The 259,435-nt window shown below is 37.2% G+C and overlaps 7 protein-coding genes across 15 annotated transcripts; 2 read left to right on the forward strand and 5 right to left on the reverse strand.

Annotated features, from left to right (window-relative positions):
* Positions 1-4,913: 4,913 nt before the first annotated feature.
* On the reverse strand, positions 4,914-189,220 carry LOC122402766 (protein couch potato-like). 2 transcript variants are annotated; one of them, XM_043405830.1, is made up of 9 exons: positions 187,942-189,220; positions 95,697-95,774; positions 68,077-68,130; positions 49,545-49,607; positions 46,979-47,120; positions 31,504-31,637; positions 24,190-24,398; positions 11,819-12,023; positions 5,947-5,979 (listed from the first exon to the last, which is right to left on the reverse strand). In XM_043405830.1, the coding sequence occupies exons 1-9, from the start codon at positions 188,002-188,004 to the stop codon at positions 5,947-5,949; spliced, it is 981 nt and encodes a 326-aa protein (XP_043261765.1). In that variant the 5' UTR covers positions 188,005-189,220. The 2 variants fall into 2 exon arrangements, with proteins under 2 accessions (XP_043261766.1, XP_043261765.1); XM_043405831.1 differs by lacking the exon at positions 11,819-12,023 and having other exon boundaries at positions 4,914-5,979.
* Positions 189,221-194,114: 4,894 nt separating this feature from the next.
* On the forward strand, positions 194,115-196,455 carry LOC122402752 (protein MCM10 homolog). The gene is made up of 2 exons (XM_043405800.1): positions 194,115-194,271; positions 194,344-196,455. Exon 2 carries the CDS (start codon positions 194,353-194,355, stop codon positions 196,453-196,455), a length of 2,103 nt encoding a protein of 700 aa, XP_043261735.1. The 5' UTR covers positions 194,115-194,271; positions 194,344-194,352.
* A 235-nt stretch (positions 196,456-196,690) lies between these two features.
* Positions 196,691-208,008, reverse strand: LOC122402718 (eukaryotic peptide chain release factor subunit 1). Of its 3 annotated transcripts, none has more exons than XM_043405735.1 (10): positions 207,823-208,008; positions 207,463-207,678; positions 206,954-207,129; positions 206,611-206,738; positions 206,368-206,518; positions 206,060-206,250; positions 205,851-205,980; positions 205,512-205,732; positions 205,288-205,435; positions 196,691-200,668 (listed from the first exon to the last, which is right to left on the reverse strand). In XM_043405735.1, the coding sequence occupies exons 2-10, from the start codon at positions 207,546-207,548 to the stop codon at positions 200,586-200,588; spliced, it is 1,314 nt and encodes a 437-aa protein (XP_043261670.1). In that variant the 5' UTR covers positions 207,549-207,678; positions 207,823-208,008; the 3' UTR covers positions 196,691-200,585. The 3 variants fall into 3 exon arrangements, with proteins under 3 accessions (XP_043261670.1, XP_043261671.1, XP_043261672.1); XM_043405736.1 differs by having other exon boundaries at positions 207,812-208,008; XM_043405737.1 differs by lacking the exon at positions 196,691-200,668 and adding an exon at positions 204,167-204,359.
* Positions 208,009-209,580: 1,572 nt separating this feature from the next.
* On the forward strand, positions 209,581-213,512 carry LOC122402717 (protein SERAC1-like). Of its 2 annotated transcripts, XM_043405733.1 has the most exons (15): positions 209,581-209,797; positions 209,868-209,995; positions 210,074-210,274; positions 210,339-210,466; positions 210,547-210,657; positions 210,748-210,883; positions 211,206-211,349; positions 211,420-211,677; positions 211,809-212,004; positions 212,074-212,238; positions 212,318-212,445; positions 212,542-212,694; positions 212,768-212,914; positions 213,003-213,069; positions 213,142-213,512. In XM_043405733.1, the coding sequence occupies exons 1-15, from the start codon at positions 209,727-209,729 to the stop codon at positions 213,257-213,259; spliced, it is 2,151 nt and encodes a 716-aa protein (XP_043261668.1). In that variant the 5' UTR covers positions 209,581-209,726; the 3' UTR covers positions 213,260-213,512. The 2 variants fall into 2 exon arrangements, 1 of the variants encoding a protein (XP_043261668.1); XR_006259549.1 differs by lacking the exon at positions 213,142-213,512 and having other exon boundaries at positions 212,818-212,914.
* A 62-nt stretch (positions 213,513-213,574) lies between these two features.
* LOC122402716 (mucin-5AC-like) lies at positions 213,575-229,607 on the reverse strand. 2 transcript variants are annotated; one of them, XM_043405731.1, is made up of 10 exons: positions 229,303-229,607; positions 220,308-220,745; positions 217,245-218,169; positions 216,057-216,710; positions 215,515-215,830; positions 215,350-215,420; positions 215,072-215,265; positions 214,863-214,990; positions 214,117-214,293; positions 213,575-214,032 (listed from the first exon to the last, which is right to left on the reverse strand). In XM_043405731.1, exons 1-10 carry the CDS (start codon positions 229,418-229,420, stop codon positions 213,856-213,858), a joined length of 3,198 nt encoding a protein of 1,065 aa, XP_043261666.1. In that variant the 5' UTR covers positions 229,421-229,607; the 3' UTR covers positions 213,575-213,855. The 2 variants fall into 2 exon arrangements, with proteins under 2 accessions (XP_043261666.1, XP_043261667.1); XM_043405732.1 differs by lacking the exon at positions 220,308-220,745 and having other exon boundaries at positions 213,578-214,032.
* Positions 229,608-234,138: 4,531 nt separating this feature from the next.
* On the reverse strand, positions 234,139-245,429 carry LOC122402760 (transcription elongation regulator 1). 2 transcript variants are annotated; one of them, XM_043405821.1, is made up of 18 exons: positions 245,180-245,429; positions 244,362-244,620; positions 244,190-244,279; positions 243,926-244,120; positions 243,003-243,246; positions 242,625-242,843; positions 242,334-242,537; positions 241,984-242,254; positions 241,616-241,848; positions 241,390-241,550; positions 241,107-241,315; positions 240,863-241,013; positions 236,330-236,776; positions 235,504-235,713; positions 235,151-235,417; positions 235,008-235,085; positions 234,687-234,910; positions 234,139-234,617 (listed from the first exon to the last, which is right to left on the reverse strand). In XM_043405821.1, exons 1-18 carry the CDS (start codon positions 245,332-245,334, stop codon positions 234,614-234,616), a joined length of 3,621 nt encoding a protein of 1,206 aa, XP_043261756.1. In that variant the 5' UTR covers positions 245,335-245,429; the 3' UTR covers positions 234,139-234,613. The 2 variants fall into 2 exon arrangements, with proteins under 2 accessions (XP_043261756.1, XP_043261755.1); XM_043405820.1 differs by having other exon boundaries at positions 241,390-241,565.
* A 1,214-nt stretch (positions 245,430-246,643) lies between these two features.
* On the reverse strand, positions 246,644-253,939 carry LOC122402762 (DNA damage-regulated autophagy modulator protein 1-like). Of its 3 annotated transcripts, none has more exons than XM_043405824.1 (8): positions 253,753-253,939; positions 251,483-251,577; positions 250,245-250,366; positions 249,934-250,160; positions 248,343-248,481; positions 248,119-248,276; positions 247,085-247,192; positions 246,644-246,888 (listed from the first exon to the last, which is right to left on the reverse strand). In XM_043405824.1, exons 2-7 carry the CDS (start codon positions 251,551-251,553, stop codon positions 247,124-247,126), a joined length of 786 nt encoding a protein of 261 aa, XP_043261759.1. In that variant the 5' UTR covers positions 251,554-251,577; positions 253,753-253,939; the 3' UTR covers positions 246,644-246,888; positions 247,085-247,123. The 3 variants fall into 3 exon arrangements, with proteins under 3 accessions (XP_043261759.1, XP_043261757.1, XP_043261758.1); XM_043405822.1 differs by having other exon boundaries at positions 253,646-253,774; XM_043405823.1 differs by lacking the exon at positions 253,753-253,939 and adding an exon at positions 252,517-252,717.
* Between the last annotated feature and the right edge of the window lie 5,496 nt (positions 253,940-259,435).

Consider the following 259,435-nt stretch of genomic DNA (forward strand, 5'->3'; position numbering starts at 1 on the left):
CCCACCCCCCATTTTTCTATCTTGTCGCCGGTTAGGGCGACGTACTTTCGAAATTAAAACCATCGCGGGCGTCGTTAGCGCGCGAAACATCGGCTCGGGCTAATTTCAAAACCGTTCGCTGAGCACTGATCGAGCCTGTGACGGTGATAGCCAGCATACTTCCATCGGGCGATCTCACTGACCGACGAGCCGCGTTTACCGTTTCAACGTTAAGAAAACGCCTCTCGTCTCGCTCTGAATTTCGTGACGGTCCAGTTCGTCGAAGCTCCCGCGTTCGGGTCGCTGGTGAATTTTTCTTCACGGCGGTACGACCAGCTCGCCTCGTTCGAGGGGTACAGGACGGTTCGACGAGTCTAAAAATTAGCAATACCTCGGGGGAACAACGAAGAAAAACAGTACATACTTGATCGACATAGGTTTTTTGTGGTTTGTTTTAGCACATTATGTGTCTACGAAATTTGGTACGTGTCTTCGGCGTAACGTTTGTTAGGCATTTGCGATGGAATTTTTTTTTTTTTGGAAAAATATAAACAAAAAACGTAGAAATTTTTGGCATGAATTCGATAAACCGTAATTGCCATTTTCATAATTTTTTCAACAAAAATGGAAATGTTTGATCGTCGATGGCTTAGAGAGCACTGTGCACTTTTAAGCCGTTTTTGATTTTTTGTTGCAACTAATTTTTTATTGTTTCTACAAAGTGTTACTAATTTTTAGACTCGTCGAATTGTCATTGTGCTCAAATTGTTATTGTACCAGAGAAATTAAAATGATAGATGTTCGAAGAAATGTATAATGCAATGGAAATAAATGTTTGTTCGTTCTCTTTTAGAAAGCTACGGTAAATTTTCAAAAATCCAATGACCGTTTCGATAGTACTTGTTATTTAGCAGTATTCCCAACGTCGATTACATTATTAAAAAATATATAAGTATTAAGGTTCATTTGTTCATACGTGACCACCATGGCAATCAACGTGTTAATGTAATGAAAGTTTCACAAGAATTTACTTTTAAATTTGATAAAATTTTGTCCAATTCTGTATAAAATATAGAGCGTTACAAGTTAAAATGAAGGTTGTGTATAATACCATCGCTCTTGTTTAAAATTAAACGCCAACGAGACAAAATAATTACTATATTTGTTAAAACAACGTAACACAAAAGTTTCAAGAAACAATATTACTTTCTTATTATATATTGCATACTCTTCCTCAAACTGATACACAACTGTGTTTATATTAATGCCAGATTAATTCGTTTATTGATGTAAAAAAACTTGAACGAATGAAACAAATTCTTTTGATCTATTAATGAAAATTCTGATATTTTGTGTCCCACTTAATGTTCAACAATACACTAAGTACGTATCGCACGAAGTTTCAGACACTTTTACAAGAGACAATGGAGCAACTATATTTGAAAGAAAAATAAATTTCGAGCGTAAAAAATTCTTTCTTTTTAAAAATTCCAAAAAGTTTGGAGATCGCTGTCCTACGTGTTAATCGTTGGTTAAAATGTAAACAATAGCGATGTATAAAATAAAAATTGTAGCGGGCATGTGGCCGCACGATGGCGCTTTAAGTGAGAGTATTGGTCGACCGTAGGGGAATCCCCAAGTGACGCTCGCCACGCGGTCGCGGCGAAATCATGCACGTGTGTATTAATATCGAAGCAGTTTTACCAATTTCCCTGAATAAATCACATTCTATTTTATCATCGGACCACAAAAACAAAAAAACGGACCCGTGTTTATTTAATCTCTTTTTAAATCCGTTTCGATGAACAGTAAAAGTTTCGAACCCTTTTGCACGATTGTTGAAAGAAAAGACTGTATTTTTCCCCCGTAAGAAAAGAGCGAGAGGCCACGTTCGTCGAACAGTGAGATGGACCCTCAGCGGACAACAAATCGTTTCGCGCGTTTCGCTTCGCGACGAGCGACTCTGGACGAAAGCAAGGACTTCGGGTCGCGCGTGCGACCCTAAGGAGTTCGCGTCTCGACGTGAATCGCTCCATCAAGAAGGAGCATCGCGTTGTCAGGACGGTTCTCTGCGTATGCACGCGTGCACGTGGCGATGGAACGATAATCGTACACCACCGGCACCGACCGATTCTCCCCTCCGTGGTTCCACGTACACCCGTGGGAATAGAAAAATAAAGAGCGTGCTCGCGCGCCTCGAGTGCAATTGCAAACACTGTGACGTCGACGACGAAACGTCTTCGAACCCCCGAAACGTGCGCGCGCATTTTTCTCACCTATAAGTAGGCGCGCGGCGGTCCGTAAAACACACTCTTCCTTCCCCCTCGATTATCGATACGTGACTTTTCCCTTATTTTCCCTCTGTAAATAGCGTATTTCATTTTTCCTAAATTTGATTACAAAATAGCCAATCTATATCAAACATTAGCACATAATATACTCCAACCTCGCGCGCCTACTCACGAGGGATCCCCCGTGACTCGGATTACATAAACTCGTTTCCTTCGACCGTGCAAATAGCGAATCAAATTTAAAGAATCGACGCTTCTCGTACTGGCGATTAAGATTTTTATTACACGTAGTACCCGTATAGAACAATAATCCGTATTTTTCGTTTTCAATTATTGGGCAAAGTTCAATCGTGATTATCGATTCTGTAATGCATGTTGCAAGTATTAAATCGTCTCATATGTTCGTTCTGAGTTTTGTACTGCAACTTAAAGCAATATTTTAAACATATAGTCCTCTTCTCGTTCAACATCCCCCTTGACATTTTCAAATTGTAAACCTGGAGATCGTTCTATTGTATTTCTTATAAGTAAACTGCGGATCTTTATGCAAATTTATATTTTTATTGATAGAATTAATAAAAAATCGGAGCTTTGTAGAGGGTTGTCTCAACCCCTGGATATAATAATTCGTATCTTGCTTTTTTTATATTTTTCTATGTTAAGTGCATTATGTAGTTTTTTGAAAATTTAAATTTCCCATAAATGCATAAACATCGGCAGTCTAATTATCAGATTCTACCATGATCGTGTATCATTTTCCAATTAGATTCAAGCAACAAGCGAAATTGAATAAACTGTTTCTTATCAAATTGTTCACGGTCATTAACACCAGAAGTACCGACAATTATAGTGAATTTGTTTGTACCAAAAAAATTAAAACGATAGATACATAAAAAAATATATGATGCAATGGAGATAAATGTATATTCATTCTCTTATAGAAAATTACAGTAAACTTTCAAAAATTCGGTCGAATAAACTTTTTACAAGTCTTATTAGAAATTACGGATGGGTCGTTTCGACTGCTTTGGTAGTTCTGGCGTTAAAGGAAAATAAGATCAATCCATTGTTTTCTATTAAATTGTACATTCTATTCCCGTCAATTTCAGGATATCGAACGTCACGAACTCGTGAGACGATCTAATACGTTGACGATAAGAAAAAGTTTCGGGGAATCCTATGGATCGATCCAGTTTACGATCCAAGACACGGGGGGTGGGAATTCGAAATTAGCTGTTCGCGCGCCGATGAATAACACGACAGTTAATTCGACTACACTGGTTCAGTTAACTTTCTACCACTACACCTTTACCCCCCCACATCTTGTTCTCGTTCGTTCGTTTCATTAAAACACCACTCGCCACTATTAACTCGCGGATGCTGTATAATAAATGCCCAGTGGTCGCGACGAGGGTAGCGCGGATTGCTCCGGGATTCGAGAAAAACTTTCGGCCGACAGAAGCCGCGCGCGGGACTGTAGAAATATCTGCGGGCACTACGAGAAAAATATCATTCTTTCTGAGAATTCTACTACAAAGTGTCCCGATCACCATCGAGAATAACGATTTCAAATCTAACGTCTGACGTTTATAATTCTTTTTGCTCTCTCGATTTTTCACTCCCTCCCCCACTCCCCATTCCTCTCCACCAACCCTTACCCCCCCTCCTCTCCACGCTTATCGTTCAGCGAAACTCTCGTCGTTCGGGACCGAGAGAAGAGTATATTTCAAAGGAACACGCATCGACGCGGCAGTTTTCTGTCATCGAAAGTGCTACGTTTCCAGTAGAAAAAACGACGAGGCGATAGAAAACTATCAGGCAGGCTCGAACAGCTTTTTGAAGATAGTGAGAGAAGCGTTTTTTTTCTTTTTTTCTTTTATCCCCGGTATTCAGGGCTGCGGGTATACCTGGGGGTGTTCGACGTTTGAAAATCGGGACGAGACTTAAACACACGGTACGATTACAGCATGACTCGACCAACGGGAAGGCACTTGGGCAAATTACGTGCCGAGTTGGCCGTCGTATCTAGCACGCAGGGCACACACCACCGTTCTCGTGTATCCCCTCTCTGTCTGTATCTGCGCCGCTACAAAGACAGATCGTTTAAAAGTTTCATTCTCTCCTCACCTTACAAGATCTTTAAATTCATCTCTACTGCTTAATCCTATGATATGTTCGCGTTCGTTTATGTATATGTATAAGATTATTACGTAGTAATCGATTTTTTTTTTTTGTTTCTTCCCTCTCTTTCTCGCGATCTGTCACGCACACGCACACACGCACTCACACACTCTGTCTCTCATGTTGCTATTTTTTTTACTTTTTTTTTTGTTCCTCTCTCTAACATTCACTGCCATTTCTCGTTTAGGATATTAGACTCTCCTTAACAAGATACGTAATTTAAATGTGTATGCTCGCCGTTTACGCGACGCGCCAATGATAAAACATAAATACACGCTTCTTAGGGCACCTTTGGTATTAAGCTTGATGTACTCGTCTTTCGTCTCTTTCGTCTCTATATTACGCAATTTTCGTCTACGAGCCACCGCGCCTGTCTCCGCGGCGGACACCATCGCCGCTATCAATCGTGGCTTCGCTCGCCTCCCCCTATCGAATTATGCTCTCCCGGAATTAATAGAGGCGTTTCAGGGTTCGGTCGCGCGTTTCCAGTCTCGATTGTTCGAAGCAGTACGAAACCTGAACCGCCTCGATCCCGACCACGATATGCATCCTCGTCTCCGTTTCTTATTAAAAACCCGGGCGACGGATTCGTTCGAGAACGGCGCGGGGCTCGACGTTCCTAGAAGAATGTTCCGCGACTGTGGAGTGTGGTTACGTGTGTGAACAAGTGTTACATATAGACGTGCGCGTGTGACTTGAAGAGTGCCTTACTGCTTTACATGTGTATAATAAACGCGGTACGAAACGAAATCGTGTCGCGGTTAGTGTCGAAATCGCGTCGCTCGCGAATCGGGGAACGTTCGCGATGCATCTCGACGCCGACGCCGACGCCGACTCTCGCCACACTCCCCCCTTCCTCCTGTTGCGTCGCTCGCCGCGCCCCCGTTTCTCGGTTGATCGTCGTCGTCGATCGCAAAATCCAGACTCGGTGGAAAATAAATAGACAATGGTAAATAGACGGCTACGAATCGATAAGTTAAGTTCGTTAAAAAATATATATACCTAGGAATTATCATTATACGCGATTATTGGGCCCCCCGCGAGTCGCGAATACTAAAAACAGCCGTCGCGCCGTTGAATTTACAGAATTTGCCCTAAACGGTGCTCGTCTTCCGGGGCAAGGCCGGACACGCGCCCCTCGCCACCCATGTAATTCGTGACGTTTCTCGTTTATTTTTTTTTTCTCTCTCTTTTTTTAATATCCCCTCTGTGTACGTGTATCGCGTGTGTCTGTACGTGCTTCTACCCCAGCCCCCCTCCCCTCGCCTCTGTACACTCTTGCCTTCCTCTTGGACCCTCCGAGCCATCCGCCCAACGATTTCCCCGGAGAAAGTGGCCAGACTGCTCCAGAAATTGTCGGTTGTCGTCGCTGGTATTCGAATTCTCGTTTTCGTCACCCTCCCCTCCCCCTCCCTCGGTTCCTCCCCCCTCTCTCAGCAGGGTACAAGCACGTTCGATCTTCCCTCGGTTCTCTTACATGCCGTTGATGTCGATCTTAAGGTTGCCGGTTTTCTTCTCTCTTTGATCCCTGGAAAAGCGAACGAGTCGATTAAAACGGGTCGACGGATCTCACGTGGCGTTGGTTACAATTTTCTTTTATCTTTTTTTTTTTTTTTTTCCGTCCGACTCGATTCGAGAACCCTTTGTTTTCTGTTGTTCAACGTTAACGAGAACGAGGATTGTTCGGTGAAACGTTCGCGTTCGTCTCTAGCCGCGCGATATTCATTGCCACTCTCCGGCTCGTAGCGCGTCATCGATTATCGTTGGTCGACGATTTTCGGAATAATGGGCAAATCCATGGAACTCGAGCGATCCCAACGACACGGTCGAGCGGAGAAAAAAATAAAACGCTGTTCGAGGAACAATGTTGCCCGAGAGTGAATTGAACGCGATGAATATAAACACAGGGGATGCGCCCGAATTTTTCCGTGAACGATTTGAAACTTTTTAATTTGAATTTTTTAATCACTTCTCAGTGTCTTATTCCGGCCTCTAGAATCTCTTATTAAAATTTTTCCCAGAGGTGACCGAACACCCTGTATAATAAAAAATACTTTAACAGTTTTTTTAAATTTTTGACAACACTCAATAATATGTACATATATGGTACGAAGCTATCTATACAGGGTGTTCGCGCCATTACTAGTCAGCGATTCTTTTTTAAAACAATTCCAATGAACAGAACATCAAAGGTAAAAAAGTTTCGCAGTTTCTTACGACCAATAGGACAATCTATATATCGATCTAGCACATTTACAATATTTTTCGAGAAACGATGGTGACCTTCAATTTTTCAACTGCCTTCAAATGAAAAGTAACATTTCATTCGGAGGGCTGATAATTCAATTTAAAAAAATTAAATTATAAATTAAATTTTAAATTATTGCTATTTAAAAGCGACGTGTGTGACCTGTTACATGCTCTACGTCATCCCGAGGAAGATGTAGCGTGATCCGAGCCCCGTAAACCTCGTAAAACCGGATCTAATTAATGCATCGTGTATCATTTAAACCTCGTCCACGCTGAAACGTAAATCGGCTGTATCTCGATAATGAATCATTTTCGGGTTCGTGATTATCATAGATCGTTCTCCTCGAGGCGTAGAACGCGCCGAAACACTGTCCAACCGCGGCAACGATAATAAGCGAACATCGAACGTCCACCTCTTTATTCATTTATTTTGTTGCAATTGACCGCGAGCTACCGGTGCCGTTCGCGGCGAGAAAAGCGCGTTAATAAATCCGCCATTGTCCAAGGATGGATGAAGAGACAACCTACATTTGTCCCTTTCTCGAACGAGGTTCTTCCCACGGCCGGAGGAGAAGAGACGCCTTGCCATTGAGTAATTTACGTACCTCATTAGGCCGTGGCTGCGTCCGGACTGAAAAGCTCTCTTTCACGGGCTTTCGGGGATCCTTGGTCGTGGAGAAGGAATGAAAGAAAATACAGAACGGTCGCGACGCGACGATTTATTCACGGCGGAGCAGAGAGAGAAAAAAAAAAAGAAAGCGTTCTAATACATATCGGGTATTCCTTCAGCAGCCACGTCCGTCTTGGCGTCGCGTCGCCAAGGCGTCTCCGTTATAAAGTGAAATGAATTAGTGACGATGCGTTTCGACCCGCTGCCCAGCCCCAAGCGGAATCTGTCGATCCTCGAATCTTTTGGGAGGGGAAGGTCGGGCAATCTAGCCTATTTCTCAGCAACACTGTATTACTTTCCGATCGAATCGTTCGCTGTGCATTCTACAGCTTACATCTTTAATTCGACGATTGTTTATATCTTTGATAATTGTTCTTCGTGGGTCATTTAAATTGGCCAAATGTTCGATGGTACGCTAGACTCCTGCTTAACCGACCTCTATGTCAATATTCAAAATATACATATACGCATATTAATATATTATCGTTAGTCAATTGTCAATGAACAAAACATGCGCGTAAGATTGATACAATATACAGATTGTACACTTACTGGTGGTGAACATTTTAGTGGTTGTACGGATCAGATCAAATTAACGAAAGACCGTTTAAGGAACAACCAATACGGTAGAAAGTACATTTAGATGGTGTGTCAATGATCTTTTTGCCGATCGAATGTTCTCATCCAATGAAAATTGTGACCGGTTAAAACAAGGCCGGATAACCGGGAGTCTACTATGCAGGGTGTTCGGCCACCCCTGGGAAAAATTTTAATGGGGCATTCTAGAGGCCAAAATACGACGAAAATCAAGAATACCAATTTGTTGATGGAGGCTTCGTTAAAAAGTTATTAACGTTTAAAGTTTCACCCGTACTGAATTTTTTTCTCGAAAATGCGCAGGATTTCGGGGCATGTCTAATGACCAAAAATTATTGTAATTGGCCCCCACAACCGAAAATAATTTTTCCAGATAGATTTGAAATTTTTTAATTTTGTCGAAAAATGTCATACCTTATGGAATTTTTTTCTCGAAACTGAGTAGGATTTCGGGGGTATGTCTTTTGACCAAAAATGCTTGTAACTGACCCCTGCAACTGAAAATATTTTTTCTAGAACGATTTGAAATTTTTTTTTTCACCGAAAAATTTCGGCACTTACTCGAATTTTTTTCTCGAAACTGAGTACGATTTCGGGGGTATGTCTATTCACGAAAAGTGATTGTAATTGACCCCCGCAGCTAAAAATAATTTTTCCAGAATGATTTCATTGTTTTTAATTTCGCTGAAAAATTTCATATCTACTCCAATTTTTTTCTCGAAACTGAGTAGGATTTCGGGAGTATGTCTTTTGACCAAAAATGCTTGTAACTGACCCCTGCAACTGAAAATATTTTTTTTAGAACGGTTTGATAAATTTTTTTTGTCGAGAAATACCAGCACATACACGATTTTTTTCCTCAAAAGTGGGTAGGATTTCGGAGGTATGTGTATTCACAAAAACTGATCGTAATTGATCCCCGCAACTGAAAATAATTTTTCCAGAATGATTTGAAATTTTTGAATTTTATTGTTAATAACTTTTTAACGAGGCCTCAGTCAAGAAATTTATATTCTTGATTTTCGCCTTATTTTGGCCTCTGGAATCCCCCGTTAAAATTTTTCCCAAGTGTGGCCGAACACCCTGTGTGTTACTTGTTGAAGCAAGATTGGGTGCGTCCGAAAGTTAGATATCTGACGATTAATAGGAGTTCTACTGGCGTTGGGAAGAGGGTTGAAGACTTAGAGAGCATATAAGTACTAAACTGAATAAGAAATGCTTTATCAACGAGGGTAAAACATTAGAAAAATTCACTGTATGATGTCGATGATCCTTCGATTATAAGTTACTTTAGTTGCTTGAAAAATCTTGTGCTACGTTTATCTTTGTTGCACCGTTTCATCTTAAAGGGTCTGCCTACTTTGGAGCCTTAATGATTCTTTTATGATTTTTATGATTTTTTTTTTAACGATAGGTAGACTCCTTTGTACTGAGATTTTGCAGATATATTTATTCATAAAAAAATATTAAAAATTGTGGGAGTCACAAACTCCTTGTTTACATGCGTTTTTTTTAAATCGGTTTCCATGATATCTGAAGATCTAGTAGACCGATTAACTTCAAATTTGGATTTAATATTCAGGAGTGCCGCCTTTATCGTTGAAACTAGAGATTTAAAAAACTATTGAGTTTTACTATTTTTTTAAATATGCTAAAGCCGAAAGAAAGGTTAAAAAATAGAAATACGAAACTCGAAGTGTCGCCATTCCTTTATTTATCGAGACTTTGACTTGTTCCTAGTTTTTGGTATAACTGTACCCTTCCTAATGAAGATACTTTAGCTCCCTCGTGGAAGCCAGTGGAGTACCATTTTCAGAATAACCATTAAACAAGAAGTTCTAACTCCCGCAATTTTTAATACTTTCTGATGAAAAAAATACTGTAGATGCTTATAAGATGAATAAATATATCTGCGAAATCTCAGTACGGAATAGCCTACCTGTTAAAAAGAAAATCACAGAGAAGGCCTAAAAAATGGCAGACTGGACAGCAATACTCTCTTAAAAATTAGATATTTCAGATTTTAATCGGTTTATCGATTCTCGAGATATTACGTCAAACAGCTCGAAAGATGTTTCGAAAGTAAATTCTTTGAAATTCGGGTATATTTACAGAATAATGCTATCACGACTAGAACCTTTAAAAAGTGGGCAGATTCTTCAAGTTCGATCGATAATTAGATTCCGATGCTCTCGCTGTCGTTTGCTCGAGGGTGAAACAAGTATCTGGTCGAAGAATTCTTCACGAAGCTATTTAATTAGAAAACAATGGAAAACGTACGTCACACTAGCAATTACCTAACAACTCGGTGCCAAATGGTCTCGAAAGTCTCTTTTTACCCGGTATCAACCTATTCGACGGCATTCGGCATTTCGCACAGAAGTTTCACTATCCTGCTAGTTTGTTTTGTGTTTGCCGCAGCTGCCCGACGTTCCCCCGAAAGCTCGTCGCTGACGATACGGTCTCTAAGGAAAAGCGCGGCAGGTTTGGTGCAAGGGTGCTCGAATCAAATACACATATCGAGAGTCACGTTCAGAGGTAATAAAAGAAAGGGGAAAAAATTAAGAATAGACGGTACGTCGGGGATGCAACGAAGGCGACAGGGTAGAACGAGCAGAACCGAACAACGGGAAACGAAAGAGGAATGTGTGGATGCCGGATGTACGATAATGCCTTGGATATCCCATGAAATTACGCGCGATCTTCTCGAAGACGCACCATGACGCGTCTATATCTCACGGATTTCGAAAACGTAAATATACAACTGGCCAATTTCCAAGGCGTCGTTGTACTTTTAGGCGGCGGGGAATAACGAAAACGGAAGGAACGAATCACCGTGGCGTTGATCGAATTACTTTCGTAACGCTGGACCGATCGCGAAGGGATAAGCGAAACAGAAAAGATAGAGAGACGAAACGAGGAGCAGAAAGTATGGATCGGTAGGTTGCACGATCCATTATTGGCGATTAGCGACAAATTGGCAACTGACACCGTCGACGCCAAGTGGTCCCAGCATCGACGCCTTGCAGTCGATCGATTGAAACCGGACAGCGAGATAATTGGCTGGGTGTCCCGCTGGGGCCACTTTGCCGTTTTGGGAGAACGTGGTAAATGCCCCTGAGACGCGCCGGAAGTGCGGTGAGGTGAACGCTCGAAAACGTCGGCCAGCGGTCCGACGGCGCGAAAAGGAACGAACCGTGACAGGTCGAGGCCTGACTCAATAGATAAGCGATAGGAAGGCGTCAAAAGTGTATCGATAAGATCCCAGGGGCATTCTATCCAGCTCCCTGCGGTACATCTGCGGCGTCTGACGACGAAAACCCAGGGCACCTGCGCTCAGGATTCATCTACCAGTCTCGTTGGGATCGCCGCGGTGTTTCGAAATTGATTTCATCGTGGATCGGGGAATCGACGTTCATCGCGAGTCCGCCCGTTCGAAGGGGTGAAACGCTTAGGAACGGAACGAGACTATCGAAGATCAGAGTTGGGCACTGTTCGAACAACTCGCAACGACTCTTTTTTTTTATCGGAACAATTGTCTGGATAGCGTTTGTGTATTTTTCGTCCTTTCGACCGCGTGATACGATGATCGGAGAATTCTTTGTTCACGATGCTCGAGGTTGCATGGACGTTGAATTATAAACAAAGGATGCAGCGTTTGAAAGAAGAATCGTAGAAAATTGGAAACGAGGACGTAAAGATGTGCCCAACTCTGTGGAACGACGGGGCATGGATGGCGAAATGAAAATGAGAGGGCAGGGAGGGAGGGAGGGTGGCACCGGGTGCTGTGTTTTCGTCGTCGGATGTTCGCGCGTAGGTAGCAGCTAGCGTAGCATAAAATGAAACCTACTTCGATCCAGAGATTTGTAAAGCCCACCTCGGCCATTTTTGACTTTGCATATTCGATTCGTATCGCTCCCCGGTCGGAGGAGAGGAGAAAGGATCCTTGGAGAGTGGCCATCGCCTGGGCCGCGTAGCGAACGTCTTGATATTCGACAAAGGCCACTGGCGACCCTCCCCCCGTGTGCATACGAAGCCGGGAGAAACCATGAAAACTGTGCATAAATAAGAGAAGCGTACAATACGTGCTCTAGTTAGTTATGACAGACGGTACTCTGGTAAGAGAAGGGGTGGCTGGGTTGGGTGTTATTGCTCGGCGATGGTGACGCTGCTCGATCAGCAAAGGGGCACCAGGTGTTGCACGAACAAGAAACTCTTTCGGATTTAAGGCTTTCGCGGCTTGAGTTTCTTCTCGGTGCTCGTCCGTTTTGCAAACTTTGCAGTTTGGCATCGTCAGGGCTTGGAGGCTCTGGTTTGAGATCTTCTGTTTTTTTTTTTTTAAGCCTGTGCAACTTGTGCACCTCTGTAACTTCCAAAGTATGCTAAAAAAAGATTCACGATTTGAAGGGGTACACTATGTAGTACATGTTTTGCTTATAGGTGCAGGCGTTTGGGAGATTCGAATGTCAAATTGGTTTTTTAAACGGAATAATTTCGCTTTATTTTTTGACAATTTTCACTGTCCCGTAGAAATCTGTGATAAAGCTGAGTCTCCAATTTGATATTACGCGAAGAAAATTGTCAAGAAATAAAGTGATACTATTCCATATTTTGGTATAAAAAGTATAGCGCTACATTTAGAGAAAGAAAATTACCCGAAACGCATACACCTACGAACAACACGAATACACTACACAGTGTGCCCTTCGAACCATGTATACTTCTTTACACAAAATTTCTTTGATCGACGCATACTTTGGAAGTTACAGGGGTGCACAAGTGGCACAGATCACCCTGTGGGCTATGTAAGAACTTCCAAAAACTATCAGACCTCGAACCGGAGCCTCCACGAACTCGAGAAGAAACTCTTTATCGCGATCGTTGAAGGGCAATATGCAAAGGTTGATCGGTACGAGAAAAAGAATTATCAGTGTCGAGTTGAAGGGAACCTGGATAACGTCGAGCAATTTTTCTTCGGCTTGACGAGGTCTGATTAAAAGGATCCGGCCCAATACGACTCGCAATTCCTTACAGGAGACCCGATATCTCTTTCTCTCTGTAACGTGAGCGCATCGATATCGACTGCGTCGAATCCAGCCCGATCGCCGAGAAAGATTTCGACTGGTTCGTGTCGTGCACGAATTACGATGCCATTAATCGGGAATATCGATATCGATTACGGTTGATTTACCGCGACTCCGTCAGGCGACCCGCGTAACCGCGTCGCGATACAGTCCACGGAAACTTTCGCCCCTCTTTATCGTTTCTTTGTTCCGATTCTCGTTTTATCCGACGTGAAGCAACTCGAGTCGATCGTCACCGCGGTTTTTACGGGCTTTTCGTGCGACACCTAGCGCCAGCCAGCGTGTCCGGGGCGTTAACGACGCCGCTGGTATCTCGATTAGTGGTACTGATTCAGGGTTTACTAGCATAAAGGTGCGTCTTACGGCTACGAGCTACGAACTGGTGGCAAAATGATTAGCGGATGTTAGTGATGTTGTATTTTGGAGGCGGTGCTGTTAGTACGAAGCGCTCGATGTTGATACGAGGGTCGTTCGATTAGTCGAAAATGGTTTCGTTTTGGCAAGCATCGTGACTCAATGGACACTGGACACGGGTGCACATCTGTGCAGTTTCGATGGCCAAGATCATGGAGTTTAATGTTCGAATTATTCGCCGGATTTCCTCCCCAGTGACTCTTTTTTATCTCCAAACTTTAAAAAATGGCTCGGCGAGCAACGTTTCGCGTCGAACGAGGGGGTCACCGCCCAAACAGATGCCTATTTTGAGGATCTTCCGAGATCGTACTTTTTAGATGTCTTAACAAAGTTGGAGAAACGTTTGGAAAAGTGTATAGAGATTATGTTGAAATGTAGAAAAAAATCTACCTAAAACAATTTGAACTTCTATCCTTTTCTAAGGGCTTATTGAACGACCCTCGTATTTCGAGACCTGGTAGGGGGCCCTGACTTAATTTATTTCAACAGCTTGCTACGATCAAATTACGAATTCGATTTGAAAATTCTTTTCTCACCGACATTCTAGAAAAATTTCTATAGAAAGGAACACTAGTACACTACTATTCTTTGTTTACATTTTGTTCACCTATTTCAGTATACCTTGTTTCAATGCAAATGTAAACATTAATTTCAATTATTCTCTAAATAATGTATGTATCATAGAGATACACAAAACTTAAGTGCATAATAGTACTTTGATAAAATTTCATTCATACCTATTTTCTCTACCTATCCACTGAACTTTGTACGCGGTTGCAAAGGTAACGATTTAACCATAATCGAAAAGCGTGTAAGGTTCTCATACAACGTGTCATCCCCTGTTAGATGGTAATATGATTATTAGAAGGGAAGTAGTTTAAAATTTAGGCTCGAAATTCTGTTGAGTTGTCTCAAATTCGTCGCTTTTCTCGACGAATCTCTACGAATGCTCTTGGAACGATTATTATCGTAACTACGACCGTCGTTTTGTAAATCGTTGCGTCTATGTCCTCTATTTGATACTTGACATTAAGAACGCGTGTACTCGATCGACCCTTAAAACGCGAATGTTAAGGACGCGTTAGAACGTTGCGCAGAGAGGAAATGTGGTTGATTCGCCGGTGACCTATATCGTTCTTTTAAATTTCTAGCCGCGTAATTGTTTCCAGAGCGGCGTACGGTAAATTCGTCGTTTCCAGTTCATTGCACCGTGGCCTGGATACGCTCGGGGAAAAAACAACTAAACGTAATCTAGGAGGATTATTCTGATAAACGAGTCATCTTCGCCGCGCGCAGTGCCTCTCGCGCGTTCGAGTACTTTGCTTTGTTTTCAGATCATCGAGACCTTTATTTTTCTACGAAACCGACGTTTCTGCGTTGTACGCACAGGGGCAGTTCTCGCGATGCGATTGTTTCCGAAGCTCGAGGATATATGGGCTAATTTTGTAGGAACGATGCCTGATCGGATTACGACTTACAAGGAACATCACCCAATTGACGATCTTCGATTTTTGTGAAACTTGAAACAACAGATAGGTAAAAAGCTGCCATTAAAGATGCAGACGAAATATTCGGTCAAGTGTCTTGAAAGTAACGTTAAACGTGAAAAATGTTTTGTGTTTGATGAACAATCGCAAGGCTCGAGCAGAAAATGTAGTCGCGTATGACACGATGATTTCTTATTTGAATTTGATTGCTCGTTAAGAATCAGAACTCGTCACATTCGATACTTTCTCTTCCACCTCGTATTTCGATGCAATATCTGTGCATCGAGTTTCATAAAAATGGGAAAGCGTCGATTGGCTGATGTTTCCTGTTAGTTGAAGAGATTTCATGGTCAATTTGGTTGTGGTTTTTATAGTACGGAATGTTATAATTTTTACCGTATAGGGTGGCAGTCGCTTTTAAGTCAAGTTCAGCGACCTACAGCCAGTCACACAAGTCCGCATACATCCATCTAATAGAGTCTGAAAAACCAAAAGTAAACTAAGAATGTATACAGTCATAGGAAGCGACTGTTTAAATTTATAAGGGAGGGCGAAGAAAACATAACGACAAGAACGATTCTTTTAATATTTAATCGAATTATGATGCTTGTGTGTCCGTTTTAAAATAAACAAGTAAATAAATATCGTCGTTTTTACGGAAACTCTCGTGCTATCTCTGCTATTGCAAATTCGTTAGAATGGACGTGAAACTTTTGTGACTGACTATACGACACAAACTCATTCAAGATATACAAACATGTGGTAAAATAACGTTGACGGTGTTGCAGGAGAAAAAGAGTTTAGTCCCGCGTTAAGAGTAATGCGGTATCAAATGTAGAATGTAGACAGCGCGAGACTTAAGAAAATATTTTACCCAATACGGATCGATACTCCTTCCAGGATCGATCCTTTTTTCTCCTTAATCTAGTTTACGTCGATGGTGAATATTATCCGCGAGAAACATAATGGAGATCGTTGTATTTTATTTCTCACGAGATTCGGTTTTATTACATGCTAACGAAAATGTTAATCCTTTACGATGATCGACGATTCAAGTATAGCGTTCGACTAAAATTATGGTTAATTGAAACAAAGAATACAATTTTCGTCTTATTTTTCGCCAAAGAATGTATAAAAGAGAATTTTTTCTGGAAACCTGTTTGACACCTGTACCTTTCAAGTTATAAGTACATAGACATACATCTATTGGATATAGGAACTATCAATAAATTGCATTATGTCATAACAATTATTTTTCTCCATTGAATCGTAATGGGTTTATAATAGCGACATAGAAATTTGTAACGTCTTTTAATGAAAGATGTTGAGACAAATTTGTTATTTCTAAAATTATTCATTATTTTTTTTTTAAACAAAATAACGTTTGTGTTTTAAAAATGTAATAATAAAACGTAAATTGTAATTTCCAATTCTAATCGAAAGATTTGTTTCATTTCCGAGTTTCATTTGTTTCTTTAAAAATTACAGATTTCATAGTAAAATCAATATTAATGTTTGATATTTTTCTTTCAAATCGCTTGAACAACTAACATTTACGTTATTATTCGTCGAAGATAATTGATTAAGTTTAATCGATAATGAGCACTGCCGACTAACGATTACTTTAATCGTCAATCGTCGCGAACGATTACCTTAATCGTTAACGATTAACTAGTATTCGTTTATCGATCATCAATCATCGTGTACGATCAACAATCAATGTGATCATAATCGTCGCGAGCGATTAACGATTGAAGCAAACGACAATAGTCATACGCGATTATTCATTATCGACTATTGATTTCAATCGTCAACTCGATTCAATTTTTTCCAAGACTGGCCAATACCACGGTTCCTATGTAGTATTTGTTTATCAATCATCAATCCTCGTGAACGATCAAAGTAGATTAGATCGATGACGATTGTAACACGGGGGCGGTTGTAACATTGTAAATTTCTCAAAATTTATAATAAATATTAACACAAGTTTCAAGTATACATATAATGTAAAATGATATTTGGAACACTTTTCGTTTTGATATTTATTCGTAAGATATCCTTCTATTTTGTGTTAAAAAATTTTTTAATTTTCATCGGATAGAAGATAAAACGCCCTCGAAAACGAATTTTGATCAAAGTCGATACCGTAGTTAGTTCTAGAGAAAACAACTATTTAAGACAAAGTGCTGGCTAGTAATTACGCAAACATCTTGTATTTAAATCATTTTCAATTAAATAAACAATTCATCCAGTTTTATCGTACACTAGTCGTACGATCAGTAGGAATTGCTGAATCTTCTTTGGGTATGTCACAGTAAATGTGAAAATAAACATAGAAGGCAGCAAAAATTATTGTAGCTGGTATAGTCATTGGATAGAGGATGAAATGCCCTTTAAAATGAGCGTTCGAACAAGTCGATAGATTTGTTAGTTCCGGAGATATAGCGATTTTAATTTCAAGTCGATGCGGTGGCTAGTTTCGGAGATAGGGTTTGTTTACGTTTCGTTGTTGTGCTCGCGAGTTCATTTATCCCGCGCACGCGACAATAGTAAACAGTGTGTAGTAGGTCAGCACCACGCACGCGCGACAACGAGGTCCACGCATGCGCGACAGAGATAGTCGAATTAAAAAGATTACCGTTTACATAAATTGCGATATCTCGAAAACGGAAAGTCGGATCGACGAAAACCAAAAACCACTTTAAAGGGGAGGCTTTGCTGCTTCTAACAATGTATCAATAATTAATAAAACACTAATAGTTTCGGAACTGCACGCATCTAAACTTTTAGTATATTTAATACGCGTTAATAGCGTTTTCCGAGACGGGAATCGAGAGACAGCGGAATTAAAAAATTACCTTTTACATAAATTGCGATATCTCAAAAATGGAAAGTCGGATCGACAAAAACCAAAAACCATTTTAAAGGGGAAGGTTTACCGCTTTCAACGATGGCTCAGTTACGCAGAAAACATGAGCAGTTTCGAAACTGCACAGGTCTAAAGTTTAACTATTTTTAATACGTGTTGTTAGACTGTTCTAAGACACTGGAAACTGTAGATTCACTCCTTTCGTCTTTGCTATACATATATTTCCTATTTACATCGGAGGCTAACCAAAAGTTGGTATCAAATTTTGTCCAGTATTTTAGAAAAAATATAAATCATTCATTATAAATACATATTTATCTCAGAAAATAGACAATAAGAATAGAAGTGAATATTGTGAAAATCATTGTACGTATACTATAAGAAAAGTCGTGAAGTTAACCTCTTCACGCCCTTAGGCACATATGTGGACGTTTAGTACAATTTTAGTCAGTGTTAATAATAAATGGACCATATAAAAATAAGAAATAAAAAATCGTCCCTGAAGAGGTTAAATGGCGTTAAAATAATATTCTGTGTCAGAAATTCTAAACGAAATTTAAAAAACGGTCGTTTGGCCGGCCACGGTAGGTTTAGTGTTAATAACTCAGATATTCGTTAACATAAGACAAAATAGCTGCAATTCAATAATTCCAAATAAGTACGTAACACATTCGTACAAGCCCTATCGCGTAAGTGCAATGTCTTTTATGTAATCTTGTTCTAAAATTCAAGTGTTACAACCATCATCGGTCTGTACTAGTCGCAATCGTCGCGAGCGATTAACGATCGAGGTAAGCGATAATCGTCCCACGTGACTATCGATTATCGACTTCAACCGCGATCGTCGATTCAATTTTCGATTCAATACTTAAAACGATCCTCGATCCATCTTAGAACATTATACAGGGTGTTCGTCATCTACATGGAGAAAATTTAATGGGGGATTCTCGAGGCCAAAATAATGCGATCTTATTCTAAAATTCAAGTGTTACAACCATCATCGTTCTACGCTAGTCGCGAGCGATTAACGATCGAAGTAAGCGATAATCGTCACACGTGACTATCGATCATCGACTTCGATCGTGATCGTTTATTAAATTTTCTCCAAAACTGGCCAATACCACGGTTATTTAGGACGGAATGGGTATCGTCAAGTTTCGGATGCAATCGCGCCCCACAGGATATCGAAAAAGTTCCCCGACGACCTCGGTTTGGGCCGAATCGAGCGACGCGCGATGTCGCGTCGTCGGTGCTCGCTAGAAATAAAACTGGAAACGGTTAGCGGGTGGAATCGTGTCGCGGGGTCGGCAACGGAGTCGACGCGCCATTGAGTTCGCGGAGCATACAGGTCAAAGTTTCTTATATCGCGATGAATGAACTGGATATGACGTCGGCTGTCCGTGTCTGACGCAACGGTCTCGTTATCGATTTCCTCTTTGCGCTCGCCGCTGAAACGATCCCGCGAACGGAACCGTCGAACTTTCCGCCAAGAACGACTCCTCGCCCTCGACCAACCACTTTCCGGTATTAAATGGGCTCGATTCGCGTCTCCTCTCGGTCAGGATTTTCTTCTCACTTCGGTTAGAAACTCACAGACGAGGTATACGAGTAGATCTTAGATCCAATGTATTTTTTTTTGGCCCATTTCTCTGAGACTCTAAAGCCCCATTATCATTTTCTTCGTGTCACTCGTAACGTTGCCAACAGGTTACAGAAATGAACATATTGGTATTGCAGGGCAATGGGTTGTATGATTGAATTAAACAACAATATTACACTGTAGAAGAAATCACATATTTCTTCGTAAACGTTTCTGGCCACGCAGCATATTTTCGGTAAAGAATTTTTTTCTCGAAACTGCGTAGGAACTCGGGGGTATGTATTTTGACAAAAAATGCTTGCAATTGACCCCTGCAACTGAAAATATTTTTTCCAGAATGATTTGACATGTTTTAATTTCACCGAAAAATTTCGGCACATACTCGAACTTTTTTCTCGAAACCGAGCAGGAATTCGGGTGGATGTCTATTGGCAAAAAATGATTGCAATTGACCGTTGCAACTGAAAATATTTTTTCCAGATCGATTCGAAATTCTTTAATTTTGTCGAAAAATTTCATATCAACTCCAATTTTTTTCTCGAAAGTGTGCAGGATTTCGGGGATATGTGTATCCACCAAAAATGATTATTATTGATCTCTGCAACGAAACATAATATTTTCAAAATGATTTGAATATTTTTTTTAATTTCGCCGAAAAATGCCCCTGTAAATATTTCTTGAAAATTTGTTTTACGTTCTACGCAAATGTTGTTCAATACTTTTTTGTAGGTATTCACGAGCTCTACTTCGTAAATAAATTTCAGCGAAATACATTCACTATTGCCGGAGACTATTAGAATCAACTACTTCTTCCTCGAATTTAAAGAAACGATGCAATTGTTAATTGCCCATGCACTGCTGCATCTAAACAAAATTTGAGGGCCTACAAAAGTAGTGCTCTTCGAACCATTTATCTTTCTCCTTTGGCATTTTTTCGTAAATGCAATAATAACGGAGTTATGACTTGAAACAATTGCGTGGCCACCCTGTACACATCTCGAACGACTTCCCAATATTCCAGTCGTCTAAGGCAGGGCCTGCTAGAAAGCCTTACTGACGAGTCCACCAGCATGCCTCCTCTTTTCCATTTCTGTCCTCCTACGATTCTCAGGAGATCCTAACCGCCCCAGCGAAGCAGCACCACAGAGTTAACTTTTGACCGCTATCCATGAGAAGAGAACGCTAAAATCACCCGGGAATTTTCTCTCAGGTCCTTATAGCAGTCAGATTGGACCGCGAGGGTGAGATACCACACAAGGCGGTAAGATCCACTCGTATACCTCGTCTATGGCGGGGCCCAGCGCGGCGAATCAAGGGAAAATCGAACCGTTGCGCGACCGTACCCGCTAATTCGTCGGACTGTACCCTAAGTCCTACTTCCCCGAGCCGTAATTAGTCCGCGGAATCTCGTTACGCCGCAAAACCTCCGGGCTCTACGTATGAATTCGCAAGCAGCTGCTCGAGTTAATTACACACGTACGCACGCGCGCGACTAACCTCTACAATTTTCGGGGTCCCGCGCGTTTACGTGCATCAAGATGCACGATACGTTATCGTCAAACCGTAGCCATCTCTCCTGTATCCGAAGGAAATTTCGTATTTCCGCCTATCACTCTCTCTCTCTCTATCTATCTCAGGTCTAGTTTGGGGCTGACCCGACCGTTCGTCTCTTCCTTCCCCGTTAAATTAGGTTCGCGTTTAACAGCCCTCGGAGGAGCGAAATATCACGTTCTCGTGACTTTAAGCGTCCCGCGAAATATTATATTTTCGTAATTCGATGTCCTCGCGGAGGGAAGAAAGGAAAAGAATGAACGGCCGAGGGACCGAGATTCTCGTTACTCCGGCGAAAGAGAGTCCGTGGATGGAATTGAGTTCCAACAATTTCAGAGAACTTTGTCGCTTTACGATTTCGTTGGAACTTGCTGCACGACGGACCCTGCTGCCTTTTTTACACGTTTATATATCGGGTCGTTCGCGTGTCTCGTTCCGCGCGAGTTCCCCGGCGAGCCGATTGATTTTTAGAAAAGAGGAAACTTGAAAGTAAATTGCGTCGTAAACGCAGAGAGATCGCGAGGACGAATGGGCACTATGAGGATTGGTCAATGGCTTTGTTTGTACAGGACCCCTCCCCAACAACGATACAACCGAAGTGCTTTTTTACGTAAAAAAAATAAATCGTAAACACCGAGCGGTATTTTTTGGATAGAAATTTTGCTCTTCGAATAACTATTTCTCTCAGAGCGTGAATCACAAGGCACATCTGTAAAGTTTCTCGATTTTTATTGCAATTTTGAGGATCGAAAAGTGATCGAAAATAAGGGACACGGTTTTTATTTTATCGTTGGCAACCCAATGCTCAGATTCTAATTTGATTATAATTTTCTTATAGTTTTGTTTCTACAGGACTCCCTCCAGCTACAATGATACAACTGTAAAAAAACCGTAGTTTTTACGTAAAAAAAAAAAAATAAATCGTAAACACTGAGTGACCGAATACCCTGTATATAAAGTGCAGTGTAAAAGGCTAGTTAATAGTATAATACGCGTAGTATAATAGTTCGGGAGAGAGAAAGATCAATCCTGGAAGGAGTTGCGAATCGTACGGGGTCAGACGTTTTACGGCTAACAAGGGTAGGACACGAGCTTTCACATAGCGAATCCACATTGAAAATAAGTCGACATTGTGCCCGCCATTCGATCGTTTTCGTCATCCAGCGAAACTGGTATTCATGACACGAGCGTTTTAGGCATAACTGGAGAGGTTGAGACGCTCAAGTCTGTAACAATTCTTTTCTATTGTAATTACTATAATATTTATACAGGGATGTTCGATCACCCATGGGAAAAATTTTAATGGGATATTCTAGAGGCCAAAATAAGACGAAAATCAAGAATACCAATTTGTCGATGGAGGTTTCGTTAAAAAGTTATTAACAATTAAATTCAAAAATTTAAAATCGTTCTGAAAAAATTATTTTCGGTTGCGGGGGTCAATTACAATCATTTCTGGTGAATAGACATACCCCCGAAATTCTGCGCATTTTCGAAAAAAAAATTCAGTACGAGCGGAACTTTAAACGTTAATAACCTTTTAACGAAGCCTCTATCAACAAATTGGTATTCTTGATTTTCGTCTTACTTTGGCATCGAAAATCCCCCATTAAAATTTTACCCAGAGGTGGCCAAACACCCTGCATTTAGCTATTTTAATACGTCGTACCGCCTACTCTCGATGGCCAACATTTTGTTTGTAACCTCGTTGAAATTCACGAGTTCCCAAATTTTCTTTAATTATTTGTGAAATCGAAATGTTATTATTCCGGGGGTACTAATTTCATATACCTTTTTTGGACAGTGAATAGCTTCAGATAGAGTGGAAGACTTTTTTTTTTTTACAAAATAAAACTCCGCTGTGCTCGTGACTTCTAAAACTGTTTCCGAAATTAAGGTCCGGGGGATAAAAACGCTTGGACGCGTATCAACATATTTTCGATGTACAAGTAATGATTCTTAAAATGAACGTCGCTCCGGGGTTGGCACGTTCATTTTTCGCGCAGCAGAGGCGAACAACGAATGAAAAACAAGCATTGTTCTTCATGTCGTCTTTCGCGCTTCACTGGCTACGATGTTCAATTTACGAATCACGTTTGGGGTTCATTTTAAGAATCATTGCCGCACTATGCCCAACTATGTCCTCCTCGTGTTAGTAAAAATTATTCGACGTTGTCCACATTCTACTTGCCCATGGTACCGCATTTTCTTTAAGGGGGTATTCCTTAAACCAAAGTATTTTCAATGGTTTCTTATAAATTTTCGTTAGAGGAGGGTAGTTTGTTTTCGTTCAGTTTGCATCCGTACTTTCAGCTCTGTGTTCCGAGAGTATCCACAATTATTTTGGTATAAAAATATGCAGAATTATAGGAGTTACAAAGTAAGTGTCTTCTTAACAAAAGAAGCGTTTACACGCCTGCCACGATATTTCAAATTCTAGCCGACCGATTGGCAGGAATTTTCGACACACGTGTCTTTAAGATTCGAACTAGGATCTTAAAAACTCGATGTTTTTCACTATTTTCTTATCCTACTAAAAAAAAAAAACATAAAGTGTCGATCAAATTTTCAATTTTCAATATTTTTGCACGATTCAAGTTTCGATTATTCCCACATCCATATTGTACAAAATCCCTGTTTTCGTTTCTATTTTAAAGGACTTCGCCGGTCTTTACATCATAACTCCTATAATTTTTAATATTTTTACAAAAAAAAAACTCACTCTCGAAACACAGGCCTGAAAGTATGGATTCGAAGTGAATGGTAAAAACGATACCCTCGTTTGATAAAAATTCCCAAGAAACTCCGATAGTCCCAATTTGGGTCCCCCGTAAAAAAATCGTCGAATCGAGGCGGAGCCCGATATAACTCGGGTCGAATTCCACCGAATCGTCCCGAGATGCATCGGACTCCGCTGAGAGTCCGTCGCTTTTCCGACGGTGGGTATCCGGGTTTCGGGCTACCTGCACGCACACACACCCCCTAGCGTTCAATCCCTCCACTCCCGAGTCCGTTTGCTATTTTTGGGATTATGTTTATGAGTCTGCTCGTTGACGAAAAAATCATTCGCTGGAAGCGCAGGGAACGCGTTCTCTCATCGATGCACGGCGCGTGAACGCGTCGATTCTCCGCGCAGTGATCGTCGCGTGCGTGTCGAACGGGACCCGCACGCGGTTCTATCGACGCAAACGTTTCGACCGTACGGTGTTCTCTAACCTGCTGAAGATGTCCTTGAGCTCGTGCTCAGAAACGAATTGGCCAAGGTTCGCCACAAAGAGGGTAGAACACGGTGCATTGCTGACGGCTATGTTCGGCTGGGACGAGGGTGAACCCACCGGCGATGCCAGTGCCGGCGAGGGTAAGAAATGGGGCAGCGAGGCGTGTATCGACGTCAGCGCCGTAGGATGCGGCAGAGACATGGGCGCCTGGAAAAGAAAATTTTTATTATCGTTAGAAAATTGTTTTATAAATCTAAACCGACGAAAGCGACTCAATTCCGGCTCGATTGAATTAAGCTTAACGAAAATTCTTTGTTTCTACAGGGTGTTCCCCATTTTTTTCGTGCACATTCCAGCAGCGTGTTATACAAGTAAAAATAAGACCAGAGTGCTACGGTAACAAAAAATTCATAAATGCTTCGTTAATAAGTTACGATGAAAATACGAAATGTGACGTATTTTCATTTACTAAACAAATTTACAGTTATGTTTGAAATTCAAAGAAATTTAAAATTATAACACTGAACCTACCGCGACCGGTCAAATGACCAGTCTTTCTTTTCTCTTTTACCAGGCAACGTACTCCTAATTTTTGCATTATACGTATAGAAAGTTGTGTTCCGATGTTTATTCGTAAGATATCCGTCTATTTTGTGTTAAAAAATTTTTCAATTTTCATCAGATAGAAGATAAAACGCCCTTGAAAACGAATTTTGATCAAAGTCGATACCGTAGTTAGTTCTAGAGAAAACAACTATTTAAGACAAAGTGCTGGCTAGTAATTACGCAAACATCTTGTATTTAAATCATTTTCAATTAAATAAACAATTCATCCAGTTTTATCGTACACTAGTCGTACGATCAGTAGGAATTGCTGAATCTTCTTTGGGTATGTCACAGTAAATGTGAAAATAAACATAGAAGGCAGCAAAAATTATTGTAGCTGGTATAGTCATTGGATAGAGGATGAAATGCCCTTTAAAATGAGCGTTCGAACAAGTCGATAGCTTTGTTAGTTCCGGAGATATAGCGATTTTAATTTCAAGTCGATGCGGTGCCTAGTTTCCGAGATAGGGTTTGTTTACGTTTCGTTGTTGTGCTCGCGAGTTCATTTATCCCACGCACGCGACAATAGTAAACAGTGTGTAGTAGGTCAGCACCACGCACGCGCGACAGAGGTCCACGCATGCGCGACAGAGATAGTCGAATTAAAAAGATTACCATTTACATAAATTGCGATATCTCGAAAACGGAAAGTCGGATCGACGAAAACCAAAAACCACTTTAAAGGGGAGGCTTTGCTGCTTCTAACAATGTATCAATAATTAATAAAACACTAATAGTTTCGGAACTGCACGCGTCTAAACTTTTAGTATTTTTAATACGCGTTAATAGCCTTTTCCGAGACGGGAAGCGAGAGACAGCGGAATTAAAAAATTACCTTTTACATAAATTACGATATCTCAAAAATGGAAAGTCGTATCGATAAAAACCAAAAACCATTTTAAAGGGGAAGGTTTACCGCTTTCAACGATGGCTCAGTTACGCAGAAAACATGAGTAGTTTCGAAACTGCACAGGTCTAAAGTTTAACTATTTTTAATACGCGTTGTTAGACCGTTCTAAGACACTGGAAACTGTAGATTCACTCCTTTCGTCTTTGCTATACATATATTTCCTATTTACATCGGAGGCTAACCAGAAGTTGGTATCAAATTTTGTCCAGTATTTTAGAAAAAAATATAAATCATTCATTATAAATACATATTTATCTCAGAAAATAGACAATAAGAATAGAAGTGAATATTGTGAAATTGATTGTACGTATACTATAAGAAAAGTCGTGAAGTTAACAATTAAAAAATTATTGAAACATTAACGACTGTTAAGATCGGCGTCCATGACCGAGTTGCAGTGCGTTAATTAACGCAAGAACTGTGTCAAATGAAAATGCAGCATAATTTGCAGTAACTTTATGGCCCGCGATTAATGATTCAATAACAAGAAATTCCTTTCTCGAGTACGTCGAAGCGTATAATTCTCTCCTCGCGTATGCGCAAACGGACGGGGAGTTAATATTCCTAGCTTAATTAATCTGCATTTGAAATGTGCCTCAAACACCATATCTCGATGTACTGATTATGCAACGGAACACACAATATTTTAATAATACACGATGTTGGAATTATTCTCAACGCTGAACACAGCGACGGTCGATCAATTCGTAATTTGACGTTATAACATGTCGCTGGTAATGCCCGTGTAATTATGTATTGCGCTACTTGTCTCGGAAATCCTGCGTTGCTGCACCGCTGCATTTTCTTTCGCCGTTCGTTGCGAAATCGATCCCGCCTTCGTGGAGACCAAAATGGACTCCGGGACGGTGAATCAATTTTTGATCAAAGAACGAAGAGAGACGGATAAGAACCCGGAAAGAAATCTTCGCACGACGTCGAAATACTTTTAATTTCCAGCCGGTAAATCGGGAGTCGGAAAGTTACCGACCGTGCAAAAATAAATCCGTACGAACGAAACGAGTCCACAAAGTGATCGATGTCTTTTGAATATTAAGTTTTTTTTTGGACAGGCGCTGCGATAGTAGGCGGAATTAGGGAAATCTCGACAGTGTACTGTTCACAATAGAAACGCTTATGAAAGCAAACCGCGAATTTCGCGAATGAAATACTCTCTATTTAGCCGAGTTTCCGTCTCATTATCTCGCCGAGTGGAGTCTGCGGGATATTTTTATTCCCGTTAAGAAAATGGCGGCCTCTTTAAGTCAGAAGTGAATGCTGCCTCGTTCCTATAAAATTCAACGAACGTTTGTCAATCTCGGGGGTCTTTCTATACAGGCTCGAATTAAAATAAACTGTTTTTTTTTTAATTTAAGTTCATCGCAACGCAAAAGTAAACCAACCCTAGTTTAGTTTTGGTTTTCGGCAATTGTTTGATTTTTTTAAAAAAAGTTCAATTTTTTGGAAAAAATTGATTCATTTGTTTAAATTCAAATGTACTCATTGCAGTCTCTAGTTTTTATAGCTGAATTAGTAATGATGTGTCATTTGACTATTTATAGGAAAATTGTATTCAATTTTGTTATCCTTTTTTCGATCGACTTCCGCCATTTATCGATCAATTTGTACCGCCATTACTGACCAACAGTATTATTGTACATATTCTAGAGGCGAAAATAAGACGAAAATCAAGAATATCAATTTGTTGATTGAGGCTTTGTTAAAAAGTTATTAAAAAATTAAATTAACAAATTTCAAATCATTCTAAAAAAATTATTTTTGATTGCGGGGATCATTACAATCATTTTTGGTGAATAAACACACTCCCGAAATCCTACGTATTTTCGAGAAAAAAATTCAAGTGGGTGGACCAATTTGTCGACAAAATTAAAAAAATTCAAATCATTCTGGAAAAATTATTTTTAGCTGCGGGGGTCAATTACAATCACTTTTCGTGAATAGACATACCCCCGAAATCGTACTCATTATCGAGAAAAAAATTGGAGTAGTTATGAAATATTTCGACAAAATTGAAAAATTTCAAATCGTTCTGGAAAAATTATTTTTAGTTGCGGGGGCCAGTTACAATCATTTTTGGTGATTAGACATGACCCCGAATTCCTACTCAGTTCCGAGAAAAAAATTCCTCACCGAAAATATAATTTCAGGCCAGAAATGTCTTCCCAATATTTCATGCGTATCTTTAAAACATCATAATTTCCGAACGGATTGGAGGATTTTAATGTTTCAAAATGCAAACGACGCGTATTTAAGTGAAAAATATGTAGTAATTCCAAAACTATTCGAAATGTTCTTCTCTGTAACCCGTAAAGTGCGAAAAACCCCATGAAAATGGTCCAGTTTTCAAACGACCATAACTCTTACAATAGTGAATATATTTCAATGAAATTTTGAAACTTTTTCAACATCCTCCTTTCGATACAAAATAGCCTACCTACCATTAGAAAAAAAAATCACAAAACGAAACGAAAAAATGAGAAGTTTATCTAGGAACCCTCAAGGAAAATTCATGCAATAAGCGACTAACGATTAATTAACACACACTCACGCACACACTGTATGTTATTAAAATTGCATAAACGAGCAATGAAAATAGACACGCTCGAAGTTGAATCGTTTTTGATATTCGTTGGTATTTTATATTGAACTTGATTTCATCAGGCGATATCCTTCGCGATAGTGCGTGATAGGTACCCGCGTGAACCTGGCACAGGGCTAGACGATATTAAAAATCAATAGCTCCTGTTTGGCGAATTCGTACCCGGCAGTACCACACCGTTCTGATCGTTCTAACATCGAACAGTGCACGGTGCTCGAGCGCGCCAGAAAATGCAACGAAACAACCAAAGACGGTATATCTTTATTTACGTACGAAATTATAGTCGCGATAATTAACTCGCGAGCGTAATTTGCTTTTGGAAACTTTAACGATCTTAAAACTGGAATCGTTACGTGCAATCAAATAACACAAAGTTCCCCGGGTTCCGACCGTGTGTTTCTTAAGTTACAGAAATTTCCTGCCTTCAACTCCGGTCTGCAATTTCTCCATCAGTGTATAAACTTATTACATTAGGACCGAGTTTCGCGAAATCTCAGGATTCCTCTGTTTGATCAATGTTTCGTCTTCGAGGGTAATTTGTTCGAATACCACGTTACAGTTAACGTGTTTCCCAGGCACCAAATAAACACGTCTGTTATACAGATTTAAATTCTGAAATTTCACGCTGTCCAAAATTCGTAGTTTGTATGCGTAGTATAAAATTATACAGGGTGTTCGACCAAACCGTGGGAAAAATTTTAATGAGAGATTCTAGGAGACAAAATAAGACGAAAATCAAGAATACCAATTTGTTGATTGAAGCTTCGTTAAAAAGTTATTAACGATCAAAGTTCCGCCGGTAGAACGGCAATTTGTCCACTTATTCGAATTTTTTTCTGGAAAGTGGGTAGGATTTCGAGGGTATGTCTGATCACCAAGAATGATTGTAACTGGCCCCCGCAACTAAAAATAATTTTTCCAGAACGATTTGAAATTTTTTAATTCTGTCGAAAAATTGGTCCACCTACTCGAATTTTTTTCTCGAAAATGCGTAAGATTTCGAGGGTATGTCTGATCACCAAGAATGATTGCAACTGACCCCCGCAACTAAAAATAATTTTTCCAGAACGATTTGAAATTTTTTAATTTTGTCGAAAATTGGTCCACCTACTCGAATTTTTTTCTCGAGAATGCGTAGGATTTCGAGGGTATGTCTGATCACCAAGAATGATTGCAACTGACCCCCGCAACTAAAAATAATTTTTCCAGAACGATTTGAAATTTTTTAATTTTGTCGAAAAATTGGTCCACCTACTCGAATTTTTTTCTCGAAAATGCGTAGGATTTCGGGGATGTGTCTATTCAGCAAAAATGATTGCAACTGACCCCAGCAACTAAAAATAATTTTTCCAGAACGATTTGAAATTTTTTAATTTTGTCGAAAAATTGGTCCACTTACTCGAATTTTTTTCTCGAGAATGCGTAGGATTTCGAGGGTATGTCTGATCACCAAGAATGATTGCAACTGACCCCCGCAACTAAAAATAATTTTTCTAGAACGATTTGAAATTTTTTAATTTTGTCGAAAAATTGGTCCACTTACTCGAATTTTTTTCTCGAAAATGCGTAGGATTTCGAGGGTATGTCTGATCACCAAGAATGATTGCAACTGACCCCCGCAACTAAAAATAATTTTTCCAGAACGATTTGAAATTTTTTAATTTTGTCGAAAAATTGGTCCACCTACTCGAATTTTTTTCTCGAGAATGCGTAGGATTTCGAGGGTATGTCTGATCACCAAGAATGATTGCAACTGACCCCCGCAACTAAAAATAATTTTTCCAGAACGATTTGAAATTTTTTAATTTTGTCGAAAATTGGTCCACCTACTCGAATTTTTTTCTCGAGAATGCGTAGGATTTCGAGGGTATGTCTGATCACCAAGAATGATTGCAACTGACCCCCGCAACTAAAAATAATTTTTCCAGAACGATTTGAAATTTTTTAATTTTGTCGAAAAATTGGTCCACCTACTCGAATTTTTTTCTCGAAAATGCGTAGGATTTCGGGGATGTGTCTATTCAGCAAAAATGATTGCAACTGACCCCCACAACTACAAATAATTTTTCCAGAACGATTTGAAATTTTTTAATTTTGTCGAAAAATTGGTCCACTTACTCGAATTTTTTTCTCGAGAATGCGTAGGATTTCGAGGGTATGCCTGATCACCAAGAATGATTGCAACTGACCCCCGCAACTAAAAATAATTTTTCTAGAACGATTTGAAATTTTTTAATTTTGTCGAAAAATTGGTCCACTTACTCGAATTTTTTTCTCGAAAATGCGTAGGATTTCGGGGATGTGTCTATTCAGCAAAAATGATTAGAATTGATCCCAGCGGCCAAAAATAATTTTTCCAGAATGATTTGAAATTTTCTTAATTTTTATTTTGTTAATAACTTTTTAACGAAGCCTCGCTCAAGAAATTGATATTCTTGATTTTCGTCGTATTTTGGCCTCTAGTATCTCCCAGTAAAATTTTTCCCAAGTGTGATCGTTCACCCTGTATATCATTTGTAGAAAAAAATAATGGTGAAAATAAAAGAAGATCGAAGAAAAGACAAACAAAAATGAATATTAAAAATAAAAAATTGAATTATGAAATATAAAACTTAAAAATATATAATAATGCTGTTGATCAGTAATGGCGGTACAAATCGATCGATAAAAGGATAACGAAATCGAATACGATTTTCACTCTACTTTTGATGTATGCAGGTTGCCTATCTACAGGCGGAAATTTTAACGTTTTTCATTTCATTTTGACCTCTAGAATCGCTCGTTAAAATTTTTCCCAGGGATAGTCGAACCATTCTGTATACGAACGCTCGAAAAAAGGATGAAAATTTTCGCATAGATCGAACACGTACCGCGGAAAGTATTTTAACGTACTAAATGGTGGTAGACGGTTAAAAATGACCGCGCGTGCCGAGGATTTTCACGGTTTTGATTTCCAAAGGTGGAACAGCCTGAACGTTCTGGTGTTTGAACAAGTAACCCCCGTTATCGAGCCAGGTCTAGCCGTCGACGGCTGGTCTCGTATTCTCTACGTGCATGTCTACCTTCTAGTTGTATCGTATAGTAATCGAGTATAACGATCATGTATCACTAACGTGCATCGGGGCGCTCGTCGGCGGCTCCAGAGCTTTGTCTGCAGATAGTCAAAGATAGGAACGTACGGGGACCTGAGGATGTAACGCCTGATGGACCAGCGTCGCATGTTGGAGCGTGCCGGGTAATTCGCCAGCGGTAGAGTACGCCAGTGGATGGTGCCACAATTCAGGACCACCAGGGAAGAACGGGTTCCCTAGGTCTGCAATAGAACATACAGTTAGTGTGAAAGGTTTACACGGCTACGGTAGTATCGATGGTAACGATCAACGATGTTTAATTGAATACGCGAGTCGCGTTTACGGATCACCCTGGGTGACTCGAGCGATGCAGGAACTTACCGTTATCGGTAAAATACGATACATTTGACCGTTCGGCGGATTCGGTTACTTTACTTTAAACATATTCAACGTGGATGTTAAAAAGTATGCGTACTGTAATAAATTTCAACAAAAATTTTGTAGATCTTATGGAACGTATTCTTAGAAATCTCAAGAAAAAAAATTAAAAACAGTTTATATTTTCAATGAAGATATCAACGAAAGTCCTGAACATGGTCGAAGATACACGGGTGATAGTAACAAGTATGCAGTTCCTGTTTTTATAATATTGTTTGTGTAATAATTGTAAGGTGATCCATGGAACGTCAACATAATTATCATCGGTATACCTGTGGACGTTGTCGATATTGCGTTCTCGATTCGAATATAAGTAACTTTAACGGTACTAAAATGAAACTTCCTTCGTTTATTCCTTCGTGAAAAATACCCGCAGAGCTTATCGAAAAGATTAAGCGAACGAATCTTTGGTTGAACCGGCAAGAGAAGTTAGAGCAAGCGCGTTAGACGCGATCGATACTTCCTATTTTAATTAAATCGACGTCGTCCTCGTCCAACGAATATATTAAAAATCGTCATCCACTTTGCCGGAACAATTGTATCATTGCGTCGTCGAACAATTTCCAGTCGATCGAAGAGCATTCTTATCGATCCGGCCGTATAATCGCGAACGTTACGCAATACGAGCAATCGTCCGCAGATACCATTTTGATTAAAGAATTATCAGCGAAAAATGGCAATCGTTGTTGCTAATGTTATTGCGCCGTGTTCATTTTGTTCGAGCCGACGCGTTATTAGACGGTGCCTGGTCGTAAGTTCCCACAACCACAGCGAGGATTATTTACAGCGAAACTACATAATGGCGTGATACCATCGAACGTAATCACAGTCGTTGCACGGCAGAAACATTACGTACTTCTTGGAAACGCGTGTCGGAAAACGCTTACGATTAGCCGCCACCGACAATGAGTGGTCGCTTCTCGAGGTCCGTCTGATCTCCTCAAAGAATGGCATTACACGTTTCTTATCGAACGTTCGAGGTCGCGAGGCGCATTGTTCGCGTTTGGTCGTCGATTTCGAAAGGCTTTTTGGCAACGTAATTTTCCTCGAGCAGAGAAATTTTATGTGGAATGCGATGCGATGATCGGAGAAACTGTCAAATCTTATGTATCCAGACTCGTGTATTTAAATCGACGTTTATAAACTTTTTATTTATTTATTAATTTATAAAATACGAATAATAAAATTAACAAATATTTCCTGATTAATTGATGTCGGAAATTAAGTTAATAATATTATTATATCCCTTTGAAAGTATCCCGAATTTTTAGCACACTATTCTTTCATCCATATTAAAATGATTTTATAAATTGCAGTTTTGTGCATCGATCCTTTTATCGGGCGTTTCTTTCCAACTTACCTCACGAGTGCTCTGTTGTATTTAAATCGAGATTTTAAGGTGGTCAAGACGGTACCAATATGTTATTATTTTCCAAAAATTTTTTAACTGTTTCATCATTGTCGCGTTGAAACGCTTTATTATTTCTGAATTCTTCTATATAGGAAAACAAATTCTCTTTTAACGACTCTATGAACTTCATTGCAATAAATTTTCAACATGGACGACATTTAAGCAGTATTAGAAGCCATCGCCGTGTTTTACAGTGGGTGTTATCAATTTTTCTTGGTATTCGGTCTTACGTTTATTTGTTGCAGTTTGTGTAAATTGTATTAACATAAACAATGCTCTGCACGTGCATTCTTATACCCTATATATGCCTATATACAGCTGTGCATTCGATAAAAAAATGTATTATTATACAGTTTCGAACAAATTCTAAGACCAATGGTTTGGTGCATAACCTAAAAAATTTCTATTCACGAAACTATTTGAATCCAGTAAATACTAAAGCATAAATACCTTTTTTTACAAGACTCGTTTTAAATTATGTTACAAAAATAAAAATTGAATTCTATTTTACCAGTCCGTCAAAAATTTGCGAGAAGTTCGAGAAACTCTGTGTTACGTTTTGTACACGGTGTCCAAATCGGGCGAACGATGCATCTACATGCAACGATAATCGGAAATGTAGAATAAAATTTGTTCGCATGTTGCTTCGTTAGCGACATAATTGCATTCGAAAATTTCTCGTGTACGCTTGCAATTGTGTACGATTCAACTGGTGTGTTTGTCCATTATTCACTGTTTCTACTTCTACCCATGACCACGCTTTACTCTACTGGATTTCCTCGAAAACGAACCATTGTGCAAACAAATACTATTTTACATTTCCGATTTACCTTTCCATGTAGAATTCGTTCTGGGACAAGCTGTATAATCTACAATTCTTTTACAAAGAACATGTAATATTTACACATACAGAAAAGTTTTGAGAAAAAAACAAACAATATTACTTATGTTTCGAAGTTGATAGTTTTCTTCTACATTATCATCAAAGTTGACCAAATATTGAGATTTATATTGTTTAGAAGATTTCAAATTCTTATTTTAGGTACAAACAGGCTATTCTATAGTAACTTGCAATGCTACAAAGAGCAATTGATAGTTTTCTTCTACATTACCGTCAATGATGACCAAATATTGGGATTTATATTGTTTAGAAGATTTCAAATTCTTAGTTTAGGTATAAACAGGCTATTCTATAGTAACTTGCAATGTTACAAAGACCAATTGATAGTTTTCTTCTACATTACCATCAAAGTTGACCAAATATTAAGAGTTACATAGTTTAGAAGATTTCAAATTCTTATTTTAGGTACAAACAGGCTATTCTATAGTAACTTGTAATGTTACAAAGACCAATTGATAGTTTTCTTCTACATTACTGTCAAAGATGATCAAATATTGGGATTTATATTGTTTAGAAGATTTGAATTTCTTATTTTAGGTACAAACAGGCTATTCTATAGTAACTTGCAATGCTACAAAGAGCAATTGATAGTTTTCTTCTACATTATCATGAAAGTTGTCCAAATATTAAGATTTACATAGTTTAGAAGATTTCAAATTCTTATTTTAGGTACAAACAGGCTATTCTATAGTAACTTGCAATGTTACAAAGACCAATTGATAGTTTTTTTCTACATTACCGTCAAAGTTGACCAAATATTAAGAGTTACATAGTTTAGAAGATTCCAAATTCTTATTTTAGGTACAAACAGGCTATTCTATAGTAACTTGCAATGTTACAAAGACCAATTGATAGTTTTCTTCTACATTACCGTCAAAGATGATCAAATATTGGGATTTATATTGTTTAGAAGATTTGAATTTCTTATTTTAGGTACAAACAGGCTATTCTATAGTAACTTGCAATGTTACAAAGACCAATTGATAGTTTTCTTCTACATTACCGTCAAAGTTGACCAAATATTGGGATTTATATTGTTTAGAAGATTTTAAATTCTTATTTTAGGTACAAACAGGCTATTCTATAGTAACTTGCAATGTTACAAAGACCAATTGATAGTTTTCTTCTACATTTCCGTCAAAGTTGACCAAATATTAAGATTTATATTGTTTAGAAGATTTCAAATTCTCATCTTAGATATCAATAGGTTATTCTATAGTAACTTGCAATGTTACAAAGAGCAATTGATAGTTTTCTTCTACATTATCATGAAAGTTGTCCAAATATTAAGATTTACATTGTTTAGAAGATTTCAAATTCTCATCTTAGATATCAATAGGTTATTCTATAGTAACTTGCAATGTTACAAAGAGCAATTGATAGTTTTCTTCTACATTATCATCAAAGTTGTCCAAATATTAAGATTTATATTGTTTAGAAGATTTCAAATTCTCATCTTACATATCAATAGGTTATTCTATAGTAACTTGCAATGTTACAAAGAACAATGATACAAATTAGCTTATTTTGGTCCTGGTAAACAATTACGTATTTCGGAATCCTTAAGATCCGTAGAAATATACACTACGAAAAACCTTGATTGTCTGATAGATAAAAAATGGCTAATTTCTACTATTGTCCTTTGAATTTTTACGCGTTTCCAATGTACACTTGTTCGAATGGAACATTCAAAAGAATTCTGTAGCGTTTCGATTCGTAGATCGAGTTCATTGTTTGTCGTAGAACCACTTGGGTTATTGGAGTCTTTCTTCTTTGCTACCATCGCCAGGTGAACAGGAAGTGCTCGACGCTCGCGCGTATTACATTCGCGACTCGAAACGAGGGTCGTCTGGCATCGCAGTAAAATCAATGGAAATCGACCCAAAGCGGCTTCTACGAAACCGTTTGTTTCTCATAGCCAGCGATACGTCACGAACATGCAATTAGTCGAGAACTATTGTTCAGAGTGGCCACGGTTGCGCAACAAGACGCTCTTTTGTATAACGCTGCAGCACGGTCGGTCGAGGGTGATCTATTTAGCTCAACCATATTGCATCGAGCATTATGATTAATATTTTCGACCAGGCTACACCTACACTGGCCTGTTTCCTGAACATTACAAGTTCACTTAATTTTTGTAATATTTACGTAAACGATGAATTGTAACCCTTTCTAAAAATAATGCTGCTTGCAGGATAAGAAGCATAAGTTCCGTTATAAATAACCATTTGTTTATAAACTAATTACAATGAAAATTGTTGAACTGTAGAATATTTTGTATCATTCCGATAAATTCGACTGACGAGTATTCCCCATACATTTTCCATAGGATTTATATCCGGAGCATAAGCTGGACGTATGAAATTTTGAATATTGTGGTCTCTAAACCATGATCGAGTACTGGCACTGCGATGGATAGAGGCATTGTCTTGTTAAAATTTAAATATTACTGTATTATGTTCTCCAACGTACTGGAACAAATATGTTTCTACAACTCTTTGATAATTTTCAAAGGAAATTACAAAATTTTTTTTTCATAGCTTTATCTTTAATACTGCAAAAAGAAAGAAACAATAGTTGTAACTATCATAATAAACGAGACAAAAATTAAGTGAACTTGTAATATAGGTCAGCAGTGTATGTTGGACAATTTTACAGTTGAAATTATGGCGCGCATGTGGCCGCAAGATGGCGCCGTACGTTGGAGTACTGGTCGACCGTAGGGGTATCAATTTGCATTGAAAATCGAAAAGAGGCACGTAAAAGAATTTTTAATACCGTGAAATGGGCACAACTTGAACGTTACAAATTTTTTGGGATACGAGTTTAAATCGTACCGTTTAAAAGTAGAAAACTTGAGCGAGTGTAGGCAACGAACGTTATAAGTAACATTATTTTTGTTTTCAAGTGTTACATTTTATTTAAAAAGAAAGAAACGCATTGTTTATACGTACACGTGAATAGTTATTTAAGTTAAATTATTTATTACTTTCCCTTCATGAACCTAATGTTTCACAATATACGGAACATCTCAACATCTTGAGCAACATTGATTCCAGCTCCAACAATTTCAAAAGCAGAGATTTGATCTTAGAAGTTCACCCAATTCCCGCTGAACTTTCTACGTACGAGGGTTCATTAAATCTCGCGACTTTCATGTTAATGATTTTGACGATTTTAATTACATGTTGTTAAAATATTCGAATCAGTTAACGAGCTCGTTTTATGAATTTTTAATAGCCCCATCGTCTTTGTTAATACTAGGAACGATAGTGCATCTGGGATGGCCAGAGTTGCGTAAAAACATGATTTATCGTGTAATGTTGTGTCACGATCGGATGATCTAAATAGTTCAACCTGGCTACATTGTAATTAGCGATTTCCCTGCCAGCTGGGAATATCTGTTTTACCGCTGAATTGTTTACAGTTCTTTCGCGGATAGAAATTTCCCTAATGAGCTGTGAAAATTTTGTACATCGCAGCCGCATAATCAGTTTGTTCAAAATTGTTACTTATCTCCGTGTTAACAGATTCACGATAGAGTTTATCGAACGACGCGTTTGCTTGGAATTTTTCAAGTGACCCACATAGTCGTTCAACGTCCATTGTTCTCTCGAGAATATTCGTTTCGTTCTGTTTCTCCCGCGACAAGTCCCCAGAATTATTAAATGTAACAGACTATTCAAACCAACTCCGGTCACGATTCTGCGTTTACGTTTGTTATTGCCCACAACCATAAAAATTCTTTCTAATTGTTCTCCTCCGCGTTCATTCGAAATTTTACTGTTTTCGCGGCGGCGTTTTAATTATTTCGTTTAAAAAGATCAACCTGTTCCTCTTCTCCATCGTGGTTATTCGTTTTTCTAAACGAGACCGTGTATTCGGTGTACTAATGAACCACGTTATATAAACTACAAAAAATAATTGGGAGATCGTCGTATCCGCATGACTTTGTTAATTCGCTAACAAATATTTTACGAGCTTCAAACGCTACGCAAATTAATTGTTTGTATTTAAATAAATAATGACAATTATTTAAATATTGCAAACTCTTGTAAGAAAATCACGTTCACTGATGGATGTCTGCTTCGTAAACTTATCAGATCAGTTTTTTGTCTTACTATCAATTTTGACAATTTACATATCGTTAGGTTGAGTGAAATGCGACTCAATTTTTCGGTTAATCTGGGCCCATAACCTGTGAGAGAGATTCACGGCAGGTTATTGAACGTGCACCAAATAAAGAGCCTCGGGTTTCGTTATAACTGATTTATTATAAGAAAGTTTAAATTACAACGAGGCAACGCGAGATCGAGCAAACAACACGAACAAGGGAACAGATCAGACAGACAATTGAAATGAAGATGTGCCCGACACCGGGTGGCACGTTTGAAGCCCGTGTATCGTTTATTCTAACAGAAAATATATTTAAAATGATAAAATACTGCATTTTTAATACGTCAGGTAATATTTTTAGCGAATGTCTAACACAAAAAACGGGTTGAAGCTTTTAAGATATTAAATATGGCGGGGGAGACCTGGCTTGAAAGTAACAAGGGGAAATATTGGAACGTAGTTTCCAAATTTTTTAACGGAACACGATAAAAAGTATCCGTAGTGATAACAATTTGCTTCGTTAGTAATGTGTGTTGTAAAAAAATTATTATAATCGGGCACGAAAGTTTTTCATTCCCGAAAGACGATTAAAAACTTTACTTTACTTTCACCGTCGGTCTTCTCTGTTTTGCGAAACGTTAAAATCGTTCGAAATTATTCTATTTCGTTGAGTGGAATTCGAACCTGCGTCGGAGAATAAAAAAATCATTCGGTTCTTCGTCGATCGTCGAAGAAAATATGTGGAAAATGGTAAATAATTCAGATACCCGGGTGGCACATACGTGCTATTCGGTTTTTACTGCACACGAAGGGTTTTCGTACGTGGCAGGACCTTGCACTTTATTGATTTTAGGCTGACCTGCGATTCCCACGGCGAACCGTAAGTTCGAAGCGAACACGAGCTGCCTCGGTACTATTTTCCACCGCGTGGCTTTCGCGGTTATTCTTCCAATTTACCGTGGTCGTCGAACTTTAGCCTCGAATTAAGTACACGGTCGATTAAAGTCTAAAAGCGATCGAAATCTATCGAAATTAGATCGAGGTTAGTTAATGTGTGTTCGGTCACACCTGTGTTACATTTTTTTTCAGGCTCGCGACCCCTTCCGGCCGGGAACACACCATTAAAAATTTCTATTCTACATTTTAAGAATAGAATACCAATTTGTTGATGGAGGCTTCATTGAAAAGTTATTAACAATTAAATTAACAAATTTCAAATTGTTCTGGAAAAATTATTTACGGTTGCGGGGATCAATTGTAATCATTTTTGGTGAATAGACATACCCCCGAAATCCTACCCACTTTCTAGAAAAAAATTCGAGAAGCGAAATTTTTCGACGGGAAAAAAAAATTTCAAATCATTTTGGAAAAATTATTTTCGGTTGCGGGGCTCAATTGCGATCATTTTTGGTCATTACACATATCCCCGAATTCCTACGCACTTTCGAGAAAAAAATTCCTTACCGAAAATCTAAGTAAGTGCCTAAATTCTTTCGACGAAAAAAAAAAATTTGAAATCGTTCTGAAAAAATTATTGTCGGTTTCGAGGGTCAATTACAATCATTTTTGGTGAATAGACATATCCCCGAAATCTTGCGCGTTTTCGAGAAAAAAATTCAGTACGGGCGGAACTTGAAACGTTAATAACTTTTTAACGAAGCCTTCATCAACAAATTGGTATTCTTGATTTCCGTCTTATTTTTGCCTCTAGAATCTCCCATTAAAATTTAAATCTGTAATTACGATGCTATAGTAATTAAATTTCATTGATATTCGTTTTCATCATCCGTCCACTTAATTTTCCCCTTAACTGTAAATGGAGTTTCATCGTACGTGGACTTTCTGCCGTTTTAAAATGATTTCCATATATTTTCCACTCGTCTGTAGACTTTTGTGACCGAGCGTAAAGTACCGAGGTGTAAAGTATTCATTCGCAGCGAGTTTCACTCGCGATAGTTGTTGTCTGACAGGCACGACGAGCAAGGTGGCGCATTACTTATGCGCAGAGGAATGTACCTACGTCTCTGTTTTCGCAAGAGAACTGCACGGGTGGGTGAGTTTTCACACGCCACAAGGTGAAGTGTTCTACCCCGAAGGTTGTCGCAAGCGGTGCGTACGTTCGATGGCCGAGCATCTGTGAATTTAATTTTACGTCACGCAATTTTACTAGTTTTTCAATTCCAAGAGGTTTGGTCGGAATACTAAATATTTCTAATTCTTCTCCCAGCGTAGATTCATTTTTTTCCCGCTCCCGCAATGAAAGTTACGATAAAAGTTACGAAAATATTTCTTATTTAAAATTTCTTGATATTAACCATTTATTATTTAAAAATTTCTTCCCAAATTATCGTCGTTCGTGTGGTTTACTAATTCCGATTTATAAATGAGAAACGCAATTTAAAGCAATTTGTTGTGTAAAATATCTCTGGTAAGACTGTTACGAGACTTGTCCATATTCATTATTTGTTAAAAAATTTACGTTTAGGAGAGAAACATGCGTTGTAAATTATCGGAATAATTGATACTATGTTTGTTAAAAAGTCCAGGATCTCTAAAATTCGAGAGACCTTCGCGTCCGGTGGACATTTTGAGTTACGTTACTGTCGTCGAAGAGATATCGCCATCGATTTGTCACACGAGCTTCATTTCGACGTTGTCGCGAGAATTCTTTTCCTTTTTTCGACTGAAATTATTGCCACGCGAGTTTTGGTCGATATACGGATTAGCGCGCGGAAAAGTAACGTGACCAGATATGATCTTGGATTCTCATATATCCGAATCGTACCGATGGTTTTTTTAAAACAGCGAAATGCGCCGGGAATGCTGGCGGACCTGTTAGACAGAGTTTAAAACTCGCGGTCTTGACGCCATGTTTCTTTTGGTCACGCGCGGACCAATTAGGCGTTTCTTCTTCCGTTATCCGTACGTACGCGACTCAAAAATCACGTCCAACGTTACACGCGTCGCGTCGTAGCATAACTACAAACTAAGTACATTTCTATCTGTAAATACAATACTCTTAAGTACTTGTGAACCCGTAAGGAGTGTCTATTTGAAATCCATCGCCCTAACAGGTCAGTAAATTCAACGCTAAACGAATATAAAGTAGAAACAAGGTTAGGGTCAAACGTCAAATAGTCGACAGTACAATAACATTCGACAATAATGATTATTCGAACGATCGTATTGCATTTAAATAATAATCAAATAATCGTTAATATTTGTCACGGTTGCAGTCACTTACAAATTTCAGAAATATTAATATTTTAAAAAAATTGATATTACAAACGTGAATTATAATGTCTAATTATTATTGACACATAGTAACATACAATTGATACATCATAAATTAATTGTTCTTTTCGATAATCGATGATCGTGTTTCTGGGAAAAATTTTAATGGAGGATTCTAGAGGACACAATTAGACCTGGCTTAATTAAAAAATTATTAACGTTAAAAGTTCCGCCCGTACGGAATTTTTTTCACGAAAATACGCAGGATTTCGGGGGTATGTCTATTCACAAAAAATTATCGTAATTGAACCCCGCAATCGAAAATAATTTTTCCAGAACGATTTGAAATTTTTTCTTTCCGTCGAAAAATTTCACAAATTCTCGAATTTTTTTCTCGAAACTGAGTAGGAATTCGGGGGTATGTCTCTTGACCAAAAATACTTGTAACTGACCCCTGTGACTGAAAATATTTTTTCCAAAACGATTTGAAATTTTTCAATTTCACCGAAAAATTTCGGCACTTACTCGAATTTTTTTCTCGAAACTGAGTAGGAATTCGGGGGTATGACTTGTGACTAAAAATGCTTGTAATTGACCCCTGTAAATGATAATAATTTTTTTAGAACGATTTGAAATTTTTGAATTTAATTGTTAATAACTTTTTAACGAAGCCCCCATCAACAAATTGGTATTCTTGATTTTCGTCTTATTTGGGCCTCTAGAGTCGGAGACAGAAAATTTTGTCCGATTGGTCGAAACACTGTGCTCTGCTGAAGTTCAGTGTATCGATGTAATATTTGAAAACAGGACGCACACCGTTTCACGCTGAAATGCTGTTAATTTTATCCGTCTTTCTTTCAATAATTCAACGCATTGTCCGTGCTCTGCCCGCAACCGCATTTACTTTATCTTGTTCGTTTTTTTTTGTTTTTTTTTCCAATGGTTTTCACGCTCAAAGTTTATAGATCGACCAGACATGTTTTATTCACGTTGCTTCTGCCCGTACGAGAAACTTCGTAAGCGGCCGGTTTAACGAGTTCTTAGTACCACAGGACTCGCTTATTAAACTCCGCCGAGGTGTTTCTGGTTTCCACTGTTCGTTGGGCCGAAGAATATTAATCAGTTTTTCTTTTCAACCGTCTAACGAAACGCTCGTTTCCCGAATACGGGATGTTAACGTGTTATTTTCAAAAATAAAAATATCTGCGGTTGTATTGTTCGCCGAGTCAAAAGGTACAACGGTGCGAACGTCTTTATCGTAAAACAATACGCGAGTTTTCCCACCGTAAATTGGCTGGTCTACCGTTTTTGGTTCGTCACCGTCCACCTTCAAGATGCCCTATCGATAAATCTGTTCGTATAATAGAAACAATGGATGTTGCTTATCGCTGCTTGTTAAAACGTTGCGGTAACTACTCGTGTACAGGAAGTAGAGATCTCGATTACCCAGGGGTGGCCAAACACCCTGTATATAGTAAATACTCGTCAGACGAATTTATCGAAAAGTGTGATAGAAAATCTTATAAACAGTATGAAATCAAAAATATTCCAACCAACTCACCGTCGTGGATCGGCTACTGATTATTAAGAACAATGTTCATAGTAATTAGTTTATAAATAAACGGATATTTATAATGGAACTTATGCTTTCTATTTTACAAGCTGCATTTTTCTCGAAGAGGGTTACGATTCATCGTTTACGTGAATATTGCTGAATTTTATCCCATTTATCTTTCGCGTATATTTACGTAATTCTGCAAACGAAAAAAGCAACAGCTCTAACCGTAACGATGAACGAACCAAAAATGAAGCGAGCTTGCAATATTGGCCAGCAGTGCACTTTGGAAACCCTCGATCGAATGTCACCGTGAAACGTAAGAATTTAAGCGCGGTCCTAATAAAGTAAAATGTTGTCGCCTCCCATGCTCGCCACCAGAGGGGTCGCGCTCTCACAAGCGCTCGACCCTCGGTTGCTATACAGGGTGTAATTTTAATGGAGGATTCTAGAGGCCAAATTAAAACGAAAATCAAGAATACTAATTTATTGATGGAGGCTTCGTTAAAAAGTTATTAACGTTTCCAGTTCCGCCCGTGCTGAATTTTTTTCTCGAAAACGCGCAAGATTTCGGGGATATGTCTGTTCATCAAAAATGATTGTAATTGATCCTTGCAACCGGAAATAATTTTTCCAAAACAATTTGAAATTTTTTTTCCCCATCAAAAAATTTCGGCACTTACTCGAATTTTTTTCTCGAAACTTAGTAGGAATTCGAGGGTATGTCTTTTGACAAAAAATGCTTGTAATTGACCCCTGCAAATGAAAATATTTTTTCCAAAACGATTTGAAATTTTTTAATTTCACCGAAAAATTTCGGCACTTACTCGAATTTTTTTCTCGAAACTTAGTAGGAATTCGGGGGTATGTCTTTTGACAACAAATGCTTGTAATTGAGCCCTGCAAATGAAAATAATTTTTCCAAAAACGATTTGAAATTTTTTTTTCCCCGTCGAAAAATTTCACACCTTCTCGAATTTTTTTCTCGAAAGTGGATAGGATTTCGGAGGTATGTGTATTCACCAAAAATGATTGTAATTGTCCCCCGCAGCCGAAAATAATTTTTCCAGAACGATTTGAAATTTTTTAATTTAATTGTTAATAACTTTTCAACGAAGCCTCCATCGACAAATTGGTATTCTCGATTTTCGTCTTATTTTTGTCTCTAAAATCCCCCGTTAAAGTTTTTCTCAGGGGTGACCGAACATCTTGTATATACATTCTTCGAACGACTTCTCAATATCCCAGTCGTCTAATGCAGGGCCTGCTAAAAGCCTTATTGATGAGTCCACTAGCAGGTCCGGACGAAACGCGCCCCCCTTTCCTTTTCAACCCTCTCCACGAGATTCTCACGAGTTCCTATACCGCAGCGAAGCTTGCGCCACAATGTGTTCTAACCAAGAATATATGCTCGATAAAGGTTAAAAAAGGTAACATCTTGTTACATTTACGCAGTCGTTCGGTCGACCGTTATCTCGATTACGGGCACATTTGCGGGGAGGGGGTTGAAATCGAGCTACGCCGCGATAAAATTCACTGCCCTGACCGCCTTTTCCGCCAACGGATACCTTCCGTTTATTTCAAGAAGTCTCTCGAACGTCCCGACACGAATGCATATTTATTGACGGCATAAAACAAACATCCACGGTGGATCCCTCTCGAGCCTCGGGTCCATTCTTTTTATTCCTGTCGCGCTACATCGATCGCATCGCATTCCACCGGATGCATCTTCGCTTTCCCCTTCGTCGTCTACGACCTACCTGACTCTTGCACAGAAATTCTATATCGATGCGAATTTTGCCTCGAGAAAAGTACGTATAATACGATCGATGTTCTCTCTCGTGTATTAAACAATTCAAGGGGCAACGATTAAATCGTACTTGCGCCGACACAAACGAACGTAACATGGAACATTTCCATTCAATTCGTGTTTCTTCGCCGAAATGTTCGTATTCAAATTCGCGTCGACTGTTCATCGTACGGGTTATCGATCTAACTATCGATTTCTATCGCGAGGTGGCCAAAAGGAACGATCCATTAACGATTGAATATCACGGTTACGTCGTTCCGAAAGTTTAAATTGATATTAACGCGTCTACCGCAATATGTTCGTCCGGATACCAATTTTAAATGCGAAAGTAACAATTGCAACGAAACTGTAGCCACGATCCGGGCAATTAAAATAACATTTAACGCGACTCGTTCGTCGATAGCGAACATTGACACGAACTCCAAACACCATTTTGAATGTCAGTTTCGAATATCTATACTATTATATAAAGAGAGAGCCGATTTTTATGTTCGCGCAAAACTCAAGACCTATTGAACCGATCTTCCTCAAATTTTGACACGTTATTTCTGCATACTCTAGGACGGACATAGGCTACGTAGCATGTCTCAGAAGCGCGTTATTAACATGTAATTTATATGTAAATATTTCATGTGTACGACTGTTTGGCGGACCACGCGACCTCTGTATACGACAGTCTACTTGCGCGCGCATGCGCGTATTCGGCCCGCGCGATACCTCGCCCGTAGCAGTACTGCGATGTTACCGCCAGGTGGCGAAGCTTCTCGAACGCTTTCCCGCGAGAGAATTGCCTTATCGCGGACATATATGTCAGGACTTAATTAATAAAGTTCAGATAAACGTACGTTTGTTCGAGTTCTTTTTTGCATTCTAATAACATTCTTAACCTATTATTAATTTTGTATAATATAGGGTTGTTCGGAAAGTAATTTCGTTTTGTACCCCAACACAGGACTTGATTGCATTTTTTCAAAGCCAACTTCACACTTAAGTCGCATAGTCATTACACAGAGGGTGTTCGGCCACCCCTGGGAAAAACTTTAATGGGTGATTCTAGAGGTAAAAGTAAGACGAAAATCAAGAACACCAATTTGTTGATGGAGGCTTCGTTAAGAACTTATCCATGTTTAGAGTTCCGCTCGTTTTGAATTTTTTTCTCGAAAATGCGCAGGATTTTGGGGGTGTGTGTAATGACCAAAAATGATTGTGATTAACCCCCGCAACCGAAAATAATTTTTTTAGCACGATTTGAAATGTTTTTTTTTCGACGAAAAATTTCAGTAGAACATTCCTGGTCAGACATTATATTTTCAGTAATGAATTTTTGTCTCGAAACTCAGTAGGATATCGGGAGTATGTCTATTCACCAAAAATGATTGTAATTGACTCTTGCAACCGAAAATAATTTTTTTAGAACGTTTTTACAAATTTTTTTCTACAAAACTTTTTGGACGGTAAAACTTTTACTTCAAACGGGGAGGTGAAAAATCCCCTGGATCAGTCTTCTGCCAGTGAAGAACAAAAGCTTCATGAGCGTGGAATCATGCTACCGTCAGAAAGATGACAACAGGTGTTGGACCAGAATGGACGATATATGATTCAATAAAATATTTATTCGCTATAAGAAAATCGTCTTTATATTCTCATAAAAAAAAAAAAAACGAAATTACTTTCCGAACAACCCAATATTAACGGGCAAGTAAATTACAAAATCGTCACAGTGGTATAATATAAACCAGTATACGATAATAATGCTAATAATACGCGCGATATTTCCTAAAGCGGTCACCCATCCCAAAGTACTGTACTTGACAGCGCCAAACGTTGCTTAACTTTCCTTCGATGTGGCATGACCGTCGACTTTAGACAATCGTTGCGATTTGGTATCAACGCACAGGCGGGAGTTATTTTCAATCGTTTGTTCTAACCACGTCTAACTCGAGGACCGTGTGGGTAGTCAGGATATGTATAAAAAAATTAAAATCAAGAGACAGAGAGAGAAAGAAAGAGAGAGAGAGAGATAAACAACAGGAAGGAAGATACGTTGTAGTCGGTGCAGTGGGTGAGAATAGTTGTGAGACGTATCCAGCAAGTGAACGAGTGGCGGTGCATACTTACGTCCAGTTAGAGGGTGCATCAGAGCAGGGTGCGAGGTGGCTGCTGCAGCGGCTGGTTGCTTGGGTTTGCTAACCTTTGTGTTACTTTTTGCAAATTCCAAACGTATGGTTTGTGGCATATCAGGATCGAATCTAACCCCCTGCTGCAAATAGATTCCCTAAATTAGTAAACCGGGAGCAGACGGATCAGAGGCTGGATTGGTGTGGAGAACAGATAGAACATTCTGGATTCAAGCGTATCGCGATCAGGGTTCCTCAGCTTTCGTTGCCAGGCCAATCGCGACCGACGGTTCGCGTCTAAAATGCTCGTCGGGTTCTACAAATCGACGAACTTTACAACGAATCCGTTCCGAACGGGACCAATCCACTATTTCCAAACCGATATTCGTTTCGAAAGCATCGTTCTCGACGAGCTCGTAATTAGTTTTATTTCGCGTCGGTTCGCGCATGGAACCCCGTTTTTCGAATCGTTGTACCGGACGTTGTGTTCGTTAAAAAGACTCGGTGACCGGGATCGTGGATCGATACGGCACGACGACGAAAGCTTCGGAAAAACGATCTCTGGTAACGATCTATAACTGACGATAAGGGTTTCAGGGGACTGGTGAAAAAATTACAGGGAAATTAGCACAAGGTCGTGTATGTAGATGTGTGTGTTGTGTAATACGTGTCAGTGTACTATAGGTGGGTACCGGTAGAAGTGGGTCGTTCGTTAGTCTGTTACGCGGTGTTTTCAGCGAACGTGTCCATCCGACAAGAGGATGTTTTCGTATCATTCGTATAGAACCGGTTACACAGGGTTATCAGACATTGCAAGTTGCGTGAGGTCAGTTGCGGGTGGTGTGATGAAAAAAAAAAAAAAAAAAAATATGATTATATCACGTGTATGCGAGTATAGTATAAAATGCGTGGTTACAGTGGCGCACCCAGGGGCGTCGTGAAACTTCGTAACGAGATAATATCGAATCCCAGAAAGGGCACTTCCTCCACCACTTTTAACAGAGAATCGACGGAAGCAAGAATAATGAAATCAACATTAGTAAAGAAATCAGAAAATATAATATTAGTAGAGAAAGGTTAGAAATGAACTTACGTCAATGTAAGAGGCATGTAGAAGCAGTAAAATATGCGCGATGAGGATATGATAAAAAAATTTATTTATCACTGTAACGTTTATGTAACTGTTGTTTTCACGTAAGTTTCTCTTTGTACGTTTCGTCGTTATTTCTTGTTTTGATACATCAATATAATGTTTTGCAGGGTTGAAACAATAGATACAGGGTGTTCATTTGATAACTATGAATCTAGATATCTCGAAAACATATTAGTTTCTGTTAATTTTTAGTTGCATCTCCTCTCCTAAATTTCTGGGCACGCCAACTGCGTGGATACGTATACACACAGGGTGTTCGGCCAACATTTGGGAAAAATTTTAATGGGAGATTCTAGAGGCCAAAATAAGATGAAAATCAAGAATACCAATTTGTTGATGGAGGCTTCGTTGAAAAGTTATTAACGTTTAAAGTTCCGCCCGTACTGAATTTTTTTCTGGAAAACGCGCAAGATTTCGGGGGTATGACTTTTCACCAAAAATGATTGTAATTGATCCCTGCAACTGAAAATATTTTTTCCAAAACGATTTGAAATTTTTCAATTTCACCGAAAAATTTCGCCACTTACACGAATTTTTTTCTCGAAACTGAGTAGGAATTCGGGGGTATGATTTTTGACCAAAAATGCTTATAATTGACCCCTGCAAATGATAATAATTTTTTTAGAACGATTTGAAATTTTTTAATTTAATTGTTAATAACTTTTTAACGAAGCCTCTATCAACAAATTGGTATTCTTGATTTTCGTCTTATTTTCGCCTCTAGAATCTCCCATTGAAATTATTCCCAAGGGTGGCCGAACACCCTGTATATCATATAGGTACATCGCCTGGCGGTATATACAAATGTATTCGTATAAGATCAAATCTGACCTCTTATACAAATACATACGTAAGATATGAAACCCGGATACACGGTGGTGGAAGAGAGAAAATGGGAAAGTGTAGGGGTGTCCACGCTTATCAGGAGGCAAAACAACACCATATATCGATAATGTCACACGGTGCAACCAGCGTTATTACAGTACGGTCTTGGTACGTATACAAAAGGGATTTTACTACTGTTCGACCCAAGTAATAGAGGAAGAAGCTAATGTAAAAACAGAAACAGAAGATGTATATATTTATATATATATATATAAACAGAGAACACAAAAAGAGAAAGTGTGTACGTGTGTATATAATTGATAGGTAAAGAGCTACGTAGCATTAACCCGTGCCAGCTGGAATCTAAGGCAGGGTGTAACTTTATATAATATGTATAAAAAAAAAAAAAAAAAAAAAATATATAAAAAAAAAATATAGGAAATAGAATTGTGGGCCATGTTTGTACGCGTGTGTATGTATATATATATATAGAATATGGCTAACTGTAAGGGAGCCCTCGGGAGCTCTTGCGTTGAACCGAGGAGCCTGACATTTTCTCTCTCGATAACGCCGAGAAAGGGGCTATTACCTGCAGGTCCTGCTTCGCCGCCTCCGCACCGGCCCTCGTGTGGAAAGTCACGAATCCCACCGGCTGAAATCAAACAGAACGCACACGTCAAACTGACAACCGTGTATCGTTTAAAAAATATCTCCGCGAATACTTAATCTATTACACCGTGTTGGGAATCCCAACAATTTACAGGACGCGTCATTCGGTTCACTGCTACTTAAATTACTTGATTTGGTGATCTGGCGATGTACCTTATTTTACAAAAGAAATTTACATACCATTAAGCACACTTTGGGCCCATTTACCTACCCCTTGGGACCGCGATCGCTCATCCCGGTACAACCCTCAGTGCGCCAAAAGCGACACCAAGGTTTGCCCCGGTAGACTTATCGCGTCTCTGAGACGTAATTGTAAGCTAATGGGTTAATGACCGTAACGTAATTCGTCAAGTAAAAATGTCTCGAAGGCCTGATCCTAAAAAATGGCGGAGAAGTCACGCGCGTATCACAGACCCCGTCATGTGAAGGTTCCTTAAGAATCCTTAACAATTGGTTGATAGAATCGCCTTCTGATTTGACATCAGTGTATAATCACGTTACAAGTCACAATCAGGACACTTCAAGTCCAACAAGAACATTTAACAGTTGCAAGTTATACAAGAACCTTTACATCTATATTATTATATAAAGAGAGAGCCGATTTTTATGTTCGCGTAAAACTCAAGACTTATTGAACCGATCTTCCTCAAATTTTGACACGTTATTCCTGCATACTCTAGGACGTACATAGGCTATGTAGCATGTCTCAGAAGCGCGTTATTAACATGTAATTTATATGCAAAGATTTCATGTGTACGACTGTTTGGCAGACCACGTAACCCCTGTATACGACAGTCTACTTACGCGCGCATGCGCATATTCGGCCCGCGCGATACCTCGCCCGTAGCAGTACTGCGATGTTACCGCCAGGTGGCGAAGCTTCTCGAGCGCTTTCTCGCGAGAGAATTGCATTATCGCGGATATATTATGTCAGGACGATCGTCTGGTCATAAATTGCTTTTGCACAAGGTCGGGCGAAGTTGAGACGGGGCATGATAGTTTTCAATAAACTACAAGATGCACTTAATATACAAAGACATAAGAAATACTTAGTGTAAGATATGAACTATGATATTTAGGGGTTGAGATTGCTCTCTGGTAAGCTACTACTTGATTCTATTAATGATGAAGTTGCATGAATATCCACAATTTACTGGTAATGTGTTTACTGGTAAGTGGTAGATGTACGACCATTGATCGATGAAAACTGTAGTCGTCGTTCGCCTATGGTTATCGTAATATTCGGTGAAAATGAAATACGTGGGATGTTATGATAGGGGATGGAAACTGTATATTCCAAAGGACAAATCAGTTTTCGTTGGTTAAAGGTAACGGAATAGGCTCTATGGCTCGCTGTGATTCGCAGGTTCCACGGCGGTTTACTCAGACGTGATTCGAGAAGCCTGTAATTCATGAGGAAACGAGTCGCTCGTTCAACGGCCCTTTCATGGTGCTAGTTTTCGAGGGACATTGAGGAAGAAATTTCCACGCGTTTGCCACCAGAATCGATACAGGGGTTTCGCTTCGATAGACGTTTGCTAGGAAACTGAGATGCGATTCCATTTATCCAAAGCTAGAACCGCGAGTAAAATAAAATACCCGAGGGTTTCCAGCGGACGGCGTTTCGAAATTCTGTCGTGGAACATTATTTCAAATACAAAAATTTCACTCAACGCTACACGTCGGTAGTTGAAAGTTTAACAATAACAAAAATCGAGCACAGTTTATCAATACGATAAAATAGTCTAAACGTTTCTGTTTTAACTTTAATAGCAAATAAATCAAATAAAATAATAATATAGAAATTTTTGAACACATATTAAGCGTATTAATAGTACGACTTATTAAATCGATCGAAATGGATTAGTTTATTATGAATCGTAAGTATTGAAGGTATATACTTATTATTATTATTATTAATTTCAGAATAATGTGTATTTACTAAATAAAATAACCTCGAGGGACAGAATCTACGAGAAATTGTTATACCGTAACTTTCAATAAATATTTTACAGTTCGAAAAACCATGCATGTCTAACTAGATAATTTACTTAACAGTGGGCTGGCTATCTGCCGACCAAGTCTCGCCTTCGTTTTATTTCTATGATAACGCTGGCTTTGCCACACGATCCCGAAGCTAGATACTCCGTTTTCTATAAATTCTTATCGTCCCCGTAGAATCAAAATCTGATAAATTCGAACTCGCGGGAAATCCGTCCGCGTGCAACCGAATGGAGTTCGCTGGTGTTCTGCAAAATTATATTCCAAAGATCTGATAGTATTTGCAAATAAATTTTATCGCGACACGAAACGTATTATGGCGCGGCAAAAGAATTTCCCGCTGTATAATTAAAGTAAATGCTGCCTATGCTTCTGCAATTTCGAACAAATGGACTTCCAACCTTATATCTTGGTACATTCATAGTTTATCATATTGGTATACTTCGATTATACAGGGTGCTCCGACAACCATGGGAAAAATTTTAATGGGAGATTCTAGGGGCCAAAATAAGACGAAAATCGAGAATATCAATTTCTTGAATGAGACTTCGTTAAAAAGTTATTAACAAAATTAAATTAACAGATTTTTAATCGATCTGAAAAAATTATTTTTGGTTACGGAGGTCATTTACAATCATTTTTGGTCAATGCACATACCCCCGAAATCCTACCCGGTTTCGAGAAAAAAATTCGTTACCGAAAATATAACGTCTGATCATGAATGAATGATTCCCCTGAAATTTCATGCGTTTCAAATCGTTCTGAAAAAATTATTTGTAGTTGCAGGGGTCGATTACAATCATTTTTGGTCAATAGCCTTACCCCTGAAATCCTACCCATTTTCTAGGAAAAAATTCGAGAAGGTGTGAAATTTTTTGACAAAATTAAAAAGTTTCAGATCGTTCTCAAAAAATTATTTTTAGTTACAGGGGTCGATTACAATCATTTTTGGTCAATAGCCTTACCACTGAAATCCTACCCATTTTCTAGGAAAAAATTCGAGAAGGTGTGAAATTTTTTGACAAAATTAAAAAGTTTCAGATCGTTCTAAAAAAATTATTTTTAGTTGCAAGGGTCGATTACAATCATTTTTGGTCAATGGACATACCCCCGAAATCCTAACCACTTTCGAGAAAAAAATTCAGTACGAGCGAAACTTTAAACGTTAATAACTTTTTAACGAAGCGTCCATCAACAAATTGGTATTCTTGATTTTCGTCTTATTTTTCCCTGTAGAATCGTTCATGTAAATTTTTGTATAGATTTTGAAGGTCCTCGTATTAGAAAAATCGTCGCAATTAATAAACAAACAAGAAAGAGTCAAAAATGAAGTCCTAATATGTTAAAACAATTGTTTAAAATTGGCCAGTTTTTTTTTTAAAAGCGTCATTTCCTTGGAAACGATCGTTCGAATAGTTTCAATTTGCAAAATGTTAAGATTAATCTATATTTATAATTTTTTAAAATATAAATATATTTTAAGTAATTTGATTAATTTATTTTTGTTTATTTTAATTATAAATTATGATTTATTTATTGAGTGAAATAAATATGGATTTAATTTTAGATTAAATAATTATTCTTATGTAACAATTATTTTGAGATTATGAATTTTTAGAATTATTGTTTGGTCTTTAGAATTGCAAAGTCCTTATCAGTAGTCAAAATTTAATTTTATGATTGCATGTATCTCTCCGGCACCATCTTGTATAGTATCGTTCACAATATTTTGCCCTTGCTGCACACATCGATTCCTTCCATTGGTTCCAGCGTAATTTGCGATAAACCGTGTATGTGTGTGATTTTCATTTCGTGACACGTTGCATTCCTAGAGTTCTTATCGGGCACGGAAATCCTCATCGTATTATACTGGTTTGCCCCGCCCATTTTTATCAATACGTTCATCGTGGTGGTTGTATATGTAGGTTAATAGTTTTTCATGCGCTGTCCGTAGAACGATCAATTTTCATGTTTCTTTCTTTGATGTTTTCGTAAGTCGCCAAACTGTTTAATCCACTATTCTTTTAATCCAGCCCACGAAAGTATCATCATTATCAACGAATCAGTACATGTTTATGGTTGCAAAAGATTTGAAATTTCTAAAAAAACATTAATCGATCGATTTTGAATTATTCGTAATCGACTAAATGCATACAAAGAATGGATCTTTTTAACGAGAATACTTAAAAGATTTTTGCTGCTTATAGCTATGCGAAAAAAATTGTTTAAAGTTAAATTACACGAAAGAGCAAATATAATAAATAAAATTTCTTTTTTGAGGTCATTTATTCAGATTTCAATGTCATCGTTTCTTCTTTTCAAATGCATTCGAATGGAAAATGATGGAGAATGAAAATACAAATTCGTTGACCTGAAAGTCTTGTCATACTGATCATCGAATTTCAAGATATTTATTTTAATACTCCTCGAATACACCGGAAACATTTAACGTGGAATTATGTCATTCAGGATCGCGAGAGCTCATTTTATTAAAGCTCGTTCACGGGATCGAAATATACTAGATCCAATATGACGAATAAATAGCACATTAAAATTGCAAGAGATTGAATTCCAGTATTGGATGGAATTTTACTCGATTAAAATTGATAATCGGTTTCTATGCAACGCATTCACTTATTAAAATATTGGAGTAATTGTTTTCTCGTTCGAGGTTATAAAAATAAGTTATAGACTCCGGAAGTGTGGTATTTGTTATAAGGTTTACAAGCATAATTTATAAATATATTTACGTGTATATTGAATAAAAGGCTGATATTAATTTTTATATTAATATAATATACAGAATAGAAATACAATATATTTGTGGGAATTTTGGGGTTGCAAATGAGCAAAACTCGGCTTCCTCTCACAAGGAACCATCGCGAACGGTCCGGCTTCGATTTTGATGAAACTTTGTACACTTATAAAGCAGCCAAAAATAATCGACACGTATTTTTTTTTAGCTGCGGTAACTCGAGTTTAAGGGGTGAAACTACCCCTTGAAGTTTTGGCTCGAAACGGCTATCTCGAAAACGGAAAGACATACAAAAAAATTGTTAATGGGCGAGGTTGATGGTTTCTTATGTACAATAATATGGTGTTAAAAAATTTAAAAAAATAAAATTTGTTTATAACAAAAAAAAATTTATTAACTTAATTTTTCATTTTATTGAAATTTTCATAATGACAAAATATGACGAGCATTTTATTCCAAATCCATTGGTATGCGATTTTTTAAAATTGCTTCCTACAGTTTTGCAGATTTTTATGATTTACATCTTGCGCGCACATCCATTATGGTAGTAGCCGTTCTAACTTTGATTTTAATGAAGCACTGTAGGCTTGCACTACTTCTAGAGGACAAAATCGGGAAAAATACAAGAATACCAATTTGTTGATGGAAATTATTAACGTTTAAAGTTCCGCCCGTACTGAATTTTTTTCTCCGAAATGCCCAAGATTTCGGGGGAATGTGTAATGACCAAAAATGATTGTAATCGACCCCTGCAACCGAAAATAATTTTTTCAGAATGGTTTGAAATTTTTTAATTTTGTTGAAAAATTTCACACATTCTCGAATTTTTTTCTCAAAAGTGCGTAGGATTTCGGGTGTATATATATTGACCAAAAATGATTGAAATTGACTCCCGCAACTGAAAATAATTTTTTTAGAACGATTTGAAATTTTTTTTCCCCCTGAAAAATTTAGGCACCTTACGCCCTGCCGATTTTTCTTAAAAATTCGTTTTTCATTTTTAATAATTTTGTTTGACGCCCTACAAAAAAGTTGGCCAATACTTTTTTGTAGGTACCTATGAGCTCTACTTCAGAAAAAAGTTTCATTGAAATACATTCACTATTGTAGGAATTATGGCTGTTTGAAGATTGGACCATTTTTATGGGGTTTTTCTCATTTTGCGGGGTCAAGGATCAACTTTTTGCATATTTTTGCGATTTCTACGTATTCTTGATTAAAATACGCGTCGTTTGCATTTTTGAAAATTAAAATCCTTCAATCCGTTCAGAAGTTATGACATTTTAAAGATCCGCATGAAATTTTCGGACAACATTTCTGGCCATAAATTACATTTTCGATTAGGAATTTTTTTCTCGAAAGTGCGTAGAATTCCGAGGATATGTGTAATGACCAAAAATGATTGTAATTGACCCCCGCAACCGGAAATAATTTTTCCAAAACGATTTTAAATTTTTTTCCCCCGTCGAAAAATTTCACACCTTCTCGAATTTTTTTCTCGAAAGTGGATAGGATTTCGGAGGTATGTGTATTCACCAAAAATGATTGTAATTGTCCCCCGCAGCCGAAAATAATTTTTTCAGAACGATTTGAAATTTTTGAATTTAATTGTTAATAACTTTTTAACGAAGCCTCCATCAACAAATTGGTATTCTTGATTTTCGTCTTATTTTGGCCTCTAGAATCGCCCATTAAAATTTTTCCCATGAATGGCCGAACACCTTGTATAATGAGAAAAGGAAAATGGTCATTTATACAAAGTTATTATTCCCATTTGTAATTTGTCTTTAAGTAAAGTTAAACAAAAACAATGTTAATGATACTAGATCATTAAGTAAACAGAGGAAACTAAAATTATACATTGTATCATCGAGAAATGAATTTGATAAATGTAGCAAAACATTAATATTGTATAATCTGTCGTTTTCATATCATAAAATTAAAGAATAAGTTTACTTATTCCTTGTCACCGAATTTAAATTATTTCGCTCACAGAAGTGGATGCATAAGATAAACCTTCCCCTGCATCGATCCGAATGATTGTATATTTAACGTGTCCATTTTCTATTGATACGTATAATTGATTGTGAATAATAAATGACAAATACAAATGAATAGTTAATTCACTGGTGCATTAGTATACTTTCATTCGAACTGCAATTTAGTCATATTAAACAATTAGTGGCTCCAATTTTAATCTAAGCAATAATTTGAATAATTTTTTATTATCAAATAGAATATTATTTGAATACGTTTTATTTTCCAAAAATCTTTCACTCGAACAAGACTAGTAAAATAAATAACTAATGTTTTGAAACTCGACAAAAATTGAAATACCATAAAACAATTACAACAGAGATAATATAAAATTGTAACAAATAGACTTATTTAAAATCTGTAAAAATTACCTCTTTTCTTAATGCTTTAAATCGTATTATTGCTTTAGCGAGAACTATAAATAACACAAACAGCAAATAAAATTCGACTGTAAATCAAACATTAGTTAATTATCGAAAACAGGTCATTCCTGAATTGTATCTAAAATTCACCTAAATTTGGCATTGTAAATCGCTTGGTGCGATCCAATTTCGTTTAAATTACTTTATTTATCGAAAGAAATTACGTCTTTATTAAAATTAATACTTTCGACCAACTGATTTTTGTCATTTTCAGCAGAATTAAACAATAAGATCCAACAAGCAACGAAGATATTTTTTTTTTTTTTTGTTTCAACAATTTCTCAATGATGACTAAAATCGACTATTTTCGTTAATCACCTATTCCAATACGAATATAAGAATTCTATAATTATTCTGAAATATTCCACAACTGTCGTGACAATCGTTAAAAATTTCTGAATGTTTTTTTTAAAAAGAGCATTTTGGAACGTAAGATTATATCAACTTTTTCCCCCCATTTGCTCGACCCCATAAATTTGACCCTGACCTTTTCGGATACCCTGCACAAAAGGGATAAGATTCGTATATCGGCGAGCTCGACCGTGGAAAAGTGCACACGAGCGATTATGCGTGGTCGTCGCAACGGTATTGTTCGCCGTGCAATTCCACGTAATCGAAGGGTTGGAAAATTACACTGTCGCCGACTGCCGCGACGTTTTCGAGGGACCAATGTTCGTAGAAAAGACGCGCGACAGTTCGAATCGTGGAGCAGTCGCCTTTCGCGATATTTCGTTTATTCGTGTCGTTCAGGAAGACGTCCGTCGTCGCGACGAATAAAAGTTCCGAGAAGTACATGCAAATGGGATAAATTATTTTTACCCTGTGCTCGTCCGTTACCCGGGTACGAACAAATTCCATTTGTCCCACTGTTGCAACGCAAATTGGTGTAATTCGCGAACGAGGTTCATTTTTTCCTTTATTTAAAGTTTACTTTGTTCGTTTCGGGGGGAAGCAAGGAGAATAGGAAATGAACGCCCGGGATTCCTCGAGAAACAGCAACTTTTGGAACCTGGAGGAAATTGTATTTATCCCGCGTCTACGGCGAAAAGACGTGTAATTGTTGAAAGAGGCTCCTTGTTTCAAACTCGAGCGTCGGTTTAGCATCGGGGCACAGACGAGGTATAGTACGGGAGACGATATAGCGAGGTCGTAAACTCGAGCAGCTAAAGGCCTCGGCCCATAATCAGGCCCGTACGAAGAAATGTTTTATCCAGTGTCGCCATTTTCAGAGATATCGTAACAAGTAAAGGTCTCGAAAATCATGTTTCCAGAACGATTAATAGTTTTTTTTTAAAACGTTCCGATCGACCGACACGAGAATTGTTCTCGCATGTTTCGGGATCAAGCCCCTCGATGCTTGAATATTTTCCAAATTTACCATCCTAAATACACAACTTCTCTTCGTGTGCATCAACGTGTGTTTCGTTGGGCGTTGCAACATATAGTTTTGAAACTTGTACGAAAGAAAGTATCGCACAAAGGACAGAACGACCTTGGTTCTCGACAGAAATTCAAAGAAACTTTCAGTCTCCTCGAATGTCTCCATATTTTCATACCCATTGTTTGCAATAATTATTAATTAACGTCAGGCAATAGTTAAAATAATGCTCGATAGCGTGGGTTGTATAAATAATTGTTTTTAATACCATTTTGCGTAGAATATTCATTTTCTGGGCGAAGGCACGGTTCACTGTTAATTGATTGGTGAACACGCCAAAGACGGTCTTCCCCACTCTTTTCAGTCTTCTGCCTGAACCTAACTGCCGGTCACTCTCTCTCTCCCTCTCTTTCTACTTTGGGCTGGCGGACGTGGCGGAACGTCGTAGACCTGCGCTCCGCTTCTACTGACCGTTGCTGACTACTGGCGACCTCTGGGGACCACTACTGACCACTAGCGACCGCCTGCAGTGGTTTGTATTGTCTCCCAGAAGGAATAAACATGCAAACTGCTGCACTAAATAAAACTCTTTATTCTTCCGTGCTACACGTCTTTTACTAACTGACGATACCGAGAGGAAAGCTTGAACAAACGCTTCCTTCTGTTTCTTACGAGGCGCGCGTCTTATTATCTAAGCTTACCAACTACTTATTCTAAAATCCCTAACCTGTGACTAGAAACTAACTAACCTAACTTAACCTAGTTGACCTAAGATGGCGCGTCGACCGCCGGCAACACTGGCCGCTGGTCGCTACACGCCACTGACCACTACTGGCCACTCGCGAGAACTCGTGGAAACTGTTGACCACTACTGACCACCGCTGAAATACCGCGTGTAACTATATGTCAACAAGTAGTAAGTCCATTCCACTCACTTATATGTATCAGTAGAAAATTTGTTTGTTTCTTTTATTTGATTGCACGGTGTCAATTGGATTTCGTCCGTCTGTTAATTATTATGGATGTTTCTTTCGTCTTTCTCGACTTTTGACATCATCATCAAGTGAAAATGGTAATGAACTACCGTGTTGGTTCATCTTCATATTTGTTCCTAGAATATTTCCTGAATTTTTGTGAAATCGACGGGGAACATGATTTTCAATTCTGTGTTGTTATTCGAATTCTCGTAACATTTCACAGAGATACTTTGTTCGACTGTTTGGCACTTTCTTTTTGACATTGTCCGTGATGTTGTTTCGACGTTTTAACCACATATGCGATAACAGAATTTTACCTAATGAGAAATTACTTATAGATCGTCATTATTTTTCGATTATTCAGAATTTTTATTCTGTTTCTTGGTTAATTATAATTTTTATTTTGTCGATATTTTTGAATAATTTGATTTGTGATTTATTGCCATAGACCGTCATTATTTTTCGATCATTCAGAATTTTTATTCTGTTTCTTGGTTAATTATAATTTTTATTTTGTCGATATTTTTGAATAATTTGATTTGTGATTTATTGCCATTTTCACTGTCTCGTTATGTGTCTATTTCGTACATTTCTTTAGGTATGAATATTTCTAAATTTCGTAGCTTCTCCAGTTTATAGATTCTCATCGGTTCACTAATTGCTTAGTTTCTTTAATATGATGCTAATATAGGTATGTGTTTTTGTTTTAGGTTAGACCTATTACAGACCAATTGCAAGTTAAATACTTCGAAGGTTTGTGTTTAAGGAGCTGGTACACAAAGTCTGAATAAAAGTGTTACTAAATCAAAAATGGCGCGAATAACTTTTTTTTTTAAATATCGACGCCTATAAATTGTTGACACTTTTACGCGGACACTGTAATTGCTCGTTAAAAAATTGAACTTTTTTTCATACTCGACACTTTTTTTCTATTTTCAATAGTTTTTGAAATATTTAATCAAATAATAAATATTTCAAAATTATGTCGTCCGCAAGTTCGAGGGTCGAGTTACATTCCGAGAACGTTAAATCGAATAAAATACGTGCATATTATTTAATTATAGGTTCAGTAACCATAAAAGAATATATGGAAATTAAAAATAGTAATAAGAAATAATAATCCATATAATTATCGATCCGTCTCGAGGCTAATGCGGATCTTCATTTTTGTCTGTTTAAGACGGGAAAATGTCCGAGGTATTATTATTCGTTATTGAGATATTAATCAGAATTTATTTGCGAAAGGTCAGAACGCTATGAAACAGATAGATATTAACGAATAATTAATTGACTGTAAATCGAGCATATCCTTTCGGTGGACAATTCTGTGAATTCATGATTCGTATTTGCAGCAATGCAGCTAGTATCACCGGCCGTGGAACGACATCTATCCTCAACCGGATTTTCCGCGGATAACTCGAGAGACAAGTGAAACTTGCACAGAGAAAAATGCGCGAACTTGGTAGAAAAGTGACATCCGTAAATGTCTCGTCAGTCAGCATCAGCGACGCTAAATGACAAGATTCATACGGATCCATAAAACGAAAGAGTGGAAAGTGTTGTTTCTGTTTGAGCGAGTTCAGGAATTCCACTAGGAATAGAATATAAAAGATGCAAAATCTAGAATTTCTGAAATCATTTGCGAATCACGGCAAAGCACTCTACATCGTCGTGTTCTCCATCGCTTCGTGGAATCGACATCAATTGGTTCCCATCAAAGTAAACGAATCAACGAATAAAATGAGCTTGCGATTTTGTTGGCTTTATTTATAATTAATTCGTTTGTATTTTTAGTTCTTTAGCCTGCAGTACTCGGAATATAGGTCGCTGGTAATTTCACGAAATCTTCGACGAAGAAGAAAACAATTTCGTCGAAAAAATCATTGACTAAAAATGAGTGTAATCAACCCTTGCAACTAAAAATAATTTTTTGAAAACGATCTGAAATTTGTTAATTTTGTCGAAAAATTTCACACCCTCTCGAATTTTTTCTAGAAAATGGGTAGGATTTCAGGAGTATATCTATTAACGAAAAGTGATTGTAATCGACCCCCGCAACAAAAAATAATTTTTTTAGAACAATTTGAAATTGCAAAATTTCGTCGAAAAAGTCCACCTTCCTGAATTTTTTTCTCGAAAGTGGGTAGGATTACGGGAGTATGTCTATTTACTAAAAATGAGTGTAATCGACCCTTGCATCTAAAAATAATTTTTTGAAAACGATCTGAAATTCTTTAATTTTGTCGAAAAATTTCACACCCTCTCGAATTTTTTTCTAGTAAATGGGTAGGATTTCGGGAGTATATCTATTAACGAAAAGTGATTGTAATCGACCCCTGCAACTAAAAATAATTTTTTTAGAACAATTTGAAATTTTACAATTTTGCTGAAAAAGTCCACATTCCTGAATTTTTTTCTCGAAAGTGGGTAGGATTTCGGGAGTATGTCTATTGACTAAAAATGAGTGTAATCGACCCTTGCATCTAAAAATAATTTTTTGAAAACGATCTGAAATTCTTTAATTTTGTCGAAAAATTTCACACCCTCTCGAATTTTTTTCTAGTAAATGGGTAGGATTTCGGGAGTATATCTATTAACGAAAAGTGATTGTAATCGACCCCTGCAACTAAAAATAATTTTTTTAGAACAATTTGAAATTTTACAATTTTGCTGAAAAAGTCCACATTCCTGAATTTTTTTCTCGAAAGTGGGTAGGATTTCGGGAGTATGTCTATTGACTAAAAATGAGTGTAATCGACCCTTGCATCTAAAAATAATTTTTTGAAAACGATCTGAAATTCTTTAATTTTGTCGAAAAATTTCACACCTTCTCAAATTTTTTTCTAGAAAATGGGTAGGATTTCAGGAGTATATCTATTAACGAAAAGTAATTGTAATCGACCCCCGCAACTAAAAAGAATTTTTTTAGAACAATTTGAAATTTTACAATTTCGTTGAAAAAGTCCACCTTCCTGAATTTTTTTCTCGAAAGTACGTAGGATTTCGGGGACACATCTATTCACCAAAAATGATTGTAATTGACCTCCGCAAAAGAAAATAATTTTTTCAGAGCGATGTGAAACACGTGAAATTTCATTTTTCGATAACAAATTTTTTTCTCGATACTGGGTTGGATTTTGGGGGTATGTGTATTCACCAAAATTGATTGCAATTGACTCGCAACCAAAAATAATGTTTTCGGAATGCTTTGAAATTTTTTAATTTAATTTTTTAATAACTTTTTAACAAAGCGGTAGTCAGGAAATTGATATTATTGAAAAAAAATGCGTTTGACTTGCTTTTTGTTAACAGTTTCGAAATAACCAGTGATGGATCGAAGGTACGCAAATAATGAAAACAATTCAGATAAACGTATGATCTATTTAATTTAGTTCTAAGTTATAGCCATTTTTATAGTAGTTTGGAGTTGCTTATTTTCGAAGGAAGTGCTCGAAATAGCCACCTTCGTCACAAATACGAGGGTTGTTCAATAAGTAAAGAGTGCCTTCCTGACCCAGAGTTGAAACTTCGATTGATCGTGCCGCTCATTGTATATTGTACAGAAATGTTCACTTGAAAAGTGTGCACGATTCATTCCACTTGAAATTGTATTGCTTAAGTAACCGACAGTAAAGGTAGTGTTACCACAGACGAGGTATACGAGTAGATCTTACATCCAATGTATTTTTACGAGATTTTTATCACTTTACAGGATTAAGGAACAACTTTTCCAACATTCTTAGAAGCACTAAATATTCTTCACCGAAATACACGTTGTTTGCAGTTTGAAACATTGAAATCTTCCAATTCGTTCGGAAATTCTGATATTTTAACCATCCGCATGAAATTTCGAGGAGGCATGTCTGGCCAGAAGTTATATTTTCGGTAAACAATTTTTTTCTCGAACGTGCGTAGAATTTCATCGTACATATATTGACCAAAAATGATTGTAACTGACCCCCGCAAGCGAAAATATTTTTTTTAGAACGATTTGAAACTTTCAATTCCGCAGAAATATTTCAGCACCTACCCCCTGTAGATTTTGATTTTTAATAAATTTCTTTGACGCTGTACGGAAATGTCGTTTAATACTTTTTCGTAGATACCCATGAGCACTACTTTAGAAAAAAATTTCATTGAAATATATTCACTACTGTAGGAATTATGGCCGTTTGAAAATTGGACCATTTTTATGGGGGTTTTCTCAGTTTACGGGGGTTAAGGAACAACATTCTCAACACTTTTAGAATTAATAAAATAAATATTCTTCGCGAAAATACGCGCAGTTTTGTGACCACGATATACAGCAAATAAATCTCTTCGAAGATTTGAACGCTTCGAATGAAAAAAAATGAAAGAATATTTATGGAAATACAGGGAGACGACCATAAAATTTTCTTTGTTTTTGAAATACACTCCGTATACATACTCCGTAGCACATCGAATGTGTTAACAACGATATTGTTTGAGAAACGATTCCAAAAATAAATGACCCGCGATAACGTCGCGGAGGCGAGCGCGTTGGCTGACACGGAACGAAGAAAAACGAAGTTCCCGGTCGCCTCAACGACGTTACGTGACTCACGTAACACGGGAAAACATCTAATCGATTCCGCGGGGCAAAAAAATACGTCAATTTTATAGCCCCGCGGAAGCCATCGTGCCGGCTCGGGCCAGGTATATAATCCTGTGAGATAACATTAATTTATGCGCCGCCAGTGGAACCAGCGCACGCGACAATGTTGTACCGTTGACGCTATAAAATCTCCACCCCGTTAAAGTATTAACGTACCTGCCTGTCCTCCTCTGCGTTCGCTTCGCATAGTTCGATCGTGCTTCTGCCTATTTCGCGATTTTTCAAATAACGCAACCGAAAACAGCATCGAACAATACGAACAAAAATATAAGAAGATTATCGTATCTTTATATTCCTCGTATTTGAAACAGGAAAATGTACATTTTATACAGGATGTTTTAATGGAAGATTCTAGAGGCCAAAATAAAATAAAAATTAAGGATGAAAATTTGTTGATCGAGGCTCCGTTGAAAAGTTATTAATGTTTAAAGTTCCGCCCGTACTGAATTTTTTTCTCGAAAATGCGCAAGATTTCGGGGGTATGTCTGTTCACCGAAATTGATTGTAATTGACCCCCGCAACCGAAAATAATTTTTTTAGAACGATTTGAAGAATTTCTTTTCCCCCGAAAAATTTCACATCTTCTCGAATTTTTTTCTCGAAAATGCGCAAGATTTCGGGAGTATGTCTGTTCACCGAAAATGATTGTAATTGACCCCCGCAACCGAAAAGAATTTTTTTAGAACGATTTGAAGAATTTCTTTTCCCCCGAAAAATTTCACATCTTCTCGAATTTTTTTGTAGACACTGGGTAGGATTTCGGAGGTATGTCTGTTCACAAAAAATGATTGTAATTGACCCCCGCAACCGAAAATAATTTTTTTAGAACGATTTGAAGAATTTCTTTTCCCCCGAAAAATTTCACATCTTCTCGAATTTTTTTGTAGAAACTGGGTAGGATTTCGGGGGTGTGTCTATTCACTAAAAATGATTGTAATTGACCCTCGAAACCGAACATAATTTCTTCCAGAACGATGTGAAATTTTTTAAATAAAAGCAAAATTGATCGAATGATACGTGGTCAAGAAAGCACCGACAAAATTGCATGAATATTGAATGGAAATCGTCATGTTGTATGTTCGGGAAAATCCTAAAGCCATGGAGAAGCTAAAAGAAGTGGGAAGACTCGTGGCACTTCTGCTCCTTGCCCATTGTGGGTACATACTGGTTGTCGTAGAATGCTAGAAAGCATGATACGAAGCTAGTGATGTTTCGTATGGAGAGATGAGTGTGACACGAGTGTATGGCCTGAATGATTTGTATACATTACGGTAGAAGAGTGAACGAGAGAGCGATGTATTAGACACTGGTCACTCTTAAGCGAGCATCCGGTGGGAGAAGACGTGTGAAGATAGAGTCGTTGTTAATGTTTCGACGTTATTCAAATATAATATTAAATACACAACTGCAGTGTCCCGTGGTTTCTAAAATAACACAACGGGGTGGATGTCTATCGGGGAAAGGAATACACTCGCTCGAGGAATCTCAATTGACGTTACGACGCAGAGCGAATTTGACCAGAGGCTTCGACGCGTTCGCGATAGATCGGACCTTGTTCCAGCGGCTACCCAACGCAAAATAAAAAAAAAAAAGACACACACACACGTACGATTGGAAATTCTAATGACGCGTTAGCTCCACGGAAACATTAGACGAAATCAACGAAACACAGTCGGAACGTCGCGTTTCGTGCGATCGGGCCTCCATCGACCCTCGGTCACTGGCACTGTTCGGCACGAATCGATACGAGACAGTTTCAGCCACCATTCGTTTGTTCTAATTACTCCTTCGTCGCAGCGGCAAATTGCATTCCCCGCTAGCCCGTTTGAATTTCGCGGGAATATTTATTCGCCGCCGGGATCCTTGACGATTTTTAATATAATCAATATACCCTATTAAATATAGCAAATACAGGCAGCCCTCCTACAACACGGTTTCTTGTAATTGACCCTCTCAACCAAAAATAATTTTTCCAGAACGATGTGAAATTTTTTAATATTGTCGAAAAATTTTGCAACTTCGCGAATTGTTTGCTCGAAAATGGGTAGGATATTGGGGGTATGTCTATTGACCAAAAATCATTGTAATTGACCCTCTCAACCAGAAATAATTTTTTCAGAACGATTTGAAATTTGTTAATATTGTCGAAAAATTTCGCACCTTCGCGAATTTTTTGCACGAAAATGGGTACGATTTTGGGGGTATGTCTATTGACCAAAAATGATTGTAATTGACCCTCTCAACCAGAAATAATTTTTTCAGAACGATTTGAAATTTGTTAATATTGTCGAAAAATTTCGCACCTTCGCGAATTTTTTGCTCGAAAATGGGTAGGATATTGGGGGTATGTCTATTGACCAAAAATGATTGTAATTGACCCTCTCAACCAGAAATAATTTTTTCAGAACGATTTGAAATTTGTTAATATTGTCGAAAAATTTCGCACCTTCGCGAATTTTTTGCTCGAAAATGGGTAGGATATTGGGGGTATGTCTATTGACCAAAAATGATTGTAATTGACCCTCTCAACCAGAAATAATTTTTTCAGAACGATTTGAAATTTGTTAATATTGTCGAAAAATTTCGCACCTTCGCGAATTTTTTGCTCGAAAATGGGTAGGATATTGGGGGTATGTCTATTGACCAAAAATCATTGTAATTGACCCTCTCAACCAGAAATAATTTTTTCAGAACGATTTGAAATTTGTTAATATTGTCGAAAAATTTCGCACCTTCGCGAATTTTTTGCTCGAAAATGGGTAGGATATTGGGGGTATGTCTATTGACCAAAAATGATTGTAATTGACCCTCTCAACCAGAAATAATTTTTTCAGAACGATTTGAAATTTGTTAATATTGTCGAAAAATTTCGCACCTTCGCGAATTTTTTGCTCGAAAATGGGTAGGATATTGGGGGTATGTCTATTGACCAAAAATGATTGTAATTGACCCTCTCAACCAGAAATAATTTTTCCAGAACGATTTGTAATTTTTGAATATTGTCGTTAAATTTCACACCTTCGCGAATTTTTTTCTCGAAACTGCGTAGGAATTCGGAGGTATGTATTTTGACCAAAAATGCTTGCAATTGACCCCTGCAACTGAAAATATTTTTTCCAGAACGATTTGAAATTTGTTAATTTTGTCGAAAAATTTGTGGACCTACCCGGTCGATTTTTCTTAAAAATTCGTTTATGATTTTTAATAAATTTGTCTGGCGCGCTACTGAAAAGTTGTTTAGCACTTTGTTGTAGGTACCCATGAGCTCTACTTCCCTCCAAAATTTCATTGAAATATATTCGCTATTGTAGAAGTTATGGTCGTTTGAAAATTGGACCACTTTTATGTGGTTTTTCTCACTTTACGAGGTTAAGCGACAACTTTTCAAATATTCGCGGAATTTCGATTTTTCGTAATTTTGTTCGACGCCCTACAGAAAAGTTGGGGAGAAATTCGATTATAATTGTTTCCTGTGTATTAAATTTTAAAGCAAAGTTCCGTAAGTAAAGCAACGCCCGCGGATCAACGTTTTTATGTATCATTAGAGAAAGATTATTCTTTAATGACTTTCCTGAAATCTTCTACGGGACGAAAAGAATTAACTCAAAGTGAAACAAAGTATACAACGTGTGAACTTTCTTTAAAATGAACGAGTATAAAAAACGCGAATAGAATTCACGGGGAATATCGATAAATTGTTGATCCTGAAAAGCCGATAGTATGTTTATAACGCGAACGGAGGAAAGAATTTGTACGCGTCGAAGTATTAAAAAAACGAGAAAACCCGATAGTAAGGTAATAACGCAAATGGAGGAAAAAATTTGTACGCGTCGAAGTATCGAAAACTAAGAAAAGAAATTTTTGTTCCGTTCCGACGGAACAAAAAAAAAAAAAGAACAAAAAATGATCGAAAGCATGCAAACTTGGCTGGATCGGGGGGAAGAATTTGATTGAAACTTCCCGTTCGCTAGTTTTCCCATCTGTTTCCTTACCGGGCAAACAACCGCCAGCGAATCCCGAGACTTTCTCGACCTGTTCCCGCTCGATGGAAAAGCTCCTCGAATCGTAAAAGGGAATTGTATTTTTTCGAAGAATCTATGGTTCGATGTTGCTCTCTCTTTTCGGCTAACCTTTCGCGTATAGAGATCCAGGACAGATCCATCGTCGCGTTAAAAGCGCGTGAAAAGATATCGCGAAACGTGACTGGTAATTTAAGAGGGGGGGGAAAAAAATTATAATGACTCACCGACGCTGTTTTCCCATTTTTACTTGTGACTTTCAGCAGGGAACCCTCGTACCCCTGAAACAAAATGAATTTCAGCGTATTACGAAACCTGGCGATAAGAAAAAAGTATATATCTCGATGAAATCTCGTCGAAGAATCGTAGCCTGTTGATGGAACATTTCCGTCGTATAACGGGCAAAGTAACGTTATCGCGTATCGCGGAATTCTTCCCATCAAGATCGATTTTGTCTTTATTATCAGGTGTACAAACGAACAATCCAAATGATCTTAAGCAGTTATTAGGTCGAGTCGTAAGTAACTTCCGTTTTTCTATCAGACATTTATATTGCTCTCATTGAATAACAAAATTCTATCAATTTATTACGTATTCACCGCTATTATCTATAACCTTCTCCCATCTTCCTGGCAGTTTATCAATTCCTTCCTTGTAAAATGTGAAAAATGTAAAATTTCCGAGGTTAAAAAGAACAGTTTCACGTAACGTGTATCACACAAAACACTGGCAAAAGACTAACTGAAGCCTCGTCCATATATATTATGACTCGATCTAATAATGAGTTTAAAAATAATTGTGATCCAGGATATGAAAATATTCATCCTGTATTTTTTTAAATACGAATATACCGCGATAAAGTTACATTTTCGAACTGTATAAATTTAGTAATCGAGAGAGGATAATTTGCAGCAAATTCTATTAAAATTCTCTGAATTCGTAAATAATCTATCGAGTATTAATTCCGCCGGAACATCAACGCTAACACCTTGGATGGCACGTCATCCATATTGTATGGACGACAGGACTTTTCACCATGAAACTGAAACAATTAATTCTCGAAATTGAAATATTAAATGAAATAAACTTGTCTCGTGAAACATAAATTTTAGCAGAAAATGTCTAAAATCAAAGTTTTGGTCTTCTAAAATATTTGTTTAGATTCCATTCTCTCTAAATGTTTTTCACTGTTACCTGATCGGGTCTATTGGAAATAGGTGACGGAATAAAAATAAAAAAATACAGTTCAAATACTTTTTAAACTAAACATCTCTCCTTCGCTACCTCTGCAATTACGCTGTATGGTTTATCAGACCCGAATAAATTACATTTTGTATTACCATTAGAGCACACTTTTTACGAAAGAGAACGGAAAAATAAATAAACAATTTTCTGTTCCACGAACTCCGTTTATTTGGTTGTTTTTCGCTAATATTAAGCAACTTATTATCTTTTGTAGAATCTTATTCAATTTATTAATACAAGCTTCTTTCCTACTAATAAGATTATTCACTTTACAGATAATTATAGTTGGTTGAAGATTATTGTTGGAACAAAGGAGCGCGGTGCAACTGCACGTCTTCCGATGCGCGATTCGGGTAGGCTCGGGAGCCTTCGGGGCGAGTCGGTTGCCGGGGCCGGATGCGTGGCCCGAGAACAAAGGCAGTGGTTTTTGGTCGATGGTCGAATGAACGCGTGTGGTTACATGGCCCATTGTAGAAACAAATATATATACATATATTGAACTGTTTATCAGAGTGTTGTTAATTTTGTGAAGCCCCATAAATCCAACAATTATAAAACTAAGTTTGGAGTATAAAATTCGAGAACCAATTAACCCCAAGGAACGAAATTCACGTACTGTTTTTGATACACTGCTCGATCTAGTCATTTTTATTGTTTTTTCAATTGCTTAATGAGCAGCACGGAAGTTCATTCAAGTCGACTTTTTTTTTTATGCTAAATCTGCTTCGTCCACACCGGAGTGTACACAAATACGAATTTTGACGTCCCTAGGCAATTTCTGCCAAACTCTGTTGGCACTTCAATCAACGCCAATTACAGTGAAACATACAAGTTTCAGCATTCGTATAAGTTAGATTATTCGAGGCTGTGTCTGTACACGTTTGTAAATATAGTGATAGAAGTGGACGGGGAAAGTCTCATCGTTCCATCTGCTATTCCATCCAAATACTCGGTATCGCCATAAATTTGTCGGTAAAGGCGTAACGAGAACGTGCAAGAGCACGAGGTACGTAAACTACTATACAGGGTGTTCACACAGATACCCAGCTACTGTTTTCCTCATAAATGATAAATACACGCAACGTAGTAACGAATGTCAATTTTTTACGTTTGCGATATTTTTCGAGGAACGAGAATGTTATTTAAATTTTTTTAATGGAAACTATAATATTTTATATCCCATGAAAATGCGTGTTAAGACAAATTCTGACTGTATCTAACGCAATGGTTCTGAGAAATAAAAAAAATATTTCGAATTGTTTTGTTTCGATTGTTATTGATTGTTTTGGAACGATTAATTCATAAAACTGGAAACTGCATTCTTACGCACAAAAATTATATTCAACATTTTATGAGGTTTTATCAATAAAAAATTCTGGCAAATACAATGGTACGAAATATTCGAACTATTTCTTTTATTTCTGACCTCGAACAACCTTTGAAAATCCTAGATTTTCGTATAATTTTTCTCTGATAAAGAAAGAGTAAAATACACTGTAAATATTTTAATTATTTCATTAATGAAAAGATTGTTTCGTGTACATGATTATTATCTTCAAATACAATGGCATTTAATTGACACGTTGGAAGAAATTGTGACGTATTCGTGTCTGTTAATTTAAGAAATAAGTAGATTTCGTTATTTTCTAAGTTCGCTCGAATTACTGAGAATTCAATTATTTACACATACATATATGTAATTCGTAAGAAAAGAAATTAATTTTTTTCTTCCGAGTGTTGTTTTAATTAATCGTGTTAGTAAAACACAGATGCGATAGTAAGCAGTTAATTGGCTTTAGCCTGATGTTAACGAATTCATGAATTTATAATTAAGAGGCGTTCGCTAACCGCGAGCTTTAAAGCGCCACGAATAAAATTAAACTGAAGTTATTCTACGAACAAAGCCGTTTCATTGTAGATAGACCAGAGTATTGAGAATTTCCATATCCACATTTTCTACTATGGGTTGAAACGTACGAGCGAGTTATTCCAGCGCGACGGTTCTAAGTGAACGTTTTCAGACGGTAATTTTCTTCGAATTGAGCGTGTTAACACCACGATTACCACGTGTTCGTGCGAATATTCTGAAAAGAAAGATACCACTTATTAAAATCCGACGACAATTACAAAGAATCAGTAAAACTATAGAACCACTTTTCCAGAAAGTACACCAAAGTTCTGGGAAATTAAATGCCAATTTCCTTCACTTTCAATATACAGGGTGTTCGGCTATCCATGGGAAAAATTTTAATGGGAGATTCTAGAGGCCAAAATAAGACGATAATCAAGAATACCAATTTGTTGATGGAGGCTTCGTTAAAAAGTTATTAACGTTCAAAGTTCCCCCCGTACTGAATTTTTTTCTCGAAAACGCGCAAGATTTCGGGAGTGTGTCTATTCACCAAAAATGATTCTAATTGAGCCCCGCAACGGAAAATAATTTTTCCAAAACGATTTGAAATTTTTTTTCCCCCGTCGATACACAAATTCTCGAATTTTTTTCTCGAAAGGGCGTAGAATTTCGGGGGTATGTCTCTTGACCAAAAATACTTGTAACTGACCCCTGTGACTGAAAATATTTTTTCCAAAACGATTTGAAATTTTTCAATTTCACCGAAAAATTTCGGCACATACTCGAATTTTTTTCTCGAAACTGAGTAGGAATTCGGGGCTATGACTTTTGACCAAAAATCCTTGTAATTGACCCCTGCAAATGATAATAATTTTTTTAGAACGATTTCAAATTTTTTAATTTAATTGTTAATAACTTTTTAACGAAGCCTCCATTAACAAATTGGTATTCTTGATTTTCGTCTTATTTTGACCTCTGGAATCCCCCATTAAAATCTGTTCCCAGTGGTGACCGAACACCCTGTATGTAATTTGCTTAGTATTAGGAGCAATAACGAATGCAATAGAAAAGGAAATTTATTTTATTTTTTGAGTTTAGTTAAGTTGTCTCTTAAGATTGTGCTCGTTAGTTTTCCATCTCTCTGGACTAGCTTTTCTAATCTGTAATTTGTTTACTTACGTCATTGATAAATTATTAGTTTAAAGTTTGCTCGATACTTATCGTTTTAAGTACGCGCGCTGATTGCTGTTATCGTAGATATCAAAGCTTATTAAAACTTACTTTACAACCTTCTAGAGTTACTACTATCATTGGTTTGTAGCATCAGACATAGTTATAAATATTGAAACTAGATGCCAGAGGCACGTTTTATTGCTTCTTTAACGATCAAAAGTAATATCTTGTTTTCGTTACGGGTTTATCTTTCTTTAATGCATTTCTTGCACACGTATAAGAGTGCATAAATGAATATAGGAACATGAAAATAAAAACATAATCGGAATGTACAGGATGTTCGGCCATACCTGGGAAAAATTTTAACGAAAGATTCTGGAGGCCAAAATAAGACGAAAATCAAGTATATCAATTTCTTGATTGAGGCTTCGTTAAAAAGTTATTAACAATAAAATTCAAAAATTTCAAATCATTCTGGAAAAATTATTTTCGGTTGCTGAGGTCAATTACAATCATTATTGCTGATTAGACATACCCCCGAAATCCTACGTACTTTCGAGAAAAAAATTCATTACTGAAAATATAATGTCTGGATCAGTGACCAGAAATATTCTTCTTCCAAAACAAATTTCTAATCGCTAAAAAAAAATATTTTCGGTCGCAGGGGTCCATTGCAATAATTTTTGGTGAATAGACATACCCCCGAAATCCTATCCACTTTCTAGAAAAAAATTCGAGAATGTGTGAAATTTTTCGACGGAAAGAAAAAAATTGCAAATCGTTCTGGAAAAATTATTTTCGGTCGCGGGGTTCAATTACAATAATTTTTGTTGAATAGACATACCCCCGAAATCCTGCGCATTTTCGAGAAAAAAATTCAATTATACGGGGTGTTCGGCCATTCATGGGAAAAATTTTAATGGGAGATTCTAGAGGCAAAAATAAGACGATAATCAAGAATAGTAATTTGTTGACGGAGGCTTCGTTAAAAAGTTATTAATGTTTAGAGTTCCATTTGTGAGACGGGAATCTGGGAACAGCTGCGCATGCGAAACTTTAAACGTTAATAACTTTTTAACAAAGCCTCCATCAACAAATTAGTATTCTTGATTTTCGTCTCATTTTGGCCTGTAGAATCCTCCATTAAAATTTTTCCCAGAGGTGGCCGAACACCCCTGTATCTTACAGTGGGATACGAGTGGGAAAATTGTAGGAAACAAAAATAAAGAAAAATAAATAATAGGGTTCTTACGTACTGGACGAACAAAACGTATCGATTGTTACTAAAATAAGTTAATTGCCCTGACACCTGGTCAAGAAGTTATCGCGCAAACATAACCTTAACCGAGGAAACTATATTCGAGTATGTATAGCCATGAATATTACAAGTCTGATAGTATTTTAAAAATTCAAATTTATTTAAGATAAATATAAAAAAGCCGATATTTTGCCAACAGAAGGTCGTCATTTTGTCAAATTACTTATCTATAATTCTTCTAAAAACGAAAACTCCCATTGTACTATTATACACAACGATAGATTAACATTATCGTGAATTACTGTGTCTGAACGCGTCACGAAGAATAATTAATAATTTTATAAAATCACGAAATTATTGCATTTTGCCCGTTTTTTCTTGAAACATTTCAAACGAATATTCCTTTATTATAAAGCACTCGGTAATTGAATATCTGCCAGAGGTCTCGTTCAAATGCAATCGAGTACTGAATTCAGTGTTTCGCATAAAGTTTCGATTGCAAGACAAACATACTTTCTATCGTACAATGTTCAACGGGGTAGTGCATTTAAAAATTTTAAAATAATAAAATCGGAGGCAGCATCATCGGTTTTTATGGCTCGTAGCGGCGCATTAAACGTATTAAATCGAGATGGTTATTCGGTAAAATTATTCGATTTACTTAATTGCAATAAAACGGCGAGTATGTATTTCCATACTTGCGCCGGTTCGCGGAATTCGTTTTAAAGCGTTTCGTGTTTTGCCCCATCGATTTCCCGTTTGCACATATTGGTTCGATTCATTAAAATCGTCTAAATGTGTTTGCGCGGGCAACGATTTTCCTATTGTACCGATGCCTCTAAAAAAAAAAAAAATTGGAAAACGTGGTTACCGCGCGGATATAAAAATTCGGTTGTACCGAGCACGAATGGAATAAAAGTTGCAAGAGTGTTAGTTTTTTTCTGTTTATACGGGGTGTTCGGCCGGCTGTGAGAAAAATTTTAATGGGAGATTCTGGAGGCCAAAATAAGACGAAAATCAAGGATATTAATTCGTTGATTGAGGCTTCGTTAAAAAGTTATCGAAACACTTCCGGCCACAGAGTATATTTTCGGTAAAGAATTTTTTTTCTCGAAAGTACGTCGGATTTCCAATTAACCTTTCTGTATTCCCAATATTTTTTAGCGAATAATATAATCTAAGACTCGATATTAAAAATGCGATGCTACCCTTCTAGACATAAAATCTTGTAATATTTGCGAACGACAACATAACGTTTACATGAAATCTTTTTTCACGTTTTGTATAGTTGACGAAATACTGATGAAGGATGGTATGTTTAGAAGCACTTTCTGTCCCGTTCCAAGCGCGTTTGCAAAAGTACTCTTGTAGATAATGACCTTGTTAAGTCACCAGACACCGCTGGAATTTTTTTTTTTTATGGGGATACCTGAAGTACCAAGTAATGACCACTGCACCCACGACAAAAGAAACCACGAAAACAAGAAATCCGTGTCGCTCGTGCATCAATATGTCGCACGATCAACAGAATTTAATTGCAAGGATCGATAAACGTTCACAAGTACGCGGGCGCTATTTTGGGCATTTAAAAACTTATTTCTGATTTCGAATGTACCGATTTTAACGTTTCAACAACGCGTCAAAGATTCATCGACAAACGATATTTATTCTCATAATTAAAATATGGAACTGTTCAAGAATTAGCTCATTTCTTGGCCGTCGCGTGTCTCATTAGCAGCACCTCTCGGGCACACTTTGTGCTCGAGAAGGATAGCTGGCCCCGTTCACTGCGCAATGCGCCGAATGACGATTTTGGGCATCTGCACATGATTGACAGGCGCGCGCATCGATCCTTCTAACTGCCGGTCGAAACCTCGTGGCGGCCAAGACCGTGGCCATCTCCCGAGTCTTGTTCTGACCGCCAACGTGCTAGTTCGTGCAATTGTGCTCTCTAGTTCTTGTTCGTTGTTTTCAACGCTCTTTGGTCTTGTTTTACGTAATTTATTCACAATCTTTAATCAACGCTCAAACCCAAAAGCCCCTTGCAGTTAATATAATTGCAGGGGCGTTATGTATTTGCTTAAAACATAATAATAGTTTTTCTCAACTCTCGCACTCTGCAGGAAATGGCGATCAATGATATCGTAATTTCCTTAAAGATCTCATAATGGCCGCTCATTCATTACGATTCTATTGTATTTGAACCTTTTCTTAATAATTGTGAATCAAAGACATTGTTAATTTATACATATTTTTATTTATACAGTCCACGATCTCAAACAGGAACATTATTTAATAATAGAATTGGAAGGTTAACAATTGTATGGATTATATTTTGTCCGTTTTAAAAAATCATCTCTATTTTCTATCAAGAATTCGACGATTTTTACACCAAGTTGCTCAATTGTGCGACGTACACAAGTAAAACAAAAGTTTAAGAAAGGTTCGAATAAACGATTCGACTGCAAAGAGTAAATCAAAACCGTACAAATGATTCTGCGAGCAATGTACAGTATACTGGATGAATCATTTTATTTTGACAAATATCATCGATCGATCGAACGATAACAATTCACGGAGCTCCTTGCCTCTTGTAAATTGCAACGGACTTTAAACGGTCATTTCGTGGATTGTGATAAATTTCCCGCCACATGATTTGAATCAACTAGAATTGGTTTCACCGATTAATCTGCGGCACGCGGAATAATTCTGCGGAAGAATCCTATTGCGGAGCTAATCATAAATTTACGATTCTGCTGGATAATCGAGAGAAATGAGAGCCAGAATGGCCGAGGCACAGACAACGAAGGACCAAGCGACGAATTATTTGTGGAAATTACCAATCCTAGCTACAAAATAACGCAACGCAAGCTTCGCCTGCAAATCGATACGTAAAAATTTATTTTTTTATTGCTGCATTGGCGTCGTTTTCAAAATACATCGACCATTCTCCTGACTGTTTTATTCGAATGCGAACGATAAATGCAATAAATGTCATTAATTGTTTGGTCCGAGAAAAATATCGGTTCCATTAATATTTCATATACAGAATGTTCGGCCACTCCTGGGAAAAATTTTAATGGGAGATTCTAGAGGCCAAAATAAGACGAAAATCAAGAATATCAATTTCTTAATTCAGGCTTCGTTAAAAAGTTATTAAAAAATTAAATTAAAAAATTTCAAATCATTCTGAAAAAAATTATTTTCAGTTGCAGGGCTCGATTACAATCATTTTTGGTCATTGCGCATTGCCCCGAAATCCTGCGCATTTTCGAGAAAAAAATTCCTTACCGAAAATCTAATTTCGGGGCAGAAATATCACTGGGAAATTTCTTGCGTATCTTTGAAACGTCATAACCACTGAACGGATTGGAGGATTTCGAAATGTAAACAACGCGTATTTTGATGAAGAATATGTGGAAATTCCAAAAACACTCAAAAAGTTATCTATACTATTATATAAAGAGAGAGCCGATTTTTATGTTCGCGCAAAACTCAAGACCTATTGAACCGATCTTCCTCAAACTTTGACACGTTATTCCTGCATACTCTAGGACGGACATAGGCTATGTAGCATGTCTCAGAAGCGCGTTATTAACATGTAATTTATATGCAAAGATTTCATGTGTACGACTGTTTGACAGACCACGTAACCCCCGTATACGACAGTCTACTTACGCGCGCATGCGCATATTCGGCCCGCGCGATACCTCCCCCGTAGCATTACTGCGACATTACCGCCAGGTGGCGAAGCTTCTCGAGCGCTTTCTCGCGAGAGAATTGCATTATCGCGGATATATATGTCAGGACGATCGTCTGGTCATAAATTGCTTTTGCACAAGGTCGAGTGAAGCCGAGACGGGGCATGCTAGTTTCTTCATAAAATTGGTCCAATTTTCGAGCGACTATAACTCCTACAATAATGAACATATTTGAATGAAACTTTTTTCTGGAGTAGAGCTGATGGGTACCTACAAAAAAGTATTAAACAACATTTCCGTAGGATGTCATACAAATTTTTAAGAAAAATCGATGGTGGGGTATTTTTTGTCGAAAAAAAAAGTTTCAAATCGTTCTAAAAAAAATATTTATTATCAAAGAAACTTATTAAAAGTCAATAGTAATATGTAAAATGTGTGTAAATTAAGTAGTGAGACTGGCAAACGTAACATTCCATCTGTCAACATTGGGGACACTTGGAGTGACGGTAGGTGAACGTGTGATACGCCTTCGATACAAGTTTGTTCCCGCTAGAGCCATTTGGTTGGCCATAGCAATTGTTTTCGTAAAACAGTTTTTTCTAGTGCGTTCTAAAAATGAGCAAAAAGTCATGTCGATTTACTTTTTTAATAGCCAGGGAATCCACAAATAGTTTGTGCCTCGACGCCAAACGGTCAATCAACACTTCTACCGAGAGGTTCTAGAAAAACTTCGAAAAAGGGTCACGCGTGTGAGGCCAAACGAATGCGCCTTGTCACACAGCAATTTCAGTAAATGAGTTTTTGGCCAGCGAAAACATTCCTGCGACTCCTCTTAGCCTCCTTTATTCGCCTGACTTGAGCCCCTGTGATCGCTTCCTCTTCCGGAGAATGAAAAATCACCTCGAGGGACGTAATTTTGGGACACTCGAAAACATTGAAGCGGCTGTAACCGACCCAGCTGAAGGCTACATCAGTATCCGAGTTCTAGCACTGCTACGAGGATCGGAAGAATCGTCTCCAGCGCTGTGTTGGCATCCCAAGGAAACATCAGTCCCATTACTTAATTTACACACCTCGTGCACGACAGTAGCCTAAATAGGTAGCGTGATTTACAGTTATTTATAGGGGACCGTAGTATCCCCTACATAAAACCTTAGAGGGCAGTTTCATTCGATCGAAGCTGGCTGGATTTATCGTTAAACGTTCAAGTGCGGCTTCGACGAGGTAATCAAGATTTATCGGGAGCCTAACGACGCTTGGCGCTAGCGAATGAAGATCGTACGATTGCCACGGATCGGCCGGGCGTGAACACCCAAGGAGAATCGACGTATTCGCGGGTAGCATACGAGGCGTGTAAATTAAGTAACGAGACTGATTTTTCAAAATATTTTTATTCGAATAGAATTACAATTCAATGTTGTATCCCTCGAAATAACTTCCTTTTGGGGAGTGCTGGAACTCGAATACTGGTGTGGCCTTCAGCTGGTCGGTTACAGCCGCATCAATGTTTTCGAGCGTCCCAAAATTACGTATCTTGAGGTGATTTTTCAATCTCGGGAAGAGGAAAACGTCACAAGGGCTCGAGTCGGGCAAATAAAATACGCAGATGTGCGCTACCGCGGGTTTACGATACGTCGATCGCTATCGAGGCAAGGAACACAGCTCCAAGGATTCCAAGTCCCGTGTTGGAGTTTGGAGTTTCTTCAATGACCGTAACGTAATTTGTCGCGTAAAAATGTCTCGAAGGCCTAATCCTCAAAAATAGCGGAGAAGTCACGTCCGTATCACAAACCCCGCGATGTGAAGGTTCCTTAAGAATCCTTAACGCACCTCGTAGGTCAGATGTCAATTAAAAAGTACGGTTGGACGTCGGTCGAAATCGGTCAAAGGACGGGGGAGACACGGAGACGGTTCTTATTATAAATAATCGAGGCGCATCTGGTGGTGGATATTTAAAACTATTGATGTCGCGTGAGAAAACTGGAGCGATCCGGGTGAATATTTTTAACCCCCCCGCGATGACGGAAGTGTTTCTTTCGTGGCAACTGGCCGGCGAGCAAGGCGTCGAAAGGTCTCGTCGAGGCTTAACGGTGCATGCAAAATGCAAATTTTAATATTACACCGAAATACCGATAATTTTATTCACTGAACAACCTATCGTTTTCGCCTCTTTTATACAGGGCGTCCCAGACCACCCGTCCGCCCCTATTAAAATGGCGGAGAGTGATTTTTTAATTGAAAACTAAAGAAATTTTAGTAACTAATTCGAGTGCGCGCTATCGAAATAGCATTTTCAAACCGAAACTCGTTTTTTTTTTTTAATGGGACCTGGTATTTTTGATTATCAAAGTTTCAACGACTGTGAATCATTTCCGCCATTTTACGATTCTCGAGAACGAATGCTTGAGAAATAGCTATCGAACGGTCGAAATGATCGTCGTCGATGGGACAAATAATAATCCATAATCGACATTTTCTGTTGCGAATATAAGCGTGTCTGCTTGTACATTTACACTCTAGAGATGTATAAACAAATGTAATTGGCTGCACTTTTAAAATGAAAACGGTTATTTGCACGTGGAGATGCAAAGCTAGTTGCATTATCCTTTGTCCCGAGAATCTCCCGGGATTCGGGCTAGAGGCAAAATATGTAAACTTGCATAAGCATTTTTCACATTTTTTTTAGGGGGGGATACTTTCAAAAAGGTCTTAGTTAAAGAATCTTTCCCTTCGACCGCAGCGCCAGAGAATCGTTACATGTAAGATAAATATTTGCTTCATCCGTATGATACAGTCAGCATAAAGCTCATTAAGCTATCAAACTGTTAATTGTACGTATACGGTGCCAGTACTAATTAGTGGAGTCGTAATTAGGGAGCCGTAGTTGGTACCATTTATCCCTGGACGTTACGCGTTCTTTAATGTTGACGGGGATATATTTTTACGCAAAAAACGATGCATCTGCTATTTGCATCCTTTGACTGTGAATTACGTTATGCATCGTGAGTCTATTTAAATCACATTCCGTTAAACCTGTATTTGTACTCGTACTTGTACTTCCTCCAGACCTGGACTCTCCTAGACTAACATAATTTCAAATATTATTTCAAACATGTTATTTTATTTCCTAATTATTTGAAATAATCGTAACATGGAATATAAAATTTGGATTTTCGAAATTGTGTTTACAACTTTTGTTTACAGTCTTTCGTATCGCTTCTTTAAACAAATTGTTATAAAGATTTTTTAAAGTAAATCTTTTTGTTAATTATTATTTTCATGATTGTTTCTATTGGCCAATTTGAAATAAAGAAATAACAAGATAGCTCGTTTGAAATCGCTGTATTCCGAACGTATCTTTATTATTTTCAGTTTCAGATAACGGTCGAAAATCAACTATTTCAAACAGTTATTTTTATTTCAAATGAATTTGCTCGGGTCTAAGTTTCTATACCAATAAAAGTTCTTGCATCGTTATAATTCTATCTTGCAATTTTAATTTCATAATTTACCTACTTGAAATTTGCAAATAAAAAGAACCTCTTATTCGAAGAATTTAAATTCATGGCCTAAATAAATTATTTTTCTATGCTTGCAAGATCATTTCACATCCGATACAGACGCTTTCGTAAAATACACTGTTTGCAACAAAACTTTCGTATTTATCTGCGTAGAATTCGAATATTGCTATAAAAAATACCATGTTCTGCTTAAAAAACTTGACTTCCAATGTGAATGTTCTCAAGTAGCGTGATGTGAATTCTAAATTAAATTTTCTTTTTCATTGGGATGTTATAAAACATTTCTATTTTGATAAGGAAGAAAACGTGCAAATATTTATTTATTTCTATAGTAATATTTGAAATTTATTAATAGCTTTCGGATGTAAAGTATTTGAATAATCCCAGCATCCGTATACGTAGGACTAATAGAAGATCGTCTACCAATAATTCCCACGTCTAATATGTAATTCAGCACTTTGAACGCTCGAATATGCCATCTAGGTCAGGCATTAAGTAAAAATACTAATGTGTTATAATAGATGAACTTTGCAATGATCCTTGCACCCCTGATATTTAAATCCATTTGTCTCAATCGTCCGGAAACGTAATTACTATTGGACTGTTCTAGAAAATGTTACCAATCTTTAATCGCTCTAATTTCGTTCGTTGGACAGCAACGAAAATATACTTCTCACATTTACAGTTTATAAATGTTGGAAATGTTTCTCATTCCCATGTTGGCAAACATGCACGTGTTGTAGGTATTTACTTTTACCTCGTTGGCAGGCGTGCGCGCCATCTTTTGTCTTAGTATAGCGAGAACGCACTAGCAGTGCCCATGTATGGAACGATATGTGTCATATGTATTAAACATAACCTAAAAATATACATATGTGTCGTTTATTGTCCATTTCTATAACCTCTGCTACAATAAAGCAACCATTTAGTTTTTTCATCGTATGTTCAAGTCTCAACTATGTTTTTTTTTTATATTCTGGATCAATATTAACACTTTGACTGCCGCGTCACAAATATTTGGGTGACAGAACTTTTAACAATGGAAAATCAATTTTAATAGGCTTCGTAAATGTTAATGAGGTTAGAAAAGTAACTATTACGACAACTTTTAAGTTGTGCAGTTTACAATCGCCTAAAATCAGAGTTTTGGTCTCGTAAACAATTTTAGGATTTTAGACTGGCAGTCAACGTGTTAAACGTTCACAAGTAACTGCATACATTTATTAAATGGTCCATTAAATATACAGGGCGTTCCGTCAACCCTGGGATAAATTTTAATAGGAGATTCTAGGGGCCAAAATAAGACGAAAATCAAGGATACTAATTTGTTGATTGAGGCTTCGTTAAAATGTTATAGAAACATTTCTGGCCACACAGTATATTTCAAGTAAAGAATTTTTTTCTCCAAAACGCGTAGGATTTCGGGGATGTGTCTATTCACCAAAAATGATTGTAATCGATCCCCCCAACCGAAAATAATTTTTTCAAAACGATTTGAAATTTTTTTTTTTCGTAGTAGAATATTCCTGGTCAGACATTATCTTTTCAGTAATGAATTTTTTTCTGGAAAATGCGCAAGATTTTGGGGGTGTGTCTATTCACCAGAAATGATTCTAATTGACCCCCGCAACCGAAAATAATTTTTCCAAAACGATTTGAAATTTTTTTTTCCCCGTCGATAAATTTCACAACTTCTCGAATTTCTTTTAAGAGAGTGCGTAGGATTTCGAGGGCATGTCTATTGAGCAGAAATAATTGTAATTGATCCCCACAACCGAAAATAATTTTTTCGGACCGATTTGAAATTCTTTTTTTCTCCGAACGATTTCAGGCACCTCCTGAATTTTTTTCTCGAAAGTGCGTAGGAATTTGAGGGTATGTCGATTCACAAAAAATGATTGTAATTGACAAAGTTTTGAACGACCAGCTTCGAGTCGAAAATTCATTTATTTAAAATTTATTTCAGTGTAACCTAAAAGGCTCCATATAGTAATATCAAAAAGTTTGTAACAACTGTTATTGCTATTAGCAGAACTGTGTTTTACTGAATTATAAAGTACAGAGGATTTATTATGATAATAATGATATTTAACGTTAAACAATGTTACGTTAACTTATGCTAGCTTGGTCCTAGGGACCGTGTTTTTTTCCACGTCCGAATTTAATGCTGCTCGTACGTTTCGAGCATTGGGACGTTTCTGTCGCATAAACAAGCGCGCGGCGAAGCGCACGAATGATATATGGAAAGTCTGTTACAAGATTTCTGCTGCTCTTTACATCGAGCGAACACAGCACCTTGGCACCGCTCGCATAATCCTACTGCACCGACTCCCTGGCATGATCCCGGATTTTAGTGGCACAATAAACTCATGAGTACTCGTGTTATATTTGTATGTATACAGGTTGCCCGCCGCGGAGAAAACGCGTGTTAATGAAATCTGAAATATCGTCGTCTTCCTGCGCGGACTGACGCTTTCAATGGCGTACCAGGCGATATTTTGTAGCGAAAATAATGCACGACATATGTACCGGTCGAGGAGAACGTGCACGCGACGTTCAACGACGCATGTACGGACATTTTTCTATAAATACGATCAAAGGTCTGTAATTATACCAATTTGCAAATACAAAGAGTCGGGGAACAAGAGTTTCTTTTTCTAAACGAAACCAAATATCGTTTATCATATAACTAGAGTAAAGTGCCCTGATTTCGTCCTCTGCTTAATTTTCTCTGTTCCAATTGGAAGTTATAACAGGATTTCGAAATTCCAGAATCTTTAATCTATTTTTAAAATTCTCGAGATTCTAAAAAAAGAGGAATTCGGGAATCTCCACTTCTTGAGGAGAATCAGATTGAGGTTAGCTTTATTAGGGTGCCTAGGACCTTACATTTGGCTCTACTACACCAATTTTCCAAATAGAAAATTACTTTCTTTTACAACATGTGTCTTACTCATTTGATTATCACAAAACTCTTTTTTTCTCATACTATCTTACTTTTCTTATTGTTTTGTGGCGTCGCCTCCCATGCTCGCCACCAGAGGGGTCGCGCTCTCACAAGCGTTCGACCGACCCTCGGTTGCTATATAGAGGGTGGTCCACGCAATTGTTTCAAGTCATAACTCCGTCATTATTGCATTTACGCAAAAATACCAAAGGAGAAAGATAAATGGCTCGAGGAGCACTATATCTGTAGGCCTTTCAATTTTTTTTAGGTGCAGCAGTGCATGTGCAATTAACAATTGCATCATTTCTTTAAATAGAAATGCATATTTTTTTTTACACAGATCGATTCTTCTGTTCATTCTACGTAAACGATGATTAGGGTACTATGGCAAAAAAATTATTAGATCTCGAGATATTTTAAAAAAATGTCTTTATTGAAGAAGATGCTCAAATTTTAAGTTCTGCAGTTTCGAATTGTCTGCAATCAAAGTTTTGGTCTCGTAAACAATTTTACGATTTTGTTCTGGGAGTTATTACGTTAATGCGCTTAGCGTCAGTTCGTAAGGTTCCACTGGAGCAAAAGTTACTAAAGAATTCTGTTACTTGCTACTAGATGTAACCAAAGTCCCTAAACATACAAGTCCAAGTTGCTGAAATGTGAAATGTTATGTTCGCCGATTTTTTCATTTCAATCTGTTTCGCGGTAATACTGTTATTTAGAAATCATCGATCAATGCTCCGAAACTCTCAAAAATTTTAGAAGATAATGTAGTTATGCTCTGGAATATATGTGCTCTCGAATTCTGGGGTTCATTAACCTCTCCACCTCGAGTCGTAACGTTGAGAAATCGCCGTGTACTATCCGTCGAGAGTTTCAACTTGAGACCCATCCAACCACTTATGGCAAGTGTGGCTGCATAATATCGTATGTGCGAAAATGTTAAAGTTTCCGTTAATGTAAATGTTACCGCGATACGTTGAATTTTTTTGGGTAGCCGTTATTCTTCCTCAAGCGTTATCTATATGACATGTTACATATATATTAACCCTTTCGTTGCGGGAGACTCCGGTTAAAAACGCGCGGTATGCGAGGTGAATTTATAGCGGCAGTCGACGTTCACTGCGGAAGACTTTTTCATCCGCTGAGTGTGTACAGTGCGAGTCAAAATGCATCCCACGGCCAGAAAGAAGGTAATTCTTTATATAATTAACTCTGGAAACGTAAAACGATGTTATTAGCGACGACAACTAATTTGCAATCCCCGCTACAGAGAGGTTTCTGCCATTTTTAACTTGCATTGATCTTAAGGGGATGATCTATGCTTTATTTCGTCTCCAAAATCAGAAAAACACTTCTTAACACAGAAAATTTATCACTTAGATTAATCATAAGGGGATGATCCAGACACTGTCAGAAAAACAGTTTTTAACTCAGAAAAGCAATTTTTAGGTTAGATTTATCTTAAGGGGATGATCCAGTCTTGAGTTTTATTTTGTTGGTCTTTTTAAGGATTTATTAACTGTTTTTCTTCCTCTCCAAAGTCAGGAAAACAGTTTTTAACTCAGAAAAGCAATTTCTAGGTTAGATTTATCTTAAAGGGATGATCTAGTCTAGAGTTTCAATTTTTTGGTCTTTTCAGGGATTTATTTACAAAGAAAGTATAAGTTTGTTAATTTCGACATTTTGTATATGTATTTGTTTATGTTTTATGATTGCTCACACTTAGAAAGTGCTTTTCTTCTTCTCCAAAGTCAGAAAAACAGTTTTTAACTCAGAAGAGCAAGTTTTAGGTTAGATTAATCATAAGGGAATGATCCAGTCTAGAGTTTTATTTTTTTGGTCTTTTTAAGGATTTATTAACTGCTTTTCTTCCTCTCCAAAGTCAGAAAAGCAGTTTTTAACTCAGAAAAGCAATTTTTAGGTTAGATTTATCTTAAGGGGATGATCCAGTCTAGAGTTTCAATTTTTTGGTCTTTTCAGGGATTTATTTACAAAGAAAGTATAAGTTTGTTAATTTCGACATTTTGTATATGTATTTGTTTATGTTTTATGATTGCTCACACTTAGAAAGTGCTTTTCTTCTTCTCCAAAGTCAGAAAAACAGTTTTTAACTCAGAAGTGCAAGTTTTAGGTTAGATTAATCATAAGGGAATGATCCAGTCTAGAGTTTTATTTTTTTGGTCTTTTTAAGGATTTATTAACTGCTTTTCTTCCTCTCCAAAGTCAGAAAAGCAGTTTTTAACTCAGAAAAGCAATTTTTAGGTTAAATTAATCATAAGGGGATGATTCAGTCTAGAGTTCTATTTTTTTGGTCTTTTTAAGGATTTATTAACTGCTTTTCTTCCTCTCCAAAGTCAGGAAAACAGTTTTTAACTCAGAAAAGCAATTTTTAGGTTAGATTTATCTTAAAGGGATGATCCAGTCTTGAGTTTTATTTTTTTGGTCTTTTCAGGGATTTATTTACAAGGAAAGTATGTTTTTCCTGACAGTGTGATAAACTAGTTTTTGGCATAGTACATGTTTGTAATAAAACATGCCAAGTTCGTGACTTTCAGTAAATGATAATTCAAAATTAGGAATTCCGCAAAGACCCGTGACTCCTTGTTATACTAATGGACGATTGTGTACAAGTATCTGAATATCGGTATTCAAATATTGACCTCGTTTCCGATCGCAGTTTTCATTTTGCGCTGGATTATAATTCCGTGCTACTCAAAGAAATTAGAGTGTTGCGTTTCTGGAACATTCAGGGAACTTTCATTCAGAGAAGTCACTTCGTGTGATTACAGCTGTAGTATGTTTTCGACTCTCATATTTTTGGCTCGGCTACGAGGACGCGTATTCACTAATTTTAATTCTTATCTTCAGAACAATTCCGACATTTTTCAATTAATAACACAATAATCTATAACGTAGCCGTATAAACATATTAAACGAATAGCAGAAAATCAACGTTATCATACATTTTTCAGTTAAATAATAAAATATTAATCATAATTAAACACGATAATAAACCTAAACTGTTTAATATCTGTGTAGAATCGGCGAAATGAAAATAAATAAAAAAGCTTCTTTGGTCAATTATACGGGGTGTTCGGCCCATCCATGGGAAAAATTTTAATGGGAGATTCTAGAGGCCAAAATAAGACGAAAATCAAGAATAGTAATTTGTTGACGGAGGCTTCGTTAAAAAGTTATTAACGTTTAAAGTTCCACTTGTGAGACGGGAATCTGCGAACAGCTGCGCATGCGGAACTTTAATCGATAATAACTTTTTAACGAAGCCTCCATCAACGAATTAGTATTCTTGATTTTCGTCTTATTTTGGCCTCTAGAATCCCCCATTAAAATTTTTCCCAGGGTTGGCCGAACACCCTGTATAATCTCAGATATCGGGCAACTCATTCTTTAATTATTTTCGTAGTGCAATCGTCCCGATAATAACTTTGTAATTACGATACGTAATCAATGTGACAATTCTCGAGAGCTTCACTTAAACTAGAAATCATTTTTATTTTGAACGCGCGCAGTCCAAGAAACACTCTTCTAAAGTCGATTCGTCGACTTCACGAGCACACCGACAGGTCTTTAGTACCACGTCTATTAATTCCCTCAAACATTGTTCACCGGATGCTATATTTCTCTGCCAGTCGTACATAATCCGCTTGACAATCGAAGCGCCAAACGATAAATAAACGACAGCCAGAAATTTTACGTCGATTGTAATCTTTCGAGACAGCCGTACCGTTATATTCACAAACACCGTGAAAGATTCCTAGAAACGATCAAATGAAAAAGCTCCCGAAGAGCTTTCTGGAAAGAGAAAAGATTTCTAGAAACGTTCAAATGAAATATCGAAGCACTCCAAGTTATTTCAACAATATCTGTTTATTAAAATAATTCGGGGTGGTTCGATATTGGTAAAAGCTAAAGAATGATTACAAATATTAAATTTCTTTTAGTTTAGAACAAGTAATTGACACATAACTTTTTAACTTTTTATGTTATAGTTAACATCGCATTTTATATAAACAATCAAGTTGTTTAAACATCCGAGCAGATCAAATTCCCTCGAATTTTCAAGCTACTTGGATAATCAGGTACTCCTAACCTCATTTCGAAAGAACAAGCTTTGTTTTTGAATTTCAACTACTCGGGGTAGCTCTGTCTACTTTTTAGATTCGTTCCGTCCTGATAATCGATCGTTTGATTAATAGGGGTTCGTGTGATCGAAGGTCTACCATAACGGTTTGTTACGAAGCAATTTGGAGACAGCTCCAATCTCGCGGTCATATTTCTAAGGACGTGGTGCGTTTAGGTGTGCTCACGTGACGCGATAGTAATGTCTTTCCGCCTTTCGTGCGTAGCAGTGTGGCCAACTCTGTATCGGGTATCAGATGCGCATTACGAAATTGTTGTACGGGGGTCCACGGATCGAGCCAGAAACGTGAAAAGTCGATTCCTCTGCGCGGGCACAATGCCCGAGCTGTAATGAAATATTCTGGCAATGGCATCTTTGACCTCGTAAACCGGCTCGTCAAAAAAATACTGCCCACTCCGGCCACCATAAAAGTAATATTCTTTTATCGTTCGAACTTCGATTATACCGCGCGCCTTATTCGACTGTTCCAATAGCCATTGGCGTACACGCGTTTAGTTTTCCAATAATCAGAGCCGACGTGCAAAATCACTAAACTAATATCTTTAATGACTAATGCCATCACTGCGATCATGATTCTTTCTCGCGTGAATTTACTCACCGTGTGATCACAATTCTTGATCTTGATTAAATTATTTTTTTAAAAATACTTCAATATAGCTTGTATAGAGGGTGTTCGGCTAAGGTATTTAGGAAAAAAAAATATGAAAAAATGTTTTTAGAAATTTTAGTATTAACATTTATGTAACGTTTAAGGATTTTTACAGTATTTAATCGCGGAATAAAAAATGTAGTTTGAAGAAAAATAGTAACATCGTGTTGGAAATGTTTCTCATTCTCATGTTGGCAAACATGCACGTGTTGGAGGTATTTACTTTTACCTCGTTGGCAGGCGTGCGCGCCATCTTTTGTTTTAGTACGACAGAACGCAACATATAACCTCTGCTACACATCGATAACATCACTATTAAAGGAATTTAAAAATATTGTGATTTATTTGAGATCCTCGAGAACGTCTATCGGAAATTGTAAAAAATTTGTTGCAGTTTTAACTTCCTACAGCCTGAAATAACCTCTTCCCGGACGTATATAAAACCGAGTCGGTTATGTCAAATTGATTCGCGCAAGATTGAATTGCCCGAGATTGTACGATTGTCGAACGAAATCTGGAATGGCATGACTCTTAAAAATTATTGCACCGCCGAAGCACTCTGTTGCAAGTGGCGTTTTTTTTTCTTCAACCCGGCTATTCGTGGAAAGAAAATGGGTCAATATAATTTTATAGAAGTTTCGCTTGCGATAACAAATGCACCGTTGCATAAGATTGCATTTTCTGTTGGGCTCGTTTTCTGCAAATAGCTGTGCTTAAAAAAACTCAACTTGTACTATCTTAGCCTAGATCTCCGAGAAATGGTGGAAAACAGCGACATAACCAGCGCAATATTTAAGAATGCAAACACGGGAAACTCTTGAGCACAGAACGAATTAAATGCTGTTTCCGTCATTGATGAAATATAGTCGACAGTTTCTTAAAACAATGAAGGTTAACTACGTATTGTATTTAACCTCTTATGGGACGGTTTACTTTTTGGTCTAAAAAAACTAAACGTCCATATATGTGACCAAGGGCGTGAAGAGGTTAAACATTTTCTGAAACGTGTATAATTATTTTTAAATATTAAATCCCTTGGTACAGAGCGTATCCAAGAAAAATATTAAATAATTCTGTTTACAACGTTTTGAACCTCGATGGTAACAGTTTTTCATTGATGTGAAAGTTTTTAAAAATTTAACCTTACTCTCTTCCTAAAATTATTTTAGATCGTAACATTTGAAATAATAATATTTCCAATCGATTCTTTCAGTTTATAAAAATAAATCTTTAATTAAATTTCTATAAATTTGTACCATACAATTGATTATTATACAATGTACAATGTACAATATACAATATACAATATACAGTTCATTATAGTAAATTTTAAAAAATTCCTGCAACTTTTATACGAGAAATAAAATCAGTAATTAGCGCAGTAATACTTCCAAGTAATTACTTCAGTCCTTATCGATCTTTTGCTACAGGATATCGTATAATTTGTATGAAAGACCAAACAAATGTTTAAAATAATGCATTTGAGGATTTCTTTAACTTTTATAATATCGGTTTTAATTTCAAATTTTCGTATAATATTAACGAAGTGCCATGAAAATGCACGGCACGGTGCATTCTAAAGACATCTGTAACTTTTACGCCGTAAAAGTTTCATTTCTGTAACGTTCAGCCTCAAAGTCATTAAGAAAAATATCCTCAAATTTTGCTATTTTGAAAAATAACCTCAATTCTTCGGCGAAAAAAAAATTCCAAATCATTCTGGAAAAATTATTTTCGGTCGCGGAGGTCAATTACAATCATTTTTGGTCAATAGATATACCCCAAAAATCCTACCCATTTTCTAGAAAAAAATTCGAGAAGGTGTGAAATTTTTCGATAAAATTAAAACATTTCGAATCGTTCTAAAAAAATTAGATTCAGTTGCAGGGGTCGGTTACAATCATTTTTGGTGAATAGACATACCCCCGAAATCCTGCGCATTTTTGAGAAAAAAAAATTCAGTACCCATCAACAGTACCTCCATCAACAAATTGGCATTCTTGACTTTCGTCCTATTTTGGTCTCTAAAATTTTCCATTACAATTTTTCCCAGGGGTGGCCGAACACCTTGTATAATGAAAAAATATTATATGCATCGCCAATAGCTATTAATTATATCAATGTATGTGCATCTAATTTCGACACTAACCTAGTCATCGACACTATCAATTTAACGATATAACAATTAACAAAAGCTACTATATTTTTCATTATAAACTGCGTACTCAACATTGTTTGATATTGGGTACAATGCAATCATTATTATAAACTCGACAACGTAATAAAATCGCAAAAAGAAGTAATAGTAAAAAAAATGAAACATAAGTTGTTTGTGTTAGAAATAAAGCGGCATTTGTTTCTGCGCCACCTAGAGTTCCTCTGACTTACTATTATTGTACCGTGTGTCTTTTGCCTGGAACGAAGACCTCGTCCTCATTGAATGTGTGTTACTGAGAGGAAGTCGTGTTTTGCTCATTCGAACCCCCAAATTTCCACAGTTTGTGTTGCGTTTTCCACCAAATGGACTCGCGAAACGTATTTTTATCCAAAGAATAATTATATAAAAATAAATATATAATAGTTCTTTCCGCGTAACGATTAACGTCTTACACGTGCACACTTTAAACATGGACTCGCGAGAGAGCTAGAAGGAAACAGATGGCGCCGTTGTCGGCAATCGCGGTTTGAAAAGTCATAAACAATTTTGTTGTAAATTTCAGTATATCGATACGACGGTAAGTAAACTATTGCTAAATTGTTCCTTAAGAACTTAAATATAAAATAAACTATTATTCTCATAAACAACACGATACTGTCACGAAGGAAGTATCCCGATGAAACTATTATTTTTATAAAAAAAATCAAAGATATTGCTCATGCCTCGTAAGAACGTCTATCTATTCGTATTATAATGTGGGCAAAGAGCAGCACTAAAAATATTCTCTTATCATTTAAGCGTATGATAATTAGGATATTTATCTTCTCTACGGTTGTTGATTTCATGAATGTTATTTATTCCGTAACGTGCACGGTGCTCGGCCAAGTTGAAACATCAATTCTCAGCGATGCGGCCACTTTAATTTCTATGAAAGCATCGGCACAAAATGCTGCGCGTAACTTCCGTAACGTTCGACCTCAATATCGTAAATTTCTTTTCGGTAATACCACTTACGTGAACTTTCCTTCCGATCGATTTCGCCTATCAGTCAAGGAGAGAACCGCCGATCGATAATACCGAAGCTCGAGTCGTCTCGAGTCGATGGCGGAATCGGTGTTGCACGCTGACGCAGAACCGAAGTAGGAAGATAATAGCGGAATCGCGGCGATAGATTTTCGAGAAATCGGTTGAAGTGGTCCTGATTTTAGTGGGAAAGTCCGATTCACGACGCGGTAACGAGCTCCGCGCTTCCCTTCGTTTCCTTGGCGAGACTGGAAAAATCTCACCGTCGAGTTGTTCCGGCGGTTACTGCTTAGGTATACGGAACTATATCAATTTGAAACAGGCAAAGTGGACAACAAATTCATGACAATATAAAAAAACTCACGAGTATTTACAGTCGATGGTTAACCTCTTAGGTAGGGCTGAATTTTGTACGGGACAATGCTGTTCTCTACGCGAGTATGTACATTGGAATGACACTGACACTGACACTGACACTGGCGTATCGAAAATATAACCTCTTAGGTACGGTTGAATTTTGCGCGGGACAATGCTGTTCTCTGCGCGAGTACATTGGAATGGCACTGACACTGGCGTATCAAAAACTGTATATTCCGTCTGTATATCGTTAACGCTGAAATAGTGCGAAACAAAACATACGAAAACGATCGCTTAAGTCAAACGGTAAGCGAGTGAGCCACTAGAGTGAGCCACTAGAGCGAGTATAATTCTTAAATTAAAAACCTATAAAATACATATTCATTAATGGGAAGAGTGGAATTGTAAAATTATTTTGTTTCAGTTCGTATTCGAATAGAAATTTTCATGAATTTTTAGTTAAACATTCTTTGGTGTACACTTCTACGTATACTCCTGTGCAACCTGTTTCTAGGTTGGAATAAATTAAGATGCGTAACGAAGATGAACATAGTTTTCACTTAACTTAATAATTATCTTAATAAAGTCGTTACGTTAGTGGTCCCTATAAGACGTACCCTTTCGTTCGTTAAAGAGTAACGACGATGATCGAGACTTTTAACGTGAAATCGAAGTCGATATCGCGCAGAAGAATCCGTACGAGTGACTAAAGAGACCAGATAAGGGTCGAAGAGGGGAGCACATTTCGTGTAACTTTCCCTCTTCCAATCGTGAGTTATCAGATAAACGGATTATTCGGCATTCGATTACGTGATTTCATCATCTTCGTCGCCGTAACACCCTCGAACTTGAATCTCCTGGGAAGCCGACGACACGGCTCGCCTAAACTCGATCGAAATTTTAGCACGTGCCACCGTTAACCGGTTTAAGCTCTAAAACGAACATTAACTATTACATTCGCTCGCGCACGACCAAGTTCCAATGCTCCTTCTCTTTAAGGATGAATTAGTATACTTCATTCTTTAAAATGCTTGTTTATTTCGAGGTAAAAAATAGTCGATTTTTCTTTACATTTTCATACAAATTTCAACCTCAACCTCTCCAGGGACGATTTTTTTTTTTGTTTGCTTTTGGTTTGGGTCTATTTATTATTGCCAGTAACTATAATTATAAAAAAAAAATAAACTAAACGTCCACGTATGTGGCTAGGGGCGTGAAGAGGTTAAAGATAGAAATGTACATTTACCTATATTTATCGTTCAACTTTAATGCACGTTTGTAAATTCTTACACAAAAAAATTGTGTTTTACAATTATCTTATCGTCGTTTTATATTTTTTTGCACTTTATAATGTTTCGGGAAGTTTTTTTGTTTTGGGTCTATTTATTACTGACGGTAATAAATAAGTTTTTCGATTTTAACATTTTGCATACATATCTGCTATGCAAAATGTCGAAATTTATAAACTTAACCTTTGTTTGCAAAAGTAAACTAAGTGATACAATTTTCTTTAAAAAAAAAAAGAAACTATTGTAATTTTGTTGGCTAGTACAAGAAGACATCTTTAAATTACAATAAGCAATTATTTTAAGAAGATTCTTTTTGATTAATGTAAAATTTTTCTAATCCTTTTGACAATATAATTTTTACTATGTTATCAATTGATATAGTTTTGTGGGTGTCATGATATACATTTCTAATGGAAACGTTATTATCATCGCACAATTATTTCGTTGATGGTTTAATTGTGGTCCATTCACAGTGAGCTCAGGCCTGAAATTGACCATTCAGTCAGTAATTCGGAACGTGACGTGAATGCGAATTCTGATGCACGTTGGGTCAGTTGTGGAGCATTGAGTGATACTTGGCTGGACCGGCATCGTAACTAATATAAAGCAACCTTAACCCATTTGAAATGTGTAAAATAACAATACGTTGTTGTGCATTGCATTCGAGTGCACATTAACTTTGAAAAAAAAATCTAAATTTTATTCAATTCTGCGCAACTTGAAGCTCAATACACTGTCAATTACAATTTTAGTTTATTTCCAATTTCTACGACCAAACTGTTGGCTGAAAGCAAGTAGAATCGTTTCACGAAGTTTGTCTGTTAATTAGAAAATTATATAGAAATATTTCATTCGACCCAAAGTATGCAAAATGTGGAATGTTGATTCTAGGTACGGTAATTGGCTTTCAATTATGGCAAATATGCGCTATTGTCGTATGAAAATGTCGCGTGTGCTTTTAAATGAGAAAATAGACAAATTTTAAGTATTTTCGATTTTCTTATTTTTCTTTTTTTTATTTTCGCTTGTTCAGTCGGACGAAATTGGAAATAGATTTTATAATATGAATGGCAAACGCGTTTGTTTTTAACGAAGTTGCAAAATTAATTCCGTCGAATATTATGCCGCGTGGGAGGTTATGTTTGTTCTACATTTTCGACCTGATCGCGCATGAAACGTGGCACGAAATCGTAATCGGATGCCGCTCGATCATTCTCGAGGAGTCCCGGTGCCTCTTGCGGGAAATTAATGACGTAAGGGCTAGTTCAAAGTTCAATGTGTGGAGGTGACGAGTTGATGGCGTTGGTGTGTACGGTAGTTGTAACAAGAACTTCATATATTTACGTAATAACGATCTGATTAACGATTACGTTAAACTTCTTTTAATTAATTCACGAGGATATCGTACACCATCGAACGTGTGATTACAAATATAAAAAGAGGGTGTCTGTATCTCGCTAAAACTACCATTAACTCATTTTTTTCCTAACAATGGACTTATACCACTTTAAATAAAAACGACTAGAACAACGATTCATCAAGAAAATGTAAAAGAAGAGAAATCAATTTTTTGGAATGTTTACAGTAGTAATAACCCCTTAAGTCGGCGTGTAAATTACGTGAAATATAATAATACTAAATAAATTTGAAAATTAAGTATACGAAAGATATTAATTTTCCGGAATTTTCAGAGAATCGAGTTGTTAGAAGGTTATAGTAGTAATAATCACTTAATACAGCGTGTAAAGTACGTGAAATATAATAATATTAAATAAATTTTAGAATTAAATATACGAAAGATATTAATTCTTTAGAAATTTCAGAGAATCGAGTTTTTGGAATGTATATAGTAGTAATAACACCTTAATTCACCGCGATACCTCCCCCGTAGCATTACTGCGATGTTACCGCTAGGTGGCGAAGCTTCTCGAGCGCTTTCTCGCGAGAGAATTGCATTATCGCGGAAATATACGAAAGTATGTCAGGACGATCGCCTAATCATAAATTGCTTTTGCACAAGATCGGACGAGGCCGAGACGGGCCATGCTAGTACTAAATGAATTTGAAAATTAAGTGTATGAAAAATATTAATTCTTTAGAAATTTCAGAGAATCGAGTTTTTGGAATGTATATAGTAGTAATAACACCTTAATTCAGCGTGTAAATTACGTGAAATAAAATAATATCAAATAAATTTGAAATTTAAGTATACGAAAAATATTAATTCTTTGGAATTTCCAAAGTGTATCGAGTTTTTAGAAAGTTTATAGGATACCCCCTTAAGTCAGCGTGTAAATTTCGTGATATATAATAATACTAAATAAATTTGAAAATTACGTATACGAAAGATATTAATTCTCTAGAAATTTCAGAGAATCGAGTTTTTGGCAAGTTTAGAGTAGTAATACCCCCTTAAGTCAGCGTGTAAATTTCATGAAATATAATAATACTAAAGAAATTTGAAAATTAACTATACGAAAGTTTAGATTCGAGAATTACTAGTACCGCTTACCTCGTATGCTCTGAACAGCAGATATAGCTCCCTCGGTTTGGCGTCCATCGGTAGGCCGCTCACGAATAAGGTGCGCACCTGCAAAGAGAAGAAAAAAGACAGCGATAATTGTGTTAATTAAGCTAATTATCGGAGGTCGGGGAAGGAAGAAACAGAAGGCAAGAGGCAGGGGGCGCTCGGAACGGAAGAAGGATTCGAGCCGGGCTGAAGGATGGATGGAGATAACCGGGAATTAGTCTGCTCTGTTTGACTGGTACCCTCGCGGAGACGAGGCGACAGCTAATTGTCGAATTAATAGGAGACGGTAATGCAACAACGAACCCGTTCTCTTTGTCCCGTTACTAATTCAACAACCGATTTCCACCTATCTCTTCCTCCGCTTCGTCTAATCCGCGTTTCCCGAATCCTCGTACAGAAACTAGCGATTAACAGACGAGACTGATTTTTCTTTTTTTATATTATCTACAAAGCTTACAATCTCGCTGACAAACGGCTGGAATTTCCATTTGCTTGTTCGTCATTTGTTTTCAGGCGACAGTGCATACGTAGAAAGTGACGGGAAGGTAAGAGCCGCGCAAGGGGCTGCAGAAGAGGACAGAGGCTTCGAATCCGCTAAATGACCTGTGACAAACGATCCGAATCGTTCTCAAACGTTACCCTCGAATCGTCGTATTTTTCTTTCAGCCTATTCTTGACCCAGTTTCACCGGCACACAGGCTAAACGCATTGTGGGCTCCGCGGAAGTAAGCAACGCGGAGACGGTAAATTACATACTGATTTGGCACACAGCCAACAGAGGGCGACTGGTTCTCATCCGACTGGAGGTTCGAGGAGAACCTAGGAATCGTTGCTCGCCAATTGACCAAGCCTCACCGACGAACCGCCACTTACAATAGAATTCATGGAATCGTTTTTCACACGGATGAGCACGCGTCACAGTGGATCAAATACCCAAAACTCAAAACATGAAACTATTAGGTTCTGAACTAAATTTCAGCGTTGTGACACGCGACTCTTATTTCAGAAGCTATTCAGTTTATTTGTTCATTTGTTAGAGCGTCTAATCGCGACCGTTTTACGGGATAGAAAAATGTTAGGAGTAAATAATTACAAATAGTACTTCTTCTCAATTTCATAACGAAATTCTATATTTCCCTTTTTATTATTAACATCTTTTTCTTCTAAATACTGTTCAAACGTTTAGTCGTTGAATGACTATTATTAAGATTGTCGTTATTGCAAAGTTGAATGTATAGGTTCTACGTATGGCTGAAGACTTTCAACTGATTTCTCTATACATGTGGGGATTATCGGAGGTTTATCCGCAAGTTTGATTCGTCGTCATTCTCGCTGATCTTTTTTCTAAGGGAAACGGTCGATCGAGACTATGGGTAAACTTTTAGGTAGTTTATGGATCATTTCAGACAAGATACGCTGGAATAGCCGTGTATGGCACGTATGCTATTTCATCGACTATTTTTCTTACGAAAAGAACCAGCGAGGTAGACGATCTCCCGAGTGTATGAACGGTTTTACCGAAGAGTCCTCCAACAGATCTAGGACGGAACGCCACAATACTGTTGCTAAACGAAGCACAGTAAATCCTCCCATTGTGTCACATTTTTCGAATCTCATCGTCTCAAAGTTATCCTCACCAGTTCTTTAACAGTAAACATATCGACACTCAATGCATACTACCACGACCAGCCTTTAAAAGAAACATATGTTTCATGATACGGAATGTAGACAATAGTGAATTTGATAGTGAAAAAATATAATTCTTTTTATTCATGAAACTCCATAAGTAGACCGAAGACAGAAATTTCATTTACGGTCAGACATTGTATTCTCGACGAAGAATTTTTTTTTTCGAAAGTGCGTAGAATTTTGGGGGTATGTCTATTCACTAAAAATGATTATAACAGACCCCCGCAACTGAAAATATTTTTTTTAACACGATTTGAAATTTTTTATTTTCGCCCGAATAATTTAGGCACCCGAATTTTTTTCTCGAAAATACGTAGAATTTCGGGGGTACGTGTACTCGCGAAATATAATTGCAATTGGCCCCTGTAAACAAAAATAATTTTTTTAAAACGATTTGAAATTTTTTATTTTCGCCCGAATAATTTAGGCACCCGAATTTTTTTCTCGAAAATACGTAGAATTTCGGGGGTACGTGTGCTCGCGAAATATAATTGCAATTGACCCCCGTAAACAGAAATAATTTTTTCAAAATGATTCGAAATTTTTTAATTTTGTCGAATTTCTCTACCTGTCCTTTCATTGTGTCATCGTCTGCTTTCGAACTAGCGTCACAGTGGAAGGTTATTGTATATTACTTCTCGTAAATAAGGGGCAGTATAACGCGTGGGATCAACTCCAGCCACGGGTCGACGAGGCCTAAATAACAATGAAGAAAGTTTTCCCTAGTTTCTGCACACCGACAGTTTTTAATCATTAATTCTTTAGCATTATTAATAATTTATAATTAGTCATTGTTATGGTATCTTTTGAAACTCTTACCAACACGATGCCAATACTTCGACACACTATAATTTTCGAGAATAAAATTTGAGTAGGTGGACAAATTCGACAAAATTAAAACATTGCAAATCGTTCTGGAAAAATTATTTTCAGTTGAGGGGGTCAATTACAATCATTTTTGGTGAATAGACACACACCCGAAATCCTACGGACTTTCGAGAAAAAAATTCGAGTAGGTGAACAAATTTTTCGTGAAAATTAAAAAATTTAAATTCGTTCTGGAAAAATTATTTTTGGCTGCGAGGGTCAATTACAATCATTTTTGGCCAATACACATACCCCCGAAATCCTACGTACTTTCAGGAAAAAAAATTCTTTACCGAAAATATACTGTGTAGCCAGAAATGTTTCTTCGAAATTTCATGCGTACGTTTCAAAAATCGTAACTTTCGGACGGATTGAAGGATTTTAATGATCAGAATGCAAACAATGCATATTAATGGAGCTCTAGAGCCCTAGAAAAATGTGTGGGGTTATTTTTATTAAGTTGTATGCCTTGTGAGTGAGTATGGTGTGAAATAGAATGAATGTTGGCAGCATTGGTGCGTGAACGGAGCTGCGGGAGAGTCCCTTTTGTCTCGAGAGAGTGGTGTGCACATGGCAGAGTGTTACATATAAACAGAATATTAATTATTATATTTCATTTTTAAGTCAAAGCTACATTGAATTATTTATAATAGACCTAATTCCTTCCACAAAATGAGCCTTACATTGAGTGTAATAAACGTTAATAACTTTTTAACGAAGCCTCAATCAACAAATCGGTATTCTTGGTTTTCGTCTTATTTTCGCCTCTAGAATCTCCCATTAAAATTTTTTTCCCACGGGTTGGTCCAAACACCCTGTATCCGAAAGGTTTTTGTATTACAAATGAATAAAATAAAAGGTGAATAATTAAAGACACTGTGGTTGATGTCGATCGGCGTTGGAAGAGGTGTAAATCCATTTGAAACGCTAAAATAACCGTTCGAACGTCGATCGGGTTTCGGTAAACGAGTCCTACCGTGGACGCGTGAGAACGACGCGAATCGATCTCGCAAGGCACGACGGGATCGATCTGCATCTTCTCACGCATTGTCTCCTGTGGGAGGATGAAGAGAGAGTCGCCGGTCGGTATTTCCCAAAGGAGCGCGAATAAAGTGACGTCGCGCGCGCAGTACGTGTTTGGGAACAATGCTGCGAACAGGTGCGCGCCGGGAAATACTGGGAAACAATGGACGGTTCGTCGCTTTCACCGGTTCGTGCGTGTTTGCGTCGCTGCTCGACGACAGACAGAGAGGACGAAAACGAGGTGAAAAAGAAGATTGGCCAACGATAAACCGTCCGTGGAGAGAACGTTCACTCCTAGCCCGGCTCGATGGCAACGGACGAGGGAAATCGTGAAAAACGAGGGAAATTTTCACGTTCCCTGTTCCGTTGCGTCGCGACGCTGCTTACTTCGGCAAGTGCTGGAAGAAGGAGACTCGACTCACCATGGTAACACAATCACGTTGACATTCGCGAGCCTCTGTTCAAATTCAACCTGGCGACGTCCGCAAGCACGCGATACTCTGGCGGGAATTATTTAATGGACGAAATCGACTATCATCAATCAGGGTTTCTGCGATGCATTTGTGGAGAAAATAATAAGGTGCCGTTCTATGTATAAAAAATTTATATACAGTGGCTCCAAATAAAACTGGAGACATTGTGAACTACCATGCGTGCTGGTCTAGAGAGTTCTGATGCGTGCGCATCTTACGGTTGTGCGTGGTGCGCTCGTCTGGACCTAACCGTTCCTTCTTGTGTCTGATAGTACTGCGTGAGAACTACGTCTTGCTGCTGTTCTTCGATAAAGCGTTATTGATTTATTCTCTTACATAATTAACTTGTTCAACACGTTCGCTGCCAGATCAAAACCGTCTAATATTCTACAAAAGTATAATTTTGATTTCAAACCATTGTAAACTACATAACCTAAAATTTGTCTCAGTACTTATTTTTGTAACTTTGTTAAAATTCACAAATTCTATCCAAATTTATTTCCCTCAACGTCTTAACTTGAGAATCAATTTTTTCAGTATCGTAGTGGTAAATCCTGTCACCCATATGTGGGTGACGTGGCAGTCAAAATGTTAACTTGTTCCAGCCCTGATATATGTGTGTTAGTTGGTATTATACCTTTGACAAAAACTTTGGGCACTTACATTTGATACTTCGCGAAGGTATTTGCAGTGTAAGACAAAAATTTTAATGACGTCTGTTCAGATCGCCTTCCCATTTTTATATATTAAAATACGTTTCGCAAAAAGTTACAAATTTCTATCGCTTGTTTCACATTTATTCAACGTAAAATGAAAACAATTGTAACTATCAAAGGACAAAGTTACCGGCGATTCCCCGCATTCCATGACGAAAAATGAACAACGTTGCTAATTGTCCGGGTTTTTTGTTTGAGATTATTTTCCATCGCTTCTGAAACTTTGATTTTTTATTACTCAATGTGAATAAACTTTGTTTTTGTTTTTAGTAAATTCGATTTACCCGGAATAAAACTAAATAAAAATGACTTTATTTTCTGTTAAAAGTTTTTCCTTGCAATACTAATTGCTTCATGAAATATAAAACTGTAGGTGCTCAAGTTTCACATTGAACTACTGTATAGGGTGTTCGGCCAGTGCTGAGAAAAATTTTAATGGGAGATTCTAGAGGCAAAAATAAGACAAAAATCAAGAATACCTATTTGTTGGTTGAAGCTTCGTTAAAAAGTTATTAACGTTTACAGTTGCGCATGCGCGGCTGTTCTCAGATTGCCGTTCTACAGGCGGAATTTTAAACGTTAATAACTTTTTAACGAAGCTTCAATCAACAAATTAGTATTCTTGATTTTCGTCTTATTTTGGCCTCTAAAATCTCATACTAGAAACTAAATAAATAAACTTTAAATTATTTTTGTTTTTACCAACCAACCGTTTCGAAAATATTTCACAAGCATCTTCGTCGCGTAGTAGCCCCTCTAATTGTAATAACACAATAAATTAAACGTTTTATATTTGTTCGTTTACACGCCAATGATCAATTTGTGTTTTACAATTTCCGTAACTTGTTTACTGTCTGCATGGTGCAACGATAAATAAAATACCATTTCGTTTTATATTTGTTCGTTTACACGCCAATGATCAATTTGTGTTTTACAATTTCCGTAACTTGTTTACTGTCTGCATGGTGCAACGATAAATAAAATACCATTTCGCTTTGGAATTCACTAGGAATGATATTTTAGAGCGAATACCAAGAAAGTTAAAGTTCGCCCAGGTATTTAAATTCGGCTGCAATTTAATCGTCGCATCAAGTGCCGGCGGACGAAGCCGGAGAAAAAGAGTCTTCCATTTTTATCCGCATCGCGTGTCCTTCGTTAATCCCTTCTCGTATTAATTACTCGTACCTCGGCCAGGAAACGACGGTCCGTCGACCGGCTATTACTTCCGGCTCGACTGGTTTTTGCGAAACATTAAAATCTATGGCATCCCACTGCGAAACGACCAAATAAAGGAAGCGCGAGCATCCTCTTGTTATTAGGACACGCTGATTACAAGTTCTCCCGTCGAGCGGAATGAAAATCGTCAAAATAGTAGAATTTTACTGTTTATCTCTCCCCTTTATTCGCTGTTAACGAAACACGATCTGTTTACGCGAAAATGGATAAAATAAAAACAATTATTTCTCTATTAACCCTTTGCATTCGAGGAATGTTTTGGCACGCAGAAATCTAGTCTGCTTTTTCAGTACAGTTTTTAATAACAAACGGTTACTTATGGTTCTTACCGTATTTATTTTAATTTTAAAACACTCTGGCAAGAAGCGTCACACGGGTGCGAAGGGTTAATTTTCTAAAAATTTCGAGATTTTATTCCTTCTTTCTCGGAAACAGCGAATACAAATCTATACTATTATATAAAGAGAGAGCCGATTTTTATGTTCGCGCAAAACTCAAGACCTATTGAACCGATCTTCCTCAAACTTTGACACGTTATTCTTGCATACTCTAGGACGGGCATAGGCTATGTAGCATGTCTCAGAAGCGCGTTATTAACATGTAATTTATATCCAAAGATTTCATGTGCACGACTGTTTGACAGACCACGTAACCCCTGTATACGACAGTCTACTTGCGCGCGCATGTGCATATTCGGCCCGCGCGATACCTCCCCCGTAGCATTACTGCGATGTTACCGCCAGGTGGCGAAGCTTCTCGAGCGCTTTCTCGCGAGAGAATTGCATTATCGCGGATATATGTATATATAAAATGTTGGAATACCCAACAAGTTTCAACCGTCACAGTGGTTTTCCCCCCTTAATGGGCTTGGATCGAGAACGGGTTTCGTGGAGGATAGACGATCGTCTTACGCGAACCCGGGCTGAAGTAATTGCGGCGTGCTAATTTGCGAGCCGCGCAGGTGTGCAACCTAACGGCATCGTGGGGCTGCTTAACTTGTAATGATGTAGGTGCATCAAATTGCTGCAACGAAGCCGTGGCAATTAATAAAGTTAAGAAACACCCATTGGCTGAAAGTATGGGCCGCAACCCGGGCAAGGATAATTACAGCGTCGGCTATCTCTTCACCCCGAGCCTCGACGGGTAATCAATTTTCAGAAAAGCTGGTTAAGGGGCTTGCGTTCCATTTTGAGGGACGACGATACCGGGGAACGATGAAAATCATTTTTGCGTCACGGCGCGTCCCGTAAATGGAAACTCGGAACAAAAATCAAAGCTTCTACGCTGATCAATTCTCGATTTTTCTTAAAAAAAAATTGAAACGACCCTGATTTAAATCAACATCCCCCCCCGTTTACGATCGACGTATTATCGTTGAGCGGTTCTGTGAAACCGATGTTCGTGAAACAACTGCTGCAACGACATTCTTTCAAACGTTATTATTCCCATTCCTGGGATGTCCTTCCGGTAGTCTCGAGAAGGAAATGCAATTTGTGCGGAACAATCGATCATGGACGATTGGATCCATCTCGAAAGCCTGTGAATGGCTGTTAGGTTGATGGCATTATTTCCTCTTCAAATCGAGACACAATTCGTGCGTATTTCACAGCCGCTGTTATATTAGATACGATTCGGATTTGCCACGGTGTCTTTCGTTTCGCTGAAAATGTTCCGTGCAACTGATTCGAAATTACAGAAAACTGCGTCAAAAGGCAACAAACATCGCTATCATTGTATGATTTGTATTTTTTTTTTAAACCGTATTCGTTCTTCGGTTATTTGCCGTCGAGAGTGTAGATAAAATTGCATCGAATAAGGAAAACTAATACAGGGTGTTCGTGCTATTGCTAGACAGCGATTTTTTTCGAAAACTATTCTACTTAAGAGAAAATGGAACGTTATATTTTTTAATGTCGTTCGTGCACTATATGATGATCATCGAGGTTAAATAAAACATTGTGTTTATAAGAACTCGTTACTAATTAGATTACAAAAGATGTTCGATATGACTTCCTTGTGCACGAAAACATGAAATGCTTGTTATATTTCAGTGTTTGAATCATTTATATCTACGTGTCACGTCATATGAAGAAGAAACATTCGTAAATAAAATAATTTTTCTTTCATTCTTGATCTTCTATGACCTCGAAGACCATTACACAGTACACGAATGAATTCGTCTTGATAAACGCTTTCAGATGACATAAAAATGTATTATACAGGGTGTTTGGTTACCATTGGGAAAAATCGAAGACGAAAATCAAGAATGTCAATTTGTTGATGGAGGCTTCGTTAAAATGTTATTAAAAGCTTGAATTAAAAAATTCCAAATCATTCTGAATAAAATTATTTTTGGTTGCGGGACTCAATTACAATCATTTTTTGTGTTTAGACATATCACCGAAATCCTAACCATTTTCGAGAAAAAAATTCATTACTGAAAATATAATGTCTGACCATAACTGTCTGTTACCCTGAAAATTAAAAAGTGTCAAATCGTTCTAGAAAAATTATTTTTGGTTGCGGGGCTTGATTACAATCACTTTTGGTGAATATACATACTCCCGAAATCCTACCCACTTTCGAGAAAAAAATTCCTTAACGAACATATAATCTGAGGCCTGAAATGGTTTCCCGAAATTTCATGCGTATCTTTAAAATGTCATAACTTTTGAACGGTTTGGAGGATTTTAATGTTTCAAAATGCAAACTGCGCGTACTTTGGCGACGAATATGTAGAAATTACAAAAATATTCGAAAAGTTGATCCTCGACCCCAAAAAATGAGTAAAGCCCCATAAAAATGGTCCGATTTTCAAACAGCCATAACTTCTACAATAGTGAATATATTTCAATGGAACTTTTTTCTGTAGTAGAACTCGTGGGTACCTACAAAGATGTGTTAGACAACTTTTTTGCAGGGCGTCAAACAAAATTATTAAAAATGAAAAATCAATCTTCAAGAAAAATCGACAGGTGCCTTTTTTTAATACAATTCGAAATTGTTCTAAAAAAATTATTTTCATTTGCAGGGGTCAATTACAATCATTTTTTATGACTAGACGTACCCCTGAAATTCTAACCATTTTTGAGAAAAAAATTCAGTATGTGGACATTCAACGAAATTAAAAAATTTTAAATTATTATAAAAAAATTATTTTTGGCTACAGGGGTCAATTACAATTATTTTTGGTGAATAGACCTACCCCTGAAATCTTACCTACTCTCGAGAAAAAAATTCGAGTAGGTATTGAAATTCTTAGACGAAATTAAAAAATTTCAAATCATACTGAAAAAATTATATTTAGTTACAGGGGTGAATTACAAGCATTTTTGGTGAATAGACATACCCCCGAAATCCTACCAACTTTCTAGAAAAAAATTTAATACAGGCGGTGCTTTAAACGTTAATAACTTTTTAACGAAGCCTCCATCAACAAGTTAGTATTCTTGATTTTCGTCTTATTTTGGCCTCTAGAATCACCCATTAAAATGGCATTACATTTAAAAAATTGAGGGTCGCCTTCATTTCTCGAAAAATAATGCAAATATGATTGATACACGCTGTTCAATCAGTCGTAAGAAACTGTAAAACTTTTTTCTTCTTCCATTTTTTCCTAGTTACAATACTTTCTCTATACTTGAAACAAATGCAGAAGAAAAAAGTTACCAAAATCATCTTCGAATTTACTTAAAAACTGCTACCATATATTTCTTTACGCTCAACGTAAATTTCATTATCAACGGTTCTATCCCGAGATGAAATCAAACGCTGAAAATGATCAAAAGATCTTGAGGGACTGCATACGCCATGATTAATTCCAGCATCGATCGTTCGGCCTGAACAAACAGCGAGGCGTAGTCTCGAGAGTGGAATTTGTCACGCACGATGCGTTCCCATTGTTACATCTTCGACCACCATTTATTCCATTCCCACATCCGGTCCTAATGCGTCTCGCTAAAAATTACGTAACCTCGAACTTATATTTCAGTTGCTCGTTCGGATATTTATTCTCGCGGTTGTTATTCCCCGCCTTTGGAGAATCAACGATGGACTGGTGACTTCTCGAGAGCGACGGCCCTTCGAGAAAAACCGTCTCGTTGCGTTCGCGTAACGTTGTAAGTTAAAAAAAAAAAGAAAGAGACCGTATTGTAAACGGGGGGTATAAAAAGTTCCAACGTCGAGCGGTTTAACAAAATTAAAATGTAAAAGGCTGACTTTCGAACGCGTTTTTTTCTCTATCTTCGAACACTGGTGAAAGTCTCGTGTCTCGTGTCGTTGCAGAGACAAGTGCTAATTACTTGACCGTGGTTGTGTTAATAACTCGGGTGACAAAAAACGCTGAATGCCGTGCAATGCTCGACCGAGGCGGGGGAAAAGGTTCCGTTCTCGGGAAAAACTGTGAATCGTACGCGACGGTAGATAATGGCTGGCACAGATATTTATCATTGAGAAGTTTACTGCGTGGCGATAACGCCGCGAAAGGCGGACGCGTTTAACGCGCGGTGCATCGAACAAAAGTATCATTTGTACCCGTAAAGTCCGTGCCGCTTTTTATGCGTACAATTTTGGTTTATTACACTCTTTTGCAATTACAAATTATATCGTGATTTAAAGGAGGGGTGTATTATAGAATTTCATTCTTTCGGTCTGAAATTTCATTCTAAATTTTTACTCGGCATTCTTGGGATGCAAAAGCATCGTTCATGCAAAAAAAAAAAAAAAAAATCGATTTTTTTGATCCGTTACTTGAATCCTCCCCCTCAAGCGGGTATTTTAATTTAAAGTTTCATGTTTTTTGTACCTTCTTGAGGAACTTTTTTACAGAAAAAGTATAAATTTCATAAATTTGAAATTTTACATAATTCTATTAAATGTTTACAATTTTTTTTTAAGCGAAAATAATTAAAACTGACTGAATTATATGTCACTCGACAAGGTTCCTTTAAAAAAAGTGTTCCACCGATCGACATGATTTTAATCATTCTGCTTATCTGAAATGAAAAGACCAAAAGGATTATTTGATTAGTATGATTGTATAATAATTACGGTGTGAATCGAAATTATAAAACAAAGAATTTTTCTTATTGTTTTTCTAGCTCGTTGAACATGAAAAGAAGTCAAGAAAATTGATATTCGAAATTTAAAGTGCCGCCATTTTGTGCATCTTTTGAGAACGATTGAATGAAAAAAAATCGATTTTTTTGGCTTAATGCTATTCTGCACAACTTTGTCTACGAGACTATAATAACCAAAGAATGAAAGAATATCAAATTTAGAAGCTCAAGAAGGTCTTCTATTTCGAATTTAGAGACTTGAAAAAATACCGATGTCTACTATTTTCGTCTTTTGTGCTCGACAAGAATAAGGTAAAAAATTCAATTTTAACGTGCCGCTATTTATCGTTTATAATGATTTTTCTCTTTGGTTCGTACCATAACTGTATCCATTCTAATTGAAATGCTCCCTGATTCGTTCGTATCGAACGATTTGCCAGCTTCCGATAGAAACGCGCGACTCACGGAAAGGCAGAAGCGTGCAAGAGAAAAGGAATAAAAAAAAGTGTCGGACAGGAACGTTTGACAAATATCGAACACCCTTTCACTTTGGTTTTTGTTCGAGGATCACGGTTGAATAACGATACTCGACGATAACGCGATTTTTGCCGCGCGTAACGCCCCGCTCGAGTTCTTGCGGATCTATAGAGAGCGTTCGATAAATTATGGAAACGCAAAAAACGCCTCTAAATCGTGACGCTCGATCGGTTTTCATTTTGGTTACGCAACCTGTTGTTTCCCCGGGACGTAACAGGGATACCTACGGCCGCGGAAAGAAGAGAACGTATCGTAAACGTAAAGGGACAACTTTTCCGTGACGCGAATCGCCCAAGTTTAACAATGTTTGAAAAATATGACTAAAAAACTTTCCATTTTCCACTACGCGGTGTTGCCGTGTCCGCGGCTCTTTCAAAGCACCGCTTTCCAGAGGAACGACAGAGTTTTATAAACTCCGGGTAAAAGTTCCGCGGGTTACAAATCACTGAGAGCTAACAACTCTTTCGAAATGTCGCCTAAAAATATCTGCGCTAGCTTTCCAGAAATGTACCGTTGCCGCGATGCTCGTGGGAGTCGAGAGAGGAAGGCTCACATTTGCCTTCTCGAATCTTGGACAACTGAAATTCGACTTCACGTCAATGGCATACGATACCAAGCGAGAACTGCTCAGGTATTTTTTACTTTCCGACCTATGTATGTAGGCGAACATAAGCAAGGTACTATAATGAAAAAAAATGTTGTGAAATTTTTCTTACCGAAAGACACGTTTTAAGACCCCCCTGATCATATTTGAATTATTGAAAAAAAATTAATTCATTTTTATTATTCCTATGTATGAGCGTGCATATGTATATCATTTCAGATATCACTTCTGATACATCTGGCAACGTATAACCATTACTGCTGGCTACTGCGAGCCTCTCACAGCCTCCGCTGGCTTCTGCTGACCACTACTGACCACTTCTGACCTTTGTTATCAACTTCTGACATGATGTATAAGTATTCAAGCCTTGTATAATGTAAATCTATGGCAATAAATGATATAATGTAACAGAATTGTATGTGTTCTCATCATTTTTACGGCAAATCATTGCCTTAGTTTTAAGAGACCGTTTTTCCGGTTAAAATTGGATTCCCAAACTGTGAACCAGCTGGAAAGTCCTGAAACAACTGGAAAATCCTGAAACAACTGGAAAGCCCTGAAACAACTGGGAAGTCCTGAAACTCCTTGGAATTTTGGAACCCCTTTGGAAGTCCGAACCCAGCTGGAAAGTCCTGAAACAACTGGAAAGTCCTGAAACAGCTGGAAAGTCCTGAAACAACTGGAAAATCCTGAAACAACTAGGAAGCCCTGAAACTCCTTGGAATTTTGGAACCCCTTTGGAAGTCCCGAACCAGCTGGAAAGTCCTGAAACAACTGGGAAGTCCTGGAATTTCTTGGAAACGCCGAAAATTCTTGGAAACCCTGAATTTTTAGGAAAGTTCTGAGTTTCAGGACTTCCTAGTGGGTTCGGGGAAACCAAGGAGTTTCAGGGAGTCTTATAACTAAGGTAATGATTTGGAGAGGAAAAGAAAGGTAAAAAATGATGGGAACACATAGAATTCTTTGTAATTATATCATTTATTGCCATAGATTTACATTATACAATGTTTTAATACATATATATCATGGCAGAAGTTGTTAACAAGGGTCAGCAGTGGTCAGCAGTGGTCAGCAGGGGTCAGCAGAGGCATGCTGGGGACAGCAGGGGACAGCAGAGGCTTGCAGAGGCAAGCAGTAACATGTAGTAATCGTCACACGTTGTCGGATGCATCGGTGGTGGTCAGCAGTGGTCAGCAGAGGCCAGCGGAGGCCAGTAGTGGCAAGGAGTGGCAAGCAGCCGCAAGTAGTAGCCAGTCGTAATCGATATACGTTGTCAGAAATACCAGGAAAGGTCAGCATCGGTCAACAGAGGCCAGCGGTGGCTGGCAGAAATCAGTAGTAATCGTTGTGCGTTGTCAGTAATAGAAGCGGTGGTCAGCAAAGGCCAGTAGATGTTGGGAAGGGCTGGCAGTATCCAGTCGTAATCGTTACACGTTGTCAGAAGTACCAGGAAAGGTCAGCATCGGTCAACAGAGGCCAGCGGTGGCTGGCAGAAATCAGTAGTAATCGTTGTGCGTTGTCAGTAATAGAAGCGGTGGTCAGCAAAGGCCAGTAGATGTTGGGAAGGGCTGGCAGTATCCAGTCGTAATCGTTACACGTTGTCAGAAGTACCAGGAAAGGTCAGCATCGGTCAACAGAGGCTAGCAGGGGACAGCAGAGGCAAGCAGAGACCAGCAGGGGCAGGCAATAGCAAGTTGTAATCGTTATACGGTGTCAGAAGTAACAGGAGTGGTCAGCAGCGGTTAGCAGAGGCAGGCAGAAGTCAGTAGTAATCGTTATACGCTGTCAGAAATATAATCGGTGGTCAGCAGAGGCTGTGAGAGGCTGGCAGTAGCTTACAGTAATGGTTATACGTTGCCAGATGTATCAGAAGTGATATCTGAAATGATATACATATGTACGCTCATACATAGGAATAATAAAAATGAATTAATTTTTTTTCAATAATTCAAATATGATCGGGGGGTCTTAAAGCGTGCATTTCCGTAAGAAAAATTTCACAAAACTTTTTTTCATTATAGTACTTTACTTATGTGCGCCTACATTGGTCGGAAAGTAAAAAATACCTGGCCAGTCGAGACTTGGAATCGTATGCCATTTACGTGAGGTCGAATTTCAGTTGTCCAAGATCGAGAAGGCAAATGAGCCTTCCTCTCTCGACTCCCACGAGGCGGTCCGAATTTACTTCGGGCATCTTCGGGGAATCGAGAAAGAGGGCATGCGTCAGTTTGTCTTTGTCGACTTCCCGTAACTCCACGAGCTCACGTACGCGTGATCTGGCATAGCGTGAGTAGTGCACCCGGTGCTCAATCTGGCATTACTGCCCCCAAGCAAAGCTCGCCAGTCAATCGCGGGTAATTCCCGTGCTTATGTATTACCATCGAAACAGTTTTATAAAACATCTCTTCTTCCCTACCTGGTAATTCCGCTGTACGGTTTATTGGACCTGAATAAATTACATATTATATTACCATCGGACCAAAGAAACTGTCAGAACGAAGAAAGGTCGGTCTTGACTTCTATCTCAAAAAATGAAACGTAACACGCGTGTCGGTGGTCTTTTAAACGAAAGAAAACTTTCTCTTTTTGGAAGAGACAAACCAACAGAGTCCAACGCAGACTGGAGTTATCGGTTCCCGGAACAGTGCTTCTCTCGATAACGTTTGTGCGCCCCGAGTCAGCGAACACTAACGAGGGATCGGTGTGTATCCGCTGCGAAGATTACCTCCGAGGCGCGGAACTTTTCTCAAATAAATGAAAACTGCAGGGAATTTTTTAATCAAAGTTCGTGCACCCGCGGCTACGTGGCCCGATAATATAATCCGTCGCGGTAGTCAGTAATGTACAAAAGCAGCCGTTTACGTTTCTGCGGGTTCGATGAATCCCGAGTCAAGGTTTATCGGTAATTCGAGAACATCGAAAAGCGGCTCGTGAAATCCATGTCGATGCTATCCATTCTAATCCGCGGCGTTCGTATTCGCGACCGTTGGCGCGCACACTATCGAACGTCCCCTATTCACCGCGGAGACAATGCTCGTCGTTGTGTGCGGTTTATCTGATTTGATGAAGCCAACAGCGTGGGCGACAGCGACCGAGCCGAATGCATTTAAGCGTGTCGAAAATAATCTCTTTCAGCGTCGGAGCGCGCTTTGGACGTTGCACGTGACAATTCCTTCGCGGCTACGGTTTACAAACAGAAATGTTCTGAAAGTGTCCGTAGATGGGCTTCGTGGTGTCCGTGACACACATACACAGTGCTAGGAATAATTCTAAACTCGACCATACTTCCACGTTTTTCATAACGTCCGAACGAATGTCGAGTGAACCTTTTGTACGTTTTCATATCACGATACAAAAGAAAAACAACAGACTGTAAGGGCTAGATTTCAGAGCAACAACAAACTATAAGAAAAGAATTAGAATACCTCTGATTAATTCCTAACAATTATTCTATACATAGGACACTAAGCAATATACTTAGAAGTACATTTTTAAACAATATCGAAACAGCTAATTACAATTCTATGAGCTCCAACATTTTTTTTTAGTAAAAATGTTTAATAACGTAACTAAAATTTGGGAACATTTCAAAATATACAAAACACACACCAAAAATAGACTACGTTTTATTCCGGTTTTACAGTCATTAAACAATTCTACTATATTTATATAAATCGTAATGCCAGTAGAAAAAAATATTTGTTTTCACTGTTCTCCACATAGAACACCGATAAAATTAAAGAATATGGAAAAGTAATTTTTCTTCCTAACCTCTTCTAAGTCTCTCATCAGTTGCAAAGAAAACAATGAAAACGAAAATCGGTAGAATCGTCAAAAAATCGATATCATTAGAATAATCCCGAGCAGCTGGAAAACTAATTTATTCAATTATCAAATTATCAAGCTGTCTTCAATCTGTACCCCATGTTCCATACATCTTCCCTAACCAGATAAATAGAACAAAGGAAATGTGGAGGCTTCTCTGTCGGTCAGGTAGATCGCTTTGTTACCTTCGCTCGTAAATTTTACCAAAATAATAAGATAACGTGTGAATTTTTTAACGTCTGCAGCCCTCTGCTGTTTTTCTAAGCAATAATTAGACAAGGAAAGTACTTCGAGATGTATTTCAATACGGTTTCGAATTAAAACTGCTATCCAAACGTGAACGTTTTTGATCCATCGAATAACGATTCGCGTAATAGATATTTCTGCGACGATATCTTGCGAGACAGGCTGGAAATGCGCAGAAACAACGGTCTTTGTGGCATAGGGAACCGTGTATCAGGTCCAGCGCGTCGAAAACGAGCCGGTGCTCATCGAACCCAAGCTCCGGTATTTTATTTTGTCCCGCGACCGGAAGCACGGTTCTTGCTCTTTGGCTTCCACCGGCCCTTTTTAACGTTTCCTACGGCGAGCACGGTACGATTAATTTAGAGATTCGCGCGCCGCTGACGTAACCCTGATATTACGTCAGAATATATAAATAAGCGTGTTGTTGCAATGAAAAATGGAAATGTTCGCCCGCGAGGGACATATTCGTGGCAAACCCATTAATCGACCCGCTCGACGCCGCGCCGGGACAATAAAATACAAAATAATAAATGTATCTGGTTTTCATCCGCCACGTCACCGCGCATTAAAAATATTCACTCTCAAGATTAGATGTTAAAAAAATATATATATATATAGGACTTTCAAATTTAAACGGGGCCGCAAAAATAAGTTCCAGCTGTCCAAAAACAAAGTTTCATTTTCGTGGACGATTCGAAGGATCTGGTCCTGTACCTGTAATTATGATACCATGCGAATTATGTCAGCCACGCGTTTGTTGGACAGATCGTAAACGAGAGTGACAATAGTGAATTTTTAGTGCTTTTGTTTCGAACACGAATCCACGGATTGCAAAATGTGAAAAGGCTTTTCGATTTTATAAAGAGATGTTTTAATGAAATTAATAATGTAAATTGTTAAATTGGGAAATATACACATTAAGGGATTATTTTATATGTTCTTTGGAGTTAAAAAAAAAAAAAACAATCTATGACATTTTTTTATCGGATTTTGTTGCCAAAAAAAAGTATGAATTAAATATTTAAAAATATTTAAGTTTGTCGAAAATAGTTGCTTCAATGAAGCTTTTCGTCGAACGTGTCAAAAATTAATAAAAATATCAAATTTTGAAAATTTTTGCATTTGGCGATAAAGACACACAAGCTGAGAATTTTCAATCGATCGATCGAAACTTGAGACATCGTGGCAACAATTTGAAGAAAATATAGTTTCGAGAAAATCGCGTCCAAAGTTTCACATATTTTGTTAATTTTAATAATCCAGCAATAACGGTGGAAATATTTTTTGAGAAATACTTTTAGAAATGAAATAAAAACATGAATTTTTCAAAGATATTACTCGTCTTGACAAAAGCTTCACGATTAAGGTATCAAAGAAGGCCATCCTGTTTTAAATCGACGAAGGAAAATACCACCCGAATGTCGATCTTCATCGACGTCAATAAACATAGTAAATCTCTAAATCTTTTCTGTTCCTCTGAAAACATCGATCGTAACGCTCCCCGTCTTTCTCTGCGCTAAAACGATCCCATCTAATTTGATCTAATTTAATCTGAATTCAATTTAATTTCAACTTAATTATCGTCTTTTTATCTTTGCACACTGGATTGGCTTTCCCGTAACCAAATAAATAAATCCCTTAAATATTTCCAACTGATTCCTTCCATTTCGGTAGCTGAGACGATTCTGAACAACAATTTCCTTTGCAAAAATGTCGGATGGGGCTTCGTTTTTGAATTATATATATATATATATATTTTATTTTATATATTGAGCCTTTATAAGTCTAAAAAGTAATGAATGTAACAACGTAGGTTCGCATGGCTCAGCGAGGAAGCACATCACACAGTAAACGGTAGGACCCGAGTTCGAATCTCGCCCCAGCAGTATGAAAATTTCTGGATGTAACAAGGTTTTTTCGAAGACAAAGTACAATATTTCCTGAAGCAGTGCGCAGAAAGCAGTAGTTGATATATATATAGAGATTAATTTTTTATATAACTTTTTCTTAAATTTAAAGATTTTATTGAATGTTATTTAAATATTGAATTTATATATTTTTCAAATATTGGATTCAGATTTTTTAAATATTTACTTTATATTTTTTAAATATCTAGTTTATATCCCCTGAATATTTACTTTACATTTTTTAAATTTCTCGTTTATATTCTCTGAATATTTAGCTTACATTTTTTAAACATTCAATTTATATTTTTTGTACATGTATACAATATTCAGATCCAATATTTGAAAAAAATATTTATCCAATATTTTCTCTAAAAAAAACAATAGCAATTCAAACGAACAGTTACGATTTCGTACAGGTGGCTTCGCCAGCGCGAACGAAATTTTCAGACGAGAGCATGCTAATGGTCTCTCGCGAAAACGTAAGTGCCAAACCGATCTTCAAACTCGATTCTATCGTAAACGAAGCGTCGTACGAGACCCATTTATCTTTCCATCCTCGACCTGTTCTCGGCCAAGGAATCGCCCGTTTATTGTTCCTGCCGCGAAATTCAGTGCATTCCGTGTCGCTCGAACGACTCTGGAATCATCGAACGCGTGTTACCCGCTTTCTTCGTTTCCAGTCCTCGTGAAATTCCCGCGGCGGGCAGATTGGCAAAGTGGTTACTCGATCGAAAAGCAAGGCAACGCTTCCGCCCCCTCCCCGGTAACAGTCGAATGCACTCGGCAATCACAAAGAGTAACGAGCTGAGAAAGAAAGGAAAGAGAGGGCTTTCACGAGCGGCACAGTCCGTTTTTCCCTTTAGTCGAATCGGTGGCTCGTTCGAGGAAAATCGGTGAATGAAAAGTGAGTAAACGATAGAGAAAGAGAGAGAGAGGTGGATACGATCTCGGTGTGAACGCAGTCAGTCTGCCGAGCGAGTCGTGAAATTGCTCAGACGCGCTCCAAATGCGATGGCACTCGAGACACCGCGATGGACCCGTTTTCTCCGACCTCCGAGCACACGTGCAACCGCTGGTGTGTCCAACGATCGCATTTTCGGTAGCCGACGCCTAAAATCAACTACGGCCGCGCGAGATGCTGCGAATTCGCGATAACGTCCGGCAATGCGCGAGAAAGAATGGCCGAAACGCGTACAAAATGTACCAAAAATTGTATAGTCCGGGCGACGATATAGCGAGGTCGTGAATGAAAGATGGCAAAAGGTCATTGTTAAAAATGGACAATACATTACTAAATAAAGTTATCTCGTGTCATGAAAAAAATTGTCTTTTATTTTACTGAAAAAATTCGCAATTACTTAGTTGCCGAACCAATATATTCCGAATGAAATGTGTAAAATATTAAGTATAGGTATTCAATAATTTTAAAGATATAAACAAAATTATGAACCGTACGTACATACTATGAGCATAGACAGTAGAGATCGAAGCTTTTGATAAGGTTTGGATAGATGGTCTTATGTAGAAAATGGTAATGCAAAAATACCCACTCAACTTACAATTAATACAACTGATCCATTCATGGTGGAACAGAAGTTTGAAGTGATATACAGAAAAAGTTGGATAGTTTTTTATGATCAATGGGACAGTGTATATCAATTTTTCATATTTACATTATTTTGCGAGAAATGAAGGTGATTTCCAATTGTTTAAACGAAGCGCCATATATTTCTTTATGAAAATGTATTTGGAGGGCGAAGCTGTCCGTCATGGTTTTCATAATTACCGCGGGAGATGTTACATTTTTTTCCATAAAGATGGCGTGCGCGGACGCGCGAACGAGTTGGGCGGTTCGGAAGGTTAGGTTAGATCGTCGGGAAACGGTACACGCGTGGAGTTTGTGCGCAGCGAACTGTATCAATTAATAAAAAGAAGGCATTTGATTCTAACGTGCGATTAAAGTTGATTTTTCCTGTCTGATATAACCAACGCACCAACACTGAGTAAGATTTTGGTTAAATTCGCGTAGTGTCCCACTGTGCGTCAACTGCAAGATGTCCACGCGAGTGCAACTTTACTTCGAGAATACAAAACGTTTAAAGAATCGAAGGTAGTAATACTTAAATATTAATAAACCTGTTTTCTTTATTATTACTCTTAATAAGAGAATACACGTTCTGATTTTTGGTTTCACTTGTAAACGAGATATCATTCAAATATCAGTTAGAATTAAAACTGTATAAATACGGTTTTATCGTTAAAAGATGCAAAAACTTGGAACGTGTGTTCCACACGACCCGAGCCAATGGAACAAGAACTAATTTGATTAATGGGTTATCGCGTAAGAAAGATCGCGTTCTTTGATGTTTTACATACAAAATAAATATTTTCCTTTTCCACGTTCGGCGTTAAACTTTTGTTCGTTCACGTGTACAGAGTGAAACGATTCAAAAGGCCGAATTCTTTTTACTCGTTCTTCCTTACGGATAATACGGTTCTCACAGCTTGACGTGCCGTCGGGCGTGTTTTATTCACATTTTCTTCTCGGTAGTGTAAAAACGCCTTTCGCTGTTCCGCGCCGCACAATGGCGACAAAAGAAAAGTTCAGTCGGATACGCTATAGCCTGTCGAGGACGACCTCGCGCGATAGGGCCACGTTTCGCGATCGAAGAAACATCGGTGCAACAACGGCACCTATGAATAATACAAGTTGTGCGAGGTCAAACTAATTGTAATACACGGTTACGCGGCGATGTAACCGCGCCATGTGCTCGATACTCACATTCATTTCGCCCCGCGATCTATATACACCGATTACGGCTTTTACTTTCTACACCAGTCGGCATAATAATCCGGTCTCGAACCTTCCGGTATACGTATAGTGAAAACCGCAACCAACCGTAGTTGGTGGATCGGGTTGCAAGTCGGGCGAAAAAGTTAAATTTTTCTTCGAAGGGGTTTTCTGGTTTTCGGGACGAAAGAAACCACTTTCTACGGTCATTTTCAACCGTAAGACTTTTTGACGCGGCAGTTTCGTCACGCATTGATACACGTTCCGAGAGTGCTCACAATTTTTTTCAATAACAAATAATGACAATTGTAAAAGTTACTGAAACTGTAGCGGAGGTTACAGGATTAGACAATAAAAAACGACGCATGTACTTTTTAAGTTATGTTTAATATTGCGTCGTTACACGTATGGTACCGATCTTCAACCGTTATATTCGAACAAAAGATGGCGTGCATGTTTGCCAACACGGAAAAGAGAAATACATGCCGTGTTGTGTGAGACCCAGAGCCAGTGCAAAAAGGGGAATTACGTTCCGAAAATTTATTAAAAACAAATATTTTTTTTTAATTCTACATGAGCAACTTAATTTTTATGAAAAATTTAAAATGTATGTATGACACAAAACAAAAAATATTATTTTAATTTAACGCAACCTTAATTTACTAAATTATAATTTCTAATTAAGAAAAGTCCAGAACTAAACCCCTAAACTTAAACATTAAATTAAACGACTGTTCGTTATAGAACTGAAACAAGCTCATATGAACTAAAAAATAAACCTGTTTTTCCTAAAAAAAAACGAAAACAAAGCGGATAGAAGAATATTATGAAAACTAAAAAATAGTTTACAATAAAAATAAAGTGAAACTACCGCACGAAAACTAAAAAATAAAGGTATTCGTTTAAAAATAAAAAATTTCAAGCTCTGCACAGTCTAAAGGATATTGCAATCGAGGGTGGCTCCGCATAAGTGAATAATTACCTACCATTTTTCTCAGAAAGCATTATCTTTATGGCAAAAATCAATAGGACATAAAATGTGTATTTTTATGAGGTCTACAACTTTTATCTGAACTATTTTTCAAAATTTCCGTTTGTGGCACGCTCATGGCCGCACGATGGCGCTTCACGTTGGTGTACTGGTCGACTGTAGGGGAACCCCCAAGTAGAGCTCGCCAGTCGGTCGCGGGGAATTCCCGAGCTTGTGTATTACCATCGAAACAGTTTTATAAAACATCCCTTCTTCGCTACCATTGTAATTTCGCTAGATACTCGTAATCAGCACATCAACGTACCTAAGAATCCAGAATATAAAAAAAAGTCGGAAGTATACCCCAAAATTCATGTAATTTTGCATCGCAATGAAAATGAATAAAGTGTTGACAAATATTGCAGAATAAGAAACGGTGTTCTTGGGTAATCATCGGCAATAATATTTTACCATACAAGTGGAACCACCGCGCGAAGCCAGTTACGTTTTAAAAGAGACATTATTCGGGAAAATAGGCGTTGGAAGAAATTTGTCTTTCGAACGAGTAGGCAAGTAGTTCGCCGATTTCTTTACGTGCGTAAATCGACCCGTTGCTAATTAGTGTATCCAGAACGATCGTAAATGTTACAAGGTACACGTTGAGTTTGCACGCAATAATGGCGGAGTTTGCAATGCGTCTTTAGCGCGCTCCGGCCCTTTCACGGCATAAAACGCCCGTAGTTTTGCGTTCATTAATATTAATTTCGCAGCTCCTGGTGAAAAAGCGACCCCAGATTCTCAGGTAAACCCGAGGACGGGACTGCATGCATCGACGATGTCCGTGCATCGTCATAAAGAAACAGGGCCGACCCTAGTCACGGTTCTTTATACCGTGTATATACACCTAACTCTTTCGACTCCTTTTCGTTTCGCTCGGCTCGCTGGAATCGTAACAGTTGCTTCTCACAACTTCCGACGACTGTCATTGCGAGTTAAATTTTCACCGTGACAACTGCGACGGAAAAAAGTATCGTTGAAACGAAACATCTGAAAAAAAAGAAAACAATGCATATGGCGGTGACAACGTACGAACGTTCCAAACGCGTTCCACCAACAAGTTCGCGTCGCAAATCTTCGTGACCATCGACGCCATTGAATTTTAACTGTTCAAAGTTCCGCCCCGCACTGAATTTTTTACTCGAAAATGGTTAGGAATTCAAAGGCATGTCTGTTCACCAAAAATGATCGTAATTGACCCCTGTAGCCAAAAATAATTTTTTTACAATGATTCGAAATTTTTCAATTTCGTTGAAAAATTTGTCCACTTACTCAATTTTTTCTCGAAAATGGTTAGTATTTCGGGAGTATGTCTATTCACCAAAAATGATTGTAATTGACCCCCGCAAGCGACAATAATTTTTCCAGAACGATTCGATATTTTTTTAGGTCGATTTCTCTTAAAAATTCGTTTTTAATTTTTAACAAAGTTGTTTGACGCGCTACGGAAAAGATGTTTTGGTACTTTTTTGTAGGCGCCCATGAACTCTACTTCCCCCCAAAATTTCATTAAAATATATTCGCTATTGTAGGAGTTGTGGCTGTTTGAAAATGGGACCATTTTTATGGGGGTTTTCTCGTTTTGCGGAGTCAAGAAATAACTTTTTCGATATTTTTGGAATTTCCTCATATCCTTCGTCAAAGTACGCGTTGTTTGCATTTTGAAACTTTAAAATCGTCCAATCGAAAACGTTGAATACTTTGAAAAATTCCAATACGGCGTGACATTTTATCGCGTGTTTCTGTACGTCAATATTATTCAAATCAGTTGGCGAAGTAGTTTCTTTTTTTCTTTTTATTGTTTCCGTTCGAGAAACGCGTTCGTCGCGCGAGCGGATGGCCCCCGCGATTCCAATAAACTCTTCCGTACGCGAAGTTTACGAGCGTGTAAGCCTTGTCGCGAAATTGTTCAATTTTCCACCCACCGAGATAGAACGGCGAACGGTATATTGCATTCTTTATGAAAACGGTTGACCAGAACGACACGGTGCACTCCGAAATACTGGGTAATCACCTTATACTTTTCCCTCGAGTTCGAGATAGGATCCATTTTGTTTCGAAATTGGATACACGCAGAAGAGTGATACTATCGCCGGTTATTAAATAAAAGAGCAACGCCAGAGATGCACTCCACCTTCGTTGTAAATATTAATCTGGTCTGTAACTTCCGTTTCACGACGGAAATAAAGAATTTCGTTTGATGAGAAGTATGGGTTACTCGGTAGTCCGTTTGACAGATAAGCGACTGAGGTATAAGCGAAAGAAATTATATAATAGTCCACGAGAATATGCACCGATGGTTCGCATAGAATTTATTATTATAAAGTTTTTATACGTAGAATTACTCGAACAATCGATTTGCGTAAGAAACATTATATACAGGGTGTTCGACCAACCCTGGGAAAAATTTTAATGGGAGATTCTACAGGCCAAAATAAGACGAAAATCAAGAATACCAATTTGTTGATGGAGGCTTCGTTAAAAAGTTATTAACAATTAAATTCAAAAATTTCAAATCGATTTAGAAAAATTATTTTCGGTGGGGGGGGGTCAATTACAATCATTTTTGGTGAGTACACACACCCCCGAAATTCTACGCATTTTCGAGAAAAAAATTCGAGCAGGTGGACCAATTTTTCGACAAAATTAAAAAATTTCAAAACACGCTAAAAAAAATTATTTTCGTTTGGGGGGGTCAATTACAATCAATTTTGCTGAATAGACACACCCCCGAAATCCTACGCATTTTCGAGAAAAAAATTCGAGCAGGTGGACCAATTTTTCGACAAAATTCAAAAATTTCAAATCGATCTGGAAAAATTATTTTCGGCGGCGGGGGTCAATTACAATCATTTTTGGTGAATACACACACCCCCGAAATCCTACGCATTTTCGAGAAAAAAATTCGAGCAGGTGGACCAATTTTTCGACAAAATTCAACAATTTCAAATCGATCTGGAAAAATTATTTTCCGCGGCGGGGGTCAATTACAATCATTTTTGGTGAATAGACACACCCCCGAATTCCTACGCATTTTCGAGAAAAAAATTCGAGTTTGTACTGAAATTTTAAGACGAAATTAAAAAATTTCGAATCACATTGAAAAAATTATATTTAGTTACAGGGGTCAGTTGCAAGCATTTTTGGTGAATAGACACACCCCCGAATTCCTACGCACTTTCGAGAAAAAAATTCGAGTAAGTACTGAAATTTTACGACAAAATTTAAAAATTTCAAGTCGTTCTGGAAAAATTATTTTCGGTTGCGGGGATCAATTATAATCAGTTTTGGTCATTAGACATACCCCCGCAATCCTACACACTTTCGAAAAAAAAATTCGTGTAAATGGATAAATTTTGTTAATAATTTTTAACAATAAGTTTAATAACTTTTTAACGAAGCCTCTATCAACAAATTGGTATTCTTGATTTTCATCCTATTTTGACCTCTAGAATCTCCCGTGAAAATTGTTCACAGGGGTGGCCTAACCGTCAAACAATCCGAACTATGTTGAATAATGTCTTGAAATAAACGTGAAAATAATGGATATCTTTTGCCCCAACCTAATATATAAATTAATTTAGCTTGCCTCGTCTATACGATGTACTTCCCAGGTCTATATTGCGTTGCATACGATGGTCGAATTGATATTTCATAGATTTGATAAAACTGAAGATCGTTAATAATTCCGTCCTACGAAAAGGGGTCGGCGGTTGGAAAAAGTTTCAGAAGCGCTGGAACAGAGGGTGAACGCTCTAACTCGTGTATACTCCAGTGCATACATATTGTAATATTCCCCCGACCCAGGTTAAACCGGACACTGGAAAGTACAGTTCAGATAAAAGCTGTCGAGAACAAAATAAAAATATTATACCATTTTGTTAAGAATGACTTATTACGGTAAAACAAAAAATTAAATTTTGGACCGGTTGGATCGCCATGGCCAGCCATCGACAGCGATAACGGTCAACGGAACGCTCTCGGGCCGTTGAAAGGGGCACAAAATGGTAGAAAGAGCCGTGCGCGGTAGAAAAGAGCTGACCGAAAAACGGTTTCCAGGGAAGAAAGTCGCGTGGGTGAACGAGCTGTAAAGATCGGCCCTGGCCCGAAGCCACTGTGTACCGAACACACCGAGACAGGGAGAACCGACAAGAGGGAGGCAAAATAGACGGAAAGAGAAACTCACCCGGTGTCTGAAGGGATACGGAAGAGACGAGGCGAGCGTCGAAGAAACGCCGTGGAAGAACGGTGAACGTGGAAAAAAAAAGGACGGACCAACGCGAGAAAAGAAGAGATACAAGTAGAAAGAGTTCGGGGGGAGGGGGGAGGACGAGCCTATAAAAGAGCGGGAGGGATAGAGACACACCGGAAGGAGAGGATGAGAAATACTGAAAGGATGCGCGGAACCTGGAGAGGGACTGTATAAATAACACGTCACGAAAGAAAGAGAAAGCCCGGTATAATAAAAAGAGAGAGGGATGAATGACGACGAAGAGGAAAGGAAATGTTGCGGCCGGAGAAGGACGACGGCGGAAGAGGGGCGAGACAGAGAGGGCGCCAGCGACTCGGCGGACGAGGAGGGGCGGAGGGGCGACGGCGGGGTAACGGAGTAGGGAGAAGGGTGTAAAAGCAAAGGGGTAGGGATAGTGGAAGGAGAGTGAGGTCGCGCCGGCGACGCCGTGTCTGTCCCGACGGTAGGAACGAGGGAACCGAGCACACCGGCCCGATCACTTATTCATGCGCTTCGAAATGATTCCAGGCTTCTGTGTTGTTAGCGGCGTCAGGTCGCGTCCGTGTGCCCCGCGCGTCGGTGAATTAAAATGTCCGTCCGTCCGCCAATGGAGCTCGCGATCCCGCTTCGCCCAGCTGAAAATGCTTCCAAGGAGCGGACGTTACTTTTTAACGAGGCTACCTTTTCACCCGTGACGCTTATCTAATCGAAACCCGCGTGAGAGTTTTCTTTTCAAGATGCTTGTGCGCCACCGTGCGCGCCCCCTACGAGAAATCGTTTCGGTGCCCGGCGATTGGTATTCCGCGCCGGCTGACACCGCTTTGATTTAGAATCCGTACGCGATCGGAGTATCGACTAGGGCGGGAAACACGTCTTCCGGTTATTACGATCGGAACAATTGTCGTTTTACCGATTTATACCGATATGTAACGACCACGGTAGCCAAACGAACGTGTATTAAATTGGGTTTAGAATATGTTTTTTACGTGTACGTAAAAACGGCAAGGAACAAATTTTTTCTTAATTAGTACAATTTTTATTTGGTACTGTAATGTCTTTGCTATAATCGGCCGAAAGCGAATTCTCGTACGTTGATTAGTTCAAGAGCTATAGTTTTTTTTTAAAAAGAGGGTGGCATTCGTCTTTATACAGGGTGTTTTGCAGCTTTCCATACACACTTCAGTAGTGTGTTTTACAAGTAAAAATAAGACTAAAGTGTTATATAACAAAACACTCATAAATGCTTCATTATGAAGTTATGACAAAAATGTGAAACTACAGGGACTATTGCTCTGAAATTTTTACAGGTTATATTCCGCGCATCACGCCTTCTCAAATTTTTTTCTAGAAAGTGGGTAGGATTTCGGGGGTATGTCTATTCACCAAAAATGATTGTAATTGACCCCCGCGACCGAAAATAATTTTTCCAGAACGATTTGAAACTTTTAAATTTTGTCGTAAAATTTCATACATTCTCGAATTTTTTTCTCGAAAGTGAGTAGGATTTCGAGGATATGTCTATTCACCAAAAATGCTTGCAACTGACCCCTGTAACTAAATATAATTTTTTCAATGTGATTTGAAATTTTTTATTTTCGTCTTAAAATTTCAGTACTTACTCGAATTTTTTTCTCGAAAGTGCGTAGGAATTCGGGGGTGTGTCTATTCACCAAAAATGATTGTAATTGACCCCCGCGACCGAAAATAATTTTTCCAAAACGATTTGATATGTTTGAATTTAATTGTTAATAACTTTTTAACGAAGCCTCCAATAAGAAATTTGTATTCTTGATTTTCGTCTTATTTTGGCATCTAGAATCCCTCATTAAAATTTATTAAATTTATTGCATTGTGCTTTGAGCACGAATTCCAATACTCGTCTCATATGCATGACGGGTTGTCTAAATCACTATGAAATTATATCCCCATACCCATAATATCTAGAATACGTGGGAATATTCAGAATTTTGCATATACAATAGATGTACATTCAATAATTGAAATAACCAATCCAATGATAAACCATTTACACAGAATAATTAATATACATCGATGGATCCCAGTGCATATATTATTTGCCCACCTTTTGTCAAATTTACCTTTTCCTATAATACAAACCGTTCTTAGCTGTTTCTTTGTTATCTACCGTATCAATTTATTTGTCCATGCCAAAGGACATACAAAATTCGTATAAAAAAACCTCTGACGCGTAGTACGTCTATTCTATATTTATTTTTTATTTCTGAGGGAAAAAATGAAAAATATTGTAAAAAACTTTCAATATCTATCGCGAATTACTTTCTACGTACATATTTTAATTACCGGAACTACTCCCGAAGATTATAATGAATAGGATTAGAAAGTAATGTCGTTTAAATAATAATGAACGCTATCGAAGATGACAATAACGATAATTTAAATTAATACTTTATTAGATACGCGTGAAATAGGGTATGACTTCAGGACAAGTAGAAATAGCGAGCAATGGACGGACGCGCCAGGCAAATTGTACTCGATTGCACGCGTGATCGAAAACTTTTCAACTTCAATTGTCTCGAAAACGAAACATTATGGAACAAAATTTTATTGTAAATTTTTTTTATTTATTTTTATTCGTGTAAACTCATCCCGTTTTCCTGGTACACTCTATACGGTAGCGGATTTAGATTAATTGGGATTCAAAGCTCGTAACTTTGAGAAACCCATTCTTTTTCTGAAACGTTTCGCGAATGGTGAACGTTATTATTATAAAAATATATATTTATCTTTTTATTAATTCTCTTTTCGGTGCATCGATATTGCTATAGATTTGCGCCAACCGAACGGATTGTAAATAAAATAAGGAAAATATTAAGGAAAAGCTTTTTTACTTTTATGCTTAATAGTAATCTTAATAGTAAACTTTTAGAATCAATTGATAGTTCTTGGAGGTCCCTTCTATGCGTTTAAAGCTTCATTAGGTTTATGTCAGATACATCCTTGACACTTTAACCTTAAAATGACGTGGTCTAAGACATCCAATGGTAGAGCCATCCAATCATCAAACCATTTAACTGTAAAAGTAGATGATAAACTAAAGAAAACTTCGAAATTCCAATGAAACCATTACAGTCACATGTAAATTGTGACCTGTTTAAATAAATGCCGATGCAACAAATCATAGAGCATTCCATCCATAAGAATCACTAATGATCGATAGATCAAGATCCTGTGAGAAGATGTTACGTTGCGTACAATTATTTTTACACTCAAAGTATTAGTAATTTTGATAAAAGTCTAGAGTTTCGTTAACTGTTTGATTGTTGAATAACACAAGTAATTTGGTTACATTTAAACGTGCAACGCTTACTGAGAATTTTAAGAGCTAGTCAAATAACAACAGAATAGGTTCGAACGTTAAAGTACAGCCGTTCGATCGAAAGCTGGAAATTGAATTAACCGTAAAATATTCAAAGATAGAAAGGCTGCTGGGCATGCGAATTGATGTATTTGCAAGAGCTTTTAGTATTTAACGTAAATAGAAATACCTAATGGATTAACCTCGTGGTCGGACACAGAACTTCAAATGGTATGCACAGAAATTCTACGTGTAGTCATTTACAAATGGAATTGCAAATCACGCGAATTTACAAAACGTGCAGTTTAAGTTTGAACATTGGCGTGTTACGCTATTATACAGGGTGTTCGGCCATCCCCCTGGGAAAAATTTTAATGGGAGATTCTAGGGGGGCAAAATAAGACGAAAATCGGGAATATCAATTTGTTGATTGAGGCTTCGTTAAAAAGTTATTAACAAACTTAAATTAAAAAATTTCAAATCATTCTGGAAAAATTATTTTTGGTTGCGGAGCTCAATTACAATCATTTTTTGTATTTAGACATACCGCCGAAATCCTAACCATTTTCGAGAAAAAAATTCATTACTGAAATTATAATGTCTGACCATAACTGTCTGTTACCCTGAAAATTAAAAAGTGTCAAATCGTTCTGGAAAAATTATTTTTGGTTGCGGGGGTCAATTACAATCATTTTTGGTAAATATACATACCCCCGAATTCCTACGCACTTTCGAGAAAAAAATTCCTTACCGAAAATCGAATTTCGAGCCAGAAATGTCACTTGAAAATTTCTTGCGTATCTTTAAAACGTCATAACCTCTAAACGGATTGAAGGATTTTAATGTTTCAAAATGCATCGGACGCGTATTTTGGCGAAGAATATGTAGAAACTCCAAAACTATTCGAAAACTCGTTCCTTAAACCCATAACTTGCGAAAAACCCCATAAAAATGGTCCAAAATTCAAACAGCCATAACTTCTGAAATAGTGAATATATTTCAATGAAACTTTTTTTTTAGGAAGAGCTCGTGGGTACCTACAAAAAAGTATTAGACAACTTTTCTGTGGGGCATCAAACAAAATTATTAAAAATCAAAAACGAGTGTTCAAGAAAAATCGACCGAAATTTTTTGACTAAGTTAAAAAGTTCCAAATCGTTCTGGAAAAATATTTTCGGTTGCGGGGGTCAATTACAATCATTTTTGGTCAATAGACATACCCCCAAAATCCTACCCACTTTTAAAAAAAAAATTTCAAATCATACTAAAAAATTTATATTTAGTTGTAGGGGTCAGTTACAGTCATTTTTGGTGAATAGACATATCCCGAAAATCCTACCCACTTTCTAGAAAAAAATTCAAGAAGGTGTGAAATTTTTAGACGAAATTAAAAAATTTCAAATCATACAAAAAAATTTATATTTAGTTGTAGGGGTCAGTTACAATCATTTTTGGTCAATAGACATACCCCCAAAATCCTGCCCACTTTCTGGGAAAAAAATTCAACAAGGTGTGAAACTTTTCAAAAAAATTAAAAATTTCAAATCGTTCTGGAAAACTGATTTTCGTTTGCGGGGGTCAATTACAATCATTTTTTATCAATAGACAATACCCCCAAAAATCCTACAATCCTAAAATAAAAAAATTTCAAATCATTCTGGAAGAATTCAGAAAAGTGGACAAATTTTTCGACAAAATTAATAGGCTACGAAATGAATGAAAAATAGAAAATCACCAATTGCAACAACCTACGCCACTCTGGCCTATGTGGAAGAAATTGTGGGCGCGCGTGAACACGAGATATAGGATCTCGAGCAGCTTGTTAAACGATTCATTTATGTCATAGCGAGCAAATGATCCGCGATCGTATTTTGCCCACAGCCGCGCATACGTGTAGGCCGGGCCTGTTTAATTACGTCGCGATAAGAGGGCCTCTCGTAACGATGTTCGGCACAATACGCTATTTATCGATAAGCGCTTCACGCGCCGGTTCCTTGCGAGCGACGCGTACCGATGGCGATTTCGCTCGAGTGGCCATCAAAGTCTCGCGGAACGACGACGCCGCTCGTTCACACGCGATTAACAAGACTCGACACGCCCACGTCGGGTGAATGCGAATTATGAATACGCCGCGCCGCACGATCAAATGCCCCGTTTGTAAAATATGCACGCTCTACATTCTACGCAACGACACTGTAAATAGCGCGGTTGTTGCGGCTCCGAGCGAAACGAAAACGCCCGCCGCTCGGATTCGAAACGCCGCGGCGGCCTTGCCTCTCCTCCGTGCACCGAAGTTATTAATTCCATTGGATCGCGGGCGCTCCAGTTCTCGTCACTTTCAATGAAAATAACGCCTCGCGAAAGTGCGATCTCGACGAATTTCTTCGCGCTTAAAACCGAATAGGGTCGCGAATTAAGGTTAGCGCACAAAAACGGCTATTCCCCGTACTCGTCGCTTTCACTCGATGTGTCTAACGATGGGGCCAGTTCAATTTTCAACTTCGAAACTGTTCTACGTGTTTTAAGATTATAAATATAAAATTCTTGAAAGCGAGTGCTGCTTTAGACGTTCGAGTATTGGAAGGTCGGGTCGAGCGCTTGCGAGAGAGCAGTCCCTCTGGCGGCGAGTACGGAAAGCGTCGCCACACGTTACATTTAAAATACGATAGTGTATTAACGTTAAATTTAATTTTATTATAAAATGAATAATATAAGAACGAAAAATTTCTTTACGCTTAAAACGAATAGGGTCACGAATTAAGGTTAGCGCACAAAAACGGCTATTCCCCGAACTCGTCGCTTTCACTCGATGTGTCTAACGATGGGGCCAGTTCAATTTTCAACTTCGAAACTGTTCTACGTGTTTTAAGATTATAAATATAAAATTCTTGAAAGCGAGCGCTGCTTTAGACGTTCGAGTATTGGAAGGTCGGGTCGAGCGCGCTTGCGAGAGAGCAGTCCCTCTGGCGGCGAGTACGGAAAGCGTCGCCACACGTTACATTTAAAATACGATAGTGTATTAACGTTAAATTTAATTTTATTATAAAATGAATAATATAGGAACGAAAAATTTCTTTACGCTTAAAACGAATAAAACTACGAATTAGAGTTAACCCCTTGCCATGCAATAACGTGTCCAACTCGTTAGAATTCTTGATGTCAAGTTTCACAGTTTATGAAATCAACACATTTTTACATTTAACGAGGTATTCGTAAAACGAATCTAATCTTTCTTGTGGTCGTTTCTTGTACGAACAAATTTAAATAAAATTAAACAGTATACGTTTGAAAAATTATACGGAATTAAATCGTGTAGTTATTTTTACTGATTGTAGTTGGTAGTGCTGGTAACGGAGATACGAGGGGGAAACCCCTGGTAGAGTGCCCGGTAGTGTGTAATGGCGTCGTGAGGGAACACGTGTAAAAATACCAATGTACGTTCATTGTTAAAATAGAAATAAACGTGTTGAAATAATAACGAGTTGTTTAGAATAGTTTAGAATGAACCAAACACAGTCCCAACGAATCGTATGTCAAGGGGTTAATAATAATAATTCTTTGAACCCTGCTGCACCTTTACGTTGCTACCTCTAACGATGGCAGTTTTCGAATTTAAACTTGGATTCAATCTGAAACGCTAAGATTGACATTAAAGTTTCTGAGGATATTATGCAAAATCCAGTAAATAACCCAACAACGTTAAAAATATGGTTTTTCTTTTCTGGTACTGGGGACTATTCAATTTAATATGCAAATGTTTCTTCCCTGAATGTAATTTTTATTCATTCCATGTCACTGTGGAGTTTCAAAGAAGTCTTCTTAGTTACTTTTTCCTCCGTTACTTAACCAGATCCGATCCTAACAGTTATTTGGCTCTTTGAGGAAGAGCTGGATGGGAGAAGAAATATGAAATGTATAAAAATTGCATTCAGGAAAGAAAAATTTTTATATCAAATCCAATGGATCCTGGTACAGAAAAAAAATTGCATTTTTTTATTTAATCGTTAGTTGAAATGTTATATTTAAATTTTAGAGAAAAGAAAAGTTTATTTTCTTTATCGTTATACGTTCGCGGCTCCACAAAAATAACCAATAAACACGTATCGATTATCATAATATTAATACTTAAGCAATTATTTTTGGAAATATGTTGCTGTTATTTAGCTAGTCAGCTTTACTCAAATTATCACAGAATTAGCCATACAGTTGTACTTGTATTGTGTCCCAAATGATCATAGTACAATAGTAAAAGGGTTGAATCTAAGTAAAAAATATAGAATAAATAAATAAGTAGATAAACAGGAACATTTTAGTTTCTCCGAAACAGTGTAAAAATCACGCATTTTCACACGATCCTCGTTCATCTTTAGTCAAGATGTAAAATGTCCAAAGTATTGCTTAATCTAATTTCTATTGTTGAAAGAAAAAAATCGAAGAAAAGTATTCACCTCGGTTCTTTTTTCTATTTTCTTCTGCGAATTATAACAGTGTTCGGCCAACCCTGGGAAAAATTTTAATGGGGGATTCTAGAGGCGAAAATAAGACGAGAATCAAGAATACCAATTTGTTGATGGAGGCTTCGTTAAATAGTTATTAACAAATAAATTCAAAAATTTCAAATCGTTCTGGAAAAATTATTTTCGGTTGCGGGGGTCAATTGCAATCATTTTTGGTGAGTACACACACTCCCGAAATCCTACGCATTTTCGAGAAAAAAATTCGGGCAGGTGGACCAATTTTTCGACAAAATTCAAAACTTTCAAATCGATCTGGAAAAATTATTTTCGGTGGCGGGGGTCAATTACAATCATTTTTGGTGAATAGACACCCCCCCGATTTCCTACGCATTTTCGAGACAAAAATTCCTCACCGCAAATCTATTCAGGCGCCTTACGACAAAATTAAAAAATTTCAAATCGTTCTGGGAAAATTATATTCGGTTGCAGGGGTCAGTTATAATCATTTTTGGTGAACAGGCGTACCCCCGAAATCCTGCGGATTTTCGAGAAAAAAATTCAGTACGGGTGGAACTTTAAACGTGAACAAGTTACTTATGATTCGATCCACATATTTCCCGGCAAATAATTTAAATGCCCCCCGTTGATTACGATAAAATATTTACATCCATTGGATTCTAGGAGCCGACATCTTGCCTCTGGATGAATTTCACGGTGCTTCTCGGAGCAATTTCGATGGGTACGACAATCGTACGAAACGAGCCCGACGTTTCGCGCGAAAATCATCCCGAGATTACGATCGGCATACTAGAAATAGGGGACACGATTGCCCAGGCGGTCGTTAAACGCTTAATCGACATCGGCGTCCGCGAAACCGTTCGAAACTATTTCCGGTGTCGTCGAAATCAGAAACTAGGATAAGGCGACGCGGGCCGATCCTCCAACCAGCCCGACTATCTATCGCTCATAGTCGTCTGGCTAGGCGAACCAACGAGTGATTAATTACCGCGTCGTCTCTAATTACGAGCAACGTGCTCGCATCGAATAATAACGCTCCGTGAAATCCCATAATGGCGGATCATCTCGGTCGGTATGCAATTTGCAATCCGATTTCTTGCACAATTAAGAGCATGCCATTGTCTTGCTCTTTCCACGGTGGCTTCGAGACAGTTAACGACGCATCGGTCATATTTCTTTTTCCAATTTGTACACGTCCATTTTTGGACAAACAAATGAGTCAATGGTAGTTCTTACTCTTTTTACATTTGTACTCGCACGTTCGATGACGAACGGTATTCCAATAAATTAATTTTAAAAAGTGTAACTGTAAAATGTAGCGAGAATATATACAGGGTGTTCGACCGCGTCTGGGAAATTCTGGGGGCCGAAATAGGTAGAAAATCGAGAATACCAATTTGTTGATCGAGGTTTCCGGAAAATTTTTCAAATCGTTCTGGAAAAAATATTTTTGGCTAGGGGGGTCAATTACAATCATTTTTGGTCAATAGACATAACCCCGAAATCCTACTCGCTATCGAGAAAAAAATTCGTGTAGGCGGACAAATTTTATCGATAATTTTTAGCAGTAATTTTGTTAATAACTTTGCAACGAAGCCTCCATCAACAAATTAGTATTCTTGATTTTCGTCTTATTTTGGCCTCTACTATCGCTCATTAAAATTTTTTGCTAGAGGTAGCCGAACACCCTGTATATATATTTTTTTTTTTCTTGAAAGTGAAATAAGTCCGTTTTTATTATTCATAGAAAATATATAATTATTCATATATTTATTATTGTAATGTTTTCGAAAACTAGTTTTCTTCGCGATAAAACTATAATTATAAATATCAATGATAATATGTCCTATATAGATATTATGTGAAAGGGTTAAATTCTAACGGTGAAATAGCATGAAAATTCAATGAAAATAACGATGAGCATATACACACATCCTCGGGTTGAAGCATTTATCGGATTACAAAGAGGATTTCGTTAGATGGTTTCAGGCACGAAAAGAGTTTTACTCTACACTGTTAATTATGTTAAAACATTTATGTTCTCAGGCAATGAAATATGGGGCAGAAACGTCGTTATGTACATAAAAAGGGATGGTTTTCGTGAACTACCTTATTTCGCTACTAATTCTACGTATGTGCTTGAAAAGCAATTTTACCCTTCGTTTTAAACTTTCCACGCTCATTATCGAGAAAGTGCTTAAAATACAAAATACCTGAATTAACTAAATCTAAAGTACACAGCCAACGATCAACGTCAAAGAGAGGCATAAATAAACTAATGGAATTACTTTTAAGTAAACTTGAAACGATGTTACGATATGAACAATTTCCTGAGTCTCTGTACTACTTCCGTCTTGTAATAAAATTATTACGTTGGACGGTAGTTTGTTCGTTACCGTAATAAATCTAATGAATAATAATGTTTGATAATGTTTTTGAAAATGAGAACATTATTTCGAACCTGAGAATTAAAATACGACGGGCACGCAAAACATTTCGAAGCGTCTCTGTTAACAATTTTATTGCGCAAGCGTCGTGTCGTTCTTATCGCGAGAAACGTATATCATTTTGTAAACAGTACGATATACAAATTCTTAGCTGAAGTGTTAGTTGTGAAACGTATTTATGTATACGGAGGTATATATTACTAGAAATGTTATCAATTCAAGAAACAAAGAAGCATTTTTCAACCGAATGCGTTAGACGCAAATTACGTTACGACTAAAACCATTAATGGTCGATTCTATCTTGGCGATTGGAATATTAAATTTTACCTGGGAACAGAACAATAATAAAACGAATATAGTCAGATGCCATTCCACCGTAAATTTAAACAATATTCACCGTAGGAATGAAAATTCCCTCCGGACGGAATGATTCGATGCATCATTTTAATAACAAGGCCAAACCGATTTTCTTGTTCAATACGCGTGAACGTTAAAACACGTGCAACGACGAGATACATTCTAGAACTGATTTATATCGTACAACTGGAAGCGTTCGAGCAGCCCGTGATTCTCATCATTAGCAGCTCGGTTATTCGAATAATAAATTGGACGATTATTTATTTACGAATCAGACCGAGCTCTAACAACTCGTTCGAATAAATTACTTATCCAAGATACCGTTTCGATAATCTTGCGATTGGCCAAGTATGAAATGAAATATACAAATTCCAAAAATTCAAACAAAGTCAAGCATTTGGTTATCCAAGTAGCTTAAATATTTGATCAAACTTGAGAACATTCGGTTTGTAACTGAATTATTTATACAAAATGTGAGAATGACTGTAATGTAATTGGATAAAAAGCTTATATTAATTATAAGAATTATACTTATATTACGTATTAAGGTGTTCACCCTTGTTCCAAAATTATTTTACTCCAACTTCAAAGAAATTTTATATTTTAAATCATTTTTCAACTTTTATTAACTTGCTAGCTAATTCTTACTGATATCAAACTATCCCAGGTTACTTGCATAAATTTTTTTTTTTTTTAATTTTTAGAATTACCATAATTAATCTTGACTTTATCTAAGGTTATCCAAATCTTATCCAAACGAAATTTATTATTCAAACATAATACTATAATTGAGACTCTTTTTAGACCCATAACTTACATTTTACAGTACTTATATGTTTGAACTTCTAACCTACAATACTGTAGAATATTTGTTTCACCCATTTTGTAGAAAACACAATGATCCTAATTTTGTCCAAAATATGTTTTATTTACATTCATTATAGTGTTTTATATTTATATTTATTATAGTTTATCTTACATTTTACAGTACTTATACGTTTGAACTTCTAACCTACAATACTGTAGAATATTTGTTTTATCCACTTCTTAAAATACAGAATGATCCCAATTATATCCAAAATATTTTTGAGTTTTATAGTTTATTAGATCCTTGCGCTTAAAATACCAATAAAATATAAACAGTCACAGAGTGCATAATGAGTACCAAGAACATAAATGTTTTCGAAAATAGAGGAAAAGATGGAACGAGAAATAAGTGTAATCTGGGTCCAAAAAGTCCCACCAACCGTCGTACGAGTGTTAAGTATAATACGTAATCAAATTTGTATCGATAATCAAGTATGCTCGTATAACAAAGTTTTCACTGATAATCGAGATTGATTAAACAATCGGATCCTTGATTTGATTCGAACGATCGAAGCTTGACTCGACTTGTGTTGTCAAGCACATGTACGCCACCGACTGCCACGAATCCTTTCTTCGTTCCGTAATCACATCTTTCCGTTGGCCAGCTGGGCACATTTTACGGTTTTATTGCACAGATACGCCGGCAGATCGTAAAACATCGCGTAATCAGTAAATCCGCTTTGTGAGTGAACTGAATGTTTGTATTTCAGATTATGCCGGGGGATTAGAATGCGAGTCGTTCCCAACATTATTCAGTGCGACGATAAAGTCTGTTCGCGAATAAATATTCCGAAATCCTTGTATTGTCTTTATTTCTGCATTTCGCTCTTTTTCGTATCGTACAGTTTTAGCCGGCTTTTATCAAACGTCTTAATTATTGAGCTCGTGGATCGCGTGAAATTTAAATCATATACAAAACGAACGTACGTGAGTTTAAATGTGTCGAGCGAATAACGAAACCTTGATGGTGCAATAATATTCGCGACGTTACAAATCATCCAAGTTTCGTTAAAATGTATTTTTAAGACACGATTAATACGTAGATGTACTTTTTATTACGGTAATATGTCTGACCGTCTGTATAATAATTGCACTTCGTTAATTCTTTCCACTCGATGTTATGGTTGCCCTGACGCGCGTGGGAATCTACAAAGTGTAGAACCTTTACATTCGTTTATCGAGAGTTGGTAGAATCGAATACCGAAATAATTATTTTTTACAATATTAACAATTGGTCCCAATTTTTCATGTTAAACGTTTATCAACTTTGAATTGAGTTTAAGAAAAAAATACCTCGATGATTTTTTGCATATTAATTTAGGGCACATTAAACTTCAACTTGACGGCAATTTTAGCTGCCAATTTGTTGATTGAGGTTTCGTTAAAAAGTTATTAAAAAATTAAATTAAAAAATTTCAAATCGTTCTAAAAAAATTATTTCTAGGTTCTGGGCTCAAATACAACCATTCTTTGTGAATACACGTACCCCCGAAATCCTACGCGCTTTTGAGAAAAAAATTCAGGAAGGTGGACAAATTTTTCGGCGAAAAAAAAATTTCAAATTGTTTTGGGGGAAAAAAAAGATTACCATATTTGGTAATCTTGTTAACGCGGTCAAGTCGACGTGACAGTCAATGTGTTAATAAAGAAAAAATCACAAAACGAATCGAATCGAAAAAATGATAGTTTATTTTGGCTCGTTCTGACAGCAGTAGTTTAGAGAGAGAATATTTTAGGAGAAATAACAAAAAAAGTGAACTCGAATTTATTCCCCATAAATCTAAGGTTAAAAAATTGTTTATCAAAATATAAGAAAGAAAAGAAAAAAAAATAGATAATTCTGCTCCCCTTAATTCGAATTCGTGTCTGAATTGTTGGTTCGAGAACGGCTGATCGCCGGGCGCCTTTTTCTTTAAACCAGATTTATTCTAACGATCCCCTTTGAGCAATTAAAAGCTACCCCGTTACGCGACTGGTTCTCGAGGACAAGCGAAACCAGACAATGAGAACCAGAGACGAAAAACTTGTCCACGCTGGTCCGATTAATTATCCACGGCGCAGGGACGCCTGGTGTGATTTGCTTAGATATCGTTGCACCCCGTAGATCTCGTACCGTGACCCCCCCCTCCCTTGAACAACTCGATTCTCCTCGGGTGGCGCGCAAATTCGAGAACACTCCACGGATTGATTAATCATACGGTGTACCAGGACTCGCGTCATTATTTACGACCAGACTTTTTCCCCGGTAACGCGGTATTAAATTGATCGAGCGACATCTAACGGGACACCGTGACGGGAAAATCGGGTGGTAATGAAATTACGTGTAACGTTCGAATCGGGTCAGAGACTATCCGATCATTGGGATAATATCAGGCTAGCAGAGTTCGTTAAAAGTAAGGTTGGACTTGCTTGCAATCGTTGGGCATACTTCTGAGTGTAAAAATAGGCAAAAGTGTAGTGTTGTTCGCATATTGCAACAGTGTTATGGTACTTCGGATTCGCGACTTCCTCAACAGATATACTTAATCGAAGAAATATCATCCGAAGAAGAAGAGGATGAAATACAAAATAGTTCTTCGTATCGAATGCATTCCATCCCGTTTTAGAACCGAGTTACAGTATTAATCTGTACTATTATATAAAGAGAGAGCCGATTTTTATGTTCGCGCAAAACTGAAGACCTATTGAACCGATCTTCCTCAAACTTTGACACGTTATTCCTGCATACTCTAGGACGGACATAGGCTATGTAGCATGTCTCAGAAGCGCGTTATTAACATGTAATTTATATGCAAAGATTTCATGTGTACGACTGTTTGGCAGACCACGTGACCCCTGTATACGACAGTCTACTTGCGCGCGCATGCGCGTATTCGGCCCGCGCGATACCTCGCCCGTAGCAGTACTGCGGTGTTACCGCCAGGTGGCGAAGCTTCTCGAGCGCTTTTTCGCGAGAGAAATGCATTATCGCGGATATACATATATGTCAGGACGATCGTCATGTTAGTTAAACATATATTGAGGAATATTTGCATCCTAAATGCATCGTCTTAATCTTTTGCGTTTTATTGTTACTAACCAACAATCTGGGCAACATTTCCTTGCGTATTATATAAATATTGACTTTTCTTTACAAAATAGCGGTCAGAGTTGTTACGTTTCGTACATTCACTTCGAAGTTATAGTTATTTGAAGTGAGAAAGTTATGATTCGTCTTTCGTAGCATCGTCGTCAACTTCCACCACATTTTTCACGACCCTTTCCATCACATTTGCTATAAACAATTGTGCACAATTTGAAGTGCAGAGCCTGTAGAATGATGCCTTGTAATTATTTTAAGTGCCTGGCGGAGTACAAATTTGGCACTTTTTTAACATCCTCCTTTAGGGAAATTTTAATATACAAAGTAATAAAATAAAACTAACAAAAGCTATTCAAGAAGCGAGAGACAAAACAATTAAAGCTAAAACAACAATAGCTCAGGGCACAAAGCTATCAAAGACAATACTAAAATTAATGTTTAGAGGCAGTATTCGAAAGAAATGGTAAACAACTGGATTACCAGAACCAAATTAACTTTCTCAAGACAGATATTTCTTGAACCAAGTGGTTTTTTTCGGATTAAGTGAAAAAGAGAAAACGTCAGCGCAACAAACCTTTTAACTGTATCACTCACAATCAGCATCATGTACGTTGTGAACGCAATAAACTTTTACTATTTGTAAGAAAATTATATTAAAAATTGCATTCGATTTCGTTGTCCCCTATCTTGACCGATTTGCCATCTTTCGAAGAACCTTCGCCAAGGTTACCGTAACTTCTAAAATATCGAATATTTTTGCACGCAAAAAATCGTGAATATTCCTCGAATATAGATCTAAATATGTGTATTGGAACTCGATGTGAAAATATTTTACCGTTTCCCCAGAAAAAATTCCGAAGGAAGGGTCGCGTTCCGGAGTAGAATACCCTCTGTAAAGACGTTTGAAAATTTGAAATTTTGTTCAGGTTTCGAAGTTTATCGTTTCGTTCGGGCAAGAGGAGCGAAATTAGGTCATTCCCGGCCAAGAATATATTGCAACTTGTTTGCACGAATAACTGTTGACCCGTTTAATGCGTCCTGATTAGAGGCGAATCAGTATTGATCGATCGCGATTCACGACCACGACGCGACTACACGGGAAACCGTTCTGTCTATTCATCCCGAATGTTGACGCACGTCTCGTAAATGTCACTGGTTATCAGGCACAGAAGAGAATATACCTTAGCTCGTTTATACAGACCTGTATCGCCGGAACACACCTGCACTCGACCGTATTTCATCGGTCCACGTTTACAAGTCCACCGATCAATTGTCCAAACGGAAAAAAGAAGCTGTTTTTTACCAGCAAAACGTGTTATTTTTGCAAGAGAAACAGAACGCAGAAGAGTTATTCAAGAATTGAAGAAATGCTCGTCAGTTTCGCGAAAATTAGTTCACTCTTGTCGTGGATTCGAAAATATTATAGGTTCGTTGAGTTTTACGTAGATCGTAATACATACAGGATCGAAAAGAGTTGATCAAAATACGATTTATCGTGGGGACTTTGACCATCGCAAAGTAATTACATTTATAACGTAATTACAGATATTTATAGTTTACCAATTGCTTTTCTGGTATTCACGGAGTTCATTTTCGAGATAAAATTTGTCAATCCAACGGCGAATTGTTTGTTCGCTAACCGCATACATATTTATCAAAGGCTTCATTTGTATTATGAATAACCGCTATTGCATCGCGAGCCACTTTAAATTCCCACAATGAATGCACATACTCGAATTTTACTTTGATCCATTGTTCGGTCCGTTTCGCCATTTGCCATTTTGTATTAACAATAATGAAACAATTTACGGAACATCTGCTATGCCCGTTTCGGCTAGCTGCGAACCTTAAAATGACGGATGATAAAATATTATTTGACAACGCTTCTTAATTGTCAAATTGTCGAAAACATTGAGCGTTTGTGAGATTGGCTGTTTTATACTCGAAAATAATATAGCAATAATGAAGACGATTTTCAATTCAAATAAAATTTCGGTTGTTCGAGATACAGTTTATACAAATAAAATGACAAAATAATTAATAATTGGATCGTATATCTTTTAAGCGGAAATGTGAAACTGGAAATTATTCTGTCCCTGACTGTCAAAAATATATAAATGTTTCTTTCTGGAATTTATAATTAAGAAAAGGCTGATATCGTAGAACATCTCACGTACTATTTCTGAACGTTTCAAATTGTAAAATGTTACAGCTAACAGAAAAGGATAGTAATTGTTGTATTTTCCACCAAATGAGATCACTCACGAAACGTATTTTATAATTAGTACTTTGTTATATTAAGTAAATACATGTATAATAGTTATTTCCGCGTAACGGTTACGTCTCCCACGTGTACACTGGAAGCACAGACTCGCGAGAGAGCCAGGAGGAAACAGATGGCGCCGTTGTCGGCAATCGCGGACCTATTTAATTTGGGCCCGGGGTTCTTGACAATAATAAATTCCAATGAAAAATATAGAGACTGGAAGAACTCATTTCTTTTTCTACAAAACTTAATGGAACTAATTTTTGATAAACTACTTTTAAGATATAAAATAAAACAATAGTAAACACGATTACATATACAGAGTGTTTGGCCACCACTGGGACAAAATTTTAAGGGGGGATTCTAGAGGCCAAAATAAGACGTGAATCAAGAATACCAATTTGTTGATGGAGGCTTCGTTAAAAAAAGTTATTAACAATTAAATTCAAAAATTTCAAATCGTTCTAAAAAAATTATTTTCGGTTGTGGGGGCCAATTACAATCATTCTTTGTCATTGCACATGTCCTCGAAATCCTACCCACTTTCGAGAAAAAAATTCCAGAAGGTATGACATTTTTCGACAAAATTAAAAAATTTCAAATCGATCTGGAAAAATTATTTTCGGTCGGGGGGTTAATTATAATCGGTTTTGGTGAATAGACATACCCACGAAATCCTGCGCATTTTCGAGAAAAAAATTCAGTATGGTCTGAACTTTAAACGTTAATAACTTTTTAACAAATCTTCCATCAAGAAATTGTTATTCTCGATTTTCGTCTTATTTTGGCCTCTAGAATCTCCCATTAAAATTTTTCCCAGGGGAGGCCGAACACTCGGTATACAAAACATGTCAATATCTCTTCACCCCTCATTAAATTATTTCACAAATTAAATGACGTCACCATACTAATTTTCATGTGTTTTTGATAAATCACTTCTGAGATATCAAGCAAAACAAAGCCACACTAATGCATACAAACACATATATATACACATACATTCAGGCATCCAGAATTTTGTAATTAATTTTTTCAGCATTTTTAGCCCAAAATTTTGACAAAAACAATACTTCCCGCCTCTAATATACAATACTGTTATATATCTTTGTTCGTAATATTGAAAGCCTTCTTTTTTATAAAAAATAAGAAAGAAAGACGGTGTTTTATTTTAAGAATGTCTTACATAATCCATGTAGTGAAAACAATTAGGAATTCATTTTTTTTTTTCAAATCATGACATTCTATCAAAGATTATATTCCTCAACATCTAACTAAAATATGCAGAAATCATCAAACAGTAAATGTACACATTCATTATATAAAATTATAAAATGAATTCATATAATAATATAAAATAATTCGTAATACGAATTATTCAATTTTGAATAATTGAAATTAATGGGACCTGATATATTCTAATTACTTGAGTCTAATAAATAATTTCTATAATTGATTATTTGTAATCGTTTATTGCTTTTATTGCACAGTAATGATAATGCACAAATATACACACGCAAAATAAAAGGTATGCAAAAGGGACGTAATGTAACTAGAAGCTGTTTCTAAATCGAACTTCACGAACAAGAATACAAAATAAAGAACGTACAACTAAAATAAAATGCAAAGGTTCACTTTTCCTCGAAAGTGAATTAAAAAGAAGAATTATTGCATCGAAAGGTTACTAGTAGCTCCTAACAAAATGTTTAATGTTTCTTTGTTTGTTCAGCTCGCATTAGAAAATTTCAATGTATTATATGTATGTACTTGGCGTGAAATTGGTGCGAACTAGCGTGAAAATGGCGTAGCACCTGTCGCATTCATGATCAAAGCTGTTCCCCAGGAATCCCCGTTTCCGCAAATGCTCGACTGGCCACAGACTCCTTCGAACAGATCCTTCGCCATGACACTGAACGTCCTCGCGTCCGTTGGATAACGTTACAAACGAGTCCGCCAGCCGACCTAGCATGAATCGCGATTCCCTTCATTTTTCACCTTTTCTTCCTTTTCTCGCCAACCGTCCTCTTTAGAGCCTCTTTCAGACGCCAAGTCGATTATTGAGCACCTTAAATCGATGGCGCTAAAGAAACTCGTACAATGTCGCGCGCCATTCATCGACCTACAAAGAACACCGTTCGAACGACGTTCCATAGAAAAATTGGCGCGAAACGTTGTCTCCCGAGTCTCGTATATTCTAACCTTGAAATGAATTATCGCGTTCGTAACATTCGTTCCATTTAAAATATAAATTAAAGAAGATCTCTCAAGAACAGCAAATAATCACGCGTAATACACATTGTTTCTAAACTATAATACAAAAACAGTTTTATTTCATTCGGAATTCGTTTATTCAAAATGTCGACCATACGTCCTGTTTTTCGTAGAACTTGAACCGTTTCTCGAGATACGAATATTATATTTCTTTTATATCGTTATCTCGAAGGTAACCCGATTATTCGTAACTGTGGCACGCTTATGGCCGCAAGATGGCGCTTTGCGTTGGAGTATTGGTCGACCGTAGGGGAACCCCCAAACAGAGCTCGCCAGTCGGTCGCGGGGAATTCCCCTGATTCTGTATTACTATGGAAACAGTTTTATAAAACATCTCTTCTTCGCTACCTTGTACACAGTAACAAATACTTTACAAGTTGCGTGAGTCACGCTCCATACATTATATATTCTTTATCTGCTCGCGTAGAATCGTTTGAAAATTCGAAAAATATCAAAACAGCGACAGTTTGAATTTTTTTGTTACGATCCGTGGATAGCAGCGAAGAATATTATAGCGATATTCCCATATAATTGGAATTGCGAAGCAGTAATATTTTCCAGTGTTATTAAATGTCGGAAACGCGAGTCTTGCTCCGCGGAGAAGGGTGTTCGACAGAAAATTCCGCGTAAAATTCAAGTTCTCGTTGCACGTGCGTCCAATCATGCTTCCCAATGGCGGTAAACTATCATTACGAAATGCATTTCTGCTACGCGCGTCGTGACTTGCTTTGGCAGGAATGTTCCGTAGATGCACGATGGGGCCGAAACGTAATAAGGCAACGTCATTAATACGGGCACACTTCGATGAATTCCTAAGAAAATCATTTGCCTTCTGCCTTCCGGTACGTAAGTGGCGTTGTGTGCCCGTACTTGGTATTTAGAATTTCGCTCAACGATCACCAGTACGAGTGAAAAAAAAAGATGAAGCTGTGATGCAACCGAACATTCGCTTAAATATTTAATTTTACGTAACTCGCGAACCGTGGTCTATGATTTCACCGTCCACGCGTCCGACTCCTGATATTTTCTATCCTTTATCTATTCTCGCGAAAAGAAAATGATTGTTTCATCTTGAAGTATGTTTTTACTTTAATTCAAGTAATTATAGTTAATTCGTTAACCGCCAAGGCAGTTTTCTACGCTTAAAAATGTCGATGTTTGTTCAAATTATTGTTCAATCGTCCATTTGTTATTTTACAGCATTTCTAATTAAAGCAGCGTTATTTAAAAATTAAATTCAAAAATTTCAAATCATTCTGAAAAAATTATTTTTGGTTGTGGGGCTCAATTACAATCATTTTTGGTGAATAGACATACCCCTGAAATCCTACCCACTTTCGAGTAAAAAATTCGAGTTGATACTGAAATTTTTGAACGAAATTAAAAAATTTCAAATCATACTGAAAAATTTATATTTAGTTCCAGGGGTCAGTTACAATCATTTTTGGTCAATAGACATATCCTCGAAATCCTAACCATTTTCGAGAAAAAAATTCAACAAGGTGTGAAATTTTTCGACAAAATTAAAAAATTTCAAATCGTTCTGGAAAAATTATTGTCGGTTGCGGGGGTCAATTACAATTATTTTTGATCAATAGACATACCCCTGAAATCCTACCCCCTTTCTAAAAAAAAATTCAAGAAAGTGAGAAATTTTTAGACGAAATTAAAAGATTTCAAATCGTTCTGGAAAAATTATTGTCGTTTGGGGGGCTCAATTATAATTATTTTTTATCAATAAACATACCCTTGAAATCTTACCCCCTTTCTAAAAAAAAATTCAAGGTGACATTTTTAGACGAAATTAAAAAATTTTAAATTGTTCTGGAAAAATTATTTTCGGTTGCTGGGGTCAATTATAATCATTTTTGGCGAATAGACATAACCTCGAAATCCTACTCACTTCCGAGAAAAAAATTCAGTACGTACAGAACTTTAAACGTTAGTAACTTTTTAACGAAGCCTTAATCGAGAAATTGATATTCTTGATTTTCGTCTTATTTTGGCCGAACACCCTGTATATTAAAAAAAAAAAGAGAATGTATAAATCACTGCACCATAGAATCAATCCTCGGTTGTTATCGTTGGGTAACCCTCAGCTGTATCAATTGTTCAGTTTATGGTTGTATTACTTCATTACAATCTCTCGACATAACCTACAATTTTTAGAAATTAGTTTATCACTGTTATGCGTCGGATTTTATTATTAAAACTCCGAACAGTTCACTTTGGCTCTCACTTTTTATTGTTCTCGTATATTATTTTAATTACTCGCGTTGCATTTTTTCCGATAATTAAGAAAAACACGATCCGTCCCATCTCTTGTAACGTTCCTCGTCTATTAATTACTTTCTTCGACGTGTTCCATTACAATCGTACGACAAAACTGTTCGTCTGTTCTCCTGCAAAACACCAACCTAACCTAAACGATCCAGCAGTACCAACTACGCGATCGATATGTTACCATATTGAGAGTCACAGAGCCCTAACAAGTTGTAGAAATCCGTAATAATCCGTAATAATTGGCCGAAATAACGTGTAATCGAATGACGAGTAAAATGGCGAACGTTTCCCTCGGCTTTAACGAGTGCGTGTTGAAATTCAGGTGACGCAGTCAGTCGATCACACGGCTTGAATAAATATCGCCGCGGATTTGACGCGTTCGGGGCGGGCTAACATCTTCGTCAGCGAGGGCGGAAAAATCTGCATGAAAATGCAAACAATATTTGCATAGCGTATCGAGGAAGGAAAACGTTGACCCAGCCGCAAACTCGATACCCGTATGAAAGAGAAAAAGACCCGACAGGACCCTTCAAGTTAAGTGGACGGCCTGCATTTTAAGCTGTCGCTGCGTGCGCATATGTTGCAGGTGCGGATACACCGTCTCCCCGATGGTTCGCAATCGATACTCTCGACATCCTTGCGACATCGATGACGTCGTTCGGTTTTCTACGCGAAGAATCGTCTATTTGTACCCGCGAACAATTTTACGATTCTCTTTGGACAGATTAGACATTTTTTCTTTTACGCCTATGAAGAGATTACTTTGCCAAATTACGTATAATGCCCGATATAACGTAGTATGGTAAAATTGCAATTCAATTTATTTTCTTATTTCGTTGAATTTCAAGGGATTGCGCCAGTGTGACGCCCGAAAAAATGGCGCGAATTTAAAAATTAATTCCGATGACGCTGCTAATACGATTTTATTTATTTTCGGGCATTTATTAAACTTCCGCCCGTACTGAATGTTTTTCTCGAAAACGCGCAGGATTTCGGGGGTACGTCTATTCACCAAAAGTGATTGCAATTGACCCCCGCAACCGAAAACAATTTTTCCAAAACGATTTGAAATTTTTCTTTTTCGTCGAAAAACTTGTTTTTCTTCTCGAATTTTTTTCTCGAAACTGAGTAGGATTTCAGGAGTATGTCTATTCACCAAAAATGCTTGTAATCGACTCCTGTAACCAAAAATAATTTTTTCAGAATGATTTGAAATTTTTTAATTTCGACTAAAAATTTCACACCTTCTCGAATCTTTTTCTCGAAACTGAGTAGGATTTCAGGAGTATGTCTATTCACCAAAAATGATTGTAATCGACCCCTGTAACTAAATATAATTTCTTTAGTATGATTTGAAATTTTTTAATTTAATTGTTAATAACTTTTTAACGAAGCCTCGGTCAAGAAATTGATATTCTTGATTTTCGTTTTATTTTGGAAGAGAATTAACAGAAAATTAACGTTTATCCGCAACTTCGGTGGGTATTATTATTTTTCAAAATGTTACGATATCGACTTTATCGACGAACGATAAAGTTTCGCTAAAATTCACGTACGATGATTTAAACAACCGAAAAATATTGTAGTATTCGCGTAATAAAATTTCGATTCATTCTTTTGAAATTAATAGAATTCGAGTGAAACATTTGGAAGTTAAATATCAGTTGCTCGAGTATGTTTTAATTGTATGGTACTTGGTACAGTAATTTCCTTCGCGCAATGGTACTTTGGAAAAGTTACAGATATAATAGGTTTTGCTCCTTTGTCCATTAAACAAAGCACACTCTTGTGGGAAAGTTTTCTTGGCAAATAGACTCGTAGTCTTGGCTCTCGTAATCACTGGGTGGGTCTGATTGAGTTTCATAAAACTGACCTTCCATAAGTTCTTATTTATCCATTATAATTTCAAATAAGGAACTATTACGTATCTAATTGCCCACAAAACACCGAGATTAAACAACAAATATACTACATGAAAAATCAATAACGCTACAGAGTATGCTCGTTTATTTAATAAGCAAGTGAAGACTAATTAACAGCGTTGAACAGGTTATTTTCTAAATTAAACATAATTGTATACGATAAAAAATAATAACATTTCAATATCATACAAAGTGGAACGTTTTTAATGGATATTTATGTACGGAAGAATCTTTTGTAGAAGAACATTTCATGTTTTGTGGTAATTCGAAAAGAGCCAAAATCGAAAATATTTCGTAAAAAGTACTTTTATTTCGTAAGATCAAGGCGAACCTATTATTATTTCGGAGTTGCATAAAACCGAAGAAAAATGCACCACGTGATGCTCAACGAACATTCTAACAGTCCTTGGGTATTATTTAACTATAACCGGAAGTACGTACATTCAAAGAACTGTATTCAACTGTAATTACCTATTTTTACATTGTCTCTGTTCTACTCTGTTCTATTTTATTTCCTTTTGTGTCGTCGATCCAAGTAACTTTTCAAGTCAATTATTCGTGTACCTTTGTATTTATGCACATTGATGCACGATTTACGATCCTTTATTGCGTTACGTGGCACGATACTAAAAAAAAAAAGAGACAAGATCGTCTTAATGAGAGTGATCGGGGAACACAAAAATATGGTCGTTACACCGTCGACCTATCGGAACGGTTTACGGTTATGGTTGCCAAGTACATTTATGACGCGAATGATAGGCCACCATGTTGCCCGTATGCAGACACGTGTTGCGAGTAGAAGATACGCGACCAGTGGTTCTCAGTCCCGATCGTTTCGAAACTGAAACGAAACGCGAAAGGTGCTCGGCGCGTCGCGTGACGAGGACTTTCCCGGGCCGATCGTTTCAACATTTTTCGACGAACAATTACAGAGCGCGCGCCTTTTCGAAACACGTTTCGAGGCGAAAATGGTGCGCTCGACGGGGCAGAGTTTCGAAACGCGGAGAGATCCCGCCAGGGGGCCCGAATCTACCGCGTATCACGATCATTGTACACGATTATATTTGAACACCTCGATTCGAAATAGAATACGAAATCCCGAAAGTCGGGGGAGCGAATATCACCGTATCTACACGACATTCGAAACGAACGCCCCTCCCGCGGAGTGCCAAGAATCGCGGTGCTCGTAACTTTTGCCAGAAGTGCCGCAAACGTGTTGTCGGTTTCTCTCGTCGCGTTCCAAGCGACGTTTCCCTGTCACTAACCGTTGACAGATTATTCGCGACGGGGTTCGTTTTTCCGTTCATTCTACCAACAAGACACTGTTACTTTATCAAACTGTCAGCATCGTTTTCAGAATACATCTAACGTATTGGCAAACCCGCTAAATGCTACGCTAGAATTTTCTGTAGGGTCGGCGATTTTAGCAGCATGACAATTATGAGAAAAGGCGAACGATAAACCTGGGACTATAGTGTTCGGCCAACCCTGGGAAAAATTTTAATGGGGGATTCTAGAGGCCAAAATAAGACGAAAATCAAGAATACCGATTTGTTGATGGAGGCTTCGTTAAATAGTTATTAACAATTAAATTAAAAAATTTCAAATCCTTCTGGAAAAATTATTTCCGGTTGCGGGGCTCAATTGCAATAATTTTTGGTCATTAGACATGCCATCGAAATCCTACCCACTTTCGAGAAAAAAATTCCAGAAGGTATGATATTTTACGACAAAATTAAAAAATTTCAAATCGATTTGGAAAAATTATTTTCAGTTGCGGGGGATAATTATAATAATTTTTGGTCATTATACATGCCCTCGAAATCCTAGCCACTTTCGAGAAAAAAATTCCAGAAGGTATGAATTTTTTTGACAAAATTAAAAAATTTCAAATCGATCTGGAAAAATTATTTTCGGTTCCGGGGATCAATTATAATCAGTTTTGGCCATTATACATATCCTCGAAATCCTACTGACTTTCGAGAAAAAAATTCCAGAAGGTATGAAATTTTACGACAAAATTAAAAAATTTCAAATCGATCTCGAAAAATTATTTTCGGTTGCGAGGGCCAATTACAATCATTTTTGGTCATTATACATGCTCTCGAAATCCTACCCACTTTCGAGAAAAAAATTCGAGAAGGTGTGAAATTTTACGACAAAATTAAAAAATTTCAAATCGTTTTAAAAAAATTATTTTCTGTTGCGGGAGTCAATTGCAATCATTTTTGGTCATTACACACACCCCCGAAATCCTACGGCATTTTCGAGAAAAAAATTTGAGCAAGTACTGAAATTTTAAGACGAAATTAAAAAATTTCAAATCACATTAAAAAAATTATATTTAGTTACAGAGGTCAATTGCGAGCATTTTTGGTGAATAGACATGCCCTCGAAATCCTACTCACTTTCTAGAAAAAAATTCGAGGTGTGAAATTTTACGACGAAAAAACAATTTTTCAAATCGTTCTAAAAAAATTATTTTCGGTTGGGGGGGGGGTCAATTACAATCATTTTTGGTGAATAGACGTAGGCAAGATAATAATCTTTTTTACTAACCCAGACCTAACCTGCATTTATTTAAAAAAAAAAAAAAGTTTAATAGAGAAATATTTATTTAATATATATATATATAAATATGTTTCTAAATTGTTTGAACTCGCAAGATAATAATCTTTTTTAATTCTATACACATCGAATATCCACAATATTTTCGAATGCAGACGAATGGTTTGCAAGGAAATACTATTCTTTGAATCGACGTAACACAGAAATGCATCTTAGCTGCACGCGAACGCGCAGTGTAGATTTCAAGGTGTTTTCAATCACCACGAATGAAATATCTCTTGACTTTTAACGTAGTAACGATCGCGGAGTCGAGTTCAACGAGATTCGATAACACGGGGACAACAGAAAATTAAAAATCATAACCTCGAAACAAGCTGATCGAAGTGACGTTACAATTCAAATTCTGTATAAATGCACCGTGCCACAACGGTAAGAACAAACTAACATTCTCGTCCAGTATGAACGCGGTGGAACGATTTAACGTCTCGGGACGTTTTCCTCTCGAGAGCCTTGAACACGTTTTGTTCGAGGAAGTCAACGCCACCGTAGAATACGAGCCGCGAATCGTTACAGCACGTGCAGAAACGACCCCGGAAGTGATAAACCATGCACGTTTCTTTACGATTCGAAGACTGTGCCGGCGCGTCAACGCCAATCAATTTTTAGCGTCGGTTTCGATGCCGGAATTTAAATCGTTGAGTTTTTATTAAGCAAAACGAGGCTCCGTCGCGTCTATAAAAAATAGATGGAAAATAAAAAATAAATTTTCAGGCCGCGAGACAAATTTCTTTTTCAAACCAATCCATCGAACAATGATATTAAAATTTTTTTAAAAATGTTTCGTGAAATTTTATTTCACGCCATCTTCGATACGGAGGTTCGTTGGTACTACGGGAAATTAAGAATCCGAAGGCGGGCGAGGAACAGATATAGAAAAGTAAAAATAAAACATCCGTACGGAAGGGAAAATCGAGCGTGATCGAGATGTAAGAATGAAAAAAGAACTTACATAAATTCAAATTATTACCTATTGCGTGACTACTATCGATGTAACGAGCATGACGATCAAAGCCTTATGTTAATCGAGAACGGATAACAAGATGTGTACGAAACTTGCGTTAAAAGATACCTTGATAAAATGTATGAACTATCCTATATATGCCCTATTAATTGCTCGGTTCTTCTATTTGTCCAGGACGAGATATAATGATTATAAAAAATAATGATATCGTGTAACTATGTGCATAAATGCAGAGTGATAGCTGTTAGTTATCGACCAGACAACTAACGATCTTTCGAAGCAAAACTATAATTAATTCACGAATAACGAATAACGAATAAAAATTTTTAATTCGTTCGTAAAATAACTTTTTTGCCCACAGCCTCGATATCGGTTTAAAAAATCCATCGATAAAGTTAATTTACAAATGAAACGTAAATGGAGGTTTACAAATGATTTTATACCGTAAAAAATTTATTTGTCCAATTTCGAGAAGGATCGAGTTAAAAAACGGCTATTTCATTGTCAAATTCCTTCTTTGGTCTATGATTATAGAACCTGTTCGTTTTTGTAAGATTTCTGTATTTATGTTTTCGGTAATAACGACGTTAATTTATTCCTGCAATACGTATCTCGAATTATGTCGCGGTACGATAAAGATAACGAGTTTCCAACTATAAAGAAGCGAGAATGATTAACGATGGAGTAATTCAATTACCTTAGATGAACTAACGTCAGTTATTAGTTCTGAGGAATTCGTTCGGTTACATACGCAGCTACCGGTTTAATAAGGTATTCTGGTTAAATTCCGATAGTCATTCATTACTAATCGGTAGAACGTTGAAGTGGATTCATGAGCTAGTCACTGAATTAAATCACACAAGCGAATACCACGTTGTTATTAACGAAGTGGTACCCGTATGCAACCATTTTGTTCAAACTCAGTTCCCATGACCGATAGAAGCCCGAGTATAAAGCATCGATGGACGTCTTTCGGTTTGAGCTGGTAAAATTATGCATATGTATGCACTAGTTGGGCCAACAATTCTCATAATAAATTATGCAAAAAACTCGCAGAAGGATCTACAATTTTTCAACGTCGAAAACAGCTATTCATCGTCCGATTGTTCGATGCAACTTACGTGACTGTTGTTGGCCACCATATGTTTATATATTTTGAAAAAGTATATGTTCTTTAACACGTTAACTGCCACGTTGGTCACCGGTGACCAACAATTTGAACTTACAACGTGTTGCAATATTATCGTTTACAAAGCAAAAGACAAAATTAAAAAATTTCAAATCGTATTAAAAAAATTATATTTAGTTACAGGGGTCAATTATAAGCATTTTTTGTGAATAGACATATCCTCGAAATGCTACCCACTTTCGAGAAAAAAATTCCATAAGGTATGAAATTTTACGACAAAATTAAAAAATTTCAAATCCATCTGGAAAAATTATTTTCGGTTGCGGGAATCAATTATAATCAGTTTTGGCCATTATACATGCCCTCGAAATCCTACCCACTTTCGAGAAAAAAATTCCATAATGTATGACATTTTTCGACAAAATTAAAAAATTTCAAATCGATCTGGAAAAATTATTTTCGGTTGCGGGGGCCAATTACAATAATTTTTTGTCATTAGACATGGCCTCGAAATCCTACCCACTTTCGAGAAAAAAATTCCATAAGGTATGAAATTTTACGACAAAATTAAAAAATTTCAAATCGATCTGGAAAAATTATTTACTGTCCCAGGGGTTAATTATAATCGTTTTTGGTCATCAGACATGCCCTCGAAATCCTACCCACTTTCGAGAAAAAAATTCCATAATGTATGACATTTTTCGACAGAATTAAAAAATTTCAAATCGATCTGGAAAAATTATTTTTGGTCCCGGGGGTTAATTACAATAATTTTTGGTCATTAGATATGCCCTCGAAATCCTACCCACTTTCGAGAAAAAAATTCCAGAAAGTATGACATTTTTCGACAAAATTAAAAAATTTCAAATCGATCTGGAAAAATTATTTTCGGTCGCGGGGGCCAATTACAATAATTTTTGGTCATGAGACATGTCCTCGAAATCCTACCCACTTTCGAGAAAAAAATTCCGGAATGTATGACATTTTTCGACAAAATTAAAAAATTTCAAATCGATCTGGAAAAATTATTTTCGGTTGTGGGGGCCAATTACAATAATTTATGGTCATTAGACATGCCCTCGAAATCCTACCCACTTTCGAGAAAGAAATTCCAGAAGGTATGACATTTTTCGACAAAATTAAAAAATTTCAAATCGATCTGGAAAAATTATTTTCAGTCCCGGGGGTTAATTATAATCGTTTTTGGTGAATAGACATACCCCCGAAATCCTGCGCGTTTTCGAGAAAAAAATTCAGTACTGGAGGAACTTTAAACGTTAATAACTTTTTAACGAAGTCTCCGTCAACAAATTGGTATTCTTGACTTTCGTCTTATTTTGGCCTCTAAAATCACCCATTAAAATTTTTCCCAAGAATGGCCGAACACCCTTTATAATATTTAAAAATCTAATTGACCAATTGGCTTAAAAGTTAAGCTTCACATTCGATGCATATGCTTATGGTCCGTGCTAGAATTAACCCAAAATATTTATTTTGTTACATTGTTTTGGGCTTCGAAAATCGAAAGATAAACATGGAGAATCGGTAATCAAACTTTAAAATGTCACCATTTTTTAAATCGCTGACTTATTCCTTACGTTTTAGGTACTTGCTATAGATAATTTCATACTAATTAAGAAATTGGGCTAGTGGGTGCTCCGCAACTCTACCATTGACAGTAATGATTCTTAAAATGAACACCAGTCGTGATTTGTAAATCGAATGTGTATGCCATTTAGATCCCCTTTGGAGTCAGTGAAGCGTGACAGACGATTTGTATAAAAAAGCAACGTTGATGTTTCTCATTCGTTCTCTCTCGTCTTTTTCTTCAGGTTGTCGACCAAGACTGTCGGCGAAAGATAAGGTGACACCGAGGTTGAACGATATCGTTATGCATAAATATCTGTTGGCGTCAAATTTTAAGAATCATTGCTGTATCCCTATGTTCCTTTTCTGATAGTCCCTCAAACCGAGTTTCGAACAATCCCCTACGCCTTCGCTAACCATCGCATCCACCACAGGTGTACAGGTTGTCGTGAAAAATGTTCAGTTTCGTCTTTCAACCGTTCCAACTCTTTTTTCTTATTATCGTCGCGAGTCATAAACCGAAGCAGCCCGATTAGATTCAAGTTCAGCGTCTGTCTGCGTCTGCAGCGTTTAATTAGACCGATGAATAATGTATATGTTGTACACGGCGCTAATTACCGTCATATTCAGCGATACTAAATATCGAACAATGAGCGGGCGCGCGCGCGCGCGCGCTCGCGTACAATTATTTTCAAAGTTAATTAAAGTGGGATCCGCGTTGCGCGCGCGCATTTAATTGCACGAAAGCATCGGGACAAAGCTCGTCACGCTAAAAATATTAGAGATCGTCGTTTCCAACGTGCACTTTATATACACGTGTTTGGAACCGTGAAAATTAGGAGACACCTGTATTCCGGTATACGTGCACTTTAATACGCGACAGCGATCTGTAATGATCGGTTTTCAATTAAGTGCCGCGTGTACTTCGATCGGCATTTAAATTCAATTTCCTCGAAAACGAAACCTCTTTTATGCAATTCCGTCGTTCGTCGTTTCTGTCGCGTTTCGAGCCGTAGAATCGTAGAATAGTAATTTCAATTTTTGCAGAAAATATCAAATACATGTTTTTATACCACGAGAATCGCGTAATATTCTGTTGGGCCGTTCAGAATCTCGCGGCCAAAGTGGCGCCACCTATAATAAGATTAAATATCGCGCGGGGATTCCCGTGGCTTTTCTTCGATTACTGTAATTTCTTACATTAAACTATGTAATACTTAAAGAGTAATTAAAGTGGTTGTGTTTAACATTTTAACATTGTCTATATATATATATATATATATATATATTTATTTAACTAGTTCCTATGGAAGGGGAGCTGATGTTTTTCAACATATTCAAGCTGTTGTCAAAACTTAATCTTGTTGCATTTTGAGTAGAATATATAATTTGTTTAATCAGAATTGTCAACTTGCACAATTTCAATTTTTGCTGAGAATTACAATTACACGTTTTTATACCACGAAAATCGCGTAATATTCAAGCTATTGTCAAAACTTAATCTTGTTGCATTTTGAGTACAATATATAATTTGTTTAATAAGAATTATCGATTTGTCCAATTTTAATTTATTTTTTGACATTCCCTCGAAAACCAACACAAGGACGTATTTTTTTAACACGCCGCTGCGTTTCTTGTTTTCCTCCCGCAAAACAAAAATAAATCAGTTTTCTATCATCTTTCGAACAGAATTTATCCTTTTTCTGCTTTCTACGATTCGAATGACATCTAAAAATTGAAAATTTTTAAGCGACTTCATAGTTATCGTACGCGGTGCACATTACTCGCGTATAAGTAGCAAAATATCTACTTTCGATTATTACGTTCTCTAAATCCCTAGCACGAATGATTTCAACGAAGAATAGTTAATGTTCAATGTTTACATCGAATACGTTCTCCCATCGAGTGAAACGCTCGACCTTCGGTCGCTGAATCCAGAGATGCACGTTTCTACTGGATCTTGCCGCGTATTAAAATACACCCTGTATATTTATCGGGGAACCACAACCTGTACAGTGTACGTCGATCGAGAAGGATCGCTCGATCTCGCGTATAGTAGCGACGATGCTCCACGGACAACAAACACGTCGCTTCCTCTTCCCTTTCTGGTGTAAATAAGAACAAAAATAAAATATATATATACATAAGAAAAAAAAAACACCGCTAGGCGAGGTGAGCAATTTATCGAGAGGCCGTAGGGATAATTTTCATCGTTCATTGCGAGCGTAACGGTCGCGCGCAACGTTCATCGCGCCATGGAAAATTAACAACGAATTATTTCTCCTTTTTGTATCGCGTTTATTAATAGAGGTGGATCGCCGATCGATCGATCGCCGCGAGGCACAGTGTGTCTTTTCTTCGCTACGCGTCGTCATGGAAAAATGATGCCGTTGCGGAGAGCGATCTTCTTTTTTTTTTTTTTTTATTCTTTAGCGCTTAATAAAACCCGTTCCCACGAGCTTAATTTACCCTCGCAACGTACATTACCCAGGGAAGGGTATATAAAATTCTCCCTTGGACCATCTCATCGACTGAAACCGACACGAAAATTTCTAAATACACTGTTGACCAATATTACAAGTTCACTTCACTTTTCGTTCGTTTCGATCCAAAAATTGGCCAACTATAGTCGAGCCTTTTTTTCAAATAGTGTATATCCATATTTGGAAAAATATTAGTTAACCAGTAGTTTCAACGAGATATAGAAATCCTCATTTTATATTTATAGTCACACAAAGAGATCAAGTAATTGATTTGTGTTGCTTAAACTATTTATTTATTTATTCTTGAATTATTTACAAAAAGCAAGAAACGCCTAAAATTTTTAGCAAAATTACTATGTTGCAACTACATATAACATCAGGGTCTATTACAAGAGAGAAATATAGCTATATGATTAGTTTACTACCTTCATCAAGTAATTCATTTGTGTTTCTTAGACCATTTAGTTATTTATTCATTTATTTAAAAAACAGGACACACCATTTTTAGCAGAATAACGATTGCCACTGTATACAACTTCAAAGACTATAAAAAGAGAGAACTATAGTGATATGATGAGTTTACTGCCTTACATAGCTCCTATTCACCATGACTTCTTTTTGAAAGTCATAATCATGGTTGAAACCACTTTGTAACTGCATTAATTATTGATTAAAACCACAATGTCATAAGCAAGATAACTATATTATTGCTCAGATGAAGTAATAAGAAGTCAAAGATCAAATAATTGATTTTGTGTTTCTTAAACTATGTATTTATTCTTGTATATCATTGTATGCAACTTCAACATGAGAGAACTATAGTGAAATGATGAGTTTACTGCCTTATATAGCTCCTATTCACCATGACTTCTTTTTGAAAGTAATAATCACGGTTGAAACCACTTCCTAACTGCATTAATTATTGATTAAAGCCACAATGTCATAAACAAGATAACAATATTATTGCTCAGATGAAGTAATAAGAAGTCAAAGATCAAATAATTGATTTTGTGTTTCTTAAACTATGTATTTATTCTTATATATCACTGTGTACAACTTCAAGGCCTATAACAAGAGTGAACTACATATGATATGATGAGTTTACTGCTTTACATACCTCCCCATTCACCATGACTTCTTTTTGAAAGTGGAATAAATCCATTCGTAACAATCATAATCGAAAGAACCTTCGTTTTCACAAAAGATTATTATAATTTGTTTGCAAAAAATTCCCAGAGAAAGTTTAAAAAAAAACCTACTTTACGCTAGAATATCCCCTGAAATATCGGAATGTATGAAAAAATAGGCCCACGCCGCTTTCGAAAACAACCCATTTCACACTGTCGTACGTAAATAAAGCTGTCTTGTTGTTCGTAGTTATCGTCAAGAAATGGCGGGAATAACTCGTGGACATTCAAGCGGCCACTGTTGTGTAATGGAATCGTTTATACCGTCTCCGTTCGCGATTAAGAATTACCGGAGCACAAAAATGGCTGTGGCTTGGGAACAAGGTTAAACAGGGTCACATGCTCGCAGGAACGTTTTCCATTGTTTTTTGCGCCACCTGTACATCGCTTAAGCGGGTCTCGCGTGTTACGATACACCCTGTATAATGAAAAAAAGATAAAAAATACTTCCTCTGTTCCCCGTTTCCCGTCTTCTCCTTTTCGCGCGATGTCTAGATTACCGTGCACGCGATATACCTGAAGGAAAAAACACGAGTCCTAATTAAGCGACGCGATGCCAGCGGAGCCACCGGTCGCGCGGCGATGCAACGAATACGCGATACGCGCGTACTACAAGCGCCGATAGGCTCGCGAAGGCCAGTAAACGTGGATGCGCGTTGCGAAATTTCGTCGAATGGCGTCTGTGCATGGTCGCCAGGTGCGAGAACAAAACTCTGTTCTCCGCTCGTTACTTTGATGTTATTCGGAGTCTCGCGGCGTGCAATTCGCTCTCCTCGCCCTACTGCTCCCTTTCTCGTTTCCTCTGTCTCTCACCGGTGGCGGAGAAAACCGACCGGGGAATGCCACGCTGAAGGAAGCAACAGAGAGAGGGAGAGAGAGAGAGACTGGCACAGAAACGGAGACGGAAATATCGGTTAACGCTCGCGTAAAACACTGTGTATTTGTTGCACTTGGGGCTCGAATTGCTTGGCACGAAGCTTCCGCCGTACGCGTTCGATGACTCTTCAAATTTCACTTCGCAGAGATTCGATGCTTATCTGAATTTCCACTTACGGGTACAGTCCGCGACAAGAAGGATACGTTTGTTTTGTTTTACGGTGAAAATAATGGTACTCCCCCGCTGGTACGCGTGGCGTTTCTGTGGCAGGGTGGAACGATCTGTTTTCTTCCTTAACACTGCAACTACCGACAAATATAGTGCACTTATTTATACCGAAGGGTTTAAAACGATAGATATATGAGAAAATATGTAATACAACGGAAATAAGCGTTTATTCGTTCTCTTATAGAAAATTATAGTAAATTTTCAAAAATTTAGTCGAATAAATTTCGTACAGATTTCATTCGAAATTACGAATGGGGTCATTTTTACTGGTTTGATAGTTCTAGTGTTAAAGATTACAGTCTTTTTTTTTTTTATCTATATGTAGGATGTTCGGCCGACAGTAATAAATTCCAATGAAAAATATAGAGACTTGAAAAAATCATTTCTTTTTCTACAAAATTTAATGGAACTAATTTTTGATAAACTACTTTTAAGATATAAAATAAAACAATAGTAAACACGATTACATATACAGGGTATTCGGCCATCCCTGGGAAAAATTTTAATGGGGGATTCTAGAGGCCAAAATAAGACGAGAATCAAGAATACCAATTTGTCGATGGAGGCTTCGTTAAAAAGTTATTAACAATTACATTCAAAAATTTCAAATTGTTCTAAAAAAATTATTTTCGGTTGTGGGGGTCAATTACAATCATTCTTTGTCATTGCACATACCCCCGAAATCCTACGCACTTTCGAGAAAAAAATTCCATAAGGTATGACAATTTTCGACAAAATTAAAAAATTTCAAATCGATCTGGAAAAATTATTTTCGGTTGCGGGGGCCAATTACAATAATTTTTGGTCATTATACATGCACTCGAAATCCTACTCACTTTCGAGAAAAAAATTCCAGAAGGTATGACATTTTTCGACAAAATTAAAAAATTTCATATCGATCTGGAAAAATTATTTTCGGTTGCGGGGGCCAATTACAATAATTTTTGGTCATTATACATGCCCTCGAAATCCTATCCACTTTCGAGAAAAATATTCCAGAAGGTATGACATTTTTCGACAAAATTAAAAAATTTCAAATCGATCTGGAAAAATTATTTTCGGTTGTGGGGGCCAATTACAATAATTTTTGGTCATTAGACATGCCCTCGATATCCTACCCACTTTCGAGAAAAATATTCCAGAAGGTATGACATTTTTCGACAAAATTAAAAAATTTCAAATCATACTCAAAAAATTATATTTAGTTACAGGGATCAATTACAAGCATTTTTGGTGAATATACATACCCCCGAAATCCTGCGCATTTTCGAGAAAAAAATTCAGTATGGGCTGAACTTTAAACGTTAATAACTTTTTAACAAATCTTCCATCAAGAAATTGTTATTCTCGATTTTCGTCTTATTTTGGCCTCTAGAATCTCCCATTAAAATTTTTCCCAGTGGTGGCCGAACACCCTGTATATCATTTGTAGAAAAGAATATCGGCGAAAATAAAAGAAGATTGAAGAAAAGAAAAACAAAAATGAATATTAAAAAAAAAAAATTGAATAATCAAATATAAAACTTAAAAATATATAATAATGCTGTTGATCAGTAATGACGGTACAAATCGATCGATAAATGGTGGTATAGATAATGTACATATATCTTCGAGAAATGAACTATCATCCAGTGTTAATACCATCTTCGATTCTAGATTGCGTACGCAATTAGTACAAACACGCTTATTGCGCGCGTTTGTGGCAACCTAACGCGACGTGGCGCGAAACGGAAGCTTTTTCCGATCGGTTGGCAATGTATTAATTTTCTCGCGTTTGTATTTTCGAACCTAACGAAATTCGCGTGCCCGACGTGGGTACTGAACCCCACCGTGAATAGTGTCGGAAAGGGATCGCGGAAAAGAAGCGAAAATAAAGAGAGAACGAGAGAGTGTGTGTGAGAGAGAGAGAGAGACGTCGTTGTAAAAATGAAAGAGTGGAACAAAAGGGAGAAAAATGGTATCGGATAGAAACACAGAATGCGAAAGAGAGTGTCGCGAGAAACAAAGAGAAAATTAGAGAAGTGGTGGAAGAATAGAGCGAGACAGGTAGGAGGGAATAGCGACGGATGGGGAGGGAAGGGGGAAAAAAAAAGAGAGCGAGAGAGGATGAACGCTCGTGGCATTTACGGTTTGCTGCTCCCGTCTCGTTCCTCTTCGCTGGCTAACCGTTATACAACATCCGCTCTACCATAATGCCCTCCCGCTAGAGTCCCAGGTCCTATTGTTCATCGTTATACAATCATTCCCCGAGCTGTACGAAATTCAATGCGTTTGGTATACACGCGAGATATTACCGGCGGGAAACAGTGCTGACGCACCGCCGCACGACCGCCTACGACTGAATTTATCGATCGTACCCGAGAAAATGTGCGCGCGTGTTTCTCTACCTGCACGCCCCCGATTAGCAAGGGGCATCACCCAAGTGTTACACGACGATTTCTATGAAACCCCGACCCACAGAGAATCGAAAAACATTACGATCGTTCGCGTCGAGCGATCATCCTCGGTTCGAACTTTTATTTCGACAATTTTTCACATTTTCTCGATCAACGTTCCTCTATGCGAAAGAATATACGTTCGACCGCTAATTGTATCTATTTTTGTTATTTAAAAATATGTGTAAAGATGATTAAGTTACGACATTTGAAAGGGAAATGTGATACTCGATCTTCATCGATATTAATAATAATATTTTGCACGCTCGTAATTTTCGAGAATCTTTTTCTCAAAATTTTCAACACCTTTTTTGGCCAACTGATAAAGGTTGCATACTTATGAGATGATCTAATATGTTTTTGTTCACGATAAACAATTCTGATAAATACCTGTGATGAGAAATTTCTTTAAAAATCACCCACGGATGTCGCTATGCTTAATTTTCTTGACTTACCTGAAACAGAACAAAAACAATGGAATTAATAACAAAGAATAATTATCTTGGTTTCGATTAAACGAGAGACAGGAAATTTTAGTATTTTACAGCCATCCACGCTGCAAATTAATTTTAACTGTTATGTCAGAATTAATTGAAAATTTTAACAGTTTTATTCAAGCCGCGAACACAACGCGAGTGATTGATTACTCGTGTCTCGTTTTTTAAACAATTGTTCGCATGTGACATACAACACCAACGCGATACGAAATTACCTATCAAATAAAACAACTGTAATCATACTAATACAGAGTTCTAATAGACATAGTCTTATGAAATGTTCAAATTTCTTTTATTCTCGATTATCTATGACCCTCGAAGATCATCATATAGTACATGAATGAACTTGTCTTGACTCATACCTTTACATAACACAGAAAGATATATGGCATTCCATTAAAAAAATTGAAGGTCAATTTATATACACATACACTATCCTATTGATCGTAAAAAAAAATTATAAAAATTTTCCCCTCTTTTTTTGCTAGTCACACTAGTTTTCGAAACAATCTGTACTAAATGTGTGGCACGTACGTTGGAGTACTGGTCGACCGTAGGGGAACCCCCAAGCAGAGCTCGCCAGTCGGTCGCGGGGAATTACCGTGCGTGTGTATTACTATCGAAACAGTTTTTATAAACCATCAAAAAGAAAAGCACAAAATACGTAAAGGAAAAATAAAAAGAATGTGTGCTCTCACAAGCGCTCGATCCCTCGGTTGCTGTACAGGGAGTTCGGTCACCTCTGGGAAAAAATTTTAATGGGGGATTCTATAGGCCAAAATAAGACGAAAATCAAGAATACCAATTTGTCGATCGAGGCTTCGTTAAAAAGTTATTAACGTTTATAGTTCCGCCCATACTGAATTTTTTTCACGAAAATGCGCAAGATTTCAGGGGTATATCTATTCACCAAAAATGATTGTAATTGACCCCCGCAACCGAAAATAATTTTTCCAAAACAATTTGAAATTTTTTTGTCCGTCGAAAAATGTCATAACTTCTGGAATTTTTTTCTCGAAAGTGGGTAGGATTTCGGAGGTATGCGTAATGACCAAAAATGATTGTAATTGACCCCCGCAACCGAAAATAATTTTTCCAAAACAATTTGAAATTTTTTTGTCCGTCGAAAAATGTCATAACTTCTGGAATTTTTTTCTCGAAAGTGGGTAGGATTTCGGAGGTATGCGTAATGACCAAAAATGATTGTAATTGACCCCCGTAACTGAAAATAATTTTTCCAGATCGATTTGAAATTTTTTAATTTTGTCGAAAAATGTCATATCTTATGGAATTTTTTTCTCGAAAGTGGGTAGGATTTCGGAGGTATGTGTAATGACCAAAAATTATTGTAATTGGCCCCTGCAACCGAAAATAATTTTTCCAAAACGATTCGACAAATTTTTTCCCCCTGAAAAATTTCAGCACTTGCCCGATTTTTTTTCTCGAAAGTGGATAGGATTTCGGAGATATGTGTATTCACCAAAAATGATTATAATTGACCCCCGTGACTGAAAATAATTTTTCCAGAACGATTTGAAACTTTTAAATTTAATTGTTAATAACTTTTTAAAGAAGCCTCAATTAAGAAATTGATATTCTTGATTTTCGTCTTATTTTGGCCTCTGGAATCCTCCATTTAAATTTTTCCCAGGGTTGGCCGAACACCCTGTATATACATTCCTCGAACGACTTGCCAATATCCCAGTCATACCCGCAGCAGAAGCAAAGCAGCGCAACCGATCGAAGAATAGTCTCAGTGAAGGGGTTAGTTTTATAAAACGAATCTAAAAATGTTATTCGTTGATCGCGAATGGCCCGATCCTACCGTCGAGCCTCGATTCGAAAGACGTACGCGTCGCGAGGGAACCGCCGCGACCATGGCCGTTCTGAAATATTAAAGTGCTCGCTGGAAAATTTAGGGCATCGAGCACGCATCTAATCGCGTATGCTCCAGCACATTATTGCTGCAAGGAAACAACTAACCTACCGCAACCGCTTGCCGATGAATTTATCGACCGTCCCAGCGAAACACGTACAGAATTCTGCATAGGTGTGTACTTTACTCCGGCGCCGCGGACCACGATTGTTCGTGCCGATATCAAGGAGTTATGCAAATAAATATCTTTTGATTTAACGATTGCAATTCATCGCGCGTGCGCGCAGACGCGTTTCACCTCGTCGACCCCGCGCGCACGGTCCGCGAAAAAGGTGAAACGGCCGGTCGGTGGCGATCGAACAAAAATGCATACGTCCAACGTAGACGGGCCTGAACCGATATTATTCCGTGGCACCTGAACATTCACGATTCATCTCCACGCGTACGCGCATCAATCGTGCTGAGATACGACGCGAACGGTGAGCGGATCGAACGCGTTAACCGATAGTTGAAACTTTAACGCGCGTTCGAGGAACCCCCGAATACTTGCCGCGACAAATGATTAGTTTCGATCGTTCGCGACTGTTCGATAATCCGTGGCTTTCATCGTTGAATTACATTTACCAAAAATAAAATTCTCTATTTACCAAACTACACCGAGGAGAACAGCACCCCAGACAGCTTTAAGATTTTTATAATTTAAAAGAGCAAAGAAAAGTAATTGTATCCGAAGGAACATTGCAAATAATGAACTTCAGAATGTTACTTGTACCGAATCATATATTTTCTTAACCTCTTCGGAGACAAATTTTCTTTTTTTTTGTCTATTTATTATCGACAGTTACTATAATTATAAAAAAAAAAGAAAAACTAAACGTCCACGTAAGTGGCCAAGGGCGTATGTGCTACCTGGTTCTTCGATCAAAAAATCTGAAAATCTCCCAAAATATGTGCCCCGGTACCCGAAATGTCCCTGAATTTCTTTAGATTTTTTTACTCAATAGGTCAAGAGAAATTGTAGGAAAACATGATTTTCGTTTTCATCCCATTACTACCCCCCACGGTCGAGATTTCAAGTTAGAAATTGGCACACAGGGTTTTTTTTTGGATAAGCTATCGAATGACCCATCAATTCGGTTCGTTCAATTCGATTTGGGGGAACATTTGACCCCTTTATTCGGCGATACCCTTTAAAACATCATAATTTCCGAACGGATCGAAGGATCTTAATGTTTCAAGAGGCAAACAACTTGTATTTAGGCAAGGAATATGTAGAAATTCCAACACTGTTCGAAAGCTTGTTCCTCAACCCCGTAAAGTGAGAAGAACCCCGTAAAAATGGTTCGATCTCCAAACGGTTTTAACTCCCACAATAGCGAATATATTTTAATGAAATTTAGTCGCGAAGCAGAGCTCGCGTGTACCTAGAGAAAAGTATCAATGCTTGCCACGGCTCGAACCATGGTCGCTGATCGCGTTTACGCGTACACCGAAACGTATACCTGTACGGCGGAACAAGGTGAGAGGTGGACGATGGAAGAGAGAAAGGGTCTCTGGAATCAATGAGCGGTTCTCTCTTTATGCACGCACCTGCACACATCAATGAAAGTTAACGCATAACGCGATACCGCGACGAAACCCATCGACCAAGAGGGATAATGCCGTTACACACGTGCTCGATAGTTATTTGCCCAGTGAATTCGAAATATCTTTGTCGATTTTTTCACGGGCCGATGAAACTTTCACGGAGTCTCGCACACCACCGTAGAAACGGTACCTGCGCATAAATCCCGATGATTATAGTCTTGGGCGCGTTACGCTTCTCTGTTCGGATCGGCCACGAAGATCCGGACGGAATCTCTGTCCGGAATAACGCTCCGGGGCAAAATTCTGTTTCGCGGGCGCACAGTGGGGGCCATTGCATGCCAAACGCGGCAAAAAGTGGTTTTATACAAATATACCCACAATGAAATAATGATTCACTAATAGTTAATGGGACACATGGGCCATGATTTAGTGTGATTTTGTTTATCATTTGTCGATTTTTAATACGACTACATGATTTTGAAACGTTCAATCTTAAAATCATACAAAATTATAATCATCGTTTATTGTTGCTTTGATTCTTCAAAGTAAATGATGAGTAATTGAATTAAATGTACTTAGCAAAACTGATTGTAATTGACCCCTGTAACTAAATAGAATTTTATTAATGTGATTTTAAATACTTAAATTTCATCTAAAAATTTTAGAACCTACTCGAATTTTTTTCTCGAAAGTGGGTAGAATTTCGGGGGTATGTGTAATGACCAAAACTGATTGTAATTGACCCCTGTAACTAAATAGAATTTTATTAGTGTGATTTTAAATACTTCAATTTCATCTAAAAATTTTAGAACCTATTCGAATTTTTTTCTCGGAAGTGGATAGAATTTCGGGGGTATGTGTAATGACCAAAACTGATTGTAATTGCCCCCTGTAACTAAATAGAATTTTATTAGTGTGATTTTAAATACTTCAATTTCATTCAAAAATTTTAGAACCTACTCGAATTTTTCTATCATTCACATGAGACTCTCCCTCCCCTTAATGTGAAATATCGTTTCATTTTAAAGCGCACTGGTTTTTATCGAGCAAATAACAAATCTATAAATAACGAATACCGCTTATCTTTAATGCATTATCCGAAATTGTTATTCAGATAAGAATGTTGCCCTTCCATGGTCGTAGGCAGTGTCGCGCTCGAGCACGCGCGGTCTATTTCGGTAATTGTCAATATTTAAAAGACCGTTTCTCGCGGTTCGTTGCGCAATATCGAAAATAATAAGCATCGGGAGCGGATTCTGACGAGCGTTCGCCGCGAGTTTCTTAAACAACGAAACTCAATCGAACGCCGCGGTCGCGAAAATAACAATCCACCGGATCGGGTTTTATGGGCGAAGACGAAAAATAGACCGGAAACCAACGGCTGGAAAGTCACGGAAGGCGAGGCCGCGGGTCGAAAACATCGGAGCCTGGCGATCGAAGCCCTGCCAATCACGGTTTCAATTTGGACTGCGCAGTTTTTTCGCAGCCGTTCCACTTCTTGTATCGGTTTCTCTCTGGCAAGGGACCGCCGTCGGATCGGGTTCTACTTTCTAAATCAAACGCAGCGGGACTACTCGCCTTGCAACTTTCCGACGAAACATTAAAATGCCCACTGTCGACCGTCGATATCAATCCAATAACAAACAGATGACCACCGCATCGGGAATTGGAAAACAAAACAGCCCGTATAATAGACCAATCGCTTTCATTTCAATTAAATTCCATTTATCTTATTAGAAATTAACAAAATTTATAATTTACTTCAATGTCTAAGAAAGCGTAAAATTTTTCAAAAGACCAAAACTTTAATTTTCGATAATTGTAAACTACGTAGCTTGAAATTTATCTCATTAAAAATTAACAAAATTTACAACTTATTCCAATGTTTAACACGTTGGCTGCCATACTAAAAGCGTAAAATTTATCAAGAGACCATAACTTTAATTTTAGACAATTGTAGACTACGTAGCTTGAAACTTATCAAGAGATCATAACTTTAATTTTAGACAATTGTAAACTACGTAGCTTGAAATTTATCTTATTAAAAATTAGCAAAATTTACAATTTATTCCAATGTTGAACACGTTGACTGCCAGACCAAAACTTTGATTTTAAATTGTAAACTGCATAGCTTGAAATTTACGTAGTACTTATTTTGTAGCCTCACTAAAATTCACGAATTCTATTTTTATTTTCTTTAACATTTCAATTATATTAGTTCCATAGTGAAAAATCCTGTGACCCATATATGGGCCACGTGGTAGTCGAAGCGTTAACTATCTCGTATCTTGTTGGCTGCCAAATCAAATAAGTTTTCCAACTTTGTCAATACGAGGTGAGTTTGTCTCTTTGTCGACGAAATAAATTAAATACAACTTTATCTACAATTTTATATTTTGGCCATCCACCATCCACCTTTTGTATATAATTTTTATTGCCTGTGGTTGTGCAATTTTGTTTCATCATTTGTATCGTAAGTTAAAAGAAAATTATCGTGTATCTGTATCAAAAGAAAAAGAAGATTTGAAACACTCAAACGTTTAATGTATTCGATTAAATCGACAAAATACGCGTTATTAAATCGATCAACGTGTTTAATTTAATTGGCGCGTACGTTTTAATTAAATCAATTTTCAATATTTTAACGATGCTTCGTGCTTGCTAACGCGAACGTTTGATCATGGACGGGATCATTTTACTTTTCCGATTCTGGATTCACCATTCGTCTGTTTTCTCAAGCCAAAGTTCCCGAACCCTTTCAGTCGATGTAGAAACAACACTATTTATATGACATTGTACCCTAACTTTACTCGTACAGATAAAGTTTATTCGAACAATGCTAATTACAGCAGGTGTGTCGAGTCCTGTTTCCACGGATTTACTCGTAACTCGCTCTATTAGTAACAGGTAGTTGCCTCTCATTGTAACAAATGTTGAAATTAGAACCTTTCGAACGACTCGGCTATCTATAAACAAGGTTTTCCTTATTTCTAATTTTACAAGTTTCGAAATTTTTGGGTCAAATAACCGTACAGCCGGCAGTAATGAATTAAAAAATCACTTGTCTACGTCAAGTTCTTCGCGAAGTGATTTGTGTACAAGATGGTATTGGTATCGGTGTATCGATGTAATCGATTAAAGTTTCCAAATTGTGTTCGCGGCAAAAATTCTTTACCAAAACTATAATGCCCGACCAGAACTTATTCCACTGAAATTTCATGCGCGTGTTCAACAAGTCACAACTTCTGGACGAATCGAACGATTTTAACGATTCGAAATTCAAATGCAAATCAATGGAGCTCTAGAGCCCCAGAAAACAAAGACGGCATTAAAAAATAATTGAATCGATGTTTTAATATTTAAATTTGATTATTCAAATTTTAAGATAATCGAGAATTCACTGAATGACCAACGACGTAAAATCAAAGGAGATACTGTTTTGTTATTTTTTAATAGTATATTTTCGGGTGCTGAGACATCCGACGGTAACAGTTAGGGGTTGAATAATTCGAACGGTGCCCCGATACTGCCCCCGAATCATCGGGAAATCGTCGAGCATCGTAAACGACTTTGCGCTTTTGTCGTTTCCCGGATGATCGTGCGGCGACTTCGAGAATCGATCGCCCGGTGGCTTCGAGAATCGAGAGGCACAGGCTCGCGCGGGTTACCTTTGATACAAGAAGCTTTCCAGCAAATCGATTTAGCGCAGATCCTTACGCGCTGAAACGTACAAGCGAGCAAATCCAATTATCGGAAAGAAGAGCGGTCAAGGAAAGAGGATTATTCGTCTACGTGCAACGACTTCCTCTCTTTCCGTAAGCTTGCCGCGCAATTGTAAATCTCGATCGCGCGCGTCACTGTTACCCGGAACAGAAACTGGAGAAACGATACGTGAAACGTGACGGTAAAGTCCTCCAATTTTAAACGGGCATTGATTATCATCTGTTGAATTTGAAGTTCTTCGAATTCTTGGAATTTTTAACGATTCTGTTCCTGGAAGTGGCTGGTTTCTGGGAATATCCATATCATCGTTCATAATTTTTTTACGCGATTCACTTCTCTCAAATATACAGGGTGTTTGGTCACATCTGGGGAAAATTTTAATGGGAGACTCTAGGGGCCAAAATAAGACGAAAATCAAGAATATCAGTTTCTTGACTGAGGCTTCGTTAAGAAGTTTTTAACGTTTAAAGTTCCGCTTCGATAGATATTGCGGCGTCGCCTCTTATGCTCGCCACCAGAGGGGTCGCGCTCTCGCAAGCGCTCGACCCCTCGGTCGCTATACAGGGTGGTCCACGCGATTGTTTCAAGTCATAACTCCGTTATTATTGCATTTACGAGAAAATGCCAAAGGAGAAAGATAAATGGTTCGAAGAGCACTACATCTGTAGGCCTTTAAATTTTTTTTAGATGCAGCAGTACGTGTGCAATTAACAATTGCATCATTTCTTTAAACAGAAACGCATATTTTTTTTACACAGATCGATTCTTTTGTTCATTCTACGTAAAAAATGATTGGGGTACCATAGCCAAAAAATTATTAGATCTCGAGATATTTTAAAAAAATGTCTTTATCGAAGAAGATGCTCAAAGTAAATATACCCAGACACTAACACTCATCAAGTAACTAACAATCAGAAGAAAAAAAGCTTCCCAATATCCAAAATTCTCACGAGATCCTAACCGCCTCAGCAATGCAGCGCCACACGCCATCTTTTAACCTTGTTTTAATTGCAAAACCACGCTGCTCCCGGCACTGGGCTCGCGCCAAAACTACCACCCACGGAGTCGTTAATATTTCGTTCCGAACAAAGTTCCGCGCCCCGTACGCGGTGTATTATTTCCCAGCTCCAATACCTATGTAAATCAGATCCACTCCGGTCGCGTTCGATCGAATTCTTTTTCACCGGGGCCTGTACTTCGCAACATGCTTGATCCCGTCGCTAGCCATCGGCTATCGGCTGTACAGTTTCCCCGGGAAGCGTAAAAAAACTCTCCCGTCGAGAAAGTATTTTCTCCCGTTTCTGCAAAGAGGTCACGACGATTTGTTGCGGAACAATGAGGATCTCTCGGTGTCGTTGCAGGCTTCGTTTAACCGATAGAAGAAAGAAGGTTAAACGCTTTGCGCGGCAATTATCGACACCGGCGTCCACAGACGCGGATGAATTCCGGCACGACTCGGGAACGATACGGTACTGTCCCTTTTATTGCAATCAAATCGGGGCTCGTCGGATTTCGCGCGTCGAGGTTCAGGACAGTGGCGTAGCCAGAAGGGGGGCGGTCCACTCGTGTCCACGATGTGTCGCGTGTACGGGGAATGTTCGGAACAAATATCAAAATCTCCAAACTAATCGATTTCGACCTAAGAACCTCGCTTAAGGGGTAAGACCGCAGTAGACACCTGAAATAAAGCGTTTCTTTGCGATTTTTTTTTTTTAGATGGATGGAAAAATAAGAGGATAATGATATTCAAGAATGTCATTAACCGTGTCGTCAAGTATTAAAAAAAAAAAAGATGTATTAAAAAATAGTGCAAAATGACGATGGTGAAGCCATTCTCGCGAGGCGCGTTTTTTCTCTTAATCTGTGCGAGTTCGAATATGTTTCTAAGTAAATTAATCAAAGGTCGTATTTCCTGGCCAGTGATTGTTCAATCGTTCCCCCCTGTATGTACCATCAAAATATCCAAAGAGTCACATTCTATTTTATTCCGTAAATTACCATACAACATATAAATCTCGAAATTGATATAAATGATTCCCGTACACAGAAAAACAGATATAATCGAACAATCCTTAAGAAGTCTAATACTATAATTGCAGTGTATCGCGCATTAATTACTTTACAAAATTTTATAAGCGATAATATTTCCTGTATATAATTTATATTTTGTTTTCCCTTACCAAACGATTTCACCCGACTAATAAACGAATGATAATGACAATCGTATTAACAGTTGCAATTAGGGTTACTGACTCTTGACCAACGTTGCGCATCGATTAGCCTGCTCGTTGCATATGTATAAACTAATCAATCAGCTGATCACCTGTCCCGATATTCCGCACGAAACGAATTCTCAAATGCCTCTAAAAAATTCACCGTATATTTATTTCTCTAGACCGTATCGCCGCGAATGCAAATTCATTTTGCAATATCGTCGACTTTTTATCGATTCCCTTCCGTTCTACGAACACGATTACCATCGTACATGTAACTTTTTCTCTTTCCATTTCGTTCGTGTCCTCTCGTAAAGGAGAAGGAACAAATAAACGAAACGAAACAAAATTAACCAAAAGATTTAAACGTTAGGCGAACGACCTTATTAGCAAGATACGATAAAGCGAATTTCGATTCATCGAAAATATTTTTAGACGCGTGCTCCCCGATAGACGCCAATTTATTATAAAAATAAAAAAATTGAAAATTAATATCATCGATTCGGTATCTCGCTCGAAATCGATTTAATTAATTTAAAAAAAGAAAAAAGAAATCAGCGATGAAATCGATAGGGTAAAGTCGACGCGAGTAATCGAGTTTCAAAATTTTCGTCGCCGACCTACCTCTCCCCGATGCGTAATGAAGCAGTTACCGGCTCTGACTAATAAATCACCCAGCCAATGTTGTCCAATTTTGTATGCCGTCGAGATTTACGGGCAGTTTCGCCCGCCAAGCAATCGAATATTATAGCGTTATAAATCCTAATTTGTAGCTGCGCCGCGAGAAGAAGCCCCGCGGTGACTTAATTGTTCCACCGAGCCGATACGCGCCGGAATTCTTGCGAATGATCGACGACTTGGCTCGAACGCGATCCAAACACGCCAAATGTTTCATTCGTCTCGTCAAAATTGTCACAATCACGAAACACCTTGGTCACCCGGATCAGAGTCGGGCAAATTTCGTTCGTGACAGTACTTGGCTTTCGACCTTCTACGGAAATGTTATTTAAACAATATTTCTTTGGATCTTCCATTTTTTAAAAACGTTTCGAAATCTCGAAAATAAGATACAATTCGAATGCCCGTAAAAAGTTTAAAAAAAAATTTTTCTGGAATTTAAAGTCTCCCCTCTATAACGACCTCGAAAAAGTTAATTTAGGAAACTGCCTCTAGTAAATATAATAATTTTCAGCGAAAAGTCCACTTTTCCAGTTTCACACTTTCGACAAACTTCTAATCCTGTAAAGCGACGATCGTTCGAAACCTCGAAAGTTCAAACTATCGAATCTTTTGGACGATTTTGCGATTCAAAAGTGATTGTCATAATTACACGTTATAGAATAGTAAAATACTTTGCGCTATACTTTCATATAATGTGTATTTTAGTTGTTTCCTTGCGGTATAAGCGTTTTCTTCATGGGTATTTGATTATTTATTTTTTGTCAGTACTGTACCAAAATCACCCGCGTAAAAGAAAAATTCTAAAATTGTTGCTAATAATTTGCATCCCTCGCTTTCCAACGAGTTCCAAGCGATTCTTAGATATTCAAACCCCTGGGAGCTTAAGATTCACAAGCCTCGCGTTAGATCTGTCACTGTCTTTGGGTACCACGAGACCAAGATCATCCCTTCGTGTCTCGGAAGACCAGCTCATCCCTATGTGGTTCCACAAGTGCAAGCTTATCTCAATGGGAGTGTATTGCTCTGGGATCGACAATGTTCCGTTCCATCTATTCGTAATCAATATGACTGGTACGTGCGACTTAATCCACCCAGCTCTTCGGTCTGAACGCTCGACATGCGCCGCGCGCGTGAATCCAATACTCGCGTTCGTCGAATATATCCACCGAACGCCCTTAGGCGTTCGCAGCACGGTTATATTCCATTTACCAAACACTCGTATTCCGCGCTGTCGAAACGATCAATAGAGCTCGATAACGTCCACTGTAAACTCTTGGAATCCAATGCGAACGATATTAGCCCCGAACCAACATGGTCGTTCCATATTTTACTTTTACTTTTACGCATTGAATCGCTTGCCTCTCGGTTTCACCTCTCGTAATGTACCAATTTGTATACTCGTTCATATCTAACGCGTATTGTTCCCGCGTCTCCCGCAATTTTACCAGGGTCGTTCGACAGGTCCTTAGAAAACGATTCAATTAGATCTCCTTTTAGCACTATACGCTTTTTCCAAACGTTTCTCCAACTTTTTCGAGCCGTTTAAAAAGTAAGATTTCGGAAGGTCCTCAAAATAGGGATCTGTACGGTCGCTGGAGGCCAAATCCCTCAACAATAATTCAAAGATTTTGGCCATCGAAACTGCACATTGTCTTGATGCAAGAGGAAGTTCCTTCCTTCGATCGACAATAAAAATGAAATAAAAATGAAACCATGTGGGTGGATATAATCGAGACTTTGACGACTACGAGCGCCAGGTCTTGGATTATCCAAGGACTTATAGAACGACCCTCATAATTAAACGAATCCTCCTGCTGTGTTTCTTTCATATTCTCTCTCTGTCTCTTGAGAAAGTAAATTTTCAAAATGTTTATTTCACGTCGCTTTCGCTTCTTCGGTTAATTTCTGATATAATCGTCACCTCCTTCGCTGGTCGAAACAGAAATCAACGCGTTTCCGCGCCAATGATGATACACGCAACGCGGCTGAATCGAATCGGAAGGTTTCTACGCGAACAAGACGCGTTGCGAAATAATTTCCATTTCGCTTCGGCTCTGGCGGAGTAGAAAATTAATTCGTCGTTTAATTCGCCACGTTTTCCAGACCTATCCCGTCGCGCCCGGGCGTGCATAAACCAACGAATCAGAGCATACGAAACCTGGAAAGCGTTTCCGATAGTTATACAATCGATCGCGGCTCGCGATTCCACTAGTTCTGCATTATGCAATCTAAACGTGAAAATTTTACATTTCGAAAGAACGTAGCTCCAACCGTGGCTCGGTCGTTCCCTTTCCCGTCGATAATAATTTCTCTGGCAAACAATGCCAGCGAAGTTATTATATTTCTTACGAAAAGGAATAATTTAATCAAATTAAAAAGTAGGAAACTTATGGTCCTTGTAATGTAACGAGTTATTCCAAATAGACTATAGAAAGTTTTTTTTTTTAAATGAAAAACAAACTATTTTTAATTTTACTGGGGTTTTTTTAGTAACCAGCAATTTAATTCGTATTTTTTTAAAGCTATATACATATTCTTGGAAGAATTATTTTAATCCTACAAATAAAAATTCTTTCTCTGAAAAAGAACTTCAGTCCGATCGAAGTAGTTTCAAAGTACTTTAACGCTAGAACTACCGATAATAATGGTGCATTTATCTGCACCAAAGGAATTAAAACGAAGAAATGTATGATGCAATGGAAATAAATGTTTATTCATTTTCTTATTAAAAAACCATGGTAAAATATGCAAAAATCCAGTCGTGTAAATTTGTAATAATTTTTATTAAAAATTACGAATGGGTAATATTTACCAGTTCGGTAATTTTAGCGTTAATCAACAAAGTTTTTAAAGGTATTAACAAATTTTAAACGCGAATAACTCGAGAAATCTTTTTTAGTTAAAATTCCTATTTTTAGAATACATATTTGATTATTAAAAACTCATGTTGAAGCTCCAGTATTTTGTGTTAATTTTAGCTTCTATTATATTAAAATTGAGAACTCATGGTTTATTACGTTTTATTTTAATTGTTTATAATAATATATTAATTAAAATTTATATTAATATTATTAGTTTAATTGGAGGAATTGCCTAAAGAATTTTCTGTTTACGTCAAATCGATATAAAAATTTTAATTGCTTATTCTTCGGTAACATCAAGTTCCTGACCCTATAACGGTATATTTTCGTAAAGGGGGTGTTGTAATCTACCAGCGTACAAAGTTTTAATTAAATCTGTGACCCGAAAGTCCTACACTCTCCTTGCAAGTAACATTTCACTGTTTTTCGCATGGAACGATTTGTTTTTTTTTTTTATTGAAAACTCGATACTTCGGGGGGTAGAGATCACATCAAACCGTTTCAATTTTTCTCCGCGATTTGTTTCCATCTTCGTTTGGAACAAAGCTGTAACCTGACCCAGATACTAGAACCACCCTGTACATTGTGTATTCTACCATGCATGACCCACTTTAACGGTCGATCGAGGATACAAAAACAATGAGAAAAGTTCATATAAATATGTGCTCTATTCGACCTCGTTCCCGAATCACAGCCATTTTTGTCCTACAGCAATGCGCGGTTGTTCATCTTTGCAGAAAGTATTCAAAATGGCTACCTTGGTACACAGGGTGTACGGCCATCCCTAGGAAAAATTTTAATGGGATATTCTAGAGGGAAAAATTAGATAAAAATGAAGAATACCAATTTGCTGATCGAGGCTTCGTTAGAAAGTTATTAACGTTTAACGCGAGGCTGTCGACACATCGCTAACTGTGGACTTTTGTGTTCCTCTCGTCGAGACTTGAAATTTAAAAAAAAAAAAAAAAAAACGAATTCGATCCGACAACTTCGAAATTGTAAACTTTAAAGTCACTTTTTTCTAAAATGGCTGGCCATAAACGTCTAGTATTTTACAGATTACGTTTGGACATCAGCCCCTACGACTCTGCCAAATTTGGTTCGAATCCCAGGTTGACAAGTAGAGTTTCTCATGCCGAATGAGAACCACTGTCATATGCACGCAGCTGTTCGCAGATTGCCTATCCACAGGCGCGACTTCAAACGTTAATAACTTTTTAACGAAGCCTCCGTCAACAAATTGGTATTCTTGATTTTCGACTTGTTTTGGCCTCTAGAATCCCCCATTAAAATTTCTCCCCAGGGGTGGCCAAACATATCTATATACCGCAAGGTACCTGTAACTTTGATCAGTCGTATCTCCGGAATTATCAAACGATTACACCTAATATTTTGTACACGGCAACAGAGACCTGAAATCTAGCATCCTGCGAAAGTAGGTTAAAATCGGAGGGGGACGTGTCGAGTGGTTCTCTTGCGAGGGGCCCCCTGCTTCAAAGTGTTGTTCGACGCAAAATCATTCGCTGTATACGTACGAACGTCACCGTTCTGATTTGGATCGCTAGTAGATTGAGATAATCTGTGCTATTATAGATAGTTCTTATTGCAGAGTTTTATTTATTTATAAAAAGATTACATAAATTGCAACGATTCCCATTGATAAATTAATAATCGAAAAGTGATCGCTATGACCCGCATAAGATGGAACTCTGATCGTCATGACCCAATTTTTATCAGAGACGACCCTCATTGCTGATTGTCCTGACCCCACACATGTAAATGACACCGACCGTAATTGCTCTTCATTTACGAATAAATGGAAAATTAGTACCTTTCGTAATGGTTCCGATGATTTTACTCGACGCGAAAATCTCATATTTTACGAATCAACAATTTGAAAAAGAAACAGTTTGAAGGGAAGATATTAATAATTCCTCTTAAACAATCGTCTTTACCCCATTCTCTCCTACTATTATTTATTTTATACGATGTAAATTGTAGAAATTTATGTTGGACTCCAATATTGTTTTATACTTAGATTACCCTAGGTAACCAAATAATAGGAACGTATTACAAACGAAATCTACAGAACGTTTCATGTAATAGCTTGATAAATTTTGTCATTTATATAAATTGTAAATTTTCCAGATTTCTAGTTGAATAAATATCTGACTCCTGTCTAAATGATAATTCAGATATTCGTAAATTAATCGATTCTTGGTCAATGTGTTGAAATTCAATGTCAGGCATATTCAAATAAACAGTTTATATATGAAATTATTATACGAAATCGAAACTAGAATTAAACTGAATAAATATAAGGAAATAAAATAATTTCAAGGTAAATTAAATTTAATTCCCATTCTCCTTTATTACAATCTTGATTTAGTTTATACCACTGTGGCGGCCAAGGCACCACATACGCCTTAGCCGTTCGAAGCCGCTACAATGTATGGTTGCACACGAGACGATGGTTGCACACGAGACGATGGTTGCACACGAGACGACCAGAGCCGCGTGAGCCGAAAAGCCGTTGTCGTCGTCTCTGACCGTCTTTTGTTTTTGAAGGCCTCTTGGTACGGTGGCGATGATCGTACCAGAGAGTCGAGCGTAACCCGCACCACGAGTCACGTCGTTGTACGACAGCAACAATAAAATTGTGCGGAACGGAACAGAGCGGAGTCATTATCTTCCCGATCCCACATTGGTGACCCCGACGTGATCTCGCCGCGCAAGTAAAGTTTTTTTAAGAAAATTTGGACATTTTTTGTATACGGACAATATTAGTTAGTGTAGAGAAATAAGTGTATAGTGTTAAGGACATAAGAAAAGGACACGGTCTGACAAATAGTAAGCGCGGTGTGTGTGTGCGGTGAAACTATTTTTTTTTTTTTGTGACTAAGACTGGTAAAATGACTGACCCTAACGTTAACGCAGGGACATCCGCGGGTGTGCCGTTGGCAGTTGATCGCGTCGCTGTACGGATACCCGAGTTTTGTCCGGGAGACCCGGAGATGTGGTTTTCAATGGTAGAGAGAAGTTTTGAGGTATCCAATGTAACGTCGGAGACCACGAAATTCGGGTACATTCTCGGCGCGTTAAGTGCGCGACACGCCGCGGAAGTAAGAGACATTATCATGAATCCCCCGGCCGCGGATCCGTACACGACGCTAAAAAATGAGTTCATTCGCCGGCTTAGTGCGTCGCAGGAACAGAAAACGCGGCGGTTATTGGAACACGAGGAAATCGGGGACAGAAAACCGTCTCAATTTCTTCGTCACCTGCGCGGATTGGCCGGTACGGCTTTTTCGGACGGTGTATTGCGGACGCTTTGGATGGGCCGACTACCTGCTAATATGCAGGTGATTTTAGCCACGCAGCGGGACACCCCGCTGGATAAGGTGGCAGAGTTGGCAGACGCTGTTGCGGATACGATGACACCGCGGGTACACGTCACGGAGGCCGCGATTACGGGCGTATCTGCATCCTGCCAAATACCCCCGCCGGGCCCGAGCATCGAGGCCATGTTAAACATTAAGATGTCGCAATTGGCTCTTTCCTTGAGGCAGGAAATTTCTGCCATCCGTGAATCCTTGGTGGACCAGGGGCAATCTTCCCGTCGCAGGTGGACCCACCGAAATCATCCAAACTCGCGCTACCGCAGACGATCTCTATCGCGATCGCGAGAGCGGCCCGCGGGAGGACAAATGGACCATCAAGGGAAATGCTGGTACCATTGGCGGTTCGGTCCGGCCGCGCAGAGGTGCGTTGCACCGTGCAATTGGAACGCCACGGATCAGGGAAACGACCTGGGGAGTCGTTGATGGCGGCCAGCGACACAAATCCAGCATCACGCCGCCTCTTCATCTTAGACAACAGCTCGAAGACGGAATTTTTAGTGGATACCGGGGCCGATTTGTGCGTTTTTCCGCGCCGCCTGCTAGGCGGATTGCGAGAAAGATCGGAGTACCAGCTGGCGGCGGCGAATGGGAGTGTAATTAACACCTACGGGACAGTGTCGTTAAACCTGCACCTCGGCCTACGACGGGATTTCGTGTGGCGATTCGTGGTTGCGGATGTTACAAAACCCATAATCGGGGTAGACTTTCTCGATCACTTCGATCTTATGGTGGACATCCGCAATCGTCGCCTCGTCGATCGGACCACGTCGTTAACGGTCCGCGGAACACGAGCCGAGGATGAAACGCCGTCGGTGAAGACAGTAGCAGGGACTACCGTTTACCACCAGCTCCTGATGCAGATGCCGGAACTTACACGGCCTAGCGGCACCCCGATGAGGACTACGCACCAAACGGTGCATTACATCGAGACAACCCCTGGACCACCCGTTTCCAGCAAGCCGCGGCGGCTTGCACCGGACCGGCTCAGGGCTGCCCAGAAGGAGTTCGACGCGATGGTGAAGATGGGCATCGCTTGTCCTTCGAAGAGCGCGTGGTCAGCACCCCTTCATATGGTTCCGAAGAAGGGCGAAGAAGCTTGGAGGCCTTGCGGTGACTATAGAGCGTTAAACGCACGGACAATTCCCGACCGATACCCCGTGCGTCACATTGAGGATTTTGCGCAACAACTGAGTGGCAAAAAGGTATTTTCCACAATAGATCTCGTCCGAGCTTATAATCAGATTCCGGTTGCGTCGGAAGACGTCGGAAAAACGGCCATTACAACGCCGTTCGGGCTTTTTGAATTCCCGTACATGTCGTTCGGGTTACGAAATGCCGCGCAAACATTTCAGCGCTTTATCGACGAAATTTTACGCGGTTTCGATTTTTGTTACGCGTATATAGACGACATTTTGGTCGCCTCAGAATCCCAAGCCGATCACCTGCGCCATTTAGAATTATTATTTAAACGATTAAAAGATTATGGCATTGTTGTTAATCCGAATAAATGCACGTTCGGACAGGAAGAAGTTAAATTTCTAGGCTATCGGGTAAATGAAAGCGGCACTCAACCTTTGCCCGGCAAGGTACAAGCCATAAAGTCATTTCCCCTTCCGAAAAACGCGAAGGATTTGAGGCAGTACTTGGGAATGCTTAATTTTTACCGCCGTTTTATCCCAGATGCCGCTCGCTTTCAAGCACCCTTGAACGACCTTCTAGCCGGCAATTTAAAGGGCAAGACCCTGATAGCCTGGACTTCGGAAGCGCGTCAGGCTTTCGAAAATACCAAAAATAGTTTAGCAAACGCAACCCTGCTTTCTCATCCTGCGGTCAACGCTCCATTGTCGGTTACCTGCGATGCTTCTGATTACACCGTAGGAGCTGTTTTACATCAGTGCGTCGGCAACGAACGACAACCATTAGCATTCTTTTCTAAGAAATTAGGATCTGCCGAAAAGAAGTATTCAGCTTACGACCGGGAACTACTTTCTATCTATTTAGCAATAAAACATTTCAAACATATGCTCGAAGGCAGACATTTCACGATTTTTACAGACCATAAACCCATAACTTTCGCTTTCAAACAGAAATTAGATAAATGCTCTCCTCGACAATTCCGATACCTAGATTACATTGCGCAATTCTCTACAGATATTCAACATATTTCCGGTAAAGACAACGTCGTTGCCGATGCACTGTCCAGAGTGGAAACGGTTAACCACTCGATTAATTTCGAAGAATTGGCAAAATCGCAAGCCCAGGATGAGGAGTTGCAGCGGTTGTTGAATAGCGAATCTAGCCTGCAATTACGCAAAGTCTCGTTGCCTGGCACGTCTTCCGAAATTTTTTGCGATATTTCGACTAAGAATGTAAGACCTTATGTCACCCCTCCTTTCCGACGTGCAGTTTTTAATATGTTACATGTATTATCACATCCAGGTATTAACGCGACGATCAAGCTCATAACGCAACGTTATGTTTGGCCGTCGATTAAAAGAGATGTTCGCACGTGGACACGTTGCTGTATACCGTGCCAAAGATCAAAAATTTCCCGTCATGTGACTGCACCATTGGCTACATTTGTTAAACCTTCTGCGCGATTCGAACACATTCATTTAGACATAGTAATTTTACCGGTGTCCGAAGGTTTCAGGTATTGTCTGACCTGTGTAGACAGATATACGCGGTGGCCGGAAGCCTTCCCCATGGTCGATCAGGAGGCCCAAACCGTAGCTCGAACCTTTTATGACGGTTGGGTAGCGCGGTTTGGTGCTCCCGTACGGATTACCACCGATCAGGGTAGGCAGTTCGAATCCAAATTATTTTTTGCGCTGAACAATTTAATTGGATCCACACGCCTTCGCACAACGGCGTATCACCCAGCGGCCAATGGGATGGTAGAGCGTTTTCACCGACAGCTCAAGTCGGCTATAAGGTGCCACGGATCCGACAGGTGGACAGAAATACTTCCGACGGTTCTACTCGGTATTCGTTCCGCCTGGAAAGAAGACCTCGGCGCTACCTCAGCGGAATTAGTTTATGGCGAGCCATTAAGATTACCGGGAGAGTTCTTGTCTTCGCATTCAGCGGAAGGCACAGAAAATGCTTCCGATTTTACTAATAGACTACGCAACCATTTTTCTAAATTGAGTCCCTCTAATGCATCACGCCATTCCGTTAATCGTACATTCGTTTTCAAAGATCTTAGCAGTTCAACACATGTTTTCATCCGAACAGATTCAGCCAAAACTATTTTACAACCCGCTTATGAAGGTCCATACGCCGTAGTGCGCCGAGGCGAAAAAACATTTACAATAAACATTAGAGGTAAGGAAATAAATATATCAATTGAAAGGCTAAAGCCTGCTTATATGCTAGCAGAAAACAGACCGGATCCCGTGAGCATAGAAAATCAGCCGGTCACACAAACAAACGTACCTGACAATGCGCCGGTTATACAGCAACGTGTCACGCGTTCAGGTAGACGCGTACGTTTTCCCGAGCGATTTCAAATTACGCGGTAGTACTTAAGGCTTGCGCATTATTATAATAAGTATCATATACCATTTATTTTTTTCCATCACTTTTATGTACTTTCATGTATTTTTAGGTATTACGTATTATATATTAAACTCCATGTAAATTCCTTTTTTTTTTCAACTCTGTTCAAATACTGTAATGTAAATCTTAGTTAGGATAACGTATTTTATATAATAGAGTAAATGGTAGTGGTAATGTAGTCGGTCAATTTTTCGTAATTGTGCCAATTACTGGCAGGGGGGTAGTGTGGCGGCCAAGGCACCACATACGCCTTAGCCGTTCGAAGCCGCTACAATGTATGGTTGCACACGAGACGATGGTTGCACACGAGACGATGGTTGCACACGAGACGACCAGAGCCGCGTGAGCCGAAAAGCCGTTGTCGTCGTCTCTGACCGTCTTTTGTTTTTGAAGGCCTCTTGGTACGGTGGCGATGATCGTACCAGAGAGTCGAGCGTAACCCGCACCACGAGTCACGTCGTTGTACGACAGCAACAATAAAATTGTGCGGAACGGAACAGAGCGGAGTCATTATCTTCCCGATCCCACACCACCGTAAATTTAGTTTAACTAGAGGCAAGAACACCTGCTTGTATTGTATCTCCGTTTTCATAGTATACAGAGTGATACACGCAACTTGAGCCACCTTGATAACACTGTAAACATTGACTTTAGCGAATATTTGCTAAGACAGACTTTATGTACAGCTCGAAGAAGAATCTTTTCAAGGTTTTTCGAGTTCATTTCTTCGAATCGAAATTGTTCCGCGATAAACATTGTAGAAAAATTTTAATGGGAGATTCTAGAACCTAAAATAGGACGAAAATCAAGAATACCAATTTGCTAATGAAGGCTTCGTTAAAGAGTTATTAACGTTTAAAGTTCCGCCCGTGCTGAATTTTTTTCTCGAAACTGGGTAGAATTTCAGGGGTATGTCTGTTCACTAAAAATGATTGCAATTGATACCCGCAACCGAAAATAATTTTTTCAGAACGATTTGAAACACGTGAAATTTCAGGAGAGTCATTCATTCACGATCAGACATTATATTTTCGGTAACGAATTTTTTTCTCGAAACTGGGTAGGATTTCGGGGGTATGTCTGTTCACCAAAAATGATTGCAATTGATACCCGCAACCGAAAATAATTTTTTCAGAACGATTTGAAACACGTGAAATTTCAGGAGAGTCATTCATTCACGATCAGACATTATATTTTCGGTAACGAATTTTTTTCTCGAAACTGGGTAGGATTTCGGGGGTATGTCTGTTCACTAAAAATGATTGCAATTGATACCCGCAACCGAAAATAATTTTTTCAGAACGATTTGAAACACGTGAAATTTCAGGAGAGTCATTCATTCACGATCAGACATTATATTTTCGGTAACGAATTTTTTTCTCGAAACTGGGTAGGATTTCGGGGGTATGTCTGTTCACCAAAAATGATTGCAATTGACCCCCGCAACGGAAAATAATTTTTTTAGAATGATTTGAAATTTTTTAATAACTTTCTAGCGAAGCTTCAGCCTCCTTATTTCGGCCTCCAGAATCTCCCATTAAATAATTTCAAATAATTTCTACATTTAAACGATACAACAACCTATCTCACGCAACATTGGTTAAAGCTCACGTGGCAGACAAATAAAATACTCTTTAACGAACCGAAACCGATAAATTTCCTACCCACGCGCGGCCATAAAGTACAAAAACTAAATTAATTTTCGATATCGAACTACCGCCGAGTCGATAAAAAAAAACATAGACGGGAGAGCTATTCGCCCGATACCGCACGTAACAATTTCGATTTTTATTGCGTTCTCTAATTGGGTCATCGACTTGGACAATTTTGTTCAGCTTTGTTCCTGGTTCGTTTCGCCTAACTCCGAAATCCGACAATGGTCGCGTACCACTTCGCTTTGTACCGAAACGAGGGCGAATAAAACGAAAAATGAACAGAATAATAATAAAAGATACAAAACAACAATAACGAAAACCGAAAGGGAAGCGAAGCCCGTTCGCGGATTTCGCGGCGAAAGAGTCGTGGGAAATGTAAAAGCGTTTCCTCGTTACGTCCGTGCACGAGCTCATCGCGCAACAAATACGTTTTTATCCGCGGTGTTGCGAGAATTAAATTTCCCTCTCGTGCATTTTCTCGAGCAGCCAGCCAACGGTGGGACGCGGGAGGGAGGGGGGGGGGGTTAGCAACCGACTAGAAAAACAAGTAGAGGAACCGAGGGTTGCGGAAAAGGGGAACAGAGGGAAATCGCGAAAACTCCCCCGAAAATACCTTCGCCGTTCCACGCTTTTTATCTCAAGATCGGCGGCTAAATTTTAATTGCGAGCTCCGCGCATCGACGACGAGAGTGTAGAATTTTTATTTACGCGGCTTATTTTCCACGCGGCGGGCGGAGACACGATGGAATTTGAATTTTTCCCCCAACCAGGCTGGAACTACTCGTACAAATATATTTTTTTGGCGCTCGAAGTGAATCAACGCGTTGATTGCCACTGGTGGTCACCGGTGACCGACACTCTGAGCCTACCAACACGTTGCAATGTTCATCACGCTGGAAGAACCCTGATACTCGTAGAATTGTAAACGACGCTACTTTACATTGAAATATCAGAAAATAACGAATTCATCGATTATCGATTGTTTCTATAAGAAATGTTCAGGACATCTTTGGACATGGAAATACTGCCGTGGCGGTTAACGCGTTGATACCTTTTTAACGCTTTAACGGCCGCACGTATCACGCGAGAACCGTTGTCCGTCACCACTGATATTGCACACCAAAGTGTATCAATGTGTAATTATAAATGTAACCTCAACGAGCGTGATAAGTCGAATGTACGATGAAATGGTAACCGATACGATAGATCACGCGCGCGTGACAGTGGCCAAAGTCTGCTGGCTCGCAAAGTCACGTGCACGTGACAGCGGCCGTCAAAGTGGTTAACCTCTTCGTTATTCCCTGTAATAAGTCTGAGAGTTACGATATACACTTAGAGTTTTTCATTCGAATGTACCAAAACTTGAAACAGTCGCAATAAATCATTTTACTTATTTGTAATCTTAATTGCGACAAATTAATAATCGTATCTAAAGCAAAAAAAAAAAGTACAAGGAATTTGAACATGACTATTTCCACGTTTCACGCTACAATTTTAACAAATGTTCAGGGTTAACCGTGTTAACGATACAAATACTGTTCCAACGCTTGACTGTCCGAATCCTGATCGAATAATTCACAACTCGAACACTAAATACTCGAGTCTGTACCCTGTTATTTGAACACCCGACTATTCGTTTATTCTGACGATACTCGAATGTTTGACTATTTTAATTCTGTATGAATTTACTGTTATCCCGCGCCATTTTGTAACTTCCGGTATACCTTAATAACGGTACCTACGAATCTCGTTTTTGAACAGATTTAATTCGTTTTAAAGCTGTGAAAACTGCAACGCCTGAAATTATTATTTATAAAGGCAAAGTTAATATCACCGTGCATTCTATCGGAATTCACAGTAATCGCAAGTAGGTAAATCTTGTATAGCCGGTTCTGATTCCTGAAATAGCAACTTGATCCTGTCCGGAGAAATTATTTACAAAATTTTCTCCGACCGTGACCTTGAATGACCTTGAACAATTATAGTCACCGAATTCCCAATGGAAGGGACTATCGTTGTAGGTGTTTCAAAAAGGGTGATTCCATTTAAAAAAAAAATGAAGGTAACCTTGATTTCTTTAAAAAAAAATATTTTTAACAATGATATTTCAGGTGCAAACGTTAGGTGGCTCACTCACCCTGTATAAGTAAAAAATTAAAAAATTTTAATATTCCTCGCTCTATGCATCTTAACACGTTGACGCGATTGCTATAGCATTCATTTTCATTGTGACGTGGTAAGCCACATTATCACGCATTAAATTCTATATAATTATTATTTTTTTAAATTATTATGCATTTTAATGTAACGGCCGACTGGTTCATTCTGCATTTTCATTTTATTTTGTCATTGTGTGTTTAAAAATTTCTTTCAGCACATTCCATAAATTAAGTAGAAATGCAACATTTGGCATATGCAAATCACCTGTTTATTTTTGTAACTCATTAAAATTTGTACTGCCCGCGAACCTGTTAAAACTATATGTTGTCGACATGTAGCCGTATTGAGTAATACGATTTAATATTAATATATGTGACGTTGGAGAGATAAAAAGAATATAAATGGCAGAAAAGGAAGGTTTGTATACGAAGAAAATAGATAAAGAAAAGAAAGTATCTTATGTAAGTATGCGATCCCTATAATTTATGATTTATTGCAAATAATTAATTTAATTGTGTGAAATTACTAATAGAAATATTAAAATTCTTTTGCATAATTTAAATTTAAATTTTAAGTAAAAAGAGCTTGAATATTATTCCCAGCGATAAGGTCGATAACGACGCTAAGCTGGAAATATTTCAAGGTTGAAAATCGACGGTGCGAACTTTTTACCGAGCCGAACGATCGATATTTGTCAGAAAATTGATCGTTAGCGGCGCGTTCGGTCGAAAGTCGACGTTCCCGTTCGCTGGCAATGCGGAAGAACGCGCGCGCTCCAAGGAATCGTAAAAGGAAATCGAGCAAAACGACGGCCAAGTTTCCTGCTCGAGCCGCCTATTCCCGTTCGATAGATCACTCTTCCTGATCCAGATGACAAACCACCGAGAGAACCCGACCGAGCGAGAAAATCGCGATTTTCACCGTGGCCGGAATCGCGGTCGCGCTCCGATCGAGAATCGATCGTCGACGCGTGACCGAATCGAGATCGTCGGAGACGCGCGTCTCGCCGTAAAATAACTTATTGTCGGATTTTGCGACCGACAACGTTTCGATTCGTACCGTGATTCTGATTTATTCCTATACAAAATCGACGTTCTCGTTCACACGACGCGTTAAAGGCCTCCGATACATTAGTTGGTCCTTCGTCCCGATATTGAGGATTATACTCGTGGTATATTAAATACGTTACCATTGGAATTTGCATACCTTTCGTGTTCGATTTTATGCATGTAAACGATCATTTAAAAATATGTGTACTTATCGAGAAATAACGAAATTTGTGTAAACAATAACGCTCGAAAGAGAAATGGCAATAGGAATAGCTTCGTGTAATTTAGGCTTGGCAGTGAATGGGTTGACCCTTTCCACTATGAAGTCACCTCTGGCGTGACAGTTCGTATAGTTAATATAACAAATTAGTGAGAAGCAGTTTTATTTAAAAAATGTATTGAAATTATGTGTATGTACGTAAAAGTCTTGCACGTGGTTCTGGCGTGGTTCTAGCGATCATCGGTATGCACTACTCGAACCCGTGTTTTCAGATCAAAGGACGGAACCACCTCGAGCAATCACGGCAAACCAACCCAGCGAGGACTACCACAAAGATACCGATCTAGAAACGGTCCCGTACGAGTGAAAGTTAATCGAGAATTCGCGAGACAGGTACGAGTTGATAACGACAGGTTGAACGATCGACGAAGGGGATTACGAGGGAGCGCAAACTCTAGATCGTGTTAGAGAGGTTTAACCTCGGATCTCTGAGCAGTGCACGGGGAAAACCATTGCTCGCCGATAACTCCGACGTATGAATTACCGAGGACTTACAGGGGAAGGTCCCACCGGGAACAAGTTTCAACGATCAATGAGATTTTGCTCGGTGATATAGACCTTGGAATAATCAACTCAATTATTAGAGAAAACTGTTCTTCCGAACGTACATCGATACTTCACGAGATCCTTAATCCACAACAATGGTCTCCCTACTCGCCTTTGATCCGTAAATTGGGAAACTATGTTTTTTAACCCCATGCCGTGCAATGACATGTCCGACTCGTTATAAGTTCTTAATGTCAAGTTTCACAATCATAAGGCTGCTCGGTCATCAAGTCTTATACAGGGTGTCCGATCAACCCTGGGAAAAATTTTAATGGGAGATTCTAGAGGCCAAAATAAGACGAAACTGAAGAATACCAATTCGTTGACGGAGGCTTCGTTAAAAAGTTATTAACAATTAAATTCAAAAATTTCAAATCGATCTAAAAGAATTATTTTCGGTTGCGGGGGTCGGTTGCAATCATTTTTGGTGAATACACATACCTCCGAAATCCTACCCACTTTCTAGAAAAGAATTGATGAAGGTGTGAAATTTTTCCATAAAATTAAAAAATTTCAAATCGTTCTGGAAAAATTATTTTTGATTACAGAGGTCAATTATAATCATTTTTGGTGAATGGACATACCCCCGAAATCCTACCCACTTTCTAGAAAAAAATTGGAGAATGTGTGAAAGTTTTCGACAAAATTAAAAAATTTCAAATCGTTCTGGAAAAATTATTTTCGGTTGCGGGGGTCAATTACAATTATTTTTGGTTAATATAAATACCCCCGAAATCCTACCTACTTTCTAGAGAAAAATTCGAGAATGTACCGAAATTTTCGACGGAAAAAAAAAGTTTCAAATCGAACTGGAAAAATTATTTTCGGTTGCGGGAGTCAATTACAATCATTGTTGATGAATAGACATATCCTCGAAATCTTGCGCATTTTCGAGAAAAAAATTCAGCACGGGCGGAACTTTAAACGTTAATAACTTTTTAACAAATTGGTATTCTTGATTTTCGTCTTATTTTGGCCTCTAGAATCTTGCATTAAAATTTTTCCCAGGAGTGGCCGAAAACCCTGTATATGGGAATTTTATATATTTGTATGCATATATTACAATACAAACGACGACAATGAATGTTGGGAGATAATTGCCGAGTCTGAGCGTTAAACGGGAGGGCCTTTGACTCCCTGCCATAAGCTCCCCACTATGCACACATATGTATATTGCGACTGTCCACTTTCTACACCATACGGCAGACTAATGTCAGTACAGGAGATAATCTTTTTCAGAAAATTATACAGTAAAATTTATTAATCGTTTGAAAAAAAAAATGCTTCAGATATTTTCAAAGCAAAATTCTTCGTATTTTCATGAAAAAAATAATATGTTCCCGAAAAAAAGCATTTATATACATTTTTTATAAATATTTAATTCTAATGTTTTAAAAAAGTAACGTTTTAAATTAAAGTTTCGATTGTCTCAATATGGACAAAAAAAGAGGTTCCTTTCTCTCCAAACTTTCATTGTTAGAGTTGAAAATTTTTAATTTTTTCCCTTTTTCAATTTCTGGCCACACAAATTTCTAGAGGTTATGTATCGAAGAATGATCACTAAACGTTCAAAATAATAGAACATTTTTCCAAAAAAAAATAGTCACTGGAGACATGCTAGCTATGCACCAGTCACAATATTCGATGCCTTTCACAGCTAGAATTAGATGCTAGTTGAAGCAAACAGTAGTAGGATCGTTTTGTACGTGTCACAATGATTCTGCAAGAAGACGCAAAAAACCGTCTAACTACGGCCAGAATCACGAAGATGACCTATTTGCAAGAATAATATAAAACCATTTACAAGAACTCTCCTTCGTTATAAATAGACAATTCTAATCAAGAATTTAATGTTCCGTATAATTATAATTACTTATAATATATCTAATTACAATTTTCAATGGCGGATAGAGAAGAAAACAAAAAAAAAACATTCGAAAATCTCACTCTTATAAATTACTCCGGTTGCCCTAAGTGCAAATAGCTAAATTGCGCAAGAATCGCAGGGGGTTAAACGAAATATAGAAGAGGGTACCCGGATACCCGATTACTGACATAGGGGCCGCATATCTCATCAGACTGTTCGCAAAACAACGATCACCCCGACTCAGGTAATTTTAAGCTCTACCGCCGTGCAAAGTCTCATTGACAAGTCAGACTTGCACCTAGGGGCTTTCCTTTTCCCTTGTTAGGTTCGAACGGTTCGCGCGGCTGCACGGCCGTCGCGCGTAAGTGCGTGTGTCGTATGGCGAAGCGTAATCCGCCACCATATGACGTGACACACACCGTACAACGAGAACCCTCGGCGGCTCTCGTGTTGTGGAAAAATCAATAACAAGCGTGGTCTGGCGTGGCGCGTCACTCTCTCAGGTGCTCCGGCTGCGAGGAAGGAAGCCTGTGCTAACCAGGCTAGGCAGCCAGCCAGCCAACCGTCCGATCGAGCGGACGATGGAAACGAGTCACCTGCGGCACACTGTTGTGCGACGCGCACGATCGAATTCCCGCCTTCTCCACACAAACATCCACCACGGTTGCGACTCCGCACATGCTACGAGTGGCAGGGGGAAGAGAGGGGAACCGAGGAACCGTGCCCACACACAACTCACACGCGCGCACATACACTGTTGGCGTGCGCGTGCGTAGTCCTGCGTACGTGTGTACCATCGCGACGAAAGGTTCGCGCGGTGACTCGCGCATGCGCGTCCCGTGCCGTGCACGAACCGTGAGGAGAGAAAGAGACCGGTGACGGAAGAGGCGAAAGAGTGGAAGGAAGAGGGAGAAAGAGAGCGAGAAGAACGCGACAGAGAGGGCGCGAGTGAAACGGACAATATGGCGAGCGTGGGAGTGGGACAGAGGGTGAGCAAGGTAAGTTGATAGGAAGGAAGGAAGGAAGGAAGGATGTCGATGTTCTCCGTGCGTATGTGTTGGCGCGCGTGTGCTGTCAGAGCGAGAGAAACGGCAGAAGGGTGAAAACGAGGAAGCGATCGACTGGAAACGGGGAGGGTGGGGTAATATATAGGAGAGGAGTCGTGTGCGTGATGCGTACGCGCGCGTTGTTAACGATATCGCTGTAGCCTGTTACCACGTACCTCGTCTTCGCCGGTGGCCACCGTGTTGACGGAGTCCATACTCTGTGAGAGCGGCGCGTCCATGATGCAAGCGAGTTTGCTGGATGGTCCGGGATTTCCGGGTGCTGCGGTTCGAGCGGGTGGCGGCGATGAATCCACCGTATCCCGTCTCGGGCGTTTTAAAGCGGGCGGCGTTATGGTTGTACCGGCGAAGACGACAGGCGCCTCCAGGACGTATCAGTGGGGATAACCCTTTACTCGTGAGAAATTCAGGCGTTTCGCCCACTTCCTCCTGCTCCACCTTTTCCTTCTTTCTCCCCTTCTGTCGCTTCCTTTCGTTGCCTGCTTTCTCTCTCTGTCTGTCTCTCTCTCTCACACACACGCACACTCTCTCTTTCTCTTTCTCTTTCTCTTTCTCTTCGTTAGATTCACTTCTTCTTCCGCTTCCTGTTACGTTTCTTCTTCGTCGCCTGCTCCTCCGCCTCCACCGCCACCACCTCCTCCAGCCCTACAACAGCGCGGTGCTGCTATCGTTCTCGATGCACCTGTCACACGCTGCAAGGGCGACAGGAAAGACCAATGTAGAGAGAAAGTAAGAGAGCGAGGGGGGAGGCGGCAGAGAGAGAGAGACAGTCTGAGCAATACGTAGAATGTGATGTAGCCTGCAGGTGTTCCCACGCGTCTATTTTAGAGCAATCGATACACCGTGCCCATGGAGGAAGGCCGAACCCAGAGAACGTGCTCTACAGTGGTGGCTCGTTGACGACACTTGTTCATCTATTGGCGGATAGGCCCGATGCAGCGGGTAAGTTGCTGATCCTCTCTTCCTTGACGCGTCACGGTTCGTCGATGACCGATTAATCGTATCGGATAATCGATGGCAAGGAGGACGCGAACGACGACGGCGACGATTGACCGACGATCCGGACGTATCCGCGCGACTTGCGCGTAGACAGGTAACAGCGATTCGCGGGAGACGTTAAGCGCGTTTTTTCTTTTCTTTTTTTTTCTTGTCGGAGCGTGGCGCGTGCGACCGTTGTATATATTCGACCGTGGACTTGTGTATATTTGGTGTTTATATGCGTGTATGCTTGTGTGCGTGTCTGTCTGTGTATGCACGTAGAGACGGATTTTACGTGTGACGTGTGGAACGATTAACGCGAGAGACCGAGTGAAAGACGAGTCGATCGAGAGAAACGAAAAAACATGGACCGCGATTTAAATGAACAACACATCGGCCAGGCAAGTAAGAATAATAATAATATTGTTACGTAAGCACTACGACACGACTGGTACGCAGGTTGCCGATAGACTGACGGACTGCGAACGAGCGCGACGGTCGAGACGGGTGCGCGCGCGGGGTCGACTCCGCCGACGGCGCAGGGGTGGGGCGCGGTGGGGTGGCCCGCGGGCCACTGGGTCGGGGTAGGTGAGTGGGCGGCTTGGGGGGTGGGGGTCACGCACGAGGTACGACGAGGGGGTCAAGGGGCAAGGCACGCGCCTGGAGGGGACTCGCCCTCCCTATTCTACCTTTTCCTCCGACGACGCTGACGGCGACTCCGACCGAGGAAACTGAGCTCTATCAAACGGAGGCATCACCGAGTTCGTTAGGGGGCAAGAAAAAAAAAAAAAGAAAAAACGAAGGATTTTCCAGCCTCGTCGTATACTTCTTTCAATTCCGGGGGCACTCAAAGTTCAGGGAAATTATGTTGACAACCGCGTTGCTATGGACAGTTGATATAGCGCCTCTTAGCATGGCGTGTTTGGCAATATCCTTACCACCGTTCGACCCTTTACAAATTAATACGAAGATACGTAAATCTATACTGCGGCAGTTTTACCTCCACTTGCGGTTCATTTCATTTTCGTTGTAAACAATGTTAAATATATGTACCTTTTAAAACACTTTGTTCTCTTACGGTTTAACGTAAATAAAAATAATATTCTCCGAAGCTAAAAAATAAAATAATCCTCGAAGCGATGTAAGAAAATTTGATAACATTCTTCGACGATCGGTAGACACGCGTGACAAAATTTAAAATTTAAATAAGTTTACAAATATATCTCATGTTTTAGAGCATTCTAAATAAAGGACAGGCGCGTCTGGTACCGCAATGAACGTGTCGAGGCGCGGTACTTTTACCTGTAAGAATACTTCGATTCTTCGTTTAGGATCAAAACGTATCGTTCCGTTGAAAGTTGTTAAACGCGGCTTTTGAGAATGAAAAACACGCAGGTCAACGTTATACGGGCATTTACATTTTCCACGGGGTGCAGATGGCATCGAATTGTCGGCAGTTCGAGGGGTGGGGGAAGAAAGAGAGAGCTATGCGTGTTGCTCCGTTCTACTCGAAAAACTTCGTAACCATACGCTTTCCCCGTGACTAACAGGTGGAAGCCGTTTGGAACGTGCAGCTTTCCTCGAGATTAACAGGTGAAGGATGCTACTACTAGCCGTGTCGCGGATTATTTCGAACCGGGTCTAGAGAAACTGCCTTCGCGTAGAAAGCAGATGGACGACTTATACGAAACGTGTTTCAAATGGATCGCCATTCTCCTTTCGTTCGTCAACTTTAACACTTTGCACAATGCTGGTCGGGGGTTAATTAAAAGAACATGTACGCTACCTAACGCTAGGGTGGTTCGAAACTTATGATAAATAACTGTTTTCAACTCCTGAAATATTCTAGAAATAATATTCGACGAACAGTTATTTAGATGGACGTTACAAACGAGCAACATCGTATCGCAATCCACGTTTTATGCACGCTCAAAAGAATACCACATTTTACGGCCTCGTAGACTCCTATACCCCTTTGCACAGAAACAATTTCCCTTTACGAAGGAAATTCTCGCATGGGAGCGAATTAGGTCGTCGGCTATAGTAAATAATAACGGATGCGTGGTGTAACTTCGATAGACAGTAAGGTGTAGCGAAAAGAATGTATTATTGATGGGTTATAGGTCGAATTTATGCAAGGTACCACGGCAACAAGTAGTGCAACACTATACATTCACCCCCCGAGTTATTGGAAAGACTATATCCGTTACGATTATTATAAAAATCCATTGAATTGAAATGAAAATTATGCAGTGAATAAAATGATTTTAAGATATGTTTCCCTAACATGCGTGCTCTAAAATGTTCGTCCAAAATTAATACATAAAACTACCCAAACGCAGGTACGCCACTGCTTCAAACGGTGCGGTGTATTGAATTTTCACCCACACGGTATATTTATAATACTATTGTGTAAATTGTAGTACTGGGAATGTAATGAAAATTGTATTCTCTTTGAAACGCAAGTTTATCTTGCGGCGTACCTCCCGTACTCACCGCCAGAGGGCCCGTTCTCTCGCAAGCGCTCGACCAACCCTTCCATTCCTATATAAATACTTTTTGACCGGCTATCCAATATCTAGGCGTCATCAGGCCCTGCCAGGATTGCCTTACTGATGATGAATCCATTAGCGGGCCCAGGACCCAAACGCCAAGCCGCCCTACAATCTGTAAAAAAATTAAAATGTTAGTAAAATTTAACTAATAAAACGATATTTGCCCACATCACAACGAAGAAACAAAATATCATTATGGGGTTAAAAATAGCTCTGATGCAAAAGTTACTTTGTTTATGAAGTAGAGCAATTCTGGGAGGGGAGATTAAATAAATTTCGAAGAAAACAGTTGCAAAAGCTATATTACAATCGTATTCGTCCGTCGACCGAATGGCTAGGTATTAAAAGATCGTTTTCATGCCAGTAGATAAAAGAAAGAGATTACTGTTAAGTGAACGAGCAAATTTGATGCACCATTTGGGCCAGTGCTTAATGTACAGTCCCTGGCTTTTGAATTAGGACCGCTCGAATACATTGTTTTTAAAAACTGTTTTAAAAATATTATTAATATCGCCACGTTATCGCATCATTGAAAATATATACAGAGTAACAAACAATTGCTGAATTACATATATTAATACATATTTCATAAATGTTCGATCTTGTGTTTCACCGTTTCGTGTCTCGTGTCTGTTAAAGTAAGAATGTTGAAACATTTTATGCAACTTCCAATGTATAAATACAAAGATATCGCCAATTAAATACAGCCATTCCTGTAAGTGAGTGCTTACGTAAAGAATGTGAAGTGACTTGCATGTTATGATTACTGCGGCGTAAAAGTTGAAAGAGTATACATACATATGTTCGGGAAACCTTTAAATTCAGGCATAGGACTTCGCGATGAAATAGTAGGACGAATGGTATCTGAAACAAACGTAGAGAATTCGTTATCAGTGAATAAATAGTTCATTCGGTATCATATTTGGCAGAATTAATAGATGAAGAAAATAATACTAATGTTCGTTGTTTTGAAGAGTACATAAATATTATTAAATTCGAAATACGATCGTGTCATATAAATAGCAAAACTTATAAAAATGTTAAAATTTGTTAAAAATGAAAAACAAATTTTTAAGAAAAATCAACAAGTCGATTACAATCATTTTTTGTGAATAGACGTACCCCCGAAATCCTACTCGCTTTCCAGAAAAAAATTCGAGAAGGTATGAAATTTTACGACAAAATTCAAAAATTTCAAATCGTTCTGGAAAAATTATTTTCAGTCGAGGGGGTCAATTGCAATCATTTTTGGTGAATACACATACCCCCGAAATCCTACGTACTTTCGAGAAAAAAATTCGAGAAGGTATGAAATTTTACGACAAAATTCAAAAATTTCAAATCGTTCTGAAAAAATTATTTTCGGTCGCGGGGGTCAATTACAATCATTTTTGGTGAATACACATAACCCCGAAATCCTACGTACTTTCGAGAAAAAAAATTCTTTACCGAAAATATACTGTGTGGCCGGAAATGTTTCTATAATTTTTTAACGAAGCCTGTCTGTAAAATTTTGACGAATAAAAATAGCAACCAAAAATTCCTCGACGATTATTAACCGTTTAAACGAACAGGATTCAGTGAAATTAATTTGATATCTAATCTTAAAAGTAATAAGAAATGTGTCGCGTATCCATCTATAGGAAACTTTTGGTACTGCGTACAACTCCGCAGAAATAATTCCGACGTACGTTAGCTCGACTGCAACGTTTGAAATAAATATTTTATAAACCGATCGATTTTCGCGCAACGAATTACTAAAGGCAATCTCCGCAGTAGAGAAATCGTTCACCGATATTGAATTAAAAACTCGACCCCAGATTACATGCAGCTAACGAACATTTATGCTGACGCTGTAAAACTCGATACATCGTTACAAAGTATTATTTAGAAAAACGAAATTTAGCATTTAAAAATTACTTCGACGATTCTTCTGCAACACATATTTCGAAATAATACTTTAATACTTTGATAATATACAGATATTATCAATTTCCTTTTTTCCTTTTCTCAGTGTAATTGATTAATTACAAATGATTTTACATAAAATCATTTATATCAGGACTCATACCAAACTCCAATATTAATATTCTATTGTTCTTATCGAAAAAAAGTTAATTTCTTTTCAGATATTCGAAAGTGTTGTTTATTTGGCCAATAACAAGACTAGATTTATAATTGAACTTTATATTGTATTTAGTTTTAATATTATAGACTATTTTATACAGATACAGTATTTTAACACTTTTAGTCTGCCATGCGTTCTCACACTCAACTTCAAAACCGGGGTTCCCCTTTCCTTCGTTCTAACACTTTTTTAAGCTTCCCAGATGGCACCACAGATCCACTCTTTTTACATACACCATCACAAATACAGAAAGAAAAGCATTATATCTCTAACAGAAAGTATTAAATCATCATTCAAATTAATTATTACCTTGTTAAGTACAAATATGTGGTACTATTGTTTCCTAATTTATAAATATTAGCTCACGTGTTAATAAATTATTGAATGTTCCCTTCTATTGGTTGACCAGTGTAAACTACGTATCGATCAGATTCCAAATCATTGAGGGAACTACACTTGTTAAAACCAGAATAATATCGACCTTTTGCAATGAAACATAAATTTCGATATTTATCGAAAGGTATATTGCACTTCTGTCTGTAAATATACAGCAAATCGAAAGCGATGTTTACAAATGTATTAATGGAAATACGGCTTGCTTTCTTATTAAGAAACGGCGGGAAAAATGGCTAAAAGTAAGCTACACGCTGATCAGTGGTCACCAGTGTCTAATGTAATATCAGTAACCTTAGTGTTCATTAATATTAAAGGAAATAACATGTCGAGTTAATTGACAAAATTAATAAAAGTTTAAATTTTATTGACGATTAACATATTCGTTTATGTGACAACTATAAATTAATTTGTGTAATCTCAAATAGCAAAGGGTAATAAATTACTTAACATAATAAAGATTAGCGTAATTTGTAAAAGTTTTACAATACGCAATTTTATTTCAGGTATTTGAAATGGATAATGACAGTGATTCTGACGTGGGTGATATTTTGAATGATCTTTTAGCTAATAATGATACAGAGGAAACCGAAGAAAATGAAGTATCACCGCCAAAACAGACCCTGAAGGAGTTGAATTTTAACTTCTTAGATAGTACACCTAAACTAACCGATGAAGCCAAACAAATTAATCAGAAAGAGAAGAGTGAAATTTATGATGACACTCTCGATTCTTCAGACGACGAAGATAAACGTTGTTTCGAGGAACAAAATTATTCGAATTATGGCCGTGATGTGAAATCTTTATTGAAGGATACTTCTAAGATATACGAAGATAAACCCCTATATCGCGAAACAAGTAGCAAAACTTTTGATTTTAGCACCACAAAACAGAGTACAATAGTAAACTCAACAACTAATAATAGTCTTGCGCCGAAAGATGTTTACAGCGATCCATTCTTTGGATTAAGAATCGTTACACCGATGGTGTCTTCCATAGAATTAAAAGCACGTATGAATGGTAAAATAGCAGTATCGGTATCGAAAGTTAAAGTTCACATTAACACAGGAAAAACAGATAGCGATTGGGTAATTGCAGGTGTACTAATAAATAAGTCTCTTCCGAAAACTTCACAAAAAGGTAGTATGTATAGTATATGGAAAATAAGCGATTTGTCTGAAAATGTAAGTACAGTGTGCCTTTTCATGTTCGGTAGTGCATATAAAATGTTTTGGAAAACTGCCGTTGGTACTGTAATAGGTGTTCTTAATCCAAATATCCTAGAATCTAAAGAATCTTCCGATTTAGCTACATTGTCCGTTACTAATCCTCAAAGAATCATGATTCTTGGTAAATCTAAAGATATGGGGCAATGTAAATCGACGAAAAAGAATGGCGATCGTTGTACCAGTATTATAAATATTAGTCGTTGTGAATTTTGTGTGTATCATGTTCAGAAAGAATATAAGAAGTGCTCTCGAAGAGCAGAACTTCAATCGTTTAGCAATACACAGAAATTTTCAGCTCAAACGTCAAAGAACAAATCTCAACAACGAAAACCATTTAATAATAATTGGCCAGAATTTAATGGTGTACTCTCTGTAAAAAGTAAACAATTAGAAGAAAAAGATGCCAAACGTTTAGCATTACTTTCGGGTTGTCAAAAGATTGAAAGTACAAAATTGATGAACGAAAGGAAGTTACCTGAACAAACGAAAAAAGACTTTGAACAGATGCAGAAATCAAGGGGTTGGAAAGCTGCTGTATTGTCTCAATCGTCTGAAAAAGTAGATGTACCTATATCGTCTGCGTTATTGAAATCGTATGCCTGCAAACAAAACAATATAGAAAACAAAAATTTAAATATGCTTTCTTCTTCGCCCACGAGTCCTCGTTTAGGTGTCGGTTGCCTCAAAGGAACTATCGATTTGTCAGCACCGATCACTAAAAAACAAGTTAACACAGTTAAAAGTAATGCAGTTAAATGGGTTCAAGAAAACGGGAAAATTAAACCCAAGGATCCTAACAAAATACGGTTGTATAAGGAAGAAAAGATGGGAAAAGGTAAAAAACGAATCAGGGAATCAGAAGTTTGCGCGGAACAAGAAAGAAAAAAACCGAATATCTTATCAGACAAATTTCAAGAACTGATGCAAGCTAAATCTGCACACACCGATCTTATCGAGAGATCTTACGAGAAGGAGCAGGAGAAATATTTCAATAAGTTAGAAATTAAAGAAAAAATGGAAGAGAAGATGTTGACCACTTATAAAGTATCTTGCAAAGCCGTTAAATGTTTAGTTTGTAAGTATACATCGTTTTCTGCTTCCGACATGTGTAAAGAGCAGAAACATCCATTGCGTGTTACCGACGCGATGAAAAGATTCTTTAAATGCGGTGATTGCGGGAATAGAACAGTAAGTTTAGACAGAATACCTTCGCATAGTTGTATAAAATGCGGCAGCTCAAGTTGGACAAGAGCTGCGATGATGGACGAAAGAAAAACAAATATCCTTACTAACCCATTATCTATACGCGGAGATGAAGAATCTCGTCTAGGATCAGTGACTAAAGACGCCAGTCTTAATCTCTTAGTACCGGATAAAGACGATAAATAAAATAATGTTACATTATAAATAGTAAATTTAAATTTATAAAATACTGTAAATAAAACTAAATTTTTTCTAAAATTTTATATATGTATATATATACTAGATTTTTATATTGTATCTTACAAGCATAAGTAACTCCATATATTTGATTTTATTGTCCCTAATATCGATATAGTGTCCAGTTTATGATATATACAAATATAAAAAAATCATGACGATGAAACTATAACGTGTGCGTGTGTGTGTATGTACTTCGATATTACAAGATTAAAATTATTTTTGAAGCAGTTGAAGTTATAAATACATTCGACCCTTTTCATCCAAATGTACATAGTAAGTAAAAGTATCTAGATACAACCAGGTATATAAATATTGTATAAAATATATCCCACTGTATACTCCTTTTTATTGTACTATGCCAATATTTTCTTTTTTTTTCCCCATACGACTGCGGTTTACCAGTAGATTGAAAAAAGTAGTTCTCTCTACTAAACAGCACCTTATTGTATAGGCGAACATGTCTTACCAATAATTTAAAATTTCATGCTTTTTCACTAATTTACATAACTGAAATTTACGTGTTATAAAAAGGGAAGCATTAATGAAATCGTAAATGTGAAGAGATGTTATAATCGGAACCCGGAAATATCTCTAATCACCAAACCATCACGGGGCAAGTGTACCGACTATTGTTTATCTATATTCTATCGCTATCGCTACTTATTAAAGCACTGTATACGTTTAACGTTTCTGTTTATTTGTTCTGAAAATGCCCCGCGAAAATATATGTTATCGTGACATTTCCGGGCTCTAATAGCAACTTGTTTGCATGAGAAACATAGATTGTATTTTCACTTATTATTCATTTTTCTTCATATACTAGTCTACTCAAATTCTCATTAGACTTTGATATTAACGATACGTTAATTCTCCTTGTATAAATTTTGAGTAATGCCTATGTGAAAAAAGAGGGATCGGAAATAATGGTTAATCGTCAAGTAGTTACCTAGTATTGTTAATGAAATGCAGACACATTTTATCGTTTTATAGTTCTGCGTCATTAAAGAAAAAAAAAATCAAAATATTTTTATAATCTCGCATTTCTAAGAAAAAGGAAACAGTACACATTATCATGCATATTGAAATTATTACAGAAGTAAAAATATACAGGATATAAAAAATGTTTTGTCGTGGCTATCATAAGTGAATTCTACACCTTTTTCTAGACCTCATTTGAAGGTTTTAAGATTTAGGGTTAAATTGATGGAGATCTATTAAAAAAAATTTCTTGCAGAATTTGTGGTATTATACTTATCGCAAGAACCAAACGTATCAAACAACCATACGTCGTGGTTCAATTGTTTTCGTAAATGATAATTATTGAATAATTAAATGTAAATTTTTTTTTAAATGTTTATCTTCTGTATCTTGCTCGAAATCAAGAAATGTATCAATTTTCATTAATGTTTCATATACTAATCGAGTTCCCATACCAATATCAATGGTCGCCATTACTTAGCAAATGCATTTGTAATCTGGACTTTATTTTATTAAGAATTCGTTGGTCAAGGCCTAAAATATTCTGTAATCGATGTAACACGTCATTTATGTGCGCTTTTAATTGCCGAATATATCATTTTTACCTATCCTAAAGACAAAAATTTAAGAAATCTACAGGCATCATCTCACGGATGACAATATTCCTCAATTTTGAACGAAACAGTAACTTTGAGACACGTGATTCTATTGATAAGTTTATATCTTACAAAGAATAGGGAACAATACGTTTGAAGTAAAATTTAAACTTGAATTTCGAGGTCGCGAGAAGCTTTTTTAAAGATATCTCCACCGATCTGAAGGTGTAAAACCCTACGTATGATAATTGCGATAAAACACTTTTTTACACTGCGTGCATTTATAAATTAACAATTCAAAAATAAAGGCAATTATATAGATCAATTAATAATATGTATTCTTCCAAGGTAATAACTTGTATCTTTATAATAAGAATGTATTTCATATAAACTATCCGCGTGTTGCTGCTTTGTAATCGTATAAATCATTATTTCAATATCCCTCTTTATCACTTCACAAAACATTTTTAATAGATTGTGTATTAAGGTACGGCCAACACCCAATCTTTAACGTGAAATTCCATAACTCTACGTATTCTCGTGGTCACCTCGGTGAAAAACGAGTTAAATCTTTAGGATGTCGCACAAGTGTACTATACGCACATAATACATATAAAATATGAGGTATTAAATCCGTACTTTGAGAAATTTGATTAAGCAAAATCTTATAACGATTACATCTTTGTATTGCCTTGTCAGATATAAAGTAACTTTTGAAAGGAACAAACATATTTAACTAGTGCAATACACGAGAATAAGATTGCCAAGAAATTATGAATTTTTTAGCATATTATACAACTATGCTTGTAGAAGAGATCATAGGCAAGCCATAATCTAAGTACGTCATTGATTCGTTTAAATGAGATGTATGGACGACGTCACTTTTGCTTTCATGCGTCCTCCCACGCACGCTCGTTTCCTCATTTTTACTCTCACCTTAAAAAAAAAAAAGAGTAAAAGAAGATTACAAAGATTACACGGCTTTTCCTAGTCTCTCTCTAATGTTTATCGTGTTCTTACAGAACTAGGACTTGCATACTTAAAACAAAGCTCCTGCCTTGCAGAAGAAATAATCGCACCGACATAGTAATAAATAATTAGCTAGATACCTATTGAGAAAATGTTTACATATAAAAATTTAAAGAAACATTAAGCCGGCATGTAACACATCAGTGTCTTTAAGACAATACACAGATACAATACTTTTAAACCCATCATTCGGAATTCGTTGTGCACATACCATAAGCCAGATCATCTTTTATTGAACGTTCCATTTTGATGAAGTTTTCATAAAGCTTTACTCCCCCCCTCCCCCTTGCATCACATACTGTATAATAGTATAAATAACCTAATTATACTATTAATTAACAATACATTATTTTCACCAAAAGATTTCACAACATTCACAAGAACCTTCGTTTACTATACAGCGATATTTCATAAAAGATACTTCACCAAAATTGCACGTTTCATTCTTCTCACATTTATACATACATATTATTGTTTATTACAAAGGCATCATATGAATAAGCAAGTTGAATTAACAATGTTAAAATAATTTTGTAATATTTTCTTCTTCTTTAAATTACTGCCACTTAAATATTGCAGAAGATACTGTCTTTACTAATAGAGTGCACCGTTGTGACAATCAAAGAGATATCTCGATACACATGCGAAGCGTTTGTTATATACAATCCTGAGTGTACAAAATAGAAGAGTCGAAAGTCAGCGAAGTTAATACAGATTACGAAAAATCATTTCTTATGTTTATATGTGTATCACTCGATGAGACGGAAAGGTTTTTATTTCCCCGGGATATTACGCGACCTTAACTTATGTCTAAGGCAACAGTGCCATTAAAAATTTAAGTCTATGTACAAAACTCTTCATTATTCATATGAATTTAGTAATTGGTATAGAATGCACGATACGCAGCTTCATGTTTATGATAATCAGTTTATTACAACTTATTCGTGATTGTGTCTGAACAAAAATAACCGCTACATCCTCGTGTTTGTTAGAGTAATACCTTTTATCATAAATCCACGACGAGACGATGAATATCAATTTGATACAAAAAATTATGATGTCTCAAATTTATGCACTGTACAAAACGTATGCAGCTCTGTAGCGCGTGTAATTATTTAAATAAATCCATGTGAATAATTCAAGAATATAATTGTATTATAAGGTAGTGTTGTGTGAGATAGGCAGGTATCAAGCTGGCTTAATTAAGTGTCACAGTCTTCGAGTTGCCTCTTTTCTTCATGGACAATGTATTACTTATTAGCGCGCCACATGTTGTGCTTCTCACTTTTGTGTATCGATTGCAAACTGTTTGAATGAACTCTAATGAATAATTTCATGATTTATGTGTGTTGCATCATATGATAATTTTAATAATCACGTCCTTCTATGTGCCTCTCTTGAATACGATGCAAGGGAAAACATAGGTATATGTTTTCCTTTGAAGCTAAAAGAACTGTCTGTTGAGTCACGAATTTAATAGTCATCCAGATCAAAACTATCAACTTCGACGTCTTCCAGCTGCATACTCTGAAAGTCCACTTTGTACCGCAATATACCTGTAAAATACATATTTCGAAATACTACTTTAGTAGATACGAATTCGAACGGCGTACATTACTATGACGAGTGAACAAAAAGAAACGAAAATATCTTTTTAATATATTATAAATGATACTATATTAAAGAAAGTTTTATCAACTAGTTATTCAAATTGAATATATGATTAATTATCTGTATAAATATAATCATAAATAGCATTGATATGATAATTATTAATCATGCACAACATATTGCTTAGTGTTTTTCAATTGTTAAAAAAATACAAGGTGTTCGGCCATCACTGGGAAAAAATTTTAATGGAAGATTCTGGAGGCAAAAATAAGACGAAAATCAGGAATATTAATTTCTTGACTGAGACTTCGTTAAAAAGTTATTAACAAAATTAAATTACAAAAATTTCAAATCATTCTGAAAAAATTATTATTGGTTGGTGGGGGTCAATTACAATCATTTTTTGTGTTTAGACATACCCCTGAAATCCTATCCATTTTCTAGAAAAAAATTCAGTCCGGGCGGAACATTAAACGTTAATAACTTTTTAACGAAGCCTCCATCGACAAATTACTATTCTTGATTTTCGTCTTATTTTGGCCTCTAGAATCTCCCATTAAAATTTTTCCCAGGGGTGGCCGAACACCCTGTATAACAATTTTAATATTTAACGTAAGTTTAAAAACATGATTGATCGAATTAGAATTGAATAATAATTTATTCGGTGTGTTTTATGAAAAACACTGTTATTACAATAATTATATAATATAATTAAACAGAATTTAGAAGCTGCTATTATAATGTAAAAGTGATACGTAGGAACATAATGATATTACAAGAGTAAGTGAATGTTATACATGTAATGAATATCATATTTTTTACAATTGTAATTAAAAGAAATGTATAATACTTTATCGCTACAAAAAATATTCCACGAAACAAGCAATAAACTCTATTATGTATATAAAGACAATTGCTACAGCAAAGAATGATACATGTATAAGTCAAAAGTACACTATAATATAATACTGTATAAATAGATAAATAACTGTCAATATTTTTGAAAATGCAATATATTACATCCTCTTATTAAAATGGTGAAATTTCTAAATGTTAGCAGTCTTACTAATAAAGAAAACAATAGAAAAAGAGGAAGTTCTATATTAGAAAACATAATGGTCTTTTAATACAATGTATAACATTCTAAAGCAAAAATAACATGTTTAACGTTAGAAGAATGCAATAGTAGGGTTTAATAAAGACTCAAGTTCACTGCTTCTTCTTGTTTCACTAAATTAGTAGAAAGCAATTACTATACCTTTCCCAATATGCAAGCTAATAGAAACAAATCATCAATTAGTACTTATGCTTGATCAAATACACTAACTACTTAACAAAGCCTGGCTATTTATTACATAAACAATGCTCGTTAAATTGTTTTCATATCCATCAGCAAAGTTTTCTGCTTATTAATTTTATCATAGAAATTAATATTTAGCTTTTTCAATACTATTTCGTTAGTAATATTACTTACTGTAATGTAGTAACGTCTTATTGATATTTTCAGAAAATATGAGACTATGTCGTTTCTCTTTGATGATGAAATTACTATTTGCCTATTGCACAACATGCAGCAAGCAATATACATGATTATATATTTGAATAAGCAGTAAGCATTCACATATAAAAACATACTAGTATGGTGCTTAATCGTAAAAGTTTTGCTTTTGTATTAGATAAAACATTGTTAAAATTGTATTTATATTATTTCTATAAATTTCATTTGAAAATATATATCCACAATAATATCTGTATCTTAAATAATCGCTTAAAAATTGATTAATTCATGTGTAATTCATATGTATAAAATATTGAAGACAAAGTAAACATTTATTTATCTAACGTATAGTAAAATTCCAAAGATATATTAAACAGTTACTTGATGGACTTGCTGAAACAATATGTCAATATTACACTGGCATGAGATATTGGAAAGAAACACAGAAAAATCTGTAAATTAAAAAGTGTAAAAGAGATCACTTGATATTCAAGGTATAATATTAAAATAATACTCGTGAGGTACATAGTATTAAAATACTGTTCTGCATGAAACATGGAGAAAAACCAAGCCTTGCATGCAAACGATATAAATTTCCTAGGTATATCTACTGCAGAATAAAATAAGAAACAGTGGTTTCAGTATTATGTCGAAAATCAAATATATATATATACGTATTTTTCACACATACTGTATAATTTTGTTAAATTTTTTTTGAAAACTTATTCATTTATATCAAACACTATCAGGAGCTACATGTTTCTATAAAACGAATTCCTTATAAATCGTTGTTCTTCGTACTAAAGCATTATCATAACTATAAATGTTCATTATCATACCACTAATGCATCGTATGTCTATAATTTTATAAGGCATAAATATTATTTACACTAATTTAAACTTTTCGTAATAATGTCTTGGAAACAAAATTCTTGGGAGAATGCTAGTTTGTGTGAACAAATGATCAAAAATATGTATGAATAATCCGTGTTGCAATTGATTTTAAATGTGTAAATATGCAACAGAACTAAGAATAAGATGCATTTTGTTGAAACAAAGATAACTGTGTTTATAGAACTAAGCGGTACTAAGTTTTTTTTTTTTTTATTATAGTGATCATTGTGTATCGTGTCTACAACTTGATTTTAATCGCTAACGATGTAATGTATAATCACTAAGTAGTAAGAACAAATCTAGTAATGTTCAAGACATAAATATTACATATTGAAATACTTTAACTCACCATTTTTAAATACAAATATCCATATCTCATATATATACAAGATTTTCTTTATTTTTTTTTTTTTTTTGTACCACCAAGAAAAGAAAAGAAGACAGCAAAGTTTCCAGGCTTTTTATTTGTGAAAATAAACATTATACCTCGGAATTTTGAACTAAAAATATCTATATTCACATTCAAACTCATCAGAAGAGACATATATATATATAATATATTCTACAGATCTGCACAGAAGTATCGAACTATACTATTCAGTGAGAAACCCAACAGAAGAAACTGCAAATATTTTGGACAAATTTATCGGGTAGTTCTTAAGTATACGTTGAATGCATTTGTTTTGTTGTTCATATCATAAAACTTCAATGGTTGAACAAAGAAGTCTTATCATAATTCATAATAACGTTACAATATAACGAAGTAATCATAATTGCATGATAAAAAAATAATCTCTTCATGATGAGTACATTATTTATGTTATGAGGCGATATAATATATTATATCTGTATTTGGAATACAAACACACGTAAAGATAGAATTTAACATATGATTAGTTAAATTACTAATGGTTAATTACACCTAGCGTATAAAGGTTCAATATCCTACTAATTTTCACTGAATAATACATACAATAGTAATATTATATATGAACATTTTATTCATTTCTTTTTATATAATATGCTAATAAGAAAGTTATAAAGGCCTTGATAAATTTGTCCAGTTCTGAAAGTAATATGTTCTATGATACACGAAATATAAACGAATGCACTCAAGACAGAGAAAGAGCTACCTGGTCAACTTTGAGTATTTCACAGATGAAATTAGTAATCATCGAGGTCAACATCATCAAGAGGCTCATCAGCCTGCAGTGACTGGAAATCAACTTTGTAGCGGAGGATTCCTATGCATCAAGATATACTCCATAATTAATAATAATGTTTCTAACCGTTTTCTAATACCATTTACTTTTCACATACATATATATATATGCGAGCTCATGTAATATCTTGATAAAGACCTTTCTTGATACTTCTATACCACACTCTCGTTTAAGTTTTCATATGAATTACGATTTTACTTTAAATATCTTTCACAAATAAAAAACTAGTCCAAGAAGATCCCCAATTCTGAGTTACACTTTAAGAAAAGTTAAAATTTCCTTTAGGTATACACAACTATTAAACTTATACATTTTACTATTACAAGAAACATCCGCGAAGTGTACGACATCGATATTTATGAAGACCTGCTACGAGTTTGTAGAGCAGTGAAAAATAAAAAATAAATGTTTTTTTTATCTACGGCAATTTAAGTTTAAGGAATGTAATTGTTCTCTAAAATTTCACCCCTTCGATGCTATCTTGATGATCGTTGTTACGAAAATGTTCGTAACTTTGAAAGTGAAGGAGACAAAAATAATGTTTTATTAAGCATTTGTATCGGTGCGTGTAACATGTTATTTTTCGTTGAAAACTATATAGTATTTGTTTGAAAAACTTTTCCGTATAATTATCAAGAATCACAGAAGACAGCATCGATTGGGTGAAACTGAAGAGTAATCGATCTCTTAAATATAAGTTACTATAGCTAAGAAAATTAAGTGTCTCTTACTTTTAGCTACTTTATAAACTACTAAAGTTTCATCAAAATCGTCTTTCGATACTTCGCGGATGTTTCTTGTTAGTCACTAGCTATTCAAAATGGAATCAGCCGCTTTTCTGTTAGTACACACATTGAGTAGACGAATACAAATCATCGTTTCACATGTATATTACTGTCAGTCGAGTTAAAGTTAAAGACCACCAAAACCAAGTAAAAAGTGAACTTACCTCCAATACCGCCGAAACCTCTTACAAATTGAGAACCTTCTTGGGATTTATCTGTAATAATTTCCAGGGTGGCACCAAAGCTTTTGTAATTGTTTGCAAGCCATTCGAGCAGAGGCTGACACTCTACGAGTTCCAATTCAACTCCGCTCTAAATATAATTCGTAAGAGTCAATATTGCTTGTTCATAGTTTACGTGTAATACTCTCAATATATTTTCAACGCACCTCTTTGTCAGTAAAATGAGTTTTGTCTTTCTCTTGTTCCGGCGTTAGGTGTAAAACTTTCTCCTCTGCGTTTGTATGGTTCTTTAAAACGTATCGTTGAATATCTAAGTTTTCCCAACAAATAAGGGTTTCCACACTACCTAACTCTAGAGCTCTTAATGTATCTTCTACGCCGAAACAATATTTTCCCGTATCTTGTGATATTTCGTCGAAATAACGACCTAAATAAAACAGCACGTTACTTGGTTTTCAAATAATTTTGAACTTCCATCCTCTTTCATAAAATCATAATTACACAAATTTTTCAGGAACTACATAGCTATACATATTTACACTCACCAATTAATTTCTTTTCCTGAATGAATTTTACATTTTGTAAAGATTCAGCAGCTAGTTCAATAGCCTGATTAAAACCATTTTCTCCGCCGTACGAAACATCTACCAACTTTATAACTTTTGCTTGCAATCTCTATAAAAAAAAATGGTATTGTATTATGTAACTAAAATGTATACTTTTATGATCATAATAATTATTATATTTAACTTACTGGATCGAACATGTCAGATTGGCTAAGTTCTGTTTTAAAATCGGCACTACCAGCTAAGATTAAACCAGCAATATTAGGTTTATCGTTAGTAATATACAACTGAGTAGCTACTTCTGCAACTTTTCGAACATAATTGTGCCGTTTTTCCATACGTAATCGAGCAAAACGGAGAGCCGATTGTCCGCCTCTGCCTAAAATTAAATTTGGTAAGGTAACAAAATATTTTTAAATAAATATATGTCTAATAAAGCCATCTTTGCTGTTCTTTCTGTTTTACTACTAAAGTATTTCAATAATTATTTATGTACCATGCTTCTTTGGAAGATCTACAGTAAATTTATGTAGGACTTCACGAGTATTTCCTTGAAGTGTACCGAACAGTGCACCATTACCATCCATAACTATAAAACCAAATTTGTTATCATCAGCAAGCAACGCCGTCAGTGCTTCGGTGTGAAACTAAAAAATATTTAGATGCGTATTAAAAATTTGTGTTAATGCGCTTATCCTAGATAAAAATGTTTTCTACGAAACAATAAATAACAAAGTACCTTATTATCGCACAGATAGAGAGAAGTATTAATAGGTTTAAAAGGTTCAAAGTCGATGTTGACCTTCTTTTCTTTTCCTTCTTCCGTTACAATGGTACCACAATATATTACCAGGCCATTTGGAGGCACTAAAATAAATAATGTATATTTTATACGAAGACTATAATATAACTGTACTTTAATCGTATAATTGTATTTTAAAAGATAGTGAAAATATGAATTCTTTTGCTAATTAATTCTTCGAAGACATCATAAATTACAAAATTTGCTTAACATTTGCATAACTTTCAATGCAAGGATATTTGATTAAATGAAGTTGGAACGATAAGAAAAATTAATTTACCTTTAGTATATAATTTTAGCCTATGTTGTACAGATGTGATTGCACCCAAAACTGATAGTCTATTTACACGAGATTTAATATTTGATGCAGTTCCGAACTCGTCCGCTAACATTTTGCTTACTCTTGATATTTGATCCTTTGGGGGAATAATTAGCGAAATCATGCTAGTCCCATTTCTGCAAAGAAAGGTATTCGTATATTTAACGACGCTTAATATATAAGCAATTTGCTTATATAAGATTGCATTAGTGTCGCAGCAAGAAAATCATGGCTCTTGCGGTACAATACAAAATTCAATGTCAAATCATAAATGCCACAATACATTTGTTGGAATCTGAAATATTTATGAACTTTTTCTCCTTTTTGTGTCACGTGAAATTCACTTTTGCAAAGCGAGACGAAAGTCCGTTAATTCCAACTTACCGCATAATCTTTAAAACATATGTGCGTATAGAAAATCGAACAGCTGATAACAAGAGGCGCGGCAACGTTAATTTCGACCTACTTACCCTCTGGCCATTTCGAGACTTTTTATGAGTTTCTTGATCTTCCAGATCTCGACATTGCGGTCGGCGGAAGTCTCCTCGTTGGACATTGCTGCGCCGTGTGTCGCGTGGTCGCGGTTTACGGGTGTCCTACCAAATTAAATTTTTACCACCAACTGGGCCGTAGACTGAGAAAGGTGGTCCACGTCGATGTGAGAGGCCGGATCTACGAATTTTTCTCTGAAACGAACGATCAATCCATTTATCGATGAATCTGCTTCGATCCAGTTTATACCGGATTATGTCAGAAAGAACGTGCTCGGGAGAAAATTCCCGTTCTGTTCCAATGAAACGTAACTCCCGTGTATATCACCTCTCACTCACTTTGGGATCTGTAATGTTGATGTTTGCCACAAGCGTTACGTTTTAAATACGATTCTTGTGACACAGCGGGTACCACGCGAAAGTGAACCTCGGTATGCACACGTCGGCCATGCGATGGCACAGCGAAACGTCAGTACTTCGGTGGACGTACTGTACGGTACAAAATGGGAAGCAAAGAGACCGAAGATTTCGTGCGCGAGCAGCGCCTCGAGGCCGCTTATCGTATACGGGCGCAGCCGCGTTTGCATTGGCTGTTCACAGCCACTTTCCATTGCTCGATGCAGTGTTTCTCAAACCTTCTCCGCCCGTGAAACCTTTTAATAAGGGGATAAAAAACTATCTTGTTGGGCACCCGTATTTTTTACGACTTGGTATTTACAGTTATATGTAGATTTATTTATTGTCACATTGGTCACGAATATTTTATACGCTACCCTAGTATTTCTTGAATTCCTTCTTTTCACGGCCCCTTTTAATATAAAGATACCTCTGACGAACCCTTTCAGGGAGAATTACACTATTTCTTAAATACATACTACACTAATGAAACAAAATTTAATGGTTTCGTTTTCTTCGGTGAATAGTATCGAAATATCCTTACTATTTGTTTTCATGTAAAAATTCATTATAAACAAAAAATCCAATCAAATTTCCAGTCCTTGATTCTTTTAATAGAAATAAAATGAAAATTATTAAATATGTTACAGGTCAATGTATTGTAAATAAAACTATATAAAATATTAGTCAAACATAGATGTAACGAGATGGAGGATGCTGTTTCTTAGAAATTAAGTTAGGGATGTTAAGTGTATATAAGTCTGAAAAGTATCGTCCTTTCGCGAGAAGAAGGCACAGAGTGTTTACATCCCCACTCTTGCTGCAGTCCGCTGATTGGCTGTCACCGATCTTCGTCACCGTTTTCGACCAATACCTGTGAGTCAGCGGTCTGCAACAGGAGTGGGGATGTAAACACGCTGTGCCTTCTTCTCGTGGAAACACGATATGTAATAATCTCAGATTCAGTTACACGTTTAATCTGTTTTTGTATTTGGATTTTAATAAAACTAAAAAAACTTGATATAAAAATTTATGAAACTTCACGTCGATTTTTTTTATATCCAAACACTGTAATCGAGTCGTTCTTCGACTGATCCAAGTATCAAAATTGTTTACTTTCTTGGTCCTTTTCGGATATTTTTACCATTGACGACAAAAAGCAGTGTAACGAATGTTTTTAATAATAATAAAATATTACAGGAAGCATTTTTTAATTTCACTGTACTATGTTCTTGTTTTTTTCTGAGAGTCTGTAGACTCAACATTAACAAATTCGTGAACCTTCAAGGCTTTGTAACTACAGTTTGAGAAACACTGGCTTAATGCTTTGTTTGCAATAATGTGAAAATTTACACGTAGTGTCTATATATATGTATATATTTCTTTTAAATCCGTTAGAATTTTTTAACAAGATGAAGAAAAAAATTTGCGCATCCATTGTATAAGTCGTGAACGATTGAATAAACACAAAGGTGTACCTACAAAAAATTATAAATGTAAATTTAAAAGAAAATGTAACTTGCTAAACAAAAATTTAATTAATCGAAATATTCCTTCACGTAGGAAAACATATTATTAAATTATATTACTAAACAATATATTTTTTTTTTTAAATAATATGGTCACACATCTTTATAGTATTGAACGTTCATGACAAAACTTTTCGCGTGATTAGAGGAAGTTTGAACATTTGAAGAACATTGAAGAATATCAATGGTCGTTAGTTATAACTGGAAATAAAATACATTTAATTTAATATAAACGTATTTTTAAATATCCTTCAAGGAATCAATTCTATGCAAATATATTGTTTTTTGCGACAAGTATAGAATCTTTTTTTTTGTAAAATGGGGATACACACTCACAAAAAATATATATATTACTTAAAATCATCAGGAATTTGTATTGTTGTAATGGGGTTAGTTGCTGTATTAATTAACATAATAATTTCAATCGACTTACAATACTAACCTATATTCTTTATGTAGAAGTTGCTGGTTCATGTACCAATTACGACAAACGTCACAAGTGTTACGTTCCAGCGTGCCTACTAATGTTTTGAATCTAGAACAATCCCGTGCGCAATACATTTATATTGACAATCCCAGATTTAAAGGTATCATTAAGTACAGTTACATATGAGTTTTGGTAGCTTCTAATAGGTCTTTAAGATTGTCGACCATTATAATTTCAGATATATTTATGTTCCGAAAGAGCAGAAATTTACAATCATCCATTGCAGAGGAATCACCTTCTTTCAGTCATATTATAATGAAATGGTGGAAGTCGTTAAACCGTAACGTGGCATATAAATTATTGTATATGTCGCAGCATGGTAACAAATCCGACCGCTTGAAAGCTATCTATACGTTAAACTCCTTAAAATATCTAAAAGGTATTTTCTTATTCCTTATGCGATAACAGTTCAGGAGAATATATTTTAAATCAAAATATTACAGATTGGCATTACCAACATATTGCTCAAATGTTAGATGCCAAAACAGCTGTGACCTTAGCAAGAATGCCAAATGTGGATTTAAGGTTTTTCCTAAAGCCACCGTATCACTTTGTACAACATAAATTATACGTATGTATAATTGAGTTTTACAATATTTTTACATTTTGCGTTAGGAAAATTTATGCAATGAAGACTTATATTCTTTCTAGGATGTGATAGAAAAAGTACATTATTTGCTACTCTATTTGAACACATTATGTCAAAATACGCATCCATGTCTCATTCAATTTCTTAATAAGAAATTCAAAGATTCGCATCGTGTAAGTATACATTGCTTAAACATTCGAATGCCTTAATGTATAAATTATTTTGTAAGAACTGTAATTACCTGTAAAGTATAAAATAAACAGGATGGTTTGATATTCGATTACGATTTAACAAGCATAGGATTGGCTGTCGCTCCGGTTGTAATATGGGATCAAGAATTATTACAGAATTGTCTTCAAGCACTGTGTCATCATTCTTGTCTCGAGCAATATAGTAAAGGTACAGTAATTAAACTGGACATCTACATCTGATTTTTAACCCTTTGTACTCTACTAACATCGCTACAGTGACATACATAATTAATACATACCATGTGCTCAATTGAAGTTTTATTTGCGATAACGCAAATTGAATTTAGGAAATATACGAATAAAATTTAAATTATAGATATTTATACATTTATGTGACAAAAAAAGAATATTTTTTTATTTTTAGAAGTCACACCACAAAATTGCAATCGGTATCGTTAGTTGTTCATATTAATAAAGACTCTCAGAGTGCAAAGAATTAATATTTTCACATAATTTATTTTTATTTTCAGACATTGTAGATGCTGGCGGTCTTTCAATACTTATGATAATAAAGCAAATTTTTAACGACAACATTAACGTGTATATATTACTCGCAAAAATAATTTCCAACATCTCGCTTCATTCTGAATATTTACAAGAGATTTTTCAAGCAGGTAAATAAATTGTAGTTTTGTTACTATTGAAATGTTACGTTTTACTGGAACATTATTTTTTGGCTATAAGGATGGATTGGCACATTGGTAGAATGGTCTCATAGTTCTGATATACGATTATCAGCACCCGCGAGTCGTGCATTAGCAAATTTAGATACAGACGAAAATGAACATGTGAAATATCCAAGACGTATTTACCTCCTTCACCCTCTACACAAGACCAAAACAAACACAAAGTTGGACGTTGTTTTTCTACATGGACTTCTTGGTGGTATATTTGTAACATGGAGACAAAGAGATACAGATACAGTTGGATCTGTGGTTGTAGGTTTGTTAGTATTGTAATTAATAAAATATTTAATCAGTCAATTAACTGAATCGCAGTGGTTTAATTGAACAAGTATGAAATACGAGATGTAGTAAGTTCAAAAGTAATTTCAATAACGATGTCTTTTATAGATCCCTATATGATGGAAAATGGAATTGATACTCTTTCGAGCGTGATAGGTGAACAATCACAGGAATTTCTGAAAGATTTAGCTTATGATTTGAGAAAGTACGAATGGGATAGACTAGGACAAGATTTTGAAATAGTTCTAGACGATTGTCCTCAAAATATTAATGACAGAGCATGTGGACCGTATTTTTGTAAAGGGTAAAACGTTGTTACGTGTAACTTGTTTTATTAAAAAATTTCAATGTTTTTAGAAATTCAATATTTTAGGGATGACGATTGCATGAAGAATAGCGACCGTTACAGAAATTATAGAACACAGTGTTGGCCTAAAGATTGGCTACCCGAAGATGTACCATCTGTTCGAATTATTGGAGTAAATTATGATACAAATTTGTCGATGTGGACTCCTTCGTGTCCCATAGAAAGCAGAATGTGGGTACTGAAATATAATTCTGTTATAATTATTCAAGATTCACGTATTAAAAATTTATCCGTACTCTGTATTTCTTAGAACTACTATGAGTGAAAGAAGTACAGAATATACTGAAAAGTTAATAACTGCGGGTATTGGAACACGACCAACAATATGGGTATGTCACTCGATGGGTGGTTTATTAGTAAAAAAGATGCTTATCGATGGTTGGTTAATTTTATCGTCTTTTGATCTTATTAAATATGGCTTCATAAATTATTTGTTGTGTAATTAAATTTGATGCACAATTATTTTCCGTATAGAATGGAAAAATGGCGATAAAAATAATATATGTAAAAATACTCGCGGCATACTATTTTATAGTACACCTCATCGAGGTTCTCGTGTAGCAGTTTTGACACAAATCTCACAAATGCTGATGTGGCCATCAATCGAAGTACAAGAACTTCGTGAAGGTATATGAGAATTTCTCGAATATCGTTTCTAAATTTGTTTTAAATATATGTTGAGCAATACTATTCCGTGTAGAGTCACCGCACTTATTGAAGTTACATGAAGAATTTCTGAATATGTTGAAGGAGTATCCCATGGAAATCGTTAGTTTTTGTGAAACAAAACCTACGCTATTGACTGCATTCAAAGTTCCATTCCAATTCGTTACTTCTAATTCAGCCGGTATGATTTCAAAGATTTGTATTAATATTAATTTGTTTGACGTATCATCAGTTTTCCAATAAACAAATATTTTAATACATATTTTTAGATCCTGGAGTGGGTGAATACTATGAAATTGCGCAAGATCACTTATCAATATGTAAACCATCAAGCAGGTACTGATTCATTTAAATTTTTAGATTATTTAGAACTTCAAAAATTATAAATTGTATTTTCATTTTTTACAGACACTCCTTCTTATATCAAAAACTTTTGAGTGTATTGAAACGTCACGTAACTCCATACGAGAAAACGAAAGTCTCTCCAATTATGGAATTACTATTGTTGCCAAGTAAATTTTTTTAATCATGTATATGTTTGTATGTTCTGTGCATACACGATTGTGAATATATACACGATATCTATATAATTTTTTATTACCAAATGCTCTATTTTTATACATACAATTAAGTATCGTGAAATCGAAGTAAAGCTGTAAGTAAAGGAAACAAATGGGTACAATAAATTCTTTCTTTCTTTAATTATTAATAATCATAATTCCAATTCAGAATGAACATGTCTATATTACAAAAATATTACGTATTTTTAAATACTTACTTTACACCACTGATTATTCCTTTCTTTGACTAGAATAAACAAAATTTCCATAATAAAATCGGTATAAATGATTGAACCGTTCGATAACAATTTTCTGGAGTAAAATATAAGATACTGCTTGCTCAATATTAGATAACAACTATACAAAATACTATACATAAGTGTAGTAAAATCCTAAGATAAAATAATGTAAGATGAACGATTGTTTTATATGATATTTTTTTCATTGTTTAAGCACAATATACATGTCAGTGTGGTAGATTCCTATGTCGTACTTACTTAAGGCACTGAATAAATTAAATAAAAGTGGAGTTGATAGAAATTTCATTTTATTACCGTCAATTTTAGAAATTCGTGTCATAATCAGGATGATGACGACTCGATAAATTTGTTGTACTGTCGTAGCCACCATATTTACTGCTAGTGTGAGATCCATTACAATAATAACCATTCCATTCCGATCGCCAACTATCATACATATTGTATTTCTTGTTGTCTTGAAACGGTTTTTCGACAAGTATCTTGAAGTTATAAAGAATAATGTACTCATGCAAATGCAAATAAATACCATCTACAACGTTGCACAATGTATTTTGGTATTTTACCTTGTTAGAGGTCGATTCGAAAGATTTATCATTCCAAGAAACATCCGGGTCAGTCCAAATTGTATGTACCGGTTTCGAGTAGTCGCTAGATCTGTGAGCTGTTATATTTTTCGCTACCTCCTCTTCGTAAATTGCAGATACGGATGGTTTTAATTTTGAACCATGACGATTTACCAGCTATAAATTAAAATACATCACAATTAACGCGTCGTCCTTCCACGAGAAGAAGGCACAGCGTGTTTACATCGGCGATGGACATCGTGGGAATTTTGGTCATGCGCACTGGAATTTTCCCTTGTGGGATTCCTTTCTACGCATGCGTAAGCTGACGTTACAGCTACCCGTCATCCGCTACCATAGACGTATCTTTAGCGCAAAAAGAGACGCATGTTGGGAATTCCCGTGTTTTGAAAATTGAACTTTCTACTTCAAAATGCTCGCCAATCACACAAAAATTAACTCGTCGAAGATCCCCTACGTATTTCTCTAGCTATACTCATAGTAGATTAAGAGGAAATTTTTTGTTTTTGTCTCTTTCCCTGTAACTTCCTTAAATTTTGTTCCTTATTGAATGCCAATCACTGGTTTACATCCCCACTCTTGCTGCAGTCCGCTGACTTACGGTGACAGCCAATCAGCGGACTGCAACAGGAGTGGGGATAGACACACGCTGTGCCTTCTTCTCGCGGAAGCACGGTACATCTTACGTTGGTACTCCCGATCTTCTCGAACGATGTAATACTTACAACCGACACGCCAAATATTATGATAAAAAGTAATCCACCAACACCAATTACGATTACAGCAATGGCCCACTGTGGAATTAATCTGTCGTCTTTTTCAATGTACTGAGGGGTAGTTACTTTAGGTATTACTAAAAACAAATCGTTTTCACAGTGAGCATAGACATTATTACTTTGACGTAATAAATACTTAATGAATAAACTGAACATACCCACAAAGTCTGTATATTTTGGATCAATTGTAAATGTTCCTAGTTTTATCGTGCCTTTGGTTTTTGTATCGTTCCATCTGTTTCCGTTGTATGTCCGCAACGAATCATGGAAAATTACTTTTAACTCTTGCGTGTTAACTGTCTGCTCCAAATTGGCCAATTCGATGAAGTAGTCTACCAATATACTACCCTCGCTGTAATTCGTAAATTTATTAATCAAACGAATAGCTTACTTTCGCAATCATTTTTGCACAGAGATGAATACTCGAAATCATTACCTGAACGAATCAATTCTTATTTTCTTATACCACTTTGTCAGAACCGACGATTTCGAGAATATGAAATTCATCTATAAACATAAAAATGGAGAAATGAAATTCTTACAAGAATACGGGAAGTAAACTTTGTAATTTATACATTTAATAACAAATTCAATAGGATACCTCTTTCTCGATTTCATTGGCAAGGTTCTGCCATTCTTGAGTATTTCGATCGAGTAATTCCGGTACCCAGGTTGCGTTACCGATTATCCTTATTGTTCCAGCAACTTCGCATTCTTCCTCGCAAATTCCTGGAGTGGTAGGTCTGGGCGTGGTCGTCGTGGTCGTCGTAGTCGAAGTGCTCGATGTTGTTTCGGTTATTGGGATAAGCGATGCGTTCAGAGACGAAATTGTCGCGGTACGGGCAGCTTCTAGCAACTTTTCTATCGAGATTGGAGTCGTCGACGGAGTGGGCCATCCAGTAAATTCAGTCGTAGCTCTGCAATTCAGATTTTTATTTCGATATGCGTTTTTATCCGCATCCGCTATCGAGTTTGAATTTTAAATATAAACTTTAAATTTAAGTTTGCGTTCGCGTTACAAATTTGACCATGTTTTTCCATAACCTTTGTACTTCGATACGAAGCTGAGCTTTCAATTAAAATTTATATTTTACTTTAACATTGAATCCAACTTCGAATTTATAGAATAGTTTAGAACCTGACCTGGTGGGCCATCCCTTCTGTATTTTCAGCGTAACTGCGCCAGGCGCATCGCCTCGAGGAGTTTGCGGGGTAGTGATCTTATGAATAGGTTTTCGGCCACCTGGTCTGCTGGGGAATACAATTTTCAAACTGCCAGGTTTCGCCGTCGTGGCGGCATTAGTGTCTGTCATTTCCGATGTATTCAACTCGGTTGAATTCTCAGTGCGTACTTCAATGATCTTTGTTTCCAAACTGGTATTTTTTGTCTTTTGTTCGTAGTCGCGCGGTAGTAAAGAAGAAATATCGAATTTGGACTTTGCAAACAGATCCTGAATTGTTTTCTCTGGCGATTTCTCCTTTGTAATATCCACGGTTTTCACCGTTGTTGTTGTGCTCAATTCGGTCTTCGCGATCGAACTTCCTTCGTTTTTCTTTTTAAAATCCGGGGGTAACAACGACGAGATATCAATCTTAGATTTTGCAAGAATGTCAGTCAACAGAGAGCTCTCCGTGACAGGCGCGTCCTCTTTCTTCAGTTTGTATCCAGGTGGCAAGAAGGCACTGATGTCTTGCACGACCGTATTACTCTTTGTCCTCCTCGTAGTAGAAGCTGGGGTAGTGGTCGTGAGTTGAGTCGTGGTTGCTACAGACACGGTTGTGCTCTTTGTGGGCCACCTAGACGAAGTTGATCAATTTTTATATACTATTACAGCTGTTACAGCAATACAAACAAAGACTCTTTAAAGCAAAAGTTCAATGGTTTAAACGAAATCGTGAATGTAGCTTGGGAATATTTCTAGTTAAAGAATGGGAATACTTATACAAGCAGAATAGATCAAACAAAGTACAGTACATGAACTGCATACTACTCTTTTAGATCCTTAATTAAAGAATTCATTAATCATCGTTCTAATTAATTGTCTAATTTAAAGTAAAACGGTTTTCATGTAAGATATCATGAACTATTTTCTTTGCTTCCTTGATTTTCACAATTTGATTTCAATCACATAGAGTATATTAACCTTTCATCTTACATTTTAATTCTGTGAATACTTCCTGTGAACATTAGAGTACCAGATGTCAGATTATTGAAATACATTGTGTGTGAAAATGGGAAGTTCGTCTAGTCAGCAAATGGCAGATATGAGCCTCGAGTATAGGCTTATTATTATTAATAATACAAGAAGCAATACAAAACAATGTCCGCACCTGAAACCGACTTTCGAGGGTGCAGAACCCGAAGCGGGGTTCTTCGATAGGTAATCGCGGGGTAGGAGTCCTTCGAGGCTATCCAGCGTTGTGTCTATCCGTGGTCTCGGCGTGGCGGTTGCGTAGTTGGTCCTCTTGTCGTACCGATGCGGCACGAATTTACTGATGACTGGTGTCTTAGCAGTGGTGGTGTACCTTCGTCGATTGTTACGATCTCTGTCGCCAAGAACGTCCAACTGAAGCGAGTTGCCGGCTGTTCTGAAACCGCCAGCGAGGAACCCGCTGGACAGCTCCGACTGGACTCTGTCCAGTTTGTCGATGATGCTCTCCGTGGATTCCGGAGGCGTTGACGTCTTCTTCTCGCTGTTCGGGTTGATCGGTTCAATGCGATCTATCACGGGGAACGGTAAGAAACGCGCGCCGGAAATGCTGCGACTCGTTTGTACGGACGCCAGTATCCTGGACGTGTCCTCGGTCGTCACTGCCGTCCCTGGTTGCTCCGTCGTCATCGTAGACGTGGACGAGGGCGGTGCCGCGACTTGCTCGGTCGTGGTGGGCGAAGAAGTCGTAGGAACCGATATCGTGCCATTCACGACGCTCTTTGTTGTCACCACGGATACCACAGCTTCCCCGATCAAAATCGAGCTGTCAGCCGAGGAATTCGCTTCCGCGAAGGAAAATGTCTGATCGCTACCCTCCATCGACGAGCCATCCTCGGCGTTCGTCGTCGAGATTAGCGTGTCCAGATCTGTTTCTTCGATAAGATCCGACGTGGAATTGTTCGCGCTTGCCGTGCGAATGGAGGCCGTGTCTTTCTCCGTTTCCAAGGAACGGTACTCATCTGCTTGCGCCTCATTCGCACCGGACTCTTCCTCTTCTTTTTGTTCCTCTTCTGCGTCCGGGTAGTCCAAGGTATCAGCGTTTGCTGCAGAAAAGAGCATTGGATTAGGAAAGTTTCTTTTTTTATCCAGTAAAGTGTTTGTGAACGCAACGTACAGTCACTCACATTGAAAATCGTATAATTATGGGATAAGGAATTCAGTCGAGAATAAATTGGTAAACTATAGCTTAACTCTAGAATTTCCCATTAAAATTTTTCCCAGGGGTCTAACCGAGACCATTATATTCATTTCTACTTAAAATTCGTCTAACATTTTCTGCAATCATGGATTTTCCTAGATATTGTTCAATGTCAATCGCAATAGTCGGAGCACTTAATTTGGGATCCTTATTTACCTTTCTAAGTTACTCAACGTTCGTCAGCCTCGGTTAATTTCTTCTTCAGATTAATTTTTATTTTATTTCTGAAACGATTCTCTTCTTTATAGCGTTTTGTATAGTTGAAGCACGTTCTGCCACCGTCATTTACCTCATATTTCAATTATTACTTAGTCGAAGAACCGTCTTCAACTTGTACAATGATATTCGACTGAAACCAATGAATAGAGAAACAAATGAAGAGCAAAACATTGTTGAATGTGACGATGATTTGATGCATACGTTGAAAAATATCAGGTTCCCTTGCATAGAAACTGATTAAATAAATATATATAGACAATACTTAAATATTAAACACAACCACTTTAATTATTCTTTAGATCTTACATAGTTTACTATAAAATAAATTGCAGTAATACCGACCATGCGGCTCACACAAACAAACGACTCGACTCGACCTGAACAAAAGCCACGGGAATCCCCGCACGATCTTCAACCTTACTATAGATGTCGCCATTTGACCGCGTACTTATTGCCGCGAGATTATGAACAGCCCAACAGCATAATGTTGTTATTGTTTTCTTTTCATCGATAAAAAATAATGTTTAATTTTTTATTCTTCGTATGAGAAATGACCAAGCATTAAGCTATAGATTACTAATTTATTCTCGACCAAATTCCTTATCCCATAATTATGCCGAGCCAGTACTTCTTACGATACAACCTGTACGATTTTCAATGCGAGCGACTGTATTTCCATGAAAGCGAATATTTGACAAGAACGATCAGTACCAAATAGGTTAGAATTGTGCACGTTCTTCGCGTGTCTTTCTCCACGTACGGCATTTTCCGCGACGCGATGACGAAACGAGTTTACGCAATGCGGAACGTGTTTAGAAAGATCATAATTATTTGATACTGTCGCATTACATCACGAGGACACGAAGCAAGCTGAATTTGTACCTCGCGCGGTTAAACGGTGATGTTACGTTGTCGTTAGGCGTGATCGATTTCAGTGATCTTTTACTCGCGATCCCTATTTTTGCTAACAATGTAAGACGCTAATCCGTTTCATCGTAATAACAAGTCACATTCTCATGTCCAAATCTACAAGATGATTGTAGTATCTGAGCCAGGTTATACCTGTCTTATCTCTGAGGTACACGATTTTAAAGAAAAAAACCGCAAGTTGCACAGAACGTTTTTTAATATAAAAAACGATAAAAAAACGTACATTTAAATTATTTGACATAAAATATATATGTATCAGCTTTTTGAGGTGGATTAAAAAATATACTATCGTACAAAGCCAAGCAAATGGTGGGACAATTTTTAAATCACTTAATCTCAAAGAGTTAAGAGAAGATATAATAAAATCGTAGCGAAAAGTTTTCGATGCGGTGTAATTAGAAAAAAAAAAGAATGAAGCTATCTGGTTGTTATTACATAAATCAATTCTTTGAATTATTTTGCTTGTAAACGGTAACGTCGATAAAGATTCAATTTTTTCAGGGACATTTCATTATTTTAGAATACGATATTTTAATAGAATTCTTAATCCTTTCTTTTCAGTCATTTATAGAAACAGAAAATACATAACATATGTTGAAAAATATCAGATCCCCTTGCATAGGAACTGATTAAATATATATAGACAACGTTAAAATGTTAAACGCAACCACTTTGATTATTCCTTAAGTATTACATAGTTTAATGTAAGAAATTACAATAATACGATCTTCAACTTTATAGGTGCCGCCACAACAACATATCTTTTAAATTATTAAGAAATAGAGTAGTTGATGTTATTTTAATTGTTGAATAATAAATTATAGTCAAACCTACCTACGGACACATATCGCGATCGATTATTACTTTCGTAGTCGTCGTAGTAATAATACGTGTCGTATTGACTCGTCGAGGGATCTTCGACGTAATCCTCATCTCTGGACGAGTCCTCCGTCTTTGAGTTTAAAGAAGACAGAATTTTCTCGCGCCTCAACGCTTCGTTGGTGATTTTAGAGAGCCTCGAGTCTTCGGATTCTTTCTTTGGATCCGTTTCAGTCTCGTACTCGTCTTCGTAAACTTCTTCGTCTTCCGCCTCTTCGTGTGCACTATTTTTCATATTTATTTTCGACGACTCCATGACGTTGTTCTCGTCCAAGGAGTGTGAAAATTGCTCCACCGTGTGGCTAGGAGATGGAGAGGCATTTTTCTCCGGTTGCTCGTACACCGAATTCGTTGGTATCAACCGTGAGAATTTGTCCCAAGACACGACTGTTCCTTTAAGCAAAAAATGAACAGATTAGTTCGTTGTAATTTACATTCGTCGAGGAAGGAGAAAATAATTTTACAAGACTTTATGTTGGGTTCGTAAATAAACCGATCTCAAATGCTTAGTTTTTTCAGTTTTCCGGTACGGTTGAACCAGGGACGAATTCAGAAGGCTTGTTTTGGGGCGCGAGAAGAAGATTTGATAATTCATAATTTATTTATTCTGATTATTTAAATACAAGTAATAGCGTTATCTTCTTTCTAAATTTTTTTCCCATAATAATGAACTATGATCGATACGACGTTAAATGAAAATTTCAATTTCGTTGGTTTCGTGACTTATGTCACTTTTGTCGTAACTTTAACCGCGGCAAAAATGTTTGTTATGCAAAGAAACAAATTTAGGATCGAAGAGGTTAAATAGCGCGTTCCGTGAGAAACTGTCCCGAGCTGTTTCCGAAAGAAAGCGAGCACACTTTCCAGTATTGTTTGCCCCGTGTTTTGTAATGCCGTTTGCACGAGGAAGAGTACGTTTCGTTCCCTCAACTCCGTGGAAAACTCGGTTGTAAACAAAGCCTTTAACGCGTTGCGTTCTTTTTTACGACACACGCGGTTAAATAATCATATTTTTCACGCTTCTTAACTTAATCCGGACGTACATCGTTGATCGCGGACCGAACTGTAATAAACGGGTAATTAAGTACCGGGTTGCCGCAGGTGATAATTAATTACGAGGAAACGGTAGAGTAACCGTGACGAACGACAATTTCTATTATATTCGCTGAACGTAATCACTCTCGTGTCTGGCTTTCGATTAAAAAAAAGTTCGCTCCACTTTCCTATCTTACGTGTGCGGCTCAACGAAGCTGAAACTTTCTTATCGAAAACGAAGGAATAATTTGCATTTCTACTAGGAATGGCCGCGTACCCGATATTTCGGTTTTGAGTCGTAGCCTTTACTTTCCAATCCATAATTATTTTTTTGGATTTTCCAATATTTTGGATATAATTATAACATTTATAATGCACGTTTCTAATGCAATTTAAGTATGGAGTAAATAATATTACATTTTCTTGTTATTAGCAGAGACAGAGAAAACGTTTAACTTTTTATTAGTTTTTAGTTAAATATAATTTTCTATACAAAAATGCATTTATGATGTCGGGGGAAAAATGAATATATAAAATAAAAAAATGAAACGTTTTTTCTATCCTTATTAATAATAAGAAAATTTAGTGCAACATTATCCGCTGCATAATTAACACCAGAACTACCAACCCAGTCAAAATGACCCATTCGTAATTTGCAAATAATTTACTCGACTGAATTTTTGAAAATTTATCGTAATTATCTATAAGAGAATATATAAACACTTATTTCCATTGCATTATATGTGTACTTATCCTTTAAGTCTTTAGAAAACCATAAAATATTAAATAGTACATACAGAATACAATTAATATCGCTATGAATCACGAGAGTGCGTAATATGGACCACGAGATTGGCTCGATATTATAAGAGGGGGGATTAATAACGGTGCTGTTCAATTATGGATAGCACACGTTTCGAGAGTCGAATTTTTTTTTGACGAGGCACGATTCCTATTTAGGCTTCGTTTTCACTACAATTGTAGGCCAGAAAATGGCACGGGCGTGTTGTTCCGTTGCGTGGAACGCGAACATTGCAACCTTTTACATTCGCTTTGTATAGGAAAAGTCACGGTACAATAAGCACGAGAGGTGTTATTTCAAAATATCGTCATAACCGTACAGGTAGATGGAGTTTTCCGTACACGGATACCGACGAGGAGAGAGAAACAGGGCGCGAGCGCTTTTAATCGGTCTGAAATCGTGCGAGGTCATACCAGTCGCTTATACGTTTACCTGAAGCGAACGGATAAAGAGGCTTGGGTAAGTGTAGCAAAGGTATGCATTTATAATAACTGCGCGATGGAAGAGGCGCATACGCGATTCTATTATCATGCTATTTTTAATTGCACGCATTATCCGTATCTAATGTACATATCTAAACGAGCAGTTGCATTGAGCAGCGAAATGTACGAGTGTTTGCTTTCGAACTGGGTAAAAGAGCTCTTTCAATGCAATATATCTGCGCAGTTAACGATGAAAGTTGGCAATTTCACGGTTCTGCAACCGCGTGAACAAAGCTGCACACACCGCGATACGACGATCAACGAAACTATTTATTGTTAAAATTTCAGGGCACGAGAGGGCGCTGTCACAAACTTTGAATATGTGGCTCTGCTAGTGGACTCATCAGTAAGACGACTGGGATATTGGGAAGTCGTTCGAGGAATGTATATGTAGCAACTGAGGGGTCGGTCGAGCGCTTGTGAGAGCGCGACCCCTCTGGTGGCGAGCATGGGAGGCGACGCCACAAATATGTAAATAACATTCTATAGATATAAGGGAATAACAATAAATGTCAATTTTAACATAACTGGTAGATACTTCTCGAATATTTCCTGTTAAGCTGCGGATATTTGCTGTTTGCAATATACAAATGTTATTTCTCATGATAGATACATGCAGAATTTTGTTAACAGTATAATTGAAACAAATTTATTCGTTGAAAGTATGTAAACACAAGAAACCCAAGCTATTATAATAACCTTATATTTACATAATTTAAAAGTAAAATAACCGTTCTTAAATGAATCTAGTTTAATACACATAATGTTAAGAACAAATGCGTAATTATAATTTTCGGTATGCATAATGATAGGAAGTAAAATGAAATATATTTTTATATTCATTAATCAATAGTCTTTTGGTAAAGTATAACTATAAAATTTGAGTATCTTTTAATAAAAATCCTTACATGTTGTTAAAGGTCGAGAACGTTTTTTAATGTATTCGGTATCGACAGAAATTCTTGTCCTTCGTGCATTGTTGGTAATAAGACAGCAAATTGTCGCGAAGAAAATGTATCGCTCCTAAAAAGTAATTATCGATGAAACAACAAATCTCAACGAGGTAATAGAAATTTAATAATTCTCGTGGCGCGATAGATAAGTCGCGATCGGTTCTTAGCCGAGCAACCTGAAGTTAAGAATTCGTGTGAACGTGCACGTCGAGAGTAGGAGGAGCGATCAAGTCGAAGGACGATCGAAAGGAGAACGGGCTGCACTCGGTTCATTATTTACAACTTCGTTGCCTAAGCCTGGCACGCGTGACTTCTCGCTCCTTTCGTGTACGTACACCCGTTAGAATTTCAACCGGCCACTTCCTGCTGTCCCGATCGAGAAAGTATCGAACGAGTTCCAATGAAAATACGAACTGGTATTTGGTCGTATAAGCGATTTCGAGTTGCGTCAACGTTCCGCGGGATTATAAAAAAAATCGATCGAAATGGCTGAAAACCACTGACGTTGTAGACCAAAGTGAGATACATGAAGATGCTAGGAATATTATTATAAGGAGTTATAAATGTAATAAGTTGAACGTACGATGAAATGGTGACTGATACAGTAGATCACGCGCACGTGACAGTGGCCAACGTCCGCTAGCTCGCAAAGTCACGTATACGTGACAGCGGCCGTCAAAGTGTTAACTTAATGGGAGACGACCACTTTTCACGCATTTCTTATAATTTTATAACAGCTCGATACTTTTTCAAATTCATACGTGTAACTCGAGCAACACAATTCTTTTAAACAAACTAAATAAGTAATCACTCTCTATAAACACGTTGAAATAAATTTGCATCAGAAATTTTAAAAAACATTTCCCTAGAAACAAAAATTCTCAAAAATAAATCATCCACTACCTATGTGTCGGTAGATTTCCAAAAATTTGAAAACCATCGAGTTTTTTAAATGGAAAAACATTAAGAAGTTTAAACAGATAATGCGGTTAATTCTCGTATACACGATTTTACTATAGAGTGTTCGACCACCCATGGGAAAAATTTTAATGGGAGATTCTAGAGGTCGAAACGAGACCAAAATCAAAGATACTAATTCGTTGATCGAGGCTTCTCGCGGAACGTTGACGCAACTCGAAATCGCTTATGCGACCAAATACCAGTACCATAATATGAATTATGGAATATTATACCATAATTGTATAAACGCATAAAAGACGTAAGACGTAGGAACGATGTAAAATCCAACTTATACACAACCGTGAGTAATTCGGCTGGAAATATTGAAATATTTTCAGCACGACCGAGAAATTTCAAGCAGTAACAATGCAAGATATTCTTGAAAAGGATTATATCAGCGGTCGGTTTCGTAACTGGAATAATTCCGTGGGCGTGCCTGCGATCGAATCGACGAGGCTCCAGGGCTTCGAAATCCGAGCGCGAATATAAATTAAGGCGAGGTTACGTTTCTCGAATGCGTTAATCGCGCGAGGTTTCGTACAAACCCATTCCCTCCGTGTACGTTACAATTTTTTACGTATCCAGGCTGGTAAAGTTCACTTGCACTTTTTAAACTCGAGTTCACGCAGCTCGTTCGCCGCGCTTCGGTTTAACGCGATACACGCTCCGATTTTCTGCTAAATTTTCAGCGGAAACGAACGGACGGTGAATAGAAATCGAATTGTCGCGGTCCATTGATCGCGTCGGGAATTATTGCGTTATTATAAATGAACGGATTTATTGCTGGAAACGCAGCGCGGCTGTCGACGAAAATGCGCGGTGCAAGGGAACGCGTATCCTATTTCGCGTTGATGCAATTTCTTTCGGATCACGGATCGCTATGAATGCATACACCTATTCTCAATATTTCCTCAGCGATTCAAGATGATGTTGCAATGTTAACGAAACGTCGGAATCACTTTCCAAAAGTACACAGCTTACGTCGGGAAGTCCCGAACAATATGTACCTTTTCCAATGAATGAGTCAATGTTGGAGCTCGACGATGGTACAATTTACCATGTTGCGTTATCTGTGTTGCATTCGCTATATTACTATACAGGGTGTTCGGCCACCCCTGGGAAAAATTTTAACGGGAGATTCTAGAGGCCAAAATAAGGCGAAAATCAAGAATACCAATTTGTTGATGGAGGCTTCGTTAAAATGTTATTAACGTTTGAAATTCCGCACATACTGAATTTTTTTCTCGAAAATGCGCAAGATTTCGGGGGTATGTCTATTCACCAAAAATGATTGTAATCGACCCCTGTAACTAAATATAATTTTTTCAGAATGATTTGAAATTTTTTAATTCTACTAAAAATTTCACACCTTCTCGAATTTTTTTCTCGAAACCGAATAGGATTTCAGGAGTATGTCTATTCACCAAAAATGCTTGTAATCGACCCCTGTAACCAAAAATAATTTTTTCAGAATGATTTGAAATTGTTTAATTTCGACTAAAAATTTCACACCTTCTCGAATTTTTTTCTCAAAACTGAGTAAGATTTCAGGAGTATGTCTATTCACCAAAAATGCTTGTAATCGACCCCTGTAACCAAAAATAATTTTTTCAGAATGATTTGAAATTTTTTAATTCTACTAAAAATTTCACACCTTCTCGAATTTTTTTCTCGAAACCGAATAGGATTTCAGGAGTATGTCTATTCACCAAAAATGCTTGTAATCGACCCCTGTAACCAAAAATAATTTTTTCAGAATGATTTGAAATTGTTTAATTTCGACTAAAAATTTCACACCTTCTCGAATTTTTTTCTCAAAACTGAGTAAGATTTCAGGAGTATGTCTATTCACCAAAAATGCTTGCAATCGACCCCTGTAACTAAATATAATTTTTTTAGTATGATTTGAAATTTTTGAATTTAATTGTTAATAACTTTTTAACGAAGCCTTCATCAACAAATTGGTATTCTTGATTTTCGTCTTATTTTTGACATTCGAAAAAAACAAATATATTTCTCCAAAGTAAAATATATTCAAATCAATTGCTTTTATTATTAACTTGATCGTTACGTCGATGTTAATAAATATATTTGCAATTGGTATCTCGCGAGTAAGTGCCTCAACGTCGCGCGAAGGGTTAATGCTGATATTCGAGTTCGCGATTTCTAGCAAACTTCGCACGCGAACTGGGACAAGTAGATTTCCATTATTAGTATCCGTTTGTTTGTGGATCTTCATGAACTTTCTCTACGGTCGGATTTCAAAATCTTCGCGAGCAGCGTTAGATCAACCACCTGTTACCAGTGGCGGATTATATCAGAGACAAAACAGGTAATTGTCTGGAGCTCATGATGTTCAAGACCTGGAATGTTTAAAAAAAATTATGTACTTCCTTTTTAACTAGGGACTTTGTCTCGATTCACCCTACGAGGACTAACGATGCTAACGTTAAAGTATCTGTTTGGCAGTACACAGAATAGATGTTAAAATGTTAAAGTCGGTGTCATTTTTAATATATTTAGAAAGTTCTGTATTAGTTTCAGTTGATGAAATAGTAAATGAGGGAACTTGATGTATCTTTCTCTTTGTTAAATATTGCAACGGTGAATTAAATTTATGTTCATAGGAGAAAATTCAAAAGTAGAAAAAAGTAGGTTGGTACTGGAATTTACAGATATTTCCGTTTGAAAGGAGAAAAAGGTAAGATTTTGAGACGTGGGAAACAATTTTAATATCAACTTTGAAGATTAAATATCCTTTTCTTTAATTTCAAAAGATGGATCTACGGTTTAATTAGTCTTTTTAATACAACTTTATAACAAACATTTTAACTTATCTTAAATAACAATTCTAACTACTAAATATTGAACATCTTTGATACTGGACATGTCTTTAAGTTGGGTCCACCAAACCAAGGAAACATTCTTAAAAAAAAATATTCCCTGTAATGTTACAAGTCTTCAGAAGCCCAAAAGAATGTGTAGTTTTCATACTAAAATTAACGCAAACGTTAAAATGTGTATGTTTTCTTCAAATATCAAATAATAATTTGAACGTTATATTAGATTAATTTCAATTGTTCCATCATAGATCAATTGCTTTTACACTCTAAAAATATACAATGTTCAACACTGCAATTAACAGGAAAAAACGGTTATACTACTGTATACATAATATCATTTTTCAATGCCAAGAATGTTTGCAAACGCTAGTGAGATTTCAAACACGATATCGGGCATAGACAACGCGAAAGAATATGCGTCGTCGATATCGCTATGTATATTGACACAAACTTTCTCTAGAGTTTCTTTTTCAAGGTTAATGACTCAGCTGGGAAAGAAGTTCGATCATTTGCTTTACTAATCCCGTAACACTATTTATAGCATAGGTGGAAGTGGTATTTCATTAGTACGTCTCATAAATAAAACGTGAGGCATTCGAGTTATTTCTCGTAGGCATTCCTAACCTCTTCGTGGAAACGAAGATTTGACACAGCATTTCGTTCATACTCGAGATTTCCTCGACTCGATGAATCAGTCTCCAACGAATCTGGTTTCAAGATTCCACAATAATTTTACCATCCATTACAATATATGTATATCCTCGAGTCAGTCCCGGTTGTTTCGCAATATATCTACATGCATCTAATAATAGAAGAATAATGTGCCCAATTTTATCCGCTTTTGTGTCGAACGCAATATGGAATTAGATATATCCGTTTTAGGGAATCGCGATAGTCGTCTGTCTCGTTATTGTTGCCAACAATGGAGATCCAATTGCGTTATCACGGTGTACGTAACTTTCGTGTGGAATTGCGGTTTTATTGTACATATTGCGTATTGCGTACCGGGTCACGAATTCAAACTATTCAATGTTGCACGACGGTCATCTACCGTTTATCTTGCTGGCAGGTTTCGAGCCCGAATTGCATGAAGTATTGTGCTATTCGTAATTGCGATCCAACAGTATTTGCGTATATCTTTCGCATAAACGACAGCTAAAACTTATTTAGCTACGTTTAACCACTGCACAAGACCTCCGTGCGAAATTACTGCGGTTTGCGTACTAAAAAAGGACGTAATATGAATCATTGAAAAAACTATGCTACAAAAAAGGTTATGAAACAATGTTGAAGCTTTCATAGTATTTTATCCTTCTACTTAAACGTTTGACTGGGAATGGTCTGCTAACACGCCTGCGGAGAATTAGTAGAAATGTATAATAGCAAAATGAACAAATAAACAAAGAAAAAAGGTGTACATATAGACGCATGAAAGTTAAAATTTACTCGTATTGTGCAATAGAGCTATCATATGTCCCAACTCAACGAATTAAATAGGTAAATGCCGTCTTATTCTCGATCCACTCGCGTTACGTTGTCAAAATCAAACGGAACCTTTCGGCGGTCACGGTTGAATAAACCCTGATGGCCCAACGGTAGTTACAAATCACATGGGCAGCGATGTACGCCGAGGAATCCAAAGAAGGCGTCCGTAGGGCAGTAAAAATTCATGCTAGCGGCCTGGAATCTCATAAATCTCCCGCGGCGCGTACGTCCGCGACGACGTTCGCGTATTCTCTGTTCTTAAACCGTGAAAGGATTGCGCGCGATTGTTCGCCGTTGGCGCGCACTGGCGGCCGGAACGCGAAACAGAATCGTACACTCGAACTCGCTGCCGTTCCAACAGGATCCGCGCGTATTTTTGGAGAAACGTACCTTGTTGACAATTGGTGGCAAGGAAGGAGCAGACGAGAAGCATGCACGTCAGGATCGCCTCGACGGGCTGGTTACCGTTCGTTTTACGTCTCGACATTTTCCTCTGGCACTGTTTCATCCACACACTCTGGTAACGATACACTTTTCGTTTAATACTTAACGATTAATTTCGAGGCAGTTCGCCCGATCTTAGGCTAACACAGTCATCGTAACGACGCCGAAATCGGCAGATTTCTCGCGGTTAGGCGCGTCGATGTTTATTGACGGGCGACGGATGAACGCATCCTCGCGAGAGAAACGAAACGTTCGCGATCACGGCGCGTTTGTCACTGGCCACGGATAGAAAGCAAAATCCCACTTTCACTTGGTGGCTGCGCGCCTCGCGAGGCGGAGCTGGCACGCCGAGGCCATCGAGATCTTTCCCTCTCCTTTCTGTTCCACCACTTTGCGCTGCCTCTCTTCCTACGTCTTTGTGACGAACGAACCAGAGGGACTGATACTTAGAAAAACCCCGGGGACGGGTTTTAGCAAAAATTTTAGAACGTCCGGGGAACGACCTTTCTTGTACCTTCGCGAAGGTCGGCCGCAACGATCGACGATCATTTAAACACTGGCGGACCTTCGAATCTGTATTTTTATGCAGCACTTGAAAAGCTGTTTAATTTTGGCAAAAAATTAGATGCGACAGAACAATGATCATTTTTAGAGGCGACATGAAAATAATAAAGCTTCGACTGAGATCCCCGGCGTAGATAAGGCTGCCCAACGAGGAGGCCTTATTTCTTCATTTTTAATTTACCATTCAAAATTATAGAAGAAAAATGGCGTGCTTCGTGTAAATCACTATTTAATTTTTTCCAAATTCTACGTAGAAATTAGCATATATGAATTTATTGTTAATAATGTTTTTCAAACGTGGGCCAAATATTTTAATCAATCGGTGGTGCTCGTTATTTGATCATAAACAGCAATTAAAAATTATAAAGTTCCGTCCCGGATCTGCTGGTATGCTTTCTACCATATGTCCGACTAAGGAACGCAAATTTACTGGAAATAAATTTTTCATTTATAGCATGAGTTTCGTATTTTTATTCGAGTCTTGTCGTGTTTTTCGGACATCGAAGAATTCGGCCCGAGAATGTCATAACACGGGCGCGTCCTTCGCGAGGACCTTCGTGGACGTTTTTTCGTGTCGATTTTGTCCTGCAGTAATACGTTCGTTAATCCTTACCGGTCGCGGACGACCTTAACGAATCGATGTTACTGCCGATTCCGAACTGATTCACATCCGGTCAGAAACCAGATACCTTCGAAAAAAAAAAAAGAAGAAGAGCAAGGTCGAGGTAATTAGAGAAAGTACAACATCGTGACGCAATGAAGTTGTCGACGATGCTCTAATAGCTCCTAGATTATTGTCGTAAGAGTAATATCAGCTGGAACAGGGTAGAATTGTTTAACACGTTGAAGTACGATATAATTACAAGGAATTTTTCAAATATGTGTACATATATACATATAGTATTTAATTTTGTTTAAAATTGTTCATACGTGAAATGCTCACAAAGGAACAAATTTGTTACATTATTAATCTTTTAAATAGGGAAATTAGAATATATTAAAACTTTGAAGTCTTTTGATATTATAATTTTTCTAGTTTGATAACAAATTTTAAACCGCAAATACACTGCGGAACAGGAAGATAGTACATTTTGAAATTAATCTAATTTTTCATCCTTAAATATTCCAAGTATAATTTTTTTCTGAACACTTTTATTGAAAACTTCATCAACTTATCTGGATTTATTTAGAAAAACAGAATTATCAGCCAAGTGCAGAGGGGGCAAAATGGCAGTACACTTTTAATTAAAAACTTTAAATATAGAACAATCAATTAATAAATGTTTTGTGCGCCTCCTTTACATTTAATATATTTTTATTGTAGATTTTACTCACTTCGATCACTCGTTTAATTAACTCCACTTTGGTACACTGCTCCGACGACTGTTTTATCTCCAACGGTTTCTATAATGTAAGATAGGAAGATCTTTGATTGTCAATCCAAAGCACGATTGTCGAATAAATTAAATTATTTTTAGATCAATATCCAAGAAAAGTCTTACTTACGTAAAAATCCGGGCGTGAGATTCAGTTACGAACTAGCCACCGCGTCAAGTCGCCAATTTGTATTCCTATCAAGTTAGCAGGAAGTGCAATGTACCGGACCCGATTCTAACGGTAACGACAAAGATATACAATATAGATTCATGTACGGTATTTTGTTTCGTGACAACGATACGAACTTGAGGATAATGTTTCCACATCTCGAAGAATTTTAGTCACCTACACAGGTGCACCCTAAACTATATAAACATTAGTAACATTATTTTAAGTAATAAAAAGCTTTACTTGTATTGCATAAATTCGTTATATTTTCATTGCACTATACAGGGTGTTCGGCCAACCCTGGGAAAAACTTTAATCGGGGATTCTAGAGGCCAAAATAAGACGAAAATCAAGAATACCAGTTTGTTGATGGAGGCTTCGTTAAAAAGTTATTAACAATTAAATTCAAAAATTTCAAATCGTTCTGGAAAAATTATTTTCGGTTGCGGGGGTAAATTACAATCATTTTTGGTGGATACATACACCCCCGAAATCCTACCCATTTTCTAGAAAAAAATTCGAGGTGTGAAATTTTTCGGCGAAAAAAAAAAATTTCAAGTCGCTCTGGAAAAATTATTTTTAGTTACAGAGGTCAATTACAATCATTTTTGGTCAATAGACATACCCTCGAAATCTAACTCACTTTCTAGAAAAAAATTAGAGAATGTGTGAAATTTTTCGACAAAATTAAAAAATTCCAAATTGTTCTGGAAAAATTATTTTTGGTTGCAGAGGTCAATTATAATCATTTTTGGTCATTAGTCATACCTTCAAAATCCTACTCACTTTCGAGAAAAAAATTCGAGGTGTGAAATATTGCGACAAAATCAAAAAATTTCAAATCGTTCTGGAAAAATTATTTTCGGTTGCTGGGGCCAATTACAATCATTTTTGGTGAATAGACATACCCTCGAAATCCAACTCACTTTCTAGAAAAAAATTAGAGAATGTGTGAAATTTTTCGACAAAATTAAAAAATTCCAAATTGTTCTGGAAAAATTATTTTTGGTTGCAGAGGTCAATTATAATCATTTTTGGTCATTAGTCATACCCTCAAAATCCTACTCACTTTCGAGAAAAAAATTCGAGGTGTGAAATATTGCGACAAAATCAAAAAATTTCAAATCGTTCTGGAAAAATTATTTTCGGTTGCTGGGGCCAATTACAATCATTTTTGGTGAATAGACATACCCCTGAAATCTTGCGCATTTTCGAGAAAAAAATTCAGGACGGGCGGAACTTTAAACGTTAATAACTTTTTAACGGAGCCTCCATCAACAAATTGGTATTCTTGATTTTCCTCTTATTTTGGCCCCTAGAATAGTTCGTGGGAATACTAGCCAGTATTTTCTTAAAAAATGACGACAAATGTATCGAAAAATTTTTATTGTTTTTTATGACCAACATAATAGTGTATATCAATTTTTTATATTTGCAATAATTTTAAATAGAATTAATACATAATAAAGTACTCCCCGATATTTACAACTGAAATAATTTTTTTCATCTTTTCCATTCATTTATCATTTTCGAAAAAAATGTTGACTAGTATTTCTGTGAACACCCTGTATACGTGCAATAAAATTCAAAGGTACTTTTGCAGATACTTGATGCCAAAAATAATTAAGAAATATTTAATATTGATTATAAGGCATACAAATTTTATTTATTAAATTACTTAAGAATTTTGAAATATTCTTAGGAAATTGCAATTGAATTGTACATGCGGTGTAGTTAAAATGTATTTTTGGACGGATATAAATTATATGTATAATACCTATGTAGCAAAATGCGATGAGATGTCATACCTTGTTCGTAGTAGAGTCGTTGAAGTCTCCGCTTGTTTTAGCATTGAAATCACTGCGCGATTCGACTGGCGTTGAAGTTCCTAATACTAATAATACACGTAATATATTTGTACCACTGTAATAAATTATTCTGTTCGTTTTAGATTTAAATAAGACCATACATTGACATTTTATTTGGAATAGAATTAGTTTCTTTATAGTATTACGTGCAAAAATTGTATTAAATCTATTATGTACATTATGTATATATTGTAATATTATAACATTTTACGGTTGCGTTAGTCGAAACTATATTTTGGGCAAAAATAATCGCATTCCCATTAAATAAACACTTTAATGCTACTTATATGAAATAAAATGTACAAATTATCGCGTGTAAATTCCAAATGTTTAAGTACTTTAATATGTTAACTTAAATATTATGTTCTTCGTTGCTTATACGAAAGTCACATCTGCAATGAAATGCTATAAAATATTAAAAATAAAATATACATAAATATAGATTACTGGGAAGTGTATGTGAATATGATCCGTTGGAATTTTTGATAATGATTTATTGGATAAAATATATTTTTGTATTGTATTTTGCTTGCATCAGGTTAAAAATTTTGGATCGTAAAAATGCCACATACATACATACATTTTAAATAATGCTACTGTAGATAATATATTAATTTTTGTACATGTATGTATTTTTGTTGTTGTTTGTAAAACTAATAATATTTCAGATGAGAATATTTTGTAGGATACTTACGGTTCGTCATCCAACAGAGCTGCGCGAGGAAAATAATTTGAAAATTGAAAACACGACTTCTGAACTGTACTCCGTAAAAATATCGTGCATGATTGTCGTAGATTATGCTCGTTTTAGATACATGAATTACATTTTCGAAGTATTAAATTTAACATCAGTTTACAGAAACTCATTGCACATGTTTTTAAAACTATTCGAGAATGTAATTAACTCTCGTCGTTGCAATTCCCGTGTAACTTTCATACAAAATATTCGTAATGGGGGTGCTTATGTAACAAACCTGGATAAAATATGTATAAAATTCGCACTTTATGATATTACTATATAATATTGCTAATAATCCTTTTGTAATTATTATCTATTTAAAGTAATCCAACAAATAATGATATGCTTACACTATGGCATCTTTACAGTATGACACACATTTTTAGCTGTGTGGAATTGGCGTTATTTTTATTGAATCCTATAATTACAGGCGATAATCATCTCGTGTGTAAAGTACTTCAATTCAACTACAGCTATAAGTTTCATTCACTGATTCGTTATTTGGACACCATATGTATATCATGCTTTGATGTGGGTCCCATTAACTATAACAAAAACAGATGAATTCAAATACATACCGATACTTTTCTCTATTCGTTAGATATAATAATTACTTTGTAGTTGGTCTTCTTGACGGCTCTGAGGCAGTGGGTGGTGGAGGCGGACCCCTGCGCGCCAATTCCTCCAAATATCCCATTAACAAACGAGTTCGTTCAGCAGCTGCTGCTTCCAGTACAAGAAATCTTCGATCCTTCCTTAAAATTTCTTCGATTTCTGCTAAATGTGTATTGTTTTCTTGTACTTTTTTGTACGTTTTATCAGTAATAAGTTTTGTTTCCTACAATTAATATTTAATCGAAGATTTAACCAGATTCTTAATACAAAGTAGAAAACGTATAAGAAACCCGAAAAGCCAGAACACATTTTAAACGTACTTGTAGGAGCTCTCTGAAATCAGCTTTAGCCGCGACAAGTTTGTCCTTAATATACTCTTTAAACTCTTTCTCGCATTTCTGTAAAAAAAAAAAAAGTGATAATCCTCATTTCACATTTAGACATTCTTCAACGGATTACGTACCCGATCGCTAGAAGAAAATTTAAGATATCTAGGATCGTCCTTTAAAGATTTCTTTATATCTCTCCACGATGCAGTGAGTTCGGTAGAAGCTCCCACTTCATCGAGAAGCTCTCGGAATTTATCACGTTTCTTGCGACTAAGTTGCTCTATGTGTTCATTAAATAATCTCTCTTTTTCCTCACGATCTAAACTCTCCGCCAATTCCCATCTATGATCTTTTCTTAACTGTCGTTTCGCTTCTCGCCATGCCAGGTCACCGTTCCTTACCTACACACGCACGTGTTATGCCGATCAAGTACCGTTGAATGCATTAAAAAACTGTTAACCATAAGTTACACGAACAAGATACGTACTAAATCTGCAAGAAGAGCACTGAAATGCTGTACTGCCTCGGTGTGACGATGATGCTGCCTTTCCTTGTCTCTATCACGAAGGTGTGTGGCAAGTGTTCTTTGAACTTCTCTCTCTCTTTCACGAAGGCTTGCTTCCGCTCTTCTTTCACGTTCGCGTTTCTGTTTTTCACGATCTTCTTCCGAATCGGACTGATCCTCGGCATCTTCCTTCTAAACAAAGAAACGTTATATGTACTTTACGGTAAAAGGGTATAGCCGAATAAGGGGATCAAATGTGCCCTTGAACCAAATTTTACAAACGATGGATCCATCGATAAGAGCATCAGAAAAAAACATTCTGTGGCAAATTTCAACCCTCTACCTTGTTCGGAAAGGTAGTTATTGGGGAAATCCGGATTAGCGAATTTCTGCCTATTTCCCCTGTTTAATCGAATACGAAAATTATGAAAAAAATCTGATGCATTGTGGTTGTTGAGATACGCGTTTGCGAATTTTTTCCGATTTTTTCGATTCGAGATTCTGGGCGTGAAAAATTAAAAACGCAGAAAAATACCGATTTCGTATTTAAGCTTTCGAGACACTAGATTTATATAATTACTGTAAACGCATATTGTCATTGGTTATGTCCCTGAATTTTTTCAGATTTTTTGCCGGGGTGCGCCGTAGTAGGAAAAATCAAAAACCGATTTCTTCTGCATCTATGGCAGAAAGCTAACGCACGCGCCAAAAAGGAATACCACGGAGGGAAAATTCTAGTGCGCATGTCCATCACTTATTCGGCTATAACCTTTGATTTTAATTAACATTGACATTGGAAACCGCTTACATCATTTTCCTTCTTTGCCGGCTTATCGTCATTGTCTTCGATTTCTCCGCTCTCTTTTTCTACTATTGCCTCCTTCTTCTCTTTACCATTTTCTTCCGCAGGCGCTTCGCTTCTTCGTTGTTTCTTATCCTTTGAACTGTCCTTGTCAGCTCGATCCTTCGATGATTTCTCCTTGTACTTATCGACATCCTTTCTATCCCTATCCTTCTTCTCCGATTTGTGATGATCCTTGTCCCTGTGCCGGTGGTCTTTGTCCTTCTCCTTTTCCTTTTTCCTCTCCTCCTTTAGCATACGAACGTAATCCCTAAACCAATCTTCCCGCGTGCTTGCCGATTCTACCACTCTGTACCTCCAATCTGTTTCCAATTTTTTCTTACAATCGCTCCAATGCGAATGTCTGTCGATGTCTTTGTGTTCACGTAGCATCGCTATGAATTCCTTTTTCACCTGAAACGCATTTATCGTAAGAGTTTTCATCGTTGAAAGACAATCAGCTTTTGCTTACGCTCTATTTGTACAGTTCTGTCTTAAAATTGAATCTTTATTTTATTTTATTTTATTTTATTTTTTTTTTTTTTTTTTTAATGCTTGTTTCAGTTTTATCATGCACGCTTAATATTTCCGACCAATAAATTACACGGTCTACCACATTACAATCACTTTGACAATATTATTAAAAAACGAATGATTTGTAATGTGGATCAAACTATTTCAACTTGCAAACCTTTTTATTGGTTTTCAAACTACATTTCGTTAAGGGTAGAAGAAATAGTCATTCATGTCATTCGTTCGTGTCAGAAGGTATCGCAACGTTAAAGGCTCTACTTGTTGGAATTTTTAATGAAATAAGCTGGTCGGTTTCGCTGAAAAAAATTATAATCATTATAGCTGAAAGAATAATTATTTGGAACCGAGTCATCATTAAACATTATGCATATTGATGTACTAGAATCATTTTGTACCCATTAAAGTATAAGAAGCAGAAAAAACAGATACGCTATTGTTTAATGATAAGACGGAATATAAAATGAATAAATTTTTATCTGCTGCCCTCGCTGAAAAGAAAACAATCGTTAGTATATAGTCACGAGATTTTGAAAATATTAAAAACTTTCAGCCGTTCAAATTACGAAACGAGGTTTTACTTTTTTTCTTTCATACAGTACCTTTCAGATACATACGAGTCTGTATTTTCGTCATTGCTATGAAGCATTCTACGATGATAATATACAGGGTGTTCGGCCACACCGGGAAAAAAATTTTAATGGGAGATTCTAGATGCCAAAATAAGACGAAAATCAACAATATCAATTTCTCGATTAAGGCTTCGTTAAAAAGTTACTAACGTTTAAAGTTCCGTCCGTACTGAATTTTTTTCTCGGAAGTGAGTAGGATTTCAAGGTTATGTCTATTCACCAAAAATGATTATAATCGACCCCAGCAACCGAAAATAATTTTTTCAGAATGATTTGAAATTTTTTAATTTCGACTAAAAATTTCACACCTTCTCGAATTTTTTTCTCGAAACTGAGTAGGATTTCGGGAGTATGCCTATTCACCAAAAATGCTTGTAATCGACCCCTGTAACCAAAAATAATTTTTTCAGAATGATTTGAAATTTTTTAATCTAAAAATTTCACACCTTCTCGAATTTTTTTCTCGAAACTGAGTAGGATATCTGGAGTATGTCTATTCACCAAAAATGATTGTAATCGACCCCTGTAACCAAAAATAATTTTTTCAGAATGATTTGAAATTTTTTAATTTCGACGAAAAATTTCACACCTTCTCGAATTTTTTTCTCGAAACTGAGTAGGATTTCAGGAGTATGCCTATTCACCAAAAATGATTGTAATCGACCCCTGTAACTAAATATAATTTTTTTAGTATGATTTGAAATTTTTTAATTTAATTGTTAATAACTTTTTAACGATGCGTCAGTCAAGAAATTGATATTCTTGATTTTCGTCTTATTTCGGCCTCTAGAATCTCCCATTAAAATTTTTTCCCAGGGATGGCCGAGCACCCTCTATAATATGAATATATGTATAATAAAACTCTTAACAAATAAGAATAGAAGAATCTTAAAATTAAACTCCGATGTAATCTTTGAAAATCTCTATTAATAACATTTTAAACTGATCTAATATGCTATCAGATTACACCATGAAATAAATTTCATGTTACAATTATAAATACTTTGTAACATTTTAATATTTTCTATTAACAATTTCATGGTTCCTTTATTTTGTGTTACCGAAGTAGCAAATAATATTTAGTATTTCTTATCTTCAAATTCCCATTACGTAATTTGTGAACGACCTATAATTTTAATATAATTTTAACAACTCGTTATCGTATTTGTGTAAACTTATCACATGTTTATTTCGCAATGAAAAGGTGATCAGAGTTTAAAGTTGCTGGCACATTTTGGTCTTGAATTTGCCATTACAGTTATTACTCGGATCCTGATCCTACATAGTTCTCAGGTAGTAAAAAATTTGTGCCACAATCGTTTAACTTCCATCTAAACACAATTATTGCAAAGTCCACTTCTAGGTTTCTTAAGACAAAAGCAGTCAAGGTTCTCCGAAGGATACAAACCAAATTTCATAAAGCACACTCATTCTATTATTTCAGTATACTCATCTTGTTGCTTCAAATATAATTCCTTTTTTTTTTCTGCTAAAATCTCCTATAGAAATTTATTGTATTGTATCTCATGGTAAGTAAAAATATTTGTAATCTTCACAATAACGAAAAGAAAAAAGAAATATCAAAATATCTACCATCACATTAATTGTAATGCATTTCATTAATCTGAGATGCAAAATAGTAAATTTTCAATTAATATTTAAACTTTTTTATGCTATGTATTGACATAAGAACAACCATAAACATAAAGTCATTCTTTGTTTATAAAAACTTGGCGCTTCGTTTAAACTTTTTCCCTGTTACAAACTGTGGAATTGTACGTGCAAGTGAAATTATTAGAAATAGAAAAGTGAAATTATGAAATCGATAAAATTATATTAAATACAAAATAACGTATGAGACAAAAATTAATTTGTTCTTATGTTGATACACTTATCAAAAAATGAATTGGTAGCTTCCTTTTTTTTCTTTTTTTTTTTGAAGCAAATAACGGTTCTTTATCTTCATGAAACAGAATAAGATTTATAAGTATGTTTGAAATTTACGCTACCACTGGGGTTTGATAACCCTTTTACTGATTATGATTTTTATTCAATTCCTTTGAAATTGGTTTTGATCTTGGGGAAAAGTTAATCTTTTGAAGTAACGAGGATTACGAGTAATATACAAATACCGAGTTCGTTCATTCTCATGACTCTGCTTTGGAGTAAAGAATGCGGCGCGCGAGGGTGTGCCAACTGTGCCACGCAGTGTAGGTGGGGATGGTAGATGACATCATCCATGCCACCAACCAGCTTCAGAACCAAGCCACTCCACAAACGGAACCTGTCCTGCCTGCCTCCTGACTGAAGTGGAGAGTTCAGAACACATAAGTACATAAGGAACCGTCACATACTAAAATTTTATTCTCTACATCTCCCATCTTAGAGCTACAAAACTTTTGTCTATCGAGAAAATCTACTGGAGTAGAGAATTATTAGAGAAACTTCTCCTGGTATGTGTTCTTCAGCCGTTAATTTAGGAATTCATATTAGATAATCTTACAAGTGGAACAAAATAGTAACATACCTATAGAACCTGAAAGAATCATTAATTATCCCTGAAAATATAAATTTATTAAACGTTATCGTGACCTATTTAAGATTAAAACAGTATTTGTGCACTTATTACTCGTTTCTTATATCATCGCACATTGTTAAAATGTCACTCAACAATAGCATATAATTATCTCTCCCGAATAATAAACCAATATAAATTTTATTTATACAAATGGGCACTGAACAAAGTCTTATTCAGCATCTATTAACTTATCGCGAATGTAGTATATGCTATGTCTATATTTCATTTGATATATTCTTAATAACGTACTGTATGATTTCTTTGAGTAAAATGAAGGATGCATGAAATATGAGAACATTAATGAAGCTTGGTATGGAAAAAGGAAAGGCTTGATGGATGTATTCGAAAAAAAAAAAACTTTTGTTTTATGATAATTTGATACGCGTAGAGAATTGAGGTACCAAATAATAAATGCGCATATAATCTGCAATTAAGTGAAATGGTAATATAGAATATCGAATTTAATAAGAAAAGATATGTGTTTAAATTGTTTTGAATCGTTGACATTAAAATTAATACATAAATGTTATGTAGTACACGAATTATTAAAGAGCCCATAAAAAAGGTACCTTAATTCTCAAGTATCTTTAAAAATTTGGTATGATTTTTATCACGTTAATAAGGTAACATTTTTTCTTACTTATGGTATCGAATATCTAAAGTATTCTAAGATTTTTCAATTCTTATACTGTAGCACGAATCCTGAAAAGTAATGTCTGCATTGCAACAGAATCAAGAGTGTTAATAAAATAAAAATACCTGTTCTCGTTTAGCTGTTTTTTCCTCTTTTTCCTTTTTTCGCACTTCCAGCAGATATTCGTTGAAAAGGCTCTCCCGTTCACGCATCTTTTCTACATTCTTAAACCGTTCATCACGCCCATGTTTTTGAGCAAAATCACTAAACGAAGATCTGGATAGAAAATATTAATTTAAGTATAAATATAAATTAGACGACGGACATTATTTTCGAAATTCAAAGAGAATTAACTAAATTCCAACTTACTTTCCATGAAGACCAGCTTCTTCTAACAATTTCTGGAATTGTTCCTTTCGTTCCTTCATTTTGTTTCTCTTTTCTCGCCTTTCCTCCTCGGCCCTCTCCTTCACATATTTCTCGAACACTTGTTTTCTCTCCTTTGACGTCAAAAGTAGGTAACGAGGGTCGAACACTATTTTATGAAGTTCTTTCTCCCAAGTACTGAACGCTGATACCTATCAACATTATAAATAATTTAATTTAATGTTACGCCAATTATCTGACTTCGTCTTAAATTGAGAAGCTTTACATCTTTCTCTGCAAGCATATCCCTAAATGATTTAATCCGTGTTTCCAGGGGAACAATTGCTCTTTCCCTAGCTGCTCGGACTTCTGCTTCTATCGCAGCTTCTTTACCGATATCAATGGTCTTTTTATTTTCCTTCTCCTCCTCTTCTTTAGGCGCCACAGCTGAAATAGAACCGCCTAATCATTTTTAAGTTGTATATGCCGTATAAATATCACACAATATTTACTTTTAGTTTCTTCTTGTTTCATTTTTTTCGCAGGTGTTGGTTGATCATCGTCACTGCTTTCGCTTGTATCTGATTGACGCGCGGGCTTGGTAGTTGCTATTGCATCCGGTGGGTTAGAAACCATTTTATCAACATCTTGACGACCAATAAGATCATCTGGCCTTTCCCACACCGAAATGCGCGACGAAGGATTATAGAAAAATACACGTCCGTCACCCGTCCAAACAACACACCTAACAAAGATCATTAAATTAATACATAGCCTGTTTATTACTTTCTTGATAAAGCCTATAAACATTAATTTCCCGAATCAAAACAAGCACGAGACTGATATGAAAACGAACTGAATCAACGTTAAAATAATATACCAGGGTGTTCCAGGCACTGGCGTACTAGAGATTGGTCTAGATTTATCTTGAGGTTTAACAGTTTCTTTAGGTGATGTTTCTTCTTTTTTCGGCTTGTTGATATCTGCTTCCTTTATGCCATCTTTGGTTTCATGGTTGCTTTCTTGCTGTTTTTCTTGTTTTATAGGTTCCGTGATAACATTGTTATTAGTAACGGCAGTACTAGCCATAGTAGTATTTGTAGTATTAGAAGCTGCTTCCTCCGCCTTCTGTCGTAATGCTAATTTTGCACCTAGTAACAGACATTCAATTAAGACAAATATTGTTATGTTAAACACACCGTTTGGAAATTTCTATTATAAATAGCATACTGTCAAGATCTTTTAAAGCTTGCGGTTTCTCCCAAACAGATTCTCCAGCTTTACTGTTATAATAATATAACCTGCCATCAGGAGCACGATGTTCTGTCCATACCAAAGCAGATGCTACTAGTTCTTGATCGAGTTGTGCTAATATGGCAGGGTCCTCTGTTGGAGTTTGCGGAGTCATTACTCCATGTGGCATTTGTGGCATACCTAACGATTTTTTTGTTTTTAAATAACGTAATTAGTTTAGTAGTTATTAAAATACTTTTCGCGTATCAGATTTATAATTTATATTACCCCAATTTGCTTGCGGTGGGCCATATCCTCCAAAAGGTTGGAAACCTGGTGGTGGCATACCAAACGGTGCTGCCCCAAATTGTGTTGCAATTGGACCACCAAATTGATTTGGCATTCTATGTTGCATAGGTATCATATTAGGAGGGGGTTGCATCATATTTGTATTTACGGCTGGAGTGTTCATAGCTGGAGTGGTAGTAACAGTCGCAGGCGCTGCACCTAAATATTAATAATACGAGCATCTCCTTTTAATATATTTGAAGTGAATAATAAATCGTTTATTTGTTTGTTCGTTAAATCCTTATTTAAACGTTTAAGAACCATACATGGCTATTCATTTAGAATTCTCAAATCAGAATGAATGTGACTATTTAATACCATTTGCTTGAGCTGGGTCGGATGGTTGTGTGGTAATGTCTGGTGTCTCGCCAAGTGTAGGAGGTGGACCTGTACCAGGAGGAGCAGTACTAAGTTGATTCATAGCATCTGCATTATTAGAAGTGGGTTGTTCGTTAGTTTGAGGAACTCTATTCTCACTAATTTGATTTGGGGTAGGAGCTACGGAGGTTGGGGTGTTAGACGGCGCTGTTTGTTTGGATGCTCCATGTACCAATTGCTCTAACTGTAAAAAAAATTGAACCTTACTGTAGAGTTACTAATTAAAGGTTACTATTCGAAATATACTTTAACACTCGGACGACGGACAGTCATTCGTATGGATCGCAATCTGTATACTCACACATGCTTTTTCACCTCCTTTTATTATCACAATTTATAATATAAATAATAGTAATCAATATAGCTACAGATAAACAATATTTACTTCGATTCAGCACAACGCGTATATAGCATTTAATTTTCGTATATGTATATACAGGGTGTCCAAAAAGGTTGGGACTAAACTTATACCATGTGCTATTGAGGACAAGTAGATGAAAAATGTTCATATGAATTTATGGGAATGCATTCAAAATGTATTTACTATTATTTTTAATACAGATGGAATATCTGAAAGACTTTAACAATCGTTAATTCTTGCAGAGGGAGGAATTTTCGAACGTTTCTTATAACTGCCGCAATAAATCACAAATATCTTTAAAAGCTTATATCTTTTCAATAAAATATCTTTGGACATAAATTTATATGAACTTTTTTTTATCTATCTGATCTCAGTAACACATAGTATAAGTTTGGTCCCAATCTTTTTGGACAATCTGTATCGCGTCTAGAGTGGGTTTAAACGGACCCCAAGTGTCACCGTCCGAGTGTTGAGAATAGATGATCAAAACACAATTTCAGACCTGATCTTGCACCATGACTTTCACGTTTGGACCCTCTGGTTTTGTCCAAGTAGTTTCTCTTGTACGAATATTGTAATAGTACGACTTGCCGTCTGGTGTTTTTGTTTCCACCCATACTTCTCCATTGAGATCTAAGCCTGGAATGTTTGCTTGCTGTTGCGCCTGTTGCTGCGGGGGTTGCTGCTGACCTGGAATCTGTAACAAGGTTCCGAGTTTTGCAACACAATACCTATAAACTTCAATTTTCTGTAAATCGAAATTTACGTTATTCATATTTGGTGGTCCCATTCCAGGAGGTGGTCCGTATGGTCCCGGACCTGTCCCAATTGGGCCATTCATCATGTGTGGAGGTGGCTAATTGCATATAAAGTCAAATAATCCTTAATCAACTCATTGGGAGAAAGTCGATCAGTCCCATTTAAATCGAAATAATTACCATTCCTGGAGGTCCCATTAGATTTGGTGGTCCCATCAAATTTGGTGGCCCCATAGGTCCCCAGCTAGGATCGAACGGCGGAGGTCCCCTGAAGCGTGGTCCAGCCGGTCCTGGCGGGCAATTTGGCCTAGGTGGACCCTCAAACGGATACCCATTATTCGCTCCTCGAAACATCGGCCCTCTAGGTCCAAACCCTCTTCCTCTAAACCTTGGAGGTCCACCTCTCATGGGGAAATCAAACCCACCTCTGCCACGACCCCTTAAATTATTGTTATATATCGTGACCATGTACTTTACGTACCATACGTCTGAATCATTTACCCAAGAGTAGACATCAGCTTCATTTTGCTTCGACATTTTATATTTAGAAGAAAAGCATGTGCGCGAACATAATAGTTTTATTATATGGAAATCGTTCCTAGATTAAATCCTCGATGTTGAAAGACACCGTACATATTTTCAAAGGCATTTTTCCTTTTTCCATGTAATATGCCAAAGTGTAAGAAATTTATATTGACAAACAAATACTGTTACTAGAACACAGTCATGAAAACATCAATAAAACATGTATTATAATAATTATGGGCAAATCATTTCATCGTATAGGAGCGTAAGTAGAAACAATAGTCGCGTCCTTATACTATTTATATAGTAAGATATTGGTTGTTGGTGACAACACGAAGCTTCGTAGTTTCTGTCGGGGATATTAGGTCAGGCAGCATCGCGATGGGACGACTTAACCTTACTTTATGGTTTCTTATTTTAAACGACGCGTAACACGATGGATGTATGGGGTGTTGAGAAAAACTGTAACGCACCTAAAGCCACCTCGTCCTCGAGGTACAAAATGCCTATAATCTTCTCCATCGAAACCGTAATCCTCCGTCTCCTCCATGCCCTCCTCATTATGCTCCTGTTCATTATTGGAAGCGGTTTCCGAAACCGCGGTAGTTTGTTCGGTACTCACGTCCATTTCACGATAATTCAGAAATTAAATATTTCTTTTCTACACGCCCATTTATCTCTTTCCTCAGGCTTGCACAAAAACGCCGCAAACAAATCACTATTTTATTCAATGCAAGCCGTAAACATATTATTGCCAACATAAAAGTTGAATTCTCCTAGATTACCTGACAGTAGGGTAAACCTAGCGGTGAGCAATTATGGCGTCCGCGTTATTTACTAGTGGTATTCAGATATCAGTTTACAAATTGTTCCTAGTGCATAGACTGCAATTGATAATTAGTTATTTAATTCATACTAACGAAAGTGTGTAGTTTAACCGTGCAACGTACGGTTTCTAAACTTGCGTTTGTTGTAAAATATACGTATAAAATCGTCATGTTTTATACATATCACTACGATTTACAAGGATACGTTATTTGGCGCAATTCTGATTGGTAACGAGTGATTACACATTTAATCAATTGTTTCAATATCAAAGAATCGAAAGAATAAAATAATTTTTTTTTTAATTTTAATTTAATGAAAGAATTGTTCAAATTATTTCTTTTCTATTTTTCGATTTTTTAATATTGAAAGATAATACGTGGTTAAAAGTAAATTTTCGAAATTTGAAGAATCTCTAAAGTTATAAGCGTTTAAGTTGCTTATCCGCGCCTTTTATACACAAAATGACTCAAGAAATCGATTTATTTAAAAAAAAAAAATGCAATCGTAGTTTGCAAATACATCGATGCATTTAAAAAAGGGTTCAAAGTATAAAATAATATAGGTTCTTGAATCATATCAAATTTTGGGGTTCTAGAGCACAGACGAGGTACACGAGTCAGTGCGGCTAGATTTGGCATAATTAAGTGCATCGACGGCGACTCGGTCGGACGATCGAGGTGTTCGGCATTTTTCGGGCGGCTTCGCGAGGTGTCGTGTGGCGTTGTGTTTTGTTGGATGCAAGCGGCGTGTGGCAGAGTCGTTTGTTTTTACCATATTGCGTCAGTCTTCTTGTACCTTTCCAGTCTTATGTTAGGTGCACATATCAAGTCATACAATGATGCATTAAAAAAATCTGAAATTTTCGTTTATTTTAACATGTTGCTGTTTCCTGCGTCGATAATATTTTCTATTGTAACTAGAGCAGAGACTAATTTTCGATGTCTTTTTTCGTGCCATTTCGAACAAGATTAATAATTTTCAACATATCGGCTAATGTTAAGTAATTATGTTTTTTTTTCAAAAGAAATGTGTCGACAGGGTGGAGATTATATGGGGAGTAAACAGACGCAAAGACAAATTTCACATTAATTTTATTATTTTTGGTACGTCGTTTGGATAAACTTTCCATTATAATCGCGCAAGAATTAAGTCAGTAAATTACTCTGCTACTGATAGCAGTGGGTTTTCCATTTTTCCTATTTTATTGTAAGCCGTCATGTGTCGGTGTTTTTCTAGAAATAATATTATTCTTGTTCTATAAATACTACAAAAATTATGTAATTCGAGCCTGATAAAATTCAATTACAGGAAGGGTCTCGAACTTTCCCATAAATCAATCTCAGTGGACGTCATCCTAAAGTTAAATTGAATAATAAAATAATAGTTAGTGTTCTCATATTTCAGACTTAACATACGCATATATAAAATGGAAATTTTTTTACTGCAATTTAGAATTTACTTAAGGTTCTATGTTTTCGGTACTTTAACATTCCTGAATCTCCTTAATCGGTGCAAATGATTTATAAATGAGTATTTCAAAAGCAATGTACCTCAGAATTTAGTTTCGGTTTCCGGTTTTAAGTTTTTTATCATTCTGGAATCTGTGAATCCAGTTTGTACGACTTATTGATGTCTGGATCCTTGTCCAAGTATATTAGCTGAAAACAGAGTGTTGGAACATTTGTTAAAAATTGAGGTTAGTTTTATTTTTAGTAACTTTTACCTGGTATCGTAGGGAATTTTCATACTACAGCGACCACATTTAATTTGTGTGTAATCAGAATAGATTGAATGCAATTGTACAAGAAAGTCGCTGTTTTTTATTTTTCAATATTTTGGGGCGTTTAAATGCCCCATAATGTTAGTTATGTTTTCCGAATATACATGTAACAGTTAAGGGTGAAAAAGTTTTACCGATTGTAAGATATCCTAGTACTAAAAATTTTCGTTATAAAGTTTGTTTCGTGATTCTTCAAACATGAAGCTCTTCTTATACGTGTAAATTCAGATCGAAGAAATCAAATATAAGTAAATTTATTAATACAGGGGAACATCGATTGACAGTACTTTTACGTGAAATAGACAAATGTCTATTGAAATTACTGAAAATTTTACAATTAGCGACAAAGTAAACGCTAAAAGATCGTGTTTGTCACCGGAAAATATAAACAATCTGTTCTTCCTATATCCAAACAACGACTTATTCTTTTCCTGTACGGAAACGTAACTAAAATATTTTGCTAAATATACAATAATTTTCGCATTCTTTGATCTTAATTCTTTAATTCGAATTCAAACGTATAATGCTTTTCATTTGAATAATGAACAAAGGAAGACACGCGATGCTCAAATTTAGAAGTCAAGTTCGAATTATAATGAATATCCATAGCACTGTCTGATTTCTGCCTAAAAGAATATAGTTTATCCAACTAAATAAACGACTGTACTTTCACCAATGGTTGATCAATTTACTAACTCATTGTATATTCTCCGTACAATTTGTCAGTAGAGGTTCCAAATTACACTTTTAGGAAGAGAATATTTGTAATTATTGTGAAGATAGTAGAAAGCGTAACAATTATACCGTGACCACAGGATCCTCGAAATTAATTGAACGAAATTCTGGTACAAATGTGAGGAGGAAAGCGCAGTAGACAATCGCCAGAACCCACTCGGAAATAGCGCTAGCAACGTGCCAGCCCCAGCCACCGTCTGTTGGCAGCCATTTCTTGTAATCGTTGCCTGCAAACGTGCAGAATCAGGGTCTGTTCAAACACTTCCGCGCAAAGGAAATTGCAGAAAAGTTACCTTGGAAGTCTAACATGGAAATATAGCCGGGCACAATTGTGGCTACTGTTAAAATTAACGTCGAAGCTGAAAGACACGCGCGTACGTAAACAACGATTTTACCGTTCACCGCTGGCACCATTTTGTGACTCAAGTACGTCTGAAACATCAAACGATACCGATTATATCTTCATTTCGTACGTAACGTATATTCATTTATTTTTTTCTTTTTATAGGAGAATAGAATATTTCTTTCGTGAACCTGTCGAAAAGGTCCACCTTCATATATTCTAATGAATATTACTTTGAGCAACTTTTACCTTTTCATATATAGGATGGTCGATTTTAGTTTACGAGTTGATCGATCTTTTTGAAAACAGATACTTTATTCTTAGCCAAACTCGAGCTTAATTACAGGATTAACACGCTTCTTGTTAATTCTGTTAATAAATTCGTTCAGGTTAGGCTAGTTTTTATTACGTTGAAATTCACTTAAAATATAATGGATTTATCGAATGAAAAATTACTGAAATTTTACTCTTTATTTTCGATTTGTTTCTTTCATGCAGAATCACCTCTCCGGGTGCACCACAGGGAGGTCACGACCTGTCAACCTGGTGTCCAAATGTAATCTGTAAAATACTAGACGTTTATGGCCAGCCATTTTTGAAAAAAATGACTTCAAAGTTTAAAATTTCGAAGTTGTCGGATCGAATTCGTTTCTCTTTTAAATTTCAGGTCTCGACGAGAGGAACATAAAAATCCAATATATTTTTGTCGTACCATCAATAGTTTAGCCAAAGATTCGAGTTTTTTGTAAAGGGATATATATATTGTGTAGTTTCACAGTGTTTTCAATAACCGTGGTAAGCGTAGAGTTAACGTCGAAGAATTCGACCCGGGAGACTGGGGTTCGTATCCCCGGAATGTGCATTTTGTTTCCTTTTGCTTTTTTTTCTTATTTTTTCATTTTTATTTATTTTTAATTGTAATTTTTAATATTATGAAAATAGTTGGCTGTTACAAATAAATAAAATACTATATTAAAAATTAAAATTAAAAAATAGACGAAAAAAACAAAATGCACACTCTGGGGATACGAACCCCAGTCTTCCGGGTAGAATTCTTCGACGTTAACTTCACGGCTACCACAGTTATTGAAAACACGTTAAAACTACACGATATATATATATATATCTATCCCATTACAAAAAAACTCGAATCTTTGGCTAAATTATTGATGGTACGGTAAAAATGTATTGGACTTTTGTGTTCCTCTCGTCGAGACCTGAAACTTAAAAAACAAACGAATTCGATCCGACAACATGGAAATTTTAAACTTTAAAGTCATTTTTTTCAAAAATGTTTGGCCATAAACGTCCAGTATTTTACAGATTACATTTGAACATCAGCCCCTACGACTCCGCCAAATTTGGTTCAAATCCCAGGTTGACAGTTCATGACCTCCCCTTGCGAGACATCCTGTGCATCAACTGATTAAATTCACGTTCTTAAAATGTAATTCAGTCTCAATTTGGTCGCCGACCGTCGCATAAAAGCGATGATTCTGGATCAGAGCGGGGTTAAGTATATTCGGGGGTAGCTGTTTTACCTGAAGGCAGAAGTAGACGGTTCCAGTCGTGAAGCAGGTCATTGCTCCGATCATGTGAGCTGCGATGACACGAGCTTCTTGAAAATTAGCCAGTATGTCGAGGCCAAAGCACGCTAAAGCTCCGCACCATGCCGTCGCGACAACGATCTTTTTGTCGACGAGATCGCTGCCCCTTTCGAAGTGCCATCGAGATACTTGCCGATGTCTGATGTAAACGCAACAGGCGACTGAAAGGGAACGCGAGTTATCATTATTTGCGGCTCCGTGAGCTTCCGGTGACAGGTTCCGACGCAAAACTTATCGAAATTTACGGAGCAGCGCGGCTATATTAAGGAACTGGGCAAATATACACGACTCCGGCGACAACGTGCCGGTTTCCGATATGTATGGGAATCCTGGCACCACGTGGTCCCACTGTACTGAGATAGTGTATCTGAAACACGGACAATTTTTACGTGAAGAGATACACACGATGGTTTCGGACAGAGAATCGTATAAAATTTTACGTACGCGACCTTGCAATCTTATTTTAAAAACCTAAACGTGTGCAGTCGATTTGTTAACGATGTTGGAAGCGTTCGAACACTTTCGCGAGCTACTGTATCTTCGATCGATTTTCTTTGACGGTCACGACGATAAAATCCAACAGATCATGAAAATATTAAACGCCAGTATAATTTTTACACTGTTCAGTGTATCTTAAGGCACACGATGGACAAGAAAAATCCATTATTTTACGTTACCTTATATGAGCAGCTGTTGGGATGAAGTCTCATTGCACAACTCTTTTAGTAACCCAAAAAGACCTCGATTCTATGGCTGTATTTTGTCAATTCTTTTTTTTCGACTTTCGACGTTGATATTAATAAACGTGAACACAATCTCGTTCGATACTGACCAGCGCGCGCTGCATTGGACCTTCCTCTTTCGAATGAGACCTCATCCGACCCAAAAGCTGCTCATCTAAGGGCAAAATCCCTTATTTCGTAAACCCATATTTCGGGGGAAATTTTGTCGGTATACAGCGCGCTGCATTACCCGCGTCTACCCCCTTAAAGGGATAGGACTCTAACATAATTAATAATTACAGAAACGAAAAGTTTTCGTGGTTTAATGTGTCATAATTTGGGCTATAGAGAACAGCGTCAATTTGTTTAAAAATGATCCCTATTTGCATTCGAGACGTCATCATCGGTATAAAAGCCTGCACGAGGTAGCTCAACGAATAAAAATAATCGTGATTTACATCACGGTAACGGGAACAAAACGCTCGGCCGTCGTATTTTCCGATACCGTGGCCTTAATCGATCGTAAACTGATCGATGGCCATCGGTTCTCGATATTCCAATTACGGTATCGTTTTCATCGTCGGCCATTGTTCGAATCTGTGCCTCCGCCGGCAACGAACTATGCGTTCACGTCGAAATTAAATGTGCGTTTAAGAACTGAAAACATCGTGTCCGGTTCAAAGTTTCCGACGATCCTCGAAACGAAGAGAAGAAGTGTTGTGTCTTAGATCGATGCCTAGGATGTACCTCGTCGGACTTACGTGATCAGAAACGTCACTGGGATCAGGATGAACAGGCTCAACGGGATAACGTGCAACTTTCCGTAAGGCATCCTCGAATAGTTCCTTCAGGAGTGCTGAAAAAAAATGTCCCTCTTATAAAGACACTATAATTAACGCTCGAACCATCGAACCGATCAAAATGGCCCATTCGTAATTTCTAATACAAATTGTAAACAATTTACTAGACTGGATTTTTGATTTCCGTCGCTCTTGAATTTTGCCTTATTTTTATTTATAAAATCCATACCAGCAGATTGCAATCAACAACATACTAGGATTCCATCAGAGTCGAGTAGATTCTATTCACGAATAACGAATAAAAACTTTCGATTTATTTGTAAACTAACTTTCATTCAAGTTTCATTCTTATATTCATAAATTACAATTTCTTAATAGGTCGTTTCTTAAATCTTAAATACAAGAGAAAAAAAAGAAGTTTTAACGAAAGATTCTGGAGGCAGAAATAAGACGGCAATCGATAATAAAATTTTGTTCAGATTGTACTTTTTATCCTGTGAGCGAAAGAAACCACGTTTGCAAAATAAATTGGTAATATTTCTCATTACTATAATAGATTGCGGATATTTATGCACATAAGATATGCAAAGAACGTATGTATATCATTTATGGACTTAAAACGCGTATTCGTGCACAAAAAAAAAAAAATACGTTTACCGTGTAGAACATTGTCTAACCTATTGTAACTTGCTTTTGTTCAATCGCGTATTTATTAATAACAATTTGTTTCAGAACTTTCCAGAGTTGGTATTTTTCTAATTTTTCAAGTTACTGAAACAGTAACGTGCTTAACGTTTTTTTTTATTGCAACGACGTGATTGTCAAATTACAAAAAATCAAGCCTTTCGAACTTTTCGAAAGAACACCGTGTTAAAATTAACAACGATCGATGAATAAAACGTTATCACGTTTTACGAGATTGTGAAAAATATTAATCCAATTTACCGTAACGCAGCAACGTAATATAAATTTATTAATTATAATTACCAACTTACCACACGGCATGGAATTTATCGTTTTAATATATTATATTTCGTTCCGCGATAGACAACAATTTGAAACTGTATAATCTCTCGATTTTATAAACTAAATTTGAAACAGTTGTTGACGTTCGTTCGTCGATATTAATTTGTTCATTGCACACGATGCTCCCGATAGTGTTCTACTATGCCTTTCGAACTTTTCGCGATTTCTGAATCTTACTTTAAACAAATGTGTTACATATTGAGGAAATGTACAAGCATACTCGTGCGCAGGCCATTTAACCGAAATATGGAAATTGTATGCATTATGCAGAGTGTGCAGAATAAAAAATACAGTTCTAAGCCCATCGAGTGACAAAAGAAATTTCGGTTTAACGATAAGTTGTACTTTTCTATCTAGTTCCTATAAAAATATACATTTATACTTCTATTCATGGGTATCTTGGTTAATCAACAGAATTGATTACATTTCCAAGAGTGCTACAATTACAGTATAATCATGTGGTGTAATTACACAACAATCAAGCAGTTTATAGTCTAGTTACAGTGTATTAACGGTTTAATTACATGTTATCATATCGTGATAAATATAATTAGAATGGATAAAAAACTATATAAAATAAGTGTTTGGTGCAACTATAAAAATGACGTGCAATCGTAAAAGTATAATTTATCCAGCGTAAAAGCAAATAAAGAGTATTCGATTCCAGTAAATTTACAAAGAATATAAATCGACCGTGGAAATTTTTATTCTCGAAAAACTACAGAATTCGCTTGATATGCAAAAATCTAAGAAATACTTAAAGCAAGATACGAATTATTATATTTAGGGGTTGAGACAACCCTCTACGAAGGTCCCGTTCCATTAATTTTCTTAATAAAAATATGAATTTGCATAAAGATTCGCAGTTTGAATGTAAATCGTCCAATTCGTGGCTGTGAGTTTATCGTTTGGTTCGAAGTAAAATGCCAGTGTAACGATTGTTGTTTACCGATTGATTGGTTCTGGGGAAACATAGTTATTGGAGTGGCAAAGTATGTTAGGCGATGGAACGAAAGGTAGATCGGGACAGTGTTACGCGGATAGAAGCCGCGAACGATCGGTTTTAAGCCGTTTGAAAGAAGAAGTCTGACACCTTACCTCGAGGATTCGATCGGGTCGCTGGTATCGGTTATGCGAAATAAAGTGTCTGGGGCTACGTGATGGGGCGCTTTCAGGCAACTGTCCGCCAGCAGCTCTTAACATACCTATTGCTCCACGTAACCTGCCAATCGCTGATTAACGCGTTCGATCGCGTACCGCTGAAACAAACGCGCCCCGCGTCGATTCCATTCTGACCGCGGTTCGTTTCATTCGGACGTCGACGTCCAACTATGTCCTTCGCGGGTACCATTCTCCCGAAATCCAGAATCCGGGTTCAACCTCGCGCCCCGGATAGACCCTCGAACTGGAATTTAAACACGGTGAGCAATTCAAATCGTGACCGTTAATTTGTTTTAGAGACTTTTTAACTGAAATTGTGTTTGTTAACTTTTCCAGCAAGATTCGGATAAATACACTTTGGAGGTATATTTTAAGAGGAAATAGACAAGAAGCAGCGTGTATTCTCGACGTTTCCAGTCAAAGGTATAAAATTTTAATACCGTGAGAACAAAATAAATTTCAAAGATTAATTTGAACGATTCCTTTCGGAAAATTCGGATAATATGGAATAATATAGGATAAAATTATGACAAAATATTTTTATAATATCGCGGATATATTTTAATTTAATTTGGCGAACGTTTATTGACTTTTGAGAAAAATGAACCGATGGATTTTTATTTAATTGCGTATCTTCTCTCCTTTGCTATTACATTCCATGTCTTTATTTTTGTTTGTGAAAGAGATTATAGGACAAATTGGGACTTGTGTAAATAAGAAGTCGGAACTAAATATAAATGTTGATTGTTTATATTTACAAGCATTATTAATGAAAAAAGTAAAGAATAACATTCACGTTTAATTGTATTTATGTACTATACGTTCCTTGTTTATACAAAATTCAGTTTGTTTTCCATTTTACTAGTTACTCTATCTTTTGCTAATAAGAAACAAGTTTTTTTATCTCGAGTATGTTTAAATGTTTGAGAATCCAGTTTTACTCGCATGTTTTCAAACTGAATGAAAGTTATTTTTTAAATTTAAAGGGAGAGATACGGCATCTGTTGATTTTTTCAACAAGATTGTAATAATTAAAAGATTAAATTTTTTCGTAATTTTCAATTGTAATTGCATCGTTTTGAACTAGCAAAGTTGCAATATTTGTTCAATGCCAAAAAGGTAACAACAAAATGGATCAGTTGAATGTTATGTATAGTATAGCGATTACATTTTTAAACATTCTCAGCATTTTCGATCATAATTACATCTGTTGATTTTTTTCAGCTGAATCGTTCAACGTGAATGACATTGATAGTAATGAAAATTCGCGAAATTTCGAGTTGCAATTGTTTTACGTACTTTTTATAAAATGGCGAACGTTGATTTTTCAAATTTAAAAATGATTTATTTTATATTAGGTACAGTATTGCGTTAACATTTTCCATTCTTTCCGTGGAGTGTTTCGTGGATTTTCGTTATAAATTTTTCAAATGGTAATTCGTATATGACAAAAAGGGTTTATTATGTGTAAATCATGGAAGTATTGGTCAACAAGGATTAAATCGGTGTTATGGTTGGATCGTGACTAAAGCGAATTAGAATTTATCGCTAAAGTGTTGCTGATGCACAGTTGGCCGCGTTCGATAATTCTCGCATGCCAATGCGCGTAATAAACATTCGCGTTCAACTATGTACATACTGGCTGCCAAGGATTCGTAATTGAAATTGCATTATGGGTTTTATGTACACTCGTATCCTATTGGAATATTCGGCGACTTACACTGCTATTCCAATTAATTTCTTTCAGTATGCTATCTATTATTTATTATAGATAAAAAATATTCTGTCTTTTTCGTAAAGCAAAAGGAAATTCTGTTCCCGCTTTTCTTTGGCGTATATATCCAAAACAATACAGTTTCCTGTTTTAATAAAGGTGTTTAGTCACACCTGAGACTTTTAATGGGAGATTCAGAGGCGAAAATAAGACGAAAATTACAAAATTTCAAACCGTTCTGGAAAAAATTATTTTCGGTTGCAGGGGTCAATTACAATCATTTTTGGTGAATAGACATAATCCTGAAATCCTACTCAGTTTCGAGAAAAAAATTCGAGAAGGTGTGAAATTTTTAGTCGAAATTAAAAAATTTCAAATCATTCTGAAAAAATTATTTTTAGTTACAGGGGTCGATTACAAGCATTTTTGGTGAATAGACATACTCCTAAAATCCTACTCAGTTTCGAGAAAAAAATTCGAGGTGTAAAGTATTGCGACAAAATCAAAAAATTTCAAATCGTTCTGGAAAAATTATTTTCGGTTGCTGGGGTCAATTATAATCATTTTTGGTGAATAGACATAACCTCGAAATCCTACTCACTTCCGAGAAAAAAATTCCTTACCGAAAATCTAATGTGAGGCCAGAAATGGTACCCTGGAATTTCATGCGTGTCTTTAAAACGCCATAACTTCTGAACGGATTGGAGGATTTTAATGTTTCAAACGGCAAACAACGCGTATTTTGGCGAAGAAAATGTAGAAATTCTAACAATATTAAAAAAGTTATTCCTTGATCCCGTAAAGTTAGAAAAAACCCCATAAAAATGGTCCAATTTTCAAACGGGCGCAACTCCTACAATAGTGAATATATTTCAATGAAATTTTTTTCTGAAGTAGAGCTCATGGGTACCTACAAACAAGTATTAAACAATTTTTCTGTTGGGCGTCGAACAAAATTACTAAAAATCAAAAACGAATTTTTACTTGCAAAGACCCCTCAAATTACAATTTTTAATACTCCAAACACTCCAATGCTTACAAAAAAATGTAACACACATAGCAACATCATGCATCTAAGAGTATTTGTTTCATGTCACTGGAAAGTTATAAACCGAAATTAAAGCTACATAGAAATTACTGCCGGTAAAAGTGTGCTCGATATTTCAGCTCGATCGAGGCAATTGCGAAGGAATGTACAGGCATAAAGTAGGTTAACGAAGGGAAACATAGTTGGGTTTGATGAGTTTCATATAGACTGCGCCGCACGCTTTAATTGATCAGTGAATAAATTGTTTATTTTGTTCCATTATGGATATCACGAAAATTGCTCCTTTATTATCGTTCGCGGGAACAAACGTTATTAATAGACTGCGGATCTTTATGCAAATTCATATTCTTATTAATAGAATTAATGAAACGGGAGCTTCGCAGAGGGTTGTCTCAACCCCTGAACATAATAAATCGTATCTTACTTAAAGTATTTCTTATATTTTTCCATATCGAGCGCATTCTATAGTTTTCTGAGAAGGAAAATTTCCCACAAACGCATAAACATCTGCGGTCCGGTTATTATAGTGCACATTGCACGTTTCGTTCTTATCAGCTTTTTAGGTTGAAGATAACGCGCAAAGAGAAAACAGTAGAACGAGGTAGTTGGTAAAATCACATCTTTTTGTATTAACAACGTTACAGTATTACAATATAGGCAGTTTGTTCGGTGTTGCTCGCTTTTGCTGTATACCGCGTGATAAACGGTCGTTCGTAAATTATTGTTCCTTGTACATATTTGTTTACGCGACGCGGTCGACTAGTTGTCTCGTGTTATCGTATTGGTAACGACGATACGACGAACGCAACTTAAAACGTTGCTCGTTTTATATCTCGCAAACGTGAAGCACCGTTGATTAAAAATATTTGGCGACTGGATTACTTATTTTCTTTTTTTTTAAATACTCCCCTCTCGATATTCACGATTTCCGATAATCTCTTTTCTCGAAATCACAACGAACAAAATTATTCGAATTTGAAAGGTAACAATTTTTGTTTCGACATTGATCCGATTTGTTTCGATCGTTTCGTTTCCAATACCGATTAATCCAGACCGCCTTAATAATAATCTAGATCGTATTACCACACGCATGCGTATACGCTCATTACCACGTACATAAGTGAGTGTGTCTATGTACACGACATGTGTCTGTAATTACTAATATAAATAGTTTTATATATAAATAGTTATCTCTGGACCTTGTACCGTCCGCGGCTCGCTAAATCGCCGAAGAGAAACGCTGCACGTCGAAAAGCTCTCAAAATGTCTCGAACGACGGTACAAAGATATATTCTTGTATCTGGCTACATACTTGTGTCGTTTACGCTATACCGCTAATCGTTGCACACGAGCTTCGATTGGACTAGTTTCAATACCTTCAGCTAGCTTCGCCTACATGCAAGCATCGACCTTTAATTTAACCGATTTCGCTTCGGAGAAGACTCTAGGGTCACCGGTTTATACATCGACAGGAATTAAACGATCACGATTTCTCGTTTCGAAGCTTCGCGATTATCGAGTTTAATTTCCGTTATATACAGGGTGTCTCACCCGATTTCGACATCTTGATTTTCTCGCTATTGTTACTCGTAACAAAAAATGTTTCAGCGGAGGCTCGAATGGTATCGAGTGGAGCATATTCTGATGTTATTAGTTTTTTCGCGAGCGGACGCGTAAAGGTCATATAAAGGTCAACTTTGTTTTTTTAAATGGAACGAGGTATTTTTTAATACATCGATCGATTCAGCTGGACAATCGTTATAAAAAAGTACTAACTATGTAACGTCGTAAAATTAGTAGTTCAGGAGATATTTCAATTTTTCAAAAATCAGAAATGCCCAACTCGACGATCGTGCAAACAATTTATCCGCAAGAGATATATTTATAATAATTTAATAAATAATGTACGTTCAACAATACGTTACAAACATTACTAGTGTAAAAGATATCGACTTTTAAAACTTATAAAATGATTTTTATCCGGTACGCTTAAAGGCATCCTCATCCTCGAGTATTTTATTTACAGGAAATGACGAGATTAAGAGCTCATCTTTGTCAGATTTTCTAACAAAACGTACACTTTAAAACGGTACAATTAAACATCGAAATATATTTTTAAAATCAGAAGCTTTTATATTTCGCTTACTTTTTAAATTGATTCCAGTTTATCAGTTTTTAATTTCAAGCCTGTTTGCTGGTCAATATCAGATATACTATAAACAAAGTAATTAATCGTAAATCGATAGGGAACGTTTACGTTGTCGATGAATAAAATTTATTTTCTTGGAAGACTTTCTTATTTTGGGATTAATTTAAAAATATATTTCTCGTCGAGAAAATTAAACGTATCCGTCGCAATCCATCTTTGTTAAATCGGCAGAATTTTACGTACATTTTACTATGGTTCTGGCTTTGGAACTTCGCTTTCTGAATCGAAATTTTGAATGAAACTTTTGCAAAATTAAATAGCGAAGTTCCGGATCGGTTGTTTAGTTTTGAGTTCGTGTAAATCGGTGATCGTTCAATCCGTGCATCTACACGTGGCAGTGAACTGGCACGAAGCTTAAAACAAATACGCCGACGCGAGTCGAGGTTATTCCCCTGTGGACGGAACGTTTCCGTGGTTCCTCTCGTCGAAAGCCGACGTTATTGTCCTTAATCGCACCGTGAATTAAGCGACCTTTACCGGAATCTTACGCCCTCATCGAACGCTGAACGCTGTATAGATTAGGTCGCCACTGTTCACAAACTATCGCTAATACCATTTCTAACAGTACCTTAAATCAAACTGGAACAAACGAGATGAATGTTTAAAAGGCAGCGCGATGATAACGCAAATAAATCAATTCCTCAAACGACTCTTCTTTCCAAGCCTAAATAACGCAACAGAGACGAACAAAATTCCGATGCGGATCAAAACTTCGAATAACAAACTAAAGATATAAAAATTACAATCGTATTATAT

The sequence above is a fragment of the Colletes gigas genome, unplaced genomic scaffold (assembly GCF_013123115.1).
Source record: "Colletes gigas isolate AHSC1104 unplaced genomic scaffold, ASM1312311v1 Colletes_gigas_Sc00039, whole genome shotgun sequence".
In the NCBI taxonomy this organism is placed as follows: domain Eukaryota; kingdom Metazoa; phylum Arthropoda; class Insecta; order Hymenoptera; family Colletidae; genus Colletes; species Colletes gigas.

Bases quoted from the DNA above. Each gene is read 5' to 3' on its own strand.
- LOC122402766 (XM_043405830.1), bottom strand. From the start codon at position 188,004: ATGGACGCGCCGCTCTCACAGAGTATGGACTCCGTCAACACGGTGGCC. The intron at 47,121-49,544 runs GTAATAGCCCCT...ATCTATTTGCAG, and splicing joins CGGCGAAGCAGGACCTGCAG to CAGGGGGTTAGATTCGATCC. The intron at 24,399-31,503 runs GTACGTTCCTAT...TTTCTTTTCCAG, and splicing joins CGTTACATCCTCAGGTCCCC to GCGCCCATGTCTCTGCCGCA.
- LOC122402752 (XM_043405800.1), top strand. From the start codon at position 194,353: ATGGATAATGACAGTGATTCTGACGTGGGTGATATTTTGAATGATCTT.
- LOC122402718 (XM_043405735.1), bottom strand. From the start codon at position 207,548: ATGTCCAACGAGGAGACTTCCGCCGACCGCAATGTCGAGATCTGGAAG. The intron at 207,130-207,462 runs GTAAGTAGGTCG...CTTTCTTTGCAG, and splicing joins AGTCTCGAAATGGCCAGAGG to AAATGGGACTAGCATGATTT. The intron at 205,981-206,059 runs GTAAGTTAAATA...TTTTTTTTATAG, and splicing joins AATCTGACATGTTCGATCCA to AGATTGCAAGCAAAAGTTAT.
- LOC122402717 (XM_043405733.1), top strand. From the start codon at position 209,727: ATGGGGATACACACTCACAAAAAATATATATATTACTTAAAATCATCA. The intron at 210,884-211,205 runs GTACAGTAATTA...TTTTATTTTCAG, and splicing joins TCTCGAGCAATATAGTAAAG to ACATTGTAGATGCTGGCGGT. The intron at 211,678-211,808 runs GTTTGTTAGTAT...TGTCTTTTATAG, and splicing joins AGTTGGATCTGTGGTTGTAG to ATCCCTATATGATGGAAAAT.
- LOC122402716 (XM_043405731.1), bottom strand. From the start codon at position 229,420: ATGAAACAGTGCCAGAGGAAAATGTCGAGACGTAAAACGAACGGTAAC. The intron at 220,746-229,302 runs GTACGTTTCTCC...TTTTGCTTAAAG, and splicing joins TGCCACCAATTGTCAACAAG to GAACAGTCGTGTCTTGGGAC. The intron at 216,711-217,244 runs GTGCGGACATTG...AACTTCGTCTAG, and splicing joins CCCTCGAAAGTCGGTTTCAG to GTGGCCCACAAAGAGCACAA.
- LOC122402760 (XM_043405820.1), bottom strand. From the start codon at position 245,334: ATGGACGTGAGTACCGAACAAACTACCGCGGTTTCGGAAACCGCTTCC. The intron at 244,621-245,179 runs GTGCGTTACAGT...CAATAATTTAAG, and splicing joins CGAGGACGAGGTGGCTTTAG to GGGTCGTGGCAGAGGTGGGT. The intron at 235,086-235,150 runs GTACGTAATCCG...TTTTTTTTACAG, and splicing joins AATTTTCTTCTAGCGATCGG to AAATGCGAGAAAGAGTTTAA.
- LOC122402762 (XM_043405824.1), bottom strand. From the start codon at position 251,553: ATGCCTTACGGAAAGTTGCACGTTATCCCGTTGAGCCTGTTCATCCTG. The intron at 250,161-250,244 runs GTAAATTTCGAT...GTTCCCTTTCAG, and splicing joins TAATATAGCCGCGCTGCTCC to TCGCCTGTTGCGTTTACATC. The intron at 248,277-248,342 runs GTAACTTTTCTG...GCACGTTTGCAG, and splicing joins TTCCATGTTAGACTTCCAAG to GCAACGATTACAAGAAATGG.